This window comes from Marmota flaviventris, chromosome 1, assembly GCF_047511675.1.
Source record: "Marmota flaviventris isolate mMarFla1 chromosome 1, mMarFla1.hap1, whole genome shotgun sequence".
NCBI classification, from domain to species: domain Eukaryota; kingdom Metazoa; phylum Chordata; class Mammalia; order Rodentia; family Sciuridae; genus Marmota; species Marmota flaviventris.
This window is the reverse complement of record NC_092498.1, coordinates 175,243,479-175,531,836: the sequence shown is the minus strand read 5'-3', so window position 1 is coordinate 175,531,836 and position 288,358 is coordinate 175,243,479. Positions and strand designations below refer to the sequence as shown.

General features: G+C 38.2%; 1 protein-coding gene, 3 long non-coding RNA genes and 1 pseudogene across 5 annotated transcripts; 4 read left to right on the top strand and 1 right to left on the bottom strand.

Annotated features, from left to right (window-relative positions):
• Positions 1–123,685: 123,685 nt before the first annotated feature.
• LOC139707663 (uncharacterized) lies at positions 123,686–232,267 on the top strand. 2 transcript variants are annotated; one of them, XR_011709136.1, is made up of 3 exons: positions 123,764–124,102; positions 214,085–214,211; positions 230,923–232,267. It is a non-coding gene; the product is annotated as an uncharacterized lncRNA (long non-coding RNA). The 2 variants fall into 2 exon arrangements; XR_011709135.1 differs by lacking the exons at positions 214,085–214,211; positions 230,923–232,267 and adding an exon at positions 133,502–137,486 and having other exon boundaries at positions 123,686–124,102.
• Positions 165,581–167,502, top strand: LOC139707661 (xaa-Arg dipeptidase pseudogene; annotated as a pseudogene).
• LOC139707664 (uncharacterized) lies at positions 174,895–277,807 on the bottom strand. The gene is made up of 3 exons (XR_011709137.1): positions 277,763–277,807; positions 189,382–189,481; positions 174,895–175,000 (listed from the first exon to the last, which is right to left on the bottom strand). It is a non-coding gene; the product is annotated as an uncharacterized lncRNA (long non-coding RNA).
• On the top strand, positions 232,272–235,929 carry LOC139707662 (zinc finger protein 850-like; the record flags this gene model as incomplete). Its single annotated transcript, XM_071619237.1, is given in 2 exon segments — positions 232,272–232,419; positions 232,422–235,929. Coding segments are annotated over 2 exon segments (1,728 nt in total), but the record flags the coding sequence as incomplete, so codon positions are not given.
• A 1,325-nt stretch (positions 277,808–279,132) lies between the features above and the next one.
• On the top strand, positions 279,133–286,247 carry LOC114084525 (uncharacterized). Its single transcript, XR_003581330.2, has 4 exons — positions 279,133–279,229; positions 279,745–279,815; positions 282,533–282,800; positions 285,878–286,247. It is a non-coding gene; the product is annotated as an uncharacterized lncRNA (long non-coding RNA).
• Positions 286,248–288,358: the final 2,111 nt, after the last annotated feature.

Below are 288,358 nucleotides of genomic sequence, written 5' to 3'. Positions count from 1 at the left end.
GTCTGGAAGGCCCAGTTTGGGCTTTGGGTCTCTCTGTCTACTGGACATCTAGCTGGCAACACTGAGCAGGCCAATGAGTTCAAGCCAGAAGGTAAGGGCAGTGGCCAGGGACAGATGTGTAATCCTGGTGATCATCAGCATGAAGGTGGATTGTGGCAGGGGAGGTTGCCAAGGAAAGGAATTCAGGAAGAAGAAAGAGCAATTGCAAGGTCTGGACCCCAACACATTGCATTATTCAAAAGTCAAGGAGGTGAGGAGGATTCAGGGATTGAGATTGGGAGAACGCTGGTTCTGGAGGCACATTAGATCTTGGATGGAAGATATAATAGTGATCAATGAGCCACTGAGTTAAATGCTGCTAACATGTTAAAAAAATAAGATGTGAGCATTGACTACTGGGTATAAGTGGTTCTGTGGTTCTAAAGAGGTGCACAATATTTAAAAATATCATCAGATATCCAGATATCTATTTTATATTATTTAACAATGAAAATATTATTTTATGTCAGCAAATGCTTTTAATTTCAGGCATATAATGTCCTGAAATCAAAACAATAGTTCTGTCTTTCTCATAGAATTTTTAGGTAATGCTATTTTTAAGAATAATGCTCTTAAACATTGTGAAAACATGTCTGAGAAAATGAATAATTATTTATTATACCTTATCTAATCTACTATAAGATGGAATTACATCATTATTTTAAATTTCAGTAAGAAAATAATGTTGCCATTCAAACTACAGCTTGGCATTGATTGTACAATGCCATTGATTTCAGAAAACTTAAAATAAGAAAAAATTCCCATATTAAGATTTATGAAGTATTACTGTATTAACTTTTTATAACTACATTAAGATGTCCATTCTATTTACATGATAAAGAATGAAACAAATGATAAATATTATAATCTATAGTGCTTTTGAGGAATAAGAAACTGTTCCCATCAAACAATATACAGTATACTTAATTAGATTTTTCCTCCCTGTGTGGTGGTTAAAACTCTGTAAAATATCAGGATAGCAGAAAATATAGGAATTGTCAAATAAAACAGTAAAATTAGATAAATTTGTGTGATATAAATAATTATTGAACAATTAATTTATTGTTATAGGTCACTACTTATAAATAAGCTTTAAATTTTAAAATGTATGTGAAATAATTACTAACATTTGTAAAATTAAGTTTATAAGATCATTATTAATGCTTGCTAAAATAAGGAGAAAAATATATGATTTGATTTAATTTAAAACAATTGAGCCACCACTGTGGATGACAATTCATTGATTTATTCATTCAAGAGAATAAATGCTTATTGTGTACCTTCTAATGTCCAGCACTGTCGCGACCCCTTGCCCGCAAGGAAGACGCAACTCCGAAATCTTCTCTCAGTAGTTTATTCGGGCCCTTGATATTTATTATTCTTTCTTCTTCTCCTTCTCCCGGATGCCCTCCCAGCCTTAATAAAGCATCCCAAGCCCCAATGCAAAGCTGCCGCGTGGAACTTTCTCACAGGGTGGTGAAAAATCATGTGCCAACTCCCTCAGATAAGGAGTTGTTTGTCACATACCACAGCGGAGCCAGCGCCATCTCGTAATGGCGACCATAGTCTGCAGAAACGGCAGAAGCGGCTCACCACAGTTCCCCCTTTCTGTTTTATTAAAACAATACAGGCGAGAGTAGAGGTCCTATCCCACTGTGCAGAAGTGGCTGCATAGTATGGCTCAGTCCTAAGGAGGGCCCTTCCCCAGATCCGAGGCCATATCAGCCGACGCCTTTTTTCGTGGGGCGGGGCGTGGACGCGTCTAACCCGCATGCAATAGGACATGCTCTCCTTGAGGTCCACGTCAAGGATCACTCAAGTGCAGTGCCTTGCCTCGCATCCTGTATCGTGACGATGGTGGACGAAGGGGGATAGCTGAGGCTGAACTGTGGCTGTATTAATGACAAACAAGTTGACAGCACCCTGAAAGAAAGGCACGGACTTTAAAGCGATAGTAAAGCACTAGTGTGGAAACCCATCTGCGTGCAATGGCAGCAAGACCAGCAGAGTGCAAGGGCTTTCCAACACTAAGAGAATAACAAGGAAAGTCATGTCGATCCCAGTGCAATGTTATAATAACTTGGGGTGCAACGACCATGACAAAGGTTTACTGTTTAAGATGCGCAAGCCAGACTTGAGGTGAGTTGCCATTTTCTAAAGCTGCAAGAGCTTGTATGATCATAGCCTTTTCTTGTGCATGGCGAGTTTTAAGGCGACAGAGAAACCACAAACAAAGTACAACACCGAAGCAACACATTGCCCCAAAAATGCCCACTCCCACCCATTCCTTAAAGAAGGAAAAGGCAGACGATAGCCAACTGGTGAATTGACCCAAAGTCACTGGTTCGACACGGGTACTATTCAAAACAGCAATCTGAGTTAGTTGAGACTGGATCATGTCTTCCGCTGCCATGGACCAATTTCCGGCCAAATATTCGCCAATGATGCGGGAGGCATTCCTGGAATCATTAAATCTGACAGAGGTTATACATAAATGTGCACGTTGGTCAACACAACCCAAAAGCACCAAGTCAGCCAATTCTTCTACCTGAGCTTAGAGTAAATCTATCCTTTGGTTGGCAGCTAAAATCCCTGACAAAATATGTTGATTAATTGAATTTTGGGATTCAAGTATAGTGGAAGTTTGTTGAACAACTTGATTAATAGTGGCAGCAGTTTGTACTTGACTGGCCATGGCTACTCCAGCTGTAACTGCTGCAGCAGCAGACACTGCCACAGCTGTCACTATAGCTGCCGTAATTCCAAAATCTCTACGGGCTCTAATCAATTCAACAATAGGAAAGGATTCTGGATCTGCAGTAACTGGGATCGGGACAAAGGTTGGAATTTTCATAATCACTGCCGTAGTCCAGGAGCCATTCCAACACTCAGACAAGTAGCAAGTAACATTAGAACAATTAAGCATCCCCTGTAATGTAACATTAGCCAAAAGAAACAGGAACGGAGATTGGAGACAGACTGCTGCGGAGGGCAAAGTAGCATTTGATAAAAAGCATATCCTTATCCCAGGCAGGGTGTCCTGCTGCATGATTTTGTGCAGCCTGCTCTACCGCGCCCTCTAGCATAAATGCTCTCCAGTCCAAGTATTTGCCTGGGGAGACACAAGCGCGCACCAGACTAGCCCAATCTGAGGGAGTCATGCAAAATCTAGTAAGTCCCTCCACTTGAGTGAGAGTGAAAGCGGCATCTATGCCATAAGTGCGGACAGATTCTGCCAAGGTTTTAATTATCTTAAAGTCTAAAGGCTCATGATATCTTCCTCTATTATTGTCCTGAAACACCGGGTACGCAAGTCCCATATCTGTATTAACTGTCCTCCAAACTTGTGCATGAAAAGATCTCCCGGAACCTTGGCTCCCCCCCACGTACGGGGGTGGGGCAACAGGCATCATATCTTCTTCTAAATTTTCAACCTCCTCCTCCTCAGAATTCTGTTGACCAATATTAGATCCCTCCCCCTTCTTACAGTAGGCATGCGCGTCTTGTGTCTCCTTTTTCTTCTTTTTCATTTTTATCTTATGTAGTTGTTGCAACAATATATCAAGGTCCTCAGAACACTCTGAGCCGCTTGTGTCCTCAGATGTTTTGAATTCGGTCAAGTCTGGATAGAGCCTTCTCCTATTTTTATCTTCAGGCTCTTTTGCCTTCTCACTACTGTTACTTTTGATACTCTCTGCCACTTCACTATGTGATCCTTCAGATTTTTCCTCATGTAGTTGTTCAAGAACGGCCTGACCCTCACTCACAGCTTCTTGGCATTTACCATCTGTAAGGCAACTACGGACCATGTTCCAAAGGGGTATCACCCCACCCTCTAATATGCCCTGCTCAGAAGCAAAGTCAAGATCTTTGCCTAATTTATCCCAACTAGGTACAGTAAGGCTGCCCGAAAATGCAAACCACGGTGCAGCGATATCTATCTTCTGTAAAAATCTCTGTAAAGTACTATGTTTCACTTCCAGGCCCTTGGAACGTAACAGGCCATCTAGGGCCAGGAGAAGCGGACTTGAAGATGCGGCACCCATGACACAACAACAAAAGAAGCACAAAAAACAAAAGCGAAAGTAGAAGCGAAAGTACACAGTGCAGCTGCAATAAAATGTAAGGCTCTCTCTGTGTTTACAGAGGAGCTGCCCCGCTTTGGTCGCGGATCCCATTTACTAGGGACTAACCCCGCTTTGGTCGCGGATCCCACTTACCTGGGACTAACCGGTGCACCACCCCTGACTGCTGAAAGTTCTGGTTCCCGGGTCTCGGCACCACTTGTCGCGACCCCTTGCCCGCAAGGAAGACGCAACTCCGAAATCTTCTCTCAGTAGTTTATTCGGGCCCTTGATATTTATTATTCTTTCTTCTTCTCCTTCTCCCGGATGCCCTCCCAGCCTTAATAAAGCATCCCAAGCCCCAATGCAAAGCTGCCGCGTGGAACTTTCTCACAGGGTGGTGAAAAATCATGTGCCAACTCCCTCAGATAAGGAGTTGTTTGTCACATACCACAGCGGAGCCAGCGCCATCTCGTAATGGCGACCATAGTCTGCAGAAACGGCAGAAGCGGCTCACCACACAGCACCTTGTTAGGAACTACAGATACAGAAGGGAACACAGAAAAAAGAATCTCTATTCAAGCAACTTGTAGTTTAGAAATAGAATCAGAAGGGAAATAATATAACATAGAATGTGCTAAGTGCTATGGAGAAAAATGGAAGGGATCAAAATGGTGAGATGGAGAAACTGCAATTTAATTTAGAAAGCTTATTTAATTTATATCATGTAGGTCACCTGTGAACATGTAAAGCATTTCTACTTTTTCAAGTACAGAACTCCACCTGAAACAATGATAACTCTCTTTGGAACTTTGTGCTTATTAGACATGTTAGAACAAAGCCTTGTTTCCTTCATGTTTACCGGAAGGAGAATGGTTTTTTGTTTGTTTGTTTGTTTTGTTTTTGTTTTTGTTTTAAAACTGGAAATAAACAGCCCCTGAGCTCTGATTTTGAACTAGAATTTGTTCTTTCTGGATAAACCAGGGGCATCCTAAAGATGCCCAAATGCATTTTTATGAAATAGCTACAAACCAAGATATCTGAGTTGATTTGAAAATAGCAATATAAACAAATTTTTGAGTAATGTAACAAAGAGTTATATCTTTTTGCAATCCAAATTATAGTGAAAATATCAAGCTATTCATAGTCAATTTTAAGATGAGTAAGAAATGAATATGTAGAGTTTGAATTCTTATAAGACTTCTCTATATGAGAATTAATCCAATTTAATGAAATTATATAATGCTACTTATACTATATTTTGGACCCAAATAAACTCATATGCACCAATGGAAATGAACTAAGATGTTTAAGATTACTCTTCTTGAATTTTTATAGGGAGAAATGTAGTCTTCCAAGACAAATAAGTTTAACATGAAACATTCATTTTAAAATTCAATGATTTTATAAAATACACATTGATTTATTCAATAAGACTTCTGTACTTTCTCCTGTTTCTTGAATATGTAAAACTTTTAATATGACAACATGAAAATTAGAAATAATGCAGTATTAAAAATAATGTCAGTTCTGATTTAAGCTCTGCCAATAAATATCACTGTTACTGTTGGCAAATTATTATACCTTTTTGAATTGCAATTTCCTCAACTTGAAATGAAGGGAATAGTGAAGGTGGTCCTTAAGTTGCGATACGCTTCTAATCTGTATATGAACACTTACTTTTAAAAAAATCGAGATTTTTTTCACCATACTTACATCAAACATTAGCACAAATTTTGCCTAACATGTTTCAGCAGAGTGTTTATTTATTTTCTCATTCTATCATATATTATTTATCCCCTTTAATATATATTCTACAACCTGAAAAACATGAACACATTATTAACTGCTTCTTATTACCAAGGAGTCCTTGTTATGAGCCAAACCTGTTTAACCCAGATTTCTCCTGGTTTTCCTGGGGGCATGGCCCAATGTTGAATGAATTGCTGTATAAGCAACGCCAGAAAGGAGCTTAAAACACCCTTTCATTTAGAGCAATGTTTTTGAACTTGTGCCCTAAAAATGGCACAATTCAAGAAATATTCAGTATCACTATAAAAGAGAAAATCTGCTGTAATCAGTTTATTATTGTACGAAAACAGATCTGAAATCTTTAGCAAAGTCTGAGTGCTTTTTTTAAACCAACTGGTTTGTTATCAAGAAAAACACATTGCAAATCACACCTACGGATTTCTAAGGCACAAAACAAAGCTATTGCCCACCACCCTGACAAAAGTCTAAGGTTTCTTTATTTCTGTAACAATATATAATATTTTAAGTATAAACATAAAATTCAATTTACTGCTGGCTAATTATTTTATTAATAATAAATTGTGATTATTACTAAAGTGCTAGGCTTGTACTCTATGGGGTTAAAGTCACAGATAAGCAAAAAGAAGAAAATAAAAACATTATATTCCTACATTATATTCACATCTTGTCCCCAGTTAGAGAAAAATACTAAAAATATTAAAAATCTTCTTTATCTTTCCACATTTACATGCATTTTTACTACAATATATATGTACATGTATTTTACATGTACATGTATTTTACTAAAATGAAATTATATTGAACTTTCTATTTTATAACCACTTTGAGTTAATTTTCTCCTTTGCCCACAATTTTGTTTTATGACCAGTCCACATTAAAATTTTTCCAGAATGTCCCAAAACTGTTCTTTATAGCTGGCATGTCCAACTCAGGATCCAATTAAACATGGCATATTGACTAGCTACAGCCCTGTCATCTTTAACTTAGCACACGTATCAATCACCCCCTTTTTCTTTTAAATGACACTAACTTGTTGATGAGAGATAAGTTAAAGTTACCCTTTTAAGTGCTTTAAACACTTCAGGAATATCTACATTGTTAAAGAGTTAATAATTTACTTCCAAACCCTGTGTTAACTAACTTCACAATATACCCTATTTCTCAAAGATTTGTTGGAATCCAGGGGAAATCAATCATTGTACTATTGGGGATTCTGTACTAATTTTTAAAAGATTGAGTGTTCTCTTGATCTTTCCGCACTGGGAGAAGGACCTGATGCATGCTCTTCCTGGCAGAGTATCAGCGCCCTTCATGACAGAGCAGGAAGGTATCCTAAGGATAAAGTGTCAAGTATTGCTTAAATATACCTTCTTTGTGATTTCCATAAACCAATTCCCCCATGTACTCCTTCATGCATCAGAGTGAAATATAAACAAGAACGTGTTCCTTGTGGGCTGCGTAGTACCAGTTTACCTAAATTAATGTTTATTTAGTATCTAATGATGTTTTCTATTGAGAGAAACCGGGCTCTGTTTTCTCAAAAGTTTTTTTTTTTTTTTTTTTTTTGCCAAGTCTCATAAATCTGAGGAAAGGTGATCAGTGTAACCCCTACTAACAACCAAAGTGGCCACACACAGAATAAACAAGGGCCCATTTATAAAGCCATCACTGAGACTCTACAGGGGTAAATTTAGATTTCTCAGTATTAATTTATGATGTGTGCAATGCACTTTGCACTCAAAGAAAGAAAATCGGAAAAGCGTAAAAAAATATGTATTTAACAAAGCTTTAATACATTAATGTACTATTTAAGCTTGAGGGCTACCAAAAAAGAAAGAAAGACAGGAAGGAAGGAAGAAAGAGAGACACAATATGTTTCTGTGAACTATATAGAAGTTGGTTTTGGTATATTAGAATTTCTAAACAATTATTTATCAATATCACTAAAAAAGATAATTTTCTGGGTGCTTTACCCCCAATTTTTAAATTAATCAATCATTCATTTAATTGAAGTTTGAGAAGTCATGTCTTCACCAATACAAAAAAAAAAAGTTTGAAAAATAAAATTCCTAGTAAAACACTGAGAAAATGGTTAGTTTTATCTACAACTTCAGTATCAGCCAAAGTTAATTCCATATGAATTTTATTGTTTTAAAGTCAAAATTTATTTCTCTAGACATGAAATTACAACATTATTTAGAACTCAATAATTAAACTTTCTAAATATGTCATAATTTATTTATAAAAGACACAGATTACATCAGGGAAATAAGGAATATAACTCATGGTGGTCTTGTTTCTATTTAATCATTCTCCATGGTAATACGGTATTTTCCCCAATTTGCATTGGACATGGATCTCAAGAGCAGGATGTAAGCAAGTTTTAGAAAGAACAAGAAGGGCTTTTGATATTTGGTTTATTTTAGTGATCCCAGAAAGAGAGTTTTCATAAGAAAGAAAAGAGGGATGGCATTTTTTAGTGTCTGAAAAACCCTGTCAATGTTTTCTTTAATTTTATGGCTCCTTTTGCCTTTTTTCTAAGATTCCCAGACAAGCAATATGATGTGAATGGACTAACCTTTTCTCTTTTTGGCTGGACGATAGTTTCTCAAAATAAATATGCATCTTATACTTTTTTTTCTGAATTTATCTTTCTTGAACCATATCCATGAATTGAGAAGACTTTCTCAGGGGATGCCAAAGGCTCAGACAATAAATGCCACATTGATCAGGTGCATCAAGAGCTAGTCTATCTCAAGACAACTTACTCTTCTTTCCCTTTCTGTTTCTCTCTGTCTTTTGGTACTGGGGATTGAATCCAGGGGTGCTTGCCACTGAGTTACATCCCCAATCTTTTTTTTTTTTTCTTTTTTCTTTTGAGAAAGGGTCTCACTAAGTTGCTTAGGGCATCATTAAGTTGATGAGACTGGCTTCAAATTTGCAATGATCCTGACCGGGTCTCCTGTTGCTGGGATTATAGGAGTGTGCCATCATGCCCAGCTAAACTTTTTCTCCTTTCAAAAATAAACTTGTCTATATGCCTTCATGCAGCAAAATAATTTCCAATGAGATCTTTTTAAAATGACCAATTTGCCAAAATGATAATGAGTAACCTAAACATATCTATCATAAAACTACATGCAATTAGGAATGAAATTGATATGACATAAAATCAGACCATATGAGGAAAATACCTGACCTATAAATTCTAAAGCAAATGTTAATAATTTTGTTATTGCAGAAATAACTGGTGGTTACAGATAAAAACAAATACATTATACATAAAACATAATCTGGTTGTATAAAACTTTCTAGTGCTCTCCAGTAAAAATATAAGGTGAGATGTAATTAAAAAAAAATTCTTGTGGTCACGTAAGAGCAGTGAAAAGTAACCAATGAAACAAAATTTATAATATAATTTATGTTATTAAACATATCCAAAATATCACCTTTTTAACATGTAATCCAGATAAAAATTATTAATTATTTTACTTTTTCCATGCTAAGTCTTAAAAAAAAAAAAAAACAGGTGAAACACTTTCAGTGTTTCTATATGTGAATGCTAAGATTTAATCAAAAATACTTGGTCTGTGTTCAGTTCTCATAAAATTTGCAGTTCCAAGCACAGTGACACACACCCTTAATCCCAGCAGCTTGGAAGGCTGAGGCAAGAGGATTAAGAGTTTGAGACTAGGCTCTGCAAATTATCGAAGTTCTAAGCAACTTAGCAAGGCCCTGTCTCAAAATAAAAATAAAATAAAAAGGGCTGAGAATGTGGCTCAGTTGTTAAGTGCCCCTGAGTGCAATCCCTAATACCAAAAATAAAATATAAAAAGAATATAAAACTTGCATTTGGAAAAAATTGAACATATTAAAGGTGTTTCAAACAAATTTAAAAGTTTTTAATAACTGAAATAAATGTTAACTTTAAAATTTAAATTATTTAAGATTATAAATAACAACACTGAATTTAAAGCTAATATGGGAACTTAAGAAGATATAAGCATTTATACACAGATTTTTTTTGGAGGGGTACCAGTGATTGAACTCAGGGGCACTTAACCACTGAGCCACATCCCCAGCCCTTTTTTTTTTTTTTTTTTTTTTTTTTGGTATTTTATTTAGAGACAGGGTCTCACTGAGTTGCTCTGTGCATTGCTAAGTTGCTGAGGCTGGCTTTGAACTAGGTATCCTCCTGCTTCAGTCTCCTGAGCTGCAGCAGATACAGGCATAAGCCACCATGCCTGGCTTACAGATTTATTTTTAAGTAACTAATCTGCAATATCCAATACTTTAGGTCAACCTTAAAACTACATTTGTCCTATGCTCCTCACTCCTAATTTGAAACATCTGATTACTGTAAAATAGATATCATTATTCCTTAGGATTTTATTAGAATTTACTACAGATTCCAATGTTAATATTAATTCATTAAAAAATCTTTCAATGATGGGAGAAATTGCCATTACCAATCAATCTGGCTTTAATGGCCTCTGTATTTAAATTAAAAAGAATAAATAAGTTTCAGAAATTCTAGAGAACCTTGATAAGACACACAATCCTAGCCTGGCATTTATTAGAGTTGGCATTTATTATTTCATTTGGTTTGATTGCATTTGTTTATGAAGCAAGGAGGAGGATCATCCTTGACACTTCATCAGGAATTATTTCAAAGGCTCTGAACTACTGAGTGTAAATGGCAGCATGACAATAACCTGTCTTCCAAATATTAAAACTTGGAATTATTCTTTTGCAGTATAGGAATTACGATGACAGGAATTTTTACTTTGTATCACTTACTTTGTTTTCAGACTGGCATAATGGTTGGTATATAAAATATGTTTCATTTATTGTGAAGAATCAAAGAAACTGAGTGGAAGAATGGAGCCAAATATAAACTGTGAGGTCTTAACACAGCTATGAGGCTCTGAGAAACATCAAAGAGGTGCCCGTAATATATGATTGTTTTGGGAGGGTTCAATGTGAAATCCTTAAATCAACATGTAATAAGAAAAAAAAATTGACATTTTTATTCTATGCTGTTGACTACTTACAATTCTAAAGATACATAAATACTGTATAACAATCCGAGAAATTTGCCACTTTCAACACTTATTACTCAAATACAAAACTCTAAGTTATTCAAAACACATAAAAATAAAAGGAAAATTAATTGGTACAAATAGGAAATTCAATCTACCTTATGTTTGTATAGTACCTTATAGTTTCTTAGCTTTCCCTTTCTCCTTGCTTGCTCACTCTGTGTATGTCTGTGTGTGATATACATTTACACACATCGTGTGTCACTTATTATCATACTGTAAAATACTTAACAATTCTGCATTTAAGATATAAGATAAGATACAGTTTTATTGGTTAAAAAATAAATGATCTTATTTTTGAAGTAAATAAAAAAAAAAGGACCTGGCGTGACAGCAGATATCACAGGTAAAAGAAACGGAAGAGTAGGACAAGAACTGGTCTTTTCATATATATGCAAAGTAAAGTCTCCAAACACTTTCTGGTGACAAGACAGCAGACTCCAGTGAATAGGAGCAGGCTACACAAGGATGCTGAAAAACTGTGGTGAAACTCAAAGGAGTAGCACATTTACTAGGACAATTAAAGAGAGTTGTCTTAGGAATAGAAAAACCAAAAGAAAGCATATTGGCAGAGCAATGATAACAAGAAAGTGAAGGGGAAAGAAAGCACAGTCCAGTTGGCATATGACTGCACCATAGGATTAACATTATTCAGTTTCAGTTCCAATCACAGAAGCAGTTTTCTATCCCTCTTCATAAACATTCCATTTCTGACTTCCTGTGAATTTATTTCTATAGATTTGCTACTCTGTATGGCTCAAGTGTGAGCTATCCCCCAAAAGCTCATGTATGAGTTAATGCAAGAATATTTAGAGGTGAAATCATTGGATTATAAGAGCCTTAAACCACTCAGTGAATTAATCCCACCATGGGTATTAATTTAGTGGTAACTGAAGGCAGGTAGAGTATGGTTGGAGGAGGTGGACATTGGGAGCGTGATGTTGAGGTATATATTTTGTATCTGCTGAGTGGAGTCTCTCTCTATTCTTCCTAATCATCATATCTTGAGACACTTCCCTCCACCACACTCTTGCACCATGATGCTCTGCCTCACCTTGAGCCCTGAGGAATGAAATCCACTTTCTATGGACTGAGACCTCTGAAACCATGAGCCCCCAAGTAAATTTTTCCTCCCCTAAAAGTGTTTTTGTCAAGTCTTTTGAACACAGCAGTGAAAAAGCTAACTAAAACAACTATCTACCTGGCTGGAAAGTAATTGTACCAATAATAGAAAATTTAATCAATTTAGAAGGAAAATATGGAAACACATACATACATATATGTCTGCATATATTTTTTACATTTAGGTAATAAGATTTCATGAAAATAAAAATAATCAAATTATTATTTTTCTTCTATTACCTTGTATTTACATATAATTTATTTCCCCCAATGTCTCAATTACCTAAATATTGTTTAAGTTACCTAGGTATCAGCCAATTTATTGTTTTCTTTTCTTGCAGTTGTATTTGAAATAATCAGAATCAGTCCTGGACTCACAGTATAGGTGAAATGCCCTTCCTACTCACTCCAAATCATCTGAATTCATTGACCAACTCACTGCAACATCTCTCCACAGATTTATAGAAGTCTTTCGACTGAGAGTGAGCCAATGTCCCAGATATACCTTCCTGCCCAGTATTAGTGCTGTGTTTCATTCCTTCAAACACCTACTTTTTAGTAGATGATAAATGATTTCAATCTGAATAAAAATTAAAAGTATCCTGCCAATAAAAGCCAGCTAATCATGATCACATTCAGAGATTATGACTGCAACTGTTTTAAAGTACATAAATTTGATAACAAAGTAGACTGTAAGAAATTGCAATTTTAAAAATGAATAGGTGGGGGCTGGGGATGTGGCTCAAGCGGTAGCGCGCTTGCCTGGCATGCGTGCGGCCTGGGTTCATTCCTCAGCACCACATACAAACAAAGATGTTGTGTCCGCTGAAAAACTAAAAAAAAATAAATAAATATTAAAATTCCCTCTCTCTCTCTCTCTCTCTCTCTTAAAAAAATGAATAGGTGGGAAAATGAATAAGTCAAAATTTGAACTCACAAGAATGTCAGTTATTAAGTATCATTGCTAATGATCAATATTATCTAACCCTGTCTAAAATATTGCAAGAAAATATTGCTTCCATCATATTTTTCCTTTTCATTAATAGGTAGTCTATATCCTTGACTATTAATTTTAGCATACCTTGCTTTACTGTCAATGGGGACATTATTGCTCACAGTTTATTCAGAAAGCAAGAGATCTAGTTTAAGACTCTCATACTTGGGTTCTTATAATCCAGATAAAATCCAGTAAGGGCCTTAAGTGATTCTATATGATATTTGTTTTTAAAAGGAAACATTATTTATATAGTTAACTGGGTTATTCAAATGCAAAACTGAGATAAAATGGAATATGCACTCAAATGCTCCCCTTGGAGCACTCCAGGTTTATTTGTAGTTTGGATATATACATGAGAAGGCATATTCCTCTTCTCAGTACAACATACCTCATACGGACTGTTAAAACAAGTAGCTCTCCTGAGTGAAAAGGTATAGTTAGAACCTTTGGAAAACATTTAGTCCAAATCATAAAATACTGTGTCAAAGAAAAAAAAAAAAAGCCCTACTAGGCATTTATTCTATTATTTTATTTAAAATATATAAGTACCACTTGCCTCAAGCTATGATAATGGTCCCATGCTACATCACTATGTAGGCCAACAAACTCTCCAAAATTACAATTGTACTGTGAATACTAGGAAGTATTTGTAATATCTGGACTGAGAAAAAAATTTAAAAATACCAAGATTAAGAGGTAGGACTGTGAGCTTTGATGGTTGTTTCCCACTCACTTTCCATGTAGCAAAGGCTTTTTGACTTCTCAATTTGAAAACTCAAGGATTATACTTGACATTGGTATCTAATAGCCTAAATTTGTGATTCCAGGACTATACACTAAGGTAACTTTGCAGTGATAAGTGGACTCATCTGGCATGCTGTGGGCTATTTTAAAATTTCAAGGTAAATATAACAAGGCTCAACATCTATCTTATGAGTCATGTAGTCAAGGTATTTCACAGTTTCAACATTAGTGAGGGCACATTCCTTTCTAGGACATCATAGCTGTGTGAAGTTGGTCTCAGCAGGTGATGTGATAAAATCAAGTATCTCCTGAAAATCCTTGTGGAACAGGTAATGAAGTTCCCAGTGCTCAATCTGATTCCAAGGTATGAAAAGTAGTAAAGTGCCCAACATATGCATACACCTTATTCATAAGTAATTAGTAAATAATTTCAGAATGAATTAAAGTATTAATTTCATGTTTTTTTTTTTCAATTTAGGTTATCAGGACATAAATACTTATTAGGTTGTTTGGCTATAACTGTTTAATAATCAAAATTCTTGGTACTTATTTGTTGGCCTAGTGAACTAGTCCATTTCTGAGCTGCTAAAATTCTAAGAATTATATGTACTTTTCTGAAAACAAAATAAAACTATTTCCCTGTAATTAGGATCACTCACCAAATCAAACCTGAAGGAGAATTTGTGTTATGCAACATACTAATCAATTTCTCACCTGAATCTTACTGTTAATTTTGATAACTTCTTTATTCTTCTGTATTTTCCATCTTTTGCTAGATTTATGGCCAAACATTTATAGTCACTGGAGCTTTTCTATACTATGGTTCTGAGTTTATGTGTAAATCTGCCAGGTAGGGAAAGCCTGGTGCAACAATGTCCTGATTGTGGAACCACAATTAAGCCCTCCTGGAAAGAGTCCAGAGCCCACTTTCCTTACATGCACTCTACTCAGTGGCTAATGGTGTGATTTTAGTGTTTCTTTTAAATTCTTTTCATTGTAAATGAGAGACAAACAAAATAAAAAAAAAATGTTTTCAAAGATTTAAAACTGTTTAACTTGGTTATAATATTTAAAAGCTTCATTTCAACATAGAACTTTCTTCAAATGCTAAGCTTACATGTTTAAACAGCATGGTACCACAACAAAGAAACACACACATACACACACACACACACACACACACACACACGCGCGCGCACGCACAAAGAGGTTATCCGATTACTGAGACTGAAAGGCAAATAAATTAAAGTAAAAAGGAAATTGCTTCTGCAACCTTATAGAAAACTGCATAGAGAAAATAAAACAATGTTATTAAAGACAATTATTCATTCATTTAGTCTTTCCATATTTTCCCATTTATTTATTTATTCTTCTTTTGGGGGGGTACTGGATAGTTTGTCTTCTTTCCTTACTTTATTCTTCCACTTTAAAAATTTTTGCATAAACCAGGTAAACTTCTCCAAGTTTATACATATACAAATGGTTTGTAAAAATTATTTCTAATCCTAAACTAAGAAAAATAAAAACAAAAACAAAGTAAAGGAAGAAACAAAATCAGAAAGAGTAAGGATTATTTTCAAAATCCTTTCCAGGAAGTGTATAGTGCTTAACCAGAGAGGCTAATGGTAACACAGCAATATATTTCTATATTGGTTAAAATTGAACAGCAAAATTAATGAGAGACAAAGACACACACACAGAGAGTGTATGTTGTGTGTGTGTGTGTGTGTGTGAGAGAGAGAGAGAGAGAGAGAGAGAGAGGAAGGGAGGGAGAGAGGAGGGAGAGGGTCATCATATAGCTACACGATTTTTTGTTTATTTGAATACTATTCTTTCTATATCATCATAGAATTTTGTACCAGTGCAGGTTTTTACATTGATTTTTTCCTATTCAGTTCATCATATTGACCTTAAGATTCCATACAAGTGTAAGATTTTATATTGAATTTTGCCCAAAGGATATTAAGAAATCTTTAAATTCCTATTATAAAGTTCTAAATTTTAGAGTATCTAAAAAAGAATGAGAGATTTTTCTGACCATACTTTGATCAAAATAATGAAAAAGTTCACAAAATCTGTTTTCAAACAATACCTCTTACAAATGCATCATATAACCTGAGATGTTTTCTTAATTTTCTAATTTTAATAAGGGTTAGTTGTCTTATAGTTTCTATGGCTGGATAATTTCATAGTTATTGATTTCATGATCACTTTACAATTTTTTATTTGCTTTATTAATTGTTGCCACCTTAATCTCTTCTTTATTTTTTAAAATGACCACACCTATACTTACTTATAGGATAGTGTTTGCTCACAGAGTGAGTGTTCTTTGATCTTGGGTCTTATTTCACCTACTTATTAGACAAATTTTACCACAGTGAGTACTTAAGTCATGATTGAATTACCTTTTCCTGGTTACTAGAGTAAGCCCAAGTTGTAAGTGACATGATCATTGTCAGCCATAGGCAAGAGAAAGCAACATAAATATAATTTGATCTCATATCACCAAATTATATCATTGAGTAATCAAAAGACAACATTATTTTTGCCCGAAAAGGAATAGTTTATAATCTGAGTACAACTACATATATGGACTGTGGAAGACAAGTTTGCAATGATGAAAATGAACTTAGGTGGGTAAGTGCATAAAAGATTAATATGAATATTACAGTAAAAGAAACTGAGAGCTATTTATTATGACTGGCAAATAGTAAAACAACAGAAAACTAACAGAATATGCAGTCTGATGTTTAAAATAGTCAATAATAATTTAAGAATAAAAGAAAATTCCTAAGATTATGTATTAGCAATATGTTTTTAAACATATATTGATATTGACTGGTGATTTATAACCTAATGACAATATTTTAATGTATATCAATAACAGAACCAAAAGCATTGTAATGACTATGTCATTAATTCATTGCTTAAATGAATAAGTGTGATTTCGTAGCAGAGACATAATAATCTTTTGTTTTTCAAGATTTCTTGGGTTATCATATCTAGAACAAACATTACATACATATGTGAATATAGATTATCCAAATTTTCTCTTAGCCAACTGACAAGGAGATTCTCTCCTATCATCTCATCTAGAAGAGTCTGTATTGGTGAGAGTTTTCCAGAGAAATGGAACCAATAGGATATCTATCTATCTATCTATCCATCTATCTATCTATCTATTTATCTATCTTTCTATGAGTGAGATTTATTACAAAGAATTGGCTCACATGACAATGGAAACTGATGAGAATCCCAAGATCTGCAGTTGACCAGATGGAGATCCAGGAGAGCCAGTAGTGTAGTCTTACTGCAAAGGCCTGTGAACCAGGAGAGCAGATCTTGCAGTTCCAGTTCAAATCTGAAGGCTTGAGAACCAGGAGAGCCAATGTATAGTTTCACTGTGAGTGCCTGCAGATTCCAAAACAAGGAAGATCAGATGTTTCAGTCCAAGTAAAAAGGCAGAGAAAAGAAAAGAAAAAGAAAAAGATAACTCAGGTCAGTCAGAAGGAAATTCCCACTTCCTTGGGGGTGGATGAGACTTTTTGTTCTCTTTAGACTCCTTGGATGGGGCCCTCCTACATTAGGGAGCGGGATCTGCTTTAATCAGTCTACCAATTCAAATGTTTACCTCATTAAACCTTTTGAATGTCCTCACAGACACATGCAGAGTAATGTTTGACCAAATGCCTGGGTACCATGTCCCAGTCAAGTTGACACAAAGTTAACCTTCAAAAAACCCTTTTGTACTGCCATTTTCAGCATTAAAGTACCTTATTGCTTGGTCCTTACCACACAATTTTCAAACTACCAAATCTCCTGTGCCTGCTGATCTGAAGAAAGTTCAGATGTTACAGACAGCAGAGAATTCCTAAGCTCTGAACTCTGCCCATGCAAATTTTCTTAGGACTGTTTGGGACATTATATTAATTAAAAACTTATGGCAGGTTATAACATTTACCTTTCAAGAGAATACTTACATATTTTATTAAAATAAGAAAGTTGGAATAAAGCATGGAAATTCCCATGGAAAGGAGCCTCATGGGAATGCACCCTTAATATCCCATCAAGCCTCACACAAATCCCACCATGTGGGGGGTCTATGACTTTCTCTACACCAAGGCTGAACACACATTTACTTATTAACACTTGAAAAAAAATGAGCATGTATGAAATGCACTTGCACAGTTTGTGATTTTTATTGCAAATGAAGTAATGGTCAGGATGGCAATGATTTGAAATACAGTAGTATAGATTGTTTCCTTGGTTATAGGGAACTAGAAATGCAGTATAAAGTACACTCTATAAATGCCCAGAGAGAATCATAAAACTGAATAAGCTCATTGACTAAAATATAGCACAAGGTGATAACTTTAGGTTAGCCTTAAATAATAGACAACCATAAAAAATAATTAGGTATAAACATGTGATCTGGAGAAGAGAGCAAAATCTCTTTTCAAAATATATGTGTAAATCTGAAAGGAATTTAGCTAAAGCATAGATTTACTTATTTTAAAAGCACTTATTTTAGAATATAGAATAGCTTGTAGTTTTACTTATAAGGAGTTGAACCATGTTATTACTGGCATCTCTCTTTGTGCTTTATCAGATTGACTGCCTTCAACAATTATGTAGTAACCTTTCTTCTGATAAAAATAATTTTCCAAAATTGTATCATAAAATGTTTGCATATACAGAAAAGTTAAAATGTGCAGTAAGCATGTACATACCCACTATAGATTCTACAATCAAACTTTTTCTATATTTCTTTTATTATATACATATATATATATATATATATATATATATATATATATATATATACACACACACATACATACATCCCCATCAAACTGTCTTATTAAAAAACAGTTTGTAAATATAAAAACATCAGTATACTTCACCCTAACACTTAAGCAGCACGCACATACTTTTATCCTTTCTTATAATTTGAATACATACTGCTAAAGGATAACAATAATTAATAAAATTCCTATCGTACTGTGCCCTCAGTCCCTGGAAGCTTATTAACTCCCTCTGAGTTTAGCGCTTCTGAGAATACAGTCTCAGTTTTAATCTCCCTGATGGACTGGTTAGTTGTTTTCTTTTCTGTGGGTATATATTAAAACCCTAGTAACAACTGGTCATACAGAAACTTAATGCATTTCCAACAAGGGAGTAATATGTAAGAGTACCTGACTCCTTAGTTATAAAAGAGTCAGTGAATAGGCCTAACTGATGAAGTTAATTAAGGACATTTTTTATATTAAGAGTACTGGGGATTGAACTCAGGGGCACTCAATGACTGAGCTACATCCCCAGCCCTTTTTTTTTTTTTGTATTTTATTTGGAGATAGCATCTCACTGAGTTGTTTAGCACCTCACCTTTGCCATGGCTGAGGCTGACTTTGAACTTTTGATCCTCCTACCTCAGCCTCCTGAGCTGCTGAGATTATAGGCCTGTGCCACTGCATGTGCCTAAAGACACTTTTTAAATGATTTAATTTTATATTTGGTGATTGTGAAACAAATTACTTTTTTGAACAAAGATAAAGAAACCATAGCCTAATTACCTTCTAGGCATTGTGATATTTATAGATACAAATATTTTCTTTTATTTTAAGTATTTATTTCTAATGGGGATTAGCTCTTCAATAGAATGCAATTAAAGTATCTAATAATATTACCAGGGTAATCTCTGCACCTATAAAATAATAACAAGTATCCTGAGTTATCTGTGAAGAACTGTAGCACCCTAATCAACAACAATTAAATGCTGAATTGTTGAAAATATGAATGAACAATATGACTTATATCACACTTATGCAATTCCCTTTATTACATTTGATGTGTTTTTAAACACAAATATACCAAGACTTTTTCAATTATTTTAATTTCTTCTGAAAATAGTTTTATCAACTTTTCCTTGCATAAATATTATGTGTACAAGTGAATGTATATACATACATGTGTATATATGTATATGTATACATACATACAAACTTAGAAATGTTACAGGTAGGCAAAATAAGATTATAATATAATCTCATTACATTGTAAGATAAGTGATTCTGAATAATGCAGTTTCCAAATTTTATGTATTTCACACAATTCTAGAGTTTGATTTGATTCTTGCACTTAAAAGAAAAAAATTTATCTTCACAGAATAAAGTTTTTAAAAAACTCTCTTAGAAAAACAAGTGTCTTAAAGAACAATGGTCTCGACTACATCCCACTTTAATATTGAAGTATTTTAAGAATGTATATTAATTTAAGAGTAAGCTCCATCCCCGGTATGTTATTTATACTTCCCTCCAAAGGTACCACCTATAGAAGACCTATATTTACTTAGAGGATTATATATGTGTGTGTGTTTTGTGTGTGTGTGTGTGTGTGTGTGTATATATATATATATATATATATATATATATATATATATATATATATATATATATATATATTAAAGACAGCTAGCAAAGTTTAAAAATAGACGTTTCTTTATAAAAAGGACCAACCAGTTTACCAATTAACAAAAACATTAGCATAGCAGACAGTAAGAAGAAAATCTCTGTATTTATATCCCATGTGAATACCTTGGAGACTATAGTTGCTTTATGAAAATTCCCACAAGAAACATATTACAAAAAGCAATGGTTCCAAACACACTTTGTTTGGAATAATGACACCATTAACACTTGGCACTAAGGTTCAAAAATGGAAGTGTGTCTGCATAATAGTCTACTTTATTCTTTATGAAGATCAACACACTAGGTCACTGTGCAGAGGCTGACATGTTCCAGGAATGAATGCCATGTTGAAATGTAGAAAGTCTCACTATAATCCTTAACACAGTCTACATTTTCAGTTGGATTTAAAAAAAAAGTTATGCCTTTTACTCTATTTTCTCTTTTAATAAGATTAAAAATTCATGCTCATTTGTTCAGATGGATAAAGGAAGTCAATACTAAAGTTACAGCAGTAAATAAGCAAATTATGTTGACAGTATTAATATTAACAATATTATAATATTAATTTTAAATTTATGGCACAATCTAAAGAACATTACTTGAATGAAAAATTCTGCTTATCTTCATAATATTAACAGAAAAATTTTTAATTCATTGTCTCAAATGAAGCTAAGTTCTTGAAATGATGCTTTTGAATATATAACCAATTTGGCATTCCTAAACAGCTCCCCCTTAAACGTTCTGTGTGCCTTTTGTCCACAACCTGCCCTTCACCTGTGCGCCCTATAGATTTTCTAAAGGGTGTTCACTCTAATATTTGATATTTGAGCATTTTGCATGTCTTCCAAGGTGATCTTCCCTTTGTCTTTCACTTTTATTTTCTATGAATGATAAGTAAATTTTAAAAGTATTTACAGCTGAACATGTTGTATATTCCCTGGCCAATGTTTTGAGGAAAACAAAACAAACTATTCAAGGCTTTGCTGGCCAGAGATGTAGCCCCTCTGCCTGACAACCCTCAGTCCTTCACTTTGCACTCTAGTAACCTACAGCCCCCTGGTTTGTATTATTAGAGTGTTTTCTATTCTGCTAGGATCAGAAGCTCTGAATTTCTAGCTTTATTGCAATCCCTTAGTTAATTCTTCCACACCTTCTCACCCACTGTGCTGACCCCATCACTTCTGGAGTGACCTCCTTCCTGTCCTTACCCTCAGCTCAGCTGCAGATCTTGTCTTGCTGGAGTCCACCCTCTGATCCCTGAACCTCTTCAATATTCCTTTCTTTTCCTATTTATCCTTGACACTAATGTCCACTTATTTAGACAATGACTGCTCTTTCAGCTAAAAATTTCATAACCAGATGTAAGTTTATGAATCAAATTAAGGGACTGTTAAAATTGCAGTTTCCAGGCCATCATCTCCAAATATCACATTTCAGAAAGTCACGGAGGGATGATGAGGAATCTGGATTTCCTATGAAAACACTCCAGGGGTAGAACTCAATCTAACCCTTTTGACCAGTCACAGATTTTAAGTTGGATCCCAGTGTTTAGTGCCAGACTCAAATTTTCTCCAGCTTCTAAAGCTTATCTGTCTTTACCACCTAATTCCTTGACTATTGCAATATTTCTCTAGCTCTTTTCCATCCTCCCTCACTTTAGTCCCCTAGTCAGATACAAACTGCATTCATACTCTGATAAAATGTTTTAATAAAATTAATGTGGGAGGCAACTGGGAGCCGTGTGTTGTTTTACACAACTGAGAGACAAGCTTTCCAAGGTTTCAGGGTCCTCCTCAATGTGTTCCATGACTTTTATTTTGGTTTAATTTCTCATTAGTTTTATAATTTGAGAATAAAACACAGTCTTATTCTTATTTTCTCATCATACTATAAAGCCAACTTGTCAGAAATGAGATCACAAATGACAGAAAGTATGTAATTCACTGCAACTGCAAAGCTAATCACTTTGACAGTAGGCTGAGGACACAGGTGCTATATTCTTTCCCTTCTACAACCTGAAGGCAGAAGGATTGTGGTCCCCATTACCTGCCTGGAGGAGTAAAAGACAAGAAAGAAGGAGTAAGGAAGAAAGAAAGAAAGAATGATCAACTAGTGTTCAAGAAACACAGGCCATGATTTATATTGTACCTATTGCAGGAATGTCATGCCTCTCTCATCTGTTCCCAAACTATATAATTTATGAATAAAAACCGAACTGTTATTCTACATTACTGCAAACAGCAATAATGTAAAAACAATTCATTGTTCAATTGTCTGAGTAACTTTGATAAAATTGAGTTTTCAAGTTTAACAGCACAATGTCAAACTTTGTATTTATTTGATAAAGAAGAAAAAGGTAAGGCAATAGATAAACATAAGGGAATATGTGTACCAGGAAGATGTGAAAGAAGTTGATATGGCTAGGAGATATATGTATATGCAATCAGAGAGGGAGAGATTATCATTATCACTAGTGTGGAATTATAGTACTGGGAGGATATTGGCCCAGATCAAGATTTAATAAAGGGAATAATCAGCTGAATTATATCTGAATCAGGCAGGATGAATAGAATAGAAGCAATAAAGAACACAAAAGACAGAGACAGAGAGAAATGGAAATTGAGATTTCCACTCTGGAAAAGGAATTAGCCAGAAGGCAGCTGCTAGTGGATGGGGTAATACAGCAGCACTTGTCTCTGCCTGCAGAGACAGGTATCGTCTCTCTAATGAGTACCTCAGGGAACAAGAAGGCATCCTAGCAGCACAGGAGGCAACAGGACCTTCCTAGATAGGACTGGTGGGACTGAATCTGGTGTTCAGACCTTGACACCTCATTATCCAAAAGGTGCAGAGAAGCTGGAAGGAGTTCACAGACGTGATGGAAGAGTGATTAAGATGCACAGAAAGCTGATTTGTGATGAAAGATTAAGGCAGCAAATAAGCACAGCTTGGCTGTGCAGCAAGTTGATGGGGAAAGTATCTATCTATTAACAAGCCAAAGATATAAATACTCTGAAGAAAAAATAATTATTTAACCTTGTACTAGGAGGAGAGGTTTATAGAGTATATGTGCAATAAAACAGAAAAGAATGCTATGCTAAAATTAGGAAAGGAAGTATAAAAATGCAAGTGATAAATCTCTTTTCCTGATATGGGAAAAGGCACTGTCCTGGGAAACAGATGACACTAATCTGGTGGCAAGAATAAAATACAAGCAGTGTCACTGCACAGATGGTTACCGCAACACAATCAAGGGAACAATAAAGGTAATACTGAAATCGTATTAACAATTTAAACTCCATTTCCAAAGGAGACTTTTAGTTTTATCCTCTATGTTTTGTTCATACCATGGTCTTCTTTAACTAATGACGTGAAATCGTAAATCAGTGCAGGAGTTTTCAATAGGAAACTAAATAAAATGAGAAAATAGGTCCTTTCAATATACTTTCCAATGATTCTTCATGTGGGTTCACAATATGGTATTTAAAAATATTAAAATATAAATGAATCACTTATATAATTAGGCATGTGGGTAGATATAAAAACTTGAAATCACATCCCTGTGGGAGTGAGCTGGATCTTCACAGAAGAAAGCAAAGGATTCCCAGGTAGGACTTCTTCCATAACACATGCTATTATGTGTACATATAGGCTAATACATGTTTTTTTCTATGAATCATTGTGTAATATCCATCCCATCATAGAAAGAAACTGAACTACCCACACAGGTATTATTTTTGGATTATATTTGGGTCATCAAAACACAGATATATTACCCACCCTTCTTAAAACCACAAATATTCATTGTACTACATAGAAATATTAAAACCCAATGTTCAGTTTTTAATATTTTAAAGATACACGTGATGCACAACAGAAACCCCTGCATAAATGAAATGCTTACACTGATCTAGTTGAAGATTCCATTATATTCATTTTACAACTTTACTTGTTTGACAAACTTTCATCTCAAAGCTTTGAGAGTCAATGTAATAATAATCAGTACCTATAGTGTAGCTGTTTCCAATTTGTAAAACATATGTGTGCTTTTTATTTCATTTGAAACTCACCTTTGTAGTTAGGTATTATTCATCCTTCATGTTGCAAATAACTAAGTTAAGAATCAGATGAGTTACTGAGAAGCTAAAGTCAGGTCTGTAAGAAGATTCAACAAGAACAAAGACCTGCATCTTCTGACTGATGAACAGTCTTCTGACTGCTCCGTGTTTCTTACATGATTCAGGAACTGAATTCCAGCATCAATCAACATTTAAAGTTAACAAAACAGTGTTAATAGAGTGAAACTGTCCTTCTTCATCATGACTTTATTGAGAACCCTAAAAGCACAAATATTATTAAAGAAGAATAAAAGAAGCAGGTAAAGTAGATCAGATAAATAAGAAGAATAAAACTTTGTTGCTTAAGTTTCCAAGATATGCAGCATTTGTTTTTGGAGAATGGCCTGTGTTTTCACAGTGACATATCATGTTTGATTAAAATATATCTCCTTCCACAATGGAAAAAGAGAGTGGAAGGTTCAGGTCATGTAAGTGTTCAAAGCCAGGGAATACTTGGAAGGTGCAGCTGGGTGGAGGTGCAAAGGGTAGGAAAAATAGTATGGCAGAGATGTACTGGGAGGGCAGGGTCAAACCTGAGGAAGAAAGTGGAAAAAGAATGGAAGCTCTGTCAAGTTTCCAGGTGCTAAAAAACAAGCATATGTGCAAAAAGACATTTGGCAGCATCTTCGCAAATGCATCAAGGAGCAATCTGAAGAACAGAAGTTTCCAGTAGCTGAGAGGAAATACTTAGTAGAGGCAAACATCATCTTGGAACTGACTTAAAGGAAAATAGCATTTAAAACGTTCAAGCTCCTTGGAAGACAGCAGTAAAGGAACTGAGTCAGAGACTGAACGTCAGAGAGCAGAGGTTTATAGACTGAGGACATTCAAAGCAGCAAGCCAGTGGCAAGGGAAAAGAAAGCTGTGTTGTGTAGTGAAGAACAGTAGGAGAGGGAATGGCAGTGCATTTTCAAGTATTGACTTCAATTTTTAAACAAAAGGGGAGATAAGCAAAACTATTTTTTTTAAAATGCACAGAAACCTAAACACATAAGAAAACTGGAAAGATACACAAACAAAAGGAAAAAGAGGCAGCCTTTAAAAACTTCTCCATAAAAATTGGCCGATGCTTGTATAGCAGTTGATAGCTTACGCTCTAAAGTCAAACTGTAACCATTATTACCATTTGATAGGAGGAAACTTGGGCAAGTTATTTAAGCTCTCTATGCCTCAGTTTCTTTACTCGTGAACAGAAAATAGTATTTCCCACCACAGGTAAATTTTAAAAAAAATCAGTAAGAAAATGCTTGGAATTCAAGAATACAGTGCATGTCAGAGAGTGGGTTATGAAATGTAAGCTAAATTTTCAAAATTGTGAGAGTATGTATAATACATCAAAGATCAGAAATGGGATTTGAGAAAAAAAGGTAAGCATGATAGGATTTTTTTCTTTTAAATCAGAAAGGACAAAAGGAGAGTGAGAAAGAATTAGAATATTTAAGGCTGCATCTTTAAAAAGTGATGAATAAAAGAAGAGATGTTACTGAAAATGTATCTGATCCAAAGAAATTTACTATGAAAAATGAAAATTCCTGGAAAATGGGCAAAGAAGCCCCTTATTCCTGAAAGACCCAATTCAGAAATCCATCTTCAATCATTCAGAGACTCCCTTCTTCTCATTCCCAGAATTGCCTTCAACTAGCCAAGTGTTTCAGTCCTGAATCAAATAAATAACCAAGCATTTCATGTTTCAATGCTCTTTCAAAAACTGTAAAGTAATTCCTTCCATCTTCCAAATATAAACTGAATTGAGTAAAGCCACAGCCTCCCATCCTAACAAGGAAGGCTTGAACTTTCACTATCAGTCATAAATATTTATTTTGTAAATGGAACAATTGATAATACCATTAATAACCAACCTTTTTGAATGCTATGAGGTTAACCCTACATATCTCATTGCAGACTCCTGAGCATAGATATTCTACTTTGTCTCCATTAGCTTGGTATAAAATTTTTGTAGTCATTAAGCAGCAGAGTGTAGATTTGAATAAAACACTGAGCTAAGGTCTGCTCTTTTAACAATGGTAAAATATTCACTGAATAATAAGTTGAACTGAGCCATGACCTCATTTCATTATTTGATGACCCATCATCCTGGGTTTAAATGAGTTATTTATGCTATTTAATTTAAAAAAAAAAAAACGTAAATCTACGTCTATATTAGTATGTGTCTATGTATGTATTTATTCATCTACATTTTTGAAACTTGGGATAATGAAATTTCTTGAAAGCCATGAAGATAGAGAGGATTTGGGAATCACCATTTTTTTCTTTGCAATTCTGGGGATGGTCCCAGGACCTTACATATGTTAGGCAAGGGCTCTACCACTGAGTTATACCCTCAGCCTCTGGATGACCTATTTTTGAAAAAGAATTATTTGGAAAAGAAATAAAATTTCCTTGCTTGTTCTCAGTTCTCATAGTCTGAGCATCTTCCCAAGCTGCATTTGATTTTCAAGTTTAAAGACACATGGATTTTTTCAGGCACACAGCCTCTAAATCCAAGCCAGTTATTTCATCTCCTGCTGAAGTGAAGAAAATGACTTGACACAACACAGAAGGAAAACTTTTAGTGTTGTGCTTTATTGAGAAACTCAATGTCAGCTCCTAACGTGGTACGTACATAAATGCACAATACATTTTCTATATTGCTTTAGTATCGTTCCAGGATAACTTTAGAAGTATGGCATTTTAACTTTCAATACTGACTTTAGAACTTAGAACTTTTCTAAGAGTCAACTCCATTGTATTTGTAGCTAGCAAATAAAATGTAGCCTTTTACAGGGGAGATACTGAACTTAGGGAAAAATATGTATACAGAAAGCCAAAATTTAGAAAGAATGTAAGTTCTATACAAGAGATATAACATACGAATGAAATAATAACAATACAAAATTCTTGATTCTAAAGAAGAATGAAATTATGGCATTTGCTGGTAAATGCAGAGAACTGGAGACTATCACACTAAATGAGATAGGCCAATCCCCCCCAAAAAAAGGCTGAATGAATGTTCCCTCTGATATGCAGATGCTTATACACAATAAGGGTTGGGAGAGGAGAATAGAAGTTCACTGGATTTGACAAGGAGGAATGAAGGGAAGGGAGGGGGATGGGAATAGGAAAGACATTAGAATGGACTGGACATAACTTTCTTATGTTCTTATATGAATACACAACTAGTTAACTCCACATCATTTACAACCATGAAAATGGGAAGTTATACTTCATATATGTGTGATGTATCAAAATACATTCTACTGCCATGATATACTCAAGAATATATTAAATATTCTAAAAAGAACAAATAAAAACTCTGACAGAGATGGTAAGGGAATCAGGTAAAAGCAAAGAAAATTTCATAGTAGAGATCACTTAAGCTGGAGTCTGAGAGCACATCATGTTTCAAGAGACACATAAGATAAGGCATGAGAAAAGAAGTGATGTCATAGTTTCATGTGGCTAAGATAATCATGGACAAACTGCAAAGTTAGATTACAGCCCAAACAAGACAAGGCAAGGTGTTTACACTGGATTCTGCCATCACTTGTGTAGGGAGTAAATGACAGCACTGTTCAAACAAGGCAGTCACTTTATTTGTAACCACATTTGTGGGAGGAAGTCATGCTTTGCCTGCAATGGATTCATCTGTGATTTTTCAATAACTTGATAGACATGTAAGACAATTTTTAGGAGTGCATGATATATCTCTTTAAGCACATTTCAGGCCATTCCTTTAAACAAAGAAGGACAGCAACTAATTCTGATCCCTCTAATAAAAACAAACAAACAACAACAACAACAACAGCAACAAAAAACCAAATAGGATCACATGTGTGGTATAAACAGTCCCAATTCATGGAGAGGGGATGTGGTAGAGAAAAAACTTTGCAAAGGCCAGATTCTAACAAAAGTATTTGGAAAAAATGTTATTTTAAAAAATAGAAATAAAAGAAATATGTAAACAGGCACACTGGCTCACAAACTTTAAAAGAACATATGATCTTTCTAACATACAATTATATTAATATATTCTTTAGTATATTTTGGGCTTCAGCAAATGTTTTAGTCAACAGAGGTAGGTGCCAAGAAGATGGTTAATGGCATGAGCAGGCTTAATAACCATGAGTATCCAATTTGCTTACAATGAGGTAGTTTTCACTTTTATTTTCCTCTGTTAGTTTACATACACCTACGCACATATGTATATTCATATACATATTTATACACACATACTGTTTTAGTCAGCTTTTTCACTGCTGTAACTAAAAGACCTGACAAAAACAATTTTAGAGGAGAAAAAGTTTATTTTGAAGCTCACAGTTTCAAAGGTCTCAGTAAAGAGAATAGCCAACTCCATTCTGGTGGGGCCCAATGTGGGGCAGAACATGATGGTGGAAGAGTGTGGTAGAGGAAAGCGGTACAGGACAAGGCAACCAACAAGCAGAGAGAAAGAGAAACCACTCACCAGGGACAAAATACATACCCCAAAGGCTTGCCCCAGTAACCCACCTCCTCCACACCCTACCTGTTTTCAGTTACCACTCAGTTAATCCCTCTCAGGGGATTAATTCACTGCCGGCTAAAGCTTTCAAAACCCAATAATTTCCCCTCTAACCTTACTTACATTGTCTCACACTTGAGCTGGCGAGGGACACCTCTTATCCAAATGGTAACACATGCATATGTATATACACATAATATTTTAATATTATTTATAGTTTTGATTAAATTATATTACTTTTTATAAGACCTTGATCTTGCCAAATGAGTTTTCCCTAACCAAGATACAGATTATGGAACACAATGTGCTGAATTGGTTGGGGCTTGTTACAAAATGTGAACAAGAATATGAGTTAGAAGACAGTTAAAATAGTTTAGGCAAAAGATCATGAAGATTTGAATCATAGTGTTGGCAGTGATAATGGAGAGAAAAAATTTTAAGAAAATTTGCTGAACTAACTGAAAATAGAGCAAAGGAAAGTGATGATAATAGTAGCTAACATTTACTTAGGGATGACTAAGGACCACATACTATTTTGAAGAGTGAACACACGTTAACTCATTTAATCCACACAGTAAACTAGTAGCTAAATATTGTCAGTAGTTCCATGTTACTGTTATTTAAATTAAAACAGAGAGTTGAAGCAAGTTGTTCAGGCTATAAGTTGGTGGGTAACAGAGCCAAGATAGAAACCCAAGTTGACTAGGTACCTGTTCTATATTGCATTAGAAATGACTGATGTGTACAATTCAAATTGGTGATTATAAATTGAACACAAAAATAAATAAAATAGGTTAAGTTGTAATAAAAAGGTAAAAGAAAAATAAATAAATAAATAAGGAAAATAGGTTTTAATTTGGAAATTTTGCTTTGGAAGACCTGGAAGAATATGAAAGTTGATAAGGAAACAGAAGTTGAAAGTTTTATACCGGAGGTTACAAAGGATTATGACCAAAGCAAGTGATCCGAAGTATTGTCTGAATGTTGGTATATGGGCATTGTGGATGTGTACATAAATTTCCAAGTTTTTTCAGACTTTAGATTAAAAAAAACAAAAACAAAAACAAAATCGCCCAAACATCAACACAAATGAATTGGACTAGAGAAATATCAATGGGCAAAGGCAGCTGGTGAACCAGCAGTTACTTCATTAGACACTGGTGACCTAAAATACATCTGCTGGCCTAAGGTCAAAATCAGATTATGCATCATTTTGTATGAAGCTACATAAACTACATAAAGAAATAGAAGGTTATACTAAGCTGAAAGTTTTGCTTGCAGTGCCTGATCCAGAGGCCATGCTGCAGAAATGAAGTGAAGCAAGTGTCTCTGGAAATGCAAAGAACAGTCAAGGTTTGCAGATGTTCTGAGGGAAACATGAAGCATTTCAGCGGGAATGAAGAAAAGAAATGAGAACTAGCTAGGTGGTTGAGTTATTTACATTTTGACCTTTGAGTGAGATAATTTTCTGTGATGGAAATCTATTTGTTTCTATATTCATGAGAATGGAACGTCCCCCTAAAAGTCCTTTGATTTATTTATTATTTTGACACAGTAGAATTAACCTTAAGAAGTTATGTAAGCACTCAAAGTCTACTCATATAGAAAACAATAAACAGATCATTGCATACAAGCAGGAAGAGTGTGTTTTTATATTAACTCACCAGTTCAAAAAGTATACTTGAAATTTAGGGGATTATTATTCCAGGAAGGATGGAATTTCCCTCTACAGGAAAATATCAAAACTGAAAGATATAATGCAATAAATAAATAAATAAATAATTGATTTAAAAGAAAAATAAGACCTCACATCTGCTTCCTGGCAGAATTATGATTATTATATTGGGAAATATTTCTTTTGTTTCTATTATTAAATGTGACCACATCAAGAAAGCATGATAGTATAAAATGTTATCTTTTACTTTGTTCACACCCAGATGAGAAATTGAAAGTTGCAACATTTTAGAGAAGTCTGTATCTCCCACAGAAAAAGAGCTCTGAAGGCCAGTAGCTACATCTTATCTGCTAACATGATTATTTTTGATGAAGCCATTTATTTTGCATTAAAAGTCTGTTATAATTAAACAATTCAAGATAATTTAACATTTTTTATGGTCTAGTAGCAGAAGTAGATTAAGCCACCTGTGGTTCTTGTTAAAAGTAACAACTATTTTGCAAAGGGTGCACTTCTGCATATCATCTATATATTACTTATTATTTTTAGGGTGTAGGGTTGATGCAGTCAGACACCAGTTTCAAGAGAACCTCATCCTTTCTGCAGAGTACTCAGAACAAATCATACAAGCACTGTTAAATAGTAAATGCTACTTAAATTTTAATCAATATTTAACCATGATATATTTCTGCTTTAATTTTAAAATAGCTGAGTAACTCTCAAGCCTCTCTTTACAAACTTGCATGACTGCAAATTGTCTTCAATCTAACCTATCTCTGGTTTAAGTATCATGCATGAAGAAGTTTCTGTAAATGCTATGATGCAAATCAAAGTATACTCACAACAGGCAAAGAAAGCAAATCAAAAACTTCACAATTTCCAGTTGTTTGAAAGAATATTCTTGAGTATCTTAGGTCAGAGAGCTCATCACAAAGGACATTTCACAGACTTTCATCCTCTATGAAAATCATTCAACACTTGCCATTGAGAATCTACCATATATTTATCAGTACCATAGTGTTAAGGTGACAACCAAGACAGACACTTGTTGACATGTTAAGAAGCAGAAAGTTCACCCTCACAGGCATGATGAAACTTCAGCTGTAGTTCAATTCTGTGGTTTCTCTGTGTGTTTCTGAGCACACTAAAACTAGTGTCTTATAGATATGGATTATGAATTGCTCAGGCCTGTGGTTATTCCTCTCGGAACCCTTGGCACTGATCTTAAATTAGAAAAGTTGTCCTTTCCTGTTTAAGGAAAAAGGAAGGAAGGAAGAGTGGAGAGTGGTAAAAAGGGAAGGAAGAAAGAATTTATATCAGCTCAACCCCAGTCCCTTTGTAAAATTAAGAAATTGGACTGGGCATTCCCTCTGGTTGCTTTTTTTTTAAATTCTGAAATACCATGAATCCATGAGATACACTAGAAAAAAAATATTTTATTATTATTATTTTCTTAATTAGAGGGATTACCAAATAGGTATCCTTAGATTGACAGTTTGTCAGGCCTACATACCAATTATTTGCAATGCTAGAATTAAACAAAATAAGCAAAGAGACAGGAAAAGAAAGCACCCCCCCCCCCCCGATACTAGTTATGTTAAACAAGTTTTAACAAAATGTGCATTGCTGGAGGAATTCTAAAGTTCTTTAGTAGATATGCAATAATTCAATTTATTTAGAATATAAAATTGAACTTTAGGGACACACTGTTTTGTAGACACAAACAGTTTGTCTGTGACTTTCACTCAGTATTCTTGCTCTTAACATTCTTTTGAATGTAAATAATCTAAAGCAAAAATGACCTGATAACAAGAAGCTAAAACACAGTAGGAAACTCTCAAAGCTTATTAATTTATGGGTACAGATACTAATATGTTCATCTTGCAATAACACATTTTTTAAATTAAAAAAAAAGGCAGGGGATGTGGTTCAGTGAATAGAGAGCTTGCCTAGCAACTGCCACAACCCTGGATTCAATTCCCAGCACTTATAGATAGATATATATACATGTAGAAAAGCCTTTTTTGGCATATGAAAAAATAGAAGAAATATTTTATACTGATCCATTGGCAAATATTTTATATTGATCCGTTGGGAAAAGGCAAAGTTTTACAATTTCCTCTAATATACATTCACAAAAGATAGATCATTTATGTAACTCCAAAAGGTGTAGGGATTTCTTCCCAGTAGCAAGGCAAGCCAGCAACTCCCAGTGAACACCAACTAGGTGTCCTCTAACTTAGCTCATTTTAGACATCTTCTGGACATAGCATCAGAGTTCACAGGTTGAGGGCTCGTCCCCAAGACTTCCTCCCAAGATCTACCCCATTCAAACATTTCAGAAGACAACAGGAAGCCCTAGATTGTTTTCCTGTGCTTCTGGCTGACCAGTCTTAAATCAAGGTTCCCACAGCTTTCTCCTTAGGTTCAATTAATTTTGCTGAGCTTCTCTTGGAACTCAGGGAAATACTTACATCTATTGGTGTATTATAAAGCATATTAAAAACCATATAGATGAAGAGATGCATAGAGCCAGTTATGAGAGAAATATGAGCACAGAGCTGCCATGTCCTCTCTGACATACCTCCCTCCAGAGACCTCCCTGTGTTCTGCTATGCAAAGTTCTTCAACCCCTGTCATTTTAGGTTTCTGTGGAGATGTCATTGCATTGGCTGATTGCTAATAGACACAATAGGGTAACCCAGCAAAGCTGGTCTCTTCAGATTTTTCTTGGTCTCTCTGTGTAGTATTTCTTCCTCCAAGGTATGGGCCAGGACCCCTTTAGAATGAGGAAGATCTTATGAGTGCTATCAGACCAAGGTAGGTCAGAGAATCTATGGCCCTCTAAAGGTAGAGGAAGATTAGAGTTTCTATATGTTGCCTTAGGGAGGGAGTTAAAAGCCAGGAACCATAGATAAATATATATCACAGCAACCATAGGTAAATATTGAATATCAGTGCAATGAATACTCAGTAATAAGCTTTGTAATTATTTAGCAAAGATTTAGAAAATATTTCAAGTAATTCTAATTTATTCTGTCTCTAAAACATTTTATAAGATAGTGTTATACATTATTATTAATGTAACATGTAGTGGTGAATAATCATAAGCAAAAGTAATACCTATGAGAACAGACTAGTTTGAAACAAGACTGAGAAAAGTATTCAAGAAATATTTTTCCATAAAAAGTCATAACATTATTCAGTTTCACTTCTACTTGCTCAGAAGCTAGAGTGACCTTTCAGTTCAATTTCTGGAAAATATCATTGATGCACATACTTGCTGCTTCTATTTAGTTGTATTCCAGAGAACTTCCAAGCAGATGAAGCTGCATGGGACAAAGGTTCACTCTGCCTTGTTAGAGTCTTTACAGAACCACAAGGTACAATTTATATCTGCGCTCTTCCTAACCTTCCTCCTTGAAAGCTGAAGGCTTTAGCAAATTGACTCCATAATTGGCAAATTCAGGATTCCTGAAAGGTCCCTGGTACCTGAAGTTTAGGGAGTAAGGATCTGGTGCTCTCTTAGTAGCTAAATAGCTCCAGTGAGGCAAGTTCAGCACTAGTGTGTGGTCTAGAAAAGATTTAGTCTCTGGGCATGAGACTGTACTGTGCAGTGTTTCTGGGCTGATTTCCATATCCTTGAGTGAGTGGGCAGTGAATTAGATCATTTTGATTCCCTTCACTTTCTCACGAAGCAGACAAAAATAGAATATTCTGAAAAGGTAGAATGGTGAGAGATTGTTGTGAAGGTCCCTAGAGCAATATGTGGGTAGAAGTTATACAGGATAAGGTAGTAATCACAATGTGGAAGTGAACTCTGGCCAAAGGAATAGGAAGGAGAGTAGAACCAGTTAGAAGACTAAAGAAACATTTCTGCATTATATTTTAGTTTTTTTTTTTTTAAAGAAAGCCTGTTGAACAAATATGCATTGCTTATTTGTGGATGGAGTAAAGCAACAAGAAAATAGGTATATTGACAAATCCAGCAGATCAAAGGAGAACAAATGGGAGGCCAGGAAATAAGACTCTGAATTTAGATGTGGGAGCCTAAGCACTTTATTACTTTCTTTCTTATATCTAAAAGTGACTGTTTCTTCTGAGACAACTTGTATGGAGTGGTTTCTCTGTCCAGGCTTCTCCCTTACCTGACTATGACATGGTCAGACTCAGTGTGCTCCAAAATTTTATTATTTATTGAATGATACCAGGGATTGAATCCAGAGGCACTTAACAACTGCGCCACATCCCCAGCCCTTTTAATTTTGAGACAAGGTCTTACTAAGTTGCTAAGGGCCTCATTAAATTGCTGAGGCCGGCTATGAACTTATGATCCTCTTTCCTCAGCCTCCTGAGCTGTTTGGACTACAGACATGCACCACTGTACCTGGCAAATTGTCTCTTTAAACACACCCTGGGCAAGTAAAAGGGAGAGACCAGGGGAGGAGAGAAAGAGAGATTAATAATTAACCTTAAATGCCCTTCTATTGGACAACGATTTACTTGAAGTAGGCCACCAACTAATTGTTCTCTGAATGAACAAACTAGAAAAAGAACAAGAAGAAAGAACAGTGTGCAGATGGAGTGGGAATCTGACCTGTGTGGAACATGTGTAGCCTGTATAAGAAAGATGCTAACAACAGTTACTGTAATGGGCCAGCCAGCATTTGGTATGTCTGTACTAATATATTTATCCCTCAAACCTTATAAGGTTAACACTTTCATGAACCTCAGTAAAACAATGGTAAATTGAGATATAGACAGGTCAAATAACCTGTCTGAATGACATACCTAAAAGGTGACAGAGCTGGGATTTGAACCCAGGCTGTCAACTTTTTCACAGCCCTAAGTTTTAACATTGTACCACATTCCCTCCCACACATCAAATCCCAGTTCAAAGTCTACTTAAAGACTTTAAAACTTTCAATTACCAAAGTGAGTGACTGCCTTTGTACCTAAATTGTTAAGCAATCAGGACTAGTCCCAGGTGATGTAGGGTGTGTAGTGTTGGGATGACATAACTAGAACCTGAGAGACAAGTCAGGTTAGAGGCAATACTCTGGGCATATCTCTACATAGAAAAATGTAGAAAGTGAGAATGAAGATAGTGTAACTACTGAATAGGCTATAGAGAGAAAAGACCAACACCATTAATAGGACCTTTTGTTCAGTTGGATTTAATACTACATGGGGATGAGATTTGACCCCTGGTGATAATGATCTATTTTACAATTGTCTATTTCAGAGCAGCAACTCTATTTTTATTCATGTTTCATCAGTGACTTTTATTACACCCAGCATGTGGCAGGCACTCACTCAATAACTATTTAAATTAAAAAAAAAATGAAAGAGGAATTTGAGAGAGAAAGTCTTCAAGAATAATAGGAATGTATGGAAAATACATGTGTGAAATAAGTTTTGTGATGAAGTAAAATATGTGTAAATTCAACTTTGGAATTCCATATCCAAAGTAGTCATGAGGACAAAGAAAGAGGTAGCGGATTCTAAATGGAATGACTTCAATGCAAGAATTAGAAATTGTGCATCTATCATGTACATTACGAGGTAAAATATTTATGGGAATGTAGAGAAGATGTCAAATAACAATCCTTTGATCCTTATCCTTGAGAAACTTTGTTTTCTGGTATTAGAAGAAGTGGGAAAGAAGGTAATAGTTACTAGACTACTGGAAAAGATCTATGGAAAGGTAAATAGCCTTCAAGTGAAAAAGTACTTTTTCAGATAAGATTCTGGGGTGTATGTGGCAATGGTTAAAGTGTGAGGGATGAGTGGGGGCTTTGGTTAAGAGCTGGGAGAGATGCTGGCAATGAAAGACAAAAAATGTTCCAATTAAAAGAAGAAATCATCACAGCTAAAGCCCCACATAGCAAGAGCATGGCAGCTGCAGGCCCTCGTGGCTGACGCTGGTTCATTTTGTTTACTGAGTTGGGAATTTAAAACTTCTTATCCTTTCTCAATACACTATCTATTTAAAGTACACACACTTAAACTGGCTTGTGCATATTAAGTAAAGGCAAAAGAGAAATCCCAAGTCTTCACTTCTGATTATTAGAAATAATAGGATAACATTTATACAAAAAGATGATTGTTGGCTGTCAGGGCAATGATGGTTGTATGACTGCTAAATACTAGGGGAAAGAGGCTTCAATGCAATTGTTATTTTTAATAATCCCAGAGTAAAAGTGCACAGGATATGAAATGACTGTTCACTGTACACTAATAACATTTGAAACATGAATCAAAGTACCTTTTCCTGAAATATAAAAAGACCCATGTGATAGTGACACAACAAAAGAAGGCTTTAAAGCAATCAATATCCAGAGACTGGGGAAGGGATGGTAAGGAATCCTGTAATATCTTAGCCCAAATTCTCTGAAGGTTTATTGAGTACACATGTGTAAGCATAACATTCCCTTTCTATGAGAGTTATTCTTGCCAAAAACTTGCCCTTTTAAAAACCTGAACAATGAATGCTCTCTGCCAAATCTCATCACAGTGAAGTCTAAGACAACAATCCCCACAGCTCTACAAAATGTGAATCAATCCCAAAAAAGGCATATGCTATTTGCTCATCTATGTGTTCAATATGAGTTCTTTGACCAGCTACTTGACAGGTGACAAAGGTCTTAACTTTAAAAGTTAATACAAGAACTTCTTTGAAGGGTGAAGCGGCACATGCCTGTAATCCCAACGATTGGGGAGGCTGAGGCAGGAGGATCACTACTAGTACAAAGTCAGCCTTAACAACTTAGTGAGGCTCTCAGAAACTTAACCCAGCCTCAAAATAGGGTTGGGGATGTGGCTTTCTGGTAAAGAGTCCCTGGGTTAAATCCCAAAACAAAACAACAACAACAAAAAAGAATTTCTTGATTTGTATTAAACTCCCACTTTAAAATTACAAATATCTTACTGACACATTTTTTAATCATTTGGATACTTCTGTATACAGAATAGTCTAGATAATTTTATTATATACAAACCTGCTTGAAAAGCCATATTTAAAGCACTGATTGAATTATGATAGGAAAATATAGAAATGTGTGGAGGCAAGACAGAAGATAATGTGGACAAAAGAATGAATTTTAAATTGGAAAATACATTAAGGATAAGATAAATAAATGTATACATTTATTAGTATCTAAAGAATTTGTCCTTTGATATGTAAAGTCACCATCTCAAAATTTACAAGATTTGAAATGATTATTTTCATTTACAAGAATATTTTTTTAAAACCATACTCTGGTTATAATTAAGTATTCATAAGAAATTAATTGCTTGAAAATATATGACAGGAGATAAAAAAAGAGAGAGAAAGCATGACAGTCTTTGTAAAATGTGAACTGCATGTATTGGTTATGCAAATTAAATATGTATTTTAAAAAACGTCAGCCTGAATATTACATTGCTTTATTCCTCTTTTTCATTGAACTAAAATGTTATGGGCATTTTTAAAGAAAATTTCAGAAGAAATTTTTCATTTCTTTTGTGAAACAAAAATAAAAATCTGAATCTAAGATTCCAACGAAAGACCAGAGCATATTAGTCATTTTGATCTCAGTCTTTTTCAGACACTCATTATTTCAGGAAATTCAGTGGGCTCTGACCAAAAAGGAGGCCCATTAGTCACACATTCTGGAACCAGGTTCTCTGACTTTTCCCAAATAAGCTTTTGAAATGTGTTTTTATGTCATGACTCACACAAACTAAAAGCAGAAGAGAAAAAAAAAAGAAGTGTGCCTAAACATTCAACAAATACCACAGTAAAGCATGAATTCAGTAGAAACTCCAGCTCAATGTAAAACACAGAGCCAGGTCTTTATTGAATGATTGTAAATATGAGTTAATAATAAAAAGTGAGACAATGCCATGTATAAAAGCTTAGATAGCAAAGGTAAAACATAAGGACTTTTGCTCCAACTGTAAGGGGACCTATCTGAAGGGCAGTAAAACTCAATTCTGCTGAGGGGGTGGAAATGTAGAAATTAAGAAAACAGAACGATACAAATAATATGTGAAGTGATACATTCGTATATACACACACACATACACAAACATACACACACATACTATGCACACATATATATACACACATATGCACATGCATGCATACACACATATTGTCATCTTCATATGTCTACACCACTTTTTGATATAATAATAGCACTATGTTTCTATTAAGAAGCTTGACTAATGTAGCTTAATTCTGTCAGATTAGAAAAACAGCAAAAATTTCCATTTTTTTGTGATTTGCTAGTGAAAACTCACTAACTGTATATATATATATATATATATATATATATATATATATATATATGCACATGCACACATATAAATATATACACATACACATCTACTCACATATATTCATTCTATCCATACACATTTAATAGTACAGCTTAGTACAGTTTCTCATTACATGCTTTAAATATAATTTTATATGCTTTATTTTTTATAACACTTAAAGATTTTTATAAGCACTGAGATGACAGTAGGGAGTTTACCTATTACCCACATCCAATTTTCCCTATTTACATTTTTAGACTAGTATGGATGTTTGCTTCAATTAGTAAACTAATAATGATGCATTGTCAATAAATAAAATACAGGTTTTATTCAGGTTTCCCTAGTTTTTATATAATGTTTCTCCTCTGTTCCAGGATTCCACCCAGGGTATCACAGTAAATTTGGTCATTATACTCTTTTAGCTTCTCTTGACTGTGACAATATCTCAGATTTTACTTGCTTTTCATGACTTTGACAGGTTTAAGAATTACTGGTCAGATATGCTGTAGAATGCCTCACTAGTATAATTTGTATCATGATTTTTATTATGATTAGTTTTGGATTATGGATTTTGGAGAGAAAGATCACAGAGGTAAAGTGCCATTTTCATCCACTCACATCAAGGTTACATGTCATCAATAGGATTTATGAGAGTTGATATTTAACTTGATCACCTGGCTGAGATGGGTAGGTAGTGTTCATCAGGCATCATTACTGTAAAGTGCTCTTCTTTTTTCCTCCTGCCCTTCTTTCCATACTGTACTCTTAGGAGGGAAGTTACCACACTTAGTCCACACTCAAAGGATGGAGTTTTGTTGCTCTTCATTGGGGCCAAATATATACTAAATCACTTGAAATTGTTTTGCATGGGAAGCCTGTCTCTTCTCTCCCACTTATTAATTTATTCAATCATTTATTTATACTAATATCTTTTAATGGACATTTTATTAAATGGGGTAGTAATCAATACTACTTTATTTTTTTGTTGCTCAAATTATTCTACTTTGGCAATTGGGAGTCCTTTTAAATGGCTCCTATGTCATTTGATCTCTCTCTCTCTCTCTCTCCCCCTCTCTGTCTGTCTGTCTGTGGTACTTCTATATTTTGACATTTCGAGATGCTCCAGGCTCTTCCTATAAGTTTCTTGTCCCAATCCTAGAATTGGTTGATTCCTCCTAAGATGCTTGATTATTTCTATTGGAGAATGGCATTATAAAGCAAGATCTGGGTGATAGTTGTCAATGTAAAATCTATATTTGTTATAAATTTATGGCTGAGAATACTGCATCTATATGTGCAGTAGACTTGTGGATAAATGTTTATGAACCCTTCTCCACTTTATGCATGTTAGCATTCTTTGTTTTTCCATTAATGGTCATGAACTATTCCTGTAATGAAAATTATCACTATAACGTATTTTTAAGTCGGGGCTGGGGATGTGGCTCAAACGGTAGCGCACTTGCCTGGCATGTGTGCGGCCCGGGTTCGATCCTCAGCACCACATACAAACAAAGATGTTGTGTCTGCCGAAAACTAAAAAATAAATATTAAAAATTCTCTCTCTCTCTTAAAAAAATAAAGTGTTTTTAAAATTTACATATATCCCATTCAACAAGAAAACTAATTAGTATCGACTTCTACTGACCCAGTATTTAGTATTACCAATAAACTGAATTCTGAGCTCCAAATAATTGTCTTGAAATACAGTGTGACATTATGCAAATGACAGTATCTTCAAACAGTAGTGTTCATTTTGTAGTAGATTACTTTTTGCCTTAGAAGACATATCTTTCTTCCATAAAGCAATCACTTTAGAGGAGGATCAATTATTTATTTGGAAACAACAACAACAACAAAATCAAAAGTCCAGAATGCCTGAATTTAATTTATATAAACTGGTCTTCATGATAACAGAAGAGGAGTAAAAGCTTAACACTAATCATATACATGCCATCAAAGAAAATGAGTTTATTTAGATGTAACTTGAGGTTATTCCATCATAAGCATGAGTCCAACTCGAAAGTATGTATGTGGGAAGAAAGATATCTATGGGCCTTTTTAAAATCAACTTAAGGAGAAACTATCTTTTCTGAAAAATATTTTTAATAGTTGATATGCGCTGATGATTCATATATGAATTATAGTATTTCTCAATCTATATACTAAGGAAAATTCAGACAATATTGCTAATAAGAATTTTAAGTCTAATTTCTGTTTGCAGTATATTTGAAACTATATATGCTTAATGCATTTACTTAGATAGCAGTTAGTTTCTGGAACAAACATAGCACCATAATCCTTAAAAAGTTTAGAAATATGTAAAAGATGGATTAAAGAATAAACCTTGTAAATGTGCGATTAAATTAATATAGAAAAACAGGTATTCACTTGGTGGTAGATTAATAATGTCATCTTCATATGACTAACGTAGCTTAATTCTGTCAGATTAGAAAAAACAGCAAAAATTTCCATTTGTTTTGTGATTTGCTCGTGAAAACTCACTAACTGAATTCACTACAAATCACTGGTTTTAAAATATAAGATGACAAGGTTGTTATGCATAATATTCTATAGAATGAATAAGGAATACACAGGAAGTCATGCCTAATTCCTGAAGACACCATATCTTTAAAGGATGACATTGTCACTATGATAAGGTAGATAGATTTACATTCACACAGATACAGCTTCTTCTGAAGGTCATGTAACTGGCTTTACTTATATATTTCTATTTGAGGTTAACATTTGTAATTTATTACCTCCAATTGTAGCTTAGCTTATTACCAAAGAGGGAGCAAATGCATACAATTGCTAGTGAGTGATTAGAAAGCTGGTTGAAGATATCCTGATTCATGACTATAAAGATTATTAAATATTATTATTAACATAGAAATAAATGATCCAATGCTGATAATTATAGATTAACAGTCATCAAAACATTAAAATCCAAGCATAAGCAACATATTTCATTTCCTACACTAACTTTTTAAAAGCACTTAAGTATGTATCTGTGATTAATAATTTATATTACATGTGTCCAATAATTAAAGTGTATCTCAAGAGAACTTCAAAATTATTGCAGTTGTATATCAGTGTGTTTTTCATTTACAGTAAATTTCTCTTTTGCTTTAGGCTTTTTTGAAAAATTAGTATTTAGGTACTTAATATTAAGGTGAACTAACATGTCCATAGATGGGGTAGATACCCATTTATTAATTTTAGCCTTTCCAAAAGTATGAAAAATTAATAACTTTTTATAGCAAGTGATATTTTCACTGAGTATTCTTATATATCCTGGCTTTCATGATTATTACACCATTCCTATAGGTTATGCATTATCATAAACCCTTCAGTTTCTCATCACTTTTTAAATGAAAAGATAGAATTCAAATCAAACAAAACTATCTCCTTGTTAAATCACCCCAAGACCATGAACCAAAGATCTTTAGTATATTATTTTATAGGCAACAAACAAAATGGTTCAAAATAACTATTTATTTAAATAATGAGTTAGATTCAATGGTATCTAGTATATATTTAACATTACACTAACTTGAAGGTATAAAAAGTTAGAGAAGACAAATTTTTTCCCTCTTGGTTCTTATCATCTAATTATAAACACCAAAACTGTTAGCAAGTAAAAATGATTGAAAGCTTTGACTACTAGCTTGAAAGAAATGACAGATAAAAAATAACAAGGGATTTTTAGCTCAGGTTTCCAGGGGCAAGGAAAAAATTTAAAACCATATTTTGAGGTGGGGAGGTATAATATTGCCTATAGTCCATTGCTATTATTGCTATTGCTACTTATTCTATAAATGTGAATATTTCTTTTTTCTCTCTCAAGGATTATGTGATAGAGTGTAGAAATACCTATTATCTTATCTGGTGTTAGAAGTGTTTATGGAAAAAAATAAGAAGAACTTTTCAAAATAGTGCTATGTTAAACTTGATTATTAATGAGATTATTTATTAATTCACAAGGATATTCCCAAGAAGCATACATTATCAAAACATGAAACCTCTCAGACAGAAGAGTGAAATTTAGATTCAACATTTATTTTATCCAAAACAATGAAGCTGTAGCAAACAGTCTGAAGACATACTATTAGTCATTAAAGTAGCACCTGGAATACTTTCTTCTTCAGATTGAATAGTTGATATTCCATATGATATTTATATATATTATTATATGATATTTTCTATATTTTATATCTGTATATATAAAATAACAAAAATAAAACTTAGCACCATAACTCTATTCATGCAGTAAACCAGACCATAGAGATGCCTGTTTATTCCAGATGTTATATTCTGAGGCACCTGCTGGTCTGTGAAAATCCTTTTTGATATGCCCAGGTAAACGAAAGAGTGCCCAGAATAAAGAAGAATTGTGTAGCATACAGCTTCCTACCTTAACTTCAACTTCTAATAATATTCTTCCTAGTTTGGGGCAAGAAAAGATTTGAGAGTAATTTAGCTCAGCAACTCAAGTTCAAACCTTTAGTTCAATCTATTAGCCTGCCAAAAAGTAGATGTGCTTCCTTTGCCTTTGTAATTGTTTATTTTCCTGAATTTGCTGGCATCAAAAATAATTCACATTCCCATACTTACAGCCCTCCCCACACATAACGAAGAGACCAAAAATTCAGTGTTTTTTTTTTGTGTGTGTGTGTATGTGTGTGTGCATCTTTGCTTTATGCAAAACACAAAGCAAATTCATTAGGTAAGAATTACCTACGAAAGCAATTCTGTGTGAAAGACAATACAAAAGCCACAGCACTTATTTCTCAACCTTTTACCCTCAATTTCTGCTTAAGTTGATTATATCTTTCTGATGATTTTCAAACATTTGCAGTGCCAGACATTTTTCCTTAACTTTCCCCCTCAGCAAGTCAGCAGGAAGGTAACTGGAGTCTAATCTTTACTATTCTTCTTAATGGATAGCAGGCTCTTACAAAGGTGAACCAGTGGTGCCAAAATACGAAATAACTTTTATAATACGCAGGTCAGGAGAACAATGAGTAGATTGAGAACTGTAGCTCAGACAACTTTCTCAAACAGTCATGGGATTGCAAATGGATACGTTACAGTTCTTTTTTTTTTTTTTTTTTCTTTTTTCCTTTACAAACATTGTTAAAACCATCAATAACTCCTACAAAATACAGTAAGACCTGGATATAAATATAGATTAAATAGAGACATTCTAGTTCTACACACTTGATGTGCTCTGTGCCTAAATCCAACCACATTCTTCTGTGTTTTTCACATATAAATGATTACAACACAGATATAGCATCAGAACTGACCTTAGAAAGGCCCTAGCTTTAAGTGGGGCCATGGAAAATTTCCTGATGTCCCTGAATGGAGACACACATCCAAGCAAAAGAATTCCTCTATCAGTTCCATCCTTTGCAATTTATTTTTGGGTTCCAACATCAACAACTTTGCATTTCATTATTCTCATTTCTAAAATGAGGATGATAGCTACTTAGTCCATTTTCCTATGAATATAATTTTTAAGAATTATAATTCTTTGTTAAGAACATAAAAGCCAAAATAGGTCAGTACCTATTGCTCTTGGTTTCTCTTCTTTTTTTTTTATGTGGAAGACAAGAATAATAACATTTGCATAATATTGTTGAGTATTAATCATGATAATGTACAAAGCACATGGGGCACAATAGGTGTTTGATAAATGTCCCTTCCTTTATCCAACTATTTTCCATTTCATCAGTGGGCAAATTCCATTTGAAATGTTGGCAATCCAAATCAGTACCATGTAATTGTCTCTCAGCAACCTCCTGATCCTATTCTTATCTCATCACACATCATCTTCCTGTATTTCCTGGCCTTTCCCTTCCAAAGGCCAAGGTCTCATCCCATCTCCCCGACATGGGCCATCACTTTGTAGTTTGTCAGCAATGACTCCCCTAGCCAATTTCAGCTGCTGGGGCCTGTCTAGCGACTCCAAGACTGGAAGGAGTTAAAGCAACTGCTGGTTGCGACTGATCACTCCCAACTCTGATTCTTCCTGCTCATCCTCTTTGCAATCTGGCCTCAGAGAAGAAGCAGGAAAAGGGAAGGCATCGCTAGAGTGATGACATGTGTGCCTCTCTCTGTCCCCCACCCAACACATTTTTCTTTCCACGTGCAGAATCCGGAAGGCTCTGACCGCCCTTGCCTTGGCGGTTGCCATAGTTACACAATAGCAGCAGTACCAGACTCGGGAGGGGTCGCAAACTATCTCCCCTACCTCTGCCTACTCCCTTTCTTCCAGGTTAGGGAATCCTCCTCCTCCTCCCTCCGCGCCCCAAACACTTGCGCACACATCCAGGAGACCCCATTTCTCTATTTTTATTGTTTTATTTATGTCATTGACCCTCAATCCAAATTACAAGTGCATTATGAGGACACAACACCTGTGTCTTCCACAGCATTGCTTTGCACATGTAAGTAGTTTTTCATTTTTTAAATTATTTATTATTTTTTTTAACATTTTTTTCAGTGTATTGGCTAGAATACTTTGTTTAATTAGAATTGTTATTAACTTTGGATTTTCCCTTTTCTCCTCTTGTCTAAATCACAGTTTAATATACTCAAATCAAAGGACATTTCCCCCTTGCTACCATTTCAACTCTTTCCAGAGAGCCCCTACAGTATTAATCATTCCCTCCTGTTTTCCTAAAGCACTTTGACTTTAGTACTATTATAAGCCTTTTTCATGTTATATCATAATTAGTTATGCATGTGTCTGCATCCCATGCAAAAGTGTTGGCTGTTCATGTGTATTTCCCCAGACCCAAATACAATGCCCGTGAATTTGTATTGAACTGATTTTGTTTGAATTGCCCTCATTTCAAATTTAGACTGAGTTTACTAGGGCCTCCTGAATGTACCATAAGACAACATCTGGAACATGGGTTCTGTGCTTTCCTTCTTTTTAATTACTCTGAGCACGAAGCAGGAAGAATTAACTACAGAGCCCAAAGTTAGGATGAATGGTTTCAGATGTGTCCTGGCTTTGTGATTCTCAATGCATTTCCTTGAATATCTTGAATATGCTAGATGTTGAACAAGTATTTATAGGTTAGTTATTTAGTAAAAACAGTGGCTATTATGATGATATTGTCATTGAATTGTTTTCTGAATTTCTAATATCTGCACTGTATCTCATAAGGAAGGTTTTAGCAATCTTTTTAAAGAGTTTAGGATATACTGTCACCAAAAGCAATTTGGTAGTCTGACTTACAGGGCTAATAGCTCTCTGAATCTTTACAATAAAATCCAGTAGAAACAAACTCTGTTTTACATTGCTTTTCTAAAATGTAGGGTGTACTGTGTAATTTGTTTCCAAGGATGACTCTTCAGATTCAACAAGTATACACACACACACACACACACACACACACACATATAAACACATATATAAACGTGTGTGTGTGTGTAATTATATATATAAGAAAAATCCTGGCTATTTCTCTGTGACTTAGTACCTTTCTCCCATCTCCACATGGAGCCCAGATGGAATCTAAGTCATTCTCATGATATAATAATAGATATATGTTAGATAATGTGAAATACACTATTTCTCAAAGATTTCCTTTTTTTTCTGGTAGTGGGGATTGAGCCCAGTGGTGTTTTATACCTAACTTAAATCCTGAGTGCTTTTTATTTTATAATATTATTTATTTTGAGGTGGGGTCTCATTAAGTTACTTAGGGCGTTGCTAATTTGCTGAGGCTGGCCTTGCTCCTCCTGCCTCAGCCTTCTGAGTTGCTGGAATTATAGGCATTTTCCACCATTCCTGGCTCAAACAATTACATCTTGATACCAAAAGAATGCAAAGAATACAGTTCTAATTGTAGAATTTCAGGAAACATCAGTCTATGTTGGGAGTCATGGGGAGGTTGGCAGGGATGAGTAAGGGTAGAATAGGCACATTCTAGACTTCTCCAACTCCACATATACCTACCTGTACCCAAAATACAGAAGAAGATAATTACTGGGTTCAGAATTTAAACCTAGCAGGGTCTCAGGATTTTCTGAGAGCAGAAGCTACTAGACTGTGGTTCTCTTTCAAACAAACCCACAGTTCTATTTCTTTCTGGTTTACATTCAACAAACCAAATAGAAATTTGGTGAATTTGATAAAAGGGACTGAGTAGTTTATGCACAGAGACAAATAAAGCAAATGAAGTTTGAAAAAACAAAACTTTTAGTGTTTACTTCTATAAAACTAGTCACAACTGGTATGTATTATAAACCTGTTTTATAATAAATATGACTTTGTGAATGTTTTCTCACACATTAACATATCAGTACTGACAGATAAGATGGAAAACTGGGACATATGCTCTTTTGTGTCTAAGTGGAACAAGTGATAACATGAGTTCAAGCAGCTCCCCCATCTCCTAATCTTCTATCAGGTATTTTCCCCTTATAAACTTCAGGTATTTTTTTTCCATCTGCTTCATTTGATCATGGAATCTGCTCAGAACTGGATCATAGATATTTACATTGTAAGATCTTTAGATGTGTTAGTGGTGGAAAAGAGCACACCTGACTTTTATCTTTTCCTTCAGTATTAATTACACACACATGCAACTCTCAGAAGTAAATGCTTTCCTGCTTCTCATCATCAGATAAAGATAGAAGATAATTTATGGTTAGTTAATTGGAATGTAAAACTGTCCAAACTTTACTTCATGTCTTCAAGTTTTAAACTCTAGTAACATATCATAAATAATCATAAACATTCACAGGAGTTTCACAGAGCCCTTCCAGTGAAGAGACTTCTAGTAAGGAAACCAGGACTTCAGAAGATAGAATGATCCCCCAGCTCCTCTGTCTCCTGCCTTGATGCCCTGTCTCTTTAGAATACTTCACCCTGTTATAGTCTTAAAAAAATCAGCTATTTTTCAAAACCTTTCCAAGCCAGAATCTTAGGGTTATATTTACTTAGCTGGGTTGGGGTGTGGTGAATAATTAAATTCAGCAGGAATGTACTTCAAAATAAAAATAAAGACACAGCCCAGCCCCTTTGGCCCAAATCCTGAGACCTCAGAAAAGAAAAACCTTCTTGACTGAACATTCACTAGAAGCTGGAAAGAATTTCCATGCCCAACATAAGAGTCCACATAGCTATAGCAAAAGGAGAGAATTTAAAGTCAGATAAATGACTCTTTGTTTTTATTTGTAACAGCATACTTACATCGATAAACAATCTCCAAGGAAGAATTTGAGGGAACAATAAACATCTTTCCTATACAGAATGTATATAGAAATCACCTTTAAGTTTGCTTTTCTTAATATCTCATACCATAATTCTGTCCATAAAGCGTATTTTACACAGAGTGTATTCTTCTAGGAAAAGGTGGGTAGAGAGTGGATTCATATGATACCTAATTGAGGCAAGCCTTATTTGTATAAGGGTGATGAAATGAAGAAAAATATGCCCTCTTGTGGCTTATTTGTTCTGGTTTGTAACTAATCAACAGTACTCTTATTTCCTGAAAGCCAAACATACCTATATTCCAAGTGGAATTAAACTATTCCTTTGTGTAGTGACTGGCAAGGAACAGGTCCATAAAGACAGCAGGAAGGCATTCAAGACCTTTACTTCAAGGTCATCAGCAGCTGTTTAACCACAAAGAAATCAGGATCCCTGAAAACCAAGGAAGATTTTCCAAGGTAACCCACAGATTTATATAGATATTATCAAAATGCCTTCCACATAAACGCATTAGATAGAATTTCTTTCTTTATATAGTGAGGTTTATTTTGGACACACTTAAATCCTAAGTTTCCACAAACAGGAGAAAATTCATGATTTCCTTTCCTACTGCATTTGCATGTCTACTATTTCTTTGTGAGATGATACTATTTTTTTCCATTAAAAATGAAATATAAGATAAAGTAGCTATGGTGATTTTCATTCTATGCATATTTTTCCTGTCTTCTTTTCCTCTAGTTCACTCAGAAATAGGAATATAACAAGTGTGTTAGGTTCTATGATTCTCAGATATAATTAATTTTGTGGTATTGCAAAAAAACCCTACCATGATTTCTTATAACAACAAAGTCAAGATGGATTTAGTGGGAAATGGCTTCTGTGTTAGTTTTCTGTCACTTAAAGTCACTTCGTTAAACAAGTTACCTGAGATAGTCAACTTACAAAGAGAGAAGGCTTGTTTTTGACTCATAGATTTAGATCTGAAGACTCTAGTTCATGAGCCATTGCCCCCTCTGCTTTTGTGCCTGTGACGAAGAAGCACAGCATGGCAGGAGTACTTGATAGAGGAAAACCGCCAACCTCATGGGAAACCTCAAGTGAGAAGAGAGAAGGGGAAGGAAGAGACAAGGGTCCAACAGTCACTTGAATGTCAGGTCCCCAGTGATCTAAATATCTTCCACCATAGTGCCACAGGCTGAGGGCCACGATTTAACACATGGGGCTTTGTGAAGCATTCAAGATCCAAACTCTGCAACCTCTGCTGATCAGAAGAACAGGTTTCATGTAAATTTAAATAACATAGTAACTAAGTCAATGTCACAGGTTCAAATAAGGCAGGTTGCTAAATCTTTAGTGGAACCCTATAATAATAACTATTGTTATTATTAGAGTTATTATAATAATCTTAATGTGCCTTAAAAATCACATGTTTACCATTTAATTAGATTTGCTTTGTGCATTTGTGGACCAGTAGGGCACTTCTAATCTGTACCATTACTTTTACAAGTTACTGCTGAAATAGACCAAGTTTTACTAGTCAGAAGAATAAATGCAATTATGTAGAGCACCCAATTTAAAGTTTGGAAATACTACAGCAGTTATAAGTTACAAAGTAACATGGAATAACTTCTTATAAATTTATTTAGTTTCAACAAACATTCTGACCCTTGAAGCACAGATGCACTTTCTTTAGAATTATCATTTGCAAATAATATTTATAAAATAGGTTAAGATTTTTAATTTAATTTAAATTCATTGAATAATAATGAATTGTTATATTATAAGAGCATTAACAAATCACATTCTTTTTGCTTGATCCTTTAATAACATTATCTTTCTTATGTCAAACAACGTTTTGCTTCCCAAATTTTATTCTTGACTTTGCTAAAAGAACATCTACATCAAAAGTCTGTGATAATTCATATATTTTAAAAAACATCTCTATTTTACTATTTTTAAATTTACAATTCTGGAGAGAGGGGTAGACAATTCTAAAAGGAAGGAAGTACAAATGGTATTAAAGCAGACAATATAAACATATAAAGTTAAATTATGAATATTTCTTTAAATATAGCCTCTGGGTCCTATATGTAGTTTTAATTATCATTATTTTTCAGAAACTCAACAATTTCATTAAAAATCTCAATTCCTCTTTTTCTATATAGTAATAGAGAGGATTTTTTCCTTAACCCAGGAGAAAGAGACATTGTTCTTATTTTTAATGTTTGTGGTTAGTTTTCAATTGTATCAGTTTATAAATCTATTATATCCCTGAAGAAAATGTTACATTCCACTGTCATATTAAGAAAAAAGTTGCCAATAAAAAATTCTAAAAAAAGAGGGCATGGGGGAAAAAAATAAAGTGTTGTTTGTAATATTTCTATTTTATGAAAATTTTGTGGGTTTAAGGGACCAAATATATATTCAATTTTCATGACGGTTTTATGCATTTGAGGCTAAGGCACTTTTTCTTTTTGCTATCCTGTGTACTTCCCTAAGATTATTACTAAGTCTCCTTTAGCAATATTTTTTGGGGTCCACTTGATGTCTCTGGCATCAAGAATATGTGTTCAAGTCCTCTCCTTTTAGTAGTAACCTTTTTTTTTGTATCACAGTAGTTTCTATTTTTAAAGTTAGTCATTCTGGAGCATAGATTTTCATGTATATTATGGTGTTTAGCATTGTAGTGTCCCTTTTAATGCCTCTTGAACTATTTAACCTTGTCAGTCAACAGGATTGCAGCCTTCTCCTTTTCACTCAGCCTCCTGTCACTCTTAGCCCTATGTGGATTCTAGATCTAGCCATACTCATTTTGGGGTATCTATTTCTTCAATTACATGAACCTTACAGATTATGATACTTTCTGGCTCCTAGTGAAGTTCTAGGTGTGAGGTAAGAGAGGTGTCCTGTGTACTCCTTGTTCTTCTTTTAGAGGTTATATGGAAAGAATATGATGTCAGTGATTGTCACCTACGGAAACTGAGAAGGGTTTTCTTTTTTCCCATAAACCAATTATACTCTTTTTGTACTGATGGAAAACGTATACTAGAAAAAGAAGGATATATTCTGGAGAATTGAGTAAGAAATTCTAGATGATACCCTCGCATAAGCAAAAGAAGGTGAGGTCTACTACCTAAAATTAAAAAAAAAAATACTCTTAATACGAGTGAGGATACTTCATTATGGTAAAATGAAGGAGGACAGAACTATGGGCTCTGAGAAGCAGGAAAATGGGTAGGAGATTTAGCATGTGAAAGGTCATCTATTGCTAGTCTTTTTTCAGTGATGTGTAATCAATGGCAGTAGCTGATGTGAATATGGAGAAGGTGTAATGAGGAGTGAGCAGAGGTTGGCAATAGATAGCTAGAAGAGTGTGGGTGTGGTGGTCAACAAGTCATCTTCCCTTCACTGTACTATCCATCCTCATTTATTTGGAAATATGGATTTGTTTATATAATATATGTTATATATTCAGCTGTTTGTTTTCATAGGCTGTTTGGAAGAAGTGTCAGGTTTAACTAGAATTGAAGCATTGCTATTTGTTTTGGAGACTAAAGGGGTATTTCAGGAAATATTAAACATAAAGTTTGAATGGTATTGAGAGAATAAAGACATAAGCTGAGATGGTGTAGAAGAGAATGTATGGTTAAGTTATGGATAGAATATAGTTAAGATGGCCCTTGAGTACAGCCTTGCAAGATAATCAGGATCCAAACCCTGGAAAGTGTGCAGGTGAGAGAGAGAGGTTGCAAAGTGAGGCTGCTACATGAGAAAAGCATGTGCCACATGCAATCTTGATGGGGATGAGGGTAGTGTATTACGCAAAATATGAAAATCGCCATTTTTTTTCTGGAAAAATGATCTCTAAAATTGAAGCATATGAAAGAAGAGTGAAAAAGTGATATGAATAATGGCATGGTAGTGTTCAGATGCCTTGCCAAAAATCTAGGGCTTTATAGATTGAAGAGAATAAAGACATTGGGGAAAAATTAAAATAAAACATATCAAATATAGTAGTGATTAGTGGTATCAGTGCTCTTCATTTTAAGAAGCCTATCCTACCCATACTGTGTTTCAAATGTGTGAAAAATTGGAAGCAGAACTCCTTCTTGGAGATTATTGCAGAGTAATAAGCATCCAACACAAGTAATGGCCTACTCAATGAGGGGAAGGATCAATCATGAGAAATAGATAAAAATTACATGTCCTCTGTAGTCTAATTTGAAAAGAGAAGACAAATTTAAGAATAAATACTTATTTTTTGTAATGTACTTATAATAAGGGACACTTTTGAAAATGTTTGAACTCTGAAAAAATGAATTCAGAGTTTGGCATTGTTAGGGAAGAGAATCTTGCCACAGCAGAATAGATTATTACTTAATTGACCTTTTCCACTTTTATTGTCTGAAAGTAGTGAGTTTTCCAACTTGCCAAAGGCATTTGAAATTTATGACACATAACTCCGAAGTACTTGAATGAATAGATTTTTTAAATTGTAGCTATTGATCTAATATGGTAAAAAACAGGCTGTGCGCCACATAATAATAGCCTTTCAATGTCATTTATTGATTTAGTTAGACTTACACAATATTTTTTCCTGGAAATATTTTTTACCTAGTGTATTGGCCTCCAGACCAAAGCCAGTCAATACAACCTAAAGATACTAGGTAATCACATTTTAGTGGAGAGGGTATTCTCAGTTCTTTCCCAAGAGGGAGAGTGAGAGGAGGACTCCTGCAAGGATGGGTGTGGTGGGCTTCCTTCCACATTGTTGCTTATTATCAATCTCAAGGAGAAGATTCTTGTTTACTCTGAGGCTAAGGAGGGAGTTAAGTGTCCTGAATAGAGAATTTTAGAGGTAAAGAGACAATTGGAACCAGGGTTTCTCCATCAGACATTCTTTTTTTTCCTTCTAGCCTTGGAAAATGGCCTTCTTACACCCCTTTCCCTAATGTCCCTCCTGATTTTATTCTTTTTAAATTCAGTAAGAACTTTAACACAATACTACAACTTTTCTTGGCACTCTCTAGATTTTGAAATAATTCACAGACATTTTGAAATATTCTAATAAGATGTAACAGCAGCAGCCAAATATTAAACCAAAGAAGCTTCCTTTTTTAAAAATATTTTTTAGTTGTTGATGGGCCTTTATTTTATTTATTTATATGCAGTGCTGAGTACCAAATTCAGTGTCTCACACATGCTAGGCAAGTGCTCTACCACTGAGCCCCAGCCCCAGACCAGAAACTTCCTTTTTGACAATAGCCATTTTAACAGGTGTGAGATATTATTTCAACATGCTTTTATTTTGCATTTTCTTGATGTTTAGAAATGGTGAGCATTTTGTTCATATCATTTGGCTCCTCATCTGTCTTCTTTTAAGAAATATCTGTTCAGGTCACTGACCTATTTTTTTAATCAGATTTTTTAACAGAGTTATATAAGGGATTTTAGTCCCTTATCAGTGAATGGTTTGCATACACTTTCTCCTGGTCTGTGGGTTGTCTCTTCATTTAGTTACAATATGGTAATCATAGTTAATTATATATGTACAGACAGTTCCTGACTTAATGATGCTTCATCTTACAAATTTTCAACTTTACAATGGTTAAAAAAAAGCTGTATGCATTAAATAGAACCATACTTTAAATTCTCAATTATGTTTTTTTCTTAGACTAGTAGTACACAGTCCCTTATGTTCCTGAGGCGTTGGGCAGCAGTAGTGAACAGAGCTCCATCAGCCATCATCACCAGGTTAAATGACCAATTAGCCACAAGGCACTGAATGACTAATCTATGATGTTTGGTAGTTTAGGTATATTAAATGGATTTTTTATTTATAATATTTTCAACTTATTATTGGATAACTGGGATGTATCCCCATTATAAATTAGGGGTATCTTTATTATATATTTCAACATTATTAAGAGTATATTTTAAATGTTCCTATCAAAAAATGCAAGGAGTCAGGTGGTAGATGTATCAATTAGTTTGATTCAATCATGCTACAATGTATACATATGTTGAAACATCTTATTATATACCATAAATGTCTATAATTTTGATTTGTCAATTAAAAAAAATGTTTCCGCGGGTGGAGATGTGGTTCAGTGGCAGGGTACTCAGCTAGCATGTGCAGGGCACTTGGTTCAATTCCCAGCACCACCAAATACCAAAAAAAAAAAAAAAAAAAAGGTTTCCTTTTATTTTTTCTCTTTTCCCCATCATTCCTATTTCCTATTCTCTTTTGCCTGTTTATTTTCTTTTTCCTTTTCCTTGACTTATCTTAGGTAGGTTAATTTAAGTTTTCTCTTTAAGTAGTGTTTAGTCTCTTTGGAATAAAAGATTATCAAATTTTAGGACAGTTTGTCCTTCCTTTTGCTTCTTTCCTGCAATGATTATCTGGTGCTTGAATAGTTTCACAGCAGAAGTGATATGACAGGGTCCTGGGATGCCAAGTTACCAGCTTCTTGTCATGCTCCTAGCCCTGTCTTCTTTAGCTGAGTTCCATCAGTACTAAAGTTCTATAAAAAAATGATCTCTCAGGGCCTCCCTCAGGCAACCAAAAAGTGGATGTGATGAGCTCAGGTTGGTACAGGGTGAGGTTGGGGCTTCCATCTATGGACAATTACCTAATGTACTTTTCCCTCATCAGGACCAAGTGGTGTGCATTTGACTGCCTCGTGCCTCTGTTTCCACTCCTTCTTCTCCTTCTCTCTTAATTGGCTGAAAATCGTTGTCTTCCTGTTTCCAAATACATGCTTTATATAAAAGCTCTTCATCAAATTGAGCTTAATTCTGAACATGTTAAAGGATAAAAGAAAAAACAGAATTCTCTTCCAGAAAAATTGTGCATCACAACACTATTGCCTGTTGCAAAATTTTATTGTTGAACATCATATGTAGAATGTTGTTCTTTCCTATGAATTATCTCTAAAATAAATTTCAGAGTTCCAGGGACGAAACACTGATTATTCTGTGAGAAGGCCAATGAATTAGAAAGGTGAATGTAAGCACATGATGAGATTTTTAAATTTTTCTCTTATTTCATCTATGTAGGTATTAATGTCTCAAGGGTCTATAGATGAAGGTGAGATCCTTGAATGCATAGATATTTACCACTTGGAAGAAGATGGCCAGAAAGTTGTCTAGATTCATTTCCTCAACAGAATGTGAGTGCCTCTTGACATTGGGCTGGACTGGAGGAGGGAAAAACTGAATATAACGTATAGTTATTAATGTTTGGCTTTAGTACCAATGTTTGATTCAAGTACACTATTTCCTAAATACCTGGATCTACACTATTTGTGTTGCTCTGAATTTTTTTTATGATCAATGATTGTGTCAATAACAGATTGTCATCATCTTCAATAAATTCTGTCTTTGCTTTAGTTTCTTGATTACAAATTTCTTGACCTCATATGAAAGTAGCCATATAGAATCTATTTTAAAGAAATATTTATGGAATAAAAATTCTGTGATTGTTATGTACTTTTCACAGACAATAGAACAAATATGATTACGGCTGTATTAATTTTGAGATCACAGTCTTAATTTTTTCACATCCTTTAGTTACATGTTTAGAAAGTGGTTAATGTGATATGTGACAGAATTATTGCTCATAAACAGAAAAATAATGGGAAGTTTTCATCTCCATTAGCCAAGCTCCAGAAAATAGAATAGGTTTTATAACTTTCTTGTCATCTATTTATACAAGATGTGCTGACAAGATATAATAAAAGTTTTCATGTTGAAAAGTCTACTTTAATAGATGTCAAAATACTATACTTTTAGTGACAAAATACATAATACATCTAACAGTTGATTGTAGAGAAATAGTTGATTGCTGAAACCAGTTGTAGAAAGAATAAAAATTGCATTCTTTTAGAGTACAAGTGTTTCTTATGATATCTGATGTAAAGACCCTGTTAATCATTTTATTTCAGGAAAGACATTAAATAAAGTGTGTATTAAATGAATGTTAAAATCCAGGTCAAAATTGAGAAATGTCATCTTAAAATAATGTTTTATTAGGAAATAATAATTATGCATAATAGTTGGTGTTTGTGTTGACATAATCATACATCATGGAATTTAATTTGTTCCATTTAAGTTCTCATTGACTCTTATTTCCCTCCCTTCCTCCAATCTATTTCCCTTTCCATACTCTACTGGTCTTCCTTTCATTTATATATATTTTTTAAATTTTTGCTTTATAGATACACATAAAGGTAGAATTCTTTGTGGTATATCTATACATACTCATAGCATAATTTTCTCAAATTCGTTCTGCATTTCCTCCCCTTTCCTGTCCCTCCTCCCTCACCCTCAATCTCTTTCTACTCCACCAATCTTCCCTCTATCTTCAGGAGATCCAGCCCCACCTCCCTTATCCCTTACTTTGCTCTTGCTTACACATATGAAAAAAAAAAAAGACTCTTGATTTTCTGATTTTGGCTTTTTCACTTATCATAATGTTCTCCAGTTCTATCCATTTACTGCCAAGTGCCATAATTTCATTCTTCTTTATGGCTGAGTAAAACTACATGGTGTATATACACCACATTTTCTTAATCCAATTCAATTGTTGACAGGCATCTGGGCTGATTCCAAGACAAAGCTATTGTGAGTTTGACTGCTGTAAACATTGATGTGTCTGTATCACTGTAGTATGCTGATTTTAGTTCTTTTGGATACATAATGAGGAGTGGAATAGCTGGGTCATATGGTAGTTCCATTCCTAGTCTTTCAAGAAATATCCATACTTCTTTCCAATGTGGTTGTACTAATTTGCAGTCCTACCAACAACATATAAGTGTACCTTTCCCCCTACATGCTCTCCAGAATTTATTATTATTTTTATTCTTGAACACCATTCTAACTGAAGTGAGATGGAATCTCAGTGTAATTTTGATTTGCATTTCCCTGATTTCCAGGGACAGTGAACATTTTTTTTCTTCATATACTTGTTGGCCATTTGTGATTCTTCTTTTGAGAAGTTGCTGTTTAGTTAATTTGCCCATTTATTGATTGGATTATTTGTCTTTTTTGTGTTAAGCTTTTTGAGTACTTTATATATTCTGGATATTAATCCCTTGTTGGAGGAATAGCTGGCAAAGATAGCCTATTCTGTAAGTTCTTTATGGTTTCCTTTGCTGTACAGAAGCTTTTTTAATGTGATGGCATCTCACTTATTGATTCTTGGTTTTATTTCTTAAGCTTTATACATCCTGTTAAAGAAATCATTGCCTGTGCCACTGTGTTAGAACATTGAGTCTCTGCTTAGAAATGTTATTTTAAACACTTGCATGCAATTCCATTGCTATGTTGCCATATATTTGGATCCAATGATTAAAGACATTTTTATTTCAAGTAATTTTTGAAGCAGTAGGTATATACAAATATAAATAAAATGATAAATTAGAGAAATCACATTCATTTTTTTTGGATTATTAGTATTTTAACTGTTAAAATTTGTAGATTGGGTCAATAACATATCATCTCTACTAGTCTTCAAATTCTAAAGCTAATATGGAAGTAAGTTTTTATCTTGGTTATTTACTATAGGAAGAAATACAGATTTCTTATAGCACCAATAACTGCAGTTCCCACTGACAAAATTAGATGAAACATGTTTATTTCTTCACTGACTTCTATGAAGTTCAGGAGTATCTACCTTTCAAAATCTCAATTGCATTTGTTTATAAAATATGCTGAGAATCCTGAATATTGTTTCAATTTTCAAACTTCTATTTGTTAATTTATTAAAGAAAGTTCATTAACTCCTTATTAGTTATAAAAAAAATCACAAGCATTTAATTTGCATAAGTACACTTACCTTTATTATTCTAGTTGTAAAATACAGCTTAATTAAAAATTTCACATATGCATATGTAAAAATAAATTGTTACATTTCCTGCCTTAGTTAATCATTGCATTAAGAATAAAAATAAACATTCTTAAAGGTATAAGATTGTCATAGCAATTATCAAGTATGATATTTGAGCATCCATTCGATATTGAAGCTTTACAATAGAGTAACTATTGGAACAAAAGAGCCATGAAAAGTGCCAAAAAGTGAATGTATTATAATGTCAAATTTCTACAAATTAGCTATTCAACATTTTAGTATGAAAAATTCTAAATAATGCTCACATTTTTTCCTTGTCTTCCAGAAATTCATTCTGTGATAGTAAAATTTGGATTTGCCTCAGGTTAGGTTAAATTTGCTCCTTTGGCATTTGTCCAAACTATGAATTCAGCAAACCCTTTATACAAAATGCCCAAATTGGAAATTCAAGTTTGGATAAGCAGCAGTGTTAGCTTTGAGAAGATGATAAGCTTTAGTATGTTCACCTACTCCATCAGGTCTCGCCCTGCAATGACATGCGAAATGTGAGAAGAGAAGGGTGGCAAAAAATGTAAGCAAGTCAAGGATCTATTAGCTGAATCCTCTTACTCACATGTGTTTATTTAAATAAAGCTTAAGGGCTAGGGTTGTAGCTCAGTGGTAGTACGCTTGCCTAGCATGCGTGACACACTGGGTTCGATTCTCAGCACCATATACAAATAAATAAAATAAAGGTCCAACAACAACTAAAAAAATATTTAAAAAATAAATAAAGCTTAAAATGGCGAAAATAAAATATTAATACATCATTACAAATAGTCTAGGTATGTTGATTGAAAGAGAGTAATTCAGTTTCTGACTTTGAGAGTTGAAGGAAGACAAGTATAAACCCTTTGGACATCTCTATCAAATGTAAGAACAAGTGGACCTTTTACATACTTGTTAGTCTTATTTAAACCCAGATTAAAGCTACTACATTGCATATAACCAATTTTTCAACTTAATAAGCAATAGCAACACAATATATTGGTTGAAATTATTATATATAATAGTTTGAGAATGACATTTCTTTGACAGAAGGAACTCAGACAATATCTCTTGATAAGATTGATGGTAAACTGTGTCTGTTGTAAATAGTGAGAACACCACTTGTTTTTGTAGAGTTTGAAGCCTCAGAAGAGATTGGGGAAGCATACAAGACAGTTGGGGAGAGATGGAACTCATCATCATGCATCATTGCTGATTAGATGCTCTTTCTTACCAATCAATTACTTAAAAGCTTTTAAGAGCTAAAAGAATTATTATTTATTGATTTCCTACTATTTTACCCCCCCTTAGTCCACCTTTGTTTTGACATTTCTCAATGATTAATTTCTTTATTCCTAAATATATTTTCATATCAAACTGTCAACCAGTAAAATCTCTAAAATTCAGGCTACTTAATGCAATATACTGAGAGTTGTTCAACTATAAATAATCAGCTAAGCTTTTATCTCTTATGCTCTAAATATCATACATGCAAAATCTACATTTTTATTTCTATCAAGTTTCATTAAAACACATTTTCTTTAAGTCAAGAAGAAAATACCTACTCTGGGTTATAAGTCTCAAATTTGTCTTGGTTATTATTAAAATTTACATTATTACAAATTATTTATAATAATTCCACAAATTTGCCATTGAAAAATTTATCATTACTGGAATGATAGAGTCTAGGACCATCATGAAGAACTGTGTAACTTTGGATTTTAAATTTATTAATCTAAGCTCTTCATTTACTGATGAAAAACCTGAGGGTCAGAATTGTTTGTCCAAGGTCCCATTAGCTAATGGGAGGCTATAAACAGCCTTTATTTTCTGCAGATTCCATTATGCCTATTAGTCTCTCTCAGCAAATACTAATTAAATAATATCATCACAAATCTTCCTTATGATAACACAATATGGGTCTCTACACTTGGGAAAATAATCTATCGATTATTCTTGATTTCTTTTTTTCTATTGAAATATTGGTTAACTACTATGTGGTCATAACACAATTATTTTAAAAATTAAGTGTTCTTTTAAAATTATCATAACTATTAAAATATGCTTTTTTAGTTTCTTAACTTGCTTTTAGAGGATTCCTCAAATCATCACCATTTGATATTCTAAAATTGATTGAAAACCACCCATATGTGCACAAATATTTTAGGATCATTAGGAGATTTCCCATAGGAAAGGAATAGGAAGGATTCTAGATAACTAGGTAAGTCTGAAATGAATACAAATCTATCACAGACTATATTTTGTTTTAAATTAGAAACAGTTAAAATAAATGATTAACATATTTACAATGAATAAAAAAATGTTCAGTAGGATTAAAATTATAATGTTCAGTGGAATTAAATTTTACATTGAATGTATCATATTTAGAAATGGAAACTGGTTTATCTATTCTAGAGCGACAAGGGGCAATAAGCCAAAAGTTACTATGTTAATCTACTCAAAGTCCACTGTTTGATTTGCTTGGTCTGCCAATACTGTAAGATATAAGTATATACGTGATCTGCAGGCTATTACTTATTACTTAGTAGGGTTTTCAGTAGGATTGTGATAAAATGTTTTATTATAATCACCTCTACTTTCATTCATTACTTCATTGATGCATTTATTCCTTAAATACACATTGAGTGCATACTCAGCCAGACAATGTTGTAAATGCTGAAGATAAAGTGGTATGTAAATATTAAATTAACTCTCACCTGAATATAAAATAGAACTGTGATAAATTTCGGAACATAAGCACATGGTACTATGGGAGATTAAGTAGTGGGTTCCTGATTCTCTATAGCTCAGTTTGGTTTCTATCAGAGAAATCATCAATGCTCTGTGACCTAAAGATGAATAGGTTCAAAGGAAAGGTTAAGGAATTTCTGAAAAATTAATTCAATAAGCTAAATATGTTCTTAGAAATAAAGTATATAGATAAAGGGACCCCAATACCAAGCATTTGTTAATTACGCTTCTTCTCTACATCTCCTCTACTCTGTGCCAATCTTTTTGGTGGTATTCTCCATAGAGGTGGAGAAATGTGAAGAACTATGCTTGGACAAATGAAAATGATCCAATGGTAATAAATAGGGGTGGGGTGGCACTTGGTAAGGCCTTCATTCAGATTTTTCTGGGTCTGTCTGTCTTCAGAGGTAAGAATGTTTCTTTCCTTTGGGTATAGGGAGGGTGCCTCTCAAATGAGGGTTTTGTGATCTGTTTCAGGGGAGAAGAATGAGTGGACTTTAGAACATGAATTTACCAGGTTTTATAATCTGTTTTCACAGCTTCTCCAGGTGTTAAGGTGCCATATTTTGTGGTAATACCTCTTACATCCCATCCCTGAAAAACCTCCAGCCTCAGAACAGCGTTGTGAACCTGTTAAATTAATTCTTTTCCTGAAGCATTTTTCAGAAAACCAAAGCTGATACATTCTTCTTCTAAGAAATATGATACCTACATATGTCTTCTACTTCTCAGCTTTGATATAACCTTAGTTCAGAAAAAGAAAAAAGCATGTGAATGTGTGTGAATGCATGTTTGGGTGTGTTTGTTCAATTAAACATGTGAGAAAAATTTATTTTTTCAATATCAGAATTCTATATTATTAAAATCAATGAACTTTTCTTGATTTATAAACTGTATAACTATTTGGTATTAAAATTTCAGCTCTGATGAAAAAAAATTTCTTTTAAAATCTAATTTATTAATTTATATTATTATTTTCAAACCACAACTCTTAACTATTTAATTTTAGTATTTTATATTCAATTTATATCAGTTATAATCATGTCACTAAATTTTTAATAAAATTCCTGTTAAATGTAATATATATCTGTTAATGTAATAATATTTTACATAGTACATTAAACAAATGATAATTTTGGCTAAAATATTGCCTGTAAGAAAATTCATTTTTGCCTAATATTAAAAGAATGGCTTCCTTTACTTGCAGACTTATTCTAAAAGTTATGAATTGTCAGTACAGAACAAAGTATATTAAAATGCACTTCGAGATTTAATTACTAGTATTATTACAAAATCAATTTTTCCAGATATTAAGCAATGTACAGCACTAGGTTGTACAAACCACAATTGACATATTTTAAATAATATGCAATTGATATATTTAAAAATAGGGGTTATGGTCATTTTCTTAAAACCTACTTTGTCAGTAGGGAGTTTACTAATGAAGGTAGTGTTTAATTTATAAACACATACAAAGAATTAAATTTTTTTTCTATTTGTAATAGTATCATGTAAAAAAGCATTACTAGGGTTTTGGATACTTTCTACAAATGCTGAAAGCTTCTAAACAGATACTGAGCTTTAATAATCAGCATTAAATTGAAAGTAAAATCTTTTAAAATCTGAAGTGATAGTCTTCATTTATGTAAATTATGTGAGCTAAATATTAATTTCAAGAAAAACTGCTTTCTAATAAGTTTTAGGAAAGGGCTTTATTATTATTAAAACTATAGACAATTTCATTGTTTTCTTAAGTAATCACCTCTTACATTCTGTATCTCCGATGAACTGCTTTCTAATTATTCAGTGTGTGACTTGTTATCCTGCATCTGCCATAGTCTGTGTTTCTTTCCTAATGGGTAAAGAGGGTCCTCTTCAGTGCTATGTGGTCTTTTAAGAGGGCAAGAGGGAACAGTATGCTAGGGCATTAAACAGAAGCTGTTCTCTCTTTAATCACTTAATGTAAGTGCATGATGTCTTTCACCTTTGTGACCTGCATGCAGTATTTGACTAGTACTAAAATTGCATTTGATACCTGGGTTTTATTTTAATTCTCATTTTATTTGTACAGTATTATGCTAAACTTAATTTAGTTTACATCAGCAACATTTCTAGATGTGGGTCTCTTTGGCTGCCTTTCAGTCTCATGGGCTGAAAAATAAAAATAAAAAATACATAAATTATTAAACTTAGCATCATTGAAAACATGTGCATCTACGTAAAAATGTCATGTATTTAGTGGCTACCATCTGTGGCTATGGTAATATAAACCCATAAACGTGCACAACCCTGTATATTGATTCAAATAAACAAAATCCACTTGGATACATAACCTGATATTGTGGTTTGGGTAGGTACCATTTCATTTTGTCAAACATCAAATGGGAAAAGAATAGAATACACATATTGTTTTGGTTAGTTGGCACTTTCTTTCTCTAACAAACATGTGCCACTTTTCAGAGTAAAATCGCTAATTTGATGTTGCAAATTGATGGCACCAAGCACCTTTTACACATTCCAATACTGACATCATTAGAAAACACTCTTTAGATCTCTGCACATTTTAATAAAAGTTTTATATTATATTGCTTATTGTATTTAGGGTGACATCTCTAACATCATTTCTTAGGGTAGAAAAGAAACAAATGCCACATAAAGAATAATATGTTATTTAATTTTATTTGGAAGAAATGAAGAGAGTGTTCCTTTATCAAATTCTATTAATTCTTTTAGTTTAATCCCTGTTTTTATAACTTAAAATAAATATTTTTACAATATCAAACTGTAAGGACTAGTCAGGCTATGTATATGCATATATATTTTCCTATTATATTTTTTACTTCTTTATAAGACAATCATTTTAACACATCCTACAAAAATAACAGGAAAAATTAACCTTTCGCCTGTCAAGCTTATTTAAATTTTGTATTTTGTTTTTGATAATTTAGGAAAGGTCATTTTGTCTATTTAACTTTGCCACAGCTAAGGTCAAATAAAATTTAGCATTATTAGTGAATGTATAGGAATATCTACCAATTTTTTCCCCTATATTTAAAGCATTAAGGCTTCGGGGTGTTCATGTTACATACAATCTAGAAAGACCTAAGGAAATAGGTTTTATTATTTTTCCTGTTTTAGAAATAAAATAGAATTAGAAGCATTGGTAGATTGCCCCCTATTATCAAGGAGCCAGAAATCTGAAGCAGCAAGAATTCTGGAACAGTTTATCTATTCTGTTTCCAAGTCATTTGTACTTAACTGTTTACCTCTTTACCTTTTAAAATGCTGGGATCAAAGAAAGAAAGAATAAAAGCATTGCAAACATTCTAACCGCCCTACTCTTTATTGTAATGGTTCTCCTACCCTTAGTCCTAGGACCCCTTTATACTAAAAAATTACTGAAGATCCTCATGACTCTTGTTTTTGTGGGTTGTATTTACCATACAATAAAAGTAAAATGGAGAAGATTAAGAATTGTATTTATTAATGAATTTATTTGAAAATAACGATAAGAAACCGAATACATGTTAATATAAATTGATATTTTAATTAAAAAAAACTTCCAAAATAAATAAAACATCTAATACTAAGAGTAGGATTATTTTAAATTTTTGCAAATTACATTAATAGCCTTGTCAAATAATTATGGTTAATCTTCTTTGAGATGGCAAGCAAACTTAACATAATAGTACAATGATGTTGATGGCAATGGGAAATTGGAAACTATTTTTATAATGAATGTTATTATAACATTTTTATCTGAAAAATATTGGTTCATTGACTGATGCAGATTTCCAAATGCCAATGTGTTTCAGTATTCAATAACAAAGAACTGCTTGCATTAATTGAATTACATTCAGATTACCACAGATCTCACTAGAAAAACTGTCAAGCTCATAGTGTTACAATTTTTCCAGTCTTAATTTTTGCTGGAAACCTGTAATGTTTTCATTGACAACATATGGTGTTTTCATTGAAGTAATAGGCTTACTTCAGTTTGAAAAAGTATTAGCCAAATATCCTACTCTGAAAAAGCATAGTTTGTCAGTTGTTCTTTCAAGTAAAAGTGTTTTCTAAAATGAAAAAAAAAAAAAAATACTAATTAACTTGTAACATAAGAGTATTTTTCTTAAGAAAAACAATATTTGTTGGGTAGCAGTAGTATTTTATATATACTTTCCATTTTATCACATGAAATATCAAAAAGACATGTACTTAAAGGTTGAAATTTACCAAAAATTATATATATATATATATATTTTTTTTTATGAACTCCCCAAGAACATTCTGAAATTAAATTGTCCCTTTGTAAGTGCATGATGATACACAACACAGTGATTGCTAGTGGAGTTTGATAGCATGGCCTTCATTTATACTAATGCATCGATAGTTTTACCCATCAGAGCTTTGGCATTATTGGTTCTAATATCAATTCAGTGAGACAGACAAAAGTTGGAGCAAAAATAGTTGGAATAGTGCTAAGTAATGAGATGTACGATTTTCCTGGACTTTATAATGTCTTTGATATTGGTTCTTTTCTGTACTTGTAAATTATTAGAATTTCTTTTCTCATTCTAAGCAAATATTTGTTTTTGAACATAATTTGATATTCATACTATTGAATTATTTCATTTAAAAAGATTCCCACACCCAAATTAGATAAGCTTAAGACTTCAACACACTTGCATTTACCCTAAATTTCATGGTCATTAAATTAGATAATCTACTTAAAGTTTTAGTAATGTTTAGCCCTAAGCATTTTATATAAATGTTAACGATTTCACAATTTTAATTCAACGTATAGCCACAAGATTATTTAACCAATGAGAGGTTTTTAATATCCTACATTAAAATAATTTATATTTGAAAAAAGAAAGTTTAATATATTTATAAAATTGCATATACTATGTAATTGTATTTCAAAAAGTTATATAATCTGTACATAATTTCTTTACTATCCTTCAGGTGTTAATTACTTAGAAGCTTAAAACTTTACCCCCCCTCCAATATCACTTATTTTTATTCTGTCTAGAGTACCATTAGTTGATAGTTGCATATGCTTGTTACTAAGTCAGACAAATATAATCATTTACTAATTCATCAAATATATATATATATATATATATATATATATATATATATATATATATATATATATATTATATAGTACCTGGTATATATTTACATTAATACTTCTGGGCTCTGAAAAGATTGAGTGAGAGAGATATGGTTCTTGCTATCACAGATCTTATAGTTTAGCAAAAATAGGGATGGGTGATCATAGACAAATAATAAAGTGAGTAATTAAAATATGTGTTCTGAGTACTTAATCTAATGTGCAACAAAGAATGATAAGTGAAGAAAAGTTGGTATCATAAAAAATGTATGAGACTTAGCCAGTAGAATAGAGGACAGAAGGGGACCATTCCAAGTCCCAGAAACCAGGAGGGCCCTTTTGCTGTGGTATATTTTTGTATAGTAATACCCTTTGCAAAGTGGGTTTAGCAAATATTCATTTGTTTACCAAGGATTAGTAAAAATACTCTCTCTTAGGAAAACTTTTTTGACTGCCAACCAATTAGTTTCCTTAAGTGGGCATTTCCTGACTTGTAAATTGAAATAGTAACTGCTTTTAATGTACTTTTAGCAAAATGCCTGCCACAAAATTGTCATTAAGTTGCTATGGTATCATTAGTTATTACTACTCTATGACCTCAACATTTCTAGCACTCAATTGCAGCATTCACTGCACTGAATACTTTAAAAATAGTCATTAGTTGAATAACCATCTTGCTATTCATAGATATGTCCACGCAAGAGGAAGTTACCTCCTGATTGCAGCTGAGTGTCTGAGTAATGCCATCTGGGTAGGGGTCCTAAGGAAACAAAAATTGCTTATTGGAGAGAAAAGAAATTCAATTATTTTGCTTTGATTGAGTTTCAGAAAAATGTGGAAAATTTGTCAAGAAATATTTCCTTTAACTGAATAGAAAAGAGGTCAGAAAATCATCAGATACATTGTCTATGGACATATCTTATTACACATTCCATTGTGTGAAAGTTATCTACACATAACCCAATACATGTTTATATATTTGCAAGTGAGGTACACATTTTACAGTATTAATAAATTGTACTAATTGTAAAACACTCAAAAAATGTAAATAAAATAGCTACTTAAGATATTATCTTGATGTACTTTTAAATTTTTTAGTAAAAACATACCATTAAATGTCTTTAATGTGACTCAATATTTCAACTAGTCTTGGGCAGTTTTTGTTTTTTAAATTATTTCTTGCCATATCTAATGAGATTATCATAGATTTTCCTTTACAGAGGGCAGCTCAAAGAGTTTTTACATGTAGAAGATGTGTCACCTCTGTTTACTTTTCTACGTGTTCCATTTGTGTTTATAAGTAGTATAATCTTCAATCTGTGTTAACAAAAAAATAATTATATTGTCCACTTCTTTTAGATAAAGATTAATATATATATATATATATATATATATATATATATATATATATATATATATATATATATAAGTTGGAATGTTGTGTTCCTCTCATGAGCAACCTAGGGTTGTTTAGCTGTTTTGGAGAATAATGTACTGAAATTGTATCATCTGCAATTAGGGACTATAACATGAGATTTTTAAAGCAACTTATTACTCAGAATGCTTGTTTAAAATATGGAATTCCTAGATTGTATTCTAGATTTCAATTCAATAATTTCTTAATAAAGTCAGGCATTTTAATGTTATTCAAGTATTCTAACATACACTTGAATTTGAAAAGCAGAAAATATAGATTCTGAAATGTTTATGAAAATGTATTGGAAAGTGTCCTGTTTGCTTCTTAATCAAGGGTAACTGTAAAACTCTTAAATGGAAAATGGACTACATTCTTACCTTGGGTGGTAGCAAACATGGGGTGTACATGTTAAAAGTCCACATCCTCTGTACACCTAAGCTTGTGTGGTGAGGGACCCTAGGAGAAAGAGTCTGTAGATATAAATTGTTCTCTACATTCAGAGGAAAAAAGGAAGAAAAAGCAAGCCAAGTGTCTTTGGGGACACGAAGAGCTTCCCATCACTAAATAGATGAATTGGTTGTGTCAGCTTTTCTGACTATGCTTAGAATTAGAGCTCAGAGTGAACACTGATCAGTTTTTATACATTTGAATTGTAAATACTTTATCCATACCTAGGTCATATTATTAGCCCATTTGCATTAAGATGGAAAACATTTTAGTTTGCTCAGCAATGTTATTATCATTTCTATAGTTACTTTCTTTCATACAGTAAATATATATGGTTTTAACTTCACAGATGCAATATATCTAAGAAAGTTAATTAAATAGATTAAAATATCAATTTTAAAATAAGATTTCTAACAGAAGTATTAAAGAGTCACAACATATGCATCTACATAGATGTGTTAACTCACAGGAGAGCTATTCTAGACTTTGTAGAAGTCTCTCCATATATGTATGATCTAAGTATATGCATATCATTGGGGAAATATATCTAGTAGTAGATTTCCAAAGTTTTATCATAATACATGCAAAATACCTTGTGTTATACCTAGAAGTATAATTCAATCATCTCAAACAAAATCAGTGGAAGAAAAATCAATAAAAAAATATTACAAAGTGCTTTGAATTACAGATTATTCATAGAGAATTAAGGAAAACATTTAAGGCCTCCTACACAATAGGCTTATAGGACTTTCTCATCCATGCTATTCCAGTTTTGCTGATACAAAATTTCAGATTAACCAGACTTAAATATCCTATCTGATATGTCATTCACAAATAGTTAGGAAAGTCCCCCATCCAAAAGAATATCTGTTTGCTTCTAATGCTAGTAATAAAAACATTATGAAAGTACTATTTATTTCATCAAATCTTTTAAATATAATTTTTTACATTAACAAGTGGCATTGTATGCTGGATATTCTGAGTCAGATCTGGATACCATGTGTTGTGACTAAGTACCTACACAATTCATTCTTTTAGAGACACTGGTGTCTTGCCCTATGTCAACAAATCAGCTTAGAAATATTTCAATAAAAATACAGAAGGGTGGCAGTGTTTCGGGGTCCATTACTTTTCTCTCTAGACAAAGTCCTAATCACAAATTCATGTTCAATTTATCAATATGTTGTTTCTCATTACACTTCTTCCCACAAAAAACATAAGTGTTTATTGGCATTCTGTGTTTTCTTATTTTTTATTTATCCTTTATGAATGATTAATATTAGTCATATGATTATTGGGAGAACCAAAATAGTGGTTTCTGATTTCAAAAAGCTTGAAATTATAATCTTAGTTCTGTATCAAGTTTACTGAGTAACTAAGTAATTAAAAGTCCTTAGATTTAACTTTCTGGTGTGTGAAATTAGTATAATAAAAGTACCTGTTTGAAAATAATAAATATATATGGGCTCTATAAACTCTAACAAATATTAAAAATTTGAAATTGATATTTTATTCTTGCCTAAAAAAGAGATAGTGTTATTTGAAAGACAACTGTAAAAATGGTGTTGACAGAATAAAAGGAGTTCTCTTTACTTCTTTGATCCAACCAGAGTGATCACTTAAACCCATGGTAGAATCAGTTGGTTCAGGTCACAGAGGCCAAGAACCAAATCTAGAGAATCATGTTGCACAATCCACAGGACAAAGAGTTTAACAGAAAAGTGTGTCAGAGCAATGAAAAAGTCAAGCATCAGAGGGAATTTAAAAAAAATAATAATAATAAGGGTCAGGGTCAGGTATAAAGTGAAAGGAGAGTCCAAGGGGCCTTTGCTTCAGATCTTTTCAAACAGACATATGCTCCAATGTTATGACCCCAGCACAGAAAAAGACAAAGCTAGCATGGACTCTATTGAAGCCTTGGGCAAAAAATGTTGAATCCATACGCAAACTATCTATTGATTTACCAGGCAATATCATTTTGACAGTAGAGGCCCATGTTAGATAGATAGATGGGGAAGAGGAGTGGTGAGGGAGCAATAAAAGCAACTCAACAAAGAGTATGATTAAAATTAAACTCAAATGCAAAAGTGGAGGAAGCTAGAAATTCTAATAATAGCATATTACTTGAAAAAGGAATTGTGTCTTTTTAAAGGTTAAGATTAAATATCACTATACAGCTAAAAAAAATCCTTGAAAGGATAGATCATATGCTAAAGTTTGCATATTGGCCAGGATTTGAATATATAGTTTCGTCTGGCATCAAACCATGTATTCCTGAAGCTTATGTCATACTATCTGAGATAGCTATAAAATGTTCTCAGTTGATGGGCACCAGTATTAGTTTTTACCGACTTTAATGCTCTCAAAATATAAGTAAATATAGAATATATAACTAAATATGTGGTAACTTAATCACATAGTTCATTCACATGAAACATACATATGAATAAGTACAAACAATCAAGATGTGTTATACAAAGTGTTAAATAATGTTATGCACTTCTCTAGGAATAAAGAGGAAAAATCCATATTAAAATAAACTTAACAATCAATGCTATGAGCACCACAAAAATGTGAAGAAGCAGCATTGACTTAAAATGTCAAATTCTGCTTTGATTACAGCTATAGTCTGTAATTCTAGAATTCCAACCTAGATTATTTTATACCAATTAAATTCATCATCACACATAGGTTAATAGACATTAAGCAAGTCTTTTCTGAAGGAAGGGCACACAGGCAAACACAATAATCATTACAGATAATAAAACTCCTAAAGGTTGCAGTGAGGTTTAGAAATCCCCAATCAAATTAAGCTATTCTCAAGATGTGTACATTACTAGTCCAATTATCTTAAACACATACCCATTTCTAGAATACACACTCTTAAAACTAAAATAACATCTGAAAGTCTTTATCTCTCAGAAATTTAATTTGCTACCACTTTCACCTCCTGAGAATCTGAACATTTCCTTGTTTCCTTTTGACAGTAATTTGATGTTTTATTTAAATAAAGCTCTAAGTAGCTAGAGATAAAATTGGAATTTTGTATTTAAATTTAAAATGACTTTAATGGGAAAAATTAGCTAAAGTGGATGTGTGGTGATACATAGAAAACTCACCATTCCAATGCAGTGCAAATTAATATATTAATATACACAACTATAGCAGTGTGCAAACACACACACACACAAACACAGTTGGCCATTTCCCATATTGTTTTCTTTCCCACTATGTTTTCTAAAGATGAATTAACCTTTCTGTGTATGGACTACATGAGCTGTTACAAAAGCACTGACAGAATTAACTGGCTTCTTACAACTTAACTTGAGAAAAATGTTCATCTCCTTGCCTTTGGCTTAGTCATCATGGGGCGTGGGCGACCCTCCCTGTCTGCCTCACAGAAGCGAAGGCATTGCCTTGCTCTTCCATCTCCCAGGGCAGATACTGTTCTTGGAGTAAGTCATCCACAAAGAATGTGACCCTGGGCAAGGGGCTGGGAGCTGACTATAAATTTGTGCTTCTTCTGTGTCGGCCTGCTACTCAGGGAGAGTTTCCTTATACTATGATGATAAGTGAGGAAAGGACTGGCCAAAATGTCATGGTCTCTTAAAAATTATTTATGTATCAAAATTTATTTTCTTCACTTCTTGATAACACTTCATAAAGAAAACTATGTTCTTTACTTACAAGTATGCTGTGGTATTACTTTTCATTTCCATTAACTGCACACACAAACAACAATTTAGTTTATAGAATTGTTGAAATATTAGAGCTTGAAGAAAACCTAGAGTTTACTTTTTTTGGTTTTTTTTTCAATTTTATAGATGGGATAACTGAAGTCCAGAGAATTTAAACATTTTTTCTGAACACCTGAAGCTATCTAGAGGTAGGGAAAGCCCTGGAAATCTGGTGGGCAATACCTAGGACTCTTTCCATATAGTACCTCCTGTCATGTGCTAATGGACATATAGAATATTATGGTTGAAGTAATTATGATGTTCATTTGATGGAATTTCTTATTTTGCAGGTAAGAAAATGAGTGCACACCTCCCCCAACTTCCAATTGCCTAAAGTAACAGAGACGTTGTCTAAAATAATAGTGCTAGATGTGGACTAGAAAATGCATGTTTTTTGCTACTCGCTCAGCATTAGCTAAACATTGTTTAGTATGGCACTTTGTTCACACATTAACAAAAGCTCAGTCACACCTATGTTTATTCTTTCATTTTCCCCCATACTATACCTTTTCTCTGCCTCAAATCATTAGTTGAATATTATATAGAGAACCATATTCATGATCACTTAAAAATAATATAAAAATATCTCTGCCTTAATACAATTAATTATTGCTTATAATCAGTCTGATGCTATTCTTCTTGGTTTGGGGGCAGCTTTCTTTTTTGTGAATATTTAAAACATCAGGTTTCTATCTGTGTCTCCTTTATCCCCTGAAGCTTATAGTTTAGTACATCCATCTCATAGAATAAAAAGGAAAAATGGATAGGGTATCCCTGTCTTAAACGTTTTTATCTCCTAAATAGTGCACAAATACTGGGTTGCATTGAGACAGACTAGTCAAATAGCCTCTATAGGTGGAATGAGGCTAGACAGCACTTTCCTATAGCAACACTTCATGGTAAGTGGAAAAATCACATATTTTAGTAGATAATTGGCTATGTTTACTGCAAGACTGCAAAAGCAAAGGGCTTCAATAGTTCCAGAGACAATGCAGTATCCATTTTTATATATTGTTCACATTCTTATTAAATGGAACATTTATTGCATACTTGGTGACTTATTTTTTTTTTTTGCTTAAATATAGAATTAAACTATAAATGATAGAGAAAAGTTTCCTTTGACTTTGTGGTTGTGGAAGAAACCCAGATAACATATTTGTAGATTTTGTGGTAACAAAAAGGATTTTGAATTCAGTTTGCTATTAGTGAGTAGTTACATTGAAGAGAAAGACAGTTTTCCAGTTTCAAAAATGAAAACCTAGGATGGGGAATTTTCTTTCTTTCTTTCTTTCTTTTTTGCACAAGAAAAATCTTTGTGCCATAAGCCAAAGATTTGCATCAAAATAATTAGTATTTTTCTTTAAAGTGAAGTAACACATTCTCCTTTATGGTATAGAAACATTATAGATTATAGGACAGATGTTTTCAAAGTGCATGCCCTGTAGTCCTTTATTGAGTTCATATACTGGAATTTATGGAACTGTAAAAATTTATCTATATATCAGTGAATAACTGATGGCAAATGAAAAAGCCTTTTGGTTCCTAATAAGGCATGTGCATTAAGTACAATGACCTTTATGCACTTTCAAATAAAAATAAAATGGAATTGTAAAAGCAATAATTGAGTTCCTTTCCTACAGTATATTTTTTTTGAAAAATGATATTGAGTTAATTGACTCCTTTTATGCTTTGTATTTATATATTTTGCCAGAAAGTATTTATCCTGCTGGAAAGTATTTCTCTAAAAATTATAAATGTACTGTCTCTGAAGTATAAGGATTAGGGCTAAAAATGTTGGACATAGTCCAAATACATCTCTTTCCTTTGAACCATAGTAAATCTATATGATGTTATAGTGTCAATGTTTCTGTCTCCCCAACATTCACATACTGAAATCTAATTTCAATTTTTTGTTTGTTTGTTTGTTTGTTGGGAGTGGGGCCACTGGGAGTAAGGCATAAAGGCCCTCATAAATGATGCCAGAGCACTACCTTATCCTTCCACAGGGCAAGAACACAGTGGGGAGGCACCATCTGTGAGCCAGGAAATAGGCTCTCTCTAGACATCCAACGCTGGTGCATTGATCTTGGACTTTTCAGCCTTCAGAACTGTTAGAAATAAATTTATATTGTTTACAAGCTACCCAGTCAATGTAATTTTGTTAGAGCAGCATGAATAGACATGATACATTTAATTTGAAAACATATAAACCTACATGTAATAAATGAAATTTTTTATTTTATTTATTCTCATTTGTTATATATGATAGAAGAATGTGATTCAATTCGTAGTACCCATAGAGAGCACAATTGTTCATGACTCTGGTTGTACACAAAGTAGAGTTACACCGTTTGTGTCTTCATGCATGTACTTAGGGTAATGAGGCCCATCTCATTCCACCTTCTTTCCTCATCCCATACCCCCTCCCTTCTCTTCTCTCCCCTTTGCCCTATCTAAAGTTGTCTATTCCTCCTATTCTCCCCACCCCCCACCCCCATTATGAATCAGCATTCTTATATCAGAGAAAACATTCAGCATTTGATTTTTTGGGATTTGCTTACTAAAGGTTTTTTGTTTTATTTGTTTGTTTGTTTAGTGGTGCTGGGGAATGAACCCAGTGCCTTATGCATGTAGGCAAACACTCTACCAACTGAGCTACATACCTAGCCCTATATGAATATATTTAATGTTTATAAAAACTTGCAATTCTTTAGTGAAAACTAAATATATAATTTTTTAAAAATTCTATTCCTATTTATCATCTCATTTTGAAATTTCCAATAATTCATTAATCATTTTTGCAATCTCTCTCAGAGTCTTTGTATAGTAGTACTAAAGTCTTTCATTGTTTGTGAGCAATGTATTTTTCCAGGGAAAATCATATTAAGGTTAACATGGGTAATAATTCTGTGAATAAAATAATATATAAAATAAAATATTATAAAATAAAAATTGTCATTGAGTCCATCAATTTTCTTCTTGCTATCAAGACAAAATTAACCTAGTTTCTAATATTTGTTATTGTGTTATATGGTGTTGGCAGAGGTACAAAGTATACTGTATTTTTATAAACCTCATAAAGAAAAGTAACATATTTTCACTTAAAACTGTGATTTATGTACCTTTGAGCTTTTACATGTTTGTCATATAGAGAGGGGCATTGTAGCTAGTTCAGTGGTGGACTGCTTACCTGGCATTATCAAAGCTGTGGATTCAAACCATAGCACAAATAATAATAATAATAATAATAATAATAATAATAATAATAATAGTAGTAGCTCATGTGTTTGTCATATTGACAAATATTTGGAGATTTTCTTCTCTCAGTTTTCTTATGAAACAACTGTTCACATGATGGGAACATGAATTCTTCATTCTAAAAAGGAACAATTAAATAATTTCAAAATTTCCAGATAAAAATAGGGTAAAAAACACAGTCATTGTTATTTTTCTACATTATATGCCAATTTTTCTTGAGGACTTTATTATTTTCAAATGTTTACCATCAACTAAAAACAGTATGACTTTTTTCAACCAATGGAACAACCTAGGGATACATAGGGAAAGAGAGAAAAAGAGGTAAGACTTCAAAAATCTACTGGTACACAGTGGCCTATTGTCTATTCCAGTGTTAGACCTGGAAACATCATCAGATAACATGTGTTGATGCCTTCAAGCCTACAGAGTTTAAATGCTGTTCCTTTTTCATGTAACCTCTGGATTCTATCCTTTCTATAATTTCCCGAACTTAGGGAAATTCTTTTTCAAAAGGGCTTAGAAATTGCACCTCTATATTTCTTATTTCTTTTGTCAACTTTAAAACTTCCATCTTGTGATTCCATTTTTTTGTTCATAAAAGTGATGGAAGTATTATGGGAAGGTAAAGAGAGAGGAAACCATACAAACTTAGTAATTCATTGTTCTAGGGCAAGAAGGAAACAACATAAAGCCAATTTAAGGTCTTGTGATCTATTTGTTTACAATTCCAAAGAACAATGAAGTCATCCAGTTTATACAATGCCTTACCTAATGCAGAATATGGCCACCATATGCCCTATAAAATTTCCATAATGTGAAAGAGAAATCCCTAGACACTGTTTCTGTGTTTACTTCCTAAGTAAAATAAAACCTATTTAGCAACTTTACTTTTCAAACTGTGTTTCTTATTTCCATTTTATTTATTTCCTTACCCAAGAAATATTTACCATGAGAAAGGTAAGATGCTCAGTTATTAAATGGATCCTTTCTTTGCATAGTAAAAAGAAAACGTATGTCACCATATTTTAGAAATTTTGAAATTATACATAAGCTTTCAGAAGTAAAACTACTTTAAAAAACTGAAACATTATTTTGTGAGACAATCCTCTTGTATTAGAAAGATTTTTTTCATTTCACTCTCGGGGTGCTTCAAATACTTTTCTAAATATACTTCGAATGTTGTATTACTAAATAACTTGTCCTAATTCATTGCTATTTTTAAGAAGGCCTTTCAATACCAACATTTTGGTACAATAAAATTATATATAAAAGTTTTTTTTTCCATATTCAATAAGAACATTCAGTGGGTATATAGTATCTACAAATATTACATAGTATATTTGGTGAATGTGTTTAGCTTTATATAATATATATATATATATATATATATATATATATATATATATACACACACAGAGATTTTGTATGAGCATATCTTCTACTCTTTGATGAAAAGTCAGTGTCAAAGGGCACAGTTAAGTATTTTCTCTTACTTTTTCCATTTTCTTACCCGTATTCAGCCTGTCTTTCATTTCCAGTTGCCAACCCAAGAAATGTAGCAAGATTACTAGCTACCCTTTAATAGCAGGTTTTAGTGTCAGTCCTTGACCATTTTGAGATAAGTTCCTGTGATATTTCACACTCATCTTTGAGGAGTGTTCCTTCTTCCATATAAAGGTATTGTTATTTTAAATTTCTTTCAGTTCCCTCACTATGCTTTTTTTTTGTTGTTGTTAAATTCGTGACTTTATAGGTTTATTTCTATCTGTTTTAAATGTAGACAATTCAGGATACTATCTTTGACAACCAGAAGGTAGATGATGGTAGACTTGCAAGAAAAACAAATGGCATCTACTCTTGGCTAAATTGGGACAACATCTTCCTATTCATGGACCCTGAATAGCACAATTAACTCGTGATTCTTGTGCAACTTTGGTTTCATTGCAGGCACAATAGCAGTTACCATCGGCCAACATTTTCTTTCTTTTATTGTTTTATTAGTTTTCAAGAGGGACCTGGATTGTCATGAGAAAGACTCAGGCTTGTAATGAAGTATTGATATCTACCAGCTAAGATGACACAGGGTGAAAATTAGAAGCCTCCTTAAAACCAAGCTAGATAAATACATAACTCCTCTGAAAAAATAAAGCCCATTAAAACTAACAAGTAAGCAAGCAGGCAAGAGACCTCTTGAGAATAAACAGTTACATCTTGTACAATGTTGTGGTCTTTTAACAGCCTTCATATATTTGCATGTGCCTATTAACCCTTTATGAGTCTTGTATCTGGATAGAGAGAAAGGGAAATATGAAATTATAATTAAACCTATCACTTCCCAATCAATGTGACATATTCCTGTTTAAATCCACTTTATGCCATGAAAAGGGGCAAATCCATATTTAACCTGTCAAGTTTAATAGTGGTCTCTGCTCAGTGTCAAAAATATTTTCTAATCAACATACATATATGATTTCATCATAAGGTCTTTAAATTGAGGGGATTATTTCCCAGATTTATTACTTGGGAAAATATGTTGAGTCTATTTTCAGAAGGACTCTTCCAATGTAGGGTGAAATGGTCTGAGCATTGGTTAGAGCAAAAGAAAAAAGATGTTATTTGAATAGCAAACAATCAAATTAAAAAAAAATACAGTAAACAATGAATTGCTGAAATGGCTTGCCTTTGAGATTATTAGCACTCTCAAATAAAACTGGTTTCAGGTAATCAAATTAGAATGATTCAGTAGACCTGAATACGTTTTAGAAGGATAAAAACAGAGAGTAATACTGACTCATCTCTATATCCTTACCAGAAGGTAGAAAAAGTATGTACATGTATGATTAGGTTGGATAATCCCACAAGAAAGAGAAGGCAGAGAATTATTATATAAGTACTCTGTTAAATCTCCCCTTCCCATTAGGTTTTCCTGGAGAGTCTTCCTGTGGAAGCTGTACCTTCTCCAACTTTGTTCAGTTAGTTATTAATATTGATGTGGAAAGGGAAGAAAGGCAATATTTGTAACCATGTTGGATGGAGGATGCAGCCTTGTTTAACTAGTTTTATCCGTGCTGGTTGTTACTGTTGAGGAAGAGATCAATAACAGGAAGGTTCTACTCTTACAAAAGAACACATCTTTACTTCAAAATGTTGCGGTTGTGAAAGACAAAGAAAAGTGGCAGACCTCTTCCAAATTAAAGGAGACTAAAATGGCAAGATCAAGATCAGAGAAAAATGCCATCAATGACATTATCAGGACCCCTGTCAAAAACAGAATGAGAGGGGCTGGAGTTGTGGCTCAGTGTTAGAGCTGCTTGCCTAGCATGTGTTAAGTACTGGGTTTTATCTCAGCACTGCATATAAACAAATGAATAAAATAAAGGTCCAGCAACATCTAAAAAAAATTAAAAAAAAAAAAAAAAAAAAAACAGAAGGAGAAGAATGTTAGATAACAGTGTTGAGAGCCACAGCCGAAGGGGCCCCAGCAAACTTCCAGCTGCCAGCAATCCAGCTGCCGGCTGATGATTGGCTCACAGCGGCCCCAGCAACATCTAGCTGATTGGCTCCTCTGCGGTGATGCTCATTGGACTGTTTCCCTGCCCTTTCAGACCACGGAGCTGCTCATTGGGGGACTTTTTTGGCTCTGCCCACGTGACCCAGCCAATCGGCCTCAAGAGCAGGAGGATTGTGGGAGGTGGGGAGAAGCTTGTGGGGGGAGAGAGAGGCTTGAAAAAAGTCGGTGGTGGCAGTTGAGGCTCTGAGGATTTTTCCTGAGGAGCTGTTTTGTTTGGTGTGTGGTTCTAAAAATAAAGTTAGTTTCTTTTGACAAGTGGCTCCTGATTGTGCCCAGCCAGACTGCGGCATTTGGTGGCTCGCACGGGGAGCGACTGAGGGTAAGTGAAACTGCTCGCCCCTGAGGGCAGGGCGAGAGGATGGGTAGCCATTTTAAGATTCTTCTTTTGTTATTTTGTTTCACTTTTGTTTTAAGTTGCCTGTCCCTGGAGATGAGTGAGACGGAAGAAAAACCGCTCACATCTGAGGAAAAACTATTTACGTCTGAGGAACAGATAGGGAGAAAGGACGGATGCACATGTCAGGAGGATAGAAAGGCTATAATGACTTTTTGTTGTTCCCTTTTTATCTCATTCTGTCTCGGTTTTGTTTGGCGTCATCTTGTTGGGTTGTATTATAGTAGAAATACGGGATCAGAAATTAGTAAAAAACAAACTGAAAGAGTGTTAAGTAAATTGTTAGAGGAAGGAGGCATCTCAGTAAAATCAAGAACAGTCAGGGCATACGTTGATACAATACAAAAATGTAGCCCATGGCTTTTTAAGGAGGAGTTGTTAAATATATCACAATGGAACCATCATGGTGAAGATTTAAAAAGAATAGAAAAGAAAAGCCCAGGGACTCTGCCAGTTGGCACATTGCCATTGTGGACGTTCGTATCTTGTTTGCTTAGTCCAAAGCCTTCAGTTCAGACAATGGTAGAGGAAGGAGAAGACATAATGATTCAAGTAAAAGAGAAGGTCTCTCAAGTTAGTCAGACAGAGGAAAAGATTCAAGTAAAAAAGAAGGTCTCTCAAGTTAGTCAGACAGAGGAAAAGATTCAAGTAAAAGAGAAGGCCTCTCAAGTTAGTCAGACAGAGAAAGAAAGTGTAAAACAGAAAAAGCCATCAGGGGGAAAGTTACAACAGGAGATTGCTACTAACACCTTTCTATCACCAGAGGACGTAAGTGTCCAACTAACAAGGCCACCTCCATATGCTGGGAGGTCCCCAACCCCCGCAGTTGATAGTTGGGATCCTGAGACAAGATCTCAAATATTAACATGCCCTGTATTTGAGGCAGGAGGGCAGCGATTTTACCAAGTTTTAAATTTCAAAACAGTGAAGCAGCTAAAAGAGGCTGTAACAACCTATGGTCCTCAAGCACCCTTCACTGTAAGCTTGGTCGAATCCATTAACAACTTGAACATGACGCCAGCAGATTGGGCTAATATGTGTAAAGCTGTGCTAAATGGAGGACAATACCTGTTATGGAAGGTTGCCAATGAGGAATTTTGCAAGGAGACGGCTAGGCGAAATGCAGCAGCTGGTTATCCTCAGAGAAATCTAGATATGTTGTTAGGAAAGGGACCTTATGAGGATCAGCAGCAACAAATTGCATATGATCCTGGCGTATACGCACAAATTGCTGCAGATGCAATTAAGGCATGGAAGACTTTACAAGGACATGGAGGTTTACAAGGTCAATTATCTAAGGTAATACAAGGAGCTAATGAACCTTATGCTGAATTTGTAGATAGGCTTATTCAAACAGCTACCAGAGTTTTTGGGAATACAGAACAAGCAATGCCATTACTAAAACACCTGGCTTATGAGCAAGCGAATCGTTGGTGCAGAGATATCATTAGACCATGGAAACATGAAGATTTAAACACATATCTTAAATTATGTAGAGACATTAATGAACAAGAGCAAGTCGTGGCAGCTGCAGTAAAACAGGCTTTAGATGCCAGAGACATTAATGAACAAGGGCAAATTGTGGCAGCTGCAGTAAAACAGGCTTTAGATGCCAGGCCAAGAACATGCTACAATTGTGAACAAACAGGACATTTTAAAAGGAATTGCCCCATTGGAGGAGGGTTTAACAAAACTAGGTATCCAAGGAGTAGAATACCAGGTATTTGCCCACGATGCCGTAGAGGGAGACATTGGGCTAATGAATGCCGTTCTCAAACCACCATAGAGGGTACTCCATTATCAAAAAACGAACAAGGACCAGGTGTTTATCCACGATATCGTGGAGAAAGGCATCAGGCTCCATTGCCAAAAAATGGACAAGGGGGCCCAATGCTCTGGGGCCCAAAACCACAAATATACGGAGCACTGGAGGAACCCAGCAACCCCATCAGGGTAGTGCCCAGGACACATTGTCCATCAGATCCCTCATCAGACAAACCAGAGGGAGCGCAGGGTTGGACATCTGCGCCTCCGCCAGAGCAGTACTAACTCCAGAGATGGGAGTTCAAATCATTCCCACAGGGGTGAAAGGACCTCTTCCCAAAGGAACAGTAGGCTTATTATTGGGACGCAGCTCTTCTACTCTAAAAGGACTTATGATAAGTCCTGGGGTAATTGATCCCAATTATGAAGGTGAAATAAAAATTATAGCCAGTTCTCCAAAGGGTATATCAGTAATTTCACCAGGAGATAGAATAGCACAGTTACTAATAATACCCAGCCTACATGATAAATTTTCCAGTCGTACTGTAGAAAGAGGTTCCAAGGGATTAGGTTCCACAGGTGTAGATTGGGCTATGCTTTCTTTAAATTTAGATTCTCGCCCCATGCTAAAACTAAATATTCAAGGACATGAATTTAATGGGCTACTGGATACAGGTGCAGACCTTAGCATCATCTCTCGTCAAGAATGGCCAAAACATTGGCCATTACAACAAGCCACTCAAACGCTTCGAGGCCTAGGAGTGGCGACTAATCCCCATAGAAGTGCAATGGTATTAGATTGGAAGGATCCTGAAGGATGTGAAGGAACTATACAGCCATATGTATTGGATCATCTTCCCGTAAATTTATGGGGACGAGATGTCCTAGATCAATTAGGTTTGACATTAACAAATAACATCAACCAAAATGCACCCACTATTATGACTAGACAAGGTTTTAGGAAAGGAAAAAGATTAGAAAAACAAGAACAAGGTATAGCAGCACCAATACAAATAGATCAAGGAACAGACAGACATGGGTTGGATTTTCAGAAAGGGCCACTGAGACAATAAAAATTACTTGGAAATCAGAAAGACCAGTATGGGTTCCTCAGTGGCCCCTGACTAAAGAAAAGATACAAGCAGCCCATGACCTGGTCAAACAACAATTAGCAGAAGGACATATACAACCTTCTGTATCTCCCCATAATACTCCCATTTTTGTCATCAAAAAGAAATCTGGTAAATGGAGATTATTGCAAGATTTAAGAGCCATTAATAATGAGATGGTTATTATGGGACCTGCTCAATCAGGGATTCCTCAGTTGTCTGCTTTGCCAAAAACCTGGTATGTTTTAGTTATAGATATTAAAGATTGTTTTTTTTCAATTCCAATTCATCCTGAGGATAGTCCACGTTTTGCATTTACTATCCCTGCACTGAATCATGAAGGTCCTGATCAGAGATATGAATGGAAAGTACTCCCTCAAGGGATGGCTAACAGCCCAACTATGTGTCATATTTATGTTAACAAAGCAATCCAGCCACTTAGAAATCAAAATCCTGAACTACAAATATTTCACTATATGGATGATGTATTATTAGCACACAAAGATAAAAACACATTGCTAGAATGTTATGCCACACTTACAAACTTATTAAAAAATTATAATCTAGAGATAGCAATAGATAAAGTACAATTAAATTTTCCAATTAATTATTTAGGAGTTCTATTATCCTCAACCATGGTCCGTCCACCAAAAATTCAAATACGAGTAGATCAACTCAAATCACTTAATGACTTTCAAAAGTTATTAGGAGACATAAATTGGATAAGGCCTTATTTAGGTATACCAACAGGAGAGTTGGGACCTTTATTTGATATCCTAAAAGGTCCATCAGATCCAAATTCACCCCGCATGTTAACGCCTGAAGCAAGAAAGGCATTGAAAATCATTGAAACATATATGGAAAATATGCATTTGGATAGAATTGATATAAGTTTGCCTTTATTATTTATTGTACTACCAACAAAAAATATTCCTACAGGAGTATTTTGGCAAGAAGGTCCATTATTATGGATACATTTATCTTATTCTCCTAACACTATTCTTACTAGGTATCCTGAGGCTGTAGGACAATTAATACTCAAAGGAATAAAAGCAGCAAAGGGAGTGTTTGGAATTTCTCCCAATAAAATTATTACTCCATATACTATGAATCAAATTGATGAGTTAGCTAATGAGTTAAATACTTGGGCAATAATCATGTGCAAATCTAAGGTTTCATTTGATAACCACTTAAATCCTTTATTGTCTTTTTGGTCATTGCATCCTGTAGTTTTTCCAAAAATGACAAGAAAAACACCTATCATGAATGCTCCAAATATATTCACTGATGGGTCAAATAATGGTACAGCAGCAGTAGTTACCCCTGATCAAACTTTTACATTTTTAGTACCCAAACAATCAGCTCAAAAGGTAGAGCTTAATGCAGTTTTACAAGCTTTTTTGATGTTTAAAGATTCTGTATTTAATTTATTTTCTGATAGTCAGTATGTAGTTAATGCTATAGTATCTCTTGAAGATGCTGGTAGGATTTCCCCTTCTTCTACTGTTTTCTCTTTGTTTTCCACTATACAAAGTCTAATCTGGGACAGAAAAGATCCATTCTTCATAGGACATATTAGGGCACATACAGGATTGCCTGGAGCCCTTAGTTTAGGCAATGATTTAGCAGATAAAACTACACATGACATACATATTTTCTCTACATTTGAAGAAGCTACAAATTTTCATAAAAGGTTTCATGTTAATGCTAATACTTTACAAAAGCGTTTTAAAATAACTAAGGAACAAGCCAGACATATAATAAAACAATGTCAAAATTGTGTGACATTTTTACCACAAGTTAATCTTGGAGTCAATCCTAGAGGACTGATACCTAACCATATTTGGCAGATGGACGTCACACACTTGCCAGAATTTGGAAAATTAAAATATTTACACGTTACAGTCGATACTTCTTCTGGATTTTTGATGGGCTCCCTTCATGCCGGAGAAAAAACTAAAGATGTTATAGCTCATTGCTTACAAAATTTTGCCACTGTGGGCGTTCCTAAACAGTTAAAAACCGATAATGGTCCTGGCTATACCTCTACCTCTTTTAAACAATTTTGCTCATCATTTGGTATTACTCATATAACAGGAATCCCATACAATCCACAGGGACAAGGCATAGTTGAAAGAGCTCATCAAACTATTAAAACATACTTATTAAAGCAAAAAGAGGGAATTGGAAAGGGGTATATATCCCCCAAAGATAAACTTAAAATAACGCTTTTTACTCTAAACTTTTTAAATTTGGATTCATCAGGACTTAGTGCTGCAGAAAGACATATGTATCCAAAAAAATGTACATAAGCCTAAAGTACTTTGGAAAGATATTCTAACAGGACAATGGAAAGGTCCTGACCCAGTGATTGTCTGGAGTCGGGGGTCTGTTTGTGTTTTTCCACAGGGAGAACAGCAGCCCATTTGGATTCCAGAAAGATTAACTAAAACAGTCTCTACAGATTGAAAAGAAGATGATTTGACTCAAATCCATAACAGCTGATATCCAGAACTCCAGCTTGGCCATTCTTACATCTGCGACAGTGATTAACCAGGATGCTTTTTTCAATAGCTATTTTATTATTGCATTTTTCCACATCATAAGGTTCTATTTTTATTTTTTGAGCTCATACAAACCTAGGTTAATGTTTTTCTGATCAGTTTTATTTTTTGACTGTGGAGTTTTTAAACATTGCAATGGAGATTTCACCCAGGTAAAGCTACAAGGCCTTTACTATTTTCTTATGTGTTGTACGTTTGTGTACACTCTTGTGTTTTGTGTTGTATGTCTGTATGTACGTATGTCCATATTTCTTATATGAGGAGCGCTCATGAAAAAATGGATCCGAATTATTATTATTTTTATTCACGTGATTTAAATGGTTTAATTTAAATTAGGTAAACAGCTGTTAAGGATTGTTTTTAAAGGTGGTTAACAGATCTGTTTGTTTACTAGTTTAAATTAGGTAAAAGGCTGTTAAGGATTGTTTTTAAAGTAGGTTAACAGATCTGTTTGTTTACTTTCACCTTTCCTTTTCATTATATTTAATAATTCTTTTCAGGATAATGTCTCTTTAGCATCATTGCCAGAATTCCTATCTCCATCCCAGTGCCGGTGAAGAACTCAACAAGTAATGCTCAATCAAAGAGTCAACTTACTTTGGGAGGAAACGGATTTTGGGAGGAAATGGACATATTGATAGATTCCTCTGCTTTGAACTGCTTGCAGAACTTGCCTGGACTATGTAACTATCGTTTGGTGCAGCGAATTGTGTTAATGCTGGCATATCTTTGCTGATGGTGTCACTAGTGATGCAATTTTTATTTCCTTGCCAGCGCACCCCATGTTAATTGTGGTAGTGCTGACATATCTTTGCTGATGGTGTCACCAGTGATGCAATTTTTTCCCAAGGAGCCGTCAATTGGCTTGGTGTCGTGGCATTTCTGTATCCTCCTCCCTTCTGCTAGTGATGGTCTAAAATTTGGGGGCCAATGGCTTATGCTGGGCCGGTAGTCAGTGACGGGTATGATCCAATTGCAGTGGTATCAACCTAAGACAGGAGGCTGACGCCTAAAGGTCAGTTTTCCGATGACAGGTAAGAACCATATGTTGAATTGGACAACCTACCAGGCATGGTCCATAAGCCACATTAACCTCACTCCCCGACTGGCACCAAGGCCAAATTTGGGGGCCAACAGAGGTGAGGCAAAGAACCTCACCCCCCCACTGGTGCATAGACCTATCCACAAGTATGGCTGTATGCTGGACCGGTAGTCAGTGACGGGTATGATTCAATTGCAGTGGTATCAACCTAAGACAGGAGGCTGACGCCTAAAGGTCAGTTTTCCGATGACGGGTAAGAACCATATGTTGAATTGGACAACCTACCAGGCACGGTCCTTAAGCCACATTGCTTGTTGTTTAATTAATCAGAAGGGGGGAGATGCTGGGAGCCATTAGCCAAGTAGGTATGACAATTTCCTTGCCAGCGTACCCCATGTTGCTGACATGTTGCAGCGACATTGAATGTAGGTGACCTTGCTCAAGGACCAAGGCAGATTAGGGTGTTCCCGGTTTTAAGATAAATCGTGTTTAGGGCGTTCCCAGTTTAGGTTCCAGGTTTAAGGTTTAAGATTATTCCTCCTGGGAATAGGGCGTATCCTGCTGCCTGAGTTCCCCTTGAGTTCTCACGTGATTCAGACAGTATTTTTTGGGAGATAGAAGCCCAGTGGAGGTGGATTCGGGCAGAGAACGTGGATTTCCCCAGAACGTGTTTGTAGACGGCTGGTGTGAGTTCGGGAATAAAGAGTTGCTGTTTGAATCTCAAGCTGTGTGGTGGCTCGTGATTGTGTGCCCAGCCAGACTGCGGCATTTGTGCCCAGCCAGACTGTGGCAATTGTTAATTATTCCCACCTTGTTTGCTAAACAGAAGATTTTATCCATAAGAAACAATTTTCATGACCCTATGATAATTCAAAGACCTTGAACCAAATACGTAGATGCTTATTGTCTTCAATGTATGGAGCATATGAGAGCTTTACAAAGCTTATTTTAAAAAATGAGTTGTAGTTGTAAGGTGGGGGGTGGCCAAAGCCCCACTTGTAAGTGAGGGAGGAGAATCAAAGGAGAAAACAGATGGCTCAGGTGCCGTGGAGTGTCTGTGTCTCCAGTGCATTACACGCCACTAGAATGGATGCTCTGTGAAAGACAGGCTTTCTAGTGCCCATTGCTGTATCCTCAGTGCTTGGAAAATGCAGCATGTACTAGAGAGTTAATAAATTATATTTATGTGAATAAATAGTGAATATGTGACTTACACAGAAATGAAATTGAGATTTGGTACTAAATGGTGCTTGGAGGAGTGAATTGGTTATTAAATGAATATTCTGGTGTTATTCTTGGTATTGACTCTTGAAGCCCCTCATTAGTTCCTGGTCCCACATGGCCTGTCCCCACTGAGGGAAGCATGGGATTCTGAAGGCAGGAGGAGGGGGCTTCTAGGGAGTCAGCTAGGCCGGGAGTGGGAAGAAGTAGATGCCAGAAGTAACCTCTCACACACGCCTGCTCATGTGCACACACGTGTACACACACACACACACACGCAGCCTGGCGTAGCCTGCGCTCCACCCTGCCTCTGCTGGTTTGTCATGATTTCAGCCTCTAACTTTTTATGATTTTTTTATTTGTTCTTCTTAGTTACATGTGACAGTAGGATATTTGACACATTATACATACATGGAGTATGACTTTCAGCCTCTAATTTGGTCCCCTCTTTCAATTGTGAATTCCTCTCAGTCCCTCACCTGCCAGAGTGAACCCTCGGTGTCTTTAGCCACTGCAGTTGCTTCTGCTGGCCTAACTCTCCAGCTCCTTTATACACTTTTCCTGTAGCTCTTAAGAAAGGTCATTTTGTTATTTGAATTTAATGGTGTGAATGAAATATGATGAGAAGAGTTTGATAGATTGATTCAAACTCCAGTATTGACCAAAGGGGCTTGGATCACAAGATATGAGCTCACATACTCTTCATGTGGAAGCATTGTTTTCTTGTCAGATATTTTGGTCACAGTGAAGCAAAAGCTAACTAATGCAGAAATTTAGAGGACAAAAAGTTTATCTGAGGCTCACAGTTTCAGAGGTCTCAGTCCATAGATGATCACCTCCATTGCTCTGGGTCTGAGGCAAGAAGCTGCTCACCTCTTGGCAACAAAGAAGCAGGGGGCAATGGGAAGGGGCTGTAGGAAAGAACAACGCTTCCAGACCACGCCCCAGTGACCCATTCTCCAGTCACTCCCCACCCGCCTACAGTTACCACCCAGTCCATTCAGAGTGCACTAATTAGGTTACAGCTCACACAATCCAATCATTTCACCTCTGAACATTCTAGCATTATCTCACATGAGCTTGAGGGGGACACCTCATATCCAAACCATGACACATGGCTCTGTGTCTGAACTGTATCATGCACTGAGACTCTCAGCTCTGCCCTGCAAAAGGCTCAGAGAGGAGGGAGGTGGACAGCACATAACAACAAAGCAGAGTGGTCATCCTCTAGGAGAGGGACCTCAGAGGCCCAGTGGAGCCAAAGGAGACAGTGGTAACTCCCAGATGGGGAGGTTGACCATGAAAGGGTGCTGCAAAGAGATGCAGAAACTAAGTCTTGAAGGCTGAATGGGAGCTGGGTGCATGCATGTGCATGGTGGGGTGCAGAGTGAGCATTGCACATGGCATCCCAGAGAGAGGTGCTGGGAAGAGTGGAGTTGACACAGCAAGCCGTCCACAGCACTGGGAGCAAAAATGTTGCTGATGGTTGAATAAGAAACCATCAGAGCATCCAGCAGACTCTAAAGTCTTGTTCCTCAAAGTGAGATGTGGTGACCAGCACCACCTGTGAGCACATGAGGAACACAGGTCCTAGGGCCCTCCCCACTCTGAACCAGAGTGGCCCCTCAGCTGGACCTCCAGGCAATTTGCATTGTGCTCATGTTGAAAATGCAGAATGGTCCTTATGGAAGGTGGGTCCTCTGTTGGAGGAGTCTGGGGCAGTTGTCAAAAGGGAAAATAGGGGCTGGGGTTGCGGCTCAGTGGTAGAGTGCTTGCCTCACATGTGTGAGGCGCTGGGTTCGATTATCGGCACCACATATAAATAAATGAATAAAATAAAGGTCCATCAACACTAAAAAATATTTAAAAAAAAAAAAAAAGGGAAACCAATTCTTGAACCACATAATCCTCTCTGTTTTCCACCCCAGGCATGCACCAAGGCCACGACCATGGCACCCAGTACCGCTTGGCAATCTACCCATCCTCTGCTACGCAGATGGAGGCAGCCCTGAGGTCCAAGGAGGACTATCAGAAGGTAGGCCCCCTCACCTGCTGCCACCCTGACTCGGGCAGCCCTAAGGTCTGAGGGAGATTGGTTCTTTTCATCTGGAACTGTGTTCCATTTTGAACAGCTTTTACCTGTAAACTGTCTCTTCTCGGGTCCTTTTTCATTTAGACTTTTATTACCTGGACATGTGTGGTTGTGGTCATGCAGGGGGCCGCTAACATCCAACTGTCTCAATTCACATGTTGTCTGTGTGACTTAATAGTCATGTGCCTGAATCTTAGAAATCATGTGCAAGAGAGAGTTTCCCCACGTAACTTATGTACCGGTGATCTAGCGCACCTGCAGCTGTGTAGTAGTGGTGACAGTACTAGGATAGCAACGGCCAACTGGCCGGATGTTGGCTACAGGCTGATTACTGTTTGAGGTATTTATAAGTGAAGGTATTTCATAAATGTCTCACTGTACCTTTCTATATATACACATAGATATGCTTAGAGGTAGGTGTATCTCTCAGTATCTTCACATAAACTTGTATGCAGTCATCTATTTCTGAGATCCTTATTTCTAGTTTTGATACATGTGAATTTCTAACTTGATAATTGATTTCTAGTTTGATTCATATGAATTTCCTTGGTATAATTTCCTAGGTATAATATACATACCAAACAATCAAAAATTTGCCTGTGAAAGGTGAAATGGTGAGCTTTTATGCCTTAAAGTAGTCCATCTTTTCTTTCATATTTACCTTAGAACATATTTTTGAAACTGGGAGCCACAAAGTAGGGGAGACGTGGTTTTCACCATTGGCTTCCCAGCTGAATGAGGAGGCAGTGTCTGGGCAGGTGACCAGGACTGGCCCTCCTCAGCTGTATGCTTAGATTTATTCCTAAGAGCGGGTGGATTCTCTCAACCTCCCGTTCCATTCATTTTCTGTTTCCCGTTCTCCCTCTTCAAGGTTGGCATTTAGTCCGTGTCACTGCATTCTGTGGCTGCATCTAATGTGAGCCTGGTGGGACCCCATGCGCCAGCTGTGACACGACTTAGGTTACTAAGTGTAATGGTCGTCACTGGTTGCCCCCAGCGACCCCTAGCAACCAGCTTCTTCAGCAACTTCTTGATGTGCGATGTTTAGAGTGACAGTATTGCTTACCACAGAGCAGCCATTTGAACATAAAATTAGCTGATTTTATCACAGGGACCAATTGTTCAGCTAATTAGATGTGCAGTACCGCTGAGGGGCCAGAAACCAAAAGTGATTTTCCATCTAAACTGTGGTTTTCTGCAAAGCTGGCTGGGCTGTGGATCCCGGCTCGCGCGCAACCGAGGGAAGGAGGATGGCTGAAGAGGTTTGTTATTTCCTGTCAGACTGGAGGGGCAGGAAGACCTCAGGAGAAGGACCACCTTGAGGAGTGAAATTTGAACTTCACACTGGGTGTGCTGACCCTGAACGCGCAGGGTTATTCTCACTGAACTTGACAGATAAAGGCTGTGGAGGTGTTCTTGCCTCTTGAGGAAGTCTTTGTAACCTCTCCTTAACCTCTTTTTCATATTCAAAATTTTTCCTTAGAGAATTTCACAGAAGTATTATTTGCTTATAACATTGATTAGAAGATATGATCAAATGTATTATTATTATTTTAAAATATCAAACGTGGACAATTTACCTGCCAAGTATGCCTGTGAAACATCTCTGGCATCCTAAACTGAAGCAAGCCTGATATGGGTGGGGTGGTCAGGGATTCTCTTATCCTGAAAATGTGGCTCTTCCTCACTTAGGAATTAAATCTTTTGACCACTGAGAGATTATGTGTCTTGAAATGTGAATGTAAATTAACAAATATAAAGCTAGCTCTCTGGGCCATAGGACCTAACTTCTTCCCAACTCCTCAAGGTTTGTGAGCAGAAAATACAATTCTTCTGAATATTTCTTTCATTAAAAGGGAGAAGAAAAGCAGAGTTTTCCTTTGTATATGTTGTACATCATACTGAGTCTTTTTTTTTTTTTTTTGGCGGGGGTTGGGGGGTGGGAAGGAACAAGTTGGGCACAGGGAACATTCCCGTTGTATTTAAGAAGGCCACCTCTGCTGTCCTGTGTGGGTAGTCACAGTCACAGAGAGAGGAGAGGTTCAGTGGCCCAGGAACAGATCACGGTGGCCTAAGGTATGATATGAACATGACAGTGAAAGAGAAGCAGGGAAACTAGAGATGGAGCTGAGAGGTAGAATCTGGGTTAATCTGGCCAACTGGCCGTGAGGGTGAGTGACAGGCATGGATGAGGGTGATTCATAGGGAAGGCTGTTGGGGGCAGGCAGAGAAGAAACACAGGGGCCTTGTTTCACTCCAAACACAACAGGGAAGCCAGGAACAAGTTGAACCCAGGGGTGCTTAACCACTGAGCCACATCCTCAGCCCTTTTTATTTTTTATTCTGCCAGCCATATTAAGTCTTAATAAGACTAATACATTTCTGGATGGAGCAAATGCCAAATTACCCACTATATTTCAAATATAAAAAGTGTTGCAAAATCTGTCTCTATCAGTCTTTCTGTTCAGCCATCCACCCATCCATCTACCCACCCATCCATCACCCACGTGACTGCTCAACTCACGTCAGAGTCAGGAAGGAGAAAGAGAGAAGGAGGTGGCAGGAAGGGACCATAGGGAAGAACACACCCCCAGTGACCCACCTTCTCCAGCCACACCCCTCCTGCCTACAGTTGCCACCCAGTCAGCCCATTCAGACTAGGAAGGACCGATTGGGGGACAGCTGTAATAACCTAATCATTTGCCTCTGAATCTTTCCGCATTAATGTGAGCTCTGGGGATACCTCGTATCCAAGACAAAATAAAGACCGTTATTTATGATGTTCACTGAAGCATTTAATTTGTAGCTTAAATGTCATATCTCACCAATGACACTCATGTTTGTGGTCCACACCACCCACAGGGCTCCAGCTCCCCACCCGTGAGTGCCTACTTCTTATTTTCACTTCCTTTTCAACAGTATATCTGAAGGCACCTTACAACACAGCTCAAGGCCCCTGTGTTCCTCCTCTGCCTGCCCCCAACAGCCTTCCCTATGAATCACCCTCATCCGTGCCTGTCACTCACCCTCACGGCCAGTTGGCCAGATTAACCCAGATTCTACCTCTCAGCTCCATCTCTAGTTTCTCTGCTTCTCTTTCATTGTCATGTTCATATCATACCTTAGGTCACCGTGATCTGTTCCTGGGCCACTGAACCTCTCCTCTCTCTGTGACTGTGACTACCCACACAGGACAGCAGAGGGGGCCTTCTTAAATACAACAGGAACATTCCCTTCCCTGTGCCCAACTTGTTCCTGGCTTCCCTGTTGTGTTTGGAGTGAAATCCAAAGCCCTTTGCAGGGTCTACCAGGTCCTGCAGTCATCGTGCCATCTTCCCATGAGACATCTGTAACTGTCATCAGAGTGCCTAAATAGTGTGGCATAGCTGAGATGTGACAAATAGTTCTGGCCCAAAGATCAAGCACTTCTAGGGGCCTCGGTGAGAACCACAGGTGCTCAAGAACTTGTGAACACCATGTAGAATTATTCCAGGTTTCCTTATATTCCGAGGTTAATTCCTGTGTGGGCCCGCTGTTGCCTTGGAGACCAAATCTATAGGTTGTGGAGTTCTGCTGGACTGGGGGTGTTGATGCCAGGAGTAGCAGACTCTCTCCTGCACCCTGATGCTCCTGAGCCCAGAGCACGCTCTCCTGACCAGGGGAGTGCCAAGGTTGCGATTGTACCCTGATACTTGCTGGGATGAAGTCAGACATTGGCCTAGAAAACAACCTCCCTTTCCTAATTTTTGCCATCTCTGACTTGTCTCCCCATATTAGTCCCTGATGGCTATTGTAACCAATTGCCACAAACCTGGTGACTCACAACCACAAGAGTTTATTCTCTCACAGTTCTGGAGGACACAAGACTGTGGAACCAACCTAGATGCCCTTCAATAGATGAATGGATAAAAAAAAAATGTGGCATTTATACACAATGGAGTATTACTCTGCATTAAAAAATGACAAAATCATAGAATTTGCAGGGAAATGGATGGCATTAGAGCAGATTATGCTAAGTGAAGCTAGCCAATCCCTAAAAAACAAATGCCAAATGTCTTCTTTGATATAAGGAGAGTAACTAAGAACAGAGTAGGGACGAAGAGCATGAGAAGAAGATTAACATTAAACAGGGATGAGAGGTGGGAGGGAAAGGGAGAGTGAAGGGAAATTGCATGGAAATGGAAGGAGACCCTCAGGGTTATACAAAATTACATACAAGAGGAAGTGAGGGGAAAGGGAAAAATAATACAAGGGGGAGAAATGAATGACAGTAGAGGGGGTAGAGAGAGAAGAGCGGAGGGGACGGGAGGAGAGGGGGTATAGCAGAGGATAGGAAAGGCAGCAGAATACAACAGACACTAGTATGGCAATATGTAAATCAATGGATGTGTAACTGATGTGATTCTGCAATCTGTATACGGGGTAAAAATGGGAGTTCATAACCCACTTGAATCAAAGTGTGAAATATGATATATCAAGAACTATGTAATGTTTTGAACAACCAACAATAAAAATTAAAATAAAAAATAAATAAAAATAAATAAATAAATAACAACAACAAAAAATTAATTAATGAAAATTAAATAAACTTTAGATTTTAAAAAAAAGAATTGTAATGCAAATAAAAAAAGAATATCATTACCTTAGATTACGTAGAGGAGGTGAAAGGAGAGGAAGGCAGGGTATGAGGGGATAAGAAATATATTAGAATGAAACATATATTATTACTTTATGTATGTATGTGACTGTATGACCAATGTGATTCTACAAAATGTATAATCAGATAAAGTGTTCTCTAAACCAAAAAAAAAAAAAAAAGAAATGAAATGGAGTAATAATATAATCTTTACATAATAAAATCTCAGGGCATCCTATGTTTTGAATAACGCATCTCCTCATCTTTTTTTTTTTTTTTTCTCTCTTTCATTAGAGTTAATCACACAAAAAGCTTTCAGGCTGCTGCTGCTAATTTAAATCTAGAGATGACAAGTTTTTTTATTGTTGTTGTTTTGTTTTCTGTTAGCCTTCTATGTGCCTATATTAGGAGCTATACAGTAGAGGAATGCAAGACTCATTGCAAAACAAGTTATTTGTGATTCACATGTATGAACAATATTTAGTAACATGCTAGTTATCATTAGTATCTTTGAGTAGCACTAAGAATGAGGCACATTTAAATCTTGCTCACAGCTTTACAGCAAGGAGACCCATTTATATTCTGGACCTTAACTTCAGTCGTAGGAGAACTCTAACCAACACACTTAGGGACCTCCAATCAGGAAGGTGCCTCCTTGCATTTTCTAGGTTTCCTTAAACAGAGTTGCCAAAAGAAGGGGCCTCCATGATATCCTTTCCTGCTGTTGAACACAAGTTGCAATGCAGAGGATATTCGGTGTGTTTGGTTGTCAACCTGAACATGTCCTAGTTATTGTGACTTGTCTTAGTTTGACGTATCATTTTCTCTGCTGCTGCCTTCCCTTCAGGCTCTCTAGCCCATGATGACAAAGACACAGGCAACCCCTACTCTTCATAATGCCACATCACATCAACAACACTTAGCAGAATGCCTTGCACAGAGCAGCAACACACTAAACAGATCATTCACATATGAATAAATGAAGAGGATTAAAAATTCCTACTAAAAACACCAGGCTGTAAATCTTGTTGTCTGGTGTAAACCTTCATGGCTTAATGCTCTACTTCCAGACCCAAAGAGAAGGAATATGAATGAAGGTATCTTAAAAGGGGCTATTAGGCAGCACATCAAGTCTTTTTATCTTTCAAGTCAGCTTAATTCCCTGGGTTTAGATTGAAACATTATTCATGATACTCCTAAATTCAACCAGAATCTACAGGATAATTGGAACTTTAAACTATTTTTTCCTCTTCTTCAATGAGAAATTATATTATTGCTATTATCTGTCAAACATACTTCCTTTCTCCTACCCAAACATGCAAATTGTATGCAGAGTCTGAAGACAGTCAATCAAGGCAAGGATTGTAGAGGGAGGTGGTATTATTGGCACGTTATATTATGAAGAATGAGAGGCACTGTGGGAAAGTTTTATGCCTATGGTTCTTAAAGAAGTATTCATTTTCAGTATGTCATTCACTAGTTAACTCTGATCGAAGAAAAATATATTCCCCCCCAAATCCACCTGCTACTCTGACAGCCTTTTATTTAATATGACAACAGAACCACCTGTCTGAGTTTCCTGTTTTATATTTTGCATAATATAAATTATTTCTAGCATGTGCCATATGACAATTTGGGATGGATGGCATTAGAGCAATCTGATTTCTATATGTTGCTTTCTTTATCCCCAGGCATATTTTGCATTTATATCCAGCAAATAACAGGAGATATGTTTCAACTCCCCACATTTATTTTTCCCCAAACACATTCATAGACTCTTGTTCAGTGCTCCTTGTCAAGAACTTTGAAAATTCCCCTTTCACAGAATAGGTGTGTGGGAATCATTGACAGAGCTTTCAGAGTTCTTAGTTATCAACTTGGGTCTTTGTTAAGTCAGAGGGGGAGGAAAAGAAAGCTCTTTGGGTTTGTTATCATTTAATCCCCTCACTTTCTTTAATGAACATAAAATAAACATAGCTGATGAGTGGGTTGGTCTTGGCATTCCTGCGATATGTGTAGAAGATACATGTGTACATACATACACACACACACACACACACACACACACACACACACACAAATACACATTATAAAATGACAAAGGGAAGAAAAAGGAGGAGTACTTGCCAACCTATTCAATTCATAACTACTGAGACATTGCCAATCATGAGCTAGGAAGAGGACATAAGGTGAAAGCAGAATGATTCAATGCATAACTTTGTATGAGTTATGATGTGTGTATCTTGTTCTTTGAGAGGGTAGGGGATGTGTCTTTTACATTTCTTCATCCAGAACACACCCTTGTAACTTATGAAACCTTACAGGGAGAGTACTTGGTAAATATGGTTGACTGATTCACTCTACATTGAGTCATCCAAAGAAGAGTGACATCATATGCAAACATTTATACATTGATGCTCACACATATTTCAACCAAGATCCTTTCATGTCCTAAAACACTAACCAAGAAAGGTATGAAGGATTGGAATTTTATCCAAATATAATCATTATGGTGGTATTAGAGGGTTATTTAAAAGAAGTAAAAGAGATTTTGAAATGACGTTTAAAGAAAGTAATTAATTTGGGAGAGAATGAACAAGTCAACATTCATCAACTTAAGGAAAAGTTGAGTTTCAAGTTAGTAAACTGTTAGAGAGTTCAGTTAGCTAGAACAATAATATTGGACTAGTCCTATTACAGATTTTATTGTATGAGAAAAAAATTTAGTTAGCTTTACTTTAGAGAGAAACCTGCCACAGCCTTGAATCTGTGCTAATCTAACGATGCTTGCAGATCCAATGGCCCCATCCCTCTCAGCCAGACACCCTGTGACTCAGCACACTACCCAATTCTCATTGCTTAGGACTCAGGGGACAAAGTGAAATTCTGCCACCCACTTAAGTCCCAGGCTGCAACTCCAAAATCTAATCCACAGTTAGGACTTCATTTTAAAAGTGAGCCGAGCTGGTCACCTTATGTGTCCTGCAAAACATCAAGAAAATCTCCTCTCTTCCAACCCAAAGAAAGAAAGAAAATACTTGGAACTTAATTGTGCTTACAACACAGCCAAGTAACTGAGGTGGTAATTCAAAGGAGCAGCTTTGCAATGACTATTCATCATCGCTCATCATGAAGGAACACGCTTAGCAAGGTCTATGAACACTGAGTGTGTTTATTAGGTCATTTACTGATGAAATGAGACTGTCATTGCATTAAATTATCTACTAGTATATAAGCCATGCAAAGCTATAAACATGGTATTTGTTGTGGTCATGCCAAAGAATGATTTTGGGGCTACCTGATCATGCCCTAGGTAACATATTTCAAAGGGTCTTAAACCCAGGGGACTACCTAGACACTTTCAGCTAATATGGATACCACCTCTAACAGGCATTTAAAACTTTCTGAGATAACAACCACAAAGCCTAATCTTAGCCTTGGTCCTGGTGTGCTGTGTAAATCAAATAGACCGGTAGAGTGGTGGCATTTCTGTTCTGACAAAGGGATGATAAACATCATAAAATGACTTTGACAGGATATAATTATATGAAGTATTTAAACAAACTCTGGAAAGTACACAGGCACACACTTACCACCCACCTGTATTTGGCATTACTAAGTGCCCTCCTAAATGGCCAAAGACACCAGTTGTCCTCAGTTCTGTCCTTGTGGGGAGTGATGCCAGATTTTGGATGTATGGTGTTTTATTTCGGGGATGCATTGTACTAAAGCTGCGATTGTTTCCATGGGGAAATGTCCCAGAGTGATTCTTGCCGTGGCACTCGGCTCTCTCAGACACTCCCAGAGAAACCATGATTGAGCTCTGCACTTTGACTTTGATGTCCGACAAAGGGTTGAAGAGGGAGGACTCTGTCATGAGTTCCTTGTCCAGTGGGTCCTGTAGACAGATGGGACCACTGTATGTTCGGCTCACTGTCAGGTCTGGTTGCATGGCAGAATTCAAGAGCAGGGAGTTACCTGGTTAAAAAATATATATATACTGATCTGTCACTCAGAAACTACGATACCTCCATTACCCTTTTACAGCTGCCTTCTCTAACTGCAGGCCCACCCTGAGAAAGCAGAGTGGCCACAACAGGTTGGTTCTTAGTGACCAACACCTTGAAAGTCTGGCCCTCCTTCCAGTCCATTCTTTCAATGCTACCAGACTAAATCCTTCACCTTCGGAGATCTTTACATGCTTGATTTGGAAAACAAATATTTCTGGCACTCTGGCAAGTAGCTCAGGTATTGTTGTTCATGTGATTTTCACCGGCAAAGAAGAGCTAAAAAAAATAGATGTTTTGCAATCCAGTTCGGAGCAAAATTAACGTCTGTTCATTTTAAATGCCAAGAGATGACACAGCTTGGTGACTAGGTAGTGCAGTTTATAATGAAGCTGCCTGGTTTCAGCACATTTTTTGTGGAATTCTGGGCACTTTCTGGATCTGCAGGAGGACATGATGTGTCCTCAGAGCAAATGGTTCAGGGGACCTCATGAATCGCTTCATGTCTCAGTAGCCAATTCACTTGAACATTGCATATATCACTGAGAGGAAAACAATACTCCATATGGGGACAAAGAGCAACTCAGATTCTATGTGGGGAGCAGCTCAGGACAGTCTCCTTTCTGTCTGAAAACAAATGAAAAAAAAAAACAATCTTTACAAAAGCATGAGAAATTGGACTTTGTCATCTGTTGGGGAGCACCAATTTTTTCTAAGCCAAATATTAAAAAGAAATGCTGTGATATTTTTTTGTGATGAAGAAATCTCATTTATTAGTAAATAACAAAATAACCCTCAGTCCAAAACCTCCCACCCATATCAGTCCGTCAATGTGACAGCTCAAATTGAAACCCAAACCATATTAAAAAATTTTGCTTTGGAGCCTGACAGAAATGTTTAAAGTATGGTATTTTTGAAAATGTTGCAATTCTAGGCCATATTTTTTTAGCCTCTATTGTTTTTCCATTTTCATAATTTCTAACAATGCCAGCAGGAAATCTATAACCCTGACTTTTACCACCTCTTATTCGGATCCTCTAAGATTGCAAAATCAAAGAGAAAAGGTACAAATGAGATGAAATAATGCTGCAAGATCTAATGTCTCCTTGTGGTGTATTTCTTCCAAGCTTGGAGCTACTGTACCAAGACAAAGGCCAATCAAGTCTCTGTGTTTTGTAACAGAACCACATTGAGTTCTATAGCTCAGGAACCAAGTTCTTGTTTATGGTCTCCCCAGGCAAGAAGTGGGACTGCAGAATGATCCCATGTCTGAAAAGAGTTGGGAACTGACGTTTCCATGGAGACTTCAAGAATTATATGTCCAAGTCTACCAAGCCCTCACCTACTGAAACTTAAGTTTTGGTTATTCTTAAAAGACTCTCTGAGCTCATGTGAAGCAAAGAAATGAAAAATATTTCCTACAATTAGGTAGCACAGATGTGGAGAATGCTTGATAATAAAAGCACATACAGGGCAGGGGATGTAGCTCAGTGACAGAGTGCATGCCTAGCATGCACGAGGTCTTCGGTTCCATCCCCAGCCCTGGAAAAAAAAAAAAAAAAAAAAAAACCTTATACATATGACACAGTCCACAGTTGAAGAATGGGCACAGTTGAAGAATGAAGTTGGGGTGGGCAGGGTTGAGTGATTGGCCCTGATCAGACTTCAATCTACTCTTTGAAAATCTATTTTCAATTTCTTAGTCTATTATAAGCATAACATTCTATTTTATAGGGCTGGGAACTGAAACCTGGGCCTTGTGCAAGGCAGGCAGGTGCTCTACCACTGAGCTGCACCCCAGGGCGTTAACAGTCTCATTGTTTCCCTTTCTGCAGCACCAGATATATTGTTGAAGAACAGATATGCCTAAGACAATGCAGGTGAAAAACCACATACTATGCATATGAGGTGTATCATCACAAGGAATATAGAAATAGTAGCAGCTACCAAAGGATTCTTTTCTATATCATTAGTTTTGTGAGATCCTTGATCAAAAGTAAACAAGGTGGTCAGACAATTTGGCAAGGTAATGTATTCATTTAGAGAATGACAATACAAAATTCCCTTTCCTCCCCAAATGTGCACAGACTAGGCAACAGCATTTTCACTTCTTGCTCATGAAGCAGGATGGCAGCCTGTACTGAAAGTATCATCTTCCTGAACCATGTTCACTCCATTTATGAGCACTTGCCATCCATGCACCAAGGGATTATATGGGTTGCTTTTCCTATCCTCTACTATCCCCCCTCCCCTCCCCTCCCCTCCCATCTTCTCTCTCTAACCCATCTACCTTAATTCATTTCTCTTCCTTGGTTTTTTTCCCTTTCCCCTCACTTCCTCTTATATGTAATTTTGTATAACAATGAGGGTCTCCTTCCATTTCCATGCAATTTCCCTTCTCTCTCCCTTTCCCTCCCCCCTCTCATCCCTATTTAATGGTGGTCTTCTTCTCATGCTCTTCCTCCCTGTTCTGTTCTTCCTTGCCTTCCTTATATCAAAGAAGAAATTTTGTATATATATCTGGCTTGTTTGGTTCTTGATGTCAGATGGAGAGACATTTCTCTTTCACAGCAGTCAGCCACTGCAGGACTTGGGTGGTCTCCATATGGAACAGGTCTTCACCTTGAATCCTTTGTTACTTTGGGGAAGTTTGAGTTCCCTGATGGGCCAGTCCAGGTGGTGAGTTCATTCCTATGGCAAAGGAGTGGGGCCTGCAAATGAGAAGGAGTAGAAAAAAATCAGAGTAAGACACTTCCAGGAAAAAGAACATTGGTTCATATTATTCTCTGTTGGGTGCTTCCATCTTGCCCTCTGTCATAGCTAGCTGCTCAGGTATATTTATTCATAGTTCAAAGCTGCTTGAGGGCAAGTATCAACAAAATTCAACAAACTTTTGCCTAATTAAAAATGGTTAGCTGAGTTAAGATCCTTCAAGGAAATGATGAGAGGAACAGAAACCAAGGTCAGCATCTTATTAAACTCTTGTTTCTTTCAGACCTTTAAAAAATTCAATTTGATATTTTTCAGTAATTTGGGGGGAATTGAACTTCACTGAACTTCCTTTAAGTGAAGGGACAGGGTTAGTGCTGAAGATGAAATCAGAAATGGAAGGCACAGGGTTAGTGTTTAAGAGGAAATCAGATATTTTGAAATATCTAACGCCTAACGGAGTTATGGTTTGAATAACATTCACAATAATAAAATTAAATTTGTCCTCAGAAAAGTCATAGGATTTGGAAACAAAGTGTTGATATAGTTTTTGCTAAGCACAAATAGGACTCAAATATTGCATTTTGAATATTATTACAATTTGTTAGTTCTTTTAAAATATACTTTTCATACTAATTTTAAATACTCGGTGAAAATATCTCTTCTTTGCATTTTTTGCTCTATATTTATTCCATGATTAATTTCAACAAGTTATTTCATTGTCATGGTACTACAAGACAGTTGGCACACATGGTTACTGAATGGATGGTAGCATATTTTGAATGCCTAATTACAAACTCTTCATAAAGCAGTTTATAAGCCCCTTTTCAGCAAGTCCATGTTGTAAAGTTTATTGAGTATATGGGTTAATCATTATGGATTTGGAATCAGATTTGAAATCACCTCTGCTCTTTCTTACCACTGAGTGTCTTTGGAAGAAAAGTAATGAAGTTTCCCTCCATAAAGCTCATTTTATGAACCTGTAAAATGGGACTCATAATATATAGTTCAGAGAATTGTGAAATTTACATGAAATGATGTGATGTTTTGCACAGAATGTATGACACTATAAAGGCTCAATGTAATAGAAAAACTCTAAGCAAAATATTTTATGCTACAATTGGTATGCATTGCTCTTGAGAGAACAAAGAACTGGACATTACCATTGGAAGAACAATCAATCCTACTTAAGTACTCTGATTGAAAATGAAAACTGTTGGAGAGTGGATGTTAAAGAGCAGCGTCCTTATTCCCTTGGTGCTGCAGTGCTCTGCTTTCAACCTGTGATGGGCTGAGTTCTATGCTGCTTGGTACTGACCCTGAATACCTATCCTCTCCAAGGACAACTGCTATATTTGATAACAAACACCCCACCTGAGGATCAGAAGGCCAAACCCAATGTGACTACTCATGTCCCACATTTTAGAAAGGTCTTCCTCCAATTGAAATTAAATGGAATGTTTTTGAGAAATAGAAAGCTGCTCTACTCCAGGTTCTTCACTATAGAGAATGTGAAGCAAAGCAAAGCATAGTGTACAGAGTCATGGGAACGGGCACCTCAGGGTTCTCATTAGGGCACGCATCATGCAACAGTTTCATGGTCAAAGTCATGGTGCTATCAAACTCTTGACAACTTACATAACTTCATTGCTGCCCTGTTTCTGGACTGGTCACATTTCCTCCTGTAAAGCCCAATTCTACTTTCATTCATTCTTACATTAGTTCGAATCCACAGGTATTTACTCTTTATACTAAATTTAGATGTTTTTTTATTCTGCAGGATTTTTAAACTTTAGAAATGTCATAAGACTGTTAAGAGAATCCCGATATGGCCTTTCTAATTGATCTAACAAATCTTGTTGACCAATCTTGTTGAGCAAACAGCTTTTAAAGATTTTAACATGTCATTAATGAGGGAGAGAGATCTATATTATAATAGTTGAAATATTCATAGACACATGTGAAATATTGAAGTCAGTGTATTTGCAAATGAATGCAAAACTTTTCTTCCTAGTGGGGGAGGGAAAATGGCTGAAATTGCCTGGACAAACTTTATGTCCTGCCTCTCCATGAGAGTTATTTGGAATGTCTAAGAGGAGTCACAGACTTTTCACATTCTGCCACATGTACTTTATCTTGCCTCTTTCCCTAATTCAACCTTTCTGAACAGTTTGAGAAGAGTATTTGTGTCTCACACAATGGACACTTAATGCCTTTACTCTGCTGTGAATTGTCCAGGATAGCACATTCTCTCCTATAACCCTGAAAAATTCCTACATTCAGGAAACTAACATTGACACAATACATTCCTCCAGTCTATAGCCCAATTTGTTAGTTGTCCTGTTGTCATCCTCCAGGCTTGATTTAAGTCCAGGCTCCCACAGTTCATACACTTATCACATCTCTTTAGTCTCCTTTATAGTTTTAGAAAATTTTCAAATTTGCCTACTTCTGAAATTTAGAGACTAAGACTGTGGCATTTCTGGTGTGTGTGTGTGTGTGTGTGTGTGTGTGTGTGTGTGTGTGTGCATGTACACATATGCGCTGCTTCAATGGTGATTACATATTCAGGTATTATGTCTAAAGCCAACATTTGTAAAGCACATTTTACCTCAACAGTAACATTGGGAAGACATAGCAAGCAGAAATCAGATCCCAAATATGTGGCACCAGGCCTACAATATAGAAATAGCTGTCGACGTGTCTGCCATGCTTACCAAATTGAGTCAGTCTAAGAACGTGGCAGGCAGGAGGTGACTAGAACATGACAGCCTTCGAAGGAGGCGTTGTATCCATGGGCTCTTCACTGGCAGCCTGGGAGGTTGGTGATGCAGAGGCCCTCTGTGCCAGGGTGGAGGCCGGTGAGTGGAACGTCACTAGCAGCATGGTAACCACGGGGGCATTGGGAAGAGAGGCTCTTTGCTGTCCAGCAGGGTTCCCAAATGCAGGCTGAGGGGTGGGTGGTGGGACAATGGGATGGGACAGATTGGGGTTGGGTTGGGAGAACTGAAGGGTTGGGGGGCCAGGGAAGACTGGTCCCTTTGCTGGCTGCCTGTGCTGCCTATGGCCATGGACACTGCAGTGTGGGCCAGAGCTGTCACTGGACGCAGAAGATGGGAAAATGACCGCCATGGAAGGGGGGGTAGTGTCCATGGCCGTGTCCTCAGGCAGCACAGCAGGATGCTGGGAAACGTGAGCCGATGGCATGGCTATGAGGGTTGGAGGGACGGAGTGCTGGCCCTGGGTATTGGGGTTGCAGGTGGAAGGGACAGGAGTGGGTCTTGGGAAAGAATGAGGAGGAGAAGGAGGAGGAAAAGAAGAAGGAAGGGGAGGAGGTGGTTGTGGTGGAGGAGGAGGAGGAGGAGAAGGTGGAGGGGGAGGTGGAGGAGGAGGAAGATCAAAAGGAGGAGGAGGATCAATACACATGGGGGTTGGGGATTCTGTTCTGGAAGAGGTAGGATTGGAGGGGAAAGGGACCTGGGTAAGAGGTGTGGGAAGGTGAAACACATTAGGGGTAACTCCAACATGTGGACTGGGGCTGAAGGGAGAAGGAGGTTTCCTGGGAAGAGGCAGAGGAATATTAGCTGAGGGGGAAGGTGGAGGGATGGATAGGTTCAGGGGCCCAGCAGGCTGGAATTCCACCTGCCTGCTGGCAAGGATGGTTGCTATGGAGAAGGGGTCAGTGGGTGGGGGGAGGGGGCCTGCATTCCAGGTAGGGCCTGCAGGTGGGAAGGATGAATGGACAGTGGTGGTGCAGTCCTCCAGAGCCTCTCTTCCGCCCTGGGCGACCTCTGCCTCAGGCTCCATGTGGTTACTTCTGGCACTCTGAACCCTCCTCAGGGTGCCTTTTGTACATAAACGTGGCCGCTTTGCAGGTGGGGGCAGCCCATCCTGATGCCTGGAAATCAGTGATGGCAGGGCCACTGGCATGAGCTGTTTTCTTTTATTTGGCCTCCTGGAAGCAGCAGTTCGTGAGGGCCAACTCTGGGATAGAACACAGGTCGGCTGTAGGCCCTGCTCTCCCTGGATGGCATCTTGGGAGGCTGGAGAGACAGGCAGATCCAGTTCACCTACATGCTCCTGGGCCCACTTGTGGAGCATTGAGTGGCCCTCGGCTTGAAGCAGGAGGAGCACTCCCTGAGCAGGGCCCTGGGAGCTGCAGGTGGCGGGGCTCCCATATGACAGCTTCTTGAGAGACACCTGGGCCCTCTCTGGAAGGATGTTTCCCTCTGGGGGCCAAGAACTGGGTTCCAGGGCACTGAGGTCTCCCCGAGTGTCCTCCTCCTCCTTCTTCTCCACCTTCTCCTCCTCCTTCTCCTCCTCTTCCTCCTCCTCCTCTTTCTCCTCTTCCTCCTCCTCCTTCTCCTCCTCCAGCTTTTCTTCTTTCTCCTCCTCCTCCTTCTCCACCTTCTCCTCCTCCAGCTTTTCTTCTTTCTCCTGCTCCTCCTTCTCCACCTTCTCCTCCTCCAGCTTTTCTTCTTTCTCCTGCTCCTCCTTCTCCACCTTCTCCTCCTCCTCCTCCTCCTCTTCCTCCTCCTCCTCCTCCTCCTCTTCCTCCTCCTCGTCGTTCTCCTCTTCCTCCTCGTCGTTCTCCTCTTCCTCCTCGTCGTTCTCCTCTTCCTCCTCGTCGTTCTCCTCTTCCTCCTCGTCGTTCTCCTCTTCCTCCTCGTCCTTCTCCTCCTCCTCCTCGTCCTTCTCCTCCTCCTCCTCGTCCTTCTCCTCCTCCAGCTTTTCTTCTTTCTCCTCCTTCAGCTTCTCCTCCTCCCCCTCCTCCTCCTTCTCCTCCTCCCCCTCCTCCTTCTTCTCCTCCTCCTCCTCTAGGTGGATCTTGCCTTTTTCTCGCTGTTCGTGGGCCCTGAGCTCAGCTTCCTTAGACGCACCAACAGGGCAGCGAGCAGGTGTCATGGGCCCCTCAGCTTGGTGGATGAGCTGAGGAACTGAAGGCAGGAGGAGTGGCCAGCGCCCAGGAGGCGGGACCCTTACTGCTGTCGAGGGTCCCCACATGCGCGAGTTCTTCCGGGATAGCACTGGCTTTTTGCGGAGGGACCCCCAGGACACGGGCAGCAGGATCCCCCGAGAGAGGAGCGGGCCTCTGTCCCTGCCAGCAGCAGGAGGCCCCCAAGGTCGGTGATCCTGGGGGAAACGCCTGCTGGCAGGGCTGAGGGGAGAGGCAGGTGCAGCGGGGTGGTCCCTGTGAGGAGAGGGAGCCTCCCGGGCGAGGCGGAGGGGAGTGTGATGGCCCAAGAGGGCCCTGCGGCGCAGCCTGCGACCGCACTTGGTCAAGAGACTGCCCATGGAGGGCACCTGGGGCTCGTCACTAGGCAGAAGTCCCACACTAGTCCAACGCTAGTCAGCACAGAGCAGCTGGGCTGAGAAGCCAGCTCCTCCTTCGACCAAAGGCTGAACTGGAGTTTAGCCCTTGTGACGTGTGGCTGGAACGCTTGACGCAGAAAGGACTTGAGCCAAGACGGTTGGTCAAAGGAAGGCTCCAGGGTGAAGAGACCCCCACCCCCACTTGGTCGGAGCTTAGGCTCCTCTGACTCTGCGCTGCTTCTTCTCCCACACCCACCACACAGTTATTCTCACCCTCCAGAGGGTCATTCTGAGGCTGCTTTCCTTTGTGTTACTTAGGCAATCATTCTACTTGGCTCCAAAAATATCTCCACGGTTCTACTGGACATGACTGTAGCCATCCAGAGTCAAACCACCATCCGTTGCCTTCAGATAACTACAGCTATAGTTCCCACCATACTATCAATTTAGAAAACCATTACAGTTGTCCCTGGAACTGTCCCACAGGATCCTTGAGCCAGTAATGGTGCCTGACTCTGATATTACTGTTACTGAGGAAAACTGTTTTCACTCATCAGCAAACATCCTTGGGAGCTCAAGATCCGCCCAGACCTCCCAGGATGACATGAGGCCGCAGAGGGTAGTCAAAGGTAGCTCCTGCCTCAGGCTGAGCCCTGCTGGGGCTCATGATCGGTCCAGGAATGACTCCGCCCCCTGTCAGTGGCCCACCAGAGCTCAGGATCAGCTCTGCACTGACTCCGCCTACTTTACCTGAGCTCAGGCTCCTACCTGATCAGCCAGGTCCTGCTGCGCAGAAGCCTGGGCAAGGGTAAACACAGTTCCATCCCACCACCAGGGGACCCCCGTGCAGATCAGGCCCAGGCCTGATCCGCCCTGCTGAACTACAGGCCAGCTTGGGCAGAGGGTAGTCACAGGGCCATCCCGCCTCAGGCTGACCCCTGCTGGAACTCCGCCTCAGCCCAGGAATGACTCCGCCCACTGTCAGTGGCCCGCCAGAGCTCAGGCTCCGCCCTGCACTGACTCCGCCTACTGGAAGACACCTGCTAGAGTTCAGCCCCAGCCCAGGTCAGCCTCTCTGTCAGGCATGGGAGCCTGGCCCAAGGTAGGCTTGGCTCCATCCTGCCACAGGCTGACCCCCAACAGAGCTCAGGCCAGACCCACGACCACCTCTGCCCACAGGGAATACCTTCCGGAGCTCAGGCTCCTGCCAGATCAGCCAAGCCAGCTGCTCAGGAGCCTGGGCAAGGGTAAGCCAAGTTGCATCCGGCCACCTGCAGACCCTTGCGCAGGTCAGGCCCAGGCCTGATCCGCCCAGCTGAACTGCAGGGACCTCGTTCTCAGGGTAAGCCCGGGTCCATCCCACCACTGGCTGACCTCTTCTGTAGCTCACTGCTCTGCCCTGATCAGCCTCTTCCACCTGCGCCGGAGTTCTAGAGGGGCCTTGATCCATGCAGCCACCTGCTGACCCCTACCAGAGCTGAGACTCCAGCCAGACTCTCTAAGCCCTGATTAAGGTTTTTGAAGGTGACTACATAGTCACTTTTGCAGGGCTATAATGGAATACCTGAGGCAGTCTAACTTCTTTAAAAAAAAAAAAAGAGTTTTATTTAGTTCATAGTTTTGGAAGTTCAAAGGCATGGGTTTTGTCAGGGCCCTCTTGGCTCTGTGATTTGATGTGAGATGTTGAAGAAAAAAATTACATCATCAGACAGAAACGAGGGTTTTTCTGTGCTCAGAGTGTCTTTCCTTCAGAAGGCGGCGGTGCAGAGCCCAAGTCCGAGCCCGAGCCCCAACAGGAGCCGGAGCCTGAGCCGGAGCCAAGCATGAGCAGGAGCTCGAGATCAAGCTGGAGTCCGAACCCCAACCCGAGCCCGAGCCCGAGGCGAGCCCGAGGCGAGCCCGAGCCCGAGCCCGAGCCCGAGGCGAGCCCTAGCCCGAGCCCGAGCCCGAGCCCGAGGCGATCCCGAGCCCGAGCCCGAGGCGATCCCGAGCCCGAGCCCGAGCCCGAGGCGAGCCCGAGGCGAGCCCGAGCCCGAGCCCGAGCCCGAGCCCGAGCCCGAGGCGAGCCCTAGCCCGAGCCCGAGCCCGAGCCCGAGGCGATCCCGAGCCCGAGCCCGAGGCGATCCCGAGCCCGAGCCCGAGCCCGAGGCGAGCCCGAGGCGAGCCCGAGCCCGAGCCCGAGCCCGAGGCGAGCCCGAGCCCGAGCCCGAGCCGGAGCCCGTCTTTATTGGAAGCCTTCTGAGTCCACAGGGTGACATCGCCCGAGGCTCCGCCTCCGCTCCTCCCCAAGCAAAGTAACTCATGACTAAGGAGCAGCCTCTGCCCAGCGAACAGAGCTGTGGCTGTGGCCAGCCAGAGGCACAGAAGACCCTTTGGGCCCCAAGGTAGCTTGGTTTCTGTGAAGAGGAAAGAGTGTTGGCGGGCAGCTGTGGAGGCTCCATCCTGAGCCTGGGAGGCCCAGCTTGCTACTCCCTGGTGGATTCCACAGCCACCCCTCTGCAGATCTTTGCAAAGCTGCTTGAAAAGTCTCCTAAACTCCACATGGATTTGGCGGCGGCGGTGGTGGCACGGCCTGCTTTTGTGGCGCTCTTGCTCCTCTCCCTTTGGCCTCTTCTGGGGCCGGACCAAGGCCAGTTCTCTGCAGCTGAGTGTCTAATGCTAACCCTGGGCTTAGTCTTAACTTTTACACTAACCCTAACCCTAAACCTAAACCTAATCCTAGCCCTAGCCCTATCCATAACCCTAGACCTAAACTTAACAATATCCCTAGACTTAACCATAAATATTGCCCTAACCCTACACCTAGCCCTAACCCTAGCCCTAACCCTAACCCTAATGCTAAAGCTACCCTAACCCTAACACTAACCCTAAACCTAAGGCTAGCCCTAGCAGTAATTCTAGCCCTAGACCTAACCATAACCCAAACCCTAGCCCTAACTGTAACCATAACCTTAATTCTAGGCCTAAACCTAGCACTAACAGTAGCCTTAAACCTAAACCTAAACCTAACCCTGACCCTGTCTCCGTCCCTAACACTAACCCTAGCTCTAAATCTGACCCTAACCCTAATCCTAAATCCAACACTAGATCGAGCACTAACTCTAAAACTAGCCTTAACCATAACCCTTGCCCTAAATTTAGCCCTAGCCCTAATCCTAACACTAACCCTAGCCCTAATCCTAGCCTGGACACTAGACCTAGCCCCAAATTTCTAGCCCTAACTCTCGCCCTAGCCCTAACTCTAACTCTAACCTTAAAGCTAAACATTAAATTAAATCTAAAGTTATCCCCAACCCTGACCTTAATCCCAACACTGACCGTAACCCTGACCCTAACCCTGACCCTAACCCTAACCCTAAACCTGATCATGACCCTAATCCTAAACCTAACCATAACTCTAACCCTAACCCTAACCCCGATCCTAACCCTGACTCTAACCATAATTCTCACCCTAATTCTAAACCTAGAAGTAATTCTAGACCTGGACCTATCCTTTTTTTTTTTTTTTTTTTTTTTTGTGATAATAGACATTCTTTATTCAGAGGCAGTAATGTCCCTTAGCCTGCTCCATTTAGCCCCAGTCATTTCCACAAGCCTTTTATTTGCAGATCAGGAAAGAAGGCATAGTGCCAACAGGTTACATAAGTGGGTGTATGCTCATAAGAAAATGTTTATGATCTTGAGCACACACTGAATTAAGTTGTTCATGACCTTGGCTACATAAAACAGCCTGTCCCAAGCCTCCATGAGGGAGTCTAACTGTAGCCATTTTGACCTGTCCTACACTTGGCCACTTAGCACAATCCTGTCTCGAAATAAAAATTTTAAAAAGGCTGGGGATGTAGCTCAGTGGTAGAGTATCCCGAGTTCAATCCCCAGGACCATGGGTGATGACAAATGTATCCGTAATCAGAACTTACCCTCTACCTTCTGCACCCCTTGCTGTCATTCTTATTTGATGCCATAAATGTCCCTCTCTTCAGGCCACAAGAAAACCTTTTATTGTTAGAAGCTACACCACATATTCTTATTTGGGCTTTTTAATTCTTACTTTACATTTAACTAACCATATTTTTCTCTTCATCTGGGCAAACTTTGCTTTGTGGACATTGTATTTTTAAAATTACAACATAAACGCGTGTGTGATAAACTAAAAAAATACAATTATAATCTTCCACCTTTATTAACCATTTGATTTATACCTTTCTAACCCCTTTTCTGTGAATTAACTGTTATGATTTTTTTACATACTGTTTACATCTCCTTTTCACTCAATAATCAATAGCTAATAGTTTCCCATAGCAATAACATTCTACTGAAGTATGTTAGTAATGCAACCATTAGCATAATGTATAATGTGACCTAATTTAACAAACTATGGCTGGACCTATCCTTAACTAAAACCTTAGCCCTAACTTTAACCATAACCCTAGTTCTAGGCCTAAACCTAGCTCTAAGAGCAGCCCTAACTTGAACCATAACCCTGCCCTAACCCTAACCCTAACCCTAAACCAAGCCCTAACCCTAGTCCTAGCCCTAACCCTAGCTCTAACCCTAACCCTAACCTAATCCTAACCCTCACCCAAAGTCTTACCCTAACCCTAACCCTAACACTAGATTTTAACCTAATCCTAACCCTAACACTTACACTAAACCTAGCCCTAGCCCTAAACATTACCCTAAGCCTAGACCTTGCTCTAAACCTAGCCCTAACCCTAGGCATAATCCTAGCCCTAGCCCTAAACCTAGATCTAACCCTAACTCTAACTCTAAACCTAATACTAAGAATAAACGTAACATTAACCCTAACCATAGCCCTAAACCTAGCCATAACACTAACCCTGACCCTAAACCTAAACCTAACCATAACACTAACCCTAACCTTAGCGCTGACCCTAAGCCTAAACCTAACCCTAAATTTTACCCTAACCTTAACACTGGACTTAGTCTTAACTTCTACACTAAACCTAACCCTAAACCTAAACCTAAACCTAACCATAGCCCTAGCCCTAGCCCTAGCCCTAGACCTAAACTTAACAATAGCGCTAGACTTCACCCTAAATATTGCCCTAATCCTAAACCTAGCCCAACACTAGTCCCATCCCTAATCCTAAGCCTCACACTAAAAGGAACCATAGCCCTAACCCTAGCCCCTAGCACTAACTTTAGCCCTATTTGTAGCCCTATTCGTAGCCCTACTGCTAATGCTAGCCCTAACACTAACCCTAACCTTAACCATAACCCTAACCCTGACCTGACCCTAACCCTAACCCTAAACATAACCCTAACCCTAATGCTAACCCTGACCCTAACCCTTACCCCACCATAATGCTCACCCTAACCTTACACCTTTCCCTAAATTTTGCCCTAACACTAAATCTAACATTTTACCCTAATCCTATCCTAAAACTATCTCTGGCCCTAGTCCTAGTCCTAGCATTAACCTTAGCCATAGTCCTAATCCTAACCCTACCCTAGCCGAAGCTATAGCTTTAACCCTAATCCTAAAATTAGCCCTAACTCTTGCTCTAACCCTAACCCTAAACCCAACACCAGCTCTTAATGTAAACGAAAACCTAAAACTAAAGCTAGCCCCAACGCTAACCGTAATCCCAACCCTGACCTTAACCCTGAACCTAACCCTAGGATTGATTCTAGACCTAAGTGAAACCCTAACCCTAGCCCTGACCCTGACTCTGACCCTGACACTAAACCAAGCACTAAACCTGACCCTAACGCTAAATCTAACCTAACACTAGACCTAGCCCTAACCCTAACATAAAACTAGTCCTAACTGTAACCCTAGCCTTAACCCTAGCACTAACCCTAACAGTAACCCTACCCTAATTTTACCCTAGCCCTGGCCCCAAACCTAACTCTAGGAATAACCCAAGCTCTAGATGTAACTCTAAACCTAGCCCTTAAACTAAACATAATGCTATCCCTAACTATGACCCTAATCCTGACACTCACCCTAACCCTGACCCTAACCCTGACCCTAACCCTAACCCTAACCTGACTCTAAATCTTACTCTGACCATGAACCTAACACCAACCCTGACCCTAACCCTGACCCTTACCATAACCGAACCCTACCCTAACCCTAATGCTAAAGCTAACCCTAACCCTAACATTAACCCTAACCCTAACCTTAACCCTAACAGTAATTCTACCCCTACACCTAACCCTAACCCAAACCCTAGCCCTAACTTTAAACATAATCTTAGTTCTAGGCCTAAACCTAGCTCTAACATTAACCCTAACCCTAACCACAAACCTAACCCTGACCCTGTCTCTGAAGCTAACACTAACCTTAGCTCTAAACCTGACCCTAACACTAAACCTAAACCTAACACTAGACTGAGCGCTAACCCTAAATCTAAAACTAGCCCTAACCATAACCATCAAACTAACATCAGCCCTAGCCCTAATTCTAGCCCTAACCCTAACACTAACCCTTGCCCTAATACTAGAGCTAACCCTAGCCCTAGCCCCAAACCTAATTCTAGCCATAACTCTAGCCCTGGCTCTAACTCTAACCCTAGCCCTAAACATAAACCTTAAACTAAACCTAACCCTATTGCCAACACTAACCGTAATCCCAACCCTGACCTTAACCCTGAACCTAACTCTAGCCCTAAACCTGACCCTAACCCTAAACAATCAGTCAAACTGATTTTTGTTTCTATCTATTGTTAACAGCCGAATTTCCATGGGAATCCTGGGGGAATTTGAGAGCAGCTTCTCAGTTCTGCTAGTGCCATTTGTTCTAGGATGGGTCCAGGTCTTGCTTGACCATGGCTTCCCCTGGAAGCATCAGGGATGTCTCCCTTCTCTGATGACCCTCCTATTCATAGCAAATGCACTGATTAGCTTTCTGTTCTCCATTAATCTCCCTGATCGGGAGGTTATGTGGCCCAAAGTTACAAAGCTCTTTAGAGAAGTCCCCTGTTCCCTGGTTTCAGACTGACTCAGAGGGCAAGAGCCAAATTGGTTTTCTTGGCCCTTTTAATTTAACTTTGATTTTAATTCTTAATCTTAAACATCCAGCAAATCAATTTCACCAGAGTACTGGGCTTTAATGTCTATCTCTCTATCCTGTAGGTGATAATTTATTATCTTAAATTAACCCAGGTTGTGTGTTCTTAAGGCAGTACCTCTGCAAAACATTAACAAGCAATCTTTAGACCATTTATAAGAAAACTATAAAATAAAATTAACAAGAGTAAAATCATTTTTAGTTCGGTAATAGCTACTTGAACTTTGGCAGAGTTATACATCATATCCCCTGTTTGAGATCCTAGTAATCTTGACAAAAACCAACTTTTGGACACAACCTTAAATGTACTGAAATCTGGCCTACTTTTTCATAGTCATTTTCACATTTAGTGAGATGGGACAGAGAGCCTTATCTCAGGTAAGGCGGGGCTCTTCATAAATCTTAAGTAAAGTGCCCTACTTCTGAAGCTGATCTTTGCTTTTTAAACATACATAAATTGTTGCTCAAGTTCACATGAATATCAGCTAACACATTATGATACACATCTAAAAAATGAATTAAAGAAAGGCTGAAAGCTTTTAACCTTTTGTAGGAAAATAGCAACGTACTTTTGTGTTTTACAATATTAACCTGTACACAGATTAGGCTCTCTTTAACTTAAAAATACATTTAAATTGTACCTCAGTGTAAAAAGTAAACATAAAACTTTACATATCTTATTGATAACAGGTCCAGTTATAGAACATGAAATGATATAAATAAATCTCCAATATGTCTTTTCTTTTAAGCCTAAAATTACCATACAACTTTAGAACACCAGTTTGATATAATACTCTTTTAAAGCTTTGACCTCACAGACTTGTACACCTGGAAGATATGAACATATTAATAGCACCACAATTACAATGATGTTTTTATATTAACCAAGTTTAGCTTTTAAAGAAATAACACAGTACAATTCTCTAAAATAACAGTTCTTGTTTAACCAACCCCCTTTAAGATTACTTGCTCTAGAAACAAGAAACAAAACTTAACAAACACAATATTATGGGTAAACTAATGTTTTTAAAAATCTTTGTCCTTTTAACATATGACTGATTGTAAAAACAAACTTACACAGACCTTCTCTATCACTTACTTAAACTCTCTTATTTACTTAAAGACTTTCTTATCCAGGAACATTTTTCTCTTCTATTAAATATGATTTCCATACCTAGAATCTTTTAATTTCTCCTTCCCATCTGTTAACCTCCTTTTCTGTTCACATTTTGAAACAGTCCTTGTAAATTTCTGAATTTAGGCAGATTATTTCATTTTAATAAAAAGAAATACTTGATTTTACCTATAGTACTCTTAATTGGAACAGTTGAAACTTTTGAGCCTTTGTATATAGAAATCTTCTATAAACCCTTGTATATACAATCACATCTGTTTACCACATGAAAACACAATGTCTAAGTGTCAGTGATGACAAAATAACTTTAAACCTTTTTTCTTCATTTACCAACTTATGAAAACATCAATAATGTTACTCAATGTAATCCAAGGAGTTAAGAGTACTCAATGGTATATTTAATATTTAGCATTTTAACCTTGTAAGTCAATCAGATATCCAACAAAAGTACACATAAATGAGTAATCCCATGTCAAATCTACAGATTAATCAGATATCTAACAAAAGTACTCATAAATGAGTAATTCCATGTCAAATCTACTTTACTTATTTTACCAAAACATCAGACAAGTGTATTGAACAGTGTTAGCCATTTCTTCCTTGTTGAAGAAAAGTCCTAGAACCAAAGCATATCAGACATTTCATAGATATCAACATTTTATTAGTTTTTTAGCATCTAGAAAAACTTGTAAGCTTAATTTTAAAGACATCTTTATTTTCATCTGTTTACCCAATTTAAATTGAACCATTTAAATCATGTGAATCAAAGATATTTGGATCCATTTTTTTTAATTTCACAAGGCTCCTCATATATCTGCCAATTGTATATATGTGCATGATATATGGACATATGCACATATAGACATACAACACATAACACAAATGTGCACACATAACACAATAGTAAAGGCCTTGTAGCTTTTCGCAGGTGAAATCTCCATTGCAATGCTTAAAAACTCCGCAGTTGATCAAAAATAGAACTGATCAGAAAAACATTAACCTAGGTCTGTAGGATCAAAATCATGAGCTCAAAAAAATGCAGAATCTAAGAAAAAGCATGAGTCCTAGAAAAAATGACTGGCCAGTAATTAGTAAATACCATACAATTTACTTTTTGGTTTAATCTAGTTTGAGTTCAGGTAAAAGACACCTTTACCCTTTTTTTTCCCTTGGGCCTCAGATCAGTCTCCTACTGAGCTTGCAGGCTTCTTCCATTTGCATTTCAACTTAAGTCCTGGCTGAGGTCTGGAAGGAGCAGGGAAAACTTCTATTCTGAACAGAAATCTCATGCCTAAGGCATTTTAACCTTAAGTCATAATTTTCAGGTTTGGATGTTGAAAATTATGATACAAGTTTAAGATACAATTCACAAAATTTCATACCTCTACATCTTGTTTTGCCAAAGAAAAAATTTTTCCTACACTAGAAAAATTTGCTCACACAAAACTGAAAACAGGATCTTACTTAATAATATAAAAGCTACCATCAGAAGAAATCCCTTCAGGATCATTAAGCCATTTCCTTTGTTCTGAAGTTCCTATAGTAGTATTAAGTTCCAAAAGAGAACCACACACTACCATCTATATCCAAAATTAAGCTTTAAAAATTCCCAAGACTGTTGCTATTCAATGTTATTTCAATAAGCCAGACCAACATCTCAATTCAACACTTTCCTTTCCTGAATCCTACACACTGAGAGGAACAGATACCACACCATGATTTACTATCCTTGCCTAAATTAATGCACTGATACACCTAGTGAAATCTTCCCAGGTTACCTAATTAAAAAATTGGTGAAAAAATAAAACTAAATGATTGGGAGTTACTTGCCAACTTGGAAGTAGAGTTCTTTAGCTTTCCATCCTAAAGTATTTAAGTTCTCTGGCATGAATTATCTGAAATCAAACTAAACAATTACCTAAACCCAACTTTTAAGTGCAAGATTGTGCAATGTTTCAAAAACCCATTCAGATACCAGATGTTACAATAAAACATCATCTTTTAGAACCACATTCAGCCAATCATTCCAAAAATAATCTATAATATCAACACATTATTGCCCATGTCTTAAAGGGCCAGGAACATATAGACAGACAGACAGAAAGGAGTTCCAGACTATGGCTGACAGACAGAAACCTTTGAAACAGACAGACCAGATAAGAGAAAAATCTCCCCAGGTTTCCAACACCCATTTAATTGTGACTCATATACCAATGGCACCATAGATGTCCCCACAAGTTGACCAGTTGTTCTCACAGAGGGGCAACCAGAAGTGCAAAATCAAGTGTCTTGGTGTGGCGACTTAACTGCATTCAGTGTCCCCTTTTTTCTTTTTTTAAGTAGACAGAGGTGGAGTAATCCTTACAGTGCAGGGAAGGAAGGCGGGTGTTCCCCAACGCAAAAGGGGCTTCAGCAGCTGCTGGGAGTCCCTCAGTCCCTCCTCTTACTTATAGGATTAGCTCCTCTGGTTTTGTCTGACCCCTGGCACCAGGCACACTCCATATCCCCTAACTTTCCAGTAGTCAGCTCTCAAAAAGTTAATGCTCCACATGCAGTTGTTTGGAGTGCGATGCTTCCCAAGAAAGCAGAGCGGGGACTCCTCTATAGTCCCATCTGGGGTGCCAAAATTTGTAAAATTCGGTTCCTATCCTCAAAGCCAATTAATGCCAATTTAATAATGAGTTCAGGGTTTTAAGAAAAAAGAAAAAGGGAGATATCAAAGTTCTTAGATTCCCAGCAGGCATTTCCCTCTGCAGTGGGTGCACTCAAGCCAACTATGGGAAGAAAAGAAAACACAGCTTCTCTAATCTCGCTTAACAAAGGGGAGTAAATTTTATCAAAGTTCTTTAAAACACAGCTCAAAGGGGTGTAAGAGGTGAGAACAGAAAAGCTGGTGGTTCTATTGACTTTTGGTCCCTTTCAGGCAAGCAGGAGAAGCATCCCAGGGACATTTTCAGGCTAAAATTTAGCTAAAGTTACCTCCACACATCTAAGGCAGATCAGAACTTGGGACACTGCATCTGTCCAAAGTAAAACAATGCCATCACACTTAACAGAGACACAGACAAAAAGCCAAAACACAGATTCCCTTTTCAGATTGCAGGCAAAAATGGAAGTCTCCCTTAGATTTGGTCTGACAACCCCAGATTGGGGGGAGTATCCCTCTCAGATTGGGTCTTATGACCCCAGATCAATAAAAACAGAAGTGGGGTGCTGGCCTCAAGCCAACTGGGGCCTTACTCTCAGACAAACAGATTGGGGGAGTATCCCCCTCAAATTGGGGTCTGGGACATCTCCCAGGAGCCTCAGCTGGCAACCCTATGGAAAGGCCAGTTGCCAGCCCAGAATACAGAGTCTATGGGTCGGGCCATAGTCAGAACAAAGCAGACAACAGACACAGGAATAACAAACAAGATTCACTGGTGTTAGACTCTCTGCTTCGGGAGTTCTGGGGTCTGGGGAATCCTGGGCGAGCCCCCAGATGTTATGTCAGATTTGTGGGACTCCAGTAGACCTCTAGGAGCTGAATCCGATGCAAACACAGAAGAGTCTTTATTGCAAGCTCAAACCTGGACTCACAACCATTCCTGATGCAGTGGTCCTAGGGAGTGAGTTCCAGTCCTTTGTTCAATGAGATTTTATAGGTTTTGGGGGTACTCTATGCGTTACAACATCACACAGCAAATCATTCCATACCTTGGGAAAGTCAAACAGCAACTCTTAACATTGATTATCACACTCAATGGCGGGAAAAAGTTGGGTAGGGGTGATTGGTTAGTACAAGAGGGGGATTCGTTTGAACTGATTGGTTTAGGCCACATGGAGTGTACGTGCTAAACTACATGATTTCCCAACATGTTATTAACCACCATAAACTACTTGGGGTCATCTGGCATTCCAGGTATTTTCCCTGTCTCATGCTGATTGGAGGTTACTAGGGGCGTTGCTATGGGTCCTCACCTAGCCTGACTGAGTCAGGGACACCTGGTGCTGCAGACCTCTCCTGTTATTTACAGACAAACAACTCAGCAGGGTGGGTGTGTGCTTAGAAGTGCTCTGTGTGTTTTTCCAAGGACAAGGGTCACACCCCCTCCTTGGACAGGCCTTGAGGTAGAAGCTGCTGTTATTTATTTATTTTCAAAAATGGAGTCACATCAGTTTCTCAGAGGGAAATGGGCAAGAGAACTAGATATTCTCTTGATTTCTCTAAATCTTTGAAGATTCCAGGAAAAAAAGGTCCAAATTTTGACTCAGCCCTCACACCAGACCCTTGTGGTCTCTTATTGAGAGCCACCCACAGACAAAACAGGGCAGCCCCGAGAAGACCCATGCAGTCAAGTTCTCATCTGTGATCACATCTGAGGAGTCCTTTGACCTTCCCCTTTTTGTGTTTGTGTGAGTGGCGGGGGGATGGAGGCAGGAATTGCAGGGGACCAGAAATGACAGGAGTAAATTATTCCATATTGAATCTGTGGCAGAAATTTCATGTTTGTACCACTGGACATGGCTGGTAGGGTGGATATTAAAATGCTGAATACTATTTTGTTTCTTACTCAAATGTTTATCCATAGACCTTATTCTGTATCCCAGTGTTACCACTGTATGGAGGCCTATGTATATATTTATATATACCTGATCTGGGTATAAGAATTTTAAATTGTGATTATTCTCTGTGGAGTCAGCCAGTATGACCAACATTAATTTTCCTCCTACATATTAGACAGTCTCTTTGCAGAATTCCATGCAGATCATCATGGAGCTACTTGTTAATTCTGTCTCCTTGGGGAATGAGCAAGTACACCACATAACCAACAAGAAAATCATTGTTCTAAGGTTAGGTGAGAGTTCTGGAGAAGGGCCTTCACAGGCAGGATTTGGAGATAGCCAAGACAGGTTCAGAAGAAATACCCAAGTGTGGGTCCTCCCCTAAATCTTGTCCCAGGAATTTACCACTTGTACGACTCACATTCCTATCCTCAAAAAATCTAGACTGCATTATTTTTCCCTGGCAATATAATAGGTATAAAAATCCAGATTACATACTTGTATAAGTTACAAAGAAAATATTTTCACATCATTTTAAATGTTTATTGGGCACTGAATATTTCTTTTCTGTTGCTACTCTTTTTGTTTTAGCTCCCTGCCCCTGGTAGTCCATTTATCAGTCACCTCCACTGACTTTTAGTTCTTTTACAAGTCTTAAAAACTAACACTTTTACCACCAGTAAATTATTGACACAGACAGGAATAAAGGTTATGCAAACAAATGAAGTAAAAAGTAATCTACACTTTTTTTATTGTGCCATTAGCCCCTCCCTCCCCCCACACAAATCACTATAGCCCTATTAGTTAAGGAGTGTGTCCTCACATGCCTTCATAATATTTAAGTAAGAAATATCATTTCTTGCAACACTTCAGCCTTTCAATGCTGGTGGAATGTGATGTGACTCAAATATACCTTCATTCAGCCATGCTGCAGGGAGAGTGTACATGTGTCCTAGTGGGTTGCATCAGTATCATTGGGTTGTCATGACAATGCCACAGATGAAGTTAAATAGAAATTCATTTTTGCTAATACCAGACTCTGCATATCAAGGTGCTTGCTGGGATAATTTTCTTTAAGACTCAGTCTTTAATATGTAGATTGCCATCTTCTATTTCTATGTTTGCTTGGCATTTTCCTGTGCTTTTCTGTGTTCTTATTGCTGCTTTTTATAAGTAGAAAAAGTTAATTCGATTAGACTTTATACCAATTAATTGTGTTAACGTTATTCATGGGGCTGGGGCTGGGTTCAGGGGTAGAGCGCTCGCCTCGCAGGTGTGAGGCCCTGGGTTTGATGTTCAGCATCACATAAAAATAAATAAGTGAAATAAAGGTATTGTGTCCAACTACAGCTAAAAAATAAATATTTTAAAAAAGAATTATTCATGTCTTTAAGATCCATATATTAAAAAGAGTCACAATCTGAAGCACTAGGTATTCAGAACATCCATATAAGAGACTTGGTGAGAGGACACTTCAGCTGGTTACATAAACTAGTCTCCTTCTGAAGACACACTCCCAGGAAAGGAAATACTGAGTGAAGGGATATGACCATGTAACCTTTTAATAGCTACAGTCAGATTACATCCCATCATAGAAGGGCTGCTGAAGTTACATTGCCACAAGAAATCTCTATTTGTAGCTGCTTCTCTGCACCCAGGATTCTCTGAGTGTTAGCATTTTGGTTAATCTCTTGTCTATTTGGCAAATTGAATCACACTGTTTCTTTTGTTAGTTTTCTTCTAATTTCTCAACTGACAATCTTAAGTTACCTTTCAGTTGATTATCAGCTATTTCATTTTTTTTCCCCTACATCATTCTCAGATTCTGGAAACTATACTGTGCTTTTCTGTAGCCCGTAGTCTCCAAGCAACTTGGTTTGACATAGGTCTGTTACTGAAGACTTCCCTTAACATGCAAAAAGGATAAAAAATAGTCTCTCAAGTCAAAAGAACCTCCTGGGATAGCTTCTCTAAGCTCTGTCTTTAAAATGGCAAAGAAACAATATTTCTCTAAATGGACATCCCTATACCAGGAAATCAGACTTTGAGAAGCTTAGAAGAAATTCCATAGGTTCTGTCCTGGGTACTTCTCAGTTCTGACACATGCTGCTGATAAAGCATCTGATATCTAGATGCCTGCGTTTCCTCATCTCTACAATTGGATGTTTTTAAAGGACTCAGTTGGTTTAACGAATTCTTGGGGACTATTGATAAGTAGGTGCTGTTTCTCCACACCTGACAAGACACCTTGAAGTTACTGTGTAGACACTGCTTAACCATTATTTGAAACCTTATCAATTTTCTTTTAGAAACTTATAACATTTTTATCATGGGCACTCATGTCATCCATGTGCCAAAATAAAATATGTCAACTCTTCCTTGTCTGCAATCCAGAGTCCAATTCTCTGAGGTTTCATGGTAGTGACAATAATTATATGCCCTCCTTGGCCTGCTTTTGCTCTGTGCCCTCATTAAAAACAAACAAACAAACAAAAACCTGCTGCATGCCTCTATAACCCATGACCCTCTTTGTTTTGAAACACAGTGTTGTAGGGACAAAGGAGGCAAGGCACGGAAGATAGCAGGAAACAGTTTTATTTGGCTGCAGCCAGGTTCAGAGGGTATAGCCTTTGCTATAATCAATCAATCCCCTGAACCCCGAGTTCAGGGAGTTTATAGTTTTATATCCAGCCTGTAAGGGGAGGAACGCAGAAGTTCACAGCCTGCAGAAGTTCACATAAAAGCAGCTTTTTCTTTCACTGTTCTGGGCATGTTAACTCTTCAAGGTCAACACCTGAGACAGGGAGAGCTTCATCTCCCCTTTCTTTCTTCCCCCTGCCAGCTGTTACCATGGGCCCATTTGTAACTTATCTTAAAAATGTAGAAATCTCTGTGAAGCCCAGCTCAAGGCCAGAGGCCTTGTTTGCACATTTCTTCAAAGTACTATACTGGGTACGTTTGTGAAAAACTACTAAGGGGGTGTCCAGCACCTGGAGTGCTGGTATCTTCTCGGCCAGTGGCCAAGTAAACAGGTGACATGAAAATAGGAAGTTTATCTACATTGGACTCTTTTGCTGACAGTCCTAAAATCAGCCATGGTGAAGAGGGCTTTTCTGTGGAGAAAGGGGGTGCCACTTCAATAGGATTTAGTGGTCTTTGCATCCTTCCAGATTAGCTTGTCCTATAATTGATAAACCCTGAATTGCTTACCATGTACTCAATATCAACCTATATTTTGATATTTAAAGAGGTGCTGAGGTGAATTCTAGATGGTGTTTGCCCTTGATGTAACCCTGGATCCTGGAATGGGAACCTCAAGGTGACACAGATACATGAGAATGTCCTGTTTGTGTTATGTTATATAATACATAGGACTGGATTTTACATACATATATCACAAATCCTGCTTTTCTGAATAATTGTCACTTTCCAAGTCTGATGAAAATAAGGGATGTTGCAAGAATTTTGTGATCTGGTGGAGGGATTTTGGCTTTAGAATCAGACACAGTTCATCTTGAGTCCCAGCCCAGCTCTTTATTAGTTTTGGGAGTTTGTCCATAGGAGGAAACAGATATTACATCCTGGTCTGCCACAGTCTGGCTGGGCACAAAATCACGAGCCGCCACACAGCTTGTAGATTCAAACAGCAACTCTTTATTCCCGAACTCACACCAGCCGTCTACAATCACGTTCTGGGGAAATCCACGTTCTCTGCCCAAATCCAAATCCACTGGGCTTCTGTCTCCCAAATATACTGTCTGAATCCCGTGAGAACTCAAGGGGAACTCAGGCAGCAGGATACGCCCTATTCCCAGGAGGAATAATCTTAAACCTTAAACCTGGAACCTAAACTGGGAACACCCTAAACACGATTATCTTAAAACCGGGAACACCCTAATCTGCCTTGGTCCTTGAGCAAGGTCACCTACATTCAATGTCGCTGCAACATGTCAGCAACATGGGGTACGCTGGCAAGGAAATTGTCATACCTACTTGGCTAATGGCTCCCAGCACTGGTCATTAGTTCTAAGCCCCAATTGTGAGATAAGTTTGAATTTAATGTATTTAAACAATAGAGTCAAGGCCATGGAAGATCATGGTGTATGTGACCCCAAGGTCTTCAGACCCCATCTCCTTGTGTTTGCTATCTGATATCTGCAATGGGAAAGAACCTGTGATAAGAATCAAGTGGGAAAGAATAATCTACTTTTGGACACTTCCTGGTTGGAAGTTCCTGTTCCCATGGAGGGCATTGTTCTCCTACTTTTTGGGCCTGAGGAGAAATATTAGGAGACCAGGCCCTTGACTCACTGATATCAGGGGACCCATAGCTCTGAAAACTTGCCTACTGTGAACTGAGATATGACAGAGAGATTCACACTTGAGGGTGTAGTTCTCAAAATGTTACTGCTGTTTACCGGTGTGGAGTTCTTGCTTCCCCAATGCTGAAGTATAACACCAGAGAAGCACATGGAGGCAAGTTTAGAGTGGAAAGTAGAAGCTTTATTTATTAAAGGACAGCAGAAAAGACTTCTCCGCGGAGGAAGAAGGGGATTCAAGAGGTGGAATCCAAGTTAGGGGGAGACCTTCCCTCTTTTATAGATAAGGTCTTCTTCTTTCCTGTGTTGTTCCTGGGCTTTGTTCTGTTATCTTGCAGTGATATAATGTAGGTGGGAAGACCCAAAAGGTGAGGGGCAGATGGGCCAGAGAAGTAATCTGGGCAGGAAGGGCCTGGGGCAGCTTTTGATTAGCACCTCCCAGTATGCTGGGACCTGCTTCATTAACATTTTTTTTAGAATGGGCTCTGGGCCTTGGGAACATTAACATTTCAATTTCCCCAAGTGCTGCTCTGCTTTCCTGGGCTCCATTCTCAACATGGCCTTCATTTTCAATTTTACTCAATATTAGACCTGATTTACCTAACTACACTAACTACCGATCTTTAAATCTGGCTTCAAAAACACATACTTTATTAGTAGTATTTTATTAGTCACCTAAATGTACTATGCTGGGTTATGTTATTCAAATCAATTTCAGCTGTTTCTTTTTCCATTTGATAGACCCAACCTGATCTTTTCTTAAAATTGGGAGCCATCTCGCCACAAAGCCATGAAAAGATAATTTTACCTTTACTATAAATTACTGCAAATTCTGAACCTGCTTGGAATGCCTGCCTGTGCCTTGAACTCACCCCTGCCTGGCTCTCTGACCAGATAGCAGCCCTCTCTGAAACTTTAGTGACACCTCATAAATATTGGCCTTCCCTGGCCAGATAACGACCCTCTCTGAGGCTCTAATGATCCTCATAAATTCTGATGTTGGGGCCAGCAAAAAATGTAAACTACCATTAGTGTGATGTTTGTCAGAGTTCTGTTATCTGTAACCTCCCTTTGTGTAACTTTCTGGGCTATAAAGCTGGGCTGCAGGAAAGCTGCTGCTATTGTCTTGTTTCCCGCGGTTTTGGGTGGGAGAAGCAGGCTGGCCGGTCAAAATAATAAGCTTGCTTTACTTTGATTTTAATTGGAGTCAGTGGTCTCTTCTTGCATCCTGGTCTAACACATTGTTAATGTGAATAATAGAAATATTTAAATTTCCCTTGTGCCTTACATGCTGTTTTCATTGAATGTTGTCGCTTTAGGAGGTTGCTTCCCAGTTCAATCTGCCTCCTAACAAGAGCAGAAAAGTTAAATGAAATTTCATAGTAATTGTCACTATATCACTTTCAACCATGAATAATATACAGGCATATGTAATCCATAAACGGAAATTACATTATATGCAAGGTTAAATGAAAATGTTATGCTGGTTGGAGGCTCTGGGGTGCAATTCCCAGACCTCGGAAAAGAAAAAAAAAACACAAAAAAAAACCCAACAACAAACCACGATGCAACCAAGAACCTGCCATTCTGGCCTTATTCATGCCTGGATTGGACATAATTCCATATCAATCAAAAAGAAGGCTTATTGGGCTCATACTGGGGGGGGGGGCACCCTCCGATGCCCTGTCAATCACTTCCTGACAACTGTCCAATCCTGTGTGCAGCCAGCGAGAAGAGGGCGGGCTTCCTCGATCTCTCAGGGTCCTTTTCTTCTGGTCCGCCATTCCTACTGTTCAGCTGCAGGATCGTCTGTTACGTTTGGAGTCCCCGGTTGCGGGTGCTGTGCGGGTGCTGAAGATCCCTGGGTCGTAGGCTTGGCTTCTGAGCACGAGGAAATGGTGAGTGTGGCGTGGCATCCGGAGCCTGAGAGGGAGGCGGGCGGCGGGCGGCACGGGGAGGGGAAGCAGAGACTGTTGGAACCGTGGCTGTGGCGGGAACGGGAGCCGGCCGACGCGACTGCAGGCAATCTCGCTCTGCTCTGCAGGCTTGAGCCTTCCCAGTACCCCCCCTCAGTCCCACTGGCCCTCCAGATGGCGAGTGTGCCCGTGGCAGAACCGCGAACAGCCTTTCCCCCCCAAGGGCACCCTCAGCTCCCGGTTCTAACCCTATCTGGCCGCCTTGTGCCTGCAGCCAGTGTCTTCCCAGATGGTGGTGGCTGACTGGGGGCACGATTATCTTCATCCAGTCTCCACCTGCGGGTTTCCCGCGGGAGAGGAGGTGTAGGATATAGGGAACTCGCTTCTTCCTGAGCTAGCTCGTTTGCATTTTTACTTCATTTTTTTTTTTTTTTTTTACTTTCCTTTTGTTTGTTACTGGACCATTGACCGGAGGGATACTTTAACCACTGAGCTACGTTTCTGGTACTTTTATTTATTTATTTATTTTTTTAGAAGTAGTCGGAAACAATACCCTTATTTTGTTTGTTTATTTTTATGTGGTGCTGAGGGTCGAACCCAGGGCCTTGCACTTGCTGGAGGAGCACTCTACCGCTGAGCCACAATCCCACCACCCGCCTTTTTTTTTTTAATTATTTGAGACAGAGTCTAGCTAAGTTTCTGAGACTGGCCTTGTTATGGTTTGATTTCTCTAGACTTCTCTATCGCTATTAAATATATAATTCTAACATACCTGCAAATGGATTCGTGTGTGGATTTTGTTTATATTGTTATTCCTTGATGATTAACATAATGGTATAGTTTCATAATATGCATGGATGTCAAGTAAGGACTTCTCTCCAAAGCATATTTGGAGATCTTTATCATTAATTAGATGGTGAAACATTTCTAGGTCTCTGTAGCTCCTGTTTTGTTTAATGGTCTCTGTTTATGATCCAGAAACACACTGTTTTTGCTATTATGGCTCTGTGGCATAAATTGAAGTCAGATGTTTTGAGGTTTTCGGGTTTACAGTTTACAGAATTGCTTGCTATTCCATAAGACTCTGAGGGTTTTTTTTTCTTCTAGTTATGAGAATAATAATATTGTTATTTTGATCAAGATTATATCCCATCTGTAGGTGGCTTTAAGTAATCTGATGGCTTTTTTTCAGTCTATAGATGGCTTTAGTTTATTTAGTTTATTTAATGTAGATGGCTTTAGTTTATCTGTAGATGATTTTAATGTTTTCAGTGTTTTGTAATTTTTCTCATGGAAATTTTTACTTTCTTTTGTTAGACTTATTGCTAAGCATTTTTAAGTTATTTGCAATAAAACAACTTTTTTGATTTATTTCTCAACAGATTCATTATTGTGGGCAAAAGTTATTGATTTTCATACTGATTTATTTATTCTGTAACTTTGATGCATTTGTTTATCACCAGTAGGAATCTTCTGGTGGAAACATTAGGATTTTCTAAGTTTAACCTTATGTCATCTGTAGACATATAATTTGACTTCTTCCTTTCCTATTTGTATCCCTTTAATTTTTGTGTCTTGCCTAAAGCTTCAGCTGAATTTATGTATTTATTGTACAGGAGTGGTGGGGGTGGGTGTCCTTTCTATTTTTCATCATTTAAAGGCACTGCATTCAGCTCTTCCCTATTCAGTAGAAAGCTGGCATTAGATTTGTTATGTAGCCTTTGATGTTGAAGCAATTTCCTTCTATTCACAGTTTCTTCAGATTATATATCTGGATGTGATATTGAATTTTGTCAAAGGCTTTTTTTTTTTTTTTTGGCATCTATTGAGATGATCATGTGAATTTTATATTTGTATTTATGTGGTGTATTATATGTATATTGATTTGTGCTTGTTGCAGTCCTGCAATAAAAACAAGTTTATCATGCTCTATGATCTTTGTAATGTGCTATTAAATATGATTTGGTTTGCTATCACATTGAGGGGGTATTCATCCAAGTTCATTAGTTATATTGGTTTGTCATTTTCTTCCCTCAAGAAGTGTTCTTATCTTGCTTTGGTTTTTGTTTGGTAGTACTGGGGATTAAACCCAGTACCATTCAACTCATACAATCCCAGTTCTTTTAATTTTATTTTGAGATTAAGTGTTAAGTTTTGGATGTGAGGTGTCCCCCAAATGCTCACATGCGAGACAATGCAAGAAGGTTCAGAGAGGAATTGATTGGATTGTGAAAGCCTTAACCCTATCAGTGAATTAATTCTTGCATGGGATTAACTGAGTTGTCACTGGAGGTAATAGTGCATTGGGGTCAGGGCTTTGGGGTATATATTTATGTCTGGTAAGTGGAGTTTTTCTCTTTGTTTTCTCATCACCATGTGAGCTGTTTTCCTCTGTCACACTCTTTCTTTCCACCAAGATGTTCTGCTTCACTTTGAGCCCTGAGGAATGAAACTGGCTTTCTATGGACTAAAACCTCTAAGACTGTGAGCCCTCAAATAAACTCTTAATCCTCTATAAATGTGCTCGTTCTTTTAGTCACAGTGGTGAAATAGCTAACTAAAATGCAAGGTCTTGCTAAGTTACTGAGGCTGGCTTTGAACTTGTGATCTTCCTGGCTCAGCCTCCCAAATTTTTGGGATTATAGGTATGCAACACAGTTTGGGATTATAGGTATGCAACACAGCTGCTCTCCTGCCTGGTTTTTAAAATCATGATGATACTGGCTTCATAGAATGAATTGGGGAGTGTTTCTTATTTTTCTAGTTTGAGGAGTAACTTGAGGAGCATTGTGTTGATTCCTCCTAATGTTCTGGTAAAAGTTAGTATTGAAGTCATCTTGTCCAGGAGATTCTGTGTTGAAAAGCTTGGTATTATTGCTTTATTTGCATTACTTTTTTTTTTTTTTGCGGGGTGGGGATGTACTGGGGATTGAACTCAGGGGCACTCGACCACTGAGCCATATCCCTAGCCCTATTTTGTATTTTATTAGAGACAGAGTCTCACTGAGTTTCTTAGCGCCTTGCTAAATTGCTGAAGCTGCCTTTGGATTCATGATCCTTCTGCCTCTGCCCCCCTAGCTGCTGGGATTACAGGCATGTGCCACTGTGCCCAGCTGCATTGAATTTTATTGTTATTTTATGTTATCAATATGCAGTTTGTTAACTTTTGGTAGGTCATGCATGCCTTGAAATTTAACCATTTCTTCCAGATTTTCCAATGTATTAGAATATGAGTTTTCTAAATAGTCCTTGATAATCCTTTCAATTGCATTGGCCTCTGTAGTGATATTGCTTCTTTCATCTCTAATTTTATGAATTTCTCTTTCCTATGATTTGTTTGTCTAAGGGTTTATTCATTTCATTAATGTTTTTCAAAGAACCAACTAGTTTCTTCATCAATCCTTTGTACTCTTTTTATTCTCTATTTCATCTCTTATCTTTATTCTTTCCTTATACTCAGTTGGAGAATAATTTGATTTTTGTCTTTATAAGACTAACAGATGTATTACTAGGTTATTTTGTTTGTGTCTTTCTGGTATTTTATGTAGGAACTCATAACTGCATTTTCTTTTTTTAGAACTTCCTTCATGGTATCCCAGAAATTCTGTATATAGTATTTCTATTGTTTGAATCTAAGATTTTAAAAATTTTTCTCCTTATTTATTTTATGACATACACTCAAAAGTATTCAATCGCCATGTGATTGTATAGTATCTTTAATTTTTCTTGCTACTGATTTCAGGCAATAATGACCTGACAAGATACAAAGCATTGGTTGCACATTTTTCTCTGTTAGGACTTCCTTTGTGACCTTCAATATGACCTATTTTGGAGAGAGTTCCATGAGCATGTTAAAATAAAGTGTGGTCACCTACTGTAAATTGAAATATTTTATAAGTACTTGTTAAGTCAATTTTGTATATAGTATGCTTTAGCTGCAGGCCATATTTTTTTCCTCAAAAATTAGGTCTGATTTTGTAATTGAAAGGTAAATTTGGTCATGTTTAATCAGTTTCATATGATCGTAGTGAACTTGGAATAAAAGCTGTGGCAAACCTATGAGAGTTGGACTTTGAAAAAGTGGAGTTGGTAATAAAATTATAGACAGAAAGATGGCTATCTAAATTGGATTTTGTCATGAACATATCTGCATATTTGTAAGGACAATCTAAAAATAAGTTGTCAAATATTTTCTTTGTTCTCTACTTATTTGTCAGGGTTGTGTTTTCCTATTATTGTTTGTCAGTGTGGCTTATTTCTCATAGAGGTGACTTGTACAATTGCTTCTGTATGAATATGGAAATGTCAGATGACAGCATTTTTTGTTTGTTTATCCCAGCACAAGGTTTTGTGTAGGTGTGTGGTTGATACAAATGAAGGCCTATGTTCTAGTGTAGATTAGAGTATTATCAACCCTAAGGTGGAGCCAATGCAAGAATGAGGAGACTGTAAAGTCCAGAGGACTGAATATTTGGTGAGATTGATGACATTGATCATTAGAGAAACAAGGTTTGATTTTGGATTAGATATGCAAGCGATTATACAAGACAAATGCAAAATAGTACAAAGTTTTGGCTGAACAATGGAATTCTTAACATGTGTTAAGAGTATTCCTTAAGATATGAGAAGATTATTTAAATAATAATAAATGGCTTAAAACAATAAATACGAGAAAGAGTGACGATGTTCTTCCAAAAATAAAGATTAGAAACATACATTTGTGTCGGGTTTATGACTCTGTGGTATAGAAATTTCCTTGCTTGTGAGGTAACCTTAGTGTAATTCCTACCACTTCCAAAATAACAACAACAAATTAAAAAAAGAATTTTTTTTAAATTACAACATTTAGTTATACCATATTAATTGTGTTTATTTTGCCAAAATTATACATGGTTCAATTTGATTTTTCCCTTTTAATTCTCATTACCTTCTTTTCTCTTCCATCTTTCCTCCTAATATTCTCCTTAGTCTAATCTACTAATCTTTCTTTCTCTCATTTATTTCTTTTTCATTGGTACTTTATATATACAAAAATATGTAATTGACAGTGTTATATTCATATATGCAAATAACATTTTGTTCAATTCTGTCCACATTTTTCTCCATTCCTGTCCCTTCTTTTCTCAATCTCTAATCTCCCCTGTATATTTATGATATCCAATCACATTTTCCTAGTTTTGCTCTAGCTGACACATATGAGATAAACCATTTTACCCTTGATTTTTTAAATCTGTTTTACTTAGCATAATATTCTCCATTTCCATCCATTTACTGGCAGATGCCAATATTTAAAATTTCTTTATGATTGTGTAAAACTGTGTGTGTGTGTGAGTGAGTGAGAGAGAGAGAGATGGATGAAGAGAGAGAGAGAGAGAGATTTCTTGATGCATTCATCTGTTAATGGGCATCTAAACTGCTTCAACAATTTGGCCATTGTGAATTGTGCTACTATGTATATAAATGTGAATATATGAAAATATAGTTTAAGTTACTTTTAGTTATGTATATAGGGAAAATTGACAGATATCCAATATTCATGACTATTCAGACATGTTTTTCTCATACAAATATAAATGAGTCATAAGAAGAAAATAACAACACTTCACTAATGATTATATATATATATATATATATATATATATATATATATATATATATATATATATAGCCATGGCATAGTAATGTAAATGTTTTTTTATTATGAAAAATAATTTTTATTCAGAAACTATCACTTGCATTTTTGTGTGTCTCTTCACAATTTCTTATTAATTATACATGACTGTAGAATTCATTTTAGAATTGACACATTGTACAAAAATGGAGCACAAGTTTTCATTCCTCTGGCTATACATGGTGCAGAGTCACAAAAGTAGGGTAATCATACATGTGTATAGGGTAATAATGTTTGTCTAATTCCATCATCCTTCCCATACCCACACCATTTTTCCTCCCCTAACTCCCCTCTGCACAATCCAAAATTTATTCATCATCCCCCCCGTCCCTTGTTGGATCATCATTGGCTTATCAGAGAAAACATTTGGCTTTTGTTTTTTGGGGGGGTTTGGCTTATTTCACTTAATATGATTTCTCCAACTTCATTCATTTATCTGTAAATGCCAAAATTTCATTCTTCTTTAAGGCTGAGTAATATTCCAGTGTGTATGTGCACTGATTTTTTTTTTTTTTTTTTTTTTTTTTTTTAACCATTCATCTATTTAGGGGCATCTAGGTTGTTTCCATAGTTTAGCTATTGTGAATTGAGTTTCTCTAAACATTGATGTGGCTGTTTCACTGTAGTATGGTGATTTAAAGTCCTTTGGGTGCAAGCCAAGGAGTGGGATAGCTAGGTCAAATGGTGGTTCCATTCCAAGTTTTTTTGAGAAATCTCCATACTGCTTTCCATAGTGGTTGACCAATTTGCAGTCCCACCTGCAGTGTGTGAGTATGCCCTTTCCTCCCCATTCTCACCAACACTTATTATTGCTTGTATTCTTCATAATTGCCATTCTGACTGGAGTAAGAGGAGATCTTGGAATCGTTTTTATTTGCATTTCTCTAATTGCTACAGATGTTGAGCCTTTTTTTCTATGTTTGTTGATTGATAGTATTTCTTCTTCCATGAAATGTCTATTTAGTTCCTTAGCCCATTTATTGATTGGATTATTTTTATTATTATTATTTTTTGGTGTTACATTTTTTGAGTTCTTTATATATCCTGGAGATTAATGCCTGTGGTAAAGATTTTCTCCCGTTCTGTATTCTCTCTTCACGTTATTTATTGCTTCTTTTGCTGAAAAGCAATTTTTAGTTTGAATGTATTCCATTTATTGATTCTTGGTTTTACTTTTTGCACTTTAGGGGTCTGGTTAAGGAAGTCAATTCCTAAGCTGACCTGGTGAAGATTTGAGCCTCGTTTTTCTTCTATTAGGTGCATGCATGGTCTCTGTTCTAGTGCCTAGGTCTTTGATACACTTTGAGTTGATCTTTGTGCAGAGTGGGACATAGAGGTAGAATTTCATTTTGCTACATATGGATTTCCAGTTTTCCTATCACCATTTGTTGAATAGCTACTTTTGTCTAGTATGAGATAAGGTGTTTATGTGCGTTTCTCTCTGTGTTTTCTATTCTGTACCGTTGGTCTACATGTCTTATTTTGGTGCCAATACCATGTCATTTTTGTTACTACTGCCATGTAGTATAGTTAAGGTCTGGTATTGTGATGCCTTCTTTTTCACTCTTTTTGCTAAGTATTGTTGTAACTACTCTGGGCCTGTTAATTTTCAAAATGAATTTCGTGATTGCTTTTTCTTGTTCTGTGAAGAATGTCACTGGAATTTTAATAGGAAACAATTTTGGTAGTATTGTTTGCCCTTTTTTATTGGCAGTGGATTTGACTGTTCTCTGCCTCCTGTACAAACTTATGTCTTCTACTTTCTGGTAAAATATGCATAAAATTAAATTTACTTTTATAACTCTTTTTAAGGGTAAAATTCAGTACCATTTAGTGTATTCACAGTGTTGGAAAACATCAGAACTATCTAGTTCCTGATATATACAACAACCAGTGCCTTCCAACACCCATTTCCATTTTCTTCTTCCCTCATGGCCTGGAATGACTAAGATACACTTTTTTTTCCAATGCATTTGCTTTGTCATAAAATTTAAAATAATTTGACCTATGCAGTATGTGGCAAGTTCCTCTAATTTATTTCCCTTAACATAATGCTTTCAAGGCTATTTTTGCTATATATTTTAGCATATTCTAATTAAAGTATTGATGAGTAAAATTCTTTGTGGACATACCAAATTTTAGTTATCAGTTGTGGTTTTTATTGTGTCATTTGAAGTATTTTGGATAAATCCAGGTGCACTCTACTACTGTACTGACCAACATTTCCAGACCTTTTTTTTTTTTTTTCCCCCATTTTGAGGCAGGGATTCCATAAACTTGCTCAAACTTGTGATTTCCACTTTCTACCCTCTAGAGTTCCTGGGATTCTAGGTTGCACCACTATAAGTGACAGTTATCAGTGAATCTGCTATTAGATATTTGGGTTGTTTGCACCTTTGGTTATTATTATCAATTTTTTTTGTGTGTGTGTATGTGCGTGTGTGCATGTGTGTGTGCACAGTGCTAGGGGATTGAATACAGGTCCTTGTGCATGTGAAGTAAGTACTCTACCACCTGAACTATGGCCCCAGCCCAGTACTTTTGGTTATTTTGAATAATTCAACTATAAATATTCATATACAAATTATTTTCTAACTATGTTTTGAGTTATTTTTGTACATGTCTGGTGTGAATTTTGATTTATTTTGCAATTCATTATTTATTATAATTATTTATATATTTATTGCTTATAATACATGAAGGTGCTTTCCACACTACTTGTACCATTTTGCATCCTCTCAAAGGTGTATGGAATTTTCAATTTTCCATAGCTTTGATTTTGTTTTGTTTTGTTTTGCTTATTCACAGTTTTAGGTTTTGGTAAATTTTAATATTTTTTGTTTACAGCACAAAACAACAACATTTAGGCAGATAAAAGATCAAACAATCTGTTACATATGGCTCTGAAGAGAAAAATGTATTGATACAAAGGAACATAGAGAGCATATGCAGTCCATGGTTATCACAGTCTAGATCCCTAAGACACAGTTTGTACATTTCAGTTTATATCAAATCAACAAAAGTTTATGGAACCACATTGATTTAATAGGTGAAAAAATTTGGGTGACTCTGGAATGTGCAAGTTGTCCCTAACAGTGTGGTCTCTGTCATTTGTGTTTATATGGAGGATGCATATGGGCACTACAGTGTGAAAACCTGAAACAGAAGTGTTGTGTGCATGGCTCTAATCATATTTTCAAAAGGGAAAATAACTGGCCTTCAGCTCAGGTTAAATATTTGTTGACACAACTTTTCAAAAACAAGAAAACTGTGTTAATATTGTCTTTTTTACTTCCATGACAATATAATATTATGCACAGGACTTTTATTTTAGTAGAGATTAAACATTTTTGTTGAATTTATTTTTGCAGCCAAAGGCTCCATTGCCAAATCTAAATTCATGAATATTTAATTTTGCTTTTGTGTAAATTTTTATAGTTTTGGCATTAAAATTAGTTCTGTGGTTTACTTTGAGATAATCATTGTACAACAATCTCATTTTTTGCCTGTAAATAAGCATTCATCTTAACCTTATTTGTAGAAGAGACTATTCTTTATTAAATTATCTTGACAACCCTGTCAAAAATAAATTGTCGTCAGTTATGTGGTTAATTTCTTTTTTATTTCATTTTTATTTTTAAAGAGAGAATTTTTTTTAATATTTCTTTTTCCTTTCCTTTCCTTTTTTTTTTTTTTTTTTTTTTTTTTAGTTTCGGCGGACACAACATCTTTGTTTGTATGTGGTGCTGAGGATCGAACCCGAGCCGCATGCATGCCAGGCGAGCGCGCTACAGCTTGAGCCACATCCCCAGCCATATGTGGTTAATTTCTAGACTTCAAAATTGTTGAGAGCCACAGCCTTGAGAGCCACAGCCGAGTTGGGATGGCGCCTAGCATTTTGCCAGAAGGAGTGATTGAGAGGTGTCCCTAGGGAGCCATTAAGATGATGATAATTAAGTTAAGCTGTGTATAATTGCTGTGACTGGATGATGCTGGATTGAAACAGGCTGTGTATTCAGTTGTCTATAGACCCCTGCTGTCCTGCAATAGGGTGGCTCCTGCTGCCTCAGGCGCCCGCCACTTTTGAGTTCTCTCTACTTTTGAGTTCTTGCACCTTAGGCGCCCGCTTCTTTTGAGTTCTTCCTACTTTTGAGTTCTCACTGAGTTCCAGTTGAGTTCCCGTGGAGTTCGCGTGGAGCCTGGTGGAGAGGGAGAGAGTTCCTGGGAAGTGCTTGTGGAGTGCGGGTGAGAGTTCGGGCATAAAGGAGTTCCTGTTTGAACCTACAAGTGGCTCATGACCTCCCAATTTGGTGCCCAGCCTGACTGCGGCATTTGGTGGCCCGTGCGGGGGATGCCTGAAGCTTGGTGTTAAGTGAAATTGCTCACCCCTGAGGGAGGGCGAGAGAATGGGTGTCCATTTCAAAAAACAATGTGTTCTTGTTTTGATTTGTTTTGTTTTTGTTTCAAGCTGCCTGTCCCTAGAACTTTCTCAGGCAAACTGGGGAAAATGGTTGGCTCAGAGTTTGAAGTTGTCCGGCCCTGAGGAAGAGAGAGAGAAAAACCATGGATACACATATCAAGAAAATAGAAAAACTGATACAACGAATTTTTGTTTCATTCTGTTTTGGTTTTGTTTTGTATTATCTTGTTGGGTTGCGTTATCCATGTAGCAGAAATATGGGGTCAGAAATTAGCAAAAAACAAACCGAAAGAATGTTAAGTAAATTGTTAGAGGAAGGAGGCACCCCAGTAAAAGCAAGAACAGTCAGGGCATACGTTGATACAATACAAAAATGTAGCCCATGGCTTTTTAAGGAGGAGTTGTTGAATATATCACAATGGGACCATCATGGTGAAGACTTAAGAAAGAGGGAAAAGAAAAACCCAGGAACTCTGCCAGTTGGCACATTGCCATTGTGGATGATGATACGATCAAGCAAAAGAGGAGGCCTCTCGAGATAGTCAGAAAGGGGCAGAAAGTTTAGAGCAGAAAAAGCCATCAGGGGAAAAGTTACAACAGGAGGCTGCTACTAACACCTTTGTATCACCAGAGGGCGCAAGTGTCCAACCAACAGCTCCACCTATGGAGACAACATATGCTGGGGGGCCCCAAACCCCCGTAGTTGATAGATGGGATCCTGAGACAGGACCTCAAAGATTAAGATGCCCTGTATTTGAGACAACAGAAGGGCATTGAATTCACTGTGCTCTAGATTTCAAAACAGTGAAGCAGCTGAAAGAGGCTGTAACAACCTATGGTTCTCAAACACCCTTCATTGTAAGTATGGTCGAATCCATTACCTACTTTGACATGACGCCAGCAGATTGGGCTAGTATGTGCAAAGCTGTGCTAAATGGAGGACAATATCTGTTATGGAAGGTTGCCAATCAGGAATTTTGCATGGAGACGGCTAAGCGAAATGCAGCAGCTGGTTATCCTCAGAGAAATTTAGATATGTTGTTAGGAAAGGGACCTTATGAGAGTCAGTTGCAACAAATTAGATATGATCCTGCCATATACTCACAAATCGCTTTAGCTGCAGTTAGGGCATGGAAAACTTTACAGGGGCATGGAGATTTACAATTATCTAAGGTAATACAAGGAACTAATGAACCTTATGCTGAATTTGTAGATAGGCTTATACAAACAGCTACCAGAATCTTTGGGGATGTAGAACAAGCAATGCCATTAATAAAACAACTAGCTTACGAGCAAGCAAACAAATGGTGCAGGGAGGTCATTAGACCATGGAAACATGGAGATTTAAACACATATATTAAATTATGTAGAGACATTAATGAACGGGAGCAAGTCTTGGCAACTGCAATACAACAGGCTTTAGGTGCCAGGCCAAAAACATGCTACAATTGTGGACAAACAGGACATTTTAGAAGGAGTTGCTCCATAGGAGGAGGGTTTAACAAAACTAGATATGATCAAAGGGGTAAAATACCAGGTATTTGCCCATGATGCCATAGAGGGAGACATTGGGCTAATGAATGCCGTTCTCAAACCACCATAGAGGGTATTTCTTTATCAAAAAACTGACAAGGACCAGGTGTTGACCCACGATACCATGGAGAAAAGCATCGTGCTCCATTGCCAAAAAACGGACAGGAGGGCCCAATGCTCCGGGGCCCACGACCACAAATATACGGGGCACTGGAGGAACCCAGCAACACCATCAGGGCAGTGCCCAGGACACATTATCCATTAGAGTGCGCATGAAAAAATGGATCCAAATATTTTTATTATTCACGTGATTTAAATGGTTTAATTTAAATTGGGTAAACAGCTGTTGAGGATTGTTTTAATATGTGAACAAAAAAGGAGATTAACAGATCTGTTTGTTTACTTTCACCTTTCCTTTTCATTATATCTAATTCTATTCAGAATACTAAATTGTTTAGAAAATTGCTTTTTTTTAGTGCCTGCTGGAATGTTACATAATTTTTTTTAGCCATCATTGCCAGAATTCCTGTCTTCATCCCAGTGCTGGTGAAGACAAAGATAAAACCGAAATACAGCTTCTGCGATAGCTATCACAATAAACTGTATAAACTGATGCATCAATGAATAATAACTCAACAAGTGATACTCAATCAAGGAGTCGATTTACTTTGGGAGGAAATGGACATATAGATGGATTCCTCTGCTTTGAACTGCTTGCAGAACTTGCCTGGACTATGTATCACTTGTATGCATTGTGAACTATCTGTTGGTGCAACGAATTGTGGTAGTGCTGCGGTATCTTTGCTGATGGTGTCATCGGTGGTACAATTTTTCCAAAAGGAACCGTCATTTGGCTTGAGATCGTGGCATTTTACATCCTCCTCCCTTTTGCTTGTGATGGTCTAAAATTTGGGGGCCAACAGAGGTGAGGCAAAGAACCTCACCCCCCCCCACTGGCACCAAGGCCAAATTTGGGGGCCAACAGAGGTGAGGCAAAGATTTTCACCCCCCCCCCCCACTGGCACCAAGGCTAAATTTGGGGGCCAACAGAGGTGAGGCAAAGAACCTCACCCCCGCACTGGCACCAAGGCCAAATTTGGGGGGCCACCAGAGGTGAGGCAAAGAACCTCACCCCCTCACTGGTGCAAAGCTCAAACTTGGGGGCCAATAGAGGTGAGGCAAAGAACCTCACCCCCTCACTGGTCCAAAGGCCTATCCACAAGTATGGCTGTATGCTGGACCAGTAGTCAATGACTGGTGAGATCCAATTGCAGTGGTACCAACCTAAGACAGGAGGCTGATGCCTTGAGGTCAGCTCATCCTCTGACAAGTAAGGACCATATGTAGTATTGGACAACCTAAGACAGGCATGTTCCCTAAGCCACATTGCTTGTTGTTTAATTAAACAGAATAGAGGAGATGTTGAGGGCCACAGCCAAGTCACTATGACTCATGGCATTTTGCTAGAAGGGAGTGGTTGAGAGGTGACAGGAGTGAGCCATTGAGATGATGATGGTTATGTTAAGCTGTGTATTCAATTGTATATATGACCTTTACTGTCCAGCAATAGGGCAGCTCTTGCTGCCTCAGGCGCCCCCTACTTTGGAGTTCCCTTTGAGTTCTCCCAGTGGTTCCCAGAGTGAGTGTGCGCACAGCCCAGGGGAGTGGGGGAGAGTTCCCAGGGCGTGTGCCTGGAGTGCTGGTGGAGTTCAGGCAATAAAGTTTCCTGTTTGAACATACAAGTGCTTTGTGGCGACTCGGTTATTTGTGCCCAGCCAGACTACGGCACTGTGAAGCGGAGTAATGAGGTTTTTAATCTGTCTGTCTATCTATCTATTTTTTTTTTTTTAACTTATTTTGGTGCTGGGAATTGAACCCAGAGCATTGTACATGCTAGGAAAGCACTCTACCAACTTAGCTATATCCTCAACCCCAGACAGAGTTTTTTTAATCATTTAAAAATTTTATTAAGCATCTTTGAACACTTACAGTACTTGGGGAGAAAAATAATGATTTGTTTTAAAACAGGGAGAAAATTATCTACAATGTCACTGCATAAAACTTATAGTGAATTATTTGACCAACTTCTTTCCTTTTTTGCCCACAAAGATTTTGCAATTTCTTAGTTCATATCTTCTACATGTATCCCAATCTGTTGCAGAATAAATTTTTAAACTTATTTTTAGTTTTTTTTTTCTTCTTAAAAAATATTATTTTAAATAATCATTTATATTTTTTTGGTTGTAGTTGACACAAAACCTTTATTTTATTTATTTATTTTTATGTGGTTCTGAGAATTAAACCCAGGGCTTCTCATGTGCTAGCCAGGTGCTCTACAATTGAACCACTACCCCAGCCCTTAATTTGTTTTATTTTGTTATACATGACAGTAGAATGCATTTATGCACTTTGATATATCATTCATAGGTGGGATATTATTATATTTTTCTGAGTGCACATGTTGCAGAATAATATTGGTCATGTAGTCACATATATACATAGAGTAATAATGTCTGATTCATTCTACTATATTTCCTATTCCCATGTCCCCTCCACTCTCCTCCCACCACTTCCCACTACCTAATTTAAGGTAACAATACTCTTCCCTCCTGCCCCCTGCTTTGTTGTGAATTAGCATTCACATATTACAGAAAACATTCAGCCTTTGGCTTTGTGGGATTGATTTTATTTCGCTTAGCATGATATTCTACAACTCCTACCATTTATTGGCAAAGCCATAATTTCACTTTTCCTTGAAGCTGAGTAGTAATCCACTGAATATACATACCACATTTTCTTTCTCAATTCTACTATTGAGGGGCATCTAGATTGGTTCCATAGTCTAGCTATTGTGACTTGACCTGCTATAAATATTGATATAGCTGTGTCACTATTGTATGCTGATTTTAAATATTTTGGAGTGGGTCAAACGGTGGTTTCATTTCCAGTTTTCTGAGGAATCTCCATACTGCTTTTTATAGTGGTTTCACCAATTTGCAATTTCACCAGTAATGCGTGAGTGTACTTTGCTCACCCCATCCTCACCAACATTTATTGTTGCCTGTATTCTTGATGATTGCCATTCTGACAGTAATGATTTAGAATAGTTTTAATTTGTATTTCTCTGATTGCTAGAGATATTGAACACTTTTTCATATGTTTGTTGATCAGTTGTATTTCTTCTTCTGTGAAGTGTCTGTTAATCTTTACAACAGCAGCTCCAATAAAGCATTAATCTCTAAGATATATAAAGAACTCAAAACCACCAAAAATAAACAAACAAATAAATAATCCAATCAATAAGTGGGCTGAGGAACTGATCAGAATAAATCTTTATTGATGCCTAAGCCAATCACTATGGCCAGGAAGGTGCACTGCTTTCTTCTTGCTAAGGCTAGATTACAAATGGCACTCCTGGGATACAATAGTACCCTATCTTCCAGTTGGATCAGTTGAAGACAATGGAAAGGGAATACCCAAAAGGAAATTGTCTATGGGCATGGTGGAACTCACCTCTAGTCCCAGAGGCTAATTAGGAAATCTGAATTCAAAATTTGAGGTCCTAAAAAGGGGAAGGATGAAATGAATCAACTGTGGTTCATGGTGTTTTTTCGTTTTGTTTTGTATTGTGTGTTTGTTTTTGGTATTGATCTTTCCTTTGTCTGTTATTTGTTTGCTTGTTTGCTGCTGTTGTTGTTGTTGTAGGTCCCAAGGAATCCAACCCAGGGCCTCTAGCATGCTAAGCAGTAAGTACAAGCTCTGTCATGGTTGAGCTGTTCCCATCCCCTGGCCATCACTTTTTTTTTTTTTTTTTCCTATGGACCTCTAGTTCTGGCTGAGGAAGAAGGAATGGAACAGTTTTGGGAGATGGGGGAGAAGAAGGAGGGGCAGAACTTGTTTGTGGTTTGTTGTTGTTGTTGTTACTAGGACTCGACAAACGGACACTTTGCCACAGAGCCACTTCCCCAGCTCTTTTTTATTATTTATTTATATATTTATTATTTACTTTGAAACAAGTTCTCACTGAGTTATGTGGAGCCTTACTAAATTGCTGAAGATGGCCTTGAACTTTGAGATCTTCCCATCTTTCTCAGCCATCAGAGTCCCTAGGATGATAGAAGAAATGGGCCACCATGCCTGATCTTTTGTTATCTTACACTCCATGCTAGAAGCAATGAATGGAGAGACACTATTTTCACCACTGGTTGAGATGTTTCAGTGTTGTGAAGACAGGAAAATAATCATAGATGTGGATGTCAGTGATAGTGGTAATATATGGTGAGTGATTTTGTTGTCATTTGTTGTTGTTGTTGTTGTTCTTGGCAATGTAGGGTAGGGCCAGCAAACGCAGGGCCTTTCAGTTTGCTGGGCCAATGCTCTACCACTTAGCTGCACCCCCAGCCTTTTTGACATGTGTTTTTTCACCATCAAAAAGTTCAGGAGGGGGACTGGGTTGTGGCTCAGTAGTAGAACATTTGCCTGGCATGTGTGAGGCACTGGATTTGATTTTCAGTATCACATCAAAAAATAAATAAAAGAAATTTATTGTGTCCACCTACAACTAAAAAAAAGTTAAGGAGGAATCAGGTTGTAGCTCAGTGGTAGAGATCTTGACTAGCATGTGTGACACACTGGGTTTGATCCTCAGTACCACATAAAAATAAAAATAGAAAATAAAGATATAAAAAATATAACATTAAATCTGTTTAAAAAAACTTAAGGAAATGAAGACAATTGGTATGGAAGGGAGGAAAGCCATAAACTAAAATGCTTTCTGCAGCTCACAAAGTCATAGGGCATGGGCTGGGGTTTGGGCTCAGAGGTAGAGTGCACGTCTAGCTCGTGTGAGGCATTGGGTTTGATCCTCAGCACCACACAAAGTAAAATAAAGACATTGTGTCCATCTAGAACTAAAAAATAAATATATTTTTAAAAAGTCATAGGGCAGGCTTTCTCAAAATATGCCCAAACAGGCTATGGATTTTCTGAAGCTGCAATCACTGGAGCAATTGTAAATTTTAAAAGGGCCATGGGTTGGGGTGGGGTTGTGGCTCAGTGGTAGAATGCTTGCCTATCATGTGCGAGGCCCTGGGTTTGATCCTCAGCATCACATAAAAGTAATTAAATAAAATAAAGGTATTGTGTCCAACTATAACTATAATATAAATATTTTTCGAAAAAACAGACCATGGGTCTAGGGATATCACTCAGTGGCAGAGCACTTCTGCTGCCCCCAACCTGTGTAGGCAGCTGAATTTAAGTTCGCTCCTGTGAATTTCTGGGAATACCAAATAAAGCATAGACACACACTTTACCTTTAAATCAAGCTTCAGAACAGCTCCTACACTCTCGGCCTCAATCTCCCCAAGTGGGAGAGTGAGAAAAAGTCACAATAGGCTGGCGAGAGAGAGCGAGCATGTTCGGAACTTAGCTTTTATTCGGGGAACCCTCATTCTTAGAAAGTTCCATCCAAAAATGTCAGGAGGGGTAGGGTTACAGAGGACAGGTGAGTGTAATTTGACCCAAGGAGCTGCAGGATGGCACACCTGTGCCTGAAGATCTGTCCTCTACCTCCAGGACCTGGTCACTATGACAGTGATGGTTAGAGCCTCTCTGCTCACCAGAAAGAGAATGCAAATCATTCTTCTAGACCACCTCCCATACACTTCCCTAAAGTACACTAAGCCCTGGGTTTAATCCCCAGTACTAGGAGGAGGAGGGAGAATAGAGAGAGGCCCAGTTAATAAAACATAGGGATTTAATGCATATGCTGTTCAGTAGAACACTTTACAAAAGGAAGCATTAAGGTAAAGAACATATTTTATATTCCCATAACTTGACCCATCATTCCAGACTCAAAAGTCTCCTGAGTCAAACCTATTTTCCATATGGAGTCCTGGATTGGCCCTAAATTCATTCTTAGGATTGGGGGTAAAAAATTCCCCTTTATACCAGTATAAAGGGTATGAATGGATGATGTCCAAGCCTATGCCCTCTCTGTGAACATATTTTGATGCTATGCGAGAATGTCCACCCAATATCTCTAGATTTAGCACTCATTAGTCCTTCATGAGATCCCCAATGTATGACCTGTTTTCCTGCAATGGAAACATTTTCTGGATAAGGTGTAGCACCTTTTTAAAAAATGTTTATTTTTTAGTTGTAGTTGGACACAATACCTTTATTTTATTTATTTTCATGTGGTTTTGAGGATTGAACTCAGGGCCTCACACATGCTAGTCAAGCACTCTACCCCTGAGCCACAACCCCAGCCACAAGGTGTAACACATTTAATCCATTTTAACATTTTATGTGGAGTGTCCCTGTGATTATGGTGAAAGCATGGAAGTTTGTTTAATGAATATTTAATATTAACTTTTTTGCCCTGGGACGGCTGGGAAGTACCCATGTAGAGGGGCCTATGGGGCACTCGCTCTCCCTCTTTTCTCACAGAGATGGGTCCAATTCCCCCCTTTGCCAGTGTTATAGATCTCCGGAAGCAGTGCATGCCAAATTGGTTCTAAGGGCTGCACAGGTCGGGCTGGGACAAAGCCGGGCTGTGTAAGTACTGCGGTTGTGGGTGGTGCTGCCCCCACTCACGACGCCTCCAAAATGGCAGCATGCCTTCCAGGCCAGACAGCACCAAAGGCTTGCTCTCCCGCCCCCACAGTACCTCCCCCATCACCAAGCGGCTCCCCTTGTCCTATTTTCACCTCTCTGCCACTGAGGTTTATTATAAAATGGGCATGTTTTCCCCCTCTCTCCCATGGTGAAGGTAGTCCAGAGAGTACTGGGAGTTCTGGTGGATGAGGGTGGTCTCCTGGGGGCTTGGGGAGTCCGCAGTTGCAGAGGGCTGGTTGGTGGCCTTAGACATGAGCTAGGCTCTTCCCTTGGACCCTTGGACCGCCCCAGCTACAGTGGCACTGCAGCCGCCCTTGGGGATCCTGAAGAGAATACTGAAGAGTGCCCTGTGGCTCTGGAGGCGGGGGTGTGGCAGCTGCCAGGAGTGACCCTAGATGGGGAACCCCAGGTGGGCGAAGGGACGGTATGGAGGTGGAGCTCCATCCCTGCCTTGCCCACCCCAGCCCCCCAGCCCCCCCCCCCCAGGATATCCTCCTCCCCGCTTCCCCCATCCCTCCACCCCAGGAGAATCCATAAGTTGGGTTGGATTGCAGGGCCAGTCTCTTTTGCAGGGTCCAATCTGAGCTGCAGTTTCCATCTGGGTCCTATGTCCCCAGGTGCTGGCAGCTTAGAACTGGTGAAGACTCTTTAAAACAAAGCTTCGCCCCAGCAGCTGTGTTGAGGGGTAGGTGGGGGGGGGTGTAAGGCAGGCGGAGTTCAAAGTCAGTCTCAGCTAAAAGCGAGGGCGCTAAGCAACTCAGTGAGATCCTGTTTTTAAATAACATACAAAACAGGGCTGGGGATGTGACTCAGTGCTAGAGTGCCCCTAAATTCAATCCCTGGTACCCTCTGTCAGGTCTGTGGCGGTTACTGAGGAACAAAGAACCAAGGAGCCTTAGCATGGGAAAGAAACACCTGTCAATCAGCAGAGTCTTCTGGCCAATCCTGGATTTCATCCAGTTCCACCAACCAACTTTACCGGGATAAGGGACTCTAAAAACACCTTTTCCTGTCCCAAGCCCTTCCCTTCCTGCCATAAGTCCCATAAACTTCCAGTCCCATGGAGCTCCCATGGGTTTTCTCCTCTGACCCTTCTCCTCTTCACTCTGTCTGTTCAAGTTCTGCCCTGGAGCAACATCTCAAATAAAGCCTCATTCAGCGGCCTTTTAAAATCTATCTCCTTTGGTCAACCTCCATTGCTGGACCTCACACCCTCCCCTACCAAACAAAATAAAATAAAAACACAAAGCATTGAGAGGGCCTGCTGGGGGTGTTAACTCCATGTGATTTCTGCCCAGTCCTCTGAATGTCAAAGTGAAGAATTTCAGTGAAGCGTGGTTAAACGGAGGGAGTAACTATGATTCTCTTAAGGCCCTCAAATGCCTCCTCTTCTAATTAGTGATGAATGAATAGATGAAAAAGATTCCCACTTTCCCTATGTACTACCCAGCAAAACCACAGCCAAAGAAATGGGCTCTGCAGACCCAGTGAGGAAAGAACTATAGAAACAAAGAACCAGAAAGAAGCCCAGCTTGTCCCCCCCATGCTCCCCAAAGGGCTCTATTTTTTCTTCCTCAGCCAGAGCTGGAAGTCCAAAGAACAACAACAACAAAACAAACAAACAAAAATAACAACAACAACAAAAACATGATGGCCAGCAGTGGAGAGAACAGCACAGCCATGATAGAGCTTAAAGGAGCTTAGGGTGCCAGATCCCCTGGGTTGGTTTCTTTGGAACCTACAACAAAGAAACTAAAGAAACACCAATCCACCCTGCCCCCAAGGAAAAGAAAATGAACCACAGTAGATGCATTCCATTCTTCCCCCTTAATAGACTATCTAGTACCACAGATTTTGAACTCAGAGCTCTTCTGCTGAAAGGAAATGATAAAGTTTGGTTTAGTGACACAAGCCTGTCACTGGAGGAAAGATCACTTGTGAGGAATTTGTGACCCAACCACATAGAGACCCCAGTTTACAAACAAGCCAGCATGCCAGCTTAAAGTTCAAAGGAAGATCAGATTGTTTTTAATGACTTCAAGGCTTATTCTGTCATGTATTACTTTTCATCTCTGATCAGTTCTTGGGAGACCCAAAGTATCAGGAGGTGGGGGTGTGGTTATCACTTAATGGTAGAGTACTTGCCTAGCACATGTGAGGCACTGGGTTTGATTTTCAGCACCATGTAAAAATAAATAAGACAAAATTATTGTGTCCATGTGATAGTAGGAGCAAATGTTTTATGATTTCATCCTCCATTTTGTTTTATGATTTCATCCTGTAAAACAACCGTGCCAAGTAGAAGAGCCATGACTGGGGCAAGATGTTCTTTTCCTTTTGCTATAGAAATCTTTAAGAACACAAAACTACCTAATGGGGTATTGTTTCTGTAACTAGGGTAATGGGGCTCTGTTTCTGTAACTGGGGTGACTGGGCTAACTGTGATTGGTTAGGCTTCCCTCCACTTGACTGCACTCTCCCACTTCTGTAACCTGGCTTGCTTGCATTGCCTAGACCCCTTGAACATCCCTTTGCGGTTTTCAGGCTTATAAGGAGCACCCTTGCAATTGTTTGGGGCTGATCAGGAGAATAGCTTTATGTTCTGGTCAGCCGCCACCAGTGTGCTTCAATAAAGGCTTGATTTGATTATATGTGAGTGGTCTGGAAGTCAGTTTATGAAACCCTGGGAGGAAACTTTAACTATAACATCCATCTCTAACTAAAAATAAATAAATGAATAAATAAATAAATAAATAATTTAAGGTTTGAGGAGGTGGGAGATGGACCCTTAGAGTTGCATAAGAGGGAATGGGAAGGTAGCTCAGTGATACAGCTACCTAAAATAGGCTAGACTTGCATGTCTGGTGGGTTCTAGTTTCAATTCATTCCATTACCAGGATGGATTAAAAAAAAAGTTTTTGGTTTTTTTTTTTTTTTTTTTTTAAGCCTCCTAAGATTTTCAGTGTGGCTTGTGAGGACCACATAGCCCAGTTAGAGCTTTCTTTTACTAGAGGAGTTGAAGATAAAAATTAAGTAAGGAAGAATAAGCCTAAACTCTCAGTAAAATAGAGAGGGAGAAAAAGGGTGAGAAGTGAGTGAAAGAAAAAGAGAGAAAGTGAGAAACCAGCCTCTACCTCAGAGCAAAGCCTGTCCAAGGAAGGGGGTGTGACCTTGTCCTCTGTGACCCACAGAGCACTCCTTAGCACATACCCACCCTGTTGTTTATCTACAAATAACAGGAGAGATCTGTGGATCCAGGTGTCCCTGACTCAGTCAGGCTAGGTGAGGATCCATAGCAACCCCTAGCACCCACCAATCAGCATGAGACAGGGAAAATACCTGGGATGTCAAATGACCCCCCAGTTGTTTATGGTGGTTGATAACATTTTAGGAAACCTTGTATTTCAGCACATACTCCCCTTGTGGCTTAAACCAACCAGTTCAAATGAATCCCCCTATTATACTCACCAATCACCCTTATCCAACTTGTCCCTGCCAGTGAATGTGATAATCAATGTTAAGAGTTGTTCTTGGGCTGGGGATGTGGCTCAAGCGGTAGCGTGCTTGCCTGGCATGCGTGCGGCCCGGGTTCGATCCTCAGCACCACATGAAACAAAGATGTTGTGTCCGCCGAAAACTAAAAATAAATAAATAAATATTTAAAAAAAAAAAAAAAAAAAAAAAGAGTTGTTCTTTGATTTTCCCGCAGTGTGTGATGATTTGGTAACAGATGCTATGATATATGTGAAGTCCCTGCCTGCCGCAGTCTGGCTGGGCACAAATGCCGCAGTCTGGCTGGGCACACAATCACGAGCCACCACACAGCTTGTAGATTCAAACAGCAACTCTTTATTCCCGAACTCACACCAGCCGTCTACAATCACGTTCTGGGGAAATCCACGTTCTCTGCCCAAATCCACGTTCTCTCTTTCCCAAATCCCCCTCCACTGGGCATCTATCTCCAAAATATACTGTCTGAATCCCGTGAGAACTCAAGGGGAACTCAGGCAGCAGGATACGCCCTATTCCCAGCAGGAATAATCTTAAACCTTAAACCTGGAACCTAAACTGGGAACGCCCTAAACACGATTATCTTAAAACCGGGAACACCCTAATCTGCCTTGGTCCTTGAGCAAGGTCACCTACATTCAATGTCGCTGCAACATGTCAGCAACATGGGGTACGCTGGCAAGGAAATTGTCATACCTACTTGGCTAATGGCTCCCAGCATCTCCCCCCTTCTGATTAATTAAACAACAAGCAATGTGGCTTAAGGACCGTGCCTGGTAGGTTGTCCAATTCAACATATGGTTCTTACCCGTCATCGGAAAACTGACCTTTAGGCGTCAGCCTCCTGTCTTAGGTTGATACCACTGCAATTGGATCATACCCGTCACTGACTACCGGTCCAGCATACAGCCATACTTGTGGATAGGTCTATGCACCAGTGGGGGGGTGAGGTTCTTTGCCTCACCTCTATTGGCCCCCAAATTTGGCCTTGGTGCCAGTGGGGGAGTGAGGTTAATGTGGCTTAAGGACCGTGCCTGGTAGGTTGTCCAATTCAACATATGGTTCTTACCCGTCATCGGAAAACTGACCTTTAGGCGTCAGCCTCCTGTCTTAGGTTGATACCACTGCAATTGGATCATACCCGTCACTGACTACCGGTCCAGCATAAGCCATTGGCCCCCAAATTTTAGACCATCACTAGCAGAAGGGAGGAGGATACAGAAATGCCACGACACCAAGCCAATTGACGGGCTCCTTGGGAAAAAATTGCATCACTGGTGACACCATCAGCAAAGATATGTCAGCACTACCACAATTAACATGGGGTGCACTGGCAAGGAAATAAAAATTGCATCACTAGTGACACCATCAGCAAAGATATGCCAGCATTACCACAATTCGCTGCACCAAACGATAGTTACATAGTCCAGGCAAGTTCTGCAAGCAGTTCAAAGCAGAGGAATCTATCAATATGTCCATTTCCTCCCAAAATCCGTTTCCTCCCAAAGTAAGTTGACTCTTTGATTGAGCATTACTTGTTGAGTTCTTCACCGGCACTGGGATGGAGATAGGAATTCTGGCAATGATGCTAAAGAGACATTATCCTGAAAAGAATTATTAAATATAATGAAAAGGAAAGGTGAAAGTAAACAAACAGATCTGTTAACCTACTTTAAAAACAATCCTTAACAGCTGTTTACCTAATTTAAATTAAACCATTTAAATCACGTGAATAAAAAAATAATAATAATAATTTGGATCCATTTTTTCATGAGCGCTCCTCATATAAGAAATATGGACATACGCACATACAGACATACAACACAAAACACAAGAGTGTACACAAACGTACAACACATAAGAAAATAGTAAAGGCCTTGTAGCTTTACCTGGGTGAAATCTCCATTGCAATGTTTAAAAACTCCACAGTCAAAAAATAAAACTGATCAGAAAAACATTAACCTAGGTTTGTATGAGCTCAAAAAATAAAAATAGAACCTTATGATGTGGAAAAATGCAATAATAAAATAGCTATTGAAAAAAGCATCCTGGTTAATCACTGTCGCAGATGTAAGAATGGCCAAGCTGGAGTTCTGGATATCAGCTGTTATGGATTTGAGTCAAATCATCTTCTTTTCGATCTGTAGAGACTGTTTTAGTTAATCTCTCTGGAATCCAAATGGGCTGCTGTTCTCCCTGTGGAAAAACACAAACAGACCCCCGACTCCAGACAATCACTGGGTCAGGACCTTTCCATTGTCCTGTTAGAATATCTTTCCAAAGTACTTTAGGCTTATGTACATTTTTTGGATACATATGCCTTTCCGCAGCACTAAGTCCTGATGAATCCAAATTTAAAAAGTTTAGAGTAAAAAGCGTTATTTTAAGTTTATCTTTGGGGGATATATACCCCCTTCCAATTCCCTCTTTTTGCTTTAATAAGTATGTTTTAATAGTTTGATGAGCTCTTTCAACTATGCCTTGTCCCTGTGGATTGTATGGGATTCCTGTTATATGAGTAATACCAAATGATGAGCAAAATTGTTTAAAAGAGGTAGAGGTATAGCCAGGACCATTATCAGTTTTTAACTGTTTAGGAACGCCCACAGTGGCAAAATTTTGTAAGCAATGAGCTATAACATCTTTAGTTTTTTCTCCGGCATGAAGGGAGCCCATCAAAAATCCAGAAGAAGTATCGACTGTAACGTGTAAATATTTTAATTTTCCAAATTCTGGCAAGTGTGTGACGTCCATCTGCCAAATATGGTTAGGTATCAGTCCTCTAGGATTGACTCCAAGATTAACTTGTGGTAAAAATGTCACACAATTTTGACATTGTTTTATTATATGTCTGGCTTGTTCCTTAGTTATTTTAAAACGCTTTTGTAAAGTATTAGCATTAACATGAAACCTTTTATGAAAATTTGTAGCTTCTTCAAATGTAGAGAAAATATGTATGTCATGTGTAGTTTTATCTGCTAAATCATTGCCTAAACTAAGGGCTCCAGGCAATCCTGTATGTGCCCTAATATGTCCTATGAAGAATGGATCTTTTCTGTCCCAGATTAGACTTTGTATAGTGGAAAACAAAGAGAAAACAGTAGAAGAAGGGGAAATCCTACCAGCATCTTCAAGAGATACTATAGCATTAACTACATACTGACTATCAGAAAATAAATTAAATACAGAATCTTTAAACATCAAAAAAGCTTGTAAAACTGCATTAAGCTCTACCTTTTGAGCTGATTGTTTGGGTACTAAAAATGTAAAAGTTTGATCTGGGGTAACTACTGCTGCTGTACCATTATTAGACCCATCAGTGAAAATATTTGGAGCATTCATGATAGGTGTTTTTCTTGTCATTTTAGGAAAAACTACAGGATGCTTAGACCAAAAAGACAACAAAGGATTAGATGGTAAATGATTATCAAATGTAACATTAGATTTACACATGATTATTGCCCAAGTATTTAACTCATTAGCTAACTCATCAATTTGATCCATAGTATATGGAGTAATAATTTTATTGGGAGAAATTCCAAACACTCCCTTCGCTGCTTTTATTCCTTTGAGTATTAATTGTCCTACAGCCTCAGGATACCTAGTAAGAATAGTGTTAGGAGAATAAGATAAATGTATCCACAATAATGGACCTTCTTGCCAAAATACTCCTGTAGGAATATTTTTTGTTGGTAGTACAATAAATAATAAAGGCAAACTTATATCAATTCTATCCAAATGCATATTTTCCATATATGTTTCAATAATTTTTAATGCCTTTCTTGCTTTAGGAGTTAACATGCGGGGTGAATTTGGATCTGATGGACCTTTTAGAATATCAAATAAAGGTCCCAACTCTCCTGTTGGTATACCTAGATAAGGCCTTATCCAATTTATGTCTCCCAATAACTTTTGAAAGTCGTTAAGTGATTTGAGTTGATCTACTCGTATTTGAATTTTTGGTGGACGGACCATGGTTGAGGATAATAGAACTCCTAAATAATTAATTGGAAAATTTAATTGTACTTTATCTATTGCTATCTCTATAATTTTTTAATAAGTTTGTAAGTGTGGCATAACATTCCAGCAATATGTTTTTATCTTTATGTGCCAATAATACATCATCCATATAGTGAAATATTTGTAGTTCAGGATTTTGATTTCTAAGTGGCTGGATTGCTTTGTTAACATATATTTGACACATAGTTGGACTGTTAGCCATCCCTTGAGGGAGTACTTTCCATTCATATCTCTGATCAGGACCTTCATGATTTAATGCAGGGATAGTAAATGCAAAACGTGGACTATCCTCGGGATGAATTGGAATTGAAAAAAAACAATCTTTAATATCTATAGCTAAAACATGCCAGGTTTTTGGCAAAGCAGACAATTGAGGAATCCCTGATTGAGCAGGTCCCATAATAACCATCTCATTATTAATGGCTCTTAAATCTTGCAATAATCTCCATTTACCAGACTTCTTTTTGATGACAAAAATGGGAGTATTATGGGGAGATACAGAAGGTTGTATATGTCCTTCCGCTAATTGTTGTTTGACCAGATCATGGGCTACTTGTGTCTTTTCTTTAGTCAGGGGCCACTGAGGAACCCACACTGGTCTTTCTGATTTCCAAGTAATTTTGATTGTCTCAGTGGCCCTTTCTGAAAATCCAACCCATGTCTGTCTGTTCCTTGATCTATTTGTACTGGTGCTGCTATACCTTGCCCTTGTTTTCCTAATCTTTTTTCTTTCCTAAAGCCTTGTCTAGCCCTAGTAGTGGGCGCATTAGGATTGATGTTATTTGTTAACGTCAAACCTAATTGATCTAGGACATCTCGTCCCCATAAATTTATAGGAAGATGATCCAATACATATGGCTGTATAGTTCCTTCACATCCTTCAGGATCCTTCCAATCTAATATCATAGAACTTCTATGGGGATTAGTCGCCACTCCTAGGCCTCGAAGCGTTTGAGTGGCTTGTTGTAATGGCCAATGTTTTGGCCATTCTTGACGAGATATGATGCTAAGGTCAGCTCCTGTGTCCAGTAGCCCATTAAACTCATGACCTTGAATATTTAGTTTTAGCATTGGGCGAGAATCTAAATTTAAAGACAACATAGCCCAATCTACACCTGTGGAGCCTAATCCCCTGGAACCTCTTTCTACACTATGACTAGGAAATTTATTATGTAGGCTGGGTATTATTAACAACTGTGCTATTCTATCTCCAGGTGAAATTACTGATATACCTCTTGGAGAACTAGCTATAATTTTTATTTCACCTACATAATCGGGATCAATTACCCCAGGACTTATCATAAGTCCTTTTAATGTAGATGAACTACGTCCCAGTAATAAGCCTACTGTTCCTTGGGGAAGAGGTCCTTTTACTCCTGTGGGAATGATTTGAACTCCCATCTCTGGAGTTAATACTGCTCTGGCAGAGGCACAGATGTCCAACCCTGCGCTCCCTCGGGTTTGTCTGATGAGGGATTTAATGGACAATGTGTCCTGGGCACTACCCTGATGGTGTTGCTGGGATCCTCCACTGCCCCGTATATTTGTGGTTGTGGGCCCCGGAGCATTGGGCCCCCCTGTCCGTTTTTTGGCAATGGAGCCTGATGCCTTTCTCCACGATATCTTGGATAAATACCTGGTCTTTGTTCGTTTTTTGATAAGGGAGTACCTTCTATGGTGGTTTGAGAACGGCATTCATTAGCCCAATGTCTCCCTCTACGGCATCGTGGGCAAATACCCGGTATTCTATTCCTTTGATACCTAGTTTTGTTAAACCCTCCTCCTATGGGGCAATTCCTTTTAAAATGTCCTGTTTGTTCACAATCATAGCATGTTTTTGGCCTGGCATCTAAAGCCTGTTGTACTGCAGCTGCCAAGACTTGCCCTTGTTCATTAATATCTCTACATAATTTAATATATGTGTTTAAATCTTCATGTCTCCATGGTCTAATAACCTCTCTGCAGCAACGATTTGCTTGGTCATAAGCCAGTTGTTTTATTAATGGCATTGCTTGTTCTGTATCCCCAAGAATTTTGGCAGCCGTTTGAATTAGCCTATCTACAAAGTCAGCGTAAGGTTCATTAGCTCTCTGTATTACCTTAGATAGCTGACCTTGTAAATCTCCATGTCCTTGTAAAGTCTTCCATGCCCTAACTGCGTCTGCAGCAATTTGTGCATATATAGCAGGATCATATTCAATTTGTTGCCGTTGACCCTCATAAGGTCCTTTTCCTAACAACATATCTAGATTTCTTTGAGGGTAACCGGCTGCTGCATTTCGCCTAGCTGTCTCCGTGCAAAATTCCTCATTGGCAACCTTCCATAACAAATATTGTCCTCCATTTAGTACAGATTTACACATGCTAGCCCAATCTGCTGGCGTCATGTCCAAGTTAGTAATGGACTCAACCATGCTTACCGTGAAGGGAGCTTGGGGACCATAGGTTGTTACAGCCTCCTTTAACTGCTTCACTGTTTTAAAATCTAATGCACGGTGAATTCGCTGCCCTCCTGCCTGTTCAAGTACAGGGCATGCTAATCTTTGAGGTCCTGTCTCAGGATCCCATTTATCAACTACGGGGTTTGAGGGCCACTCAGCTGTCTCCATCGGTGGGGCTGTTGGTTGAATTACGCCCTCTTGTGATAAAACGGAGTTAGTAACAGCCTCCTGTTGTGGCCTTTTTCCTAACAACCCCTTTTCCTTTAAATTTTCTTCCTCTGTCTGACTAGCTCGAGAGACCTTCTCTTTTGCTTGATCTAAAATGTCTTTCTCCATGGTCTGAACCTCTAACAATTTACTTAACATCTTTTCGGTTTGTTTTTTACTAATTTCTAATCTACTATAAAGATAACGCAACCCAATAAGATAGCACAAAACAAAGCCGAAATTGAATGAAACAAAAACGGAATAAAAAATCATTGTATCAATTTTCTCTTCCTCAGGGCCGACAAACTTCAAACCTTTAGTCAACCATTTTTTCCAGTTTGCCTGAGAAATTTCTAGGGATAGGCAGCTTGAAACAAAAACAAGATAAATCAAAACAATAACACATTGTTTTTTGAATTGGTCACCCATTCTTTCGCTCTTCCTCAGGGGCGAGCAATTTCACTTACCTCTAAGCTTCAGAAGTTCCCCGCACGGGCCGCCAAATGCCGCAGTCTGGCTGGGCACAAATGCCGCAGTCTGGCTGGGCACACAATCACGAGCCACCACACAGCTTGTAGATTCAAACAGCAACTCTTTATTCCCGAACTCACACCAGCCGTCTACAATCACGTTCTGGGGAAATCCACGTTCTCTGCCCAAATCCACGTTCTCTCTTTCCCAAATCCCCCTCCACTGGGCATCTATCTCCAAAATATACTGTCTGAATCCCGTGAGAACTCAAGGGGAACTCAGGCAGCAGGATACGCCCTATTCCCAGCAGGAATAATCTTAAACCTTAAACCTGGAACCTAAACTGGGAACGCCCTAAACACGATTATCTTAAAACCGGGAACACCCTAATCTGCCTTGGTCCTTGAGCAAGGTCACCTACATTCAATGTCGCTGCAACATGTCAGCAACATGGGGTACGCTAGCAAGGAAATTGTCATACCTACTTGGCTAATGGCTCCCAGCACCTGCCTTCCCCAAAGAGTGTACAAAAGTGCTGCAAACCCTGGGCTCGGGGCCTCTCAGTATCACCAGTTGCTATGTATGTGCGGAGGACCGAGCTAGCTCGCAATAAACACCTCTTTGCTGCTTACATCGATCTTGGTGTCTGGTGGTCTTTGGGGGTCCTGAATTTGAGCATAACAAGAGAAATTTCACAAACCACAAAAACCAGTCCACATCTTAGACTGCCTCCTCAAAGTTAAGAGTATAATGCAGCTGGATGCTAGTCATCTCAGCAGCTCAGAAGTGTTGGTAGGAGGAATGGAACCCAGGGGCACTCAATCACTGACCCATATTTCCTGCCCTACTTTTTCTTTTTTTTTTTGGGGGGGGTGGGTGGTGTGGGGGGGTGGGTTACCAAGGATTGAACTCAGGGGCCTTGACCATGGAGCCACCTCCCCAGCCCTATTTTTGCATTTTATTAAGATAGGGAGCCGGGCACCTGTAACCCCAGGGACTCTGGAAGCTAAGACAGGAAGATGGCAATTTCAAAGCCAGCCTCAGCAAAACACGAGGCGCTAAGCAACTCAGTGACACCCTGTCTCTAAATAAAACACAGAATAGGGCCTGCTGGGCCTGAGTTCAATCCTTGGTTAAATCATTTCAACAAAAGGAAGGAAGGAAGGAAGGAAGGGAGGGAGGGAGGGAGGGAGGGAAACTCACATTCTTGTTAGATTGCTTTCCACCACTCTGTTATGTCCCTGCTTTGATGCTGTATTTATAAACAGTGTGTATTGAAATTGTAAACACCGCCCATTCCTACACTTTGCCCCTCCCCCACCGGAACATCCACTTTCTCCCTCTCTTCCTCCCTCCACCCATTTTCTGAAGGAATTACTCTGGGTTTCCTGGTTCAGGACACTGCTGTTCCCTTCTATATCCACCCCACCCTACCCTATCCCACCCTACATTCCAGCTGGATTGGATAGATGTGCCTGTCACCAATACAAAGAAAAAACAACAAAAAAATCTCCTACTCTCTGTCCTGTTCCCCTGGGACCAAACCCAACCCAACCTGGAAAAATGTGACAGCATATGTGCCATATGTCCCATTCCAGGCGGGGTTGAACAGGGCAGGTTAGGTGTCCAGGAGTAGTGGACTGGGAAGACCTTAGAGGGAGGGGCTTTGGTCTGGTGTGGGCATGAAGGCAGGGCATTGAGTACCTGCCGATTTGTTCTGGGATCCATGGAGGATTGACCTAATTTTATCTGCAGACTTACTTGGCACCTAGAGAATCCAGTCTGTGTTTCAAATTTCTGTTTTTATTTATTTAAACCTGGATTTTCATTTTTCCGAAGAAAAGAGTGGAAGAAAGAGAGGGATCTCATGGGAAGAATCTCTAGGATTCACTTCTTCTATTTTGTATTTTCTTTGAAGGTCCTTTAGAGATCCTCCAGTGTGGGAGGTACAGATGTGTCCTACTGCATGTTTGGCAGCTGTGGAGGAAAAAAAAAATCCCGATGCCTCCAACCTGGTCACATATCATGTGATGCCACATTTTTTGAAGAAGAAGAAGAAAGGAGAGCCGAATATTCTGGAACAGAACAATAAGAGCAGTCAAAAATCAGATCGGTGGAACAGTGTATTGAGTCTAGCACCCACGGCCCCAGCTACTCACAAGACATGCTGAGGCACGGGAAACACTTGGGCAACCTAGACAGACCTCACTTTTGAATAGGCAAGCAAAAAGAGAGTTTCCCATGGCAAAGAAAGAAAGGAGAGGAAAGCAAGAAATGTGCCCCACCCCATTAAGAAAGAAATAAAGATACCAAATAAAAGGGAAGAGAATGGAGAAGAGAGGAACCACAGTTAGTTCAAGATGTGTATGGGTTCCATCAGGAAAGTACAAATGGAGCTACCTGGGCAGGTGTGGTGGCATACATCCACAATTCTACCTGTAATTTCAGGGTGAGGTAGGAGGATGGCAAGTTTAATGCCAGCATCAGCGATTTAGGGATACCCTCTCTCAAAATAAATAAAAATGAAGAGGACTGGGGATGTGACCCAGTGGTCAGGCAACCCTGGGAAAGAAATGAAAAGAAAAGAAGGAAGGAAGGGGGAGAGAGGGAGGAACAGATAGGAAGAGAGAGAGAGAGAGAGAGAGAGAGAGAGAGAGAGAGAGAGAGAGAGAGAAGGCCATATAAACACATAATCAGTCCCACACTACATAGTTCCCCACCATAAGTGACGATGCGGGGTGGGAGATAAGAGTAGATAAACAAAACAAAAAAAAAAAAAAAAAAAAAAAAACCACCTAAGCAAAAGTGAAGGGAGGGAGGGAGAGAGAAAGAAAGGAGAGAAAGAGGAGAGGGAGAGAGGAGAGACAGACAAGGAGACAGAGGAGATGAGTCCAGGGGAGAAGGGTAAGGAAGTATCTATAAGATATAAGAAAGGGAGGGAGGAAGGAAGGAAGGAAGGAAGGGGATACAGAAGTAGTTAAAAAAGGAAAAAACAACAAACACACAAAAGAAATACCCACGAGCGCCCCCTGTGGCTTTGAGGTTCCATCCCAAGTACTGCCCACCCTAAAAAGAAAGGTCCAGAGGCAGGAAAGTAATGATTTAATGTATCTGATTAAAAATGAGTAAAAGGAAAGACAGTGGAAGGGATCCGAAATAATTATCCTATGTAAAAATAAGAATGGGAAATACTTGTACAATCATTCTAAATCAAGCTATAACTAAAAAAGTACCTTTAAAAAATGAGTATGAAAAGACCTGGGAGAGGAGGGAGGGAAGAGAGAAAGAAAAAAAGATAGGAGGAGGAGAAGACAGACAGATGGAAAAGGAGAAGAAAAAGGAAGTTCAAGCCGGGACAGTTGGTGGACCTCTCTCCCAGGAGGAAAAATGTGCCCTAGAGCCTGGAGGGAAGAGGAGCACCTGCTCTGGCCAGGGCCCCTCTCTTCTTCCAGCCTCATTGGCTGGGAAGGCGAGGGCCAAGACATGGAGAACCCAGCTGCTCTCCTCCCCTCCCCAGACTTGGTCCCAGCCTGGGAATCTGCCAGGCCCCTCCAGGTGGGGACAGGGGTGCACCCCTCAAACACCAGCCAGGGGGACCAAGGGCAGTGTGTAAAGACAGTTGGAAGCGCTGGCAATGAGCACAGGCGGCAAAAGAGAGACAAAGTCAGACAGACACACACACACACACACCCTTGTGTGGAGGGATAACTTTCAATAGATACCAGTGAGGGAGGTGCTCTGCTACCTACTAAATCCCTACACAGAAGCAGGTTTAGAGCCAGGTTCCCCACAAGCTTGCAAAGAATGTCGCTGGCGAGAGCAGCCGCATCCTGTTTCCAAGGAGGAAGGGCTCTCTGCAGCACCCTACACAGGTCCCCCATCATCAAGCATTCCCGGGTGCCTCCTTCCAGGCTACCAGCCCCACTCTGGCAGGGCAGGCAGGCTGTGGTGGCCACAGGAGCCGCAGGGGTGGGGGTGCACAAGTCAGTGGCCTGCAGGCAGCAGGAGCAGGGAAAGGAGACCAATGGTGACCAGGACACAGAGCTGTGCTTTCTCTAACATGCACTTCTCCCAGCAAGTGGCGCCCGAGGCCGGCCCTGGAGAAAAGCCTCAGAGGAATGACCTTCTGGGAGGGTAAGTGCAACTCCCAGGCGATTGTGTTCTGCAAGTCACATCAATTTTTGCAGCTAGCTGCATGTTTTGTGGATGCAGAAGCCAAGTGATCCACCGCAGAATCGTTCTTTGTGTGTGGGGAGAGGCCGAATGTCCCCACCACATCCCTTCCTGGCATGGCACTGGATCTTCCTCCTCTTGAGCGGGGAGGGAGAGCTTGTTTCCTGGATGGCCAGCAGACAAGGCATACAGAACAGAACCCAGTGGTGATGGGAAGGTTTCACGACGGTGCACGCCCGGCACCACAATCCAGCGGCCTGGAATAGCTCCACGGGCTCCCAGGTGTTCCCACCTCCCCATGGCGCGAAGCCGAACAAGCGACTTGAACTGAAGGGATGGTCAGGAATCTAGTGGAGTTGAGGTCAGCCCGGGCCCTTCCCCTGCAATACTACCCGTTCGCTACAGGAAGACCCAGGCACAGTGGGCAGTGCGTCGGGCGGCCAGCGAGGTTCCACGTGGAACACCCGACAACCCTAACTGTGCCACGGGGATGGGGGCCTGTACCACCACCACCGAGTCACACCACACCCCCATCTTCCACTGACCCCCTCACGTATGCCACTGGACCCGAGGTTTGCACCCAGACTCTATGGCATGGGGAGGGCACCATAGCGGGGACAGCAAAGCCAGAGACAGCAGGAATGGATTGCCCCACACTAGGAGACAAGCTGGAACTGCCTGGCGGCTGTGGCTCGAGACTAGAACCGGCCGCGAGCCACTCTCAGTGGGCGAGGGGCAACGGGTCCGCTACCTCGGCGTGTGATGGAGCGCCACCGCCGCTGCACACACATGAGGTACCGGGCCCTTGCGTCAGAGGCCTGGCCAGGCCCAGCTGGTCCCTCTCTCCACTGGGAAGGTGCAGGCATAGGCTACAGTAGGTGAAAGAGCATGTGCAGGGGGCCAGCGAACTCCTTCTGGGAAGTCTTGCCTATGCACAACACCATCTCAAAATTAAAAATAACAATGACTGGGGATGTCGCTCAGTGGAATAATACCAAGTTTATTTATTTATTTTTTGGGGCGGGGATACCAGGGATTGAACCCAGGGGTACTTAACCACTGAACCACATACATCCCCAGGCTTTTCAATATTTTATTTAGAGACAGGGTCTTGTTAAGTTTCATAGGGCCTCATTAAGTCTCTGAGGCTGGCTTTGAACTCGTGATCCTCCTGCCTCAGCCTCCCAAGCCAAGCCGCTGGGATAACAGGCTGCGCCACCAGGCCCAGTCCAAGTTTAATCTTCATTACAAACGAAAAGAAAATTAAGAAAACCAACTGCTTCTTAAAACCAGAATGACTTACCATACAGTCTCCAGGGATGAGCTAGAGAAATGAACTGAGGCACTGTTGCTTCAGACTGAAGGTAAGCTCACACTTTCAATTGTTACTCAAAATTTTATACTAGCAGAAGGAATCTAACTGTTCCCAGGCTCCAAGCTGACTGCCAGATCACCAAAGCCTTAAATGTTAGCACAGGAAAAGGAAACACCTTTTGAAACTATGCCCCAACGGAATGAAAACCCTAGACTCTAGGCGCCCGGCCCTCCCCCCACCCCCACCCCTGCCCCACAACAAATACACAAAAATAAAACCAGTTCCCTTTACTCAAGGTCAGCCTGGCAGGATTTCAGTCAGAAATGCATCTTCTTGCTTATCCGGCAAAATCTCCAATAAAGCCTTCCCTGTGTTTGAATTTCTTTTGGTCTCTCTCTCTCTCTCTTTTTTAATATATATGGACACAATATCTTTATTTTGTTTATTTATTTTTATTTGGTGCTGAGAATCGAACCCATAGCCTCACATGTACGAGGCAAGTGTTTTGCCACTGAGCCCCAGCCCCAGCCCTGGATCTCGTATTTTTCCTACCATTTCTGTACCCAAAGACCTGGCACAGTTAAGGAAGGAGAATCCCATCCCTCACTCAAGGCAAAAGAGGACTTCTCATAGATAAAGATTCTGAATCCACCATAGATTCTCTCCTCTAGGAGAAAGGCAAGTATGCCGACTTCCAGAGAGCCAATCATGCTCATTGCCCAAGCCAGAACAGAACGGAAGGTGGAAGCACATATGCCACAATTGAAAAACTGATAAGTACACAGGACTGTGGTTAGAAATTCATCCTGAACCTGAACCCAGCTTCTCCAAGTACATTTGGGATGCACATTCTGGCATTTTCAAAATGGAGTTCCCAAGCTGAAAGACATGGAATTTGTCTTTATCTGAAAAATTTTCCCCAGACCCACAGATACACAGTTCATTCATTCAGGATCTTGTAGGACAGGACAGAAGCAAATTTGTCTTTGGGGAGCTCATGTTTTGCTTAGTGAGACAAACTATAGACCCAATAATATAATATTGTGGTCAGGACTTGGGAGTAAATAAATGGCAGAGTGATAGACATGGAGATTGGAGGGAATAGATAACAATATTTTTATTGAAGACTATGTCAACCTTTCCTAAGGTAACATTTAATAGAAGTTTATGAGAAAGAACTAAATAGAGAAAAAAATAAGCTAGATAGAAAAACACTTCCTTGGGGCAGATAGCATTGATGGCCCCAATTCTTAACTACAATATAACCACACCAATACACAGAAATGGCAGCACCCTCCTAACTTGGGCAGGACAAGCCTCCCTTTTTCTGCTTCTAATGCTAGGTTTGGCCAACGGAATATAGCCAATGCAAATTAATTAAAATCATTTTCTGTTCAAAAAAATTAAATAAGAGCCAGGTGTGGTGGCGCAGGCCTGTAATCCCAGTGGCTCGGGAGGCTGAGGCAGGAAGATAGTTTAAAGCCAGCCTCAGCCCCTGAGTTCAATCCCTGGTACACAAACCAACCAAACAAACATTAGTATTTAAAGTCAATGAGAACAATAGCAAGACTGTGGAACCAACCTAGATGCTCTTCAATAGACGAATGGATAAAAAAAATGTGGCATTTATACACAATGGAGTATTACTCTGCATTAAAAAATGACAAAATCATAGAATTTGCAGGGAAATGGATGGCATTAGAGCAGATTATGCTAAGTGAAGCTAGCCAATCCCTAAAAAACAAATGCCAAATGTCTTCTTTGATATAAGGAGAGTAACTAAGAACAGAGTAGGGACGAAGAGCATGAGAAGAAGATTAACATTAAACTGGGATGAGAGGTGGGAGGGAAAGGGAGAGAGACGGGAAATTGCATGGAAATGGAAGGAGACCCTCAGGGTTATACAAAATTACATACAAGAGGAAGTGAGGGGAAAGGGGAAAATAATACAAGGGGGAAAAATGAATGACAGTAGAGGGGGTAGAGAGAGAAGAGGGGAGGGGAGGGGAGGGGAGGGGAGGGGGGATAGTAGAGGATAGGAAAGGCAGCAGAATACAACAGACACTAGTATGGCAATATGTAAATCAATGGATGTGTAACTGATGTGATTCTGCAATCTGTATACGGGGTAAAAATTGGAGTTCTTAACCCACTTGAATCAAAGTGTGAAATATGATATATCAAGAACTATGTAATGTTTTGAACAACCAACAATGAAAAATTAAAAAAAAAAAAAGAAAGCACAAGACCTGAAAAAAAAAATAAAGTCAATGAGAACAGAAGACTTAATTGTGCTTATACGGTATGTCGTGCCCTGTTAATTGCCTGTGATGTGCGATAAGAACCTCCCCCAGGATGGTAAAGAAGACTCTTGGGCTGCACTGAGGCCAACCCCAGCCTGAACAGCTTGTCCTGGGAAGCCCAACAACACTGCAGGAGTGGTGTTCTGAGGCATCTGTCAGAAGGACTACTGTGTCATGGGAAGACTTGCAGTCATACACATCAGTCCTACCGGAGAACAAAGGGAAGGTCAATGTGAATATGACACCAGAGAGGAGAGGCACAGTGGGTGCCGTTGGAACCTGAGGAAGACCGTGGCTTATGACATATTTTCTACTTTGCATAAGCATGCCAAATCCTGGCAATTTACACTGGAGAAAAAGAGGCTTAGGATGAAGGCTTTCATGGTTCAAGGGTAGCCAGGCCAGGTATGGGCAAGCTCACTCTGCTGATTGTTCCTTTCACTACTGCCACTGCACCCAGAGAGCCTACTGGGGAAATATATTAGAATCACCATCTCTCTGGCCCTGGGGTTGAATTTAAAGCTTGTATACATGGCAGGTAGGACCAGGCCCTTCTGCCAGAGTCTACTGCATGTGGGTAAGAATATGCCTTTTTCTATTGACCTTGGCCATTGGCCCACTCCTGTGGGGTCCCTGGAAATGCCAGTGGACACTGTCCACCAGATTGTAGTGCAGAATAAGCACTAGGTGATCACTGGCCACGTGGCTTTGTCCTTCCACCTTTCTCTTGCTCACATGCCACACTCTTCATTAGCCCGAGGCTTCGATCTGTTCTCATCCATGTTGGCATTTTGGGTTATCAATAAGTAATAGTGGTCTTAGCTGTCACGTTCATGGAAGCAAGTCCTGCTGTCATACTTCCACATGCACTGAGCATCCCCATACTGTATGCTGCCTCCTCACATCACCTCCACAATGCAGGTTTCATCAGCACCTATTTCCTCTCACTGATAAAAAATGCAGCAAGTGTTGGGGCTCAGAGTAGAGCTTAGGAACCCCTGAACTCAGCCCAAGCACTATAGCCAATTTCATCCTAAATACAAGGTTCCCAAAGATGAAAGTGATTAGCAGTGACAAGCTGGAACACAGTCACCCCCAGGACTTATAGTCTTGAGACCAGAACTGAGAGACCCATGAGAGAAATAATATAGGATCCCATGACAGCACTGGAGAGGGAAAGCCATCTTAGAAAAAAGTAGGCTGAATGAGCTGCCTCTTCACCAGTGATGGCAGGTTGGATGGATGGCCAGAAAGGTAGCAAAAGAAAAAAGATTTTAGGAAGAAAGGCAGGGTGGTCTGTCATTGGATGTTTACCCAGAACATCAAAAATTTTCTGCCCTATGTAGTGTCTATGACTGTGCACCGAACCCAAGGATGAGCTCTTCATTCCACCTGAAATCACCAAAGCTCAATGCCCAAGGAGGTATGCAGGTGATGTCTACTGAACGCATGAGTTAGTGTTCAGCAACTCATCTTCACCATGGGAGACTTTTGTGGCATTCGTAATCTGATTCTGCAAAATGCTTAATTGAAATCCACATTATTTAAGTCTCATGTCTTAATATTTCAGTGTAATGAAAGGTTGGTCTGCCTCTCTCCCTCACACACACACAAATATACTTACAACCTACCATTGAAAGCCTAATGTATCTTCAGGCTTCCATGAAGTACGTTTGACAAAGTCCCATTTCCAGTGTTAACCATCAAGCTCCAGCTGCCAATCAAACTACAGGTCAGACAGGTAGAAGTCCTTGGGTTCTCAGAACCCAAGTCCGCAAGATCAGAGAACAATACAGACTCCCCACAAATTTCCTAAAAGACATGAGGTCAAGGCACAGTTGCAGGTGGAAAAGTGTTTCTCAGTGGAACTATTAGTTCATGTTCTGCCATCAGAGAACAGGGATACTTCCAGAAAGAATCACATGACAAGATTACATATATGTGTATATATGTATGCATATACACCTCAAAACCACATGTAAGCTGTAAATTACAGACACACACAATGTTTGTATTTGAATTATTTATTTAAAAATAAATGAGGGCTGGGGCTGTGGGTCAGTGGTAGAGTGGTCACCTGGCATGTGTGAGGCACTGGGTTTGATCCCTGGCACCAAATAAAATTAAAACAAATAAAAACAAAATAAAGGTATTACATCCTACAACTACATACTATATATGTATGTACTATATGTATATATATATATATATATATATATATATATATATATATATATGTGTGTGTGTGTGTGTGTATACACACACAAATATTTGTACATATTTTATATGTGTGTGTATTTATATATATCAAATAAAAATCATAAATGAAAAAGGGGATGGGGATGGGGATATAGCTCAGTTGGTAGAGTGCTTGCCTAGCATTCACAAGGCCCTGGCTGGGTTCAATCCCCAGCACCATCCCCCAAATAAATAAATAATAACAATAAAAATGAGCACACTTATAATCCCAGGAGCTCGACCTGGGAGGCTGAGGCAGGAAGATTTCAAGTTTAAAGCCAGCCTCAGCAACTTAGTACAGCCCTGAAAAACTTAGGAAGACCCTGTCTCAAAAGCCAAAAATATGCTGTGGATATGGCTCAGTGGTAAAGCACCCCAGGCTCAATCCCTGGTACCAAAATAAATAAATAAGAAGGAAAAAAGAGGAATAAACAAAGACACTGCTCAAAAACTACAATGTGTGGCATTTATCTGTATTTGATTCAAGCAAACTCTTAAACAGAAAGGTAAAAGAGTAAGTAAAGAGCAAATAGTGAAACAGCTTTATCTTTTAGTGCTACATGTTGAAACTGTCAAACATGCAATCCAGAGGTAGTGATAACTACTGAAGTGTGTGCAGGGGCAGGTACGTGGAAACATATCTCACCATGCTTTCATGTATGTTTGAAAGTTTTGGTGATAAAAAAATAAAACAATAAACCTAGAGGCAGCTCAGGAGGCAGCAGTTTCTACAGAAGGATTGGTCCAGAACATTATGGGAGGGATGACTATTCCAGGATCCCAAGTAAAGCAGGATTGAGCATGGTCCAAGTAATGGATTTGTAGTCAGAAGGCCTGGGCCCTATCCTGATCTTATTCTTCCTAGCTGAGTGATGCCATACTGGTGACACATCCCATTGAAGCACAGTTCCTCATCTGTGCATGGGGACATTCCACCTAGTCCACGTATTTGAAATGTGCTGTGTACCACAAACACTGGTGTTATAGGTGCTGTCAGTAACATAAACTCCTGTGTAAGCCTACTGTGACTGAGAAGCTATGATTCAAGCATTGACAAGGAGTGTAGTTGGCTTGATTAGAAGAAATACCATTCAGCCACTCCTTAGAAACAGTGAACCTGGGAAAACAGCCCCTTTTCTAGGGAACATGGGAAAACTCCAAGGACACTGCAGATGATGTTTGTGGGGGAAGGTACAACTGTCTGGCTCTTGAAGGCAAAAGATCAGCCAGACACCATTTGAGGCAATTAATTGACCTCTGCTCCGCACTGCTGACCAAGATGAGCCCCCATGAGATTTACACAGATTAATTTCAGCTGAGAAGCAAGCATAAGACACGCTTGTGAGACTTCCCCTTCTGAAGAAAATATTTATTTCACCCAAGGAAAAGGCACCATGAGCCCACAGCTCAGCACCTTAGGCAGAGCACTGTGAACAGGCCAACAGAACCAACAGAGCTTTGAAGTCAGACTCTGGTATCTCCATCTAGGGTTCTCCACTGGGCAAGGAATGCCCCACTTGAGGATCTCATCATCAATTTCATCACCTCCACCACTGGCAGAGTGGTCTGGAGGATGGGACATGAAGATATGAGGGTGCTGGATCCATCCATAATATATAGAAGGTGCTCAAGAACAAAGCACTCCTTGTCACTAAGTGATTAGGTGTCAAGTACCTATTCCATGTATCATGGCAGGAGGTATATGATGATGTCACTCAGTCCTATTACTAGGGATGCTACTCTCAATTTCTTGTTTATGAGGCAAAGTAGACTTCTAGGCAGATACCATCATATCAGGAATAAAGAAGGTCCTTTAGGGAGAAAGGTGTCAATTCATAAGAGCACATAGTAATCTTCAACATTACGCTCCTAAAGAGTGCCAAATATATGAAGGAAAAAGCTAGTATAAACAAACAGGAAAAATACACAATTATTGTTAGAGATCTCAACATTCCTCTCAATTTTCAGAACATTCCACCCAAACAGCAGGACAATTTTCCAATTTTCATTGGTTTCCAGGGTACCAGGAAGAATAATTGCTTTGAACTCTCAATCCTCCTGCCTCAGCCTCCCAAGCCATTGGGATTACAGGTGTGTGCCATCAGGCCCAGCTTGCAAAGAATACTTTTAAGACACAACCTTAGTCTGAGCCACAAAACAAGTACCAAAAAAACCAAAAGGATTTTAATTTACAAACTATATTCTCTGATCACAATATAATACATTAGAAAGTAAAAATCAGGATATCACTGGAGAGCCTATGAACTTTAAGAATACAAAAATAAGGAAAGATTATGAACAGCTTTAGGCCTACAAATTCAACAACTTTGATAAAAGAGAAATGTGTCTACATTTCTTAAAAAAAAACGAGAATTATTAAAGCTTTCATGAGAAAGAGAGAACCCAAAGTTGTCCAGCACAACTGTCTATATAGAAACATTGTATTCAAAAGCTCCTGCAAGGAGCAAGTGCGGCGGGACGCTCCGTGCGGTTGAGCAAGCGGGCGGAGTCCTGAAGGGTTGCGGGACCTGGGCACGATGAAACCCGAAGGGGAGCGGCCGACGGTCGGGGTTGCGTGCGATGGCTTCTCAGAGCTGGAGCTGCTGAAACTGCGTGCGGCGGAGCGCATCGACGAGGCGGCTGAGCGGCTGGGGGCCCTGAGCCAAGCCATCTGGAGCGAGCCTGAGCTGGCCTATGAGGAACACCGCGCCCACCGTGTGCTGACGGGCTTCTTCGAGCAGGAGCTGCCGGCCGCCTCCTGGGTGGTGCAGCCGCACTATCAGCTGCCGACCGCCTTTCGCGCAGAATGGGAGACACCGAGCGCCACGCGGTGCGCGCTGCACTTGGGCTTCCTCTGCGAGTACGACGCGCTGCCCGGCGTCGGCCACGCCTGCGGTCACAACCTCATAGCCGAGGTTGGGGCGGCGGCCGCTCTGGGATTGAGGGGGGCCCTAGAGAGCCTCCCTGGGCCTCCTCCCTGGGTGAAGATAAGTGTCCTGGGAACCCCTGCAGAAGAAGATGGTGGAGGCAAAATTGATCTAATTGAAGCAGGAGCTTTTAAAAACCTCGATGTTGTTTTCATGGCCCATCCATCCCAAGAAAATGCTGCTTATCTACCCGATGTGGCCGAACATGATGTGACTGTGAAATACTATGGAAAAGCATCTCATGCTGCTGCTTACCCCTGGGAAGGAGTCAATGCCTTAGATGCTGCTGTTCTTGCCTACAACAATTTGTCTGTGTTAAGACAGCAAATGAAACCAACCTGGAGAGTTCATGGTATAATAAAAAATGGTGGTGTAAAACCAAATATCATTCCCTCTTACTCTGAATTAATTTATTACTTCCGTGCACCCTCATTGAAAGAACTTCAAGTTTTGACCAAAAAGGCAGAAGATTGCTTCAGATCTGCAGCTTTGGCTACAGGGTGCACAGTAGAAATTAAAGGTGGAGCACATGATTATTACAATGTTCTACCCAACAAGAGCCTATGGAAAGCTTACATGGAGAATGGAGAAAAGCTGGGAATAGAGTTCATTTCAGAAGATACAATGCTGAATGACACTTCAGGATCTACCGATTTTGGAAATGTTTCTTTTGTGGTCCCTGGAATTCATCCATATTTTTACATTGGATCCAACGCCTTGAATCATACTGAAGAGTACACTAAAGCTGCAGGATCACAAGAAGCTCAGTTCTACACTTTGCGAACAGCCAAGGCTCTAGCAATGACTGCATTGGATGTTATTTTTAAACCAGAATTGCTGGAAAGAATTAGAGAGGACTTTAAATTGAAACTTCAGGAAGAACAATTTTTAAATACAGTAGAATAAAAAGGAGACTTAGGAGTGGTTTATGAATCATTAAGAAGTGATGATTTTTTTTCTTTAATCTTTTTTAATGAAGAGAACATGCTTGTTTTTAATCTTAAAGGAATCAAATTCTCCTTACCTGATATGTAAGAACAGGGTATGGTGAAAACATATTCACTCATATCTAAAATGAAATTTTTGGGTGAATCTATACTTGATGGAATTGTGATATTTCAGGAGTTGATAGGTGATACTGCTGCTTAAGATGGATGGTACATGATGTGTCAAAATAATATTGACAAAATCTGTATAATAATTTACAGATTTATATATTATATATTTTAAAAGGTCCAAGAGGTTTTAAACCTTATATACAGAATTGACACCCACGAAATGGTTTTGTGGTACAGAGTAGTAAACTTATTTAATGTAGTTTTAAAGTTCATGGTCTAAATTTAGGTAAAGTTTGTTTCAAATATTTCTGTTTTTGCTTCAAAAAATCTCTTCATTTATAATAAAAGTAGCTTTTAATTAGAAATGCTTACGGGTAACAACTAGAAACTCAGATACAAAGAATAACTTTAGTTTTACCATTTGAAGAAAAATGAGAAGAATGTTCTAGTTTTTACACATGATCAACTCTGGGAAGTGGCATTAAAGTAATTGGTAATTCAATGTTACTGTAAGAGGGTAAATGTTGGATGGTCAGGATCGGACTCTTCCTTTAAGGCATTTGCATGGTAGCCCTGAGTGTTCTAGGAGAACTCCGGGAGGAGCATTGGCTGGCACCTACTCTGCTCTCTGGAATGTTCAGAATCCTGCACTGCCCCTCCAGCCAGCAGCCTGCTCAGGCTCCCACTCAGAAGCCAGCTTGCCCCACCTGGCTGCACTGAATTTTGAGCCTCCTTAAGCCTCCTGCTAGCCCAATATTTTAAAAAAATTATTACAGGTTTTCCATGATTCTTATTTTAGTGTGAATTTCTTGAACATGCTAAAAAGAATGTGTGAAAAAAATATTTGGTAAAACAGATATTTTAAGCTGTGAATGCAGTAAAGCTCCAATGTACTTTATTTTAAAGGAAGTCCTCAGCTTTGAACAAGCATTCCAGAAATGGAAGGGGAAGGAGAGAAAGTGTCCATTTGGCTTTTATGGTATAATAAGCAAGTCACTTGGGCCCTCTGAGCTATCAACTCACTTTTTGAAAAGTTAGATCTTCTACTTACAGTCTTTTGAACCCCTAATTCCTGCTGTAATTACTTAAAATTGCAAGAGAGGTGGTTGTGTTTGGGAGAGTTAGTAGTTGAGAACTGCCTTTCTTCTGTATAAGAGTCTGTGGCTTATGTGCCTGATTTTGGCATGTAGCTGCCTTCTTTTTTTTAAAACCTGCCAAGAATGGGTTTATGTTTTTTAAAGGGTTGCTAAACAAAACAAAACAGAGACTAAATAATATGACCTGCAAAACCTAAAAAAAAAAAAAAAAAAGCTCCTGCAAGATACAAATTGCTGTTAAAATAATTATAGCTATTAAAATAATTTGAATTGGCTGAAACATTCCCATTAAACCTAGGCTCAAGACAGTTCACTGGTGAACTCTAAAAAATTATTGTTTTAATTGGACTGAGAATTAAACCCAGAGCATGACACATGGTAGGGGGCAAGGGCTTCACCACTAGCTGTTCTTTTCTTTTTTAAAAAATTTTCCCTCCAGTACCAGGGATTGAACCCAGGGGCACATAACCACTGTTCCACATCCCCAGCCCTTTTTTCTTTATATGTATATTTTTAAGACCCAGAGTGTCGCTAAGTTGTGGAGCCTGGCTTTGAACTCCCATTCCTCATGCCTCAGCCTCCCAAGCTGCTGGGATTACAGCCCTAGCTATTTTCATTTTTAGAAAAGTTCTCACTGGATTGCTGAGTTTGGCCTTGAATTTGCAATCCTCCAGTCGTCCTCAGCCTCCTGAGTACCTGAGATTACAGACATGCACCCATGTGCCAATTTTTACCAAACATTTAAAAAAGAAATAATGATAAGTTTACACAAAATGTTGCAAAAACTTGAAGATGCAGCAATATTTCTGTCCTCATCCTATGAGACCACTGGTATTTGAATTTTTTAAAGGGAAAAAAGGCATCACAAAATTAAACTATAGACCAATATACCTCAAGAAGACATGCAAAACCTCGAAAATTTTTGATAAATTGATCATGGCCATATAAAATATGGACAATACATCATGACCAAGTGAGCATTATCCTAAAAACGTAAGGATGTATCAGCCTTTGAAATTCAATATTTCTTGTTTAGTTTGTTGATACATGATCACAATAATGGATAATCATCTTAATAGATGCAAAACAAAGCACTGGATATAATTCGATACCACTCACGATGAAAACTCATCACACTTTAAATAAAAGGAAAATTCCAGAAGTTTTAGAAACTGCAATAAAGCAAAGTAAATAAAACCAGACTCTGAAGGAAAATATAAAGCTGTGTCCAGCACAACTGTCTATATAGAAACATTCTATCAAAAAGCTCCTACAAGATACAAATTGCTGTAATCTGATCATGGGATACAAGATCTACAGGAAGATCAACTGTATTCATTCAAGAAAACAGAAGGAGGGAAAGTAAAGACATGGAAAACATTCATTAGCCATTTTGAACATAGAAATGAAAACCTCAGTGAGAAATCAATCCACATCCACCAGAGTGACTGAAATAAAGACACTAAAAAAAATCAAAAAACAAATTTTGGCAAAAAGGCAGAGAAACTGGATCACTTTACATATTGTTGTTGGAAATGTAAAGTTATAGAGCAACTTTAAAAATAGATTTGTCACTTTCTTAAACTTTCTTAAACAATTACACATAGTCCCAAAAGTGGCTCTCCTTGGCATTTATGCTGGAAAAATAGAAACAGTTCCAAAATATCCCTAATCACATATGTCACAGCTTGATTCAAAAGCACCCACAAACCTAAAGACACCCCCAATGTACTTTCAGGGGTGGCCAATGAAGGGCTCCATGTCCACGCCATGGAACACCACGGAGTAATAACATGGACAAACGTACTGACAGATACAGCAACTTGCATGGAGATTGATGCTGGATGAACAGAGCTGATCCACAAAATTTTCACAATGTGTAGTTCATGAACACAATGTTGTTCAAATGAGAATATTATGGGTGGCCCCCATCTTCCTGAGTACCTGGAATTCCAGGCATGCAACACTGTGTACAGCTTTTAGAAACAATTTAAGGAGGAAATAATACTAGTTTACACAAAGTTTTATAGAAATCTAGAAAGGACAGAATGAGGAATGCTTATGATATAACCCTGTATCTTGACTGGTAATCTGCACATGAATCTGCACACATGATAAAGCTTCAGAAGCATTCACACATACCAGTATATGTAACACTGGTGAATCTGAGCAAGCTTAAGCTGCACTACCTGAGACCAACTTTCTGCTTGTGCCAGCATCCTATAGTTATGCAAGATGTTATACCATTAAGAGAAATTGAGTGAAATATGTATTTCTGGCCAAATGTGGTTGCACACCCTTGTAATCCCAGCAGCTTAGGAGTCTGAAGCAGGAGGATTCACAAATTCAAAGCTAGCCTCAGCAAAAGTGAGGCATGAAGAAACTCAGTAAGACTCTGTCTCTAAAAATAAATAAGTAAAATGAGCCCCCAAACAATGGAGGGGACTGGGCTTATGTAAGTTGTGGGTGATTTAGTGTGTGTGTCAAGTCTTGGCACTCAGGAATTTGAGTCCTTGAGCTGGCAGTATTAGTGGCCAGTACTGGCCAGTACCTCAGGAGAAGTTGTCTTGAAAGAGATTAGTGTTTCTAGAGACTGTCACTCCCAGTTTGAATGAGACACTTTCTCTCCACTTGTGGCCAGTGTTTAGGATTCATCTTGGGAGAGAAGAAAATCATCACTGTATGGCTTTCTGTAGAAATAGAAATATTTCTATTTCTCCTAGGCTTTACCATTTTTTTTTTTTTTTTTGCAGTTCAAATCCAATAATGCCATTATCGAATGTTTGGAAATACTGGAACTTTAAGTCCACGTAAAACACATTTGAAACATTAAAAAAAACACTATAACATGATGATTTTTGTCTTTCATTCTATCTGTACTTCCTAAAATTCTAATAAGTAGAAGTTTATTTTACTGATGAAAGATTAAAACTTAAAATAAAAGGATAAATTCTGCAAATAAAGTTATACAAAAATATGAAAATCATTGTAAAAATTATTTTAAATCAATAGTTCCTCTATATCATAGCAACAAATATCAGACGGTGATTTTTTTTTTGGGGGGGGTAGTTCTAAGGATCACTTCCAGGGCCAATCACAACCCCAGCCCCCTTCAATTATTTTACTGTTAGTATTACTTATTTATTTATTCATTTACTTAGAGAAAGTGTCCAGCTAAATTCTCCAGGCTGGCTTTCATTTGTGCCTTCTTCCTCTTGAGTGGGTGGAATTACAGACATGGCTATTTGCCTTCAGCAGTATTTGAACTTTTGAAATAGCACCATTTATGATAGACATAAAAAGGTTAAGTATTTATAAATAAGTTTCACAACCCATCAAAGAAACGTTCAGATAACAACCCGAGGGAGATTTAGAACAGTGTGGGCAGTAAGGCCAGGAGGCAAAGACGGAAGCCAGAGGCAAATCCAGACAGAGCACAATGAGGGTCCCCTAATAAGGCCAAATTCCTAGCTGACAAATGTGCCCATGGACACAAATGGGGAATCAGCAGAAAGACTAAAATAGATGTGTACACACGTGATTCCAATGAGCAAAAGTAAGGAGAGAGTAGAGGGAGAAAAGTTTGAAAAAGGAGGAAGGCCCAAAACCTATGAAAAAAACCAGTCAGTACTTTCCTTTAGGATTCCAGGTTGTGGTTCCAGGGTACCTTTTCTTCAGAGAAGTCTGTTATTTATTTACCTTTGCTCTTGCAAAAATCCTGCTGCTTTCTTACTATCCTTCTTTCCTGTTCAATTTTTTGCTGAGTGAAGAAAACTAATTCAATGGTAAAAATAAATAAATAGATAGATAGATAGAATTAAATGAAAATCAAAAGATTTTTGATGTCGGGAGCGGTGGCATATGCCTGTAATCCCAATGGCTTGGGAGACTGAGACAGGAGGATTGACAGTTCAAAGCCAGCCTCAGCAATGACGAGGGACTAAGCAACTCAGTGAGGCCCTGCCTCTAAATGAAATACAAAAGAGAGCTGGGAATGTGGCTCAGTGGTCAAGTGCCCCTGAGTTCAATCCCTGGTACCAAAACAAAAGAAAACAAAACTTTTGATATGAAATATTTAAGAGCTAGGGCTGTGGCTAAGTGGTAGAGCACTTGCCTAGTATTTATGAGTCACTGAGTTCAATCCTAAGCATCACATAAAAAATAAAATGAAGTTATTAAGATAGTATTTAAGGCCTACATCCTGAAAAACTATGCACAATACTTAAAAGAAATTAAGAAAAGACCCAAATTAATTGAGATATATATATATGTCATATATGAAAAGATTCACTATTTTTATAAATTTAAATTCTTCCTTATACTGAGTTATAAATTTATTGTAACTCCAAACATAGGCCTAGCAAGCTTTTTTAAAAATATATATTTTTGTTGTAGATGGACACAATGTCTTTATTCTATTCACTTATTTTTATGTGGTGCTGAGGTTCGAACCCAGCGCCTCACACTTGCTAGGCACGCACTCTACCACTGAGCTACAACCACAGCCCCCACAGTATGCCTTTTTTTCTGGACACTGAAAAGTTGAATCTAAAACGCAGTAAAAGAGCAAAAATACAAGAGTTAAAACAGATTTAAATGTGTTAAAACAGCAGAAAAGAAAAAAAAAGAATAGAAGAGTTAAAACAGATTTAAATATAAGAGTTAAAACAGCAGAAAAGAAAAAAAGTTGGAGAGGGCTGGGGTTTGGCTCAGTGGTAGAGTGCTTGTCTAGCATTTGTGAGGCACTGGGTTTCATTCTCAGCACCACATACCAATAAATAAACAAAATTTAAAAATTTTTACAATGTGGATCAGTTGCAAAGAAAGTGCTTGGCAGATTCTTAAAGTGTACACCAATCTCATGGTCAACATATTCCACTCCTGGGCATCAACCAAGAGAAACACAAACATGGTTCTACACAAAGACCACAGAGAAATGTCTGCAGCAAGTGTGTTAATGAGAGCTAAATCTCCATGTATATCAAAGGTGAATAAGTGAATGGATAAACAAATTTTAATATATACAAAAGAAATTTTCAGTACTGAAATGGAAGGCATAGATACACACAACATGTGAAACTCAAAAATATGCTAGAAGATGGACAAGAACACATAGAATGTATGATTATATAACATATTAAAAGGCTGGGGTCATAGCTCAGTGGTAGATTGCTTGCCTATCATGTGTGAGGCACTGGGTTCAATTCTCAGCATTGCATATAAGTAAATTAATAATAAAATAAAGGTCCATTGACCACACACACACACACACACACACACAAAGATTACAGTGAGAAAAGGCACAGCAGCAGTTTCATGCAAATAAGAGGGTAATAAAGGGGGAGCAGAAAAATTCTGGGTGGAATGGATATATTTATTATGATGGATGTGCTGAAGGTTCTTCAGGGCACAACCTAAACCTGTCTGATTTATTATAAATCAATTATACATCAACAAAGTGTAAGGAAAAAACCCTGCCAAGTCATGTAGTATAAGCTTAAATTTAAAAAAAAAAGGGTCCAAGGAACTAAAGGCTTGAGTAGGAAAAGGTAAACACAAGAACAAAATAAATATTTCCAAATAGTAAAACATATTTATATACAAACAAGCCACTGTGAGCAGTAGAACATGGTAAAAAGCAATGATATGCAGCAGCATTATCAAGACAGGTTGTGGGAAAACAAGAGTTGCTTCTAAGGGACCACAGATTCAAAGCTATTTTATTGTAATAGAAAAATGCTATTTGCCTTTTTAATTCTAATTCTCTCAAAAGTATAGTGTTGATTTTTCCACAGGTTACATGACACAGGTTGGACATAAAATATAGAAAGAGGGGAATCTGGCTTTTAATTAGCCAAACAGCAAGATTTTTAAAACTTTCCAACAACGTCACTTCTTCCCTTGATATTTTTTGTGATCAAAATATATTTTACTGGTGCTGGGGTCGTGGCTCAGAGGTGGAGCGCTTGCCTAGTATGCGTGAGGCAGGCACCAGGTTTTATTTATCCTCAGCCCCACATAAAAATAAAATATTGTGTCCACCTATAACTAAAATACACACACACATATTACTAATAATTCTATGTGTGTTAACATGTAATATGTTTAACTGAATGCAGTGTTGTTGTTTTTTAAATTCTCAGTTTTAATTCCCAACAGGGTAAATATTGGTAGATAAAATAAACATAAATAAAAGCTCTTTAGGTTTTTCACTGTTAGAGAAGGGCTATTAATCTACCATCAATGAGTTCTCATGCAGGCCCCTTGAGAGAGACAACTGCACTACTAAGGCATGGCCTACCATCCTGAGGGAGAGTCCACCACATTCTAGAGGGATGTTTCTCCATATGTGGGCTGCAGATGTATCTGGTACTGACCATGCCTCCATCGTAAAAAGATCAGCACAGGAATCCAGACTCAACCTTTAGAAACATGTACCATCTAACACTGACACACAAACCAATATATGATTTGCATTGTGAGTATCTCAGATGTTTTCATCTCATTTTTCTACATATGCATTTTCATTGTATCTTGTAAGAGTGTTGTTCTACAGCAGTTTGGAATTGTTTAAAAATTGTCCTTCACCATGGAACCATGGAGAAACAGTCAAGTACATGTCTTTCAATAAGTAACAATTGGTATGATTCCTAAAGCAAAATGTTATGATTAGAAAGTAATTCTACTTCATTAACAACAATGAAGAGGGTTTCCTCTCTATATACACTATTTCTAATACAATTATCAATGCAATCACACTTACCATGTGAATTGGCAATGACAAAGAAAATTATGCATACTCTTTTCAGTGAAGAACTTTTCCATGGGTCTCACAAATGGATTGATTTCTTGCTGAATGTCCCAAATATTGTGTCCTGAAACAGATGTACTAAAACTCATGTATTTTGAATGATTTTAGGCAAAATGAATCCCTTTTTTTTTTTTTTTTTTTTTTTTTTTTAATCATGATTGTAACTTTCATCTTGGGAGGAAAATGTTGACTGAGAAGATTCACAGAAAATTTTCTTGGAATATTGTAAATATTCTATGCTTAACAGCAATAAAATTTTATTGGTGTACATGTCAAAACTGCACAGTTAATATTTGTTAGATTCAATATGTGTCCATCTGAACACACCCAAAACTTAGTAAAGTGGGATTTGGATGGGAAGCAGGTAGGGACATAGAAAAAGTAGAAATAGCAGATAATTAGCAGATGTTGAATCTAGTTAACAAGTATATTGTACTATTCACTTTATTTTACATATTTTTTAAATTTTATGTAATGAAACATTTGTATTAGTGTAATTAGTTGATGTATACTAGTTCTTAAAATCTTGGTTGCTTATCGGATTATTATAGAAGGAACTGATTTTTGTTATATTCTGATCAAGACTGATTTTAGTCTTTGTTATACAAAAGTATTTACTGTGAGAACATTTATGAAACTTCACATGAATACTTAGTCTGTGTGTATGTTTTGTGTGAACATCATATATCAATGCAAATGGCAAATGTGATTGATTTGCTCAAAGTAAAGTATCTTAGAATAACAGCAACAATTTGCTTTTTGCTTTAAAGTAGGACATGTTTACTCTTCTTATGGATTTTAGTATTCTAAGGCATTTATATATGTGCTAACCCTGGTGGGGGAAGAAAAGTTATCTTTTCATTTCATTTTGGCCCCAATTTGGTAAGTGGCCTTTTCAAAATTTATTTGTTTTTCAATAAAGGTATGAGCCCAAATGTGCTTTACCACTGAGTTGCATCTTCAGCCCTTTTAGTTTTTGTTTTAGTTATGAGAAAGATTTTCACTAAGTGGTTGACACTGATGTCTAATCTGCATTCCTTCTGCCTCAGCCTCCTGAGTTGCTGGGATTACAACATGCACCATCATACCCAGTTTGACTTTCTTTTGGATTGAAATATTTCCCAGTAAAACCCTTCCCACACTGATGCTCATACAGGCAGAGTACAAACCACAGTGCCATGCCAATATTGTAATCTCAAAAAGTGTGAAAGTGTGAACTGAGTTCAAAGACTTAAAAAAAAAAAAAAAAAAAAAAAAAAAAGTCTCTCAAAGATGACTGTGTGCAAAGGATAGAAATTAGGTAATGCAAGTGCTGTGGTTTGTGTAGGTCTTCCACAAAGGTTAACACATTAAAAGCTTGGTTCCCAGTGTACTTGTCACTGTTAAAATCAAATGATGACTTCCACAATACTCAGGTGTTGGGTTAAAATGTAGCTGGAGGAAATGTTTCCCCAGGAGATCTGTTTTGGGTACTTGCTTTCACATTAAGAGGTTGTTTCAGGTACAGTGTTTTCCATTAGTCTAGGTTGAAAATGATAAATAGCTTACAATTACCAAAAAGGAATTAAAACGTTGCATATATATGAAGTGCAGTAAACACTTTCCAGTTTAACCCATGATAAGAAATTTTTATAAAATGTTTAAATTTTATTTCTTTAGCTATTTATTCACATTATTCCAGGGTTTCCAAAACAGGTAATGTGTTCTCTTGTGAACATTCTAAAAATAAGTACACAGGATATATAATTCTAAAAGGAATCCTGCCTTTATTGCAGACATTTTGCTTCATTTCCTTGTTCTAGAGCATCTGCAGGATTAGTTTGGTATAGAACACTTTGAGTTTTAGAGTCTGGCAGTAGTGAGTATAAGTTTCATCCCAGACTAGACTTTTAGTAGATACAGTGTTTGGAAAAATTTTCCTAATTTGAAAAGTCACAAAAATTTATCTGTGTTGGGGTTGGGGGGAAGCAGAATAAAAGACTGCAAAAACAGCCCGAGTTCTTCATTCTCCCCAGCCCTTGGCACTGTGTTTTTTGTTTATTTGTTTGTTTTTTCAGTTCCATTTGCACACAGAATGTTCTTGCCAAGCATTGGATGTAAGATGGTCTATATACTTTGCCAATAGAATGCAGTGAGCATGGTAGTGTACCAGTTTTTTCCTCCCTCGGATTTATTATTATTTATTTATTATTATTATGTTTTTGGGGTATTATTTTATTATTATTATTATTATGTTTTGTTATTATTATTATTTTATTTGTAAGTGACAGCAGAATGCATTACAATTCTCATTACACATATAGATCACAATTTTTCATATCTCTGTTTGTATATAAAGTATGTTGACCAATTTGTGTCTTCATACATGTACTTTGGATAATAATGTCCATCACATTCCACCATCATTTCTAACCCCATACCCCCTCCCTTCCTTTTTCATCCTTCTGCCCTATCTAGAGTTTGTCTATTCCTCCCGTGCTCCCTCTCCCTACCCCTCTATGAATCGGCCTCTATATATCAGAGAAAACATTCGGCATTTGGGTTTTTTTTTTTTTTTTTTTTTTGGATTGGCTAACTTCACTTAGCATTATCTTCTCTAGCTCCATCCATTTACCTGCAAATTCCATGATTTTATTTTCTTTTATTGCTGAGTAATATTCTATTGTGTATATATGCCCCTTTTTTAATCCATTCATCTATTGAAGGGCTTCTAGGTTGGTTCCACAGTTTATCTATTGTGAATTGTGCTGCTATAAACATCGATGTGGCTGTGTCCCTGTAGTATGCATTTTTAAGTCCTTTGGGCATAGACTGTGGGGAGGGATAGCCAAGTCAAATGGTGGTTCCATTCCCAATTTTCCAAGAAATCTCCATACTGCTTTCTATATTGGCTGCACCAACTTGCAGTCCCACCAGCAATGTATGAGTGTACCCTTTTCCCCACATCCTCACCAACACTTACTGTTGTTCATCTTCCTAATAGCTGCCATTCTGTCTCTCATTCCTATGAGTGAGATGAAATCTTAGAGTAGTGCTGATTTGCATTTCTCTAATTGCTAATGATGATGAACATTTTTTCATATATTTGTTGACTGATTGTATATCATCTTCTGATATGCGTCTGTTCAAGTCCTTGGTCCATTTATTGATTGGGTTATTTTATTTTTTGATATGTAGCTTTTTGAGCTCTTTATATACCCTGGAGATTAGAGCTCTGTCAGATGTGTGAGGGGTAAAGATTTGCTCCCAAGATGTAGGCTCTCTGTCAGATGTGTGAGGGGTAAAGATTTGCTCCCAAGATGTAGGCTCTCTATTCACCTCACAGATTGTTTCTTTTGCTGCAAAGAAACTTTTATTTTTTGTTTGTTTTTTCCATCCCATTTATTTATTCTTGATTTTAATTCTTGTGCCAAAGGAGTCTTATGAAGGAAGTTGGGGCACATGGTGGAGATTGGGCCTACTTTTTCCTCTATTAGACACAGAGTCTCTGGTTTTATTCCTAGGTCCCTGATCCATTTTGAGTTGAGTTTTTGTACATGGTGGGAGATAGGGATTTAATTTTATTTTGTTGCATATAGATTTCCAGTTTCCCCAGCACCATTTGTTGAGAGGCTATCTTCAACAAATGCATGTTTTTGGCACCTTTGTCTAAGATAAGATCATTGTAATTTTGTGGGTTTGACTCTGTCTCCTCTATTCTGTACCATTGGTCTGCCCGTCTGTTTTGGTACCAATACCATGTTACTGTTGCTCTGTAGTATAGTTTAAGGTCTGGTATAGTGATGCCATCTGCTTCACTCTTCATTCTAAGGATTGCTTTAGCTATTGTGGGTCTCTTATTTTTTCCAGATGAATTTCATGACTGCTTTTTTTTTGTTTGTTTCTATGAGGAATGTCATTGGGATTTTGATCGGAATTGCATTAAATCTGTATAGTGCTTTTGGCAGTATGGTCATTTTGATAATATTAATTCTGCCTGTCCAAGAGCAAGTTAGATCTTTCCATCTTCAAAGGTCTTTTTTGACTTCTTTCTTTAGGTCTCTGTAAGTTACATTATATAGATCTTTAACCTCTTTCATTAAATTGATTCCCAAGTATTTTATCTATCTATCTATCTATTTATTTTTTGAGGCTATTGAGAATGGGGTAGTTTTTCTTATTTTCCTTTCTGAGGGTCACCGATATACAGAAGTGCCTTTGATTTATTATTTATTATTATTGAGACGTGATTTGTATTCCCAGACATTTTTGGCATTTAACTTCACTTTGTTTCTCCTCTGATTACATTTTCCTTTACTGTAATACCTCCCTTTGCTGATTTTCTTTGTTGTTTTTTTCATTTCCTCTTCTTGGAATATTTTGTTGAGGATGTTCTGTAGTGCAGGCTTTCTAGTTGTAGATTCTTTTAACTTTTGTTTATCATGGAAGGTTTTTATTTCATCATCAAATCTAAAGCTTAGTTTTGCTGGATTAGATTCTTGGTTGGCATCCATTTTCTTTCAGAGCTTTTTATATGTTATTCCACAATCTCTTGGCTTGGAGGGTCTGCTGAGATACAAATTGATCTCCCCCTCTATGTGATCTGATTCCTGTCTTTTCCGGCTTTTAAGATTCTATCCTTATTCTGTATGCTAGGCATTTTCATTATCATGTGCCTCGGTCTGTTGTAATTTTGTACATTTGGTGTCCTGTAACCCTCTTGTATTTGGTTTTCCAATTCATTCTTCATTCTTGGGAAATTTTCTGATATTATCTCATTGAAGAGATTGTGCATTCCTTTGGTTTGAAACTGTGCCTTCCTCTATCCCAATAACTCTAAGATTTGTTCTTTTGATGCTGTCCCATAATTCTTGGATGTTCTGTTCATTGTTTCCTACCATATTCACTGTGTGGTCAACTTTATTTTCCAGATTGTATACTTTTCTTCATTATCTGACATTCTTTCTTCCAAGTGATCTAGTCTATTGGTTATGTTTTCTTTTGAGTTTTTTTATTGGATTTATTGTATCCTTCATTTCAGGGATTTCTGAGTAGTGTTTTTTTCCCCCAGAGTCTCTATCTCTCTCTTGAAGTAATCTTTTGCTCTCTTATCTCCTTGTTGGAGTGATCAATTTTTGCCTGTATTTGCTCATTTAGGTCATTCTTTAATTCACTGATCATTTTAATTATGAACCTTCTGAACTCCTTCTCTGATATTTCATCAACTTCACTGTCCATGGGTTCTGTTAAAATAGAGTCCTGGTTTGTTTGGGGCACTTTCCTCTCTTGTTTTTTCATGGTTTCTATGTGTCTTCCTTTCTTTCATTGTGGATCTGAGATATTTCAGTTTCTTCCCTATATTCTTGTAGTACCCATGCAGATTGTCTGTACCTCACCATGATGTTGGGCTCCCAGACCCTGCTGGTGTCCCTCAATGTATGCTACTGCATCTAAAGGTGGTGGCTGCAATAGCTGAGGTGACTCGAGATAATAGTTATGGTGCCGCAAGATGGAAGCAGTGTCTTTCAGAGATGGGGCTGAAAGAGTGGCCTCACACTCCCTTTGGGATGCCTGCTCTGAGATGCATTAGATTCTAGGCCCTGTCTGCCATCAGAAAGTTAGGGACTACTGGGTGTGAAGGCTATGGCGATGACTGCAGTGTCCCAAGATGGAAGTGGGTTAGGCTTAGGCTATCAGGTAGAGGGCAGGCAGACTCAGACTTACTGTGGACCCGGGTCCTTCGCAAGTTGGTGTGGACAGATCTGGGCTGTACCTGGGCTCCCACGGTTGTCTGATGGTCAGAAGAGGTGTTCCTGTGCCAGAGGCTGGCTCCTATGGTTGTCCGCCCTTTGGGTGGAGGGGTGGACTCGGGTGTACTGTGAGCCTGAGTCCCACACAAGCTAGTGTGGTTGGATCTGGGCCACCAGGACTTGACCTCCTGTGGTAATCTACCAGTGGGAACTGTGTACCAGTTCTCTGTTTAGGTCTTAAATGTTTTGAAAGCTTCTGGTTTTTCCTTTCAAACTTCCAACAACTCCATGAACAATAAGATCCCATTGGGTGGAGTAAAATAGTACTCCAGGGGACGCCAACTCTCTCCCAAAAATACAAATCAAGCAATAGAATATATTCCTGATGGAGCCCGGCAGACAGTAGAGGAATAGCCTAGGTAAACTGAGCCTAAATTGTCTTAATTATAGTCTAAAAACTTGGTGGTGGCTTGTTATGCTTAGTAGCTGTGCAAGAAACACACATTGCAACCAGGATGCCAGTAATAATGGCATGCTGATTTCAAATTAACCGACAAGCAGCAGACATGTAATAGGTACCATGTTCCTGTTCTTCTGATTTAATATTTACTCTCTTGTTAGATTATTTGAGTACATAAAAATGCATAGAGACATGAAAACATGTTAACAGTGCTTAAACTCTCATAGGACTCCACACCAAAGGATGAAACAACCAAAGCCTAAGATTAGGGTTAAGGGTAAAATGCAAAGTAAGAAGTTTGTCTTTAGTCTATTCCCTTCATAAAAAAAAAAAAATGGTGTCTAAGGTGAGGACAGATCTGAAGTCCACATGGGATTCATTCCTTCTTAGACCATATCACCCATTATTCACTGTCTGATGTCTGCAAGGGGAGGTGCCACTGATGAACAGCAGTTGGGAAACAGCATTCTACCTTTGGGGACTTACTTTTTTCAGGGCACCATCTCTTCCCCACTTGGGCCAAAAGAGATCTTGGGAGGAAAGTCATGTTTCCTCACCTCTGATCAAAAGAAAAAAAAAATCAGGTTATTCACTATTCTGGACTCAGGGGCATGAGAGACCTCAGATCTGCATTTGCAATGTGGCAGAATCTTGCCACTGAAGGTGTGGCACACCTGAATGTGGCTGGCCAGTTTTGAAATGTTGTTGAAATTTAACACACAGAGGGAGTTGTGAAGGGCTTTTGCTGAAAATATGTACAATTAATTAATAATTTTAAATTGGTCATGTATTAAAATGAAAATGTTTCAGATTTGTTGGGTTAAATAAATTATTACAAGATTTTTCAGGGACTATGTGACCACTAAAATTTCAAAGTTGCATAAATAGCTCATATTTGGTTTTCATGGAGTGATGTTGTAGTGACCTTTCTCCTTTGGAAAGATCAAGCTGCCTCTTCAAATTATAAGAGGATGATCTGGGTGTGGTTGTTCATGCCTATAATCAATCAATCAATTAATCTCTCTCTCTCTCTCTCTCTCTCTCTCTCTCTCTCTCTCTCTGTGTGTGTGTGTGTGTGTGTTGTTGTTGTTCATGCCTATAATCAGTCTCTCTCTGTCTCTCTCTCTCTCACACACACACACATATACAACCAGAACATGAAAGTTATAAAACCTGAAAATTTAAAGTAAAACTCACTATTATTATTTATTATATTTTAAAGTAATTCTCACTATTTGTAAATATGCATTATTGATATTATTATTGGTAAATTGATATAAATTTACATTCGAGGTAAAATTCAAATACATCCTTTACAAAGTCAGCTATTCAAGGTGGAACACTCTTTGTGAAGAGTTGTAGCTAAGAACCTTTCAATCTTTTGCTCTGCAACCAGACTTTGAATTTCTTGTCTTGCCACTCAGGACTAGAGGAATCTGAGCCTGGAGCCTTTCCACTCCAGTTTTATAGGATGATAACTTTCCAATGAGAGGCACAGATAGATAATAGAGGGTAGACTTCATGATCTTAAAATATTTTTGTCTATGGCTTAAACAAAGTTCTGAAATCATCTTCAGGTTCCTTGATATCTGGGTGGTTTTGTCATAGTCTCTGTCAATCTGCTGTTCATGTGATGGCAGATTTGTAGAGAGGTTGCAGAAGCCAGAAAATGGTAAGTCTGTGGGCTTAGGTATTCTGCAACAAGGGACAAGGGTTGTTTGGAAACAGCTAGACAAGCTGTGGGGACCTGGGCTTTTCTAAGGTCAGGTACTCAACTGAATTTCATTTCAACACAGATATAGCTCAATATTTTGTCTTTTCTGGCCCACATGGTAAGAGTGGACTAGCAACTAGGGCCCTGCTTGTATTGTGCTGTGCTTGATTGGCTATGATTGTGTGATTTGCAGTCCTCTTTGTGTAGTCCATTGTCTGTACCTTACACTGACTCAGAACGGGTCATGAAAACAGGGAGGGTCATTACAGGAGAATCCTGATTTATGTAAGGGATTCATATTTGGAGTAGCTGTGGTTTGTATCATGGCTTGTCACTCTTTCCTACCTAGAGATCACCTACCTGTTTTGTACTGTGTTTGCCGTATTTATGGAAAATGTAGTCTTTCTAAATGCTTTCTTCCTGCATCTATTTCACTATGTTATTAATGCTTACCCATGCTACATTTCAACTAACAGAATATTTTAATTCATTTTTCACTTGGTTATTCATGGCATTTTGAAAAAGATCTTTTGTTGCTGTTTATGATCATTCACATATCAGAAAAGCAGAGAATAGTTATTGAACACTTAATGTAAAACACCTTTGAACCTCTTCATTTATCCTCCTAAGGCACAGATATCATATCACAATGTCTTTTTGTTGAGTTTTCCTTTTGAAAACATGATAGGGTGATATGTCCTCAGTGCCATATTTTTACCTGGTCCTGCCTTTAAGACCTGCATGGTACCCACAGTTGCCATGTTTCTTAGAGTTCTTAGAGGATATCAGCCCCTGTGTAGCCATCTCCTCCTGCAGAGCATCTTGAGGTTGGGGAATGGAGCCTCTTGTGCTAGCACTGGTTACCCTGAGTAACACAGGAATGTCCTGTTATAGGTTTCATCTAAGTTGATCCTAGATTAGACATTAAAATTATCTTCTCACAACTTTTTTTTCTATTCCTTGCAGACCCATTGTTGGTCAGTCACTTTGATTCTAGTATTGAAGGAAAAGAAAAGATCATCCTTGTAACCTGGGTGTTCAGAGTTGTGAAAGAAGATGAAACTATTCCAAAGAACTAGAAAGATTATCTCAGTTAATTCTTACAGGTATTCCAAGGCAAAACTCACTTCATGCAGATACAAGGGCACAACACAGTGATTCTTGGTGGAGAAGGTCATCCAGTCCTTAAATGAGCCAAATGTTTTGAGAGAATTTCCCTTTTGATAGAATAACCTGAGTTAGATATATTTTTGTTGCAATCAGTGGTGTCCCTCTCTGGGCTTTTCAACTTAAACAGCAGATGTTCACTAATTTCAGCTTCAATTTTTCATGAAATATATTGTATCAGCAGTATTTGAAAGATATAAAAGTGTTTCCTAAGTGGCAAGATACAGGTGGATTTTACCCAAAAAAGTCATAAACTAAGGCCAATACGTGTGTGTGTGTGTGTGTGTGTGTGTGTGTGTGTGTGTGTATGGAGGGAGAGAGAGAAGATATTGAGCACTGGAAAATTTGGGATCCAAAGGATCCAAAATTAGTGTTTTAATATTGATGAAATGAGGAGTTTGATGACTTTTCTGAGGGTATAAATTCTTAGTATTGTGTGGCCATTTCTATGTCATGTGAGAAATTCAGATTTGGGTTACAAATATCTTCAAAGATGGATTGAAATCTTGGGAAAGTGTACACATCCAAGGTTAAGCAGAGAAGGACTTTCTTTCTGCCCTTGTTCCCAATGCTAATCTAAATATGAAGAGAAGGTTTTGAGAAAATGGAGAAAGTTTTACTTCTTTACTAGCAAGGAAAAAACAAAGGGGTCTCCTCTCCCAGAGTCTGTGATTTCTAACTGCTCTGGGGAATAATGTGCCTTTAATGAAGTAATTCTAAGACTATGCTCTAGCTGTGCCCTTTCAGGAGTTTTTGTTTACTTGTAGCATAGAGAGGCAGACATTTCATAGATCTTCTGGTACCAGCCCTGAAGTTATTATTTTAATTGTTTCATTTCAGTTATAAATGATGGTGGAATTTATTTTGATATAATTGTACAAGCATGAAATATATCTTATTCTTGTAGGAACCCATTCTTATGGGTGTACATGATGGTGGGATTCACAATGGTATATTCATATAAGTACATAGTAAAAATTGTTTTGGATTCATTTCCTTTCCCTATTCCCCCTCCGTTCTCTCCAGTCCTGAAGTCTTGATTTTTTTATTGCCATGGTGCATGGGCTGAAGGGGAGATATAATTAGGCAAGGGAAGAAGAAGGTTAATCTTCCCATAGTTATAAAAGGGGAGTGGGAGAAAAGACAGAACAAAACCAAGTCATTTTAAAAATAAATCACGGTGACAGAGCAGCAAGAGTTATGTTCAAAACATGAAGGGCCCCTGTTCCATTTTCCCCACTGTCAATTTTTGTGGAAAAATCAGTGATTACATTTCTAAGCTGATTTGTACTTAAACTTGGTGTTTTTTAGAATGGAAGGGTTTTACCTGTTGAATTTTTATCTATGTCTCTATCTATTTATTTATTTTCCTCTTGGATTTTTACTAGAAGGGATGGAGAGACAATTCCAGCCTTGTTGGTGACCTGGAAGAAGCAGACTGTTGTACAGTAGTTAATGTTTGACTGGTTTTTGTTTTTATTGTTTTTACCTGGGATTTTTTTTAAAAAATTATTTTAATGCCATATTTTCCTCTCTCCCTCCATGGCACAAGGAATGCCTCTGATTCACTATTTCTTTGTGGGCTCAATTTAATCCTTGTTCCGTGGATACCTTTTTTGGTGGGGGAGCCACTCTGCACAGAAGCTATGTGCACACCTTTAATCCTGAGTAAAGGTGTACTGAACAGCTATTGCATCCTGAAATACATTTGGGCTTTACCTCACTTTGGATAATCAAGGTGTAGCTCCAGAAGTATGTGTTACCCAGTGTGGTTAGGTCACACCTACCTCTGTTTTAACCCTACCCTTTGCCTTTTTTTGGGTAGAGTGTTTCATGGAATAGCTCTCCCAGAAATGAAAGCCAAGCCTCTGAACATGCCCCACACCTTGTCAGCCTCTTATTTATTTCTCCCCCCCACCCACACTCTTTGTGGGAGCTTGAGGCTGGGAGCTGGGGAAGCCTTCCTGAAGTCCAGAGAAAGGTATTCTGTGTCTGTGTCGTCTTTTTTTGTCACCCAAAACTCACCCGAGTGACCTTGGTTTAGTAGCCTGCAGTGGATGGGGGCTAGAGATTGGAGCCCAACATGGGATACTCATTGTGAATTTGGTGGGTTTGGCCTTGGTTAAGCACACTTAGAAATTCAGATTAACATAAATTGGTTTGTAAAAGAGAACAGATTGTAAATGAAGAGTAAGGGATACTAATTAGTAACATGGGGAATTCATTGTCTTCAGAGAGACAGATTATTTCATGATCTTGTTAATAATTTTCCCCTATGACGGATTAATCTTCATTAATCCGTCATAGGGGAAAACAGATCAAAAGAACCCAGCTCACAGAATTTCTAAAAATAGTCAGTGATGTCTGTCCATGCTTTGGTGAGGAAGAATCACTTAATTTGCAAACTTGGGAGAGGTTGCCTTTCAGCTAAATTACCTAGAATACAATAGATAATATTCAGAAAGTTTGGTCTGCTTTAGAAATGTGTTCTTCCTCAGACTGAAAGGATGACCATTGGTCATCTGTGGACTTACCGGAAGGGCTGCAGAATGCAATTAGGAGCCTTGAGCATGACAAGCAGCCTTGCTCTGCTCCAAGGAGAAATTCTCTGTGTGTGGCTGGACTAAGGGTGGAGTCAAGTCATACCAGGTCTATAGATGATAAATGTCAGACAGAGAGCCTCAGGGCAAGACCTAAAGCTATTCCAATTACAGCAGATAAGGTCAGAGAATGAGCCACAAGTGCATTAGGGAAACTCATTGATGGAGTGTGTGCTAGAAAGGATGGTAACCCAAGTGGAGATTCAGGAAGTGAAATCCAGATGGAAGGGAAGGAGCCACATGGGAGAATTCTAGAGAGGCTGTGCTATGGGTTTCAGAATGTTCCCAGTCCAGTGGAGAATGTGAGCTGGAAATGGGTTTTGTAATCTGCCATGGGGTTGTCCTGCTTCTGCCATTCGGATATGGTCGCTTCCCTCCAGGAGAAGGAGGTTTAGCTTTCTCGACATGGCTGTAGCCATACTCTCCTCACTTCAACATGGTCTTAGGATTGCATTGGGGGAAGGAAAAGACATTACAGGTTTCCAGCTTTTTCCAATTTTTGAGATGATAGACAAACAAAACAAATGTGTTTGAGTTCATGCTGTGGTTCCTTTTAAAACTAAGATAGAGCTTAAATATTTTTACTTCAGGCATGTCTCAAATTCACCTTCTGTTCAGAGCCTAATTGAACCAATTTGTAGCGAGGCATTACTACCCATGACAGGGTCACACTAGCGAAAGTGTGTCTGTCTGGAGAGGATTTATTTTTTTGTATTGTGGTGATGAAATTTGATGGGTTTTTGTACTGAACAACCTGAAAGAAATTGCATGCATGGCATTGATGTTCCAGTAGAGATGTTAGGCATAATAGGGCCATTTGCTGATTTAGAGCAACAGTTAAATTATGATTTACCAGTTTATGATCAAATAAGTACATATGCCAGAAGAGGCTGGAGAGAATTACCAAAGGTGAAAAATAATGTAGATTTCAGTCAGATCCGGTAGGAACCAGAGGAAAAATTCTCGGAATTTGAATTTGTAACATGCCTTTATCAGGCAGCAAATAGGATGATTGGTGATTCAAATACTTTTGAGGTTCTGGTCAAACAGTTAACCTTTGAAAATGCCAATAAAGTCTATCAAGAAATTATCTGACCACATCAGTAAAAAGAAACTGTTTTGAATTTATTCACCTTTTTTTTTTTTTTTTTGCTGTGGGTTTGATGCATTTAAGGTTTGACCATGGCTGCAGCTTTAAAACAAAGCCTCAGTCTAGGAGATGCTATTCTCAGAGCCAATGTTTTAACTGTGGTAAGACTGGGCACATGGCTAGGGACTATGGATTGCCATGAAGCTGGGGAGATCCATCTGGTTTGCACCTACGCCATTGGAGAGGTGAACACCTGGTTCACGGAGGCCCCAGCAGGCATGGTGGAAATAACTAACAACAATTTGCCACTCCACATATGTCTTCACTGCCTCCATGAAACTGGGGGCGGGGCTTGCCTAGCCTTGCCAAACAGTAGGGGCGTTACAGTTTATACAGGAAGAGGAGCCAAGGGCTCACCGACAGACATCATCAAGCTTAGCCCAGCTGGTCCATCACTACTATTCTTTCAGGATGTTTCCACCCAGGGGCTGAAAACTTAGGACTCTGACCAGCCATGGGACTAATTTTAACTCCTGAGATGGGCCCACCGCTTTTCCCTATAGGGGTTCATGGGCCACTGCCACCAGATAACATAGAATTAGTATTGGGATGAAGCGAATTTACTTAGAGAAGAATTCAAGTCTTGCCATGTGTGGGCTCTCTCTCATACAGTGCGGAGGCCCATGGAACAGGGTAGAGGAGAGTGTGGCTGTGGAGTCACTAATCAAGACCTCCAGAGGCCAAGCAGGAAGCAGGTCTGATTTTATTGCGCAGTTACCATGTATATATACTCAGGCAATAGCTAAGCGGGTTACAGGCAGCCACCAATGCAATTTCTGCTAATGTCCTTGCAGCAACCAGTCAAGGAGTGGGCCATGGAGCAAGCGCAGGGGCTGAAACACATGGCCTCATGCCCAGGGCTGTGCCTATGGGTTAAGTGGCCTGCCAGTCATGCGCCTAGCACGAGGGGAGTAGTTTGCCACTCAGATGCCCTTAACCCATGCCATGTATGCAGTACTCCATGCACTTGTCCCCACATCTCTCTCCTCTGTGCTGCAAGGACTTCAGCCAGCATCGCTGTTTTTTGTTCGGTGGAGTTTACATGGTTACATAAGTGTCTCACAATAGAAGAAAAAAAATTATCACTATTTTAAATAGTAGGGCCAGAATAGTAGCAGTATAAGGATTAGTTAACTTGGATATCAGGTTTTTCCAATGTTCAGTCAATCCCTGGAAGAAGAAAGAGGTTGTCAAGATTGATACCTTAGTCTCATTGATTTTGACAATTGCCTTAGTAAGGTTATGTGTAGTTATAACATAGTTAGCATCCCAAGCACCCTTAATATATTGACAAAAATTGGAGAAGTGAAAGATTATATTTTCAGGTACAGCAAATTGGGTGACAAAAATACTATGAAATCCACAAGTTGCAACATAGGGTCACAAGTGAGCCTTTGCAACATAAACAGAAAATCTAGTTACTCCTGGTGGAGGTCTATTCTTTCTGGATGACTAAAATAGTGGTGTCATTTGGAACAGCAAAGGTTTCTGCCATGGCAGTAGACAAATTGTTTACAGTCTGAACCATCTGGATACTCTGAATGAGCAAAGCAGTCACAGTGGCTGTGGTGGCAATGGTGGCTATCAGGGCAATAATTCCAGCAATGATCAGGCCAATTGCATACCTTGTCTGTCATAGGATCTCATTCATTCTTCATCTTCGTATCCCGTGGACTCCTCCACTCTCTGGACAGGTTCACTGGAAACCAGATTGCTGGGGGCACTCTGAGGATAAATATACATTTAGCTTTCATAGCAGGGGTTAGGCAATTTGTGAGCCAGCAGGATGTATTGACTGCACAAGGGACCTCTGTAGGAGTGATATTTATGCCATAAGTATCATTGATTATTAGCATGGCAAAGGGTAGCATAACACAAACGTGTGTATGGTAGTTATGGGTATAATTTGTCACAAAGCCAAATCCATGGTCATTGGGCACATCAGTTATGTTCCAGGGTGCTGTGTGCACCCAGGACCATAGATATTGTTTTTTCCCAAAGAAATTCTGCTTATCAAGGAGATAAGGTATGGTAGGGTCACATTGATTCCATTGGATGCTCTCATAATCTGAGGGGGGCTTTCCAACAAGTGTTTGTGGGCCTGGTGGCAGCAAGGGTTTCTTGCATTTGCCATGGGGGAGTGTATGGTTATAGGTAGCATTAAGTATAACTCTAAGGTCAGTGTGAGACAGCCCAGTGTATGGCTTATTATAGTTATCTACTATAGTTTCATTGGCAAGAGCAAAACAGAGGGGACTGTCTATATTATAGGTATCCTTATCCACTAAGTAGAAACAAATAGGCAGAGTTGGTATGGAAATGATGGTATTCCAGGGTATGATTACCTCCTGCATAGATAACCCAAGATCAATAAGTTTGGAATTATTTGAGAAGAGCTTGGGAATTGTCCTTTCCCAATTAGCAACTGCTAAAGTGGTGGCCTAATGACCGAACTGATGGGAGATTTCACTGTGAGCAGTGAGTGTTGAACACAATAGGACAATCACCACATTCCCAGGGGTGGTATTGCCATCCATCAAAGGGGCCAATCTGGTGGCTTGTTCAACAAGACCTTTAATATCACCCCAGGTTATGTGAGGTCCGTTTGCATTGTTGAGTCCCTTGTGTGTGGGTTTTCTTCTCCAGAGTTAGGTCCTTGATCTTTTTGGGTGGTGGTTCTTCAGGTCCAGGGCTTGACTTTCTGGCAGGCACCCAGGTGTTGTGAGGCTCCTCTTAATATATGCAAACCCTCAACCCATGGTTAGAAGGGGCCCCAGAGCATCCCATGCATTTTTTCTGGGATCCTTTCATGAGACCAAAGGTAGATGGGAGGGCCCTGAGAGGGGGCTCTGATATTTATGGGCTGTTGTTTCTATAGAAGATTGTGACATTGAAAGAAAAATTAAAGCAAATAAGTTTTTGTTTAAGGCATTGAGTGGGGTCTTGGTATAGTTTCGCCCCTCTGTTTTGTAGCATAGTCTTTAATTCCTTAGGTGCTTTTTGTAGTATGCCTTGAGCCTGAGGGTTATGGGGATCCCAATTAAGTGCTGTAAATGCCAATGATTGCAAACCCCTTGGAATGTCTTGCTAGTATAGGCTGGCCCATTGTCAGTTTTAATAGACATGGGAACATCCATAATTCCAAAACATTTAAGTAGATGAGAGATGACCTTTTTGTGGTTTCTCCTGTGGAGGCTGTGGCCATTACATAGCCTAAATAGGTATTGATGATTACATGAATATATAATTTTTTAGACATTGATGGACTTCTCTTTTATTCATGTATTTGTACATGGTGCTGAGAAACAAACCCGGCACCTCACACATGCTAGGCAAGTGCTCTACCACTGAGCCACAACTCTAGCCCCACATGAATATATTTGAAATTTCCAAAAGGACCATAATGAGTGACATCCATTTGCCATAAAGCATTAGATTTTAACTCTTAGGGATTAACTCCAGCAGGGTGTAAAGGGCCAATGGGAGAAAAAGGGTGCACACTTTTTGAAGTCTCTGACTAGCTGTCTGCAAGCCTCTTTAGTCCTGCCTTTATGCAACTGCCGTGGCTGAGGCAAGCAGAGAGGCTTGAGCTTCTTGTGTCCCTGTATCCTGGGTGGCCAAAGTCCAGTCATCTAGTGTGCAGTTTTGTACTGGCACCACTGCTGCTCTATGTTCCTTATTTAATCTTAGATCAGTTCCTTGGCTAAGGCCTCCCTGGGTCCTTCATGAGACACCTTTCCTTCTACCACCTTCTTTACTCTGTCAATAAACTATGGCAAGTCCTCAGTGGCTTTCTGCCTTAAGCCCTGTATAGAAACTGTACCTCCCCCAGCTGGTAACTTCCTCCAGGTCCTTAAAGCACAGAGTTGGACCTGATTGAAATAATTTGGTAGGCCTGTTCACATTAATCATAGGAAAAAAAATGTCTTCCACTTCCAAAATGTTGTGGGCTCAAGAGAGGTTCCGTGTGGGTCTTTCCAGTCTTGAGGACAATTAAGTTCAAGATTGAGTGATTTGAGCATCTGCTTTGCAAACGGCCCCCAGAGCTCGTCCTCTTTCACTGTCTTCTTTAACTTTTTCAGAGAACCCAATGTGTGTGGATACTAAGTGGCAGCATGCTGTAGTGTGGGGGCCGTGTTGACTGGGAAGGCTTGTGTTCCCTTACCCCACTTTTCTTGTTTTATCTTACATATATCTTCAGTAGGATCTCTGGCCTCCTGGAAAGGGTTTCTGGGAGACCATGGCTTGAGTCTGTCTGGTGGCCTGGTCATTTCTAAACTGTCATAGTCCATTGCTGGCTTTGGCCTTGCCTTATAAGGAGGCAGTTGCCCTTGACTCAGGGAAGGATGTATTCTTTGCCTGTCAGTAAAAGGCGCACTTGCACCATTTGTGGTCACCTCTTCCTGCACCATGAAGGCTAGAGGTATCACTGCCTCTTTCCCTCCTGCACCTGCTGTAACCACTTGCTTTGAGGTAGACTGTCACCCCCACTTTTTCCCCCTTGTCTTTTTTTCATAGCCTCATCTCCTCTCATGGCCATCATTACATGACAAGGGTCTATTGCAGGGCCCCCTAAACCTTGCTGAATGACTGTAATAATAGGAAAAAAAATAGTGGTAAAGTATACCCCTGTCTCACTTCAGCTTGCCATACATTTGCCATTATCTTGTCCCATATTGTAGGATCAAAATCACCAGCAACATTGATCCACGGGTTGGTTTTTATATCCCAGAACTTCTGCGCTTCTCTCTTATTCAGGGTTAAACCTCTAGTATCTAAGAGAATGTGCAGCACTTGCAGCTGAGAGTCTTTGGTGGAACTCTGTAGGTTCCCCATTTCTCATTCCTCACCCCTCTGTGAAGGGCCACACCCTGTCTTATAGGCTTACGTCAGGTCCCTGCTTGGGCATCACGTGCATGGGCTCTCTCTCATCCAGCGAGGAGATCCACAGAGCCGAGTAGAGGAGAGTGTGGCAGCTGAGTCTCAAATCAAGACTTCCAGAGACCAAGCAGGAAGCAGGTCTAATTGTTTTCACACAGTTACCATGTATATATATTCAGGCAGTAGGTAAGCAGATTACAGGCAGCCACCAATGCTAACTGTCCTTGCAGCAACCAGTTGGGGAGTGGGGCGTGGAACAAGCGCAGGGACTGTAACACATGGCCTTATGCCCACGACTGTGCCTATAGGGTAAATTTTCTGCTGCTCACGCACCTAGCATGAGGTTAGTGGCCTGCCACTGAGATGCCTTTAACATACACCATGTATGTAGTACTCTATGAACCTGTCCCCACATTGCCAGATGTTATTGATGCCAGTTTTGAAGGAAAGATTATGATTACAGTTCAAACAAAATGTGTTATTCAGCTTTCTCCATGGGATAGGATAGCACAAGTAATATTCTCGCCTTGTTACTCTGTGAATGGTCTGGGTGAAATCCAGACTTCTGGGTCCCCATACTGGGGTGTATTGGGCTCTTTTGGTTAGACAGGAGCACACTCTATTAGATCTTAAAATCAACCTTAAAAATTTCAGAACTGTGCTTGATACGGGAGCAGACAAATTAGTTACTTCTAGAAGGTAATGAACAAGAAGTGGCCTTTACACATTGCACCTGCTAGCTTAGAAGGGATTGATCAAATTGTACAACCTGCCCAGATAGCTCAATACATTCAATGGGAGGATTAAAAAGATTAATTCTGGAATTTTTAAACCATATATCTTAGACACTTTGACAGTAAATTCATGGGCTTAAAGTATTCTAAGCATCCTGTGTTGTTATTAATAACTCCAAACTCTATTGTGTCACATCAGGAAGTTAACCAAAAATTTATTTCTCCTAGAGAATTTGAAAGGAATCAAGAAGAAGGATATTTACCTATAGCCCAATCTTTTCAGGAAAGACAAGTTAATTCACCCAGTCAAAATTTTGGCAGGGGCACTGACTTCCTTTCCTGTCCCAAATCATAGCAGAAAATATTAACTGGCTTATAGAAGAGCCAATTTGGGTTTGTCAGTGGCCCTTAACAGTGGAGAAACTAAAAATAGCCAATATTTTGGTCCAGGAACAACTTCAGGCTAGTGATATAGACCAAACCTTTAGTCTCTGGAATGCACCAACTTCTGTGATTAAGAAGAAATCCAGTAAGTGGAGATTGTTTTAAGATCTTAGGACAGTCAATCACATTATCAGCCCCATGGGTGCCTTGCAAACTGCCGCAGTCCGGCTGCAGCAAAATAACTGGGGGGGGGGGGGATTACAAACAACTTGTGTTCCTTGATACAGCAGGAGTAGGAGCCGTGCCGTTTATTGTAGGACAACAGAGGTATTTATACATTCCACACAGCTTATCTTAATTAGCATAAACTAGATACATCAGTCAACCAATAAGAAATCTCCACACTTAATGGCTCACTGGTGTTATTTCACAAACCACTCCCTCTGGCATTTTGCCAGGCGCCATCCAGACTTGTTTACAGACTCTAACATTTCTCTGGCAAAATGCCAGGCGCCATCCTGACTTGTTTACAGACTCTAACAGCAAACAGAACTTCTTTCTCTTACAGCCATTCCTTTTGATTATCATCTAATGATGATAGATCTAAAAGATTACTTTTTCACTATACCCTTTCATCCAGATGATTGTAAACAAACAAAGAAAAAACAACAAAAATTGCTCTTAGTGTTTCAGCAATACATTTTAAGAGATATTACTGGAAGGTGTTATGTGTAATAGTCTTTGTTAAAATTTTTGGCACAAGCTGTCATACCTGTAAGAGAAAAATTCCCTGATGCATATATTATTCACCTTATGGATGACATACTTTTAGCTCATGATAGTCCACATGTACTTTAAAAAATTTTTGCTCATTAGAAAATTCACTGTCTGCAGTGGGTTTGTGCATAGCACCCGAAAAGATGCAAAAGACATCTCCTTTTCAGTATCAAAGTAATATAAAAGAAAGATGCACTGTTCATCCTCAGGGATTGTACCCAGGTGGGTCTTAGCACTAATTCACATCCCAAGTACTTTCTGTTTTTCATTTTGAAACAGGGTCTCACTATGTTGCACAGGACCTCATTACATAGCTGAGGTTGGCATTGACTGTGCAGTCTTCCTGCCTAAGGCTTTCAAGCTGATGGGATTATAGGAATGTGCCACTGTGCCTGGCTCACTGGTGTCTTTTTTTGAAAAACATCTGACCCAAATTGATTTATGAGTTTAAAAAAAATTGACATTTTGTTGTAATGCATTTGATCCATTTGATATTGTTTTGTTTTTAAAAATGTTTCCCTTACTCTTCTCACTAATTGTTTTAACATTCACAATTCCTTTTAACTTTAAGTGTATCTTTTATTCTGAATTACAGCTCAAATAAACTCATGTAAAACTTGAGCTCTACCATTTCCTGGATGCTTCATAAAATGTCCTAAATTGTGAATACTATTACTGAAAGCAAAAGTAAGTAAAATGGTGACAGACCTTGATGGATCAGTGATGCTTTATTAAAAAGCAGAGGGGCACAGTTTCAAGAAAGAAAATGGCATCAGGTTACATACAGTATGGGTCTGAGTTTTATAGGGTTTAGTTAGAATTAATCATAGTAGAATGTATTGGTTGGGTAGTCAGGGAAAACAATTGTAGGATGGGAATTTGTGAAAGTCCAGACCCTATTGTTTTCCTTCTCTTCCTGGAAACCATTGTTCTCCTTTTTTCCCTGGGATTATTGTTCCCACAAATATATACTTATATATAATTTTTTTTTTTTTTTTTTTGTGTGTGTGTGTCCCTGGGACAGGGGTGAGGAGGGGAATATATATATTTGTTTTCTTCTCCTCATTTTTAGTCATTTTGTTGAAGCTTTTTTTTTTTTTTTTCTCATTCTGTTTTTGGAGGGTTAGGTCCCCCCCCCCCCTTTAATTTTGTTTATGTGTCAATGAATTTTTATTTTTATTTATTTTTATGTGGTGCTAAGAATCAAACCTAGTGTTTCATATGTGCAAAGCAAGCAATCTACCATTGTGCTTTGATCCCAGCCCGTGAGGGTTAGGGATTTTGATTAGCATATTTTGATTTTTTTTTTTTTTTGGTATGGCCTTTTGTACTACTTTATTTTTCTTTCGCAGTCCAATTCTATTTTCTCTCTTTTTCTTTATATTCATAATTGTTTTTCCTCTCCCCTTCCTCACTAACAACATAACCTATATTTCCACTGCGTCTGCCATATTTATCCTTTGAAACTGAAAATGTTTTCTATCCTCCTACCTTTTTTCTTTCCTCATACTGAATTCTATCTTTAACACCTCAATACTATTTGATGTATATGATGTCTGCCCCTACCACTAATGCCAGAGCAATAATTAACAAGGAAGAAGTAATAGACAACACCTATTTTTTAATATTATGTCAGACATAACTTATGATTATTTATTGTTCAGTGATGGAAATTGTTGATCCTTCTCTTTCTGCCTATTGTATCAATTGATGCTATAGATATCAAAATAGAAACCAAGTACCTGTCTGCTGTTATGTACTGTTTGCAAAGATTGTTATCATCATTGGCCTCTCCCCTAATTTGTGATGTACTAGTAATACAGAGGCACAATAAACTTATAAGATAGAAACTACAGCTTCAGATCTATCCAGATAGATGGATAGACACACAAGTATATTAAAAAAAATCAAGGGGGAAAAAAATCCCCAACAATAGAGAATACCTCAACAACAGACCCTATGGACACCACAGTGGAGGAAATGTCAGAGATGGAATTCAGAAAGTTCTTGGTAAAGCTTATCTATGAGTTAAGAGAGCACATAAAAAACAACATCAGAAAGCTAATACAGCAAATAAAATATTACCTCAATAATGAGATGGAGATCATGAAGAAGAATCAGTTGTAAATCCTTAAAATGAAGGCATCAAATTAAAAATTTGATGGAAAGCATCACAAACAGACTAAACCATGGGAAAGATACATACATTTGCAGGCCCTGAAGACAAAATATATAATCTTGAATGGGGGAAAAAAAGATGACTATGGAAAAAAAGATGTTAAAGGACCATGCAGAAAACTTTTTAAAAATATGGGATTTCATTAAAAAGCTAAGCTTAAGATTCTTCGGGAGAGATGAAGGCTTTGAAATACAGACTAATGTAATGCACAATATTTTCAGTCAAACAATATCAGAACATTTCCCATATCTTAAAAAGAACATGGAAAATTAAATACAGAAAGCATACAGGACTCCAGATATTTAAAAAAAAATTAAAACACACCTACTTTAAGACATCATTTTGAAAATGCTTTGTATACAGAAAAATTATAAAATTTTAAAAGCAGCAAGAGAAAAACACTAGTCACATTTAGAGGCAAGCCTATCCAAATCTCAGCTGATTTTTTTAACCCACACTCTAAAAGTTAGGAGGTCTTAGAATAATATATACCAAGCTCTAAAGGAAAATGGGTGTGGACCTAGAATACTGTATCCAACAAAATCAAGGTTTACATTTGAAGATGAAATAAAAACCTTTCAAGGTAAACAGAAGTTAAAACAATTTACACCTGTAAATCTGGCTCTATAAAACTTAATAAAATATTTCAAGAATGCACAGAGAATAAAAACCAAAGCCAGCAAAGGGAAAAACAACAATAGAAGAATATTCAATCAAAGGAGAATCTAATTCAACTTAAAAGCTAGAAATAACTTAAAATGACAGGAAATAAAAAGCGTCTTTCAATAACAACACTCAGTGTGAGCACTCTTCAAATGACTCCACCTAAAACTCCTGAAATGCTGAGAACTTTTTGAACTCCAAAGGAAAGAATCCTTTAACATTTCATCAAGATTTTCTACAATTCTTTTTCTTTGTTTAATTGTGACCTTAATGGTACATGAACATTTATACAATTCATATTTTATTTTCTACCATTTTTGAAGGCAGCTATTTTTCATGGGTTAGTTTTTTGTAAACTAGGATGTTTTGATTAGTATATTTTGATTTTGTTTTTAATTCTTAATTTTTTTAATTTATATACACATATATTCTCTTCTCCTACCTGTTTCTTCTGATACTCTCTTTTCTTCTGCAAACTGCAAATCTATTTTTTTCTATTTTACTGTTTTTAAAAGTTTATTTATTCTTCTCTCCTCCTCCCTTATAATCATTACATTGTATATGACTTCTCTCCTTTCCCTGTCCACAATTTGAAATTATAAAACATTTGGAAACTTTCTATTTTTATAGTAGGCAATAACTGATCATATCATTTCTCTTTACTGTGATAATTAACTTTTTTGACATCATAGTGGGAACTATTTGGTATAATGCTGCATATTGTTGTTCTTATTATTTGTATTCCCCTAAACAGTGATATGATGGAAACCTTCTAGAACAATAAAGTCCACAAGGTTGAAACTCTCCTACCTGAGATCCATACTATTAGATGGGTAGACAAACAGACATGAAAAATCAAGGGAAAAAATTGCCCCAAACAAACCAAGATACTTCAATAACAGAATTCATCAATACCACAGTGGAAGAAATGTTAAGTAAAGAGTTTAGAATGTATATAGTTAAATTTTATCTGTAAAGTAAATGATGGTATAAGAAATGAAATTCAAGAGAAAATACATGAAGTTAAAGATCATTTCAATAAAGAGGCAAAGATTCTAAAACAACAACAACAACAACAACAAAACAAGCATAAATCCTCAAAATAAAGGAAATAATAAATGGAGTTAAAAATTCAATAGAATGTATTACCAACAGACCAGACTGCTTAGAAGACAGAACATCAAGCAATGAAGACAAAATATATAATGTTGAAAATAGATTTGACCATGGAGAGGATTTTCAGAAATCATGAACAGACCTTCCAAGAACTATGGGATAACATAAAAAACAAATTTATGATTCATCAGGATAGATGAAGGTGCAGAGATACAAACCAATAAAGTGCACATTCTTTTCTATAAAATAATATCAGAAAATTTTCAGACCGAATGAATAAAATGGAAAATCAAATACAAGAGGCTCACAGGACCCCAAATATACAAAATCACAACAGACCCAAGGCATATTATAATGAAAATTCCTAACATACAGAATAAGGACAGAATTTTAAATGCTGTGAGAGAAAAAAATATCAGATTACATATAGGGGGATAAAAATTCCAATCTCCGCTGATTTCTCAACCCAGCCCCTCAAAGCTAGGAGATCCTGGAATAACATGCATCATGCTCTGAAAGAAAGTGGGTGTCAACCAAGAATCCTATACCCAGTAAATTTAAGCTTCAGATTTGAAGATAAAATAAAAACCTTCTATTATAAACAAAAGTTAAAAAATTTGCAACTAGAAAGCCTGCACTACAGAACATTGCCAACAAAATATTCTATGAAGATGAAATGAAAAAAAAAATCAAATCCAACAAAGGTAGGAACTACAAAAAAGAATATAGGAAATCAAAGGAGAAACTAAGGGATCATGGGAGGAATAGATGAACTCTAGATAGGGCAAAGGGGAGGGAGAGAAAGGGAGGGGCATGGGGGTAAGAAAGACAGTGGAATGAGATGGACATTATTATCCTAAGTACATGTAGGAAGACACGAATTGTGCGACTCTACTTTTTGTACAACCAGAGATAGGAAAAAATGTGCTTTATATATGTAATATAATTTGTAATGAATTCTGCTGTCATATAAAATAAATTAGAAAAAAAGAGAAACTAATTCAATTTAAAAACTAGAAATAAACCCAAATGTCTGGGAATACAAAGCACATCTCAGTAATAACCTTGAATGTAAGTGGACTAAAGTCATCAATCGAAAGACATAGACTGGATGATTGAACTAAAATAGAAAACTGAACAATGTGCTATCTCCAAGAGACTGAACTCATAGGCAATGACATCTGAAGACTGACGGTGAAAAAAATGGAAAAAATCATTTCATTCACATGGATCATGTAAATAAGCTGGGGTTTCTATCCTCATATCAGATAAAGTCCACTTTATCCTCATATCAGATAAAGTCCACTTTATCTGAGAAGGGACAAAATTAATGAGAAGGGACAAAAGTCTCTATCCTCATCAGATAAAATGAACTTTATCGGATATGAGAAGGTGCAAAATTAATGAGAAGGGACAAGGAAAGCCATTTCATATGTATTAAGGGGATCAAACATCAACAAAACAATCAAATATTTATACCCAAACAATGGAGCATCTATGTACATCCAACAAATCCTTCTCAATGGAACCAACCTAGGTGTCCCTCAATAGATGAATGGATAAAGAAAATATTAAATAGATACTCAATGGAATATTACTCAGCTTTAAAGAAGAGAGAAGTTATGGCATTTGCCAGTAAATGATGAGAGTTGGAGAATGTCATGCTAAGTGAAATAAGCCAATCCCACAAAACCAAACACCAAATGTTTTCTCTAATATGTGGATGATAATTCACAATAAGGTGTGTGAGTGTGTGTGGGGGGGCACTAGGGCAGAATAGTGTTACCTTAGATTAGGTAGAGGAAGTGATGGGGAAAGAGGGGAGGGGATGTGGGGATAGGAAAGATAGTAGGATAAAACAGACATTATTACTACATGTATATATGTGACTACATGATCAATAGGATTCTTCAACATGTACACTCAGAAAAATGAGAAATTATATTCCATCTGTGTAAGATATATCAAAGTGTATAAATTCATTCTACTATCATGTATAACTAATTACAACAAATTAAAAAATAAAATAAGTTTATGCTAACTTAAAGAAGAAGAAATAAACCACAATTCAATAATACTTGGCACTTTTAATATGCCTATGTCACCACTGGATAGATCTTCAAACAATAACTAAATAAAAAAGTTATAGAAGTAAAACATACAATTGATAATTTAGACTTAAGACATATATGTATGTATACATATAATATTTCATCCATCAGTGACTGAATATACTTTCTTAGCAGCACATGAATCCTTCTAATATAGAGTCGTTATGTAAGCTTTCACATATGTTGGCATACAATTGTAATATTACTGTAACATATTTTTGGCATCTGTAAAGTTATGTTTTTCTGTTCTTTCTTCCTGATTAGACTTGTTTATTTTAGTCCAATTTTAGCTGTATTCTTTTTCTTAATTTTATATATTTTGGCACCTACTCTTATTTTTTTTCTCCTACTACATATTTAAAAAATAATTTGTTATTCTAGCTTCTTTGTGATACTAATAATTTAAGTTATAATTATTCTTCTCGGTACTGTTACATTTGAGATATTTTGATATTTTAAGCTGTTTTTAGTACTTAGTTCAAAGCCCTTTTTATTTACTTATCTTGTACTTTCTTTCTTGACCTCTCAGATATTTAAAAGTGTTCCATTTAATTTTGAAGTATTTGACCTGTGAGAGTAGGTGAATGATTTCTAATACAATAAGTAATGCACAGTCTGCATGACTTAAAAAAAAATACAACAAAACCACTGAATGTAAATGGTCTAAACTCTGATAAAAATAATAATTAAAAAAAGACAGATTGAATAAAAAATTAAGACCCAAAAATTAGTTGTCTCCGAATGACTTACTCAAAAAGAAAGAGATCTGCAGTATCAAGGTAAAAATTTTGGGGAAAAAAATCATTCACATGGTCCTCATAAACAAGCAGGGGATTCCTATCCTTATATAAGATAACGTGGACTTCAAACCAAAGTTAATCAGAAAAGACAAAGAAGGCCATTTCATACTGATGAAATGAAAGGAGAAGAAATAAGGAGTGAAATAAAAAACACTTAGCAGTAAATGAGAACAGCATTACACATATCAGAACCTCTGGAACACTATGAAGGTGGCTCTATGAGGTAATTTCATAGTATTGAGCTCATTTAATGAACAGAAAGACACCAAACAAATAATCTAACATTACATTTCAAGACTCTAGATAAAGAAGAACAAATCACTATGAGTGCCAATACTAGATGGGAAATAAAATCAGAGCCCAACACATTGAAATTGACATTAACAACAACAACAACAAAAATAAATAAAAAATTAAAAAAAAATTAATGAATCAAAGAGTTGGTTCTTTGATAGAATATGAAATTCATAAAATTTTAGTCCAGCTAAATAAAAATGCAAATTGTACAACCCATAAAGACAATGAAAATATCACCAGAAACACTACAGAAATATAAATGAATACTTTGAAAATTTATGCTTCAGTGAACCAAAAAATCTTGGTGATATTGACACATTCCTAGTGACATATGATCTGATCAAATTGAACCAGAGGGATATAGAAAATTTAAGCATAAATTTCTAATAATAAAATTTAATAAGTCATCAAAAACCTACCCAAAATGAAAAGTATAGGACTCTATGGATTCTCCATTTTAAAGACTAACATCAATCCTCCTTGAACTATTTCACAAAATAGAAAAGGATATGAAAACCAGACAAAGACACATGAAGGAATGAAAACTTCACACCAATATCCTCAATGAACATAGATGTAAAACGTTCTTAATAAAATACTGGCAAATTGCATACAAAAACAAATTACAAAAATAGTTCACAATGGCGAAGTGGGTTTTATCCCAGAGATGCAAGGTTGGTTCAACATATGGAAATCAATAAATGTGACACATCACATAAATAGTTTTAAAGACAAAAAACACATAATTATCTCAAGTTGCAGACAATGTATTTGCCAAAATAGAGCCTCCACTCCTGTATAGAATACTGGAAAAACTAGGGATAGAAGGAAATTTCCTCAACATTGTAAAAGGTATATATGACAAATTAAAGACAAGCATCATTCTAACTGGAGAAACTGAAATAATTCCCATTAAAAAGAGGGGCTTGACAAGGATATCCCATTTTACCACTTCTGTTAAACAAGGCATTTATAAATAGAAAAAGCAGCCAGCAAAATTCATTTGGAAAAGTAAGAGGCTTAGAATAGTTAACTATTCTTAGGGAGAAGTATGAAGCAGGATGTATTACAATACTAGGCCCTAAATTATACTACTGAGCTCTAGTAACAAAAACAACATGATATTGGCACCAAAATAGGCAAAAATGCCAATGGAACAGAATAGAAAACAGAAAAACTCACATAAAAAGTTACCTCAGGACTGGGGTTGTGGCTCAGCAGTAGAACACTTGCCTCTCATATGCAAGGCCCTGGGTTTGATCCTCAGCACCACATACAAATAAATAAATAAAAGGTATTGTGTATAACTACAACTAAAAACAAACAAACAAATACATACGTACACACATACATACATACATACAAGTTACCTCATATTAGACAAAGGTACTGAAAATGCACACTGGAGAAAAGATAGCCTCTTCAGCAAATGGTCTTGGGAAAAGTGGGAATCTATATGTAATAGAATTCAAGTTAATTCCTGTTTCTCACCCAGCACAAAAATCAACTCTTAGTGGATCAAAGACTTAGAAATTATACTAGAAGACTTGCAACTACTAGAAGAAAAGGTAGGTCTAACGCTTCAACACCTTGGCACAGGAACTGACTTCCTGAACAAGACTCTATAATAAAAAAATGAATAAATAGGGGCTGGGGTTGTGACTCAGAGCACCTGCCTGACACATGTGAGGCACTGGGTTCAGTCCTCAGCACCACATAAAAATAAACAAACAAAATAAAGATATTGTGTCCATGTATAACTAAAAAATATTAAAAAATGAATAAATGAGGTGGCATCAAACTAAATATCTTCTTCACAGCAAAAGAAACAATCACACTGAGATTAGCTCAGCGGCAAAGCATCTGTCTTGCATTTGTCAAGTCCTGGGTTTTACACTGTGTTCCAAAAAAAAAAAAAAAAAAAGAGCATGAAGACATAATCTACAGAATGGGAGAAAATATTTGCCACCTGGACATGTTGTTAATTTCTAGGATATACAAGGAATTCAAAAAGCTTAACACTCCCCTCAAGGAGGGGCAGGAATTATGTTTCATACTTAAACTTAACCATGACTTCTCTACCAATGGTGCCAAAGGTGTTTACACAAATAGGAACAAGATGCACATCTGAAGGAAAGCAGATGTGTGCAGTCAAGGGTCTTACGCAAAGTGAAGGAGATTATCAAGTGGCTAGTTGTCATGACTTTACTGCATTCATTTTCCTTTTCCCCAAAGCAAACCAATGGTGGAGCAATTCATACCATAAAGGTAGAGAAGACAGAAATTCCCTGAAGCAAAAGGAGCCTTGGTAGTTTCTGGGAAGGTATCTTTCTTTTTCCCCTTTACTTAGAGGAAAAGCACTTCCAGTTCAACTTGAGGCAATCTTACCCCATCTCCTAATTTTCCAGTGATTAGGCTTCAACAGGCTTATCAACCAACCACTTTGTATCCTCTATAATGGAAGCAAAATTACACAGAGTTCCAGTCCTGCTTATGAAGATTGAAGCAGGTGCACTCTCAGGTCCCCTGCTAGACACCAAATTTGATACAAATGTTTTGGTCCTTGTTCCGATACAACAGTAATGAGTACAAAGTTTAGAGAAAAAGGAAAATTGAGGTTTTATTACTTTGCTACCAAAGGAGAAATTCAGGGGATTTCTGTTTTAGAATCTCTGTTTTTAATTTTCAGGGGTAAAGGGGACCAGGCGATTTCAATGGGTACACTCCAGGTGTCCCTACATAATTTACTTGTAGTCCTGAGAGAGTTTGTGTCATTTCTTAGATCTTTTTTTTTTTTTTAGTTTTATTTGTTATTTTCATTATACATGACAGTAATTTTTGACATTTATACCAATTTGGAGTACATGGATTTCTTCATTTTTGTGGTACAGGCTCTGAAGGATGGAGAGCTTGTTTAATGGCAGAAAGGTCAATCTCATTTTCTTTATGGCTATAAAGACATAGTGGAAATAGAGAAAAAGGGAAAAAAGTTAGTTTTAAAATAAGCCACAGTGATAGAACAGCAAGGGTTATGATCAAAGCATGAAGCGGACTTATTTCACCCCGCCCCAAAGGAAGGAGCAAATAAAACACAAGGAAGTTCAGAATTGGAGGCATTGATGAAAATTGGAGAATTTAGATCGAGCTAGGCATAGTGGCACATGCTGTTAATGCTGAGTACTTGAAGTAGGGCAAGAAAGTCACAAGTTCAAGAAAAGCTACATACTTAAGACAGGGCATAAAAAGAGTACATTTTGGCTTAGGCTGAAGCAGGTCAATTTTAATGGTATAGAAGGAGGGAGGGAAATTAAAGCCAAGTTTTGTTAAAATTATCTTGTTCTTGACACTGGGTAAAACTCTGTCCAGTAAACTATTTATGAAAGAATAATTGGGAATATGCAAAATCAGTGCCTTGGTTGTTACAGATAAAATTGGGAGCACCATATATGTAATAATAGGGGGTTAGTCTTTGCAGTAAACTTCTGGAGCTTATTCACCCATTGCACTGCTTATGGAGTTTGAATTGTTTGATGTTTTTTTTTCTTTTGATTATATGGACAGTGTTATTTTTATTTGTCTCCAAATAGTGTTTCATAAATATTTTACACTTTACATGAAACAGTGTATTATATAAAATAGATTGACATAAATTGACTGGTAAATGTTAGTGAAACATATCAGCCATGGTGCCTTGCATGCATGTGTGTTTATTCCTTAGGAACATTTACCCTTACTTTTCATGTGAATATATATTACTTTTTATTGATAACCTACAGCATTGAGTAAACCTACAACATTGAGCACTTTCCTATGTGATCTTATTCTGCTTAATCATTTTGTATGTTTATTACTTTTATCCTTTTTTACATATTTCACTGATAATTCATTTCTATTGATACTCTTTTCATATACGTATTTTCTCTCAGGTAGCATTATCTCTTTTCACCTCCTCTTACCTTTTCATGGACTTTTAAATTTTAGTGGAGTTTAATTTATCAGTTTCTTCTTTGGGCTTGCTTAATTTTCTCAAAAAAAAAAAAAAAAAAAAAGAAAAAATCTTAAGGGACCAGAGGGGATATTAAGCTCCGAGAATTAAAGCATATTATTCCCATGCCTCATCTCCAGAGAATGGCTTTTTCTGGAGCTACTCTTCATCAATTAGAATCTGGAATGTGTAAATGTATATTCTTCTGCGAGTAGGTTTTCTTTTTGAAATGTGTTTCAAACAGACTCCTTACCTAAGTGAGCTAATAAGTTATTTTATTTAATTTAAAAGTAGTGCTTCTGTCCAAAATCTTTGGTTTTCTTTGATGAAAATAGACTGAGAGAACAATTGTTAGAAGCCTTGATTGTACAGCCACCAGCCTCTACTACCTCCTTCCTTTGTATGGTAGCCAGTTCTTTCTTGTGCAGTTCTGTCCAGAGTCCAGATTTTTTTTGTTTGAATATTATCTCTGTAATATGACATAGAGACAATGGTGATTCCATGTCCGAAAGGAAAATAAAGGAGTAGCCCACTAAAGGAACGGTAAGAAAACTCCCAGTTCTTGAAAGCCAAGGTAAAGCTCTGATAAAATGCAAAGGTCCCTTGAAAAGAAGAAACAGGTTTAGAAGAGCTTCAGCTAAGGATGTATTATTCTGACATCATTCAGGCAGGGTTTGAATTGCGTCTACTGTTATTCTATGTCTGTGTGGGGCCTGGAACTCTGTCTAGTAATGAATTCTTGGTGTGAACTGTTCAACTGGGTCAGCAGTCATAAATGAGGGGTCGTCCTTCTACAGCCTCACAGCACTTTGTCTATCATGCCTCTGGAACTCTGGAGTCTTCTCTGCTTGTGAGGTCCATGTAACTCTGTAGAGGCCTCTTCTGAAGTGCAGGTCATGCAGAACTCTAGAAAGCATGCTGAAATACCTAGAATGCCAGATAGTTAAGAATATGTTTAGCTGGGAATACTGAAATGATGAGGGTAGCTCATTGAAGAAAGGGTGAATCAGCTGTAGAGAGACTGTGTCCTGCCTAAAATTATTTTTACATTCATCTGATCAAGGACCACTGCTTTGACCTCATGACCCTATGACCCTTCTGGGACATGCTGTGGCAGATGAGCCAGCAGCTAAAACTTCTGGACAGTGTCTGCCAGGAGCTATTACTGGATATTTCTATGTCTCCACAGTTTGTGTTGAGTACACAAAAAGTCAAAGAGTAGCTTTGTTGACTGAGGACATTAGTTCTTCCTTTCTCCTCAGGGTTCATTCATTTTCTCTGATTCTTTCACAATATGAGAAGCAGGATTTTAAATTGAAGATCCCCATTCCCTCATTCTGACTGCTCACTGAGCTGACATTGAAGCCTTCAATTTTGAACTCTTTCCACAAGTCCTCAAATATCTTTTTTCCTTTCCCTGCACTATTTGAAACTGGCATAGTGATTTAATTGTTATTTCCCCACGAATAATGGATGATCCTTTCAAAAATAATTGTTTTAAAGAGGACAATGTTTCTCATGGTAAGAAAGGAGAGAACATTCACTGGATTCTGCCTTTCCCACTTTTGACTTTCTTGGGCGTGGTCACTTTATCAGAATATCTTTGACAACTGTTATGCATTTATCTAGGATGTCTCCCAAATCACACATGTTGTAATCATGGTCCCCAGTTGCAGGAAGGTTAAAAGATAGACTTTACATTGTTTCATGAGTGCTCTATATCTTCAGTATATTAGTCTAACTGGACTTGTGGAAAGACAGAACTGGTTGGAGGAAGTAGGTCACAAGTGTAGCCCTGAATCTGATTACCTTCTCTCAGTAATTTGGTCTTTCTTTACTGCCTGGTTCCCTAAAGCTGAACACCTTTTCTCCATGTCCTTCTTCCATGATGTTTATGCCATGGTAGGAATGAGCCTACCACAAACTGCATTCTCTAAAACTATGACGTAAAATATATGTTTTCACCTCTAAGTTATTAGTTTTAGTTGTTTATTTATTTATTTTTTTCAATTTTTAAAAAAGGGTTATATTTTTATTTATTTTTTTATTGGTTGTTCAAAACATTATAAAGCTCTTGACATATCATATTTCATACATTAGATTCAAGTTGGTTATGAACTCCCAATTTTACCCCAAATACAGGTTGCAGAATCACATCGGTTACACATCCACATTTTTACATAATGCCCTATTAGTAACTGTTGTATTCTGCTACCTTTCCTATCCTCTACTATCCCCCCTCCCTCCCCTCCCATCTTCTCTCTCTACCCCATCCACTGTAATTCATTTCTCTCCTTGTTTATTTTCCCATTCCCCTCACAACCTCTTATATGTAATTTTGTTTAACAATGAGGGTCTCCCTCCATTACCATGCAATTTCCCTTTTCTCTCCCTTTCCCTCCCACCTCATGTATCTGTTTAATGTTAATCTTTTCTTCCTGCTCTTCCTCCCTGCTCTGTTCTTAGTTGCTCTCATTATATCAAAGAAGACATTTGTTATTTGTTTTTTAGGGATTGGCTAGCTTCACTAAGCATAATCTGCTCTAGTGCCATCCATTTCCCTGCAAATTCTATGATTTTGTCATTTTTTAGTGCTGCATAATACTCCATGGTGTATAAATGCCACATTATTTTTATCCATTCATCTATTGAAGGGCATCTGGGTTGGTTCCACAGTCTAGCAATTGTGAATTGTGCTGCTATGAACATCGATGTAGCAGTATCCCTGTAGTACGCTCTTTTAAGGTCTTCAGGAAATAGTCCAAGAAGGGCAATAGCTGGGTCAAATGGTGGTTCCATTCCCAGCTTTCCCAGGAATCTCCATACTGCTTTCCAGATTGGCCGCACCAGTTTGCAGTCCCACCAGCAATGTACAAGAGTACCCTTTTCCCCACATCCTCTCCAGCACTTGTTGTTGTTTGACTTCATAATGGCTGCCAATCTTACTGGAGTGAGATGGTATCTTAGGGTGGTTTTGATTTGCATTTCTCTGACTGCTAGAGATGGTGAGCATTTTTTCATGTACTTGTTGATTGATTGTATGTCCTCCTCTGAGAAGTGTCTATTCAGGTCTTTGGCCCATTTGTTGATTGGGTTATTTGTTTTCTTATTGTTTAATTTTTTGAGTTCTTTGTATAGTTGTTTAGGTCATAGGAACTGAAAAGCTTACTGAAAGAGAAACTTTACTAAGTCGAATGCCCTGATCCACTGTCCTATTTTTGTACCTGGTCATGGATTTGAGAACTGCTTGCTGAATAGCCTTGGTACCCACAGGGGCCATTCACTTAGATTGTCAATAGACTATCAGCCTCCTTATAAAATCTTCCTAGAAGACATCCTGAGGGTTGCAGTGGAGTCACAGGAAAAATTAGTTGTCCTGTGGCTTAGAAGCATCTCCCATTATTCAATTAATCTACTTATGTAACTGCTCCGTATGTATTCTTTCCTTAGCCTCAATTCACTGCAGATAGAATGTATTCTCCTATCTTAATTTTCTCTGAGTTGTGAATGCAAGAAGATTATCCCAAAGTTCCAACAAAACCCACACACAGTTGTGCATATAAAAGTTCCACAATGTATTTCAGTGAGTAAAAAAAGGGATGGGAGAATGTCTTAGATGCCAGGATTTTCTTGACTATACCCTTGGATCCTGCATGTGTGTTATATTCAGTACTGTTTCCCTTGGCTTGTCACCTTAGGACAAAATGAAATACAAAGGAAGACAAAGACAAAGAGACAAAAACAAACAAGGGACCAAAACAACAACAACAAAAAAACTTGTTTCATGTTTAACTTTTCTCTAACTGTAAAGTATATTTTGTTTCTGTAGCTTCAAATGTAACAGATATAACCAAAACAACTGGATATAACTTGAGTTTTAGAAAATAACGTGCCCTTACATTATGTAAGAATATTATTTGGCCTTCTTCTACCCAAAAGTGTTTTTAGTGGTTTCTCATGTGTGCTCTATTTGGTAGCTTATTTTAGATAAAATTCCATGGTTTATCTGTAAGTAGAAAAAAATCTCTCTTCCATTTTGGCTGAAGAAAAACAAACTCGATTCTTTGAAATTGTGTTGTAATTAAATCGGTGAATTCCAGATATATTAAATAATCTGTTCCTTTTCTTTGAACCCTTGTAAGAGTCAGGCATATATATTATTATCTGGACATTTTAAGCTAACATTAAATCATGTGAGATATGGCTTGGCAAATCCTAGAATTATTCACATATGATTTATATTAATGATTTGTTATTGTGGAGATAGCACCAAAATTATATATTTTCTGGGAAAATGGGTGCTTTTGTTTGTTTATGTTTTGAAATATAAAATCAGCCCTGACTAGTTATGGAGTCCCTGTTTTAAACAAACAAATAAATGAAAAATAAATAATATTTCAGTGGATATTTTTCGGTGGTAAATCTGTAAATTGACACTAGTTTCAACCCCTAATAAAAAACAAAACAAAACTCACTAAATGCGAATATTTTTATGTATTTACTCATTTAAAGGGGTCTTTTCTCCTTTAAAACTATATGAATAAAATTTGGAATCAGGGAGGTCTGAGCTAAATGACTTCTAGTTAAATTAATCTTGAACCTACAAATAAAGTCTTTGAAGAACCACATGTTTTGTTTCTTTAGAGGCCTATTTTCAAGATGTGGGTTTGAATTGTGGACAGTCACTCCTGAGAAAGAAGCCTAGGGAAGGACAAGGGAAGAAGACATGCTTGGTCTCCAGTTGTGTGGCCCAGGTCAGGGGCTGCATTAAATTTACCTCCTAAAGTACTTCATGTTTAGAACTTGCAGTCTTCCTTTTCTATCTTTCACATCTGTGTTTAGCATATTTACCTACTTTACTTCCTTTGCTTCTCACAATAGTCAAATTTAACTCTACATTATATATATATACCCATATATATCTCCTATATTGAGAGCCTCCCTTCCATTCTTACACTTTTGTAAATTCATGCCATGACTGCATGACCTGCAAGATTGAAAAAGTTTTCTTTTTGAAAAAGGAGCATAAAAAATCTTGGTAATCTAGACTTCTGTTGGGGATGTTTTGGGCTCACTGAACATTGCTGAAGAAATGAAACATGCTTTGTTTACTTTATGTTTAGATGTTCCATTGTCTTTAAGTACTTGAGAAATGCACATCCTTTGTCCCTAACAACTTAGCTAGCCCTGAAAGGATGCAGTAATTAGGGCAGATTCATTCTGTAGAATGCTAAAGAAAGCCTACTGACGTATACTTTAGAGCATAAGAGACGTGTAAAGCTAAACAATTGCATAAAACTAATGTATTTTTATGAGTAGACTGACATTGGGCTTTACATTTTATTATATTTTGACTTGTCCACTGGTATCACGGCAGTGATATGTCCTTCTATGTCAATTGAGACTTCATACCAATCTGCTCTTGCACAGATTTAGCCTTATTTGCTTGGCCCAAATCCTCTCAGATTTTCTCTTTAAAGATAAACATTTTCTTGTTTTCATTAAGAACATTGTCAAGAGTTTTCTAAATAACCTTTGGAAACCATCATATTTGATACAGAATCTCTTCTTTATAACTTTTTTCTTGTGCTTCTCTTTGGACAATGAATGTTCTGCCTGTTGTTTACCAGAGGTGTTTGCTTTATTATTGGAGGTCATGAAGCTGACTGCAACCTGTAGGCTTTCTTTTTATTTTGCTTCCAGTTCCCAGACACAAACCACAAAAGTTCCATGAATTTTCAGTTAAGGAAACAACAATCATATGATTGAAATGTCTGAAAATTATGAAATAGATCTCAAAACAAATTATAAATAACAAGGGAAATTGAAGAATGTTTAAGACTCACAAATGTAATTCTTGTTTATTTTTTATGTTTAAATGTGATTATCTCTATAGTGTCTTTTAAAAAAGGCTCAATCCCCATAGATTTATAACTTTTTTAAAAACCAAATTTATTATTTTACACGAAAATTTATCCATTTTTATGTATAGAAAGTTACAATTTTATGTATGTGCCCATAAAATAAATATCATTTCATTGACTTGATTATGTCTTCTTAACATGTGTCTATGACTCTTCTTATTTATAATAACTCTTGCTCTGAAAATTGTTTTAATTTATTTTGAACTTAATGTTTATCCTCCCCACCCCACCCCCAGAATTACAGGACAAATAAACTTTGGTAAGTATCAGGTTGTACCATTTAGTGTACATTTCAGAAAATGTCATAAAAGATAAATACTATTATTACTATCAGATTATTTTGGTTGTTATGAATCAATATGTGAAAAACTCTTAAGAGTAATATGTGTAAATTTGAAATGGTAAAAAAGGATTGACATTGCTGCTTGTTATTTTAATAACATTTATAAATCCCATAATATATTTTAAACTCACAGTCTTCAATGAATGTTCCCCTTAGGTCTACCTAAAAGTTTCTTATATCATTGTTATTGAAACAAATTGTCAGATACAAATATGAGCACAATGCAGGAGAGGTTACACACCATGCAATGGATTCTGTCATCAATGTTGGTATAACTGCCTATAATACTGACAACATTGGTATCAAAACAGTGGTAAAGAAAACTGCAAAACAAATAGGGGGAAAAAACTCCTTGAGAACTATCAGATAACTAACTGATTCTTCTTTGAGAGAAAAGGGAGCAGCAAATGCAAGTATGGGAAGAGAGAAGGATGAATAGAAGAGGAAGTAGAAAATAAAGAAGCAAAAAGGAAAAAAAAAAAATAAATGATTGAAATGGTAGGAGTCACCTATACGAAAACCTTACCAGATGGAGAAAATTTTGTTAAATGTGCCTATGTGGAATTCCCTGCAGATTAATCGGTATTTTTAAAATGTACGCAATCCTACAAAGTGACTGTCATACATTTTATGACAAGTATTTCACTTCTAAGGAAAATAATCAGTATTCTTGCCCCCTTTAGAAATATGTTGTTATATTCTCAGTAAATTTATTATTTCCCCCAAATGCTGCCAGAACGTTTTTTTAAGAGAGAGAGAGAGAGAGAGAGAGAGAGAGAGAGAGAGAGAGAATTTTTTAATATTTATTTATTATTATTATTTTTTTTTTTTTAAGTTTTCGGCGGACACAACATCTTTGTTTGTATGTGGTGCTGAGGATCGAACCTGGGCCGTACGCATGCCAGGCTAGCCCGCTACCGCTTGAGCCACATCCCCAGCCCCCAAAACGTTTTTGTAGAAAAAAATCAAGCTTATAATACATGTGCTAAGCCCCTCATTAAACTGTTGTAAAACTAGTTTGATATCTGTCATCTTTCAGAAAGAAGTTTACTTATCTACATAAAATTTGGTGTTTACTAACCTTAGTTCTATTTATAGTGTGAAAGAATGACTTAATATACTGCCTCCTTTTTGTGCACCAATTGTCGATATTTTTAGACACTTCTCATATTTTCAGTGTGTAAGCTAAACAAAAACTATAATTCTAAACTAAAAGAATACTCAGATAATATTTTAAGTGTTTCAGAAAACAAGAATGAAGTTGATCATGGAAATGAGGTTCTATAAAAATTATTTTGTACCTTATGTGTTGGTTCTGAAATGAGATTTTTTAAAAATTTGAGACAAATACAAATACATCCGCAAATCTTTTGCACTGAAAATGGTATTTATTAATTAAAAGCCTAGGCATTTTTTTTCAGTATGATTGTTACTGCATTAAAATTTGAAGTGACTATTTTCAGATTAATTGGATAAAAAGTCCCCTAAGAAATAATTTTACCCTGTGTTCTTATGTTTTTCTGAAAGGCTAACACTTTGTAAAAAATTTAAAAAAAGAGAGAGACATTGAATTTACTGATGGCTAATATACTTTTAATTTTGGCTTCAGCCATTGCAATTTATTAAAAAGCCAATAAATTCTTAAAAGGCAAGGTACTATTTGTGATCAAGGCAAATAATATGAAAAATTTAGGCACAGCCCAGGATGTGTAGACACGATAGTTTCCACTTTGGTAGAAGCTAAATTTAACCCACATATACATATAAATAACTAATACCTAATGGCATTTTGGTTTTGCTTACTTATTTTTTAAAAGTCGTATTTTTTATAGATATAGTCTATTGTAATCCTTCCTGAACCTTCATTGGCTAGTTTATTGGACTTTACAAAACAATATCTAAAGAAAGCGCTTTGTGTATGAATTGGCCTTGAATGTTTTCATTGGGCTTGTTGTTTAGGATTGCAGATTTGTGGAGATTTTCATAAGGCCAAAGGTAATGCACTAGTTGATAAAATAGAAATAAAACTGAATAGGTCAATTAACAAAAACTATGAATAATCATATGGTCAGTGTGTTCTTTACTTTCCTTATTTATTAATTAGTCTCCTTATTTATTATTTATCTCATTTCAGGAACTAGTGACATTCAGGGATGTGACCATTGATTTCTCTGAAGAGGAATGGGATTGCCTGGAACCTGCTCAGAAGAATTTATACAGAGATGTGATGTTAGAGAACTATAGAAACCTGGTCTTCCTGGGTGAGGATAACTTTCTTTGGGATTTCTAAATAAGTATTAATATTTAATTTTCTTTACTTGAAGAATATTTTTTTACATCTAAAACCTAGTTTTATTTATTCTTTTTTAAACTTAAATTTTTTTCTAATTAGTTTTATATGAGAGTAAAACACATTTTGACAAATCATACATAAATGGAGTATAACTTCTCATCCTTCTGTTTGTACCTGATGTAGAATTACAGCAGTCATGTAATCATATATTCACCTAGGATAAAACTGATTCATTCTACTATCCTTTCTACACCTTTACCCTCTCCTCTTTCTTCAATCTCCTCCATCTAATCTAAAGTACCTTTGTTTTTCCCTAGCTACCCCCTTAATGTGAATTAATTAGCATTTGCATTCTAGAGAAAATATTTGGCCTTTGGTTCTTTGGGATTGGCTTATTTCACTTAGCATAATGTTTCCCAGTTGTATCCTTTTACCAGCAAAGCCATATATCACTCTTATTTTTGGCTGAGTAATATTTCACTGTGTAAATGTACCATTTTTTTTTATCCATTCATCTGTTGAAGAGCACCTAGGTTGGTTCCATAATTGAGCTGTTGTGAATTGAGCTCCTATATACATTGATGTGGCTATATCACTATAGAATGCCGATTTTAAGTTCTTTGAGTATAAACTGAGGAGTGGGATAACTGGGTCAAATTGTGTTTTCATTACAAGTTTTATTTTAAGGAATCTCCACACAGCATTCCAGAATGGTTGCACCAATTTGCAGTCCTACTCCCCACATCTTTTCCACATTCATGTTGCTTGTACTCTTAATAGTTTTTATTCTGACAAGTGAGAGGAAGTCTAAGTGTAGTTTTGATTTGCATTTCTCTAATTGCTGGAGATGTTGAACATTTTTTCAAATATTTGTTGATCAATTGCAATTCTTCTGTGAAATTTCTTAGTTCCATTTATTGATTGGGTTATTTGTTCTTTTGGTGTTAAGTGTTTGATTCTTTATATTTCCTGAAGATAATGCTCATTCTGAAGTACACGTGGCAAAGATTGCTCCCAATTTGTAGTCTGTCTATTCATGTTCTCATTGTTTTTTTTTTTTTTTTTTTCTGTAAAGAAGCTTATTAGTTTGGTGCCATCCTATTTATTGATTCTTGATTTTACTTCTTGCAGTTTAGGAGTCTTGTTAAGGAAATCAGTTCCTAACCTGACATGGTGAAGATTTGGTGCTATTTTTTCTTCTATTAGGTGATGGACCTCAATTCTATTGCCTAAGTCTTTGATCCACTTTGAGTTGATTTTTGTGCAGGATGAGAGATAGGGGTTTAATCTCATTTTGCTACATATGGATTTCCAGTTTTTGCAGCACAGTTGTTGAAGAGGCTATCTTTTCTCCAATGAATGCTTTCAGTGCTTTCTTTCTAATATGAGATAATTGTAATTCTGTGAGTTTATGTGTCTTTTATTCTATACCATTTTTCTACATGTTTGTTTTGGTGCAACAGCATTCTGTTTTTTTACTATATCTATGTAATATCATTTAAGTTCTGGTATTGTGATGCCTCCTGCTTCACTTATCTTTCTAAAGGCTGCTTTGGCTATTCTGAGCCTCTTAATTTTCGAAATAAATTTTATGATTGCTTTTTCTGTTTCTATGAAGACTGTCATTGGTATTTTAGTAGGAATTTTGTTAAATCTTTATAATGCTTTTAATGGTATGGCCATTTTGACAGTGCGAATTCTGCCTTTCCAAGAGCATGGGAGAATGGGAGATCTTTCCATCTTTCATGGTCTTCTTCAATTTCTTTCTTTAGTATTGTGTAGTTTTAATTGTAGGGGTCTTTCACCTCTTTTGTTAGATTGATTCCCAAATATATATATATATATATACACACACACACACACACAAAACACACACTTTTTTTTTTAATTTGAGGGTTCTTGTGAATGTGGGAGTTTTTCTAGTTTCTATTTCAGGTGATTCATCAGTGATGTACAAGAACATGTTTGATTTGTGGGTGTTGATTCTGTATCCTGCTGCTTTGCTGAATTCATTTATTAGTTCTAAATTTTCCAGTGATAATTTTTGGGTCTTTTGAAAATAGAAATGTATTGTTAGGAAATAGTGATAGTTTGAGTTATTTTTCTGTTAGTTTCCATTTAATTTATTTCTTTTGTCTTAAGTTCTCTGGAAGGGTTTTCAAGGATGATGTTAAATAAAAGTGGTGAAAGAGGGCATCCTTGTCTTGTTCCAGTTCTTAAGAGAATTCGTTCATTTTTTTTCACCATTTAGAATGATGTTGTCCTTGAGTATAGCATATGTAGCATTTATAATGTTGAAGTATATAACTACTATTCATAGCTTTTTTTTTTGAACATATGTTGATGCTATATTTTGTGAAATGCTTTTTATGCATCAATTGAGATAATTACGATTCTCGTCTTTAATTTTATTGTTGTGATGTATTATACTTATTGATTTCTTATGTTGAACGAGTCTTGCATCCCTGGAGTGAACTCCACTTATTTTAATTATGTTTTTGTTTGTGATTTGCCATGATTTTATTGAGAAGTTTTTCATCTATGTTCATCAAGAATATTGGTCTGCAGTTTTCTTTCCTTTATGTGTCTTTGTCTGCTTTTTGTTATCAGGATGAGCTTCATGAGATGAGTTTGGACGGTTCTCTTTTTTCTTGTTTTCATGAAATGATTTGAGGACTGTTGGTGTTAATTCTTTGAATTTCTGCTAGAATTTGGCTTAGAATCCACTTGGTTTGTAGAAGTTGGCTGATAATCCAGTTGGTCTTTGGCTTTTTTTTTTTTTTTTTTGATAGCACCTTCTATCTTATTAGTTGAAATTGATGTGTTTAAATTGTATGTGTCCTCCTGATGCAGTTTGGTTCCGTCATATGTCTCTAAAAATTTGTCGACCTCTTCAAGATTTTATATTTTATTGTATTATAATTTTTTAAAGTAGTTTCTGATTATCATCTGTGTTTCAGTAGTGTCCATCATGATATTTCCTTTTCCATCACAAATTTTAGTAATTTGACTTGTTCTCTTTCTCTTAATTAGTGTGGCTGTGTTTATCTATTTTATTTATTTTTTCAAAACATTTTTTTGTTTTAATTTATTATATGACAGCAGAATGCATTACAATTCTATAACACGTATAGAGCTCAAAATTTCATATCTCTGGTTGTACACAAAGGAGAGTCACATCATTCATGTCTCCATAGATGTACTCAGGGTAATGATGTCTATCTCATTTCACTGTTTTTCCTACCCCTACGCCCCTCCCTTTCCTTCCCTCCTCTTTGCCCTATCTAGACTTCATCTAATCCTCTTCTCCACCACAGCATTATGAATTAGCATCCTTAAATTAGAGCAAACATTTGGCATTTGTTTTTTAGGATTGGCTAACTTCACTTAGCATTATATTCTCCAACTCCATTCATTTATCTGCAAATGCTGTGATTTTATTCTCTCTTACTGCTGAGTAATATTTTATTTGGTATATATACTACATTTTCTTTATCCATTCATCAACCGAGAGACAACTAGGTTATTTCCACACTTTAGCTATTGTGAATCTTGCTGCTATAAACATTGATATGGATGTGTCCCTGTAGTATGCTGTTTTTAAGTCCTTTGGATATAGACCAAGGAGTGGGAAACCTTGGTCAAATGTTGGTTCTATTCCCAGTTTTCCAAGGAGTCTCCATACTGCATTCCGTATTGGCTGCACCAATTTGCAGTCCCACCAGCAATGCATGAGTGTGCCTTTTTCCCCACATCGTCATCAACTTGTTTTTTGCCCTTGATTTCTTCTGCTATGCATTGGTTGCATTGGTTGTTCAATGTTAGATTAGCTTCAGTTTTTTGTTTTGTTTGTTTGTTTTACTTTATCATTGATTTCTAATTGTTTTTTCCATTTTGATCTGTTAGAATGCAGGGTATTTTCTCTATTTTTTTTTTTAATTTTCATAGAATTTTTTGTGGCTTAATATATCTTCTATTTGGTGTTGGGGTTGTTGTTCAGAGGTAGATTGCTTGTTTAGCATGTGTGAGGCACTGGCTTAAAATGTTAAGCACCACTTATAAATAAAATGGATAATCTAAAAATTGAAAAAAATATCTACACAGTCTATTTTAGAGATGCAACCATGTGCTGCTAAGAAGAAAGTGTAATCACTTGTTAATGAATTAAATACTCAATATATTTCTTTTAAATCTAAATTGTTGATTGTACTTTTTAGTTTTTTGTATTATTCTTTGGAGGATATGTCCTCTGGTGACAGAGTTCTGCTAAAATTACCCAGTATTATTATGCTATGGTCTATTTGATTCTTGAAATTGAGAAGGGTTTGTCTGGTGTGTGTAGATGCTCCATAAATATTAACAAGTGTTATGTCTTGTAGATGTATTATTTGTTTATACAGTATGAGATGTATTTCTTAGTCTCTCCTGATTAATTTTGGCTTGAAGTTAACTTTATCTGTTATGAGGACAGAAACTCCTGCCTGTGTAGGAAATCCATGTGAGTGATATATTCTTTTTCATCCCTTTGCTTTTATTCTGTGGATGTCTTTGCTTATGAGGGGAATCTCTTGGAGACAGCATATCGTTTGATCTTCATTTTTAATCCATTCTGCCAGTGTATGTCTTTTAATTGATGACTTTAGTCCGCTTACATTCAAGGTTATGATTTAGATATGATATGTATTCTCAGCCACTTGGGTTTATTTCTGGTTTTTAAGTTGAAATAATTTCTCCTTTGATTGATTACTCCTGTAGCATAATTCCTCCCATTGCTGATTTTTGGTTTGTTTTTCATTTTATCTTCATGGAATATTTTGTTGAGAATGTTGTGTAGTGCAGGCTTTTGAGTTGTGAATTTTTTTTAACTTTTGTTTATCATGGAAGTTTTTTATTTTATCATCTGATCTGAAGCTTAATTTTTCTGGATATAGTATTCTTCATTGAAATCCATTTTTTTTCCCTAAGAATGTGGTATTAATATCCTAGGACCTCTTATTTTTGATGTCTGGCTTGAAGTCAACTGAGATCCCAATTTCCCCCCACTCCATATGTAATCTGATATTTTTTTCTCCCAGCCCTTAAAATTCTATCCTTATTCTGTAAGTCATTTTCATTATAATGTCTTGGTGTGGGCCTATTCTAATTATATGCATTTAGTGTCCTGTAAACCTCTTCTATATGATCTTCCATTTCATTCTTTAGGGTTGGGAAATTTTCTGATATTATTTTATTGAAAAATTTGTGTATTCTTTTGGTTTAGATCTCTGCTCTTTCATTTATTTCAATAAATCTCCAAACTTCCGCTTTTCATGTCATCCCATATGTTTTGGATGTTCTGGTCATGGTTTCTTAACATCTTCTCTGCATAGTTAGCTTCATTTACAAGATTATGTATTTTGTCTCATTGCCTGATTTTATGTCTTCCAAGTGGTCTAGTCTTTTGCTGATTCTTCTATTGAGTTTTTATTTGATTTATTGATTTCTTCACTTTGAGGATTTCTACTGTTTTTTATTATTATTTTTCTTTCAGAATCTCTGCCTTTTGAAGTGATCTGGAGTGTTGTCTTGAGCATAATGCTCCAACCTCTGGATTGCTGGAGTGCAAGAGGTAATATAATTGTCAGAATTCCTGGAGGCAGTGTTTAGGTTGAAGTAGGCTCCAGACTCTTCACTGAACCCCATTGTTTTGGAGATTTTAAATAAGCACACTTCCAGAGTCCAAGACTTATTGGTCCAGGCTGAAAGACTATACCCCAAGGATTTCACTTGGATTCCCTTTTTGTGTTGGGGTGCCAACTGTGAGTCCCATACCTCACATGGAGACCCTACAGTTCCTGGTCTTGGATTCAGACTCCAATTTCTTCCCCCTTGTTCTTCCAAATTCCTTACCAGAAGCATCTCTCTCACTAGTATTGTAAGGAGCCAGATTGGAGAGGGAGGTGTCTGGAGGCTGAACATGACCAGTAGTCTGTTAAGAGACTACCTCTCTCCATGTTTGATTTTGTCCTGGTCATGTAAGAACACTATATGTCATTCAGTGTGCGTTTATTTATTGGGCCTGCATTTCAGGCCAAACTTGGATTTATTAGGCATTGGTTCTGTCTGCTGCTAGCCTCTTTGCTGTGGCTGCAGAATGTTTCCTTATGATGTCCTCTGCATGCTTCTTGGAGGGATGGTAGCTACTCTTCCTCAGCAGGATATTGGATACTACATCTTTCAGGTTTGTTGGACAATGTCGTTGATATCTAAATGCTGTTTCCAGATATGCTTTGGGTCTCCCAAGAATCCATACAGGCTTCTTTAATTCCCTTATCCCTCCATTGTGCTCATGGCTGTGGTGAGCCGTTCCTATAGACCGTGGCCGCCATTAGAAGATGGTGCCGGCTTCCACTGTGGCCTGTGATAAACAACTCCTTTTTTGGAGAGTTGGCACGTAATCCCTTATCACCCTATGAGAAAGCTCCACGTGGCAGCTTTGCATTGGGGCTTGAGATGCTTTATTAAGGCTGGGAGGGGCATCCGAGAGGGAGAAGAAGAAATATCAAGGGCCTGAATAAACTGCTGAAAGAAGATTCCTGAGTTGCGTCTTCCTTGCGGACAAGGGGTCGCGACACATGGCGGAACAACTCTGGCTGGTGTTTCAAGCCTGGCTGTGGCAGCAGCTATGTTGCCTGGGATTTTTTTTTTTTTTTTTAATTTTTTAAAATATCCAACCCCCAACTCTCCAAGTCACTCCTCACTTTTTTTTTTTAAACCCATCTTGGAAAAACTGTGTGTATGCTTTTTTGTTTTCCCACCACAGAGCAGCCAGGAAGGCAACCTCTCTATTCTGCCATCTTGAAAACCTCTCCCACAATAATTCCTTTTATTTGTTATTTTTAGTTATGCAAAAAAGTAAAAACCATTTGATCCTTTATACAAGCATGGAATACATCTTATTCTAATTGGGAAACCAATCTTGTGGATGTACACAATGTTGAAATTCACCATGTTGTATTTATATATGTATATATGAATGTAATCAGATTCATTCTCCTTTATTTCTATCCTACTTTGTGTGTGTGTGTGTGTGTGTGTGTGTGTGTATGTGTGTGTGCATGCAGGATGGGATTGAACTCAGGGCCTTGTGTATGCAAGAAAAGCACTCTACCAACTGAGCTGTATCCCCAGCCCTCTGTCTTCCTTTCTTCATTCTTTGTCTAATCCAATAAACTTCTATTTTTCCCCTCCCCACCCTCCCTTGTTATGGGTTAGCATGCACATATCAGAGAACATTCAATCTTTATTTTTTTAAATTGGCTCTTTAATGTAGATGATGGTCTCCAGATGCATCCACTTACAAGCAAATGTCACAAAATTATTCTTCTTTATGGCCAATTTATATTTCATTGTATATATATATATATATATATATATATATATATATATATATATATATATATATTACAGTTTCTTCATTTATTCATCTTTCATTGGACATCTAGGTTGGCTCTGTAGCTTAGCTATTTTGAATTGTGTTGCTATAAATATTGGTGTGTCTGTGTCAATGTGATAGTTGATTTTTAACTCCTTTGTATATATATCACATAGTGATATAACCAGGTTAAATTCCATTCCAAGTTTTTTTTGTTTTTGTTTTTGTTTTTGTTTTTTTTTTTTTTTTGCAGAATCTCTATACTACTTTCTAGAGTGGTTGCACCAATGTGCAAACAAAATTGGAACAAAACTGCAAAATTTTGAAAGCTACCTTTAAAATGCTTTATGCTACACATTAGAACAAATTCATCAATATATAGATAATAAAAATTCATTTAATTCCATCTACTTGGAATTCTGATGCAGGAAGATTGCAAATTAAAGGCTATCCTTAATAACTTAGGTTTCAATTCTTGCTTTTTAGGGAAAAAATGGCATTTTTTTTTGTGCAGACAAGAAAATGTTTTATCTTTTGTATAGTGTTTGAAATTTTAATTGTGATCAAAACCACAAATAAATCTTGCTATTTCCAACATCTCAAATATATTTAGTTCAAATTGTTATATAATATGTCTTTAGAAATTTTACATCTCAAAAAAAATGAAATCTCATAAAAACAAGGTTTATTTATATTCCTCCATCTCAAATACTATTCTCCATTTTGTTAAGTTTAGCTATCTTATTTATACTAGTAGAACAGTTCAGTGTTTTTCTTTTAAAAAATTATTTATTTACTTTTTGTTTTAAGTGGACACAATATCTTTATTTCATTTTTATGTGGTGCTGAAGACTGGACCCTGTGCCTCGTGCATGCTTGGTGAGCACTCTATCACTGAGCCACAACCCCAGATCCACGTCAGTAGCTTCTAGTGACTTATTTCTTTTATCAAAGTCTGCTTTATGGTTTTCCTTATTATAGCTCTTACAAAATTTCCTACCTTTTTGGACTTGAAAAATATTCTGTAGTTTATATATTTTAAATTTTCTTATTTACTTATTTCAAGGAATATTTTGTTTGCTTTGACATGATGTCTCTTTTGAATAATATTTTAACAATTGCAAGTGTCTTAATTTGCCATAAACTTTGGGTTTACTACCATACTCACTTAGAATTCTATATGCCTAGTGGTCTTATTGCCAGTATTAACTATTGAATATTGTAGCTTTTTAAGTCAGAACATTGTTCCAATTTGGTTGTGTTTTGAATATTTTTGAGTTATTCATAATAATTTGTAGAATATCTTTTTTCTCTTTTTGGGAAAAATAACATTTGGAGTTTAATAGATATTGCATGAACTTCCAGAAAACTTTGAGGAGTAGAAATATCTTTTAATTTTGCCCTTCAATTCATGAAAAAGACCAAATCAACTAATTATGAAATATTTATGCATTTTCTAACATCACTTTCACTTTTTTTAAAAATATTTTTTTAGTTTTAGTTGGACACAATATTTATTTCTATGTCGTGCTGAGGATCTAACCCAGTGCCTCACAGGTGCAAGGTGGGTGCTCTACCACTGAGCTACAACCCCAGTCCTTCTTTCACTTTTGATTTTAATTTTATTCCATAATATGTAGGAAATGTTAATATTTTCATATATATTAACTTTTTATAACCTGAGTTGTTCTATCCAGTATAATATTTCATTTGCTATTGAGAACATTACTTTTGTAAATGTAATTTGTTCAAAATAGTTTTTCTGAGTCTTTCTTTTTTTTTTTTTTTTTCTGTTTGGTGACTGCCATTTTGTTTGACTTTACAGGAAGCTAGACATTGTATCTCCTAGTACTACAATGTTATTTCATACTACAATGTTATTTCCTATTTTTGTTATCCAATTTTTTCAATATTTGCTTTCTATATTTGGGAAGTACGATGTGAGTTACAAGTGTTCATACTGTTTTTGTAATAATGGAGGGGGAAAAAAGTTTTCATATTTAAGTTTAATTAATGTACTTTGGTAATGGGGATTGAGGCCAAGGGTGCTGAACCACTGCTCCAAATCTCTGGTCCTTTTTATATTTTATTTTGAGACATGATTTCCCTAACTTGCTTGGGGCCTTTCTAAGTTGGTGAGGCTGGTTTGAGCTTCCTTAAGCAGCTTCCTTAGCTGCTGGGTTTTCAGGTGTGTGCTAGAGCACCTAGCTACTTTCATCATCATATAATTTTCTAGTCTACCTGTCACAGTTTCTTTATTAAAAATCTGTTTTGCCCCATGTAACTGTTATTTCAAACTATGTTTTGCATATTGTAATTTTCTTATTCCACTTTTCTTTTGGTTAATGTTGTATGCAATATTCTCATATTCTTTTGCATTTTATTTGTGTTCTTACACTTAAAGCATTTTATACACTACATACAATAGTATTTTTTAGATTAAATTCTATTAGTCAAGTTTTGTGATTTGATTGGTGTTTTATAATACTGCAGGTACAATCTAACAAATTTCTAAAAGTGAAGAATTACTCCTTTCAGAGTTTCTTTATTTCTTATAATTGTTTATTCTACTTTTCTTAATCAGTTAATTTGGTTCATTGATTTTCAGACTGACATGCTTTGATTTCTTTCCCATATCCCTTTGCATATTGTATGGCTATTTGTTTTGTAACTCACATAAGATTTTATAAAGATTACATTATGGGGCTGGGGTTATGGCTCAATGTTAGAGTGCTTGCCTCACATGTGTGAGGCACTGGGTTCAATTCTCAGCACTGCATATAAATAAATGAATAAAATAAAGGTCTGTTAACACTAAAAATAATTTTTAAAAATTACATTAAATTTACACTGTATTTTGAGCTAGTAATAAATTAAATTTGATTTATTATAAAATTTTGTTTTGTTCATATATACTTTCACAATTTTGATAATTTTACAGTTATTTTAATGTTGCATATACATTAACAAGTTTATATTGATTTTTATGCTTTTGTCTTTCAAATTGTATTGCCAGATTAAGTGTTTTGTCTTTGAAAGTGATGTTTTTTCCCCAAGAGAACTTTAAAATTTCGAAGTAATTTGTGTTGCTGTACAGATTTATTTTTCATTATAATGGATTATTTTAGTAGTTTTAGAGGACAGATCTAGTGGTGATGCTCTTTGGAGGCATTTATATATGTTAAAAGTGTTTATTTTTCTTCGCTATTTACAGATCAAATATTGTCAAACGGGTAAAAGAAAAAAAAAATGCCAACCAAGAACATATATTCAGAAATCCATTCTGTATTATAAATCTTCCTAAGGAATTGCATAATAATTATATAGAAATACGTTTCTAGGCTTTACATCTTTTTTTGTGTGTGTGACCTCAAGTATTTCTCTTTTTGAATTTTATGGAGGTACTAGAGATTGAACCCTGGGGTACTTAACCACTGAGCAACATATCCAAAACTTTTTTTTTTTTTTTAATTGTTTAGTCAGGTTCTCACTTAGTTGTTCTTGATCAGTTGCTGAGGCTGGCTTTGAACTTGTGATTCTCCTGCATCAATCTACCAAATCATTGGTTTTGCATAGGCATGTACCACCCTGCCCAGCTCTTTGTGAATTTTTAGTTTTTGATGAAAACCTGCTTTGAGTCTTTTCATGCCCCCCCCCCCCACCAATTGGAGATAATTGGACTTCTTAGGTTTTGATTTTGGGTTTATACCTCATGTTTATAAAAAAAAAAAAAACTTTTTTTTTTTGACATGATTTCATGAACTTGGGGCTTACCTCAAACTTATGAAGCTCCTGGCTCAGTCTCCCAACTTGCTGGGATTATAGCTGTGCACATTAACCCTTGATCTTAAAGTATAAAATTCTTTAAATATAAAATTTTATATTTTTGAAATATAAAATTTCTGCTTGTATCAGTAATTTTTCTCTGATTTTTGTTCAGTTTTCTGTATTCTGGTTTAGCTCACTAAACTTATTTTAAATTTTTATTTTCTATACTTCAGGTAATTCATAACTCTCAGTTTTCTAATGTTTAATTCCTGCTGCTTTAGTTTGTTACATTGGTTAAGCCTTGTTTTCATTTATGTGTGTGTGTGTGTGTGGTGTATTATTTTTAATTGGTTTGTCCATTTGAAAATCAGCCAATGATGGATTTTATAGTCATTTTGGTAAATAGTTTGAATGTTATTAAAAAATAGACAAGAGTGATGCATACTGTCAATCCCAGCTAATTTAGAAGCCATACAAGTGTTTCAAGTTTGGGACAAGTTACAACAATTTAGTGACTAACAAGTTTAAAAGGGCTTGTTTCATAACTTAGTGGTACAGTATCCTTGGGCTTAATCTCAAGAACCATATATAATAAAAGTTAAAAGTAGACGTTTATGTGAACTCGAAATGCAAATCTTAATTATGTGTCCACAGGAGATTTAATCAACATGTTCAAGCGATATCTCCACTGTTTATTGCAAGCATCATTTACAATAGTAAAGTTATGGACTCACCCTATGTGCCCATTGATGATTGAATGAGAAAAAATATGGAATTGTTCTTATTAGTTGTAAAAAAAATCTTGTCATTTATTGTGAAATAAAGCAGATCAAAAAAATTCAGTTGCAGGAGCATCTGAGTTTGGAACCAACTCAGATGAGTAAATTGATGTTCCCAGGCACTGTGTTTGGTGTAGTGTTGTTCTACATCTGCAGTATTTTATTTTAAGGGGCATAAGAAGGTTGAGAGTTCTGTTGGACCACATGAGTGTAGTGAATGTATTGTGCTGTATTCCAGATAAATGCTAATAGAATGAACAAGTGTTTTCTAAGCACAAAATGATTATTATAAGAAATAATACAGGTTTTCATTCACTGGAGATATATATATATATATATATATATATATATATATATATATACACTCAAAAATACCATGATATAACTAGTAATACATAAAGTTTAATTTGTCAATGAAATAAGTCAGTAAATAACAAAAATTTAAAAAATCCAAAGCAAGTCATTTACCTTGATCGTCATGTGTTGGGTGTCATCTGTGTAATACAGATATAGGCTATGCCATGTTTTTAATTGTCTCTCAAACTTGTTTTTTCTTGTGAATTTTCTCAAGACATGTATTTTTCCAATTAAAAATTTTGTCCATATATAATTTTAAAGAGTCCATAGACCTCTGTTGAATATATTTTATTGTCATCTAAATATCTATTTTCTCCAGGACCCTTGTCATGAAAGATAGAAACCAGTTTTTAGAGAGTCCCCAAGAAGGTCACATATGTTTGCATTTATTTTACATTTCCCTTTTTTCACTGAGAGAAGAGAGTAGGTAGATTTTTTCCCTAATTGTACAGTGCTATATTACAAAGAAGGAAAGACTATGTTTGACAAGTAACACAGTATCCCTCCCTAGGGAGGGAAATTATATTACACTCCTTAGTAATGGACTCATCTTGTTTACCATTTTTGGGAAGCCATCCATGGACGGTGCTAGAACTAAAACATTGTTGAAGCCATTAGGCAGTGAAGTCTGGGGGTGGGGTGTGGTATGGTGTAAAATTTTTCTTGTTTCAACAGGGCCTTAGAGCCACCAAAACAGTGGGGAAAATTTATTGGGATTCAAATTATACCCTATTTTTGGGCAGTTAGATCCACGTAATCCAAACCAAAATATAAGAATTCATATTTCTTTTCTTTTTAAAACATTAAAAGGGTTAAAATCCACTTGCTTCATGCATGGCCTAAGCTCACCTTTTGTTCAAAGCTTGGTAGAATCAGTGTGTACTGAGGCCCTGTCCTGTAGTGATTGGGTTACCCTGGTGAAAGCTTTCCTTTCAAGATGTGAATATTTGTTGTGGAAATCTAATTGGATGGAATTTTGTTCTGAGCAGGCAGAGATAAACAGAATGCATGGAGTATATATCACTTTAGAACTGTTGACTGGGCAGGATCATTTGTGATTTGGAGCAACAATTAAATTATGATTTATAAACTAATACTCAGATAAGTGTGTGTGCAAGAAGGGAACGAAGGTAATTACCTACTAAGACAGGGGAAAAAAATTGGATTTTAGCCAGATCTGGCTATCTCACTCTCCTCAAAGTCCTTGACTGCATTACATGGTTTTGTGATTTTCAATTACTCATTAAGGTAGAACATGAGTCTTACATTTGGTTGGATCAGAGCCTTCTATTATTGTAACCTCCTTTTCTATCCAATAGCATAGTTGGCTCTGGCAATCTTCCAATATTTTGAAAACAGCTTTTGCTTATTTTCCTAGTCAAGTAGGAAGTCATCATTCTCATGATAATGTTGTTCAGTTTGGTCTTGTAACTTCTTAAACTACTCAACAGTGAGCAGAACTTCAAACCCTCATATGCTTTACTTCATTTTACTAATGAGCCAGTTAGTGTTTTATAGTGATAGTGTACATATTGTGGGAGTTCCTAAACATTTTGAAACAGCTACTGTTGTAGATATACCACCAAAAGCATCATTTCATTTGTTCCATACTTTACAAATGACAATTCAAATGCATCAAAAATCTTCATTTCATTGGCCATATCAGAGCTTATTCTATAGAAGCTTCCAGATCCTTTGGCATCAGTTAATGATAATATTGAAAAACTTATTGCTGTTTGTCATCAAATATCTTTATTTGATTTTGTAGAAGCCTCACACATTTTTCATCATCAGAATTCTTCTACTTGCTTATCAAATTGTTTGCCAGTATTAATTATGTGTTATACATATTCTGTCTTCACCAACAGGGGATAATCCCCGTGGTTTATTGCCAAATCAGCTATGTCAAATGTATGTAACTCACATGCTTCATTTTGGCAAAAATTATTATATTCATATTATTGTGAATACTTGTTCTTAATTTATCTTTGCCTCTGCCTGTGAAAAATAGGCTATTCAACATATTATTTCTCATTGCCTATGGGCTTTTGCAGCATTACACTGTCATTCACAGATTAAAACTGATAATTATTTAGCTTGAACTAGTTCTTCTTTCAAGTTTTGTCACCAATTTCATGTTAATTATAAACAGGCATTCCTTATAATCCTCAAGATCAAGCCATTGTAGAGTGGGCTCACTTATTTATTAAACTACAATTACACAAAAAAGGGGGGATAAGACCCCACTAAATAACCTTAATCATGATTTTTTTGGTTCTAAATTTTTAAAATTGTGATTCTGAAGGCCATAGTGCTGCTGAGACAAGTCTTCCACTGTAACAGGTCTGTTGGTCCTAGTTTGGTGGAAAGATTTACAAACAGGATAGTGCAAAGGACCAGATTCAGTGATAATAGGGGGTGGAGATCATGCTTGTGTTTTCCCAGAAGGTTCATTTTGTCCTATTTGGGTACTGAAACATGCCATCAAACATGGACCTAGAGCCAACATTCAAATGACTAAAATTTAAACCAGAGATGTCAATCCTCACCCCAGCAGGAATAGTAAGGTAATATGGAGGAAAAGGATGAGCATGGATGGCCCTGCCATGCAAACACTCAAACTGCCAGTGTGTAAGCAACTGAAGAATCTTATCCAAAAGACTGAGCAGATGGTTCAACAAAAAGGAGATATTAAATCTCCAACCACAATGTTTGTGGTCATGATAACTCTATTGAACTGTCGAGGGATGTGGGGTCCATGTAGAAACTCATTGGACCTATTTTCCATATCCACCTGTAGTACACATGGTGGTGTGGACTGGAGAATCCATCCCAATATTTACTAATGATCCTGATATGACGGGATGTTTTACAGATATTCACATTACACCCATCCATGTAACTGGATTTCATTATATTGGCTACAATGAGCAGTTACCTCTATGCAGGTTCCATGATAAACATGCTGGCTGTTTAAAACTATCTTTTGAGGGAAAGAGTATATGGGGGACCTAGACCAGCCAATCATGCTGGCCCATGGGACTTAAGATTATATGTCAGGACAGTTATTAAAATAGTACGTTCTCATAACAAGCCAGTCATTTCCATGGAACATTTACCAATACCTTACTGCTCCAATTGTTCTGCAATAGAATTTTGTACCTTTCCTAAATGAATGAAATGTGCAAATGTCATGCCAGTACAACATAAAGTTTCTAGAAATAGTGATTATATTTTTGGATTGGTCTCCAAGAATTGGCAAAGGACATCCCTGTAAGGATGCCATGACTTCTGGCAGTTTTATTGGTAATGTTCTAACTTCCAGTGGAGTTGGTAAAAGATCTCTGGTGTTTAATTGCAGCCTGAGATTTTCTACATTATATAAATGGCCCTCTGCCTGACTTTGTAGGCTAGAATTGCAAATAGGTTTTCTGCTATGGCCTGTGAGACTGCATTCAATCTCCTTTTGCTTTAAACCTTGAAATATGTTTCAACATATTTTGCATCGTGTATTATTGGAATGATATGTTTGCTACTAGTTCTTTTTTTGTATCATGATAATAGGTTGTTGGGCCCTCAGAACAAGGATCCAGGATCCTTAAATAACTGCCCATCATTTGCATTTAAAAAATAAGTAAGGGGGATACGCAGAAAATCACCTGTGAGCTGTGTGGGAACTAAAACAACATTGAAGCCATTAGGTAGGAAAGTCTTGTGTCTGGAAATCCCAGCAGAAATCCTGCTGTTTTGAGAATGTGTGGCTTATGTGGCTTCCTACATAGCTCCATTACAGTTCAGAACAGCATCAGTGATGGGCATGACCCATTAAGAGCGAAACAAACTGCCTACCCTCACCCATATCCTATTATTGTGTGAAGAAGAAAGTACAGAGACAAGAATCCTCCCACACTGAAATCTTAATACCTATGAATTCCCTTTGATCGATACTGCTATAAATACAGCAAGTCCTGGCTCTATCTTTGTTGGGTGCCACCCCCTTATGATTGGCTTAACCCATCATTGCACCAACTTTGTAAAACATTTCTTCTCTTTTGTGTATATATCATGGTTTTACTTTCATATGTTTTATTTCTCAGCCCACCCATCCCTCCAACAGAAACACCCATGTGGGATGTGAGCAAGAACATGTACTCTAATATGGTTTTGGTAGTTCTCACAATGTAATTTTGTCTGTACACTTTTACTTAGTTTATGTATTTCTAGAGTAATGGTGGCATTGTATTTATTAAACTGTTCTCCTGCTGATGTCCCGACAGTGCTATAATTTCATATGGTACATTTGCAAAATATATTCACCTCAGTCTATTAAGTAATACCAATTTTATTTATATTTATTTCAGCCATAACTTCTCATCATACTGAAGAATTTTCATCAGAGCGGGGCATAACATATTTATTACAAAAAGTAATAAAGGGAAGATATGGGAATTGCAACCTTGACTATTTACCAACAAGAAAATTATGGGAAATTATAAGTGAGAATGAAGTTCAAAAATCATATTATAAGGGACAAAACCAATTATCAGTGACTGTTCATAATGAAAATTTTACTGGTAACAGATATCAAGAACAATTAATATCTCAGAAAATACTTCCATTTATGCTTGTTACTTTTCAAGAATTCTGTATGTCTTTAAGAATAAATCTACAGCAATTTTGGAAGCATATATTTTCTCTGAAAGAAAATATGGAAAATCTGAGAAGAGATCTAGTCCATGCTTCAATTTTTAACTTGACCAATTTCAAATGTAGCTTTGAGTTAAACTTCCTTTGGAACATTTCTATAGACAAGAGATTTAAAACTAAAGGACTATCTTCTGAACGTGATTATTTTGAGAGTTTCTTTACAAAGTGTTCATTAGTCGACAATAAACAGATAATTCCTTCATGTGCTGAAGCATACAATTTTAACACTTGTGGGATTGTCCCTACTTACCCACTATTGTTTAATGAAAATTCAGATACAGATTTCTGGAAAACTTTCTACATATGTATTGAAACAAGTAACATCTTTAGCCAGGTCTCTATCCCAGGTTATTACCAGCATATGTATATTACTGATAAAAATTATGAATATGAAGAGCCTCATAGAAAGTTTATCATTGGTCACAATGCCAGAAAACATCTGTATACTCATTTTCCAAAGATGTTTTGCAAAGATAAAAAGCGCGGTAGTTTTTCTCTTCAGTGCTTAAAACTTGTTACCGATCCAAATATTCATAAGCAAGACAAATCTTACAAATATGAGACATATGAAACAGCTCTTAATCCACTTGCAGTCCTCATTCAATACAAGAAAATTTGTACTGGGAAAGAACCCCAAAACTTTAAAAGTTGTATCAAAGTATCTGATTGCTCAACCCTTAGTAAATACCACATATACTACAGCAGTGATAAACCCTGCATGTTTAAAGAATATGACAAAACTTTTAATCAGAAATCACTCCCTGTCAAGCATCATAGCATCCATGCCCAAGAGAAGCCCTGTAATTGTAAAGCAAGTCTCAAGTTTAACAATTTCTCAACCGTTTCTCAATCCTTGAGATTTCATAACAGTGACAAACTCTGCAAATGTAAAGAATGTGGCCAAGCTTTTAATCAAAGCTCAGTTGTTGTATCCCAGAAAATTGATGTTAATGAGAGCTCTGAGAAATGTAAAGAAAGTTCCAAAGCCTTACAACAAAATTCAACCCTTAATCCAAACCAAAGGGATCATTCTGGAGAGAAGACTTACAAATGTGAAGTATGTGGCAAAGCTTTTAATCGAAGATCTCTTGTTATTCAACACCAGAAAATTCATACTGGAGAGAAACCATACAAATGTAAAGAAATTGACAAGTTTTTAATGAAAGATTACTGCTAACTGAACATCACAGAAAACATACTGGAGGGAAGCCCTACAAATGTAAAGAATGTAACAGTGCTTTTAATCGAAAATCAGACCTTACTAAATACCAGAAAATTCATACTGAAAAGAAGCCCTACAAATGTAAAGAATGTAGCAAAGGTTTTAATCGAAAATCAGATCTTAATAAACACCAGAAAGTTCATACTGGAGAGAAGCCCTACAAATGTAAAGAATGTGGCAAATGTTTTATTCAAAGATCAATACTTACTTATCACCTGAGAGTTCATACTGGCGAGAAGCCCTACACATGTAAAGAATGTGGCAAATCTTTCAGGCACTATTCAAGCATTTTCAAACACCTGAGAATTCATACTGGGGAGAAGCCCTACAAATGTGAACAATGTGGCAAATCATTTAATCAAAAATATAATCTTGTTCAACACCAGATAATCCATACTGGAGAGAAACCATATAAATGTGAAGAATGTGGCAAAGGTTTTAATTATAGATCAGTGCTTGTTGAACACCATAGAATTCATACTGGAGAGAATCCCTACAAATGTAAAGAATGTGGCAAAGCTTTTAGGCGTCATTCCAGCATTATCAAACACCTGAGAAGTCATAGTGGAAAGAAGCCCTACAAATGTGAACAATGTGGCAAATGTTTTAGTCAGAAATCAAATCTGGTCCAACACCAGAGAATTCATAATGGCGAGAAACCATACAAATGTGAAGAATGTGCCAAAGTTTTTAGTCAAAGATCACTACTTAATGATCACCGTAGAATTCATACTGGAGAAAATCCCTACAAATGTAAAGACTGTGGCAAGGCTTTTAGGCAATAATCATGCATTTTCCAACACCAGAGAATCCACACTGGAGAGAAGCCCTACAAATGTAAAGAATGTGGCATGGCTTTTGCCCGAAGATCAGCACTTACTAGACACCACAGAATTCATACTGCAGAGAAGCCCTACAAATGTAAAGAATGTGGCAAAGCTTTTAAGCATATTTCAGCATTTACTAATCACCAGAGAATCCACACTGGAGAGAAGCCCTACAAATGTAAAGAATGTGGCAAAGCTTTTAGGCATCATTCAAGCATTATCAAACATTGGAGAATTCATACTGGAGAGAAACCCTACAAATGTAGAGAATGTGGCAAATCTTTTAGGCATCACTCAAGCATTATCAAACACCAGAGAATGCATACTGGAGAGACGCCCTACAAATGTGAACAATGTGGCAAAACATTTCATCAGAAATCAAACCTTGTTCGACACCAGAGAATTCATACTGGAGAGAAGCCGTACAAATGTAAAGAATGTGACAAATCTTTCAGTGAAAGGTCAGTGCTTGTGGAACACCACAGAATTCATACTGGACAAAATCCCTACAAATGTAAAGAATGTGGTAAATCCTTTAAGCATCATTCAAGCTTTATCAAACACCGGAGGATTCATACTGGAGAGAAGCCCTACATATGTAAAGAATGTGACAAAGCTTTTAATCAAAAATCAGGCCTTGTTCAACACCAGAGAATTCATACTAGAGAGACTAAATACGTTTAAAAATTGTTTGAAATGGCAACATTTTAAATGAAAGGTTCTTGCTTACTGACCATAGGAGAGTTTATTCTTGACAGAAGATCTATGAATGAAAACAATGTGGATGAACTATTAACAAAAAATCAGTCTTTCAATATCTCTAATGAATATAGATGCAAAAATCCTCAATAAAATTCTGTCAAATCGAATACAAAAACATATCAAAAAGATCGTGCACTATGATCAAGTGGGATTCATTCCAGGGATGCAAGGTTAATTCAACATATGGGAATCAATAAATGTAATTCATCACATCAATAGATTTAAAGATAAGAATCATATTATCATCTCTATAGATGCAGGAAAAAAACATTTGACAAAATACAACACCCCTTTAGGTTCAAACATTTGTAAAGGCTATCTACGCTAAGCCTCAGGCCAACATCATTCTAAATGGAGAAAAATTGAAGGCATTCCCTCTAAAATCTGGAACAAGTAAGGGATGCCCTCTCTTACCACTTCTATTCAACATAGTTCTTGAAACACTGACCGGAGCAATTAGACGAAAGAAATTAAAGGAATAACTAAAGGACAAGAAGAACTTAAACTAGCACTATTTGCTGATGATATGATTTTATACCTTGAAGACCCAAAGAACTCCACCAGAAAACTTCTAGAACTAGTAAATGAATTCAGAAAAATAGCAGGATATAAAATCAACACCCATAAATCAAAGGCATTCCTGTTTATCAGAAACAAATCCTCTGAGAAGGACATGAGGAAAACTACCCCATTGACAATAGCCTCAAATAAAATAAGATACTTGGGAATCAACAAAAGAGGTGAAAGATCTATACAATGGAAACTACAGAACCCTAAAGAGAGAAATAGAAGAAGACCTTAGATGGAAAGATCTACCTTGCTCATGGATAGGCAGAATTAATATTATCAAAATGACCATTCTACCAAAAGCACTATACAGGTTCAATACAATTCCGATCAAAATCCCAATGGCATTCCTCATAGAAATAGAAAATGCAATCCTGAAATTCATCTGGAAAAATAAGAGACCCAAATAGCTAAAGCAATCCTAAGCAAGAAGAGTGAAGCAGGTGGTATTGCTATACCAGACCTTAAATTATACTACCGAGCAATAGTAACAAATAGCATAGCACTGGCACCAAAACAGGCCTGTAGAGCAATGGTACACAATAGAGGACACAGAGACTAACTCACAAAATTACAATTATCTTATATTAGACAAAGTGCCAAAAAATGCACTGTAGAAAAGATAGCATCTTTAACAAATGGTGCTGGGAAAACTGGAAATCTATATGCAACAAAATGAAACTGAACCCCTGTCTCTCACTATGCACAGAACTTAACTCCAAATGGATCAAGGACCTAAGAATTAAACCAGAGACTGCATCTAATAGAATAAAAAGTAGATTCTAATCTTCATCACGTGGGATTAGGCCCCAACTTCCTTAATGAGACTCCTATAGCACAAGAATGAAAACCAAGAATCAATAAATAGGATGGATTCAAACTAAAAAGGTTTTTCTCAGCAAAAGAAACAATCTGAGGTGAACAGAGAGCCTACATTCTGGGAACAATTTTTTACCCCTCACATATCAGATAGAGCACTAATCTCTAGGATATAATAAAGAATTCTAGAAGCTAAGCACCAAAACCATCAATAAGTTGGCCAAGGACCTGAACAGACACTTCTCAGAAGAGGATATACAATCAATCAACAAAACTGGTTTTGTGATGCCTTCTGCTTCACTTTTCTTTTTTAAATTTTTTAAGTGGTCACAATATCTTTATTTTATTTTTTATGTGGTGCTGAGGATAGAACCCAGTGCCTCACGCATGCCAGGTAAGCACCACTTCAGCCACATCTCCAGCCCTTGCTTCACTTTTCTTGCTAAAGATTGTTTTGGCTATTCTAGGTCTCTTATTTTTTCCAAATAAAAAAAATTAATGAGGTAACTTTTTTATAGCTTTATTTTATTCATTTATTTTTAATGTGGTACTGAGGATTGAACAGAGGGCCTCACATGTGCTAGGCAAGCACTCTACCATTAAGCCACATCCCCAGGCTCCAAATGAATTTTATAGTTGCTGTTTCTATGAAGAATGCCATTAAGATTTCAATAGGAAATTCATTAATTATGTTATAATGTTTTTAGTAGTATGGCCATTTTGACAATGCCAATTCTGCCTATGTAAAAGCATGGGAAGTCTTCCCATCTTTGAAGTTCTTCTTCAATTTCTTTCTTTAGTTGTGTAGTTTCATTGTAAAGATCTTTCACCTCTTTTGTTAAATTGTGCATCTTGGTTCTTACCTCAGGGCTAAGTTGTACTACACAGACCTAATAAGCTCTCATGGATATCTCCATATAAATCTTCATAATTCTTTCAAGACCCATGGTAACCCAAGATGAATCCTCTAAATCTATGCCAATGCACAATTTAAAATAGATTTATTGCATGATGATTATCTGCCAGACTGTGTTTCTTGAATATACTGATGGGAAAAAAAATGTTCTTCATGAAGAGCTGCCAAGCAGCACATAAATTCAACCAGGTAATTTTGTGTACTTTTTGGAAAATGAGAGTAATTCTGGGTAAGATACATTCAATCAGCCAGGAACTGGTTGATTATCATAATATAAATCTCCTTAGGAAAATAGAAAAGTCAGAGTAGATAATTACAATTAAAAATCCACATAGAAGCATGTATGTTGTGACACACAGAAACTCACTGTGAATAATGAGGCAGAAAGAATACCTTGACAAAAACAGTGTTATGATTTAGATGTGAGGTGTTCCCCAAAAACTCATGCATGACAAAATGCAAGAAAGTTTATATGTGAAATGATTGGGATATGAGATTCTTAATATAATCAGTGCATTAATCTTCTAATAGGGATTAGCTGGGTAGTAATTATAGGCATTTAGGATGTGGCTAGAGAAGGTGGGACAATGAGGGCATGATTTTGGAATTTATATTTTGTCTGTTCTAAGGAAAGCTCTCTCTCCCCCTCTTCCTTGCGATTATGTCCTGAAGCAATTTCTTGTACTACATCTTTTTATTATGATCTTCTGGCATACCTTGTGCATAGAGTAATAGAACAAGCTGTCTATGGACTGAGGCCTCTGAAACCATGAGCACCAAATAAACTTCCTCCTCTGAAAATTTTCTTATCAGGTCTTTTGGTTGCAGCACTAAACAGCTGACTAAAACATACAGTTATTACTGTATTACTCAATAGAATCCAAATATATTTCCCTCAGTACCTAACACTGAGGGAAAATATCTGAGAATTTTACATCTTCATGAAAGAGTATGGGAACCCCAGTCAAGAGTATATGTTTCTGACCTTGCAGAACAAGTTTCTCTAATGTATCACAGAAACCATTCTTAATGTCATATGGGTTTTTCTAAGGTGGGATCTCAGGATGGTGAAGATGGCCAGAATTTACCAGGGAATACATTTTCTGTAGCTGAGTGCTTGTGATCTTTGATATATCTAAATACTGGGGAGAATGGAAATACCATGTTAGAAAGAAAAAGAACTTAGGATTTTGAAGGCGTTAAAGGATTTTAGGAGTTGCAGGCAGAAGCTCTACCTCCCTAAGGCCCACATATGTTAAAACCTAGCTGGATTGGAGGAAAACTTTTCTGGCCAGAGTAAGAGAATGTTAATTGGACCAAGCAAGAAAGGTAGGGGTCACTGGAATTATACTACACTTATAGAAGTGCCACACAAACTAGGAAATCATGAGGAAAATTGTCCGCATGTACAGTGGGGGCATCACAACAAAAGGTTGCCATGAAAGCCTGATGCCTTATCTGAGACGTCCTGGTGGGAGAATTTACCTGATTAAAAAAAAAAAAAAAAAAAGACTTCTTTTCACGTATGGCTTTCCCCAGAAGAGGGAAATAATATAAACACATATTTGAAGCCCTGTCTTCAGAATGGAAACACACAAAAGGAAGATTGTGCCACTTGGGCAGAAAACAATGTAGTAATATCTAGTGTGTCTTGGGTCCTCAAAATCAATGTTTTTGGCTTTAGGTTTAAGTGAATCTACAAATGCTTGGTGAGCTCTTATGAATATCTCCATATAAAAACTTATAGATGCCAAAATCCTTAATAAAACTTTAGAAAAACCACGTTAAAAAACATATGAAGAAGATGATACACCAAGATTAGGTAGGCTTCATTCTAGGATGCAAGGCTGGTTCAACATACACAAATCAATAAATGTAATTCACCACCTAAGAGAATTAAGAACAAAATCATCTCAATGGATGCAGAAATGACCTTTCATAAAATACAGCACTCAAGCATGTTAAAAACACTGGAAAGGGCCTGGGTTGTATGTCAGTGGTAGAGCACTTGTCTAGCAAGTGTGAGGCACTGGGTTTGCTTCTCAGCACTACATATAAATAAAAAAAAATAAAGGTCCATCAACAACTAATAAAAATATAAAAATAAATGAACACTGGAGAAAGTAGGGATATAAAGGAGTTACCTCAACATTATAAAGGAAATATATGAAAAACTCATAGCCAACATCATATTAAATGAAGGAATATTGAAAGCTATTCCTCTAAAATTAGAAACAAAAGAAGAATATTGACCCTCACCACTTTTATTCAATATAGTTTCTGAAACTCTAGCCAGGACTATCAGGCTAGAGAAGAAAATTAAATGGAGAAAAATCAGAGAAGTAGTCATTAAACTATCATTGTTTGCTGGTAACAGAATCTTATATATAGAAAACCCCCAAAATTCCACCAAAAGACTTCTAGAGATGATTAAAGAATTTAAGAAATAGCAGGGTACAAGAAAAAAGGCTCATTAAATTAATAGCTTCTTTACAAACAGCAATTCAGCAGAGAAGAAATCATGAAAACCATCATTTGTAAAAAAAAGTCAAGAAAAAAATAAAATACCTGGGACTTAATCTACCCAAGGAAGTAAAAAAAAACTATACAACAAAAATCACTTATCACTGAATAAAGAGATTAAAAAAGGCCTCAGAAAATTAAAAGAACTCCATGTTCTTAGGCAGAATTAATAATGTCAAAATAGCCATACTACCAAAGCAATATACACATTCAATGCAATCCCCATCAAAATACAATGAAAAGCTTCAAAGAATTAGGGGGAAAAAATGTCCTACACTTTGTTTGGAAGAATAAATGATCCATAATAGCCAAATCAATTCTGAGCAAGAAAAGTGATTCAGGAGGCATCACAGTATCTTATTGCAAATTATACTGCAGAGCTATATTAGCCACAACATCATGGTACTGGCATCAAAGTAGACATAAATCTCCTTAAAAATGCCTGAATTCTCATTAGATACAAACATTACTTTGCTGTCAAAAGAAGTACTTTCTTTGGTTAGGATTTTGTTTTCGTTCTTCAAAAATAATCTGTTAGCTCCTACCTTTTTCTTATGTGTCTTGTCCTTTCAATTACATCTTGAACAATCTTTTCATAAATTATTTGGGGGAGATCAAAATTCATGAAGAGATTTCCCCCACCCCTAGTAGATGTGGGAAAGTATGAAGACTTGGAGCCCAAGAGGCAATAGGAGGGTATCTTAGCAGAGAGAGTCAGCTTGCTTCAGAGCCCATGCAGAAAAGGTGAGTAGAAACAGGGGGACCAGTGGGGAGTGAGGAGGGGAGGGAAAATAGAAGAATTGGGAAATAAGGTTGACCAGATTATGCCGTATGCATGTATGAAGACATCACAAGGCATTCTAATTTTATATGTAAATATAATGCACCATCTAAAACATGAATGAATAGATGTGTAAAAGTGTTCTTTTTTCTCCACATTCTCTCTAGCCTTTATTATTATTTGTATTATTGATGATTCTCATTATAACTAGAGTGAGATGAAATATCAATATAGTTTTGATTTGCATTCACCTAATTGCTAAGGATGTTGAATATTTTTTTCATATATTTACTTATTGAATTTCTTCTTTAGAGAAATGTCTGTTTAGCTTTTTTGGGTATTTATTATGTTGCTTTTTTGGTGTTAAGTTTTTTGAGTTCTTTATATATTCTGAATATTAATTTATATATATAATTTTTTAATTTTTAATTAAAATATATATTTTAGAGGATTAGCTGACAAAATTCCCCCTACCCCCATTTTTTAGACTTTCCCCTTCACTCTTGTTTCCTTTGCTATGCAGAAGATTTTCAATTTGATGTTATACAATAAGTAATTCTTGATTTTATTTCTTGAGCTTAGAGGTCTAGTTAAGAAAGTCAGGTTAAAAGGACATAATCAGATCATTTTATCCAAATATTATATTTTACCCAAATTATTTTTATATCCAATGAAAGAACTCAATCCACAGCAGGTGATCTTCTCACCTGGGACCCCACTGACATTCACAGAGGCACTTCATTTCTGCCCTGAACAGATTACTCCTTTGCAGTGGGGTCTGGGAGTTTAGATCCAGCTAAACATTCTACTCCTATTCTGTTTTCTTTCAGGACTGATTTAATGACTGTTTTGAACACTTAAATCATCTTTATTGTCCTTGAACATATCACATTTAATGAAAGACAAGATCAACAAGGCAGAGAAAGATCAGTAAAAATAATACTGAAAACAGGAGGACCTTGAAATTTAAGTCACCGAGAGAAGAGAAAGAAAATAAAACACAGTAAAAGTGGTTCAAAGGGGCCAATTTCTTGGTGAAAATTGAGAGAAAAGTTCATGGAGAGGTTCTTATTGAAAAAACTGACTATCAGTCACATGAAAGTTGAAGAGGGATGATTAGGAACTGGGAATAGGGAAGGAGAAAGGGAAGGCAGGAGAAGAAAAAGACAGAAGGCTGGACAAGATCCATGTACCACACACGCCTGTGTGGGAGGGTCACAGAGAAAACCCATTCATATGTACAATTCATATGTGCTCACAGTTGCATAATAAAAGGGAAAAAACATCTTTTAAAAAAACAACACTGCTATATTCAAATTAATCTTGTTTCATCAACTAAAACCAGTTCAGCAGACACCTCTGATGCCTGATGGTTATGGAGAGGAGAAATAAGGGGCCCGGGCACTAGCAGTCCCTCCTGCTTCTGATCATCTCTGCAACAGCAATAATCTGATCTGACTTGAATGCAAATGTACTGAAGCCATCTGAGGTGCACTTTCTCAATTTCCTCATCATTTCCTCCAAAGTTACATAGCGCACTTTTTTCTTTCCTTTCTCCTCTATCATCAACAATATATTTGTGTGTGTGTGTGTGTGTGTGTGTATTTTGTACCAAGGATTGAACACAGGGGCATTCGAACACTGAGCCACTTCCCCACAACTATTTATATTTTATTCAGAGACAGGTTTCACTAAGTTGCTTAGAGCCTCGCCAAATTGCTGAGGCTGGCTTGGAACTCGCCATCCTCCTACCTCAGCCTTCCAACCTGCTGAGATTACAGGCATGCACCACCACCACACCCACCTAACAATCCATATTATTTTCAAAAGTAATTTCTCATTTATGGCTTGTTCCCACCAGCTCTTTCCTCTTTACTCAGCAGTAATATCTTAGATATAATTTCTATTTCTTCATCTCTTTGCTCCTTCTCATCTGACTAGATAACAAGCACAGAAATAAAAACAGAAAGTATGCTTTCCCTTGATCCTGTCCTGTCTTCAATTACTATCCAATGGCTCTTCATCCAGACTTTTCTAAAGGGAAGTCTATAGACTCTGGCTCCTCAGTGCAGTTTGAAGATCAGCACTGGCTTCACCTGAGAACTTACTGGAAATGCAGAATGGCAGACCTGCTGAACCAGAATGCATGTTCTTGGCATGGTCTACAACAGCTGATTCATTAAAGCTTCAGAGGCGCTGGTCTATGATGGGCCTGCTTCCAATTCCTTTATCTTACCTTTCTGGAATCTGGTCTCAAGTTCCTCCCTATTATATTCCCCCAGATTGAAACTACAAAAGAAGTCCAAAACTTGCTAATGCACTTTTTTCTTTTGGTCACTCAATGGCTTTCCTGATTTCTCCCTAACTGGTTCCACTATTCTTTCCAATTTTCTTTTATTTTGGCCAATATAATAACATCCTATGTAATAGCAACATTTTATAGGAAAGTTATTTCCTATTGACACTGCCTCCTCCCAAGCTTAATAACAACAGTGGGATAGCTTTCCTCTAACTCCTTGAGTTAACATTACCGCTAACCAGCTGTGATGGTAACCATAGAATCTTTCTCATTTTATGTCCCACTGAAGAGTGAGGATAAGATCCAATCCCTACTTTACAGAGTTGTACTGTGAAGAAGGCAAAAATGGGGTGAGACCTCAAACTTGATAAGGTGCTCAGTTGAACTGTTAATAAGACCCTTATCCTCCACTCGCCATCTCTGTTACCTGCCTGCATCAGAACATACCTAAAGTCTGCCACACTTCATAGACCACAAGACCATACAATGGTTTTCATGACTATAGCACAGAGCATGTTGGGTTCTTTCTCTAATGAATTTGAAGAATAAAATCCATAGACACAAGAGAGCAAAGTAACAGGATTTATTACGGTAAGTAATAGAAACTGGAAAGCACAGGTCCCCATAAGGTAGAGGTTCAGAAAGAAGGATATCCAAGAGTGGCTATTTTCTAAGGTTTATATAGATCTATAGGTCCAAGGAAGTCAGCCTCCTGCCCAGTCCTTGGTAAGGCATTCAGTGTCCACAAGGTATTCATGCAGCCTTTTAGTCCAATCAAAATATCAGACATCTTTCCTTCTTTGGAGAGTCATGGACTCCAGTCATATAGGTCCTCATTTAAAAATAGCATTTTTGCAAGTTTCTTAGCAAACATCTACAGGTACTATTTGTGCTCAACTGCCCAGAAATTTACCCATGGGCCCACCTCCCCATCCTCCCAGAGTTATCTCTTCCTCCGGACATCATTACTAAGTCCCCATTAAATGACTTAAGTAAATGGCTTCTGCTCTTCATTTTCCTGAAAAGAGTACATCTATGGAATGCCCACCTTTTTATAAAAGGAGGTGTGCACAAGCCCACATAGGTTCCAAAGTGGTGTCTGCAGACACCTGCGACAGCACCCCATTTAGCTATCCTGATCCATGCCTACCCTTTCAGAGTGTGGAGAATAATGTTCTGCTTTCACAAGCCCACTAGATGATTCTGACATGTGCCGAAGTATGAGACCCAATGACATGGGTGGTCTTAGACATCTGAGTTCATCAACCACAGGTTCAATGGTACAACACCCATCCCTGCTCATGAGTGGGTTGTGAAATGATCTCGGAAAGATCACTGGAGACTCTGTCTCAGAGCAGCTCAGGCCAGGCCACAACTCAGAACAGAGTGAACAAAATGAAGGAGGGAGAAATGGTCCTGGACCTGGCACAAATATCTTCTGCCAGCTCTATGCTCCTGATGCCGTGTGCCCTCTTATATATTACCACACTGATGGTCCTGTCCCACACTCCGCCCAAGCCCACCTAGCAGCTATGCCCTGGTTTGAAAAGTGCCCAGATGTGAGCACACTGATTTTGCACCAGGTTTCTGTGCAGGAGGAAAATCCAGGTATTCAGAAATTTGTGCAAAGCTGGAAAAGAAGGAAAGGAATGAGCTCTATGCTTGTTCTGTACAGTTGGGCCACCTCTGAGCTTCCTCCCAGGGTAGTTGTCCTCAATGGCATGACTGTTCTGTGGAACCCCTAGGCTGCTCCAATTTGGACCAGTCAGCTACCCCAAGATGGAAGGCAATCCACGAGAAACAGGCAGGAGGAAGACCCTGTCCAAATGAGGTGTCCCAAAGTTGACTGTGAGGTGTCCCCCAGGATGACACAGAAGCAGGACAAAGCAAAGCCTTGCTTGGAGCGGGAGGAAACAGAGAGCCCCTGGATCTAGAACATATCTACTGCCTTCCATCCGAGCACCTAGGGAACTATCTGCTCACTCTAGTCCACACTACCTTGCTTTGTATCCTACAATTCTAGGGACTCTCCCTGGACCTCTGGAAGCTGAAGGCGGATTCCATCTAAGGCATCTTTCATAATTCCACAAGTCCACATCCTTCTTCTACACAACACACTAGATGAGAACAGCTAAAATTGGGGGCTCCCAAGTGGAAACAGGTCTCCTCTCTAGCCCTGGATATCTCCCATACAGGAAGGAGGAGGGGAAACCAGAGGCAGTATGCTACTTCCAAGGCCTGAGGTATCAGGTCTCCTGAGAAACACTGAACTGGTGTTTTCTGAGCTGGACATGTAAGTCCTCAGGCACAATGGAGACACCCAGACACAGCTGCTAACTGTAGTGGTACCAGGGACCAGCACCCTCTGAGCTCTATGCCACCTTAGAAGTACCACACTGAGGGCACTCCAAGTGCAAGGATCAGGCAGCATATCCCAGAATCCCAATCTCAGCTCAGGGACATGATGATGTCCTTATAGAAGAGGCTGTTCTGAAAGCAGTAGGGACTGCTGGAATCTGTCTTACATGTCATTTCTCCCTGCCTGCTAACTCCATCTGACAGGCAGTCACATTCCCTAGAAGTGGCCCCAGGAGACCTCGGGCAAGGTGCAAAGTGAAATAAAGAAGACAATGCAGCCGCAGCCCAGCTAGCTGCAGCACCAACTGTGGGAAGCTCGTGCCCTCATGGGGCTGGGCCTGTCCATCATAAAACTCTTCAGTGAGGCCAAAGAGTCTCGGCTTCCCACCTGCACCGACAATCTGCCTCCACAGCCTCCCGGGGCCGGGAGCAGCTCAGGACCTGCAGGCTGAGGCTAAACTGGCCTCCTTCCCCGCAGTTCCATCCTTGCCACAGCCACTCTCCCACCTCCTGAGGGGAGTTGAATGGATATAACAGACACCAGAGATGGCAGTCAAAATCTATTGTGACTTTTTACACAATTTTGCCAACACCTGCTCTAGAGAAGTAGGATCATATTAATACTCTATGCTGGGAGTTATACTTGAAAGGCCAGTTAAACGAAATCAAACACCTTTGTGGGTAAGTAAAAGGCTTCCATTATTCTCAGTACTCTTCATAACAATAAACATGAAGACTGGCAAGGTTGTCGGGTCCTTACTGTACTGGGGAGGGGCATCCATCTGCTGCCTTTCTCTCATCTCAGAAGTTACAACCAGTGCTACTGGATTAGTATAAGTGAGAGCTGATACCAAGATGGAATCATTCTCCTCAGTCCCCGAGCTGGAAGTTACGCCTGCCTGCCTGCCCAAGTTCTTTCTAACAGCCCCCAAATTATTTCATCTCAATTATTTCTACCTGCTGCCATGATTTACAACCCTCCCCTGCTTTGCATACCTCCTAGGAATGAAAAATTTCTGCAACAATGCTTACATTTTTTTTCTAAAGATGACCACAATTCAGAAAAGACGTTCTGGACACACTTGCCCAGCAATCACACCTCCATTAACCAGCGGATAGGAACTCCTGCTGCAGGGGCCAAGACCAGGGAACTGTGTATTAAAATAGCCTTTTCTCTCTGTGTGGTCAACTTTATCTTCAAGATTATATATTTTTGTCTTCATTGCCTGAGGTTCTGTCTTCCAAGTGGTCTAGTCTATTGGTGATGCTTCCCACTGAATTCTTAGATCTATTGAGTGCTTCATTTTTGAGGATTTCTGCATGATTTCTTTTCAGAACCTCTTTTTATTGAAGTAATCTTTGATCTCCTGAATTTTATCTCTGATTTCACTCCTTATATCATCCTTTGCCTCAGGGATCAGTGTAACTATGGACACTCTAAACTCCTTCTCTGACATTTCTTCCACGGTGGTGTCATTGGATTATATTGTTGGTGCATCTTGGTTTGTTTGGGGTGATTTGTTCCCTTGTGTTTTTTGTTTTTTTTTCATATTTGTGTGTCTACCCATCTACCAGTGTGGATCTGAGGCAGTACAGTTTCTAACCTATAGACTTGTAGTGTCTCTGAAGGTTTCCAGTATTTTCCCTTGAAGGGGGAAACAAATAACAGCAACCAATGCACACCATATACAGCGTTAAGCCAGATAGCCCCTGCTATGATATCTACAGTTTTGTTGGAGTGAATCAGTTATTATTACCCTCTATGCATATATGATTACAAAACTGGCGTAATTCTCTATCATGTACAACTAGAAAAATGAGAAGTTACATTCCATTTATGTATGATGTCAAAATGCATTCTACAGACATTTATAACTAATAGAATCTTAAAAATTTAAAAAGGAAAAGAAAGATGTGTGTTGGGGTAGGGGAAATCTCATAAAATGGAAGGGAGAAAGGAATCAGAGGAGGGAGGGGAGAAGGAAAAGGAGAAATTATATTGGCCAAATTATACTGTGTACAGATATGAATATTTAATAACAAACCCCACCATGATATACAATGATAATGCACCAATAAAAAATTTGTGTGTGTGTGGGAGAGTAGACTATTCTCTAAAGTAGCGGTTTCTCCCTTGGCCTTTCAAATTGGTACTTGCCTCAACTTCATTAAAGAAGCCCACGGTTTACTTCAGCATTTGATTTTTTTTTTTTATGGCAATGCTTTAATTACCAAGTAAACAGTTCACACAACTTCAATCTCTGCCAAATAGCACTGTGCCACACAATAGAGTGTCTCACCCCCGCCCCCCCCCCCCCCAAGAATACTACTTCGTTTGAATTTTGGTTTTGAGGCATTTGACCATGGCGTATTTGCGATCAAGGGAAGACTACCAGAAGGCAGCCTCCACATTCCTTTCATCTTCCAAAGGCTAGTTGTTCATAGTGCTTGCATTTTGGATATATCCCATCATTTTGAAATCCTTAGAATCACTGGGGTTTAAATTCCTTTGATTTTTTAAATGTTTTTGTTTTGTTTTTCACAGAATATTTGTGTGTGTGTGTGTGTGTGTGTGTGTGTGTGATGCTGGGGATTTGAACCCAGGGCCTTGTGCATGCAAGGCACTCTACCAACTGAGCTATATCCCCAGCCCTTCATAGAACTTTTTATTATAGCATATTGTTACAATTATTCTTAGTCTCTTTCTGTGCCTAATTTATAAATTTTATTGTAAGATTTTTTTGTGTGGGGGGGAGGTACCAGGGATTGAACTCAGGAGCACTCAACCACTGAGCCACATCCCCAGGCCTATTTTGTATTTTATTTAGAGACAGGGTCTCACTGAGTTGCTTAGTGCCTCACTTTTGCTGAGGCTGGCTTTAAATTCAAGATCCCCCTGTCTCAGCCTCCTGAGCTGCTGGGATTACAGGCTAGCACCACCATGCCTGGCCACTATAAGATATTTTAAGTATTGGGAAAAAAGTAGTATACATAATGGGTTCAGCACTATCCCTGGTTTCAGGCATCCAGTGGGGGTCCTGGAACATAGCTCCCACAGATAAGGGACAGCTACTGTAAGTGCTGCGTGCTCATGGGAAACTATACTGGGGCAGGTTTCTAACAGTGGGGATGCTTACAAAATTTTCAAACTAACCTGACTAGCCTACTGGAATCTGGTACCCATTCACTTCTCATATATAATTTCCATATCTTTTGACTTTTTTTTTAAAAAAATACTTTTTTGTTGAAGTATAGTTGACAGACCAAAAATAAAATCACATAAAGTATACCATTTGATGTGTTGATACATTCGCCTATGAAACCACTACAACAATCCAAGATAATAAAATTATTCATTGCCCCCACAAAAGTTTCCTTATGCAACTACTGATTTTCTTTCTGCACTATACATATCCTTGAATTTTATATAAATAGAATCTTATAGTATGTATCTATTTTTTTTCTCTTCTTTTACCCAGTATTTTAATTTTGAGATACATTCATGTTGTAGCATATATTTGCTTCACTTTGTTGTTTTGTAGTAACTCATTGTATGGATACCTTCAATTTATCCATTCACTTCTGGATTGCCATTTAGTTTGTGTAACACTTTTAGTTAATACAAATAAGCTCCTGTGAACATCTATGTATGTGTCGAATAAAGACACGTGCATTCATTTCTCTTCTGTAAATACCCAGAATGGTCGATGTATGTTTTTAAAATCTATCAGACTGTTTCCAAAGTGACTGAACCATTTTACTTTTTTGCAAGTAGTATATGAGGGCACCCATTTCTTACATCCTCACCAATTCTTGGTATGGTCACTCTTCTGTTTTATTTTTTATTGGTTCTTTTTAGTTACACATGACAGTAGAATTTATGATGATATAATTGTACATGCATTGAATATATCTTTTTTTCTTGGTGGCAGAATTTCTCTTTGCTTTTTGTAGACTTTACCTCACTGACTGGCTATTGGTGAGCAAGCAAATTATGACACCGAATGATCAGACCACGATGCAGGTGAGGGTGCATTTACGAGATGCCTAAGATCAAAAGCTGGCTTTAAAGATTAGTGAATCTAACCGAGTAGCAGAAGTCTATTTAAATTTTGAATTCAGATTTGGTTCAACTAAGAATTCTACAGATATGTAAATGCTGTAGGTAAAGCAAAAATATCATGGAATAACATACATGCATTTGAGAAAACTAGACAAGCATAATTTTCCCTTATTTCAGTCAACCTGTCCCATTCATAATTTCTTGAACAACAAAAATTTTATGAGTACTTACATGAAAAGATCCCGAATTTTATCAAATGTCCTTGTATTCTGACATATATTCAAAGACCACTGCATTATAGGGATACTCTACAAGAACATTTGAATGATCCTGTTAATATGTATTTAAACATTGTTAGTAATGTTTATAAATTTTACCAGCATTTTTTAAAATATTGATTTCGGGCTGGGGATATGGCGCAAGCGGTAGCGCGCTGGCCTAGCATGCGTGCGGCCCGGGTTCGATCCTCAGCACCACATACAAAGATGTTGTGTCCGCCGAGGACTAGAAAATAAATATTAAAAAATATCCTCTCTCTCTCTCTCTCTCTTTAAAAATAAAATAAAATATTGATTTCCTAACACCTTTTCCTCCTCCTCCTCCTCCTCCTCATTTTGTACTATCTTTGTTGGACTTTGTTATTAAGGTACAATATAACTCATATAAAATAAATTGGGAACTATTTGCTTCTCTTTAATTTTCGGAGAAGACAAGAAATTTTTAGAATTAGTTTATACAATAATATTTTATGTGTTTACTCCATTGATACCCTGTGGTATTTGGAATTTGGGCTGTATTCCTTGGGGACTCAACTTACTGGTGGGGATAAAAGATCATCATCTGGAAATAATGCAAAGGCAAGTGAGGATATATTTATATAAACACACACTAACAGAGATGATCATACACCTGCATCACCAAAGTGCAAAAAAGTTAATTCAAACTCATACAACAAAGAGCAGAAAAAAGAAAAAAGATACAGCATCTGCTTCTCTAATCTCCCTATGTGATAGCTTCGTGGACTAGCTCTACAAAAGAGCAACATCCATGCAACTGGCTTCAGTAAAGGAGGATTTGAGACAATCTCAAACCAGAAAGATAATTTGGTTTTGGTGGCGGTGATGGGAGATTTACCTGGAATTCAACTCAGGAGCACTAAACCACTTGCCACATCCCCAGCCCTATTTTGTATTTTATTTAGAGATAGGGTCTCACTGAGTTGCTTAGCACCTTATGTTTTTTGCTGAGGCTGACTTTGAACTGGAGATCCTCCTGCCTCAGCCTTCCAACTCACTAGGATTTTAGGCATATGTCACCATGCCCAGCTAAAAAAGATACTTAGCAAAATGAAATTAAACCTTTATCTCTAACCCTACACAAAAATCAACTCAGAGTGAATCAAAGACTTAAGCACTAGAACAGAGACCCTGCACCTAATAGAAGAAAAAGTAGGCCCAAATCTTCACCATGTTGGCCTAGAATCTGACTTCCTTAATAATACCCCTAAAGTGTAAGAAGTAAAATCAAGAATCAATAAATGTGATGGATTCAAATTAAAAAGCTTCTTCTCAGCAAAAGAAACAATTAGTATCGTGATTAGAGAGCCTACGGATTAGGAGAAAATCTTAACCACATGCACCTCCGATAAAGCATCAATCTCTACGATTATAAAAAAACTCAAAAAACTTAATGCCAAAACACCAAATAACCCAATCAATAAATGGACCAAGGAACTGAACAGACACTTCACAGAAAAAGAAATACAATTGATCAACAAATACATAAAAAATGTGTTCAACGACTCTAGCAACTAGAGAAATGCAAATCAAAACTACTCTAAGATTTCATCTCACTCTTGTCAGAATGGAAATCATCAAGAATACAGGCAACAATAAATTTTGGCGAGGATGTGGGGAGAAAGGTACACTCCTATATTGCTGGTGGGACTGCAAATTAGTGCAACCACTATGGGAAGCAGTTTGGATATTCCTCAGAAAACTGGGAATGGAACCACCATTTGATCCATCTACCCCATTCCGTAGTTTATACCCAAAGGACTTAAAATCAGCATACTGTAGTGACGCAGCCATATCAATGTTTATAGCAGCTCAATTCATAATAGCTAAACTATGGAACCTACCTAGGTGTTGCTCAATAGATGAATGGATAAAGACAATGTGGTATATATAACTCAATGGAATATTACTCAGCTTTAAAGGAAAGTAAAATTATGGCATTTGCCAGTAAATGGATGGAGTTGGAAAATATCATGCTAAACAAAATAAGCCAGTCCCACAAAACCAAAGGCTGAATGTGTTCTCTAATATGTAGATGCTAATTCACAATAAGGTGTGGGGGACCCTAGGAAAGAATAGTGTTACCATATATTAAGTAAAGGGAAATTATGTGAAAGGAAGGGAGGGGATGTGGGGATAGGAAAGATAGTAGAATGAAACAGACATTATTACTGTATGAATCTATGTGACTACATGATCAATATGATTCGATAACATGTACACTCAGAAAAATGAGAAATTATATCCCATCTGTGTATGATATATCAGAGTGCATAAATGCATTCTATTGTCATGTATAAGTAATTAAAACAAAAAGTTTAAAAAATAAAAAGAAAGGTACTTAAATACTAGCATAAAACATTAAAAAATAAAAAGAAAGGTACTTAAATACTAGCATAAATACTAGTTTGAATGTTCTCATGTCTATTTATAAGAAAAGAATCTAAGTATGTTAAGAGGGAATTATCCCCAAATATGAGCTATCATGAATAAGAAAAAAACACAATGTGTAATACTTCAAGGGTTGAACTTAATATTTTACTTTGATGAAACATACTAACAGACAACAATCATACATAGTGAGTATAAATAAAGATAGGTAAAACATAACTGATTAGAAGCGCTCATTAAATTGATGATCACGGTGCCTCAAGTAACATCAGTAAGAAAAATCATACCAGTCACAAAGCTGGTCAGTGCTGGTGCTAGAAACTGAGTTCCAACTTTCTCATTCCACAGGCCACGTTTGGTCCTAACCTCACGGGGCCCTGAGGCAGTCTGCCTCTGCTGGTTTAGGCCATCAGCTGTCCCTGGGACTGACACTGAGCTTACTATGGCTGGCTGGGGTGGGAGCTAAGCAGAGAGACCGGTTAGTATTTGCAGGACAGCAGAGCCATCTGAGTCTGCCAAGATCACATACCACCCCCTTACCATCCAGCACCTGCCCAGCACCTGGAGTCCTGGTTCCCCAGCAATCACCCCACCAAAGGGTGTGTGGCTAACCGGGGAGCTGTGGCCACAGGCTCTCACAGCTGCCAGCCAGGAAGACCTTCTCCACCCACCCTGGGCTTTCACACACCTCCACGCTGGCCCTCACCCGTTCTCACTGAGCCACTCAATGGAATGGAAACAGACCTCAAATTCCTCCTCCCATTCCAAATTGTCTCACTGGGAACAGCTGCATCTCTTGAAGAGCTTTGATTTCCCAGGGTAAGGAAAACAGGCAGCAAGCCCACAGGGCCTGCACTGAGAATGACGTGGGGACCCTGGGAGAGGAAAGAGGAAGGGGCTGGTGTCCTGGACTTCCTTCCTTAAGGGGAACCTCCTTCCCTCAATCTCACCCCAGCCCGAAGCTCTTCTCAGAGTTGGGTTCAAGGAGTCCCTGCCACAGAATTGTACTTATTTCTAGTCCTCTACACACACCTCCCATTGGGATGCTTCTATTCTTTTTGTGTGTACAAAACCTTCCTAATAAAGCCCCAGGGCATAGAGCATTCCTAGTCTCCCCCTATTGTGGCACCCAATTTACTTTCTTCATTTTATTAAAGTTGATAAGATTTCCATGGAGGGAACCCAACCAAAGTCCATCATGAGGATTATACACCAATAACACCCCACACCCTGACCCTCTGTCATGAACTAATTCCAGTGCCCACCAGGGTCATGAGATGTCCATGATAAAGCCCTGAAGCAGCTCAGCCTTTGGCTCTGGAGGAAAGGAACATTGGAACTGAGCTCTGGGGCTCTAATTCCCAACTCTCTCTGAAGACAAGCAAACAGGCCATACACACGATGGAGGTAGGGACCACATACGTATTTCCTACCCTCAGAGGGTCTCAACTTCACTCTATTCTCATGGTACCACCTGAAAGAGACTATCGTCAGCTCTGCTAAACTCCGATGCAGCTTAGCTGTCGGCCAGCCTCACCACATGGAGAACAGGGACACGGGCTTCTGTGCAGCCTCCTTCACTCCTGGGTAAGATAGATGTGACTGCTCTAGCACACAGAGGCCTCTGTGAGACTCTCTGGAGAACAGGTTGTCCAAGTGCTGGGGTCTCTCAGCCAAGTGCAGGGCACTCTCCTCCAACCCTCGGGATGCTGGTTGCCAAGGACAGAATCACTCACACCCACATGGTCCTTCATTGCAGTGTACACCATCACCAGATCAGTGAGGAAGGTGCCAAGAAAGGGAATGGCTCCGTGTGCCATTGGAGTCGTTCTGAAGATGAGGACACAGTCCCAGGGGCACATAGAAGGCCTGAAATTCCATTAACCTGATTCCTGGACCCTCTACTCAGGCATCCCAACTGGAGCCATTGGGTGCCTCCCTCCCATTCTCTCTCTCTTTTCCCCTGGGCTGGCTTCAAGGGAGACCAAACACTGCTCTATGCCTCTATGGTGACATTTCCACAAGTCAAAAATGTGTGTTCTGTCCCCACCTCTAGCCCCAAACCCACCCTGAATGCAGCCTCTTCCGGGATCTTGCTCTGGGCCCTCTGCTGCAGGTATCTCAAACAACATGGTAAACAAGTGCCTTACTAGGACATCCCTGGCTCTCTGGACTTGAGATCTCCAGCTGGAAAGGAGGATCCTGGTCTCCTGACTCTCTGGAAAGCCCCTCCCTACCACAGGCAATCACCTTCTGCTATCGCCACTAACTCCTCCGGGCTCTCAGGAATGGCCATTTGGACATCACCTTGAGCACATGCAGCTTCCTCATGTGGGAAGTGTGATATGACGTACACCCACCTCACAGGTCTCCAGAGGAGGCAGTTGACACAATTATCACTACTTTGGTCATCATCCCTCTGAGGAAGGACTGAGCAAGGCACCCACACTTATCTTTCCTCCCATGAACCTCATAGCCACACTGTTGATGCCTGCCTGAAGGATTCATCTTTCTTGTTTTGAGATGAGGAATCAGGGACAAAGAATGTCAATCAATATCCCACAGCGACACAAGAGAAGCCAGGTCCTCCTGCAAACTAGCCAGCCAGAGACAGTTTCAGCCGCCTTCACCTCACATTCCAGCACCACCAGTGACCAGTGTCCCTTCCTCTGAGCTCTTGATGTGTTTCCAGGTACCAGCCACACCCAGCCATAGTGGAAGAGGGGCAGGGGTCTCCAGCAGCAGGTCTGAGAACCTCCTGACTGCCCAACCCCACTGGAATCTCTGCCCCAGCAGCCAGATTTGAGGCCATGTCCAAGATGTCACTTCTGCCAGTGACTCCACCAAGAAATATCTTGCATACAACTCTCTGCCCATGTACTTAGAAACGATTTCCAAGGTGCCATCTCTGACAAGGAAAGGACTTCCCTGGGAAGTATGGGATCCATTTTCCTCCTTTACACATAAAGTTAGGAGATGTGATCAGAAAGGATCCACTAGGAATCCATGAGTCCCCTAGGTCCCTGTGAAAATCTATATGGAAGTTTTGTCACTGCCAGGCAGGCACAGAGTAATGATCTTCAGACTAGTTTAGTAGTTGGAGCAATGGAAAAGTGAGGATTTACAGCAAATACACACACAAAAAAAATCACTCCAAAGTGTAACTATTAGGATGTGAGCTGAGTTGACCTGGACCAGATTTCTCTGATGTCCCCACTCTATTATAGGTAAGAGATCTTCTGTTGTCAGTGGTATAGTGAAGACTGAAGAGGAAAAGGGTTTAACTTCCTAAAGAATTTTATTTCTTAGTTTGCTAAAACCGGAGGCCTCACGTACCACATACACAGCAGCACTATGGAAACCACAAACCAGCAGGATGGTCCAGCAATGAAGCCAGGGAAGTGCTCACTCTGCTGGCTCATGAAGAGCCCAGCTGAAACACTAGAGCCAATCGTAGGGACTGTTGCCTTTCCAGAACAAACCTCCAACCTTCAAACAGTCCTTCCAAGCTCACTCCTTTTTCTGATTCGAAATACATTCACCCCATAGTGAAAAATGCAGTTTCCATAAGCAAACCATAATGCTTGTTACATTGTCATGGTCAGTTTCCTTAATGCTTACTACATTGTCTTTGGCACAGGAATATGAGACATTTGGGGAGCATTTTCCCTAAAAGATGGGGCAAAGGAAGGACGAATTTAAGAAAGAAGGTTGCAAGCTCAGATTCCTTTCATGAGAGAACCTGAAGGATATAAAATAATTGATAGGATCAACTAATGACTCCAAGGGACTAGGGAAGGGAGCTTCAATATGGATCAGCTGAGCTCCATCCCCATTTCAACTCCACAGCTGTTTTGACAGTTTAGATTTCAGTTGGGCTAAGAGTTCCATTGCTCTGCAGGGCACACCTGAAAGTCAATCTGGCCAACCATGTGTGCCTGACAGTTAACTGATTCCCAAGTGAGAATCCAGACCAAAGATGTCTCCTACAAGGTGAATCCTACTCTGAGGGTCCATGACTTTGCATGCCTTCAAGAGGGTCTTTAATGAGGCGATGGCCTGATTAAAGGTACCTGGTCTGGGCGGCTATTCTTCTGGAGAAAGCAAAACCACCTGGACAATTCTCCCTGTGTCTTCTTCAGATAACATGTCGATGTGATCTGCAGAGCAGGGAGGAGGACGGCCTGCAGTGAGAAGTTCCTTGGTATTAAGCACTCCAAGGGTGGGAAGGGATAAACCAGGTGGGGTGAGCTGGAGCTCAGCCCCTCAAGATTCATGTGCCTCAGCTGATTTATCCTTCCTGAATGAGACAGGTGTCCAGGAAGGCACAGAAGGGCACAAGAGAGGGACCCAGTGAGCAATACTCACAAGAAGAGGGATGACGTTTAAACCCAAAGGGGCCAAAATCAAATGAGAGCATCCAACACACAACTAGACATTGGCCCTATGTCTGCGACCTGATGGGAGAGCTTAGGAATTGTGCATGGTCTTAGAGAACACAAATCTCTAGAGAAAACTTCTGGGACTTTGTATACCTAACACTGGCCACCTTGATGCAGTGCCTGACCACCCTGTCACTGTCCCCAGGTTTCATGCTGACATCCCCAAGGCAGGTAGTGATGACACAGTTGGCCACATTGTTGAAATGTCCAATGCTGGTATGATCAGAAAGTCTTAGGTGGTACTTGCCCTGCTTGTGCTATGGGCACCACACAGAGAACAGGCAGCCACAGGGCAATACCTTCTTGAAGAACTCCTAGGGAAGAAGAGAGCATCACATGGGCCCAGCCTGCCCCAGCTACAGCCTGCAGATGCACACACTCCCAGGAAAGTGACTGTGTTCTGAGCTGGAGATCAGGAAGTCTTAGATGTGGATGGAGACTTCTGCAAATAGCTGGGTTTTCTTCTCTACCCAGGGATGGTTCCTCCCATGTGATGACCTGGGACCTAGCACTCTTGTGAAAGAGACATCTCCCCCAGGCCATCCTCACTCACTTCCAGATCCAGAAGCCTTCTCGGTCTTGCTAATTCCCAAGTGACATCTTCTGTCCAACCTCATCAGTCCTCTGTTCCTTCTTCCACCGAGATGCACATTCCCTGTGGCAGCTCTAAGTAGGGGCTCATATGATGGCTAGCAGATGTATGGATCTGCCTGCCCTTTAATACTCTCCCCACTGAATGAGCCAAGTAAATGTTCTATTTCCTATCCATCCTATCTCAGATGAAGCTGGTACTCTTAGTGTCCTATCTCTAATACCTGCATATGGACAGGGAAATAGTGGGATTAAGAATCTAGTCCAGGTCACAGGAGCAGCTGGGATTGGTGCATAACATTATGCAGGAAATGGTCAGGAAATGGCTGGTCTAAGAGTATTGGTGCCAAAGGAATGGTCTCGATCCCCCTCCCAGCCTACCATAAAGAGCTCAGCAGCTTACTACATTCATTAGAATGAAGTGCTCTGACAGCAAATTTGGACTGGATCTTTTCCATCACAGAAAAGGTGTAAAGGGTTTTGGAGCCGGTGTTCCCTATAATAGGGTCATGAGAAATGGCTCTTTCTCCGATGCTGGCACAGGTTCCAGATGTGACCCTGGTGCTGACTCTACCTGGGATGGTACACCTTGTACTACTGCTGATCTGGCTGCAGAGCAGACCCTGGCTTTGCCAGTCTTCCTGGAGTTAGCTCTAGACCAATACTGCAAGGGCCTGTTGCTCATGGAGCTCAAAGAATAGAAAGGTTCACCCATGTTCCTCACTTTCTAATGACCTTTTGAAATACCAGATAAATGTCAGTGCACCAGAAGGAATTCCCGCCTCAAAGCAAAATCCCAGTTTCAGAATGGTGCACCTTGGCATCTGTTTGTCTCCATGGACTTTGGATGCTATTTTTGAGCCAGAAGAATGTGGAACGGAAGCTCCAGGGCTGCTCCAGTCAGGGTGACCTGACACAGGACAACTTAAGTTTGAGCAAAGGAATGTATTGAGGATGAAACTGACCAGCAGCAGTGCACCATCATGGCAAAGTGCCAAGATGAAAGACAGACTGCTGCGGAGAGAAGAGTGGGCAGCAGTGGCAGAGGCCTGGCCTTTCTTCCAAAATGTCTTTGCAAGAATCCATTGTGTGGATCCGAGTCCCTGATCCTGACACTCCAGTGTATAGGACAAGCCTTCTGTGTTTATCTGGCCATGGCAGACCTGGTCAAGACAGTCATGGGCCTCCGCTTCCTACTGACTTTCTGTTTCCAACGAAAAAGGCATAAACCTACACGCACTTGCGTACTACACGCTAGTCCCCAGAGAGATCTGACAACAAGTCGTTCATCATTACTCCAGTTTGGGGTCCCCTGGTGCTGTGGTTGGGATGAACAGTGTGGATGAAGGGAGGACAGGCAGAGTTGGGAACTTATTATGCTGAGGATGTGTTTGCCTCTTGTTCTCTCTGCAAGACATCTCAGACCCAATGCACAGGGTATTTGGATTTTTTTTGCTTTACGGGCAACCTCAATACTTCAGCTCCTTCACAGGAATCATAATAGGTAGTGTTTTTTCTCTGTCCTTCCCTTGTCACGATTTTTCATACTGGGCAACTTCTCTGAACCCCAAGGTCCACACAACTTTTAGCTGGTCTCGGGATCCATCAATCTGGTCCTAAAGTGGGAGGATTCTTTTACACTTCTAGCACATCAAAAAGGTCCCCAAGCTAATATTCTGACCTGCTCATGAGGTCTGTGAATATTTGACCCACAAAAGGAATTAATCCCAGGGACTGTTTTCTGTTTTTTTTCAGTGAATGACATTAAGTGTCCAGAAAAGTAACTGAGCAAAACCAGTTACATGCTTGTAGGTGTGTGCTGATAAATGTCCCCAAAAGAACACCTAGAGTGGACCTGTGTATCCCCTGCCATAACCCCGGGACTCCTATACAGGCTGTATTAAGGAATATAGAAGAATTTCTTCTACAGCACTTAGAAGAATCCCCAAAACTAATGAAAAAAGACATAATGTCAGCTTTCTATGTTTTCCTGAACACTATGGGGCACAGGTTGAAAGCACGAGAGAATTTCTTTAGTGGGGGCATAGAGAAAAATAACAATAATAATATGAACAACTAGAAGCCCTTTCTGCACAGCCAGGTATTAGGTACCCACTTGCCACATCTTAAATCCTTTTGTCCTAATATAAAAACCCCATTGATGATACACGGCAGAGGTACTACTATGACTTTGAGGTGACAAGCACTCACCCAGCAAAGAGTTGATCCATGAAATATGAGATGATATTAAAATCCCAATAGGAACACAGGACGCTGGTGAAAATAGGAACTGCCCTATTTATGAAGGATGGTTCCAGGTACCACACCAACTATTCCCTTGTCTGCCGGGAGGGTCTGCTGCATCATTCCTTTAGTCTCAGAGTCAACTCACTGTCACACTAGAAAGGACAAGAGGGGACATACAGTCAGTGGCAGCACATGAACCATCAGAGGGTTGCATTTAGCGTGTTTAGACAAGGAAGACTCAACCCTTCCAATTTGTAAATATGGTAGATATTGAGTGGTCCACGGGAAAAAGCATTTCTAAGGTTCTGAAATAACATTTGATGAGGGCGGGGGGTTGGGGAGCAAAAAATGATTAAGTCCTTAATAAATGTGACTCCCCAACCAGACTTCAAGGAAATGGGTGAGACTCCTGTGTGTTCCTCACTCTGGTGCAGTGGGGCCTGGGAAGGCAGGCACTTGGTTGGAGCATTACCATGATAGTGGGGTTTGCCTCTTGTTCTTCCTGTATGGCTGGTGGCACAGACCTTCACACCCATCCATGAATCTTGTACATAAACACCAAGAGAGACTAAGACTTCCTTTCTAGATCACTTGATACTTTGCATTTGATTGATGACCACAATAGGACCTAAGTTGTCCTGAAGAAGACAATCATAGACCCTCTGTCACACAGTTCTCTGAAGCTAATGCTGGTTGTGTTTGGCAGTAGTGTCAGATGGGGACTCCAAAAAAAGCATCCCTGAGGTGGCAGTTTCCAAGTGGAGAGTTCACTGGGAGTGCTCTCAAAATCTGCTTGCATGCACGCCTGTAAGGCAGGATTGGTAGTGGGGACAGGGGACAGGGGACGGGGGAACTCCACCATGTAGGTAGAACTGAGCCCCAGGCACGTACTCCATGGGAATCTCCAGAGCTGGGGTGGCCTTCTGTGTTGTCCCAAATGGATATCCCAGTTCCAGGTCTTTATATCCCATATCTAACAGCCACGCACTTCTAAATAGCCCCACAAATAGTCATATCCCAGGCCAGCGCTGTTGTCCCTGCAGTGAGCATCTCCTATATGGCACCACAAAGTAGTGCGGAGCCTGTGATCAACATTCCAGTCCCTTGAGAAGGATAAACTGGTCCCAAACAGTAATCTAGGATGAGGTCTCAACATCCATTGACCTTTCTGCTCCCTGTTGCCCCCTGTTCATAACCTCACAGCCCAGGACTTCCCTGGGATCTGCCTCAAACCCTCATGAGAAACACATACTCGGCTTCCCCACAGTTCTCTCTGATGTACGAGTGGCCCTGCGCGAGATCCGAGCATTTCTGCCAGATGCAGACCCACTTAGCTGTGGGGCCGGGCTGAGCTCCAGCAGCATGCAGAACTCAGCGGAAGATGCAACATGGTTCCTGCAACCATAAGGGGTCACGTATACTGTGGCAGCTGTAATGGGGAGAAATCTTGGTCTCCCCAGGCAGCCAAGGCCGAGCTCCACGGGTGAAAGGCTTCTGGAGACATGGAAGCCCAAGGAGAGCCTGCAGAGCTGCTGAGAACCACTGCTGATCTCCATCTAAAGCACCTAAGCAGAGGGTGCAGCCTTAGGGAGAAGGATCACATCACGTCATTCAGGGTAACTGCTCAGCACGACACTGGTTAATAGTGAGAATTAGCCCAAATCAGAACGAGTTTTGGATTTCCCACTACCTACTGGGAAATATTTCCATAGTCCTCCTACCCATCCCGTTCTTCTTTCTTCTTAATAGGAAATCACTGCTCTACAGTCTCCCCTCCCATTCGTTGTTACACGGACCCACAGTTATGGTCTCCCTCAGCAGCAGCACTATCAGGTTTGCTGACCCCTTCCTCTCATTACTTTTGGGTTTCTTCATTTTTCCCCTCAACCTTTAACGAAAAGTGTGATACAAAGAAGAACTTCATCTGCAATTAAAATAACTGTTTTCTTGATTTTTATCACTTGACTCTTAGCTCAATCATCATGAGTTGAACCCATAAAAATATTTTGCCTGTAATTTTATCATTACAGGTCACCGAATGTTTTGTAAGTTGAATTTTGCTTCTATTTGATAGGAACAAATTTTCCAAAATTCAAAGACAAAAAGCCTCTCTTCATTTTATGCTTTTATGTTCATCCACTTATCTCACGTTTTCACATGCTAAAGGAATGGCAGAAGAAAAAGACACAAATGTATCCTATGGTAAAAAGGGACATTATGGGGTTTCAGTAGCAAGTTGTTCTCTCCTGCAGTAGCCATTCCTTCCCCCATTGCCTTTTATAATTATGTTTCCATTTGCATATCAAAACGGGATATCAAAAATGTGAAGATGCTCACTGACTTATATGCATCAAAGTTTGCCACACACAAGTGCAGAGTGAAACTGCTGGGTTGTCAGTGTGAAACTATGGAAAATAAGAAGCTCCTCAAATTTCACATTCAAGAATCAGAATTTTACAGCTGGGTTATATATACATAATTTCCTGTTTGTGTTTTAAACCCAGGGCTCTCTACCACTGAGCTGCATCCCCAGATGGTTTTTGTTGTTGTTGTTGTTGTTGTTGTTTTTTGAGACCAGGTCTCGCAAAGTTGCTGAGGCTGGTCACAGACTCAGGGTCCTCGTGCCTCAGCATCCCAACTCACTGAGCTTACAGGTGTGTGCCATGGCACCTAGCTAGTGATGATCTATTTTAACCCAAGTAAGATTCTTTTTTAGCTCCTAAATAGCATTTCCTAGAATTTTATGAGACAGAGATGATGCAACTTCATAATGCTGTATCAATTAATGACCAGATAAAATCATCACATTAATCAGAAGTGTGCCTTTGGCAAAGTAACAACGTCTTAGTGGGGGTTGGCAAGTCTCATCTACTTTAAAGAATACCTGAGAGCCTTTAAAACTCAAGAGTCTTTAAAACTTGATATGCCTGAGAACTCAGCTCTCTTACTTTGGAGCCAAATTCCAGATTGGGGGCAGAGGGTTTATGCTACTTGTTTATGCTACTTATGTAATAAAATCATACATGGCAACACTTATGATAGAAGCATTGATTTAAAAAAAACATTTAAGTATGGTGATAATATAATACTTGTAAGTATATACACTCATTGCCAAAATTATTCAAAGTAGACATGTTGGAATTTTAAGGTCAAAGCTTTGGACTGAAGCCAACAAACTTGTACACAATGAGCGCACAGTATAAATATTAATATGGAGAAATATTTGTTGCAACTCTCAAACTTACCTACATTTTTAAACATTTTTTTTTTTTTTTTTTTTTTTTTAAGAATCGGTGCACTGTGCACGAGCACAGTGGTACAGGCCTGGTATCCAAGCTGCTAGTGAGGCTGAGGCAGGAGGATCACAAGTTCAAAGCCAGCCTCAGCAAAAGCAAGGCCCTAAGGATCTCAGTGAGACTCTGTCTCTAAATAAAATAAAAAATAGGGCTGGGGATGTGTCTCAGTGGTTGAGTGCCCCTGAATTGAATCCCTGGTACCAAAACACCAAAAAAAAAAAAAATTGGTGCATTGTGGAGATTCATCCAAGTGGCCTCATTGTGATGTATTCACACAGGCACATGGCGTGGTTTGGCAACCCTCATCTGCTCTTCCCATACTCTCCCACCTCTCCTTTCTCCCCCTCCGACCCCTCCTCTGTTCCACTGTCGTCTCCTGCTATCATGAGATTCCCCGCCTCTTTTCATTTTTTATTTCTCTCTCACTTCCACATATGAGAGAGAATGTCAGACTCTTGACTTTCTAGTCTGGCTTCTTTCACTCAGCATGATGACCTTGAGTTCCATTTATCCCCAAGTGACATAATTTTGTTCTTCTTGACGGCTGAGTAAAACTCTATCTAGCCTAGACACACACACACACACACACACACACACACACACCCAGAAACACACATATATACATATATATAATTTTGTGTGTGTCATGCTGGGTCTGGTCCATGCTAGGTAAGCATCCTACCACTGAGCTAGAGCTCCACACCTGACCTCCCCTACTTGGAAGACTGGGAAGACTTTGGGATGATTAAGGAACAAGGATTATGAGAAAGATTTCCTGAACTGCTATTATTTAGAGTAGAAGCAATCTTATCTCTAGACAAAATTTTATATTTACATAACCCCATTTTATACAGGTTGTCTCTGCTCGATTCCTGCAGCTTTCCTAGGATGATGTCCCATGTTACTGGCATTTCTTAACTCTTGGGGGGTCTCCACCACAGCTTTGGCTTCCTCTTCACCTCTCCACGCTTTAACTTCTCAGGGGGTGCCCTGCAGGGACTCTGACCCTGCTGCCGTTTTCTAGCCTCCCAGGTCTTCCTTTGAAATCTTGGTGGAAGCCTCCGTGACCCCCTAACTCTAGCTTCCTACATTCTTGCAGAGCCAGCACCATATGGATGACACCAAGGTCTCACACCATCTCCAGCAGTAGCCCAAGTTCCAGAGGCCGTGGCTGCAGCAACCTCCGAGTACCTAGGTAGCTGAGCATGTTGAAAAAACTTCCTAGGCCCCCTTGAACAAGAAGGGTGCCCATTGGTCTCTTCTCAAGAGATTTTTTTACTTTTACTTCCTTGAGTCTGAGATGGATACGGTCTTGCCAATTCCTGAGATGCCTGCAAGCCATCTTTCTTATTACCTCTGGGTATCTTTAGCATTTCTTTTACTGACGGTAATATCTTGAACAACTGCAATTTTCCTCAGCCCCGGTTTGACTCTGATCTTTCAAGTCCACATTTTTCTGATCTTTCTGCTCTGCATTCTGCTCCTGATTATCACAATAAATTTTGGCCAAGAGCTGCCAATAATATCCATGCCGCCAACTGAATGTTACGCTGTCTAGAAATTTCTTCCACCAGATTAAGAGGCCCATTGTTTTTAAAATCATCCTGAGACATCCAGAAAGTCTCAGGACACAGGCAAAATGCAGACAATTTTCCAGCCAGAGCATAACACAAATGGCTAACACTCCAGTTTCCAATAGTGTCTCCTTTTCCTCTAAACCCTCTGGAACCCTGTCTTAGAGTCCTACTGCCATTCTGATCTGCTGGGCTCCCACCAGAAACAGTCATTAAGCTTTGCTTACTATAATCAAAAAAAATCATAGAATTTGCAGGGAAATGGATGGCATTAGAGCAGATTATGCTAAGTGAAGCTAGCCAATCCCTAAAAAACAAATGCCAAATGCCTTCTTTGATATAAGGAGAGTAACTAAGATCAGAGTAGGGACGAAGAGCAGGAGAAGAAGATTAACATTTAACAGGGATGAGAGGTGGGAGGGAAAGGGAGAGAGAAGGGAAATTGCATGGAAATGGAAGGAGACCCTCAGGGTTATACAGTGGAGGGGGTAGAGAGAGAGGAGGGGAGGGGAGGGGAGAGGTGGGGAGGGGGGAGGGTGGAGGATGGGAAAGGCAGCGGAGCACAACAGACACTAGTATGGCAATATGTAAATCAATGGATGTGTAACTGATGTGATCCTGCAATCTGTGTATGGGGTGAAGGTGGGAGTTCATAACCCACTTGAATCAAAGTGTGGAATATGATATGTCAAGAAATTTGTAATGTTTTGAACAACCAACAATAAAAAATTAAAAAAAAAAGTATTTTCAGGTTGTGCTGCTATACATCTTGAAATTGCTCCCCCCAAATTTCAAAAAAACTCCAAAAGCTTCTGAATCACATGGTCAGCTTAGTCACAGTAACAATCCCACTCTCTTACCAATTTCTGTTAGTCTGCGTTTTTCACTATTGTGACTAAAAGACCTGACCAGAATAATTGTAGAGGAGGAAGTTTATCTGGGGGCTCACAGTTTCAGAGGTCTCAGTCCATAGAAGGCTGGCTCCATTCCCTGGGGGCTCAAGGTGAGGCTGAACATAATGGCAGAAGAGTTATGGCAGAGGGAAGTGGCTCCCATGATGATCAGGTAGCAGAGAGAGATTCCACTTGGCAGATTCAAAATATATACTGCAAAGGCACGCCCCCAGTGCCCACCTCCTCCAGCCACACCCCACCTGCCTTCAGTTACCACTCAGTTAATCTCCTAGGGGAATTAATTCTTTGATTGGGTTAAGACTACAACCCAATCATTTTTCCTCTGAACCTCCTTGCATTGTCTCACACCAGCTTTTGGGGGACACCTCACATCCAAACCATAACAGTAACCAAAGGGCATGGGCAAAGAAAAATCAGAACACAGTTAAATTTAACTGAACACTTCTTAAAATGGGTGGGCTCTCGCTCTCATCCAGCAAGGAGGTCCACGGAACAGGGTAGAGGAGAGTGTGGCTGCAGAGTTGCTGATCAAGACCTCCAGAGGCCAAGCAGGAAGCAGGTCTGATTTTATTGAGCAGTTACCATGTATATATACTCAGGCAGTAGCTAAGCGGGTTACAGGCAGCCACCAGTGCAATTTCTGCTAATGTCCTTGCAGCAACCAATCAAGGAGTGGGCCATGGAGCAAGCACACGGGCTGCAACACATGGCCTCACGCCCAGGGCTGTGCCTATGGGTAAGCGTCCTGCTACTCACACGTCCAGCACAAGAGGAGTGGCCTGCCACTCAGACGTCCTTAACATATGCCAGTATGCAGTACTCCATGCACTTGTCCCCACAAAAATATGTTTAACTACTCCCAAATCACTTAAGTGTAACTCAGAAGTGAAAAATTTACTCCAACCCAAAATAGAATAAAACAGGAGGGCTGGGGATGTGGCTCAAGCGGTAGCGTGCTCGACTGGCATGCGTGCAGCCCGGGTTCAATCCTCAGCACCACATACCAACAAAGATGTTGTGTCCGCCGAAAACTAAAAAAAAAAAAAAAAATTAAAAAATTCTCTCTCTCTCTCCCTCTCTATCTCTCTAAAAAAAAAGAATAAAACAGGAATTAGAAATGTCACTGTTAGGACTAAACTTAATTCACCATGTGTTAAATCCATCAAAACTGAATTAGAAGGTTTTTAATAGCACAATGCCTTTCTCACATAAACATATTTTTACATCCTCATGCCTTAGTGAGCCCTTTTGCTAAATATCAGTAACTAGAGACGAGGCATTAGTAAGAGTCAAAGTCCATAAACACCAACCAGAAAGAACAAATTCCCAAATTTTAATTCAACTTATATGCCAGTGGCAACATATAAGATGATGATAGTGTTAGGCACCTATATGGACCATGTGCATTAAATTCAGTTTTAATATATTCTAATGTTCCACTAAAGACACAATTTTAATAACATTTACCAATTTCCTACATTGAAGAGAAGTAAGTTAGAAAGTATTGTTTATACCCTAACATGAAAGGTGCCATTTGGAAGGTAGGATTCTTTAATACGCAGTTGGGTTGATTTTATGACCCGATTCTCTCCCAAACATAGACACTGAAGTCAACTAAGACCACAAAGGCAGAGTTAAGTCTGGCGGGGGGCGGGGGTGCGTACTGGAGGACTGAACCCAGGGCCTTGTACATGGTAGGCTAGCACTCCACAGGTGAGTTATATTCCTATCCCTTTTTTATTTTGAGTCAGGATCTCACTAAATTGCCCAAGCTGGCCTCAAACTTAAGATCCTCCTTTCTCAACCTCTCAAGTAGCTGGGATTACAGGCATTCACTACTAGAATTAAATCTTTAACTTTGGCATTAGTAACCTGTAATATCAAACTACAAACTTTGAGCCAATTGGAATCATCACCCTTCAACATGAATCCAACTCAGAAGCCACCACTGCTATGTTGTTCATAATTTCAACTGTTTTCCATCTTTGGAAAATTTTTTTGCTATAATTCCCAGGGTAAAGTTTAGCTATAAGTTACAATAGATGCTAAGAATGTTGTAGGTTTTATAATGTCTTTAAAATTACATTTTAAATATTAGAACCTTGTGATTCTAAAAGGTTCATCTGAAAGGTAATTTCATTTGGCCTATGCTACATTATTAAAGCAAAGAAAACAATATAAAACCAGAAATTTATACAACCAGGGGAACTCCACATCATGTACAACCACACAAGTGGGAACCTAATAAAACAAGTTATACTTTATATATATGTATTCTGCCAGAATACATTCTACTGTCATGTGTAACTAAAATTTAAAAAAAAAACAAATTTAAATTTTCACATATCCACAGCTGGTTATTTTCAATGCCATCAAACTCTTTCTGACCTTCCTCTGATGTCATTTCTGAGTGTGGTTCTGTTTACCGTCAATGAAAAGAAACGACAAATGAAAAGAAACAGACAAAAGCAGTAGTCATTATAAATATAGAAGGGATTTATTAACCATAATAATTTACCTTTACTTTCCCCATAAAGAATTTAAATTTAGCTCAATCTTTAACTGAATATTCACTTCTTTAGGAAATATTTCTAATCATTCAAAATTTCAACAAGTCACCGGGAGGGGGCAGCGCACCACATATCCTAAGATACAAGGCACACAAAGATCTTGGATATTCATCCACTCAAAAGGGGAAAAAACCCTCAGGACAAGATTAAAATACTACAGAAACATAAATCCACATTGTATACTACCATCTACCTCATAACACTAACTTCTAAACAATCAGGTATGCTACGTTTTCACTCACTGTTCTGACACAAGTCCTGTGAGCCTCAGTCGGCTATGCGAAGTCCTCCTTGAAGATGGCTTTGTTTCCCTACATAAACTGTTGTCCCTTTCCTTGTGGCTGTCTTTAGGACTTAATTGATTTTTTTTCACTGTATCTTGACCACTTTAATTGTAAAATATTCCTTTACATGTCTCTTCCTTTTTTGCTTCTGTGTCAGAGGGGACAATCTTTTAAGCCAACTTTGTATAAACAGTATTTATTTTTTCTTTCCATACTTATTGAGCTCCTGCTAAGTATTAATGACCTGGGTTTAAAGAGGATCAAAAAAGAGGTGTCATGACTGGCTTTTCTAGATGCAGTGTCTGAGCTGAGACCCCAACAGTGAGGTTATTCAAAGAGAGGGCAGGATAGAGCGAGAGAGCAGGAAAGGTGGTAGCCAGAGAGGACAAGCAGTATTACACGGGGCTAGTCACTTGTCTAACAGTATTGGGGTTGGCGAGGGCAGCAGAGCACTTTGGTAAGACCAGAGGAAAAGGACCACAACTCTTTGACCAATTAGCCCATTCCTCGTATATATCCAAAGGACTTAAAATCAGCATACTACAGTGACACAGCCACATCAATGTTCATAGCAGCACAATTCACAATAGCTAAGCTATGGCACCAACCTAGGTGCCCTGAAATAGATGAATGGATAAAGAAAATGTGGTGTATATACACAATGGAATATTAGTTAAGCCATAAAGAAATAAAGAAGGGGCTGGGGTTGTGGCTCAGTGGCAGAGCACTTGCCTCTCACATGTGAGGCACTGTGTTTGATCTTCAGCACCACATAAAGATAAACAAAATATTGTGTCCATCTATAACTAAAAAAATTTAAATAAAAATGAAATTATGGTAAATGGATGGAAATGGAGGCTATCACGCTAAGTGAAATAAGCCAATCCCACAAAACCAAAGGCCGAATGTTTTCTCTGATGCTGATTCCCCATAGGTGAGGGGCGGGGGGGCAGAGTTCACCAGACTGGACAGGGTAAAGTGGGGGCAACCGAGGGGGGGAATGGGAATGACAGCTGAGTAAATCAAACATAACTTTCCTATGTTCATATATGAATACGCAACCAGTGAAACTCCATCCAAATAATGTACAACCACAAGGATGTGATGCTATATACCATGTATGTATGGTACGTCCAAGTACTTTCTACTGTCATGTATAACTAAAAAAAAATTAAAAATTAAAAAAATAAAAATAAAAAGGCATACAGAGGGAAAAGCTGAAGATGGAGAATTAGGCTGAAGTCAGATTACAAAAGCGAAGCAAGAATTAATGACAGTCAATATCAATAATAAATCAATTGGGAAGTTGAGGGCTGGTTGGAAAGAAAACCAAATGCTGCCCTTTCCCCCTTTCCAAGCCCTTCCCCCTGCTCCAGCTCCAACCAGTGGCTAAGGTAACCTGTCCCAGGAGTGAGTTTTTCCTCCCTGCAGGGAGTTGGAAAAGGTGCTGATTAATGCCTACAGGGGTGCTCCTCCCTCCTAGCCCAACTGCTTCTCACCTTTTGGCCACTCCCAGGATTGGGGAGAGATAAAGAGGGGGAGAGGGGTGGAGAACAAAGAAAATATAAAATGCACAAAAGGGGCAGGATGCTTCCTTCCACTTCTTGGGGATACCAGGATACCAGCTATGGCCCCCTTCCTTCCTGGAAGAAGTCAGAGTTACTATTATTTAAATAAAAAGCCTCCTACTCAACTTGAAGGTGCTTGGAAATCAATGTTTGCAAAAGTGGCTTGTGGTCAAATATTTGCACTGGAGACACAGCCCTCTAAATTCTGCAGGGAGGATGAAGGCAGGGTGGGTGGATGTGAAGAAATGGAGAGAGAAAAGTCAGTAGGAGGCAACAGTGCAAAATAAAGATGACATAAAGTAAAGATGGACATAAAGATGTCCAGAAATATCAAGGCTATCAACTTACCAGTGCTCAATAGAGAAAGAGTCTTTATTTAAGTAAGTAAATGCACAAAGCCAGGTCCCTTAAGAGTTAGATTGAATTCTTACTTGACAAAAAGGTATCAAATGATATGTGAAATGTTCATGTACACAAACTGTTTAAATTGCCTGGATTCACTTTATCGCTTTCCCATTTCACATCTTCCTATTTTGAACGGGACTCATTTAGGTGGTTTGTTTTAAATTTTAAATGTCCAGCATCTTAGGTCTATCAAGCTGGTAAGAAATGAAATCAGGCCAGACGTGGTGACACTCGCCTATAATCCCAAGCAGCTCAGGAGACTGAGGCAGGAGGATCTTGAGTTCAAAGCCAGCCTCATAGAAAGGAGAAATAGGACCCTAAAGCAAGACCAAAATCCAGCTGGGCAAACACGTCCTGCAGTTAGTTCTGTGCCCGGCATCTGGAGCACATGGCATGATAATGTTCTGTCCAGACAGCTTGTGCAGATCAGCCCCAGTGGCCTGTTGGCTTGACTCTACTAATTCCTGCATCTTTCTTAGGAAGATGTTACTGGCATTTCTTACTCTTGTGGGTCTTCCCTGAAAGCATCAGCTTCCTTCTCACATCCCCATACTTTACCTTCTCAGGGGGTGCCTGCAGGGACTCTGACCGTGCTGCACTTTGCCTGGCTCCCAGGCCTTCCTTTGAAATCTTGGTGGAAGCCTCAGAGAAACCCTAAGTGCAGCATAATACATTCCTGCAGAACCAGCACCACAGGGTTGACACCAAGGTCTCCTGCCATCTCCAGCAGTAGCCAAGCCTCCAGGGACCTTGGCTGCAGCAGCCTCTGAGTATCTAGGCGGCTGAGCATGTTGAAAAAAAAAAATTTCCTAGACTCCCGCTCCCTTGTGCAAGAAGGGTGACCCACTGGTCTCTTCTCAAGAGAATTTTCACCTTTACTCTCTTGAGCTAGAGATGGGTATGATCTTGCTAGCTCCTGAGATGTCCTCAAGCCATCTTTCTTATTGTCTCCAGTCAAAGTCTTTAGCATTTCCCTAGTGGTGGTGATAGGGTCTTCAACAACTGCAACTCCCTTAGCCCTCGTTTGACTCCAGACTTTTAAGTCTGCAAATCGTTCTGCTCCTGATTATCACAATAAATTTGGCTAAAAGCCACCAGCAATATCCATGCCACCCCCTGAATGCTATGCTGCCAGGACTTTTCTTCCACCAGATTTAAGAAGTCCATCACTCTTAAAATCAGCCTCACAGAAAGTCCCAGGACACAGGCAGAAATGCAGATAACTTCTTGGCCAGAACGTAACACGACTACTAATTCTACTCCAAATTCCAATAGCCCTCTTTTTCTGAATCCTCTTGAGCCCGGTCTTCACTGACCATAGTCCTATTGCCATACTGGTCCTCTGAGCTCCCACCAGAATCAGCCACTAATCTCTGCTTACAACAATCTAAATAAAGCATTTCCAGCTTTCTCTGCTACACATCTCAAAATTCCTCACACTCATTCCAAACAGCTTCAAATGCTTCTGAACCACATGGTCAGCTCAGTCACAACAACAACCCTACTTCTTGGTACCAATTTCTGTTTAAGTCAGCTTTTTCACTGCTGTGACTAAAAAATCTGACCCAGAACAATTGTAGAGGAGAAAAAGTTTATGCTGGGGCTCAGGGTTTAAGAGGTCTTACGTCCATAGAAGGTCAGCTCCGTTTTCAGGGATGGGGTGAGGCAGAACGTCACGGTGCAAGAGTGTGGCAGAGAAAAGCAGCTCACATCATGATCAGAAAGCAGAGAGGTTTCCACTTGCCAGAGAGAAATACATACTCCTCCTCCAGCCACAGCCTACCACGTCATTCAACACTCAAAGTTAATCCCTGCCAGGGAATTAATTCACTGATTGGGTTAGGTCTCTCAAAACCCAGTCCTTTCTCCCCTGAACCTCTTGCATTGTCTCACATGTGAACTCTTGGGGGGACACCTCATATCCAAATCATAACATTCACTCGGTACAACAACAAATTTTTATCATGTCTATCAAATCACAGGCATTATCATGGGAGAAACTGAAAATAGAAGAGACACTCTGTTCTGTACTCAAGACACAGAGAGAGGAAAACGAGTAAGAACAAAAAAGTGCAATGCATTAGTTCTACATCTGAAATGAACACAGGAAAAGGCATCAAGGAAAGAAGTCCATTCACCTGGGGCGCTCAGGAAATGCTGCAAACAGAAGGGTCAGATCTTAAAAGAAAGGGCCACGGAGGGTGAGAAGGGTGTCCTAGCCAGGGCAGTACAAGCAAAGGAGGAGGTATGACATCGTAACAAACGAGTCCCAAAACCACATGGGATAGAGTCACTGGGAACAGAGGAAGCAGTAGGAAAATCAGAACATGTGTTCTGCTGGAGGGTGAAATTTCCCCTTCATGTAGTGCAGGTCCACTGGGTAAGCAGCTGAGTCCCAGTATCACCAATACACTTTAGAATAACGTCAGCTCTGGCAGCAGGTGAACCCAACAGGAGGAGGGAGGGACTGAAAAAGAGTATTCCAAAATGATGGATGCAAAAGTGAATCCCTGCGGTAAGATAAAGATTGATAAAACAGGTGGAACATACAGGCTCTGGGGAGTGCCTAGATTGGTGATCCAAGGGACGGTGGGAGTCTGGGGCTTCCCCCAGCTTCAGGGTTTTGATTCTGTTTACAAAGATGGGGGGAAATGGGGTGACAGAGTAGATTAAAAGAGGAAAGAGGAAGGGGTCAAGGTCACCGTCTTAGGTTTGGGACATATCGAATTTGAGGTACCCAGAGAAGATGACAGATCTGGATAAACACATTAGGAGTAGGAGTGATGATCCCACTGAGGAAAAGCATCTTGGTTTAAGAAGACAAATATTGCTAAGATATCCTAAACTGGTATAATGAAATAATATACCAACCTACACAGAATTGTAAAGCTCTGAAAATGAAAACAATGTCAACATTTGTTTCAAATATACTAAATACATAATCTTTGATTAATGTATACCAATATTGATTTTGGTTGCATTATAGTCATTTGAATTTAACGAAAAGATTTGATTCTAAAATACCAATTCAGGAAGCTTATAAGAAGACTCCTTTTGAAAAAATAAATCTGGAAAGTTCTAAATTCTAAGCCAGACATGTAATTGGGAGACTAAGGCTGAAAGATCACTTAAGGCCATGAGTTTTAGGCCAGCCTGGGTACTACCCAATGTATTACCCTGAGTATTACACAGTGAGATCCCACCTCAAAAGTTTAAAAAAAAATAGCCAAGCACTATGGCACACACCTATAATCTCAGAAACTGGTAAGGCTGAGACAGGATCACAAGTTCAAAGCCAGCTTCAGCAATTTAATGAGGTCCTGTCTCAAAATAAAAAAAACAAGAAAGGCTTGGGGGGTGTGTGGCCCAGTGGTAAAGTACCTCTAGGTTAAATCTTAAGAACCAAAAGAAAGAAAAAGAATAAAACAATTGTGGAAGAGGAATGCTTATCTGATTATAGATTTAGTTATTTTTAAATACAATTATGACATAAAAAATACTTTTAAAATCCACGTTTTTCCTATTCCCCTACAAACAGCATAGGAATAGTTATTTTCCTATTTATACTCTATGGGATGATAGTAAAAAAATCAGAGAGGGGATGGGGATGTGGCTCAAGTGGTAGCGTGCTCACCTGGCATGTGCAGGGCGCTGGGTTCGATCCTCAGCACCACATAAAAATAAATAAAGATGTTGTGTCCACCGAAAACTAAAACAAAATGAATATTAAAAAATTCTCCCTCCCCCCACTTCTCTCTCTCTCTCTCTCTCTCTCTCTCTCCAAAAACAAAAAAATTAGAGAAAGGATCTAGCATAAAATATAAAACTACCATTATTCAGGTTGAATATTTAAAGTCTTCTAAATGCTGTTCAAATTATTGCATCAATCAGGGCCCCATATTCACATGAGAAGAGAAGAAAGGGATGAACAAATCTAATCAACAGGACTGAGTTTTCAAGATGAAAGAATTTATGTATGAGGTTTATTGTAATTATACAGACTGGAGCTTGGGATGTGAATCATTTGCCTAGCACGCACTGGACCCTGGGCTCAATCCCTAGTGTTACAAAATAAATAAATAAATAAATAAATAAATAACAAAAACAGCTATGAAAACTTACATTAGTAAGGTTTCCTGAGAGCAGTCTGAAACGCCCCCATTGCTGGAGATAGTTTCAAAAGTACAAAAACCAGCCAGGCACAGTGGTGCACGCCTATAATCCCAGCAGCTGGTGAGGCCAAGGCAGCAGGATCGTGAGTTCAAAGCTGGCTTCAGAAACTTAGTGAGGCCCTAAGCAACTCAGTCAGACCCTGTCTCAAAACAAAATATAAAAAGGGCAGGAGTTCCCGGCACCAAAAAAAAAAAAGATCAGCTTCCACCAATAATTTTGTATCCTTTCCTCCTTTATGATCCTATGATAATAAGTTTACTTTAAAGAAAAAAAAATCACAAACTATGGTTTCATTCATTTGATGTGTACATGCACATGTCCATTACATGAAGACAGTATTAGTCAAAAGTAAATCAGAATCGCTATAAGTGAAAACAATTTCTACATTTCTTCCATTTAAGAATTGTGCAGGGGGCTGGAGTTGTGGCTCAGTGGTAGAGTGCTTGCCTAGCATGTGTGAGGCCTTGGGTTTAATTCTCAGCACTGCTCCATCAACAGCTAAAAAAAAAAAAAATTGTGCAGGATCCAGGCATGGTGGCACACGCCTGTAATCCCAGCAGCTCAGGAAACTGAGGCAGGAGGACTGAAAGTTCAAAGCCAGCCTCAGCAAAAGAGAAGCACTAAGCAACTCACTGAGACCTGTCTCTAAATAAAAAAATACAAAATAGGGCTGGGGATGTAGCTCAGTGGTCGTCTCCTGAGTTCAATCTCTGGTACCCTCCCCGCCAATAAAACAAAGAATGCTGCAGTAGGCAGAGTGTTTGCCTTGCATGCACAAGACCCTGGGTTGAATCCCCAACACCACACACACACACACACACACACACACACACACACACACACACACTGCTGCAGCTTAAAATTATTTTCTCATTTAATGGATGCAGATCAAGAACCTTAGTCAGGTATAGTAATCCAAGCTTTCTGGAAAGCTGAGGCAGAAGGATGGCAAGTTGGAGGCCAGCCTCCGCAACTTAAAGAGTCTCTGTCTCAAAATAAAAAGTTTGTGGACATGGCTTAGTAGTAAAGTACCACTGAATTCCACCCCTACCACCAAAAGATAAAAAAACAAAGAATCTTGTTTAGGGATGGAGGTGTAGAATAGTGGTAAAGTACTTCTTGCCTAGCATGCATGAGTCCCTAGGTTGGATTCCCAGCACTATAAAGGGACCAAAAAAAAAGAAAGAAAGAAATGAACCTTATTTATGTAACAGAAATTTTAATTAATGAAAGAGATTAAATAAAATGCTTATTTACTTATTTTCTCTGTCTTCTCAAAAAAGATCTAAAATAATATCAAACAGTAAGATAAATTAGTTAAGTAAGTTAAGAATATGCTAAGCACTAAGTTAGAAACCATAAGAAACAAGAGTCAAAAATGAATAATTCACAATAAGTCTGAGAAGGTCCAACAGATTTCATTTTGTATTATCTATGAACTGTTTTTTCTAGATTAAATATAAGACATCAAAACTAAATTTAAAAGTGAGCATTATATTTTGTTTAATTTCTATCATCTCTCTCTCTCTTCTTCTTTTTTTTTTTTTCCTTTTTTACAGTACTGGGGATTAACCCAGAATCTCCTACATTTTAGGTAAGTACTCTACCACTGAGCTACATCACCCAGCCCTTTTTTAAAATTATATTTTTAGACAGGGACTCACTAAGTTGCTCAAGCCAGCCTGGAACTTGAGATCCTCCTGCCTCAGCCTCCCAAGTAACTGGTATTACAGATGTAAGCCACCATGCCTGCTTAACTTCTATTATACATTATAATAGAATTCCTATTGTCATTATTTCTATTGTGTCTTTATGTCTTTCATCTTGACTCTTATTCAATCTTAATATTTACCTTGAGCTTCTTAATCTAGTAAGTCCCAACTTTTCCATTCTGTGAATATGTCAACAAAACTGACACAGCTGCATTCAAATAATTTGGAAATCATATTCACGAGCTTATATATCCTTTATATCTTCATATACTATGAAATATATATATTTTTTCAAATGCTCTAATCATTCACCTATTTTCTCAAAAATGTAAAACGTTATTTTTAAAAAAAAAATCTTTACTTTGAAGTTACTGTAAGTGGCATATTTGTTGCTTAATTTTTTAAGGGTGTCCCACATCTAGGACCACGGGACTTAAAGGGTTAAATGAATTCTCCCATTCATCTCCTCCTCAGATTCCTATTTATCTACCTGTTCTTTTTGGTTGCTTTCTAATTTTTTCCTTCCACAACACCATTCCTAAGAATCATGTACTCCCACCAACTTTTACACATCTCAATCGTGTATATATCTTGCTCTTGTTACATATGCCTGTTTATACTCTTATATAATATATAATATATATATATTATATATATATATATATATATATATATATATATATATATATATATATTCTTAGATAATTTATCTTACTCTTTGATATTATTTTAGATCTTTTTTGAGAAGACAAAGAAAATAGGTAAATAAGCATTTTATTTAACCTCTTTCATTAGTTAAAATTTCTGTTACATAAATAAGGGTTTTGTAACTCTCTATTTCTAGAATGTTTACCATCATTATGTGGACTAGGAAATAGTTTGTGAAAAAAAAAAAAGAATTTTTAAAAAAGACACCTACCTTGGGTCGGGTGATGGAAAGGATAAAGAGTCCTGGGCTTTGATGTTTTACTTTACTGATTATCAGAATTACGAACACCATATACAAGGTGTTTTAGTCAGCTTTGCGTCACTGTGACCAAAAGACCTAATGAGAACAATACAGAGGAGCAAAAGTTTATTTTGGCTCATAGTTTCAGAGGTTCAATTAGTAGACTTCTGACTTCATAGCTCTAGGCTAAATGTGAGGCAGAGCATCATGGTGAAAGGGCCACATCTGACTTGTCTACATTTACCATGGAGTTACTCCACATCAGTGAATTGATTCACTGAATATGTCACAGCTCTGAACATTCTCGAGTTGCCTCACACATGAGCTTTTGGGGACACCTCATTTTTAAACCAAAGCAAAGGTTCTATTTCCTGGTTTTCCAATGTCATATTTTGCATCTGCAACAATGAAAACAAAGTAAAGAGTACATGAAAATGTGTAATTTCAAATGAATAGCAACAAGAGTAGCTTCAAAGAGCTTACCATTCTTCCTGGTTTATTCAACAGCTTTCCATAGCTCTCTTAATTTACTTTTGGGGAATTTTGGAAAATGGATAATAATTTTGGGCCATTCTGGAAAATGAATAATAGTTTTAGGGATAACAAGTATCAAATTTGATAAAATAATGAAGATATTCTCCATATCCACTTGATCAAACAAAGAATAGAGGTTTTAGTATCATTCAGAAGTAGATCCAAATCCCAGTTCTGCCCTTTACTAACCTATAATCTTCTCTGTGGTGAAGAGATGGTAGAGATACCCACAAAATATCACTCCTCTGACCTCTAATTGGTTATTATACAAATACCAGGATATCCATCAGACTACTTTCTTGCCCAAAATAACCTAAAACAAAAACTTACCCCTGTGTAGTTTAGAATATATTTATACACGTTTGAAAAATATTCTTTCATATAAAACATGATTCTAGTTGTCTAGGAAACACACAAATACATTTCCTAATGTCCAATAGCTCATAGTGTTGCAGGAGCTTTAAAACGAACATTTAAAAAACTAAACTCACACACAAAAAAAACTTTTAATAATGTGAAATATTAGGATGTGATACAAGGACTTTGAACATTTTTCAAAGACTTATGATGCAGCTGGGCTCAACTGCCCAGGCTGAAATGAAATGCCTGCGAAGACAAGCTGAGGCATCCATCCGGAACAAAGCTCAAGAGCAGCCTGGGCAGTTTAGACCCTGTCTCAAAATAACACACACAAAAAGGCTGCGGATGTAGCTCAAACTACAATGCAAAATACTTCTGAAATTAAAATTTTACCATATGGTTATTGAGAGTCTCTGCTTCTATAGTCATTTACTATTTGGGGCAAAACATGCATTCTTAAATTAAGAGTGTATAGGATATAATGTCAATGGAATGACTTTGAAAACTCAGTGTGCAATCCCTCAATGGTGGGGCTCGAACCTGGTGTTAGCCTTAGGCGGGCTCTGGACCTGGGTCACACAATCAGGGCTTTTACATACTTTTACATACACAAACAGGGCACAAGAGAAAGGTCATCACTTGTAATAAAAAAAAAAAAAAAGAAAAGAAAAGAAAAGAAAAGAAAAACCTCCGCACCCCTCAGAGGTCAGGGTAGCAGGTTGCAGACAAACATGGGGCACGAAAAGCAAACCAGAATCCTGCAGTTTCCTTTTCATGCCCCATCCTCGCAAGCCCCGCGCTTTCTGGGGCTACCTAGCTCCTCTACCTTGTGCCAAAATGGAAACCAGATACACTGCTCCGGGAGGCTGCTTGGGCTCTGGGCACCCACACGGCCACCCGACCGGCCACCCAGCACGTGTGTCCCGCTCTACCTGAAAGCCACTCAGCCCTGCGGCCGCAGGGATCACCCTCGCCTGGGAACAGAAAAAAAAAAAAAAAGCCTTGCTGAGCGCCTTCATCATCCTGGGTACCTGCTGCCACCGAGGCTCACCTTAGCAGAACAGCAGCAGCAGCCCCACGGTGCTGGAGATCGCCCTCTCTCGCAGGCGGACAGGGAGCCTCGACAGTGGAGTTCCGCTCCCCGCAGAGCTGTCAGGGTGCAGGAGACGTTGTGCGCGCACTGGACCGCGGCACTGGACCGCGGCACTGGACGGCGGCCAATGAAAGAGGGACGGGATGGGACAGGATGGGCGCACTGGACGGAGGCCCTTCTCCCGCGACTTGGGCTGGACTTCAGCAAACCCGCAGGAGCGAGGCTGTGGGATTACCGGGCGGCGGAAGAAGGAGGGTCGGGATGGGCGGGGCTGGGGGGTACCACCCAGGCTGTGCTCTGCGCTTAGCCTGGACCAGTGGCTGTGCCTGCCAGAAGCACGTGCGCACCTCTGCAAGCCGCCTATTTTTTTCTCACCCTGCGGGCATTTAGTCATTGCTGCGTTTCTCTTTCTGGCCGCCGGTACTCCTTGTGCGCCTGGGAGATCTGACCAACAGACTTGGGGAGCCCCCTACAGGCTCTGGCGTGGGGCTCGTCCTCTTCAAGTTCACAGATACTGACTGGGCTGTGCGGTGAGAGCATGGCCTTTTCAGAGACTGGACGCCAAAGGAGAGAAAGAGCCCCATTAGGAGAGGCGGGCAGGGGAGCCTTCTGCCCTCTCCAGTGGTGAGCAGGGTTGGCGCTCACAGTATTCTTGGCAGAGCACGGGTAGATGGTGGGGGTTCTATAGGGAGTTTGTGATTCCCCCTCCCTACGGATTGGACCACTGATGGGAATGGGTAACTCCGCATATCTTTCAAAACACATTCACCCTAAAAAGGAGACGCCTCTGTGCTGGTGGGATTGGGTCTTAGGTGGGTTCCTATCTTCTGCGGGGGGAAGCCCACTCTTCTCCACCTCCAGCTGCCTTTTGGCTCACTCTTCTGACATACCTTCCCACCCGTATCTTCCAGCGACCACACCATCCAGGCATTGCTGACACTGAGTAGTTTAGATGTCCACTGCTCTCTGTTTACCCATCTCCTGGTCCCATCTGAGACTTTGCTTCCACCTAGCCTCCCTCAGGTCCAGCCTCTACCCACCTCCACCCTTAGGGGTCCTGAGAGGACTCGTGATGCTATGGTGTGGACACTGCCCTCTCTTTGGAACAGGGTTTAGAGGGCCTCTCATGTTTACCCCTACATATACCTGTGTTCCCATACGTGGACATACATGCACTCAGGTACCTGGCTTCCCTCATATGAGGGAACTTGACCAATAGCATCCAACAGACAGCAGAAGGGGACCTCTAGGCCTGCTGGCCTTGGAAAGTGTAGGGGGCTGGGAGTGACTCAGCCCTGCCTGAGCCCAGGGCATTGTTTCAGGACCCAAAGCTTGGAACACCACAAGGGTAGTTGCTTAAGTGGAAGAGAGGACGTGGACACCACCACACTGGGAGATCAACAGGAGATCCAAGGCTGAGGGGAGGTAAAATCCAAAGGTGCCAGCCTGCCATTCCCCAGGGGGGGCTTCCCCTTGCTTTTCTTCTGGGAGGGGGAGGATCTGAGGAGGCTCTGGCTCCCTTTCATGACTCACATTAGTCATCTCTCTTGGGGCCTCACTTTCCCCAGCTAGATACATCTCCTCTCAGAAGGGGGAGGGGGTGAAGATAAAAAGAGGGATTATGCTATAGTTTGGATCTTGATTGACCCCCACACACACAGGCCTGGTCACTAGGATGGCACTGTTGGGAGGTGATTGAATCCCTAAGAGATGGAGCCTACTTTAGGTCATTGGGAGCATGCCCTGGAAGGGGATTGTAGGACCCCAGGCCCCTCATTTTTTTTTTTTTTTTTTTTGTTTTTTGTTTTTTCTTCCTGGCCATGTGGGGAGTGCTGCATCTGTAACCTCCAGTCACAATGTGCCACCTTGCCACAGGCCCAAAACAAAACAAAAAAAAAGGCCCTTTTTTCTTTATAAGTGATCTTGGTATTTCATTATAGAGACAGAACACTGACTGACTCAGAGGGACATGTGAGAATGGAATCCAGCGCCAGCCTATGGGAAGTTTATGGTAAGTCACAGCCACTGTCTGGCTCAGGTTCCCCAGGGACTTGCCTCTGGCATTCTGGCCCCACCACCCTATGGAGGGACACAGGCTCTGTGGGAGCTGGAGGAGAGCATATCATAGTACGATTGGTACTCCCCACCCCTACCTATACAGATCCCCTTAGAATCACCAGGAAAGCTTTTGTAAATACCCAGCTTCCCAGACCCCTGCCACATGATGTAAAAACCCAATTTATAAAGAAAGTTCCCTAGAGGTTCTGATACAAGCTTCTGCTTCAAGGTGATCAGACCTGAGTTTAAATTATTTCACTTATGGTTTGAGCCTCAGTTTTTTTGGGACTGAGTGCCTCCCCGCCCCCCACCCCCACCCCCGCTGTGGCTATGAGGAGTGAATAAGATAGTGTTTGGGAAGCTCTGCCCCTAATACCAGGTAAGCAGCTTACTAGACAGGTGCTTCACGCCCTCTCCCTGTAGCAAATGAGAACCCTACATCATTCATTGCTTCTGAGTGGGTGAAACTCCCTGGAGCGCCTCAGATCTGGCTCCAAGATAGCACAGAAAAGGGAATTTAGAGGTCAAGCCAAACAGAACAAAGATTCCCAGCCAGGTTAGGTCCAACCTGGTGTGGGGGACGCTGATGTTGGGTTAAGATGTGAACCCATGTGTTGGGGGTGATCAGCAGTTCTGAGAAGGCTGAATGCTGGGACAGGAAGCTTTGACCCTGGGGATCTTGTAAAGAGGAAAACAATCTCAGCCCTGTTACACTGCCTTTCAGGCCAATCAAGGCTCATGTTCATGGTACTTTGTTATAGCAGACCTAGCAAATTCCTGTACACTGCAAAGAATTCACTCTAATGAACTTAGAGCACTATCAGTTTGGGCTTCCCTCCACCCCAAGGAAGTTGAAAGTTTAAGATGGATTTTGTGCTTTTAGTTTATTTTTGTTTTTATGGTTTCACCAATCAGAAGGTATTTATTAATAGTAAGAGGTTTAAAAAAGCAACTGCTGAAGGGGAAGGCTGTCTGGTGCTGTCAAGGAGTAGTGTCTTGGTTCAGTGGTTACTGGGGTGGAGGTGTATGGGCTGTGCAGGGCACAGGCATTGGAGGGAGCTGCTTCTCTTGTTTCCACTGAGAACTATGCATAATGTGAATTGAATTGCTGCCCTCTGCTTGGAGCTTAGTTTATTCAACTTTACTATAGGTATGTACAGTCGCAAACCACAAAATGTTTCAGTCAATGATGGACCACATAGGTGATGGTTGCTCCACAATATAGCACACACACACACACACACACACACACATAGCAGGCTATGCCATCTAGGTTTGTGTAAGTACACTCAAGGATGTTCACATAACAAAATAATTACACAAAATTCTTTTAAGAATTATCCCTGTCATTCAATGATAAATGACTGTATGTATAGGAAAAAATATAGTATGTAGGGTTTTATTCTAACCATGGTTTCAGGCATCCAGTGGGGGTCTTTAAATTGGCCTGAAACAAAGCAACACCTACTCAGTACTAAAGGGATGTTATTGCAATGAAAGCATGTAAACATGCAGATTCCCTGCAGTTGGTATTATTTTTTTCCTTTTTAACTGGAAATTAATCACCATTGCTGGCCAAAAAGTACAGATCTAGATTCATCACCTCCATCTACCTCAGGAATTCATTTACTAAGTTATCATGAGAAAAAGTATGAAGTGATTTAAATGATAGAATTTGGGTTGTTTTCTTCTTAAGAGAGCATGTTTTGGTGCATGCATACTTCTTTGCCTTCCTTTGGAATGGTTCATATTAAATGCAAACTCTGGACAACACTGCTCATTTATCCAGGACTTTTAAAGAACTTGAGCTTGTAGTTTGTTTAAAAAAATCCAGTAATGTGTGAATGCAGTAATATGTGGCACTCCTGGACATTGTGTCTGTGTGCACTGCAGTGGCATTCATACTCTGTCCTTGACATTACCATTAATCATAACACATGCTTGTGTTTATAAATGGCCGTGAACTTTTCTTCTTTTTTTGACATGGGGGTCTTACTATATTGCTATCAGGGTTTGGATATGAGGTGTTCCTCAAAAGCTCCTGTTAAGACAGGACTATTCAGAGGTAAGATGATTAGATTATGAGAGCTATAACCTGATCAGTCCATCCTGTTTGAATGGATTGACGGGGAGGTAACTGTAGGCAGGTGTGGTGTGGCTGGAGGAGGAGGTGGATCACTGAGGGCATACCCTGGAAAGGTTCATCTTCCCATAGCCCCTTCCCACCTCTCTCTCAGCTTCCTGACCGTGCCATGACCTGAGCAGCTTTCCTTACACTGGGCTCTTCCATCATGATGTCCTGCCTCACCTTGGGCCCCGAGAAATGGAGTTGGCTGTCTATGGAATGAAACCATAAGCCCCAAGTAAACTTTCTGTTCCTCTAGGTTGTTCTTGTCAGATATTTTGGTCACAGCAAAACAAAAGCAGATTAAACCAGTCCACACTGTTCTCCAACTCCCAGATTCAAGCAATCCCATCCTTCTGCCTCAGCCTCCCACCTAGCAGGGGTTACAGGCACGTGCCTCTGCATCAGGCTGGGGACACACTTTTTATTTATTGTATTCACTCATCTGCAAATATGCATCTTTATAAGAATCAACATTTTACAAGACTTTGAATCAGACATCTTCCCTGGGGCCCCTTCCTGACTCTCTCACTGGCACTGACCAGCTCCTGCAGGAGGATACTCCCACTTCAAGTCCATTCTTTTGGTCAGAGGCCAGTTCCTGGAATCAGCTCAAACAAGACAGATCAAGAAATGCAAAGTGAAATTCACAGCCTGAGAATAAGAAAGGGAACAGGAATAAAGCAAGATGGAGACACTGATGGCAATGTCCTGTTGCCCCACTTTAAGCGGCTCCTTGCTCTCAAGAATGGGAAGTCACCATGTGATGGACATGAAACTGGAATGTCCTGGATGGCCAAAGAATATGGAAAGGTACAGATTCCATTAAAGATAATGTCAAACTTCATAGTTCATCTACTGTTGTTGTATTTATATAACTGTTTTTCCCTGAGAGGGTAAAGAAAAGACATGCAAAACATGTACATGTCACCCTTGTGGTGGTTGCTGACAGGGATCCTGAGCCTACCACACATTGCCAAGTCCCTCAGAATTTCCTTTGAAATCTAGAAGGAAGGTTCTGTGACTCCACAACTCTTATATTCTGCATACCTACAGAAGGTTATATTCTGCATACCTACAAAATGAGCACTATGTGGATGATGCTAAAGTTTGCTGCCAGGGTAAGTATCCAGGGCCCCTTGAACTATGGCAGTAGCAGCCTCGGTGTTCCTGGACAGGTGAACATGGGGGAAAAAATCTCAGGGAAATAATTCCCCAAGTATCCCTTCACAAGCAAGGCACCCCAGTGCTCTCAAAGCAGTCTAAGGAGTTTACACTTTTTACTCATTTGGGCCTGGGATGGATGGATGGGATCTAGCCAATTCCTGAGATGTACACAAGGCATTTTTCCTCTTGTCCCAGAGCAAAGTGCTTGGTTTATTCTTAATGGCACCAATATCTTCAGCATCTGCAGCATCTGTACCCTTCTTGGCCACAACTTTAAACTCTTTGTGACCCAACTGCAAGTTATTTAGATCTTTCCACTCTGCTCTTTGTTCTATCTGTGCCACCACCACGTGAATGCTGTGGTGCTTTGACATTTCCTCTACAAGGTTATTTAGTCCATCACCTTTAAACTCAGATTCACAGAAAGTCTTAACGACTTGGTCAAAATTTAGCCAAGTTCTTTGCCAGAATATAAAGAGATGGCCTTTGCTCCAACTTCCAAGAGTTCTCATTCCCATCTGAAACCTCATGAATACAGTCTCTACGGTCTGCATTTCTATCAGCATTATGGTTTTTGTAAGCTCACACTAGAATCCTCCATCTTAAACTCCACTTACAACATTCTAGGGCTTCTCTAGCCTATACATCCAGACCCCTCCAAACTCCTCCCACAGACCAATTCCAAAGGCTTCTGAGCCACATGATCAGATATGATCACAGCAATAATCCCAATTCTCAGCACCAGTTTTCTCAAGTCAGCTTTTGGTCACTGTGACAGTGAACCTGAGAAAATCCACTTATATATTTTGGCCCATTGCCTCATGGGTTTGAGTCCATAGTCTGCTGGATGCATTGTTTCCATGCCTTTAGTGAATCAGTACTTCACAGTGGAAGAATGTGGCAGATCAAAGCTACTCACCTTACAGTGGCCAGGTAGGAGAGGCAGGGAGGGAGGAAGGAAGGAACCAAGATCAAGATCTAGCCTTCAAAGCATAGCCCAACAACCCGCCTCTTTCAAATAGGCCCCATCAACTAAAGTTTCTATCACCTCCCGATGGTGTCATTAGCTGGTGGCTAAGCCTCGTACACATAGGACTTTGGACAGATCAAAACTGTAGCAATCGTTAAAACTTGAACTAGTATAGCAAAGATTGAAACAAGAAGATAAAAATAACATTCTGAATAAAATGAAGCAATCATAATTGTATTAGGGCAGAAAGTCTTCTAGGGACAAAAGAGAAATAGCTATATTTTAAGGAAAAGCCTTGGATTATCCATGTTATTTTTACCTTGTTTTGAATAACTTGTGATGTTTATGTAAATTTTTTAAAAAACCAATTAGGGATTTCAAGGTTTACATGTGGTATTCACATAACAATTTCCAGAAACACAGATACTAGCTTGCTTTAGATGAACTACTAAATTGAAATAAATATACACATTAATTCAATTCTTACATGGGAGAATACGCACACAGACACACACACACTCACGTACACTTCTGTGTCAGTAAAATATGCTACTATTGCTCCTATCTATGGATAGGTACAAAACTAGCAGAAAGAAATACATTCAAATAAATTAAGCTTATCTTGTAGGCTTAGTTAGGTATACATCTGCCTAACACACATCTGAACTGTAAAAAAGCATAGTGAGTATCTGGCTTTACAATTAAACCTTAATTGTTGTTTTTCCAAGTTTCTCTGTAGATATCTTGAATGTATGTTATTTTATGTGAAGATAATACCTCTTTCAATAATGCTTTATGATTATTCTTTATTATTATACCCCAATTGTTATGTGTTTATTATTGTAATGTGGGTGTGTGTGCACGCACACATGTGTCTGCAAAAGGTAGATTTCAAAGCCTTATCAACCAATTCATAGAAATGAGGCCCAATGCCAGTGTTTTGAGAACTCAGTTCTCAAAGCAATTCTTCAGAATTTCACATACACACACACGTGCACACAGGCACACACATTTAACTGTTCCTTGTGGTCTTCAGTTGACTTCAGAGTCTATGAGGGAGGAAATTGGGTCATAAAAAATCAGCCCAACAACCTATTAAAGAATCATGCCTTCCAGAATGGCACATTTCATGTTAGGTTAAGGTTATGAGCGATACTTTCTCACTTCATTTCATGTAGGAAATTGGTAAATGATATTAAAATTGTTTTGTCCACTGTCTGTAGTGGACATTAGAATATATTAGAACTGGACTTAATGGACATAGTCCATATAGGTGCCTAACACTATCATCATCTTATGTTATATGTTGCCACTGTCATATAATCTGAATTAAATTTTAGAAATTTGTTGTTGTTCTTGATTGGTGTTTGTGGGCTTTGGCTCTTACTAATTTGAAGTTTGCCTATCCTCCAGTTACTGACCTTTAGCAAAAAGATTTAAATGCACTCTAAGGACTCACTCTTTAAGGTATGAGGAGGTAAAATCTCTTTATGTGACAAAGACATTATAATGTTAAGAACCTTCTAATTCATTTTTGGTGGGTTTAACACATGATGTATTGAGATTAGTTAAAACAAACAGTGACAGCGTTTAAGTTTACTAGTTTGTGATTTTATCCTACTTCAGGTTGAGGTAATTTTTTTTTTTTCGCTTCTTAGTTATAGTCCAATGATTTGGGAGTAGCTAAATGTATACTAAGAAGAGTTCAAAGTTAAATTTAACTATTATCTGATTTTTTTTACCCATGCTTTAGAGCCATGTGCCAGCATAGAGAGGACATTTGAGAGTCAAACCACGCAAACTAGTCTTCCACTTTCACCTCTGCAAAGAATGTCTCAAGAACCAGAAATGAATGAGGATTATGGTGGAGAACACAGATCTGTCCATTCAGAACATCCTTATGTGCAAGAGCAAAAGGGACTGTTCATCCTGTAAGGCAAAACAGAGTGGGAAAATAATGTACAACTCCTCACAAATCAGTCTGGTGGGTTTGTGGGGGGAAAAAATCAACATTACTGTTGATCCTGAGGAAGAGCCACTTCATGTTAACTAAAGGAGGAAAAAACTTGAATACCCTGTAATTTGACAAAGAATACACTTGGTAGTGAGGGTAAAATGCATCTGGAGGGTCTATCTGTAGTTTTGCAGACATTTCCTGAACAAACAGATTCTAGTCTTAAAAAGATCTCTTTCATGCTCTGGGCCCCTGGAATATGCTTGCAAGTCATCTTGGCTTATTTAAATGAAAACGACTATGGAAATAATAACAACCCAGGAAGTCAACACGACTGAGCATTTTTTTTAATATAGAAAACTAAAAATAAGGATCCCAAAAGTAGTTACAGTTGAAAAAGGACCACCATGAGTTTGATATGCAAATGAAAAATATGAACCCAAATTGGAAATTAGATATTAGACATATGCCTAAACCTAAGTTATCCAAAGAACCTTCCTGATTTGTGGCTTACTGCTCCATGGAAATGAATTATGCATATTACTCAAATAAGAAGACCCAGTATATTAGCTATGAAAGTTGCTTATAAGGTTATATTAAAATGAACCCTAATATTATGTATAAGTAAAAAGAAGTATTAAAGAAATTAAAATAGCTGAGCATGGTGGCGCACACCCTGTAATCCCAGCGACTCAGGAGACTGAGGCAGGAAAACATGAGTTCAAGGCCACCCTCAGCAATTTAATGAGGCCCTAAGCAACTCAGTGAGACTCTGTCTCTAAATAAAATACAAAAGAGGGCTGTGGCTCAGCACTTCTGAGTTCAATCCCCAGTCCCCCCCCCACAAAAAAAATTAAAAATAATAAAAAAGGCACTATAAGAAATAGAGGGGGGCTGGGGATGTGGCTCAAGCGGTAGCGCACTTGCCTGGCATGTGTGGGGCGCTGGGTTCAATCCTCAGCACCACATACAAATAAAATAAAGATGTTGTGTCCACCGAAAACTAAAAAATAAATATTAAAAATTTCTCTCTCTCTCTTTAAAAAAAAAAGAAAAAGAAATAGAGGATTTGTCTCTGAAGCCATTATATTATAATTGCAGTACTAGTTATCATACATCTTGAATTAGAAAAAGTGAGTTCTCTATCACATAGTGACAGAATATCCAATGTATGTCTAAATGAAGAATTATAGCAAGATAGAGGTTTAAGAATGAGATGGGCATCTTAGGAGCAGAGTTCCTGACACTCAAAAAAAAAAAAAAAAAAACTCACCTTCAAAAGCAGGCAGGTGTTCACTTGCTGCTTCTCCTGGGTTTACCTATGAGTTAGATTGATTTCTGTTAATGAAAAGCTTATATATGAAAATGTGTTATGAATAGCTCATGTATAAGATGGAGTTATCTAAATATGAAATTGTGTCTACAGGTAGAATATTTCTACTAAATAATATCAGTTTAAGAAACCTTTCTCATAGTCTTTATTCCTTAATTTTAAGATAATTAAGTCTTTCTCTCAGCCCTCAGTGGTAGGGTACTTACCTCACATGTAACCAGGCCTTGGTCTCATCTGGCACCACCTCCCAAAACAAAAGATCCAAATGACATGTGAATTGGGAAATAATGTAGCTCTACACAGTGTGATCTTCTGGACCAAAATAAGCATAGAGTATGTTTCTTTTTAAAATATATATATGTATTTATTTTTTTAGGTGTAGATGGACACAACACAATGCCTTTATTTTCATGTGGTGCTGAGGATCCAACCCGGGTCCCTCCCGTGCTAGGCGAGCGCTCTACTACTGAGCCACAATCCCAGCCCCATAGAGCATGTTTCTAAGAGACGTAATAAGCTCTAGGGTTTTTTCCCCCTCTCTATTGATGGAAGGATAAATTACATTTCTTGAAACAATCCAATAGGAACATAATGGGATGGAAGCAATGAGTGAGAAGGGGTATAACAATGTATCTAGGTTTGAGAGAGTTTTACTGAGCCAAAAAGAATGAAATTATGTCACTTGGTGGTAAATGGGACTCTAGACCATCATGCTGAGTGAAAGAAGCCAAATGCAGAAAGTCAAGAGTCAGATGTTCTCTCTCATCTTGGAAGTGAGAGAGAAATAAGAAATTAAAACTGGCAGGAGATCTCATAAAAATAGAAGAAAGAACAGTGGAGCAGAGGAGGGGGATGGACAGGAAGGAAGAAGAGATGGGAGAGTGGGGGAAGAGCAGATGAAAGTAGCCAAACCATACCATGTGCCTGTGTGAACATGTCACAGTGAG